This window comes from Balaenoptera physalus (assembly GCF_965194825.1).
Source record: "Balaenoptera physalus genome assembly, chromosome: X".
NCBI classification, from domain to species: domain Eukaryota; kingdom Metazoa; phylum Chordata; class Mammalia; order Artiodactyla; family Balaenopteridae; genus Balaenoptera; species Balaenoptera physalus.
This window is the reverse complement of record NC_138903.1, coordinates 100,392,368-100,680,725: the sequence shown is the minus strand read 5'-3', so window position 1 is coordinate 100,680,725 and position 288,358 is coordinate 100,392,368. Positions and strand designations below refer to the sequence as shown.

The following is a 288,358-nucleotide window of genomic DNA, read 5'->3' as shown; positions in this document are numbered from 1 at the left end:
ACTAAAGAATGAATATTCATTGAGAACCCAATAAATTGTCTGTGTATTGTACCCAATTGTATACTGAGTGAGAATCCTATCTCATGTTCCTCATTAAAGTGAGAAAACATAAGGCCAAAATGAGACATTTTTAAAAGTACTAATTTTATATAAAGTCTTTTTTTCTAATATTTTCTCAGTGACATGGCTTTTGAAAAGGTTTTGGAGGTTTCATCTTATTCATTTCATCTATTCTTTTTCTTAGTAGAGGTGTGAAGAAAGGATACAGTATGTCTAAGTTTAAAAGCAGCTAAAACAAACTTATCCATGAAACTTAAGCTGTTGAGGTGATATGAGGGCTGCTGTCTATTTGCAATGGTGTGCCTCTGTGTTGGAAATTGGAGTTTTGTTTCTGAAATGAAAATTGTATTCTACTTTCACACTACCTAAAGAGGAACATGGTCACCTGGGGTTGGGATATCAGATTGACTGATGATAGGAATGAAAAAAAAAATGTATGTTCTAAGTGAAACAGTACATGTACTCTGACATAAAGAATTTATAAATGTCATGACTTGAAACCATTCTACCCATTATAAATTTTGGTTACACTGAACTGGGAAACATAGTTTTACTAAGTGAATATTTCCTTATGCCATCATATTCACTCTTCATATAAGCATAACTTTGGCATTATTTACCTATATGGCTGTTTTTCACTATTAAGTATTATTGTATACTTGATTTCAGATTTTATCCTCCTCTTAATTTCTTTTAGTTCATTTTATTATTCTTTAACTAGCTTTTTTTTAACATCTTTATTGGATTATAATTGCTTTACAATGGTGTGTTAGTTTCTTCTTTATAACAAAGTGAATCAGCTATACATATACATGTATCCCCATATCTCCTCCCTCTTTCATCTCCCTCCCACCCTCCCTATCCCACCCCTCTAGGTGGTCACAAAGCACCGAGTTGATCTCCCTGTGCTATGAGGCTGCTTCCCACTAGCCATCTATTTTACATTTGGTAGTAGATATAAGTCCATGCCACTCTCTCACTTCGTCCCAGCTTACCCTTCCCCCTCCCTGTGTCTGAAGTTCAATACTTAGTTCATAGTGCTCAATTTTTGTTTTAAGTAATTAAAAGGGTAAGAAAATACTTTTATCTGATTTCAACGGACTATATATGCCACAGATTGATATAAAGTATCCCTATTTTTATCATTTTGTAAATAATTTATCATTTACGTTTTCCTTTTTACCTTGATTTGGGGCTTATTTAACAAAGTGGTTTTTTTTAATTGTTTATTTTTTTAATTGGGGTATAGTTGCTTTACAGTGTTGTGATAGTTTCTGCTGTACAAAGAAGTGAATCATCTATATGTATACATATATCCAATCCCTCTTGGACCTCCCTCCTCCTCCCTGCCATCCCACCCATCTAGGTCACCACAGAGCACCGAGCTGAGCTCCCTGTGGTATATAGCAAGTTCTCACTAGCTATCTATTTTACACGTGGGAGTGTATATATGTCAATCCCAGTCTCCCAATTCATCCCACTCCCCCTCTCCCACTGTGTCCACATGTCCATTCTCTACATCTGTGTCTCTATTCCTGCCCTGCAAATATATTCATCTGTACCATTTTTCTAGATTCCACATATATGCGTTAATATACGATATTTGTTTTTCTCCTTCTGACTTACTTCACTCTGTATGACAGACTCTAGGTCCATCCACAGCTCTACAGATGACCCAATTTCATTCCTTTTTATGACTGAGTAATAGTCCATTTTATATATGTACCACATCTTTATCCATTCATCTGTCGATAGACATTTAGGTTGCTTCCATGTCCTGGCTATTGTAAATAGTGCTGCAATGAACATTGGGGTGCATGTGTCTTTTTGAATTATTCTTTTCTCTGGGTATATGCTCAGTAGTAGGATTGCTGGATCATATGGTAATTCTATTTTTAGTTTTGTAAGGAACCTCCATACTGTTCTCCATAGTGGCTGTATCAATTTACATTTCTACCAACAGTGCAAGAGGGTTCCCTTTTCTCCATACCCTCTCCAGCACTTATTGTTTATAGATTTTTTGAGGAGGGCCATTCTGACCAGCATGAGGTGATACCTCATTGTCGTTTTGAAATGCATTTCTCTAATAATTAGTGATGTTGAGCATCTTTTCACGTGCCTCTTGGCCAGCTGTATGTCTTCTTTGGAGAAATGTCTATTTAGGTCTTCCACCCATTTTCAAGGGGACGGGAGGAATCCCTGCATGACCAGGTAGGATGTGGGAGGGAAGCGGGGGGGAGAAAAGTGGAGGTGGGATAGGACTGGCACCCCTGAGGTGGGGTTGGGGGAGGGGAGAGTTTTCCATGCTCAGAGGGACCCACTCACAGTGAGGGGATCAGTGGGAACAGAGAGGGACCTTCAGGGGGTCAGGAGATCAGAGGGGAAGGTGGCCAACGTCTCCCCTGGATGCTCAGGCCCCGGCAAGCCTGCTGGGGTCCTGGGCCTGAATCCCCAACTCCCAGAGCCCCCTCCAGCTGCACAGGTCTTGGCTCTGAGCCCTGCCTCCACCAAAGCCTCCTCTGACCACGAGGGTCCTGGCAGCCCAAGGGCTGCCCCTGACAGGGCCTCCTCTGGCTGCGCAGGTCCAGGCAGGATGAGCACCGTCCCCCTCCAAGGCCTCCTCCGGCTGTATCGGCCCCTGAGGGCATGCCTGTGGAGGCCTGTGCCCCAGCTGCTCTGTGTGGGCACGTGTGCTCTGGGCCAGCTTCAGGAACAGACGCTGGTGAGAGGAAAACATTCAAAGGTGGGGCCGATGCAGCAGGTCCAGAGACCTACCTAGAGGTCTTGGAGGCCTACCGGGGAGGCAGGGGTAGGCTGTGGCTCACCATGAGGGCAAGGACACTGATAGAGGAGGCACCAGGGAATTTAAAAAATTTTTAATTTATTTTAATTTATTTAAAATCTTTTAAAAATTTTTTTATCTTTTACTTTTATTCTTTTTTATTCTTTTTTTTCTTTTTTTTAAATTTTATCTTTTTGCTGTTGTGGTTCTGTTTTGTTTTGTTATTGTTTCATTGTTATTGTTTTTTCTAATATATTTTTTATTTTCCTAATTTTATTTTATTTTTTATTCTTTGTTATTGTTCTGTTCTTTTCTGTTTGTTGCATTTTTTTTTTTTTTCTTTTTTGCTGTGCTGCGCAGCTTTCAGGGTCTTAGTTCCCAGGCCAGGGGTCAGGAGTGAGCTCCCGTGGTTGGAGCACCAAGTCCAAGCCACTGGCCTAACAGAAAACTTCAGGTCCCAGGGAATATTAATCAGTGTGAGGTCTCCCAGAGGTCCTCATCTTGGCACCAAGACCTGGCACCACCCAACTGCCAGCAAACTCCAGTGCTGGACGCCTCAGGCCAAACAACCAGCAAAACAGGAACACAGCCCTACCCATTAAAAAGAAAAAAAAAATGAGATGACAAAAAAATATGTTACAGACAAATGAGCAAGGTAAAAACCTATAACACCAAAAAAATGAAGAGGAAATAGGCAACTTACCTGAAAAAGAATTCAGAGTAATGATAGTAAAGATGATCCAAAATCTCAGAAATAGAATGGAGGCATGGATCGAGAAAATACAAGAAATGTTTAACAAGGACCTAGAAGAACTAAAGAACAAACAGTGATGAACAACACAATAACTGAAATGAAAAATACACTAGAAGGAATCAATAGCAGAATAACTGAGAAGAATGAATAAGTGATCTGGAAGATAGAATGGTGGAAATAACTGCCAAGGAGCAGAATAAAGAAAAAAGAATGAAAAGAAATGAGGACAGTCTCAGAGACCTCTGGGACAACATAAAATGCACCAACATTTGAATTATAGGGGTCCCAGAAGAAGAAGAGAAAGAGAAAGTGTCTAAGAAAATATTGGAAGAGATTATTTCCCTAACATAGGAAAACTTCCCTAACATGAGAAAGGAAATAGCCACCCAAGTCCAGGAGGCCATTATTTAAAAAGAAAACACTTTACTGAGATATGATTGACATATACAAAGTTTATGTATTTAACATACATAACGTAATGAGTTTGGAGATAAGTGCACACCCTTGAAATCATCACCACAATAATGCCATAAACATATCAATCACCTCCAAAATGGTTTGTGACCATTATTGTTGTGGGAGGAGGTGGTGTCAGAAATAGTCTACATTTCATTACTGTAGATAGGAAAGCTAGTAATGCATTCTCAACTCTTCTCCAAAATTCTAGTTTTGCCAATATCACCAAAGCATTTTTAAATGCCTAAATTACCATCCTCCAAGGATTTCTACATAACACATAACAGTTAAAGTACCAAACACCTAGTCATTTAATACTGGATGAACTCATTAGTGGACCTGTTTTAGGCAATATCCCATGATATTGAGCAGTATTCAACACTAATCACATTTCCTTCTACACTGCAAACAACAGTCGCTAGGAACAATGGACAAGGAAACACCTGAACTGACAAAGGGTTAAGCCCTCTAAGAACAAGTGGGGAAAATGACAATGGTAATGCACAGCAGATTCAAACATGTAAAACACAGGACACAATAATATCAGAATGGTTAAATAATGTTGTAGTATATTCTATATCCTCTGGACAGGACTCTTGTGCAAGGTAATCATTTTTGTTGGAGCACCTTGAGGTCCTTATAGTAAGTTTACAATTTAGATAGTAAATTTTGAGTAAACAGTTTTTGGTAAATGGCTATAGCAAATATTTAGATGGTGGGATTTCAGATACTGAGTGTTACCTATATTGTAAATATTATTAAACTGATCTGCTTTCCCCACCTGACAGTGAACCCCTCAAGGTAAGGGCATCAGTCTTACTCATCTTTATGTTCCCAGAAACTAGCATAGTTCCTGGCACAGTCAATTTGTAATCAGTGCATGAGGAAGAGATTAATGCAGGAAGAATGCAGTGATTTGACTGAGGTTTTGCAGTTAGTTTTGCACATGGCATGGCTTCTGTATCTTTTGTCAAACTATTATGCTCACTTATTTGAACGTGTTTTCTGATACTTTTCAGTGTCAGAAGAGACAAGGCTGTTCTCAGTTAAAATACTGAATTGATTAACTTACTTATAAAACATGTTTCTCTATCACTAACACTTAATACAGTATAACAAGGTATAGTATAATAATTTATTGTCTGGTATACAAAGCCAGTATTATTTACAATCACTGTATCTCCAAGAAACTAATCTAATTCATGATTTATAGAGTTTTATCTAATACTGTTCGAATGATTTTTACTACAGTGCATGAAGATCTCGGCAACTGTTGACTATGTGGTACTTTGGAGACACAGATGTAAAATAAATTGACTGAGATTGGTTTAGAAGTGAAAATATTACTATTACCAATCTGGAAGCTAACTGGGTATATGACTCACAGATGCTGCGTTATAAAGAAATATTTCCATTGGAAATACTTAAAAATTATTTGTGGAATGTTTTTTAAATGATGTATGATATATTTATAAGTAACAGCAAATACATATTTAACTACCATAATTTTCTAAATATTAATTCAGTTATTTTGAGATTTGTTGATGATTATGGATTTTAGAGGTTTGATTTAAAGAGAAAATTTATATGATAATATGAACATCTAAAAAGATAGTTATTTAGTTATTCCTAAAGATAATTACCCTTAATAGTCAGGTTTTTCAGAAATCTAGATTAGAGCCATTAGTAATTTGACTTAGAGGTCCTTTTGGGAAACCACCATTAACCAATAAACAATATTCAGCATTTTTGTACTTAATCAGCAACATAAATTTGATACTATATGGTAGCAAGTATGAACTTTCTAGAATAAACTTGGTAATAATTAGTGGTGCCATTTTCTAATACTCTGAGAGAAATCCTTTTCTTTTGGGTAACATAGTTGTCCTGATGGAAATGGCAGCAGCTTTTATTTTGATATACCAAGTATATTTACAAATATTTCTAAGGGTAGGTTTGCATTACTTCAATAAAGTCGATTTTGAATGAATCATTTTCCAATCTTATACCCTGAAACTATTCAAGTATTTCCAATTTGTCTGCCAAGACTCTAGTTTAAAGCAGAGAGAGACATGACTTTGTCCATGTAACATTATTTTTGCTATCTGCTATGTTGGTCTGATGTCAAGGCCAATGTTCTGATATGAAGCAGTGTGGAAAGAAAGAAATACTGTGATTAAAATTCATTTATTACTGTAAATTAATAACTAAATTCAGTAAAAATCCTAAAATAATCAAAGTGGGAAAATGCCTACACAAAACCAGATTAAGATTAGCATTATTCATTCTAGAAAATAAAGGTGTGTATGCTAAGAAGGTTTGGAGTGAATGAGTGTGATTGGGATGCAATTTACAAATCATGAAGTGTGAAACAGTCCCAACTCTAGCTAAAAGATTCAACTAAGAGAAGGATGTAATTTGATCAGCAGTTATATATTAGTTCCTGCCTACCTATCCCTGTTCAGCAGCTGATTCTCTATGTGCTTAAATGTAATTATTTTAAAACTTTTTAGTAATGTATGTTAATAGAATATAAGTTTTATGAGGGTAGGGTCTGTTTATATTTTGCTTTTTCTCCGGTGGCTAGCACAATACCTGGCGCATAGTAGTCATATTTATTGACCCAGTGAAAGAGATTTTTCCAAATAATTAAGTACTGAAGACAGATTATCTTTGCCTCTGTTCTCTTCTTTCCAAGAGTTTGTATTATGAAATAAAAACTAAGTTCCATTCTGAGGAACCCAACATCATGATGTTTTCACACATTCTCCAACCCCCCTCCATTCCTTCTTCTCTCTCTCCCCCCCCCCACCACACACAAAGTCCAGCTTTTGTCTTTACTAATCCATCATATAATCACTGTTTTATCTTGATAGGACAATAACAATGGAAGAAGTTCAAAATCTCTTTCAGGGGGTTATAGTTCTCACTCTCTGTTGAAGTTTAATAAGCACTCTGATGGTAGCTTAATATGACCAGAAGTCTCCTCACTTGCTCAGTGACTTTTGCTTGCCTGAGCTTGGTAGCTGCCTAGTGCATAACCAGTTGCTTATCAACAGTTGGATCATTTATCTCACCTCCTATTTTATTTACCCAGTGGTTTAACCAGTTGATGACTTGGTTTCTTGATTGCTTCACTAAAACCAAAACTTTACTGTTCACCCTAGCATCCTTAACTCTAATCCAAGCAGCGAGCTCAAGTCCTCCTTCATGCACGCCACTTAGCATGTTTAATATTCTTGGTTTATCACAATATCTAGTAAAACCAGTGGCTTTCAATCCTGGCTGTACATAAGAATCTCCATGGTGAGGTGGGGGTGCTTTGGATACCCTAACTCCACCCCAGACCAACTGAATGAAAATCTCTGGATATGGGGTTTAGCATCATCTTTCAAAACTCCGCAGATGATATTCATGTGCAGCCAAGGGTTGAGGAACACTGGGCTGAATACGCATGCTGCTTCACTCTGTTAACCATATTGGAACACTTGCATGGCGAGGCCAGCCAGGATGGTACTAGAACTCACCACCTTCCTCTGACACTGTATTTTGGAATGACTCACCCCTTCAGCCACATCAGTGTCCCTAGCTCCATCACTGCCTGCCCATAGCTTCCTCAAGGCCACATAATTTATGGCAAAATATACTGTTTTACTAGTTAAATATTTTTATTGATTCCCTTTAGTAACAAGCTTGTTTATTTTCTCAAACTATTTCAAATGGACTTTTTTTTACCACATAGCCTAAAAATAAGTTATAAACAGAAAATTAAGCTGAGAATAAACTGGATTAATGGTGACAGCATAATGTATAGGTATGGAAGGTACAGTTTGGAAAGAGAAAAAAGGTCATGGTAAAATATGTTGCCAAAGCAATGCCTATAACTGGAATATTTATCAAATATAGTTCCCCAAACTATTTATAACAAGAATTGAAGACAAAATGAAAATCTTCATTTGGAACCTTCCCAAATTTAACTGCAGTATTTATTTGACTTAAAATACAGAGGTGATATAGCTTATGCTGTAAACAGCTGGCTGATAGACATGCTTTATATGAAAATAAACTGAGATATTAATATATTAAGGTTTGTTTACTCTGTTTTTATTCCTCTGGACAAAAATTTTCAGGAGGAATAATGTGATTATACCAAGTTTACTGCCAAACATTCTCAGCTCCAGCATCTTAGCAATAAGGTACCTTGGCAATTTAAAACAACAACAACAAACTAAGACAACAATAACAAGACCCTGCTCTTTGGAAAACTTTTGACAGTGAGTTTCTGCAAAATGAAAACAAAACATAACAAAACCAGAGACACACATAGACCAATGGAAAAGAATAGAGAGCCCAGAAATAAACCCACACACATACAGACAACCAATATTTGACAAGTGTGCTGAGAACACACAATGGGAAAAGGAGAGTCTCTTCAATAAATGATGTTGGGAAAACTGGATATAGACATGTAAAAGAATGAAATTGGACCCTTACCTCACACCATACACAAAAATTAACTTAAAACTGATGGAAGACTCAAATAAATGTAAAACCTGAAACTGTAAAACCCTGGAAAAAAACATAGGGAAATGCTTTTTGACACTGCTCTCAGCAATGGTTTTTTTGGGTATGATACCAAAAGCACAGGTAACAATAGCAAAAAATAGATAAGTGAGATTATATGAAACTAAAATTCTTCTGCACAGTAAAGGAAACAATCAACAGTGAACATACAACATACAGAATGGGAGAAAATATTTGTAAACCATCTATCTGATAAGGAATCAAAATCCAAAATATTTAAGGACCTCTTACAACTCAATAGCAATAAAACAAATGACCTGGTTAAAAAATGGGCAAAGGGCATGAATAGACATTTCTCAAAAGAATACAAACAAATGACATACAGATACATGAAAAGGGGCTCAACATCATGAATCATCAGGGAAATTCAAATCAAAACCACAAGGAGATATCACTTCGTACTTGTTAGAATGGTTATCATCAGAAGATAAGAGATAAAAAGTGTTGGCAAGGATGTGGAGAAAAGAGAACTCTTGTACACTGTTAGTGGGAATGTAAATTGGTTCAGCCACTATGGAAAGCAGCGTAGAGGTTCTTCAACAAATTAAAAATAGAACTACCATATGATCCAGCAATTCCACTACTGGGTATATATCTTAAGGAAATGAAATCTTTATTTAAAAGGGATATATGCACCCCATGTTCATTGCAACATTATTCACAATAGCCAAGACATGGAAACAAGCTAAGTGTCCATCAACAGAAGAATGGATGAAGAAAATGGATAATACACATGCACACACACACACACACACACACACACACACACACACACTAGAATATTATTCAGCCATAAAAAAGAAGGAAATCCTGACATTCTGACAACATGGATGGACCTGAAGGATATGCTAAGTGAAAAAAAGTCAGGCGGAGAAAGACAAATATTGTATGATCTCACTCACATGTTAAATCTAAAGATGTTGAACTCACAGAAGCAGAGAGTAGAATGGTGGTTGTCAGAGGCTGGAGGTGGATGAACTAAGATGTTTGTCAAACAGTACACATTTTCAGTTATAAGATAAATACCTTCTAGAGTTCTAATGTACAGCATGGTGACTATAGTTAATAATATTATATCACATAGCTGAAATTTGCTAAGAGAGTAGATCTTAAGTGTTCTTACCACACACACACACACACACACACAAAGGTAACTATGTGAAGTGATGGATGTGTTAGCTTAACTGAGGTAATCATTTCACAATGAATATCAAATCATCATATTGTACACTTTAAATTTTTCTTTGTCGATTATACCTCAACAAAGCTAGAAAAACCCAATTATTTATGTTAAATCTTAAAAAAACAACAAAAAAACTTCTTGACATGGGGAAAGAACACTGTACAATTCACTCGAGACTATACACATCACCCACATTCCTAAGCAGAGGAGCACATTTTGATGTGAATGTCTTAGACATTAAGCAGGGTGCAAAGAAGGAAGCAGAATCAATGATTTCTTAAGGTCTCTTCGAATTCCAGCATTCTAAATTTCTGTTATATAACCATGTACTAGTTTGTTAGGACTGCCATAATAGAATACCACTGACTGAGTCACTTAAACAACAGAAATGTATTGTCTCACTGTTCTAAAGTTTAGAAGTTTGAAATCCAGGTATCCCCAGGGTTGCTTCCTTCAGAGAGCTGTGGGGAAAGATCTGTTTCAGTCTTCCCTTGGCTTGTATGTGTCCATCTTCTCCCTTATTTCTTTACATTGTTGTCCCTCTAGGCACGTTTGCTTCTGTGTCAAATTTTCCATTTTTATAAGGATACCAGTCAAATTGGATTAGGGCCCACCCTAGTGACTTCATTTTAACTCGATTTTACCTCTGTAAAAACCTATCTCCAAGTAAGGTCAAATTCTAAGGTATTGTGGGTGAGGACTATAACATATCTTTTTTGGAGGGGCATAATTCAACCCATAACAAACAGTCTCACATATACACAATCATGCTGCCACTAAATAGTATCAGGTAATGAAATAGATTGTTGCGCACAGAATTATAGCAGATTTTCTTATTGCTCTGGGGTAAGTCAAACTCATCTTTAGTCTTATTTCACCTGTCACCTAGGCTTCCAAGATAGAATGATGGATTCTTTAGCAATTATAAATGCTGCACCTTTATATAAAAGTGGGAGGAAAGTTTCCTTTTCTCTCAATCTTGGTATTTGCTGAAGTCTCAGATTTGTTTAGCAGTCTTAAAATTAGAAGCTTCCATTGCTCTCCTCATTCATAATGTGAATAATTGGGGACAGGGAGAATATAACTTAAGCAGTTGCCAATATGCTCTAGACAATCAGGTCAGCATTTTTCCTACATGCCATACATTTTCATAAAGCAAATAGCACCTATATGACAGCAAGAGGGTAAACTCTGCCAAAAATACAATGGGGCTTGGTGTTAAGTTAGTCTCCCAGAATGTATAGCTCTCTTTAATTTGGCACAATATTAATGTCTTGTGAAACTAAATTTTTGGTTCGGGATTACATGAGGTTAAAAGAAGGACTTTCCCTAACAGCTTCTTGAATTTGACAAAATTAATTCATTTAGCAATCATGTATCGGGCACCTATTTTATGTTCCATGCTACTCTAGGCATTATGACGATATTCACTAAGGAATGTAGTTTCTATTTTTAAGGAACTTACACTAACAGAGAAGATAAACATGTACACAGCTGACTTGCATGCAAAGCAACATGAATGAATGCTTTAATAGAGACAGAAACAAAGTGCTGTGGGGCCCAGCTGAGAGAGAGATTAATCATGTCTGGATTTGTTCTCAGCAATGTACATTGACACCAGTTTTTGTGCTTTTGCTTTTACTTAAAAATCTACAAGGTGAACTTGGGAAAACTTTGCAGCCACATTTTGAAAACTGATATTGAAACCAGAAGGTTAAAGCTGGGTACAGCAGCTGATAAACACAGAGAGTTATATGTCTGCGTCAAATGAAAATACTGCTGCATTAGTTCAGCAGTTCAATCAAATGTACCTAATCCTACATCAATCTAAATAGAATACAGCCATGCTTTCTCCAGTCCAACCATACAACTTCCAAGAGAAATGAAGCTGAAATTACTGCTGTTTCATGAAATTTATGATGCCAAAAATGCCATTTAACTTAAGCTTCTGCTAGAAAAAAAAAAAACATAATTAAATGCTTGGCAGACTATTCCTAGTTTCCTTTGTAGGGTGGAGAGGGGTTTGCTCTACACTACCCATTATGGTTGGCAACATTTCCTCTTAGTGAATGAACCATTTAAAAATAAATATATAAATAAGACCACGATGCTTTTCCTCACTGAAAAAGAGAGAAAATGATTCAAAAGTTAAGAGGATTCTGAAAGAAACTTCAATGTGTTTTTATGGTAATCAAGATCAGCAGCATGTACCTATTATAATATATATTCCCAAGCTCAAATAAACTTATATCTCCCACTGAAATTCTATAGCTGCTAAAGAGGATTAGAATAATTTTTATCCAAATCATGTGAAGCATTTTCTGTGTAAATACATAATAAATTCTGAATAACCTTCAAAATAATTAATTCCCATGATGTTTCATTGAACCAGAATTGAAAAGGATCTCAAAATTATTTAGCTCAAACCCACCTGTTGACAGATTGGGAAAATAAGATCCAGAGAGCAGAAAATTATCCAAGTTTCCTACAGCTAATAGAACTCACACTAGAACCCAGCTCTCTTGCTTCCCAGTCTGTTTATCTTTCCAATAACATGAATTATTTTTCCCTCAAGAATACAGAATTAAAGATGTTAATTCATGTTTGGGGTCTAAAAACAAGGCTGACACTTATTCCAAGTTTAAATACATGGATTCTGGGACCAGAGTGCTTAGGTATAAATCCTGGCATCTCCACTCATTAGCTGTGTGTTTAGTCAAGTACCAAATTGCCCTGTGCCTTGTTTCCTCATCTGTAAAATGAAGATGATAGCATATCCTATCTCTTAGAGTTTTGTGAGCAATAAATGAATTAACAAGTGTAAAATGATTAGATATTTGCCTGAAAGCTAATGTGTTTTATTATTATTATTTCAATAATCTAAATCAATGATTTGAACCCTTTTCCATGTTGGGAGCATTTCCTTTTACCCGTGCCTAATCTTAGCAAAATTTAGAAGCAACTGAGTTTATCTTTTGTGTGCTCATTCTTCCTTCCTGAGCCCTCCTCCCTCTATCTTTGGGTATTCATTGCCCTGACTACATTGCCTATATCCCATAATTGCAGTGTCCTGCTTGGTTCTGTCTACCTCTGGAAGTAATTTCTGTGCTCAAACTTGCCAACCATTTCTTCCCACCAAAGCTGTCTGGCTCCACTTGCTCGGGGGCCCATGAAGTAATATCTGAAATGTTAAAACATACTTGTTTAATATGTTGTTCTTTCTAAGAATACTGTGCTTTTAAGAGAGATTGTCACCACAACAATAAGATGAATATCTAATCAGGGAATTTTAGATATTGTGGTAGGACAGTAGGAAGGAGAAAGGGAACCAATGACTTTCAAGTATTTGTTGTTATCTCAGTTAATTCACAAGCACGAAATATATTATTGCCTTTCATTTCAGAGATAAAGAGACTGAAGCTCAGAGAGAGAAGATGACTTGCCTAAAACCATAAAACTAATAAATCCAAATAATAGGTTGCAAACTCTTGTCTATCGGCTTCAAAATCTGTTCTCAGTATTTTTCATAAAGAGTTCTGTAGTCAGTGCTCCTCAAATCACACCATGTGTGCAAATGGTTCTTGCGAATTTCTTAAGACAGGCTGTTTTTCTCTAGGAACTGCTTACTTGCCCTCAGAATGGCATCAAAATTCAAAATATATCAAGAATATTTACTATACTATATTATGATATACAGAAAATTAAGGTATCAACTAAAAGGCATAATGTACCTCACATGGCAATTTTTGAATATACTATATATCAAGCACACGTCTGTTACACATGAGATCTCTGTTGGTTAACCATAAAACAAAAAGATAAAGGAGAAATAAAATAGGTACAATGAGCATGTTTTCAATAAGTCAGTGGATCCTCTTGAATAGTTAGTCCATAGTAGAAGGAAGTGGAAGATGGTGCTTGCATTAAACCAACAAAGTACATTTTGCAATAACAATTGTTGACAGGAAAGGAAAAAACATTACACGAAAGCATAAATACACAATGATTTTGCATTAAATCTGGGAGATACTGGTTGCTAAGGTATAAGAGCACTGCACATGTAAACTAATCTGCAAGCACATGAATTAGCATAAATACGTCATGAGGTTGTCAAACTCTATTCCGAAAGCTTAAGGTTTTATATCTGGAAAAAAAGTATTTTTATCATGACTCAATCTTTGCTGAATCACCTCATGTTATAGTTCTAAGAGAAGAAAAGCCAGCTAGAGGGTTTACATTGATTTATTAACTTCTCTAGAGTGTTTCCTTGATAAATGTATCTTCTTAGAGGTCCTCAGAATAACTTCCAAAAGGGAAACACCAAAACTTTCCTTTTATTTCCATGGTTCATTGCATATTATCAGTCAATAAACTGAGCACGTATCATACACAAAGCAGTATGCTAAATGTCCAAAATACAAAATAGTATGGAGCTTAGTTGGTGTATGGAAAGAAAAGTCATCCATGTAAAGAAATAATAGCAAAATCCAAAACACGTAAGCTAAGTGGTATAGACAATGAGTAATCTAGATCCCGTGAATGTTTCTTCCAGCTAGGGTATCAGAATTGAAACAGGAGGGAAGGGGGCAGGGCACAACCTTTAAAAGAATGACGTCTTTGAGGATAGACATAAATTGGCTAGAACCAACTAGGTCCAAGATGGTGGAAGATTCGACTTCCAGTAGACCTTGAGCCTCATTATATGCTCATTGTAATACATTAGTATATGCTAAATGACACACCCACTGGTGTCATGACTGTTCTGAGGCTGACCATAAAACTCCAAAAAGTGGGCAGTGGCCCAATTCCTGCAAATCTCCACCCCTTCCACAAAATAGTTGGAATAATCCTCCGACTCATTAGACTATGAAATTACCCATAAAAACTAACCACCCCATATTTTGGGGTCTCTCACCTTCTGAGATGGCCTACACTCTTGTCTGTGGAGTGTGTTTCTCCCATGGCCACTCTCACTTTCCTTTCCGAGATGACCCCATGCCCTGGGGCTGTTCTCGCCTTTTGAGACAGACCACATTCTGTCTATAGAATGTGTATCTCTCTAAATAAATCCACGTCTTACCTATTGCTTTGTCTGTCACTGAATTCTTTCTGTGCTGAGATATAAAGGACCGGAACTTCAGTAGGTCCTGAGACCAGGTGTATGGTTTTAATTAAAAGACAGTGGGTTCAAGTCCCAAACTGAGGTGTGTGGTTTCAGGATGAAAATAGCTTTGGAGTTGAGTTTATTGCACATAGTTTAAGTCTTACCCAACTTCTGTCTGTCCTCAGGAATGCATAATAAGGAAAGCTAAATGTATTTCTTCAAAAGACAGGTAACAAAGGCTAAGCAAAAAAATTGCTCTATGTACTACAAATGGTAAAATCTGTGAAAGTCCTCTAATAACTTGTAGTTTTAAAGCTGACGTTATAAAATATTTTATTGGATGTTAAGATATAATGGACACAAACCAAAACCATCTGAAGCAGCAGAAAGCCAGCTAAAAATGATAACCATTAACACAGACTTTCCTCCACCTTGCTACAGAAGGATGCAGTATAGTATGGTACCAAGATACCCCATTCTTCAGATATACTGCAAGGTCATAGGTAACAATGAATAAGAGATAAGGCCTACGAGTCAGCACCAGAAATGTCAAGACAAAGTATAGGAGAAAAGGGGAAGAATAAATAAATAGCCCAGCCATCGATTATGTCTAAAAGCCAGAAGACAAGAAAGTGATTGTAAGAAAATTTGAACAAGTAGCTGAGGGCTAGGGATCATATAGAAACAAGGTATTAAGACAGAGCAATGAATCTAAACCAGCAAAACAATAAGAAGAACAGAGGTTAAATACAATGTTCAGAAAAGAAGGCCATATTACTGAATGAAAGCCTAGTTGGCAGGCTTCGTAAGGCTTGGGTAGCCCTAGGCATGAATCCTGAAAAGCTGCTGCAGTCTTAAAACTTTACACACCTGGAAGATCCTGTCCCTCCTTCTTCCAAGGGGGAATTTCAGGTAAAAATGATGCATAATTTGGGACTTTAGAATCCTCATTTTATTGTTTAAAAAGTTAGTACTGGGCTTCCCTGGTGGCGCAGTGGTTGAGAATCTGCCTGCCAATGCAGGGGACACGGGTTCGAGCCCTGGTCTGGGAAGATTCCACATGCTGCGGAGCAACTGGGCCCGTGAGCAACAACTACTGAGCCTGCGCGTCTGGAGCCTGTGCTCCACAACAAGAGAGGCCACGATAGTGAGAGGCCCGCGCACCACGATGAAGAGTGGCCCCCACTTGCCGCAACTGGAGGAAGCCCTCGCACAGAAACGAAGACCCAACACAGCCAAAAATAAATAAATTAATTAATTAATTAAAAAAAAAAAGTTTGTACTGAATCGTTAAGCTAAAATAATGGAAAAATAGTCTTTAGGGTCAGACTTTGCTCCAGTTTAGATGTAAATGTTAGAAAGAGCATTTTATTTTTATTTAAGGTTCTTGAGAAGATCCATTGGTAAGGTATATAAGCCCTGGAGACAACTACAAGGATTTTAAATGCCTTCTATATTTGTAAAGCAGAATAAGAATGGGTACTAAAATGGCTTCAAACTCTGAGTTTGGGCAAAGGACCCTGCTTGTGGTTTAGGCAAATACTTTTAGAAATTATCTCTCTCTCTCTCTCTTTTTTTCTGAATTCAACTCAAGCATGGTTTATCACCTAATTGACTGTCATGCTGCTATTATCATATTTAGAAATATTCCCACAGAAATACAGCCCCCAAATGTTCATAACACATCAGACAGTTTTGTTGCTGAAGTAACTTCATTCCTTTATGAAGAGAGCATTTCTAGGAATAATTTCAAAACAGAGGAGCTGAATTGGATTTGTAGGAAGATAATGTGAGTTTTTCTTAAGGAAAGTGCCAGCACTTGGGAACCTTCGTTTATGTTTAGTATAATCTTCACTTTTGTCAGGCATGGAGAAACAAAACAAAAAAACCACATAACATTCATAAGAGGATGGTATAAAAAAAGAATATTACCCTATCCCTACCTTCTAGGAGATTACAACACTAGAAATATTTACTTTGCTTTCCCAAACCAAATTAAAATCATTTGAATGTAAGTTAAAAGAGTAACAAGGTATTGTTTCATTCGCTTTGCTACTGTTTTAACAAGCACTAAATTTAAATAACTATGACTAATTTAAATAAACTTCTGCTCTAGCCACATATTCTCTTCATTTCACCTCAGCATGAGGTTCAGATTTAATCAAAGGATTTACTGCCACTCCAAGGAGGTAGTCTAAGATGCATTCAAGTCCTTGGCTCCTTTGTGGGACTAGAAAGAAGTATTATTTGATACACACTTTCTGTGACTTCACTGAGAAAGAGGTGGTACATCTACTTAAGGATCAATTTGTTCTCACTACTGCCTCAGAAACCGGTGGGCCTGATCCCGCCTTAAGGTAAAGAAAATAAAATATAATTCCTCCTGAAATGGTATTTCTTTTCCAGGGAACCAACTTACTTCAGTCAGATAAGCTCTTGGCTCTGATAAGAAAGCATATTTCACTCTTTTACCACTGAATAAAACTGGGCTCATAAGTTATAACTTGGGAAAAACACAGGTATAATTTAATTTTGCAAAAAAAAAATTACATAGGTGGTTTCTCTCTATATATAGCATGAAGTTTGTAATAGGAAAAAAAAAGGGCACCTACAACTTCCTAATATATCATTTAGTCTAGTAGCTTCCTCAACTGAGTTACCCAGGTGATATGCTATATTTTTGTCTTATACTTTAGAAAATCAAGTCTCCCCTACCTACCATATTCTGAGCGAACTACAATCTTAGGAACAACACTCCTATTTTTACGACTATTCCTTTGTGCCTCCAGAACATTCCTATTTGGAAATGAATAAGCTGCCTCAAAGGAATAACATATTCATCCCAGTAGATTGCAGTACTTATTATCGAAATCCAGTTTGTTGGAGTGGGGCTCTAAAACAATATTTTTCAAGCTATTTGTCATAAAGAACCAGTTTCACCTCCCCCCACACATTGCTATAAAGTTTTCTAAATGCTTACTCTCAAATTCTGTACTTATCTGGTCCAGTCATGGACCAATACCAGTCTGCGGACTATATTTTGAGTAGCATCGCTCTAAAGCTAAACAGAAGGTACACATTTTGGTAAGACAAGGGGAAAGCAAAAGTTCACACTAGAGCGTTAATTTCTCTCTGAGGGGAGGAGGCAGATCAAAGGAGGAGGCCACAGTGGAACTGGATCCTGGGGAGGACATCAGAAATACATTATTTACCTCACAGTCTGGTAGAAAGGCAGCCCCTAAAATGAGATAGCGTGGCATGGAAGATTTGTAACTGAGAAACAAAGTGAATCTCAGAAAGAAAATTCTCTCAGTATTTTTAGAATGCTACAAGTCTAAGATGGAAAAATTTAGGAACCTTTGATGTAGTCATAAATACCCATTGTAACTGTTCCAAAGTAATTAGTGAGAAGCAGAAATACTAGTTACCCAATTTTACAACTTCTTTTTTAAACTCTTGAGCAGCTGTTATAAAATTTAAAATTTTCCTAACACCTTTGGTCTATAATCTTGCTAAGGTTTCAGAAACTGAGCAGAATTGAGCTTAGGCAGAAACTAAAGGAAAACAACAGAAAGAAATCCTCACATGCTGGTGTATAAGAAGTATTTTGGGGAGATTCAGTTACTGAGTTTCTTGTTTCTGAACTAAAACATAAACCAGCTCTAGGGAGACAATGTTCTCTGATAAGAAAGAAATGCTTTGCTTTGAAAGAAAGGATGGTTTCAAATTTTAATGACCATGCAATATCTTCAGAGGAGTAGCATGTTAGCTTGATGATTCTAGAAAATCATCCAGTGGGCAAATTTGATTTAGCTTTCTATTGAGATTCCCAAAATAGCATGATTCTACTACAGGTATTAGATAACCCATCCAAATCCAAAACATGATGAGAAGTAAGAAAGAGAACAAAATGAAAATTGGATTGTCCCTTAGAGTGGTCAACCCCAGATGGGGTATTTCCATAGGGAGATTCCCTAAGCCAGGGCTAGAGAGGTCAAAAGGCAGAGAGGACCTCAGACAGAAGTAGGGGCTACCAAGGACCAACATGTATTCCCTCCTCTGACTACTGTCATAATTTATTTCAACCTTCCCTGAATGATATTATTTTTGTTTTTCATTGAGATATTATTGACATATAACATGTTAGTTTCATATTTATAACATCATTTGATATTTGTATATATTGTATATATTGCAGAATGATCACCACAATAAGTCTAGTTAATATCCATCACCACATATAGTTACAAATTTGCGTGTGTGTGTATGATGAGAGTTTTTAAGATCTACTCTCCTAGCAACTTTCAAAAATATGATACAGTATTAGTGACAACGTCAATCATGATTACTCTTAGCATGCATACTGGGCATGCTGACTTCCATGCTTACTTTAAATTTTGACACAACTTTTTTGTTTGAGAAGTTAATTTTGTGTGGAGCGTGTATACTGTGTTGTGTGTGAAGTGAATCCATTCATATTTACAACTGCTCATTTCTCAGGCAAGAGAACGATAATCTCAAGCATGGAGGGTAAGTTACATATACTGTGTGGACATTCTAGATTACATTTATTTTCATCTATGACTTATTTTGCCATATATGTAGTCCACAAAAACTAAATGTATACTAAATGCATTCTTTCCACCATGATTTAGAGTGAGGCTACAATGCAGTAAAAGAATTCCAGATGGTTGATTTAACATATCTGATGGTCACAGGAGGTGTTTTTTTTTTAGCTGAAATATAAACTAGAAATTTTTTCATGGGGAGTTGGAACAGGGAAGACACACATACACAAAGCAGCACCCAGCACCCGTTCATTTTCCACCAGGAAATCAGGTAAGATTTTTGTATTAATTGTGATTTCTACTCAGAATTTTACTTCAGAAATTCCAATTTTCACATAGGTTTACAAGGTCTTCCCTATTTAATTAAATCCTACCTTTTAAATTAAATATGCGTGTTTTCTTTATAATTGTCAAAGGAAGAGGCCATACATAAGCTAATCCACTACAGTCTTGTTTTCACTTCTATCAGCAACTGAAATCATGTGTTTGAAGTAAGGTCTGCTTAGTTCAAGAAAGCCATTAGTGTCTTTTAGTGAAAGAAAATGTGCAAAACATTAGAAAAGAAGGTGAATTTTACAAGTCATATATTTTCCAAAAACCTAAAGTCTTTCTTTCTTTTCACAGTTTAACAGTTGGATTGAAGGCCTTGAGTTTTACTTAAGTTCCCACATGAAAATGTTATACAATAAGGGTACATATTGGACCCTAATATATATGCATTTCAAATCTTTTTCTCTTCATAGACATTAGCTATCTTAAATAGTACCAGGCAGAATAAATGCCTTTATAAGGTTTCAGGAGACACCCACTATATGTTATTAGAGGGAAAAAAAATACTACCATGGAATTAGGGTCAACTAAAACAGCAGGTAGACTAAGGTTTGTGTCATTCTCACTTAGGCCCCTGATGCTGCTCTGACTGGCAATAGCAATGTAAGGAACTCCCTCCCCCTCATCCCCCACCAAACACACACACCAAACTCTACCCTTTGAAATGCTCCAAACAAATCAAACGTACTTGGGGAAAATGGATGCAGATTGAGATATGAAATTATTTCTCACATTTAGACCTTAATTATTATCAAAGTCAACCTTGTTGTTTAACCTCATCTCAATCTTGACCTACATGGTTCTCTTGATATCACTTAAAGGTGAATTACCCCCCAAAATGCCTACACTGTCTCATTCACTAATTCCTTCCATTCTGTCCTGTTTAAAATTCAACAAACAATAGGGATAAATTGCCCAGATTCATAACCACAGTTCTCAAATATTGCTACTTCTATAAAAGGGTATGTCTAATAATATCTTACATTCAGGTATGACTACACAATTTGTGGGGCCATGTGCAAAATAAAAATGCAGGGCCCCTTGTTCAAAAATTTTTAATTTAATGGCTGTGACAACATAGCATTAAACCAAGTGTGGAACCTTGCACAACTGCACAGATTGCATACCTATGAAGCAGGTCTTGCTTACATTTATACACTATTTTCATAATTAATACACATAAGTTAAGTCATTCGATTCTCATAACCAGTTGTGAGGTTAGGCAGAGCAGCTAATATTGGTCTCAGTTTTTTCCTGTGACATTTACAGAACTTGATGTTCAAAGAACTTGTGTGACCATTCAACCAGTAAGTGTCAAAGTTGGAACCATAATTCTGGTCTTCTGACTTTTAGCTAAGTACTCTTTCCACTCTACTGTATTGCTTCTTTATGAAAATAGCATCACGAAATGTACCTGCCTGTTAATTAGCTATGCCTTGATGTGCCTCAATAATATGCAATACCAGAAATAATAAAGCATGCATAAATCATCACAAATTCGTATCCATTTGAAAATGTCATTAACTGTTCTTCAATCATTATTAAACTAACACTTGGATGTTCTTTTTCCAACCAAGAAACAAACAAAGTAAAACAAAGTAATAAAAATAACATAACTTTTTCTCACCAAAGTGGTTCTAGGCAATGAAAATCTTTGTGCCCTAATGCCTGTCCAGAACCTTCAGCAAGCCCCTCACAACCTCAGCACTAAACGTCATTATAGTACTACTACATTCTCCTTCCACCTGTGATTATTGAGGGTTATCACTGGCAGAACTCAGCCAAGACAACAGTTTTTTATTAAAACAGCTGATCCCTCTCCTGGGTGAGAACGCTCTTGAAAACCACAAATTGCCTTTTCTATCTACCTATTAATTCATTTTGAAAACAGGAAATGAATGAGGAAAAGATCATGGTGCTTCTCTCCCCTCTCCCCAACCCCAGTTTGTGTTAAAATCTGCTCTTGACCTTATGACTTCTTTCCAATGAGGAAAGAGGTTGCCATAGCAACCAATTTACTAACTCAGTCAATTGACTTTGCTCAGCTTTTTCTGAATGCTTAATTAACATAGATTGTTTCATTTATCCAGAAAATTGTTTTTGAGCTCCTACTACATGCAAGGAACCTGATCCAATGTCTTGTCAGAAATCAAGGTTTGCAGGACCTAAAGAGAGAACTTCTAGGCTGACATTAAAGAACGGTGTGAAATCACACACACATTTATATTCTATATAATTTACAAAATCTGTATATTATATATACTTATAAAATACCTTCATTTTATACATTATATACAGTTATTTAAAGTTTTGAGATCCCTTTGATTTTGGGTATTGTGCACTGGTGGTTTGAATCTAGCTACTTAGGGTGGGATTTTGTTTTCTTCTTTGGAAAGTCAGGGATAGGAAAGGAGGCTGGTTCACAGAATTCAAAAGTAATTGCTTCTTGAATACATAACAAAAGAATTGTTAATAATTTAGTTTAACTCAGTTTCCTTTCAGTGAGCAATATGGTCTAGCGCATTCATTATAGAGAGCAATTGTTACAAGAACAGAAATCAGAGAAAGCCCTTGTGCGGGCATATTCATTGTGCAGGATATATTATACTCAGACCAAGAAACGTTTGTTTGGAAAAATAGTAATTATTATTTTGTAATCCCTTGCATTTGCATGACACTTCATACTTTGTGACGTGCCCTCAAGGATCTTGTGATCTCCTACAACTCTTCCAAATCTTATAGGTCATAGTAATGAGCTCCTGCAAGACGACATAACTGAGGAGATTATTTTGGGTTCTAAGGGAACATTTATTTTCCTCCCCTGAGAGTAGGCTGTACTTATTTCATCGCTAAAGGATAGAACACTCAAGTCTCAATCCTTTTTTTGGGTGGGGTGGGGGTGGGGAAGAGAGAGAGACAGAGACAGAGAGAGAGATGTTAGGATGAGGATGAGTATATCAACATACACTGCTCTGAAAGATAGCAACATGAATTGTAGCACTCCTCTCTTGAGATAGAGTGCGAGATTGGAGTAGGATACTACTTTTATCTCCCAAGCATCTGGTTCACATTCTATTGTCAGATTTTTATATTTGTGCATTTGATTTCTCTATAAATTTTGATATGCTTTCAATAATTTTCAAGATTCTTGAGGGCAAGGACTATGTTCATCATATTTTTGTGTACTCTGCAGAGTGTATCACATGAGGGGTGTTTGTTGCTTTTTTTTCATTAAATGCCACAGAAGTATACACACATGTATTTATTTATTGGTTTGTTTATATAAAATTTCCCTGGCTTTAAGCAGTTGGGGATCTATGGCCTAGATCTTTCTTATCAATTTCTACTGTCCTATAAGAGTGTCAGGATCCTTTAGAGCAGGATTAATCTCCTGGGTCCCAAGCAAAATTTTATACCCTTCATTCCCTCTACTAGCCAAGATCATCTTTGCCATATTCTGCTACCCTAAATAGCAGAAAGAACCCGATTTCCGGTTCCAAACCCATTCCAAATTAGTTTTGCAACTTTGGGAAAATCACTTAGCCTACCTAGGCCTCAGTATCCTCGACTGTCAAATGAGGTTAACTAGGCCTGCCTTACTTACTTTATTGGTTTGTAGCAGCTATCAAATTAATGAAGAACATCAAAGGATGTCACTGCTGAAAGAGACCTTACAAATCATCTAAAGCATCTGTACATTTTGGAGGATCACTGTTATTAATGCTTGCCCAAACTCACTCAATGGGAGAGCTCAGCCTATATTTCAGGTTTATATTCCAGTACTATTTGCACTACTTTCTGTTAAGATTCTGAAAGAACTTGGAGAGGAAGAAATGCAAAACATTATGATTAGTATTCATTATATAACTCCTTAAAGCCCCTCAAGGACTGCTGAGGATGGCGAAGTGCAAGATAGCAATGCCTTTATCAGTGGCTGTGATAAGAAACAGATTCCTCAGCTGCCAAGGACGATAAGAAATCAGCCAGTGTCCGTAATAAAATAAAATCTAGGTCTTCAAGATAATAATGAGAGTCTGCATATAGAAAAGGTGGGTAGACCTATCGACCTGGCTTTTGTTTCCCTAGACTCATCTTCCTCTTGGAGGTGTTACTAATCCAGCTTGCCATCTCCGTGCAGGCCACAAGGTTGTGATGGTTAGTGGGGGAGAGACTCTTTCCCCTTCTATCTACATGGACAAATTATAGATAACAAAATATTCATCTTTTCTTTACACAGCTGAAACCAGACTTTTATTTCTATACAAGATAAATACTTGGGGACAGTAGGAGGGAAACAAGCTTGAAGAGCAAATTATAACTAGAGAGTTTTTGTTTCTGAAACCCAAGATACCCATCCTCAGCTTCTCATCTCCCAAAGGGTATGCTGAGACCAAGCTCCCAGAATGCCTTTATGTGGCCATTGCAATCACTGTTAACTGGAAAAGTCCTCAATTATGTAGGAGTTCCTTTAAGTATAGATCAAGAGAAAATGACGGTGCCTAAGAGGACTATATTTTCCTATTGCTGTTGCTTAAGACTCACCTTATACATTTTACTTTCCTACCTGAAAATTTGTTTCTTCTCCCAAATGACTGACTCTGGAAAAACTCTTCCCTTTAAGAGAGACCTATTTTCTACTCAGTTCCACCTTTCTCAGTGGGATCAGCAAAAGGCTTGGCTGAAACTGCCTCATACATCACCTCCTCCTCTGTATGATTCTACTATCTTCACTTCCCACAGGTGTTGATCCCAAGATCACTCCCCAATAAACTTCTGGAATGCAAATCTCCACCTCAGGGTCTGTTTCCTAGGTAACTCTATCAAAGAGGGGTGGATCCAGAAATAGTCAAAGGATGTAGAATCTAAAATGGGATTTCGCGGTTGGATATCGTGCTGACCAGCTAGCTTCTGGGGTCCTCACCACTCGGTGTAAGTGAAGCACTGATAATCCCTGGCATATGTGTAATTATTAAAACTTTAACAGGTGGTAAAGTAAGGTGGGATACGGATAGGAGGGAATAGAAGGTGCAATATGTCAGGGTTTTCAAAGGTTTGGGTAGAGTAGTAGTAATAAGGACAATGTAGTCAAATGGTTTTTGCTGAGTGCCATTGATACATGGAAGAAAAACAAGGAAAGACTAAGGGTAAATCATCACCAGTTGAAGGTGAAGTGTGAAAAGTCATAGTGCCTCTTTGGGACCAGTAAACCGAATGTTATCTCCTGAGGTTAGAAGCCATAAAAAGCTGTGTATTATATCCAGGAGTTAATTACAAGAGTAACAGAGGTCCTGAGAACATGGAATGCTCGTCCCTGGAATGTCTGCTTCCCAAGGTCAGGGTTTTGGTTAGGAAGAGATGGGACCCTGATATGAGGGGATGGGGGCATTTGTATTGATCCACCAAAAACCTTGAAATCCTGGATTCCCCTGAAGTGGGCCACTCCTTCATGTTAGAGGCTATCATTCCTCTTTGTTTAAAGACTATGCACAGGCCTCTGCCTTGAAAGTCAATTTGTACCTGTATCAGGATCTATTCCCATCTCCCCTCCTGGCCATTAAGCTAAAATCTAGGGTCAATTTACAAAATATTGGCCAGGGAAGTTACGTGCCTATTAAGGAAGGAAAGGTACTACAATCCAAAAGGAGCTGAAGGACCAAGCCAACATGTACTAGGAGAAGTTGTGAGAATATATATGGTACTGGATCATTAAGTTACTAGATCAAGGAAAGGCAAAAACTAAGGTTGGATAAGGGTGAGTTTATTGATATGAGAGCACTCTCCCATGATATAGGATTTAACTCCCAGACATGAACTACTGTTTCATTCATCTTTCACTCATACCTCATAATCAATTATAGTTGGACATTTCTTTTACCTCTCTGTACACTTTATTTATTTTTAAATTAATTAATTAATTAGTTAACATCTTTATTGGAGCATAATTGTTTTACAATGGTGTGTTAGTTTCTGCTTTACTTTCTGATTTATAACAAAGTGAATCAGCTATACGTATACATATATCCCCATATCTCCTCCCTCTTGCATCTCTCTCCAACCCTCCCTATACCACCCCTCTAGGTAGTCACAAAGCACTGAGCTGATCTCCCTGTGCTATGCAGCTGCTTCCCACTAGCTATCTATTTTATATTTGGTAGTATATATAAGTCCATGCCACTCTATAACTTCGTCCCAGCTTACCCTTCCCGACCCTGTGTCCTCAAGTCCATTCTCTATGTCTGCATCTTTATTCCTGTCCTTCCCCTAGGTTCTTCAGAACTTTTTTTTATTTTAGATTCCATATATATGTGTTAGCATATGGTATTTATTTTTCTCTTTCTGACTTACTTCACTCTGTATGACAGACTCTAGGTCCATCCACCTCATTACAAATAACTCAGTTTCCTTTCTTTTTATGACTGAGTAATATTCCATTGTATATATGGGCCACATCTTCTTTATCCATTCATCTGTCGATGGACACTTAGGTTGCTTCCATGTCCTGGCTATTGTAAATAGAGCTGCAATGAACACTGTGGTACATGACTCCTTTTGATTTATGGTTTTCTCAGGGTGTATGCCCAGTAGTGGGATTGCTGGGTCATATGGTGGTTCTATTTTTAGTTTTTTAAGGAACCTCCATACTGTTCTCCACAGTGACTGTATCAATTAACATTCCCACCAACAGTGCAAGAGGGTTCCCTTTTCTCCACACCCCCTCCAGCACTTATTGTTTGTAGATCTTTTGATGATGGCCATTCTGACCAGTATGAGGTGATACCTCATTGTAGTAGTTTTGATTTGCATTTCTCTAATGATTAGTGATGTTGAGCATCCTTTCATGTGTTTGTTGGCAATCTGTATATCTTCTTTGGAGAAATGTCTATTTAGGTCTTCTGCCCATTTTTAGATTGGGTTGTTTGTTTTTTTGATATTGAGCTGCATGAGCTGCTTGTATATTTTGGAGATGAATCCTTTGTCAGTTGCTTCATTAGCAAATATTTTCTCCCATTCTGAGGGTTGTCTTTTCATCTTGTTTATGGTTTCCTTTCCTGTGCAAAAGCTTTTAAGTTTCATTAGGTCCCATTTGTTTATTTTTGTTTTTATTTCCATTTCTCTAGGAGGAGGGTCAAAGAGGATCTTGCTGTGATTTATGTCATAGAGTGTTCTGCCTATGTTTCCCTCTAAGAGTTTGATAGTGTCTGGCCTTACATTTAGGTCTTTAATCTATTTTGAGTTTATTTTTGTGTATGGTGTTAGGGAGTGTTCTAATTTCATTCTTTTACATGTATCTGTCCAATTTTCCCAGCACCACTTATTGAAGAGGCTGTCTTTTCTCCATTGTATATTCTTGCCTCCTTTAGCAAAGACAAGGTGACCAAATGTGCGTGGGTTTATCTCTGGGCTTTCTATTCTGTTCCATTGATCATATATTTCTGTTTTTGTGCCAGTACCATACTGTCTTTATGACTGTAGCTTTGTAGTATAGTCTGAAGTCAGGGAGTCTGATTCCTCCAGCTCCGTTTTTCTTTCTCAAGATTGCTTTGGCTATTCGGGGTCTTCTGTGTTTCCATACAAATTGTGAAATTTTTTGTTCTAGTTCTGTGAAAAATGCCATTGGTAGTTTGATAGGATTGCATTGAATCTGTAGATTGCTTTGGGTAGTATAGTCATTTTCACAATGTTGATTCTTCCAATCCAAGAACATGGTATATCTCTCCATCTGCTTGTATCATCTTTAATTTCTTTCATCAGTGTCTTATAGTTTTCTGAATACAGGTCTTTTTTCTCCTTAGGTAAGATTATTCCGAGGTATTTTATTCTTTTTGTTGCAGCAATGATAAATGGGAGTGTTTCATTAATTTCTCTTTCAGATTTTTCATCATTAGTGTATAGGAATGCAAGAGATTTCTGTGCATTAATTTTGTATCCTGCTATTTTTCCAAATTCATTGATTAGCTCTAGTAGTTTTCTGGTAGCATCTTTAGGATTCTCTATGTATAGTATCATGTCATCTGCAAACAGTGACAGTTTTACTTCTTCTTTCCTGATTTCGATTCCTTTTATTTCTTTTTCGTCTCTGATTGCTGTAGTGAATGAGTTTTTAAGTTTTTGTTTAAATATAGTTTGATATGTGGTATATAGTCTGTGAGAATAACTCATTTCTGATCAGTATATGGAAGGCTTATTTCTAGACAGAGAAACAGGGCCCAGTGAAAAAATTGGGTAAATTAGCTTCCCAATTTTGCTGTATCTAGTTTACTAACTCCCCTTCTTTCATACAAATCATTGAAAGTGATCCAATTCTATCTTCCCTGAATATTCTAGTAAAGAGAGATCAATTGCCTTGCAATTAATAAGGGTCTTGGTGACATCAAGAAAAATTGATTCAAAACTCATTATTTCAAAGGATGAAGCCAAAACTTCTATATACATCACTAATTATTAGAGAAATGCAAATCAAAACAACAGTGAGCTATCACTTCATACCAGTCAGAATGGCCATGATTAAAAAATCTACAAACAATAAATGCTGGAGAAGGTGTGGAGAAAAGGGAACCCTCTTGCACTGTTGGTGGGAATGTAAATTGATACAGCCACTATGGAGAACAATATGGAGGGTCCTTAAAAAACTAAAAATAGAGCTACCATATGACCCAGCAATCCTACTACTGGCCATATACCCTGAGAAAACCATAATTCAAAAAGACACATGCACCCCAATATTCATTGCAGCACTATTTACACTAGCCAGGACATGGAAGCAACCTAAATGCCCATCAATAGAGGAATGGATAAAGAAGATGTGGTACATATGTACAATGGAATATGACTCAGACATAAAAAGCAATGAAATTGGGTCATTTGTAGAGACGCGGATGGACCTAGAGACTGTCATACAGAGTGAAGTGTTTTCTTTTTTCAGAAAGATAAAAACAAGTATTGTATATTAATGCATATATGTGGAATCTAGAAAAATGGTATCGATGATCTTATTTGCAAAACAGAAATAGAGACACAGACATACAGAACAAACGTATGGACACCAAGGGGGGAAAGGGGGGGGTAGGATGAATTGGCAGATTGTGATTTACATATGTACACTATTGATACTATGTATAAAATAGATAACTAACGAGAACCTACTGTATAGCTCAGGGAACTCTACTGAATGTTCTGTGGTGACTTAAATGGGAAGGAAATCCAAAAAGAGGGGATGTATGTATACATATAGCTGATTCACTTTGCTGTACAGTAGAAATTAACACAACATTGTAAAGCAACTATACTCCAATAAAAATTAATTAAAAAATAAGCAAAAATAAAAATAAACATAGAAGTATTTTGGCATTTTTCTCCTCCTAATATTGGTAAAAGCAAACTTCAAGATTTAGAATACTATGTTCTATTTAAAATTTTTTTAATTCAAGCTAAATTGGCTCATTTGAAATTGTATATTTCTCAGCTTGATAGAGGAGGATCTGAGAATAAGGATCACACATAAATGCAGAGGGTGTCTCCCCACTTACTGTGAATTTATTGTGCCAAGAACGCCACCCACACCAAAACATTGCCACTCATTGAAGCTTAAAATTCTAATTCCAGTAGGCATAGCATAGTTATCTGTCTGTAGATTCTATTTTTGCATGTGATGAGCATATATGTGCCAGGCACATGCTCCTATGAGATGTGACACTTTTGCATGAATGAGCTTATCGTGTCAACTGAAAGGAGAGAGGAAGTGGCACTTGTGGAGAAGAGAGTGGCAGCAAAAAAAGGAAAGTACAGAAAGGTTGATGCTGCAGAGACTAACTTGGTTACCTTATAATTTAGCTGAAATCTTTTCCTGAGAAAGATAGTCTTACACGCACACTCACGCGTGCACACACACACACACTAGATTTAAAAAAACATGATGGAGGCTTGTCATTGTTAGGTTCTTGCAGTGTTCATTGTCCATGAGCTCTAGGGAATTGGAGAAAGGTCCTGTAGAAATATCCTTAGAAGCACATCATTCATATTATTAGGAGGAGTATCAGAAGATCTAATGTTATGATAGTCAAGGGACTTTCAAACAGCAGATAGTGAACCTAATCATACAGTAGTTGGTAACCTCTTAGAAAGCAAAAATAGATGCATGATTAAGAAAGCTATGTGTAGAAACAGACCAAAACTTATTAGAGTTAGAATGTACAATTTCTATTTGGGAGATTGGAATCAGACTGGAGAGATAAAGAGTTTATCTTTCATTTAACGATTTTTGAGCAGAGATATGAAACCGTATCATATCTGATAAAAATAATTTTCAAATGGTATATAGAAAAGGATGGAGAGAGAAGAATGTGAAAATCCAGGCAAGAAGAGCTGTGATCCAAGGATCATCTACATCAGAATTACCTGGGGGAAGGGGGAAAATGCTTGTTAAAATTCCAATTATCAGGTTCTATCCCAGATCTACAGAATTAGAATCCTTAAGAGCAAGGCCCTCAAAACCTACTTTTTCAAAGATATCCCCAGAAAGATGTTAGACCCACTAAATTCTGTTCTAAAGAGCTAGGTTCTCACACTTTAATGCTAATCAATATTACTTGTGTATAACAATGTAGATTCCTGGCTCCCACCCATAGAGATTCTGATTTTATACATCTGGAGCCCAGGAATCTTTACTTTGAAAAAAGCTCCTCCAGTGATTCTATAATTTATCATTTGAGAACTACAGAGGTAATGAATTGATATTTAGCTTGGAAAAAAAGAATTTTTTCAGAAGATATTTTCATGATATAGTAGATAAAACATTATGCCAGATTTCATGTTGAAAGTGAGGAAAGCGTCAGACACAGAATGATATAACGAAAAGAACACTGTACTAGGATTCTGGAGACCTTACTTCACATCTTGACTCTGTTCCTGTTAGCCATGCGACCTTGGACACATTATTTCCTTCCCTCTAAATTCTGTAAAATGTAAAATAAATGAGTTAACCTTGATATGCCTTCTCAAATATGTTCCACAAGTGTTATATATGTGTGATACACATGTACAATAATGGTTTGACAGCCAAATATGTTTGGAAAAGAATGACTTAACAAATGAAAGTTGTTTACAGGGTAACATTTCAAAACACTTAGTGTGTTTATGTGTACTATGAACCTATAAAAAGAGAGTTGAAAATGTAGTGTTCACAAACTTATTTGACCATGAAACATCTTTTTAGGAGTATTTTACTGACTTAGTGTTTTGCAGAACACACTTTAAGTAATACCAAACTAAATCACAATACCATTTACATTAGCACTCCACAAAATGAAATACTTAGGCATATATCTAACAAAATATGTACAAGATATATGTGAGGAAAACTGTAAAATTCTGATGAGCAAAATTAAAAAATAACTACATAAATGGAGAGATATTCCATGTTAACAGATCAGAAGACTCAATATCATCAAGATGTCAGTTCTTCCCAACCTGATCTATAGATTCAAAGCAATCCTAATCAAAATCCCAGCAAGTTATTTTGTGGATATTGACAAACTGATTTTAAAATTTATATGGAGAAGCAAAAGACCCAGAATAACTAACACAATAGTGAAAGAGGAGAACAAAATTAGAAGACTGATACTATTAAACTTCAAAATTTACTATAAAGGCACAGCAAGCAAGATAGTGTGGTATTGGTGAAAGAAGAGACAAATAGAACTATGGAACAGAATAGAGCGCTCCCTAAATACACCCACATAAACATAGTCAACTGATATCTGACAGAGGAGCAAGGACATACAATAGAGCACAGATAGTCTTTTCAACAAATGATGCTGGAACAACTGGACATTCACATGCAAAAAATTGAATCTAGGCACAGACCTTATGCTCTTTACAAAAATTAACTTAAAAATGAATCATCAACTTAAATGTAAAACACAAAATTATAAAACTCCTAGAAGACAACATAGAAGAAAATCTAGATGACCTTGGGTGAGGTGTTAGCTTTTTAGATACACACCAAAGGCATGATCGATGAAAAAATTAAGCTAGGCTGTATTAAAATTAAAAACTTTTGCTCTGCAAAAGACAATGCCAAGAAAATGAGGAGACAGGCCACACACTGAGAGAAAATAATTGTAAAACACACATCTGACAAAAGACTCTTACCCAAAATATACAAATAACTCAATAAAACTCAACAATAAGCAAACAACTCAATTTAAAAATGGGCCAAAGAGCTTAGCAGACATCTCACCAAAGACGATATACAGATGACAAATAAGCATATGAAAAGATGCTCCATATATGTCATCAGGGGAATGCAAATTTAAACAAAGACATACTACTACACACCTATTAGAATGACCAAAATCCAAAACATTGACAACACCAAATGGTGGTGAGGATGTGGAGCAACTGGAACTCTCATTCATTGCTGGTGGGAAAGCAAAATGGTACAGCCACTTTGGAAGACACTTTGGCAGTTTCTTATAAAACTAAACATACTCTTAACATACGATCCAGCAGTCACGCTCCTTGGTATTTACCCAAAGGAGTTGAAAATTTAAGTCCACACAAAAACCTGCACACAGATGTTTACAGTAGCTTTATTCCTAATTGCCAAACTTGGAAGCAACCAAGATGTCTTTCATTAGGTGAATGGATAAAGTGTGGTGCATGTAGACAATGGAATATCATTCAGCCTAGAAAGAAACAAGATATCAAGCCATGAAAAGACATAAAGGAACTTTAAATGCATATTATTAAGTCAAAGAAGCTAATTTGAAAAGTCTGCATACTGTGTGATTCTAACCATATGACATTCTGTAAAAGACAAAATTATGGAGACAGTAAAAAGATCAGTAGTTGCCAGGGGGTACAGGTGGGGGAGATGAATATGTGGAGCACAGAGTATTTTTAGGGCAGTGAAAATACTCTGTATGATAATATAATGATGCACACATGTCATTATACATTTGTCCAAACCCATAGAATGTACAACGCCAACAGTGAACCTTAATGTAAATGATGGATTTGGGGTGATTATGATGTGTTGATGTAGATTCATCAACAGTGACAAATGTACCACTCTGGCTGGGAATGGTGATAATGAGGGAGGGTATGTATGTCTGGAGGAAGGGGGTATATGGGAAGTCTCTGCACGTTCTCCACAATTTTGCTATGAACCTAAAACTGCTCTAAAAATAAATTCTTATTTTAAAAAAGAAACACTGGACTAAGTAATTTTAAGCTATTTTTTCTAACTCCAAAGTGCTTTGAGTCCTGTGTTGTCTACCTAAGGTGACTAGGGCAATAGTGAAGCCATTAAGTAGGGTAGGGAATGCAAGAAAAAGCACCTAGAAACATGCATTTTGGGGCCTACGGGGTCTGAAGTACCTTGGTTCATCTATGACAGCATGTTGTCTACATGATAACAGAATTGTAAATCACTTTAGAATATTTAGCAATTTTTCAAGAGACATCAAAGATGAATCATTAGGAATCTGTATTTGCAGTTTAGTGTTATCCAGGTAGCTTACTCTGCCTTCATGTCTATTGTGGTTAGAAATTGCTGTCTTTAGTTTTGAAAACTCATAATCTTGAGATCATGCTCCTTACTCTGCTTCTCGATCAATTATTACATTTTTCTCTTTCTGTGCTTTGGATGGCATCTAGAACACCAATTGAGTATAACGGGTTGACTAGCATACCAGGTCCTCTACCTTCCTTTTTGTTTCCCATCCATGTTTTTTTCTGTCACACCAGGTTTCTTCGCTTCACTCCACTTCTGACTCATTTTCTGATTGTGAACAAATCACTTAATCTTTTGGCAGATCAATTTCTCTGTTTATGAACAAGGATGATATTCTTACTTCCTGCTGAACTTGAATGAATGATGTGAGGATTAATGGAGTGAACCAATGAAAAACAGTTGAATCCTTAAGGCAGGGGAATCCTAAAAGTATAATCCATTGTCCTCGTTGTTATGTTTTTGTTTGATTGTAAAGTAAGCCAGCATTCACGCTTTACAACCAGTTAGCCCAGCACACAGGTGGGAACTGTAGTCATTTTAAAAGAGCATGTGCTTGAAATGTAGTTTATTTTTTTCCACAGTCACAAAATTATAGTTCCAAAAAAATGTCTTTGTAAGTATTTGCTCCTTTTATAGAGTTCCTAAAGGTGTTTTTGAAGCTATTTCTCTATACTCTGTTGAAATGACGGAGAGGCTATTTTACAATTATGTTAGGTTTTCAGGTCTTAGTGTTAAACAAATCAATACCAACCAACATTGATCTTTCTTCTCTAAGATGGGAAGAGATGTTACGTGCAACTAAAGTTTTTGGAAGAAATTCTGAGTCTAGGCTGTTGGTATTATTTTGGCATAATGTATAAATCAAATAAAATTTTTGACATATCTGATGGGTGCCTTCCTAAAGAAAGAGAAGAAAGCTGTTTTGGGTTTTCATATGTCTCTTTATAAATCTGAGTAGAGAAGTGGAAAAAAAGAAAAAAGAGATTGGTAGAACCATGGATCCAGAAGGGCAGATTTAGAATTTGTGAAAAGTTGTTTTAATTGCGAAAGTCTTAATAACAGATTCACTCGTTTCAAAATATTTATTGAGTATTTTCTGGGTGTCACCATCTAAACTTACTTTACTGAAATGAATTTTGTATAGGACCATTGCTATTTCAGCACCTAGCACCAAGTTGTTGGGACTACTGAATGAATGTCAAGCTCATTTAAATTGCAAATGAGCATAAACAGATTGTGCAACAGAAGATATCTAGCTCAGTTTCCTTGTTTTAGGTCTGATCGTTTTATTTGGAAACAGAAGAAAGGAAGCAAATGATATTAAATGTTAAATGAAATTAAATGACATTAAGAAATATTGGTACATGCAAATCACAGCAACGTTATCACTTTCTATAGGCAATACACTCATACTGTCAAGCCAGAATATGTTTTTTTTTTCCCAAAAATCTTTATTGGAGTATAATTGCTCTACAATGGTGCATTAGCTTCTGCTGTATAACAAAGTGAATCAGCCATACGTATACACATATCCCCATATCCCCTCCCTCTTGCATCTCCCTCCACCCTCCCTATCCCACCCCTCTAGGTGGTCACAAAGCACAGAGCTGATCTCCCTGTGCTATGCAGCTGCTTCCCACCAGCTATCCATTCTATATTTGGTACTGTATATATGTCCATGCCACTCTCTCACCTCGTCCCAGCCCACCCCTTCTCCTCCCCATGTCCTCAAGTTCACTCTACATGTCTGTGTCTTTATTCCTGTCCTGCCCCTAGGGTCTTCAGATCCACTTTTTTTTTTTTTAGATTCCATATATATGTGTTAGCATACAGTATTTGTTTTTCTCTTTCTGACTTACTTCACTCTGTATGACAGACTCTAGGTCTAGCCACCTCACTACAAATAACTCAATTTCATTTCTTTTTATGGCTGAGTAATATTCCATTGTATATATATATGCCACATCTTCTTTATCCATTCATCTGTCCATGAACACTTCGGTTGCTTCCATGTCCTGACTACTGTAAATAGAGCTGCAATGAACATTGTGGTACATGACTCTTTTTGAATTATGGTTTTTCTCAGGGTATATGCCCAGTAGTGGGATTGCTGGGTCGTATGGTAGTTCTATTTTTAGTTTTTTAAGAAACCTCCATACTGTTCTCCATAGTGCAAGCCAGAATATGTTTGTCAAGAAATCTCAGCCTGAAAAAAATTTCCATTAAGAGGACTTCTGAACTTTTGAATTTGCTGCCATTTTGCTGCCAACTTTGCATACTATTTTGTTCACAGAATACTGGTTACAAAATATTTTTAGACACATAACATATAAACATTTGTTTTTCTTAATTAAAATTATTGAACACATGAAAGAGTTTTTTGACAAACAAATGAGCAACACAACAAAGAGGTGGCATTTACAAGACACTTTGGGTTCCCTTCAACGGTTTCCATGACAATAGTATTTTCCCCTTAGTGTAATCACTGAGTTATTATGTTTGCCTTCAAATCATTTCTTTATTCTCAAGTTGGAAGCTCTGATTTAGAGCAAGTGTACTCTTTACTTGTCATTAAGCACACTACAATAATTATTAGTCTGGCTTATAGTTGCACAGTTCCACCTACTTTCATATAACTTTGTGAATGAAAGTTAAGAATGAGAGAAAGTTGAGTGATCAGGTTTCCTCTTTGGGAATTTCAATCTCTGCATATGACTTAGAAAATATATTTTAAAATATTTCCCTAAAGAATCCCCCCTTTTTCTTTGGGGGGGGGTCTAATTTTTATGTCTTCTTACATGGGGATAGGGCTTAGCAGAAGATAACTGTGTGACTTTTCTATTTTGCAAAATTCATCCTGGCCAAATGTTTCAATTCCTGTAGCTATTTTGTAGTTTGAATTGCCTTCATCTATAATTAGCTTTCACATATCCTGTCTCCCTAATCAGGTTCTTTATGGGTCCTGAAACACATCTGGTATCCCCTAAGGGCTGGTAGAGGCAATGAGATCATGAAAAAGTTAAAAAGGTAATAACCAGATAAATACAACTTTCTGACCATATTAAGTTCTATTGTATTTTAAAAATACGGATCATTATTTCCCTCAGAATAATTAGCAGTAATTAGGAGTTTCCTTGAAAGTTCTTATGTAAGAATTTCTCGCAGATTTTTAGTGGTGTTCTGATTACACAACTCTTACAGTAACTTATTACACTATGGTCTAATAAATTCCTTTGATATTTTGTCCCTCATTTAATACTTATTTTGGAATTTTCTTAGGGGTGACTGCTTTCCTATTTGTAGTGGGTTATTGGTAGAAACATGGCATTGAGTGTCTCGTATGTAATGGGGTTTGAAGTAGAAAAAAGGGAAATTAGTTAAGGTTCATCAATATGTGAACCTGGTATGTAAATGTTGGACATTTGGACACTCACTTGTGTTCACTTATTTTAGTAAGGAAAGCCTATATTAGTTGCTAATATAAACAAACAACAAAAAATGCAAGCAAATAAACAAAATTAGCTTTACATGGAAGTAAAATATGCTGTGATTTGAAGGATGTCAGCAATGTACCATGACTCCAAATATCTTCCTATAATACCTTTACTTAGTCCAGTAATATTTATTTCATTAGGTCTAAACATTACCAGTCCAGTAATTCTCTTTAGCTCAAAGTTCCTTTTGAACAGCAAGTCAATGATTCTTTAGAGTGAATGAGACTATCAGACTATTATCACAGATTAGGCTGAGAGAACATGAGAATACTGATTGCCTAGAGATGGACAGGATGTTTATAAAAGGAGAAAAAGAAGAGGATTTAAAGGAAAACACCTATTTTGCATGTTCATTTGACACATATTCTTTAACTTTTAACTTTCCTTTAGTAACTCATGCTCTAGTATTAGTTCAGAGTTTTACGACTATTTCTAAGGTGATTATCAATCAAATGAGAAACAATTTGGAAGTCTGAAATTCCTGCATGCCTTGACAAAATCATATATTATGAATTTGTTCATTTTTGTTCACCTTTATGTGAAGGATTCACAGAGGTATGTCACTTGGTGGTGCTTTTAGTGAAGTTGCTGATTATTGTTCATGCCATTGATGTCCCAGTGGTCAAAACAAATGTATAATGTGCCTATTTGAAATGATTCAGCAGGTGTTTTATTGGTCCCGACAGATGGAGTCTATCTGGTACAGCAAACACCAAATACCAATTTCTATATCCATATGTTTATAATAATTTTTTTGGCGTTTCAACAAGGCAACTTTTACCCTTTTATAGCCAAGAGGACTGAGACATGATGACTTAGCACCATTATTTCACACGATAGGGTATAGCCCCCCATTCACTTTCCATTTGCTTCTATAATTCCATCAGAATGTCAGATTTCTGATGACAAATAAAAAAATAGCCTCCCAAATATTAAAAAGTAGCCCCCCAAATATTAAAAGGTAGCCTTAATAAATATTAAATACAGCCCTTTAAGAATGGTAATATCTGTGAAAATGAGCATCTGCCAATATTTCAGCCAAGTCTCAGGTATAATTTTTATCAATCATATCTCTGCGAGTATGACCAGCACCAAAGAGTATCAGAAGGCAAGTGGACATTTCAGCAAAATTTTGATTGGTCAATTATGTATCAAAGACCTTAAAAAAGATTTTAGGATTCATTAAGTCTTCAAAACAATTGTTTCAAATAGATAAAAAGTATACTCTCTGAGATAGGCATGGGTGAACAGTTATAAGAATTAAGCTTTTATGAAGAAAAGTTCTTGAGACGTATACTGACAATTTACTTTTGCTAGTAAATCTGCAACTCACAACTTCCTGTCTAGAATTTCCAGTTTTTGAAAATAGTAAAAGTAAATTAATAACCTGGAGGCTCTTGAACCTACTCTTCAACTGAGGTTCTACCCATTAGAAAAGGACATGGGGGAGGTTAGCACTAAATGTTCCCGTAACTGGGAAATAGGAGGTCCTATGGATGCTAAACCACCTGAATATAGAGGAATAAATGCTGTAACACTTTGACCTCTTCTTGCCTTGTGAAATGACTAAATTACTACAAAAGACAGAGATTCATCTTCCACTGGGACTAGTTCAAACCATAGATAACACTTTTGGAGGATACTTCTCTTTGTCCCAAATAGGGAGAGACTGGAATTTAGAAATTCTTAAGAAGTTCTCCTGCAAGTTTCTTCAAACCTCATATCTGCCCAATTGTCTGCCTGCAGCTGCTTCCAGCGAGTAATGACCTCTCCTTCTCTTCTGCTTTCCAAATCCATGTTTCTTTCATTAACAAATTTTAAACAGAAAACAAATGGAAAGGGACTTCTGGGAAATGTGGTTCCCAGCTCCTCCTCTGTATGGCATAGGAGACTTCATGAGGGTGGTTGATACAGAATTAAAAATAAACAATATAGCACACCTACTGAGATCAGGTAATGATGGATTTTTTTTTTCTATCAGCATAAGGGACAGCAATGATAATAGAGAGGCCCAGAATAAGAGAGTAGGGATTTCCAGAAGCAGAGATATCACCAAAATGAAACAACATGGTCACCAGAGGGGCAGGGATTGTTGTGCTACTTGTTACCAAAAAGAGATTCCTTTTGTTGTTGGTGACATCCTAGTATGCTATCATGCCAAGGTGTGTTTAACTTAGTATACACAGAGGCAACTTCAAGTAACAAAAATGATTTAAGGTCAAGAAAAGAAATGAAAGGTCATAAACCCTAAGCTTTAGAAGAAATCTTATATATTTGGGTGAGGTTCCTATGCCTTCTGTTATCTCAACTAACAAATTGTAACCAGAAGAGAAATTTAGTTGTTCTGACTGTTGGATTGAAAAAGACTTTCCCGGCTCAAGGGTTTGAGTTTCTAAGATTAGAATTGAAAGCACCCATTCTATTTTTCTTCTCATTCATAAACTAGAAGCAACCTGTTGACTTGTTGAGAGGGGTAGGTTTTCAACACTTTTGGCTTCACTGTTTATGGAGTGGGTCTCTTCCCTTTAAACACAGAGGAGAAGAGTAATGTTGACATGTAAATTGTTTAGGAGAATGTGTGTAGTTATAACGGTTGTTGAGACTGAAAGGAGATGTCTTGGTTTCTCTATACTCCAGCTGGCAATCCCAAGGCATATCCCAAAATGTGGATTTCAGCATTATTTAGAAATTTTATTGTTACAGTATAACATTTAGAAAAATTAACCAATATGTTTTCTAATTTTCTAGAATGTCCTTTTACCTTGAGGCTCTCTCCATTTAAAACAAGACCTTGACATTCACTGCCTCAGGACATAAAGGTATGGAAGAAATGCAGAGGAAAAAAAATCTATTTTGGAACTAGTGGCAGAGAAACTGGTTAGAGAGGATACTATTTTTGCTTCCAAAAGCCCAGGCATTGAGAATCGGAAGCCAAAGCCATAAAAAATTGATCTGAAAGAATGCATAATGATACACAAGCAAATTCTCTCACACCAAAGGAAATAAAAGATCCTCTGAACTAGAAGAGGACAGAAAATATAGGGAAGAGAAGCAAGATAATGAAATGCTGTAGTGCCTCTGAAAAGTGATTATGAGAATTCTTTTCCCCAAGCTGTGTCCTTGGAGTGGGGATAATAGAAACTGCAGACAGGTTTAGGGATCTGAGAGAAAAGAGGTTGGATGCTTTACACCTCAGATGAAGCCCAAGCAGGTCATTTGAAGAATTCTCTGGTGCCACCATTGTTCAGCAGCAGTACCTGAGAAATGGTGATATGGTATGTCTAGGATAGAAGGCCTGAAATTGTTCCAGTGATTTCCTGAGGCCCACGAAAGGGATGGGAGAGTACACAAATATTTTCTATTTCCCATGAGTGGAGAGCATGGTAGTAAAACAATGACAAACCTAAAGATGACAGAATTAGGAGGATATAGTGTCCAGAATGGATAATTAACTGACTATTATGTGGATTTCAACAGATGCTAAAAGGAGTATTTGCCAGAAACCAAGAAACAGATACTCCTTTCCCAACAATGCTGTGGTATTACATGAACTCTTGGAGCTTTGATGTAACACTGGAGAGAATGTAAGTATGAGGAGAAAACATAATTTGACTGAATAAAGCTTATATTCATTGAGTTTAGTTTGAATCAACTAAGATGAAGTGTTCAACCTCGGAGAGAATGAGGCCAAAAGAAACAAATTCTGTTTTAGGGAAAAAATCATCTTGCACGTTGTAGTTTTTGTTTTATAAACTTTATACTAACTGCATCATATTCTATTCTATGAACAGAGGGCATATATAACACATAAAATATGAGAGAGCATCAAAATGATTTCATCTAAAGCCATCAAGTATTGTGGAATGAACAAAAACAGTATCAGTGAGATCCAAGTAAACAGTGAGAGAAATGAGCTACATTTTCTATTTCAAAAGACAGTATTCATTGCACAATAATGGACACCTAATGGGCTCTTTTTTTGCCCAGTGCCCCAGAAGTTAGGCTATAATATGACCTGACTTACCCTATTTCCCAACATGGATTTTCTCTTTAAAATGTGGCAGAATGTGACTTAGTGTTTTTAAGATAATTTGCATAAATATTGAAGATTGTAAATTAAAATGGAACCTTTGAGAATATTTACCTGATATACCTATATGAAGTTATTGTTTAATAATAATTTATATAATTAAATATTATATCTGCTTTTGTCATTATAACTTGTACAACAACTTACATTTCCCACCATACTGGCTAAGTGGCTCCAAAGCTCTCATACTGGCTCAACCAGAGACCAGGCAGTTGCCCTGCTATACCTAAGGAACCTGGATATTAAGCTGTGAGCTTTGGCTCAGGTTGCCCTAGGAATAGAAATATCAATCTTTTATTTTATTATATTTGCATACTATGTTTAATTTTTAAGCTTTGAGTATTATTAATGATTTCCTTTTTTTGGCTGTGCTGTGTGACCTGCAGGATCCTAAGTTCCCTGACCAGGGACTGAACCTGGGCCCCAGCAGTGAAAGTGCTGGGTCCCAACCACTGGACCGCCAGGGAATTCCCCAATTAGTGAATTTCTTACAAAATTTCTTGTACGAATGAAGAGTAAATCAAGTCTTGACTGTGTAAATTGGCGAGGAGAGACATTTTATATTTTTGGTTGATATAACAAGATATAAGCCTTTCTATCTGTAGGTATCTGAAGAGTTCTGGGATATTCATGCAAGTCACCAGGAGTCTCTTTTGCAAGACTGTCCCAAGTCCCAAGGAAGAAAATGTGACGGGGATTTTAGTACTATATTTATCATGTCTCTGAACCTTCCAAATTAAGAACTGTACATAAAAGAAAGTAGAAGGCTTCCAGAACCTTGTGCCAATAGGTCTTGAAAATTCAGGGAGTTACTTTCATTGAACACACACATACAGAACAACAACAGCAGCAGCCACAGCAGCAGCACCAATAGAACTTCTTTGTGCTACAATTTCAGGACTGGTTGACAAATATTAGTGCTATTTCACAGTTTCTGGATTTGGCAGACATTTCCCAACAGAGGGTGCTGTAAACCAAAAAGAAGAAGGTGAACTTCCAGGGTGCAAAAGAATTGTGGGCTCTTAGAAGCCGGGTCCTCTATAGTTGCCTGGAAAAGTTTCTTCTGCCCCGCACAGAAAACACTGTACATCTTGCTTTAGCAGTTGGGGTTTGGTGGCAGACTCAGAAGCTGCTATATAACACAACTAAGGCTACAGCACCAGCAGGGAGAAAAGGCCGCACTATGATCAAGTTCCTACAGGAAAACAGAGGACTATCTCCTTTCTGATCAATTCTCTGTTTTCAGAGGGAAGTAAAATGTAGGAGCAGAGGATAGAGAATTTTCTCAGTCAGAATTTAAGTAAATTTTTTTTTTTCATCAAAAATACGACCTTTATTCGCCTAAGAGATTTACAATGACTTTTACCATATTAAAGACTCTGAGGAGTATTGCTCTATAGAAACCTGTTTAAACTAAACATAACCCTAAATGTGCCAAACTTACATGACCATGAAATCCTTTTAAAGAGAATTCCTAAAATTATCTTCCAAAGAACATTATTTGGAATATGCTGGAATAAGGAATATACTAATAGACGCAAGTAGGCATGGGAATATAGAATGTGAAAAAAAATTAGAGAAAAATTACTCAGTAAAAGATGGTGGGAAGAAAACTGATAATGGAAAAACTGAATTTATTTTGAATATTTTTAAAATAAAAGAAGCCAGTTCTCTACCTTACTATTTTTTTTAAACATCTTTATTGGAGTATAGTTGCCTTACAATATTGTGTTAGTTTCTGCTGTATAACAAAGTGAATCAGCTATACGTATACATATATCCCCATATCCCCTCCCTCTGGTGCCTCCTTCCCACCCTCCCAATCTCACTCCTCTAGGTGGTCACAAAGCACCGAGCTGATCTCCCTGTGCTATGTGGCTGCTTCCCACTAGCTATCTATTTTACATTTGGTAGTGTATATATGTCCATGCCACTCTCTCACTTCGTCCCAGCTTACCCTTCCGTCTCCCTGTGTCCTCAAGTCCATTCTCCACGTCTGCATCTTTATTCCTGTCCTGCCCCTAGGTTCTTCAGACTAATTTGTTTTTAGATTCCATATATATGGTGTTAGCATATGGTATTTGTTTTTCTCTTTCTGACTTACTTCACTCTGAATGACAGACTCTAGGTCCATCCACCTCACTACAAATAACTCAATTTCGTATCTTTTTATGGGTGAGTAATATTCCATTGTATATGTGTGCCACATCTTCTTTACCCATTCATCTATCGATGGACACTTAGGTTGTTTCCATGTCCTGGCTATTGTATATAGAGCTGCAATGAACATTGTGGTACGTGACTCTTTTTGAATTATGGTTTTCTCAGGGTATATGCTCAGGAGTAGGATTGCTGAGCTGTACGGTAATTCTATTTTTAGTTTTTTAAGGAACCTCCATACTGTTCTCCATAGTGGCTGTATCAATTTACATTCCGACCAACAGTGCAAGCGGGTTCCCTTTTCTCCACACCCTCTCCAGCATTTATTATTTGTAGATTTTTTGATGATGGCCATTCTGACAGGTGTGAGATGATACCTCATTGTAGTTTTGATTTGCATATCTCTAATGATTAGTGATGTTGAGCCTCCTTATATATGTTTGTTGGCAATCTGTATATCTTCTTTGGAGAAATGTCTATTTAGGTCTTTTGCCATTTTTGGACTGGGTTGTTTGTTTTTTGACACTGAGCTGCATGAGCTGCTTGTATATTCTCAAGATTAACCCTTGTCAGTTGCCTCGTTTGCAAATATTTTCTCCCATTCTGAGGGTTTTCTTTTCATCTTGTTTATGTATTCCTTTGCTGTGCAAAAGCTTTTAAGTTTCATTAGGTCCCATTTGTTTATTTTTGTTTTTATTTCTATTTCTCTAGGAGGGGGATCAAAAAGGATCTTGCTGTGATTTATGTCATAGAGTGTTCTGCCTATGTTTTCCCCTAAGAGATTTATAGTGTCTGGCCTTACATTTAGGTCTTTAATCCATTTCGAGTTTATTTTTGTGTATGGTGTTACAGAGTGTTCTAATTTCATTCTTTTACATGTAGCTGTCCAGTTTTCCCAGCACCACTTATTGAAGAGGCTGTCTTTTCTCCATGGTATATTCTTGCCTCCTTTATCAAAGATAAGGTGACCATAAGTGCATGGGTTTATCTCTGGGCTTTCTATTCTGTTCCATTGATCTATATTTCTATTTTTGTGCCAGTACTTTACTGTCTTGATGACTGTAGCTTAGTAGTATAGTCTGAAGTCAGGGAGCCTGATTCCTCTAGCTCTGTTTTTCTTTCTCAAGATTGCTTTGGCTATTCGGGGTCTTTTGTGTTTCCATACAAATTGTGAAACTTCTTGTTCTATTTGTGTGAAAAATGCCATTGGTAGTTTGAAAGGGATTGCACTGAATCTGTAGATTGCTTTAGGTAGTATAATCATTTTCACATTGTTGATTATTCCAATCCAAGAACATGGTATATCTCTCCATCTGCTTGTATCATCTTTAATTTCTTTCATCAGTGTCTTATAGTTATCGGAATACAGGTCTTTTGTCTCCTTAGGTAGGTTTATTCCTAGGTATTTTGTTCTTTTTGCTGCAATGGTCAATGGGAGTGTTTCCTTAATTTCTCTTTCAGTTATTTAATCATTAGTACATAGGAATGCAAGAGATCTCTGGACATTACTTTTGTATCCTGCTATTTTACCAAATTAATTGAATAGCTCTAGTAGTTTTCTGATAGCTTCTTTAGGATTCTCTATGTATAGTATCACGTCATCTGCAAACAGTGACAGTTTTACTTCCTCTTTTCCAATTTGGATTCCTTTTATTTCTTTTTCTTCTCTGATTGCTGTGGCTAAAACTTCCAAAACTATGTTGAATAATAGCAGAGAGAGTGGTCAACCTTGTCTTGTTCCTGATTTTAATGGAATTGGTTTCAGTTTTTCACCATTGAGAACATTGTTGGCTGTGGGTTTGTCATATATGGCCTTTATTATGTTGAGGTAGTTTCCCTCTATGCCTACTTTTTGGAAAGTTTTTATCATAAATGGGCGTTGAATTTTGTCAAAAGATTTCTCTGCATCTATTGAGATTATCATATGGTTTTCATCCTCCAGTTTGTTAATATGGTGTATCACATTGATTGATTTGCATATATTGAAGAATCCTTGCAACCTGGGAGAAACCCCATTTGATCATGGTGTATGATCCTTGTAATGTGCTGTTGGATTCTGTTTGCTAGTATTTTGTTGAGGATTTTGGCAGCTATGTGCATCAGTGATATTGGCCTATAGTTTTCTTTCTTTGTGACATCTTTGTCTAGTTTTGGTATCAGGGTGATGGTGGCCTCGTGGAATGAGTTTGGGAGTGTCCCGCCCTCTGCTGTATTTTGGAAGAGTTTGAGAAGGATAGGTGTTAGCTCCTCTCTAAATGTTTGATAGAATTCGCCTGTGAAGCCATCTGGTCCTGGGCTCTGGTTTGTTGAAAAATTTTTAATCACAGTTTCAATTTCAATGCTTGTGATTGGTCTGTTTATATTTTCTATTTCTTCCTGGTTCAGTCTCAGAAGGTGGTGCTTTTCTAAGAATTTGTCCATTTCTTCCAGGTTGTCCATTTTATTGGCATATAGTTGCTTCTAGTAATCTCTCATGATACTTTGTATTTCTGCAGTGTCAGTTGTTACTTTTCCTTTTTCATTTCTAAATCTGTTAATTTGAGTCTTCTCCCTGTTTTTCTTGATGAGTCTGGCTAATGGTTTATCGATTTTGTTTATTTTCTCAAAGAACCAGCTTTTAGTTTTATTGATCTCTGCTATCATTTCCTTCATTTCATTTTCCTTTATTTCTGATCTGATCTTTATGATTTCTTTCCTTCTGCTAAAATTGGGTTCTTTTTGTTTATCTTTCCTAATTGTTTTAAGTGTAAGATTTGGTTGTTTACTTGAGATTTTTCTTGTCAATTGAGGTAGGATTGTATTGCTATAAACTTCCCTGTTAGAACTGCTTTTGCTGTGTCCCATAGGTTTTGGGCCGTCGTGTTTTCATTGTCATTTGTTTCTAGGTATTTTCTTATTTCCTCTTTGATTTCTTCAGTGATCTCTTGGTTATTTAGTAGCGTATTGTTTAGCCTCTACGTGTTTGTATTTTTTACACTTTTTTCCTGTAACTGATATCTAGTCTCATAACGTTGTTGTTGGAAAAGATACTTGATACAATTTCAATTTTCTTAAATTTACCAAGGCTTGATTTGTGACCCAAGATATGATCTATCCTGGAGAATGTTCCATGAGCACTTGAGAAGAAAGTGTATTCTGTTGTTTTTGGATGGAATGTCCTTTAAATATCAATTAAGTCCATCCTGTTTAATGTGCCATTTAAAGCTTGTGTTTCCTTATTTATTTTCATTTTGGTTGATCTCTCCATTGGTGAAAGTGAGGTGTTAAAGTCCCCTACTGTGATTGTGTTACTGTCAATTTCCACTTGTATGGCTGTTAGCATATACCTTATGTACTGAGGCACTCCTATGTTGGGTGCATAAATATTTACAATTGTTATATCTTCTTCTTGGATTGATCCCTTGATCATTATGTAGTGTCCTTTTTGTCTCTTGTAATAGTCTTTTTATTAAAGTCTATTTTATCTGATATGAGTATTGCTACTCCAGCTTTCTTTTGATTTCCATTTGCATGGAATATCTTTTGCCATCCCCTCACTTTCAGTCTGTATGTGTCCCTAGGTCTGAAGTGGGTCTCTTGTAGACAGCATATATATGGGTCTTTTTTTTTTGTATTCATTCAGCCAGTCTATGTGTTTAAGTTGGAGCATTTAATCCATTTACATTTATTGTAATTATTGATATGTATGTTCCTTTTACCATTTTCTTAATTGTTTTGGGTTTGTTTTTGTAGGTCTTTTCCTTCTCTTGTGTTTCCTGCCTAGAGAAGTTCCTTTAGCATTTGTTGTAAAACTGGTTTGATGGTGCTGAATTCTCTTAGTTTTGCTTGTCTGTAAAGATTTTAATTTCTCTGTTGAATCTGTATGAGAGCCTTGCTGAGTAGAGTAATCTTGGTTGTAGGTTTTTCCCTTTCATCCCTTTAAATATGTCCTGCCACTCCCTTCTGGCTTGCCGTTTCTGCTGAAAGATAAGCTGTTAGCCTTATGGGGATTCCCTTGTATGTTATTTGTTTATTTTCCCTTGCTGCTTTTAATATTTTTTCTTTGCATTTAAGTTTTGATAATTTAATTAATATGTGTCTTAGCATATTTCTCCTTGGATTTTTCCTATTTCGGACTCTCTGCACTTCCTGGACTTGATTGACTATTTCCTTTCCCATATTAGGGAAGTTTTCAACTATAATCTCTTCAAATATTTTCTCAGTCCCTTTCTTTTTCTCTTCTTCTTCTGGGACCCCTATAATTCGAATGTTGCTGTGTTTAATGTTGTCCCAGATGTCTCTGAGACTGTCTTCATTTCTTTTCATTCTTTTTTCTTTATTCTGCACTGAGGTAATTATTTCCACTATTTTATCTTCCAGGTCACTTACCCCTTCTTCTCCCTCAGTTATTCTGCTGTTGATTCCTTCTAGAGAATTTTTAATTTCATTTATTGTGTTGTTCATCATTGTATGTTTGCTCTTTAGTTCTTCTAGGTCATTGTTAAACGTTTCTTGTATTTCCTCCATTCTATTTCCAAGATTTTGGATCATCTTTACTATCATTACTCTGAATTCTTTTTCAGGTAGACTGCCTACTTCCTCTTCATTTGTTTGTCTCATGGGTTTTTACCTTGCTCCTTCATCTGCTGCATATTTCTCTGTCTTCTCATTTTGTTTAACTGACTATGTTTGGGGTCTCATTTTCGCAGGCCGCAGGTTTGCAGTTCCTGTTGTTGTTGGTGTCTGCCCCCAGTGGCTAAGGTTGGTTCAGTGGGTTGTGTAGGCTTCCTGGTGGAGGGGACTGGTGCCTGTGTTTTGTTACATGAGGTTGGATCTTGTCTTTCTGGTGGGCAAGACTGTGTCCGGTGGTGTGTTTCAGGGTGTCTGTGAACTTATTATGATTTTAGGCAGGCTCTCTGCTGATGGGTGGGGTTGTGTTCCTGTCTTGCTAGCTGTTTGGCATGGGGTGTCCTGCACTGGAGCTTGCTGGTCATTGAGTGCAGCTGGGTCTTAGCATCGGGATGGAGATATCTGGGAGAGCTATTGCCATTTGATATTACGGGGTGCTGGGAGGTCTCTGTTGGTTCAGTATCCTGAACTCGGCTCTCCCACCTCAGAGGCTCAGGCCTGACAGCTGGCCATAGCACCAAGACCCTGTCACCCACACAGCTCAGAAGAAAAGGGAGAAAAAAATAGAAAGACTAAAATGAAATGAAATAAAATAAAATAAGTTATTAAAATAAAAAATTTAAAAAATATATTATTAAAATCAAAAAATTTTAAGAAGTAATAAAAAGAAAGAGAGTAAGGAAACCAATAAACAAATCCACCAATGATAACTAGCGCTAAAAACTTAACTAAGGTAAACATATAAATCAGAAATTGGTCAGTTGCATACAGCACACCCCAAGTCTACAGTTGCTCCCAAAGTCCACTGCCTTAATTTGGGGATGATTCGTTGTCTATTCAGGTATTCCACAGATGCAGGGTACATCAAGTTGATTGTGGAGATTTAATCCACTGTTTCTGAGGCTACATGGAGAAATTTCCCTTTCTCTTCTTTGTTTGCACAGCTCCTGGGGTTCAGCTTTGGATTTGGTCCCACCTCTGTATGTAGGTCACCCTCTGGCATCTGTTCTTCATCCAGAATGGAGGGGGTTAAAGGAGTCGCTGATTAGGGGACTTTGGCTCACTCAGGCCGGGGGGAGGGAGGGGTATGGAACGTGGGGCAAGCCTGTGGCTGCAGAGGCCAACATGACATTGCACCAGTCTGAGGCACACCATGTGTTCTTCCGGGGAAGTTGTCCCTGGATCACCAGACCCTGGCAGTGGCGGGCTGCACAGGCTCCTGGTGGGAGGTGTGGATAGTGACCTGTTCTTGCACACAGGATTCTTGGTGGCTGCAGCAGCAGCCTTAGCATTTCGTGCCCGCGTCTGGTGTCTTCTCTCTTAGCCACAGCTCATGCCTATCTCTGAAGCTCATTTAGGTGGTTCTCTGAATCCCTTCTCCTCACTCACCCCAAAACAATGGTCTTTTGACTCTTAGGCAGTTCCAGACTTTTTCCCGGATTCCCTTCTGGTTAGCTGTGGCACATTAGCCCCCTTCAGGCTGTGTTCACACAGCTAACCCCAGTCCTCTCCCTGGGAGCTGACCTCTGAAGCCCAAGCCTCAGCTCCCAGCCCACACCCACTCTGATGGGTGAGCAGACAAGCCTCTCAGGCTGGTGAGTGCTGGTCGGCAGTGATCCTCTCTGTGGGAAACTCTTCGCTTTGCCCTCTGTGCCCCTGTTGCTGTGCTCTCCTCCGTGGCTCTGAAGCGTCCCCCCTGCCAACCCCCCATCTCTGCCAGTGAAGGGGCTTCCTAGTGTGTGGAAACTTTTCCTCCTTCACAGCTCCCTCCCAGAGGTGCAGGTCCCATCCTTATTCTTTTGTCTCTGTTTTTTCTTTTGTCCTACCCAGGTATGTGGGGGAGTTTCTTGCCTTTTGGGAAGTCTGAGGTCTTCTGCCAGCGTTCAGTAGGTGTTCTGTAGGAGTTGTTCCACATTTAGATGTATTTTTGATGTATTTGTGGGGAGGAAGGTGATCTCCATATCTTACTCCTCTGCCATCTTGAAAGTCCTCCAGAATTTAAGTAAAATTTAAAGTAGGTAACATCCAGGACCAAATATATCTGTGACTGTAATTCAAATCCTGACCTTTTTCAGTAATATGACCTTGGAAATCAATGTATATTTTTTAAAATATCAAAAGCAATTAGTTTCATAATATGAAAAAAAAATCTGTGCAAAATGGATGGTTTGGAAAGGGTGAAGGTATGGTTGGAGAATGCCAGCAATTTGCTCAGCAAGTCCTTTCATGTGCTCTTAGTTTAAATCAAGAAATAAAATCCAAATTAAACAATTAGTATCATTCCCTCTTTCAAACATGTACTGAGACGTTTTGGTGCATATGTACCATGCTAGGCATCAGGAATACACAAATGACTTAGATGCTTTTTCTGCTTCCTCTAAAAAAAACCCAAATCTTGAAATTATTGACTCTTATCATTGTAGCCATTACCTGAAGTTTGACCTGTAGTTAAGACTTAGAGACATAAATAAATATGCACACAAGATTTTCCTAATTATTTGTATTTGCATTCTGAAGAGGTGATAGATACCAAGGAAGCTTTTCACCCAGAGATTTTTCTGGTGCTTTAGAAAATTCTGTCTCAACATTCATGCACAATACCACAGAAAGTTTAGGGAATTTTTGTTAAAGACTCACAAATGGTAGAACTGGATCTCAGCTTTTCAAGTTTACATATCCTCCCATCTTGATTACTGGTAATGAGTGAAACGGTTCTCTAAAGCAGATAACTGTGTTTGTGTGTGTTGAGGGGAGAGGTATCGCATTACTTGCTTGGCTACTAACAAATGTTTATCTTGATAATGAGTAAAATTTCATTCTTTGCAATGTATTCACCTCGTGAACAAAGTACAATATAAAAAAATATTCTTCCAACATAAACAAATAGTATGACATATATTAAAAGAACATCATTTTCAGACCTACTTGAAAACCCTATGTTAAGAGAAAAGGTTACAGAGGGAGACTCAGAAACCAGGAGAGAGAAGCTGTCAGTGGGCCACACAGAGAGCTGAAGCCACTGTCCTCTGTTAGGAGATGTCCCTTCTGCAATGGAATGTGAGCTTGTTACCACTGAGGACAGAGTAACATAATTCTATGAAGAAACCTTGTACAGTCACCAGCCTGGTCACCACTGCTTCTAAACTGGGGACAAATAGTTTTCTCTCCTGTTGGAAACATATTAAGTAGAGGATTCAAGGATCCATCTCAGGAGTGCAAGATAGAATTCACTTACCATTCTTCCCCATGTCTAATTCAGGCCATGCTGGCAGTAATTGTTTATGCTTCTTTTTTTTTTTTTTTGAACTCAGTGGTTCTCAAACTTTATTTTAAATAAGACAAACTAGAGTAAGTTTTTTTTTTTCACTAGTTCAACAAACATTTATTGAGTACCTGCCAGATCCAAGAATTTAAAAATCTCTACACCTTTTGGAGATTTACTCTTGTACTCTGGATTTTTTAATTTTAATTAATTTTTATCAGAGTGTAGTTGATTTACAATGTTGTGTTAGTTTCTGCTGTACAGCATAGTGAATCAGTTATAAATATACATATATCCACTCTTTTTTAGATCCTATTCCAGTATAGGTCTTTACCACTCTGGCAGTATTTAAGTGTGTTCAATTCACATTGGAGCCTCCAGAAGGAACCCCTAATCAAGACCTTTTATAAAAATAAGTATTCATAAGTGATTTTTAAGAATATCCTTAAGTTACTCTTTGGTATTCTGTTTTTTTTAGGTAAAGTTATCTCAATTCATCTTTCCTCCTAAAACATATTTGTTGACTCTCAGATCATTTCAACTTAAAGCAAGATTTTTTTTCGTCGTTTTTGTGCAAAGTTAGTGCAGGAGACAGAGCCCTAAAGGCTGGCTGTGCCCCAAGCTTTCTGTACAACCTTGAACAGAGTTGTTTTCTTCTCTGTGCTTCAGTGTCCTCATCTATTAAATGAAAGGGTTGTACTAGATGATCTCCAGGATCTTTATAAGCACTAGCATTTATATTCCAGTCTGTGGAACTTTGACTGAACATGTAACCTCTACTCAAAGCTGTGTGGGGCATTGTGAGGCCCACAAACTTATAGTACAAATGAATATTTAAACCCTTTCTCTTTTGTTTGTTCCCTGGTCCTTCTTCCAAATCAAAAAAGTAACATCTCATGGTACTACAACCTGCTATGGAATCTAACCTGTTGGCAAGTGCAGAGAGCAGCAAAAAGCTACAGAGGATAGACAACCATTCTACTGTGTTCAAAGATGGAAGCCCATGGTCTAGCACCACATCCAGCACCAAGAAGGTGCTCAATACAAATTCTTTGAACAAATAAATGAGTAAATAAAAGATGTCTCCAACTGAGGGAAAGGCCAATCTGATTAGAGAAAAGATTAAGCTGCCTGAAATGGACCTTGAAGGCCACTTTGAAGGTTTTCCTGGAGCCCACAGCACTTTGACAGCCTTGAATTGTCTTCTCTTCCTGGGAAGGTCTCCAGGATTGACTAAGAGTTCCCTGAGGTGCAGGAAGTAGGGAAGAGAAGACTTGTTAACCTCTGAGACTGGGTATACCTTCCATAGAATGTTCTTCAAGAAAGGCAGTTTTAATCCATTGCCAAATAGAGCCCTTTATTTTTCAATAACAATAGGGAGGTGAACTAACACTACCGGAAAGATGCAAATGAAGGTTTTCTGGTTCTGTTTTAGCAAGTAGATGTTACTCATTTACAGGCAGCACAATTACATTAAAAAATAAAAGCTTGAACAATGAAAAAAAAAGAAAAAAGGCTAATTTGTAATGACATATCTCAAGTGATGAGCTAATTCTAGAGATAATCCCCAACCTGTACAACAAATCTGTGTTAATATTCTTAGGTATTTAGGTGAATGGAAATCCATAAACTGCTGATTGGGTTGGAATGTTAATCTCCTGTCACCGTAATCCACTTTAAGAAAACTAAACTCAAGAATAACAAAAAGCACTCATCCTTACCCTTCTGATGTTTTAACTTCTAGAGAAATTGCAAAGGCATAAAACAAGAATAATGGAAGAATTTATTACAGTTTTTCCTTCTCATTTCAATTTATACTTTTCTTAGCCTGGCAAATCTGTCCAAAAGGGGAATGTTCTGTAATCTGTCAAAATGTCACAGTGGTGTCATCAGCAGGAGCATATATCAATATACTTAAATGGGTTTGATGAATCTCATCTTACATGCAGAGTTATACCTTGAACAAAGACTCACCAAACTGATACTATTTCCCTGAAAAATTCCATGACCTTTGTGGAAAAAACTCTTTCACATCATCTAGATGATGAAGTGCATCATCTAGAGAGTGATGAAGCTAATGCAGAGTATTTAATCTGTTTTTTAGTTCCTATCTCACAGATTGTTTCAGAGCGTGTATAAATGACAGAAGTAAGATGTGAAAAAAGGAAGCTCCAAGATAACTGGGAGCTCTCGGTCAACCTTATGGCCACAGATCACCATATTCATCTCTGACCAATCTTTGGAATTTCTAAGTTTATATTCCTTCTGCTTACTTGACATCTCTACTTAGATGTCTCATAGGCATCTCAAATTTAACTTTACCTCCTACCTTCACCTACCTTTTCTGTTTCAGTCTCTCATATCTCAGTAAATGGCAGTAAAATCTACTAGTTTTTCAAACCAGAACACTTCTAAATATATATCAAACATATTCATTTTTCTTTATCTCTACTACTACCCATATAGTTTTGGCCACCATCATGTGTCTCAGAGGCCACTGTTAGAGTCTCCTAAATGGTCTTTGTACTTCTCTTGACCCCTCTAATTATTGCTGCATGTGAAAGTCAGAGAGATCTTTTAAAAATGTAAACTTTATCATATTGCTCTATTGATTAAACCCTTTCATGTCTTTTCTTCACCCTTAGAATAAAATCTAAATTAAAACCCATGGCCTATAAGGCCTTAAAGTGTCTCTCCCCTAACTCCTTCTACAACTCAGTGTGGGCCACTGTCCCCATTGCTCACTTCTCTCCCATCATGCAGGCCTCCTTTCAGTTCATTAAGCATAACAGGCTTTTCCCAACTTCAGAGCTTCCATACACGCTCATCTTTCCATCTATAATATGCTTCCCTCTCTTGCTTGTATGAGTGGGTCATTATCATCCTTCAAGTCTCACCTTAAATGTTAACGCCTCAGACACACCTTCTCTCATATCACATCTAATGTAGGGCCCTCACTATACTCTATCACTTGTATATATTAATTTCCTTCACAGAACTTATTGATTTTAATTATGCAATTATTTGGTTCTTTAATTATTTATTTTCTGTCTCTCTTACCAGAATATAAGCTCCATAAACTCAAGCACCATATTTGTTTTATTCACCAATACATACTCATAACCTAATAGGTTCTCAATAACTCAATAAATAAATGAGTAAACTAAGACCAGAATTTAATCCAGTATTCTTTGCACCTCATTATATTGGGTTGGCCAAAAATTTCGTTTGGGTTTTTCTGTAACATCTTATGGAAAAACCAGAACGAACTTTTTGGCCAATCCAATATATATTTGAGTGCAGTCTGGCTGCACAGCCTGGGCACTTAACTACCACATGATACTCTGTAAACATAGATTTTGTAATAGTTATAGAGCTTGGAGTTACTGCTATACCCCAGAATACTCAAGGTTAATTTGCTTGAAGTTTGGAGTTGCTCTATCTGGTCCACTTGTGATGAACCTCATTTCACTATGACTAAGTCATCTGCCTTAATGTTTTCTTTGTCCTCCTCATTATAAACCTCTTCTTGGTAGAGAGCCATGGCTCTGTGCTCATATAAAAAACAAAATATAGGTGTTCATTATTTTTATTCTGAGGAAGAGTGGAGCAAAGGCCCAATGAAACTTTTCTGATAACTAACAACATGACTGGTTATTGCCCTGAGTTGCTTAATTGTCTACTTTGAAGAGACAGATATAGATTTTTATGGATATTAAAAACAAGTGTCAGTGTAGTGCACTGACTCCAAGGAGCCTGAACATTTTAAAATGAGTATTTAACGGCTAACAAATAGAAGTGTTGAACTGGGGAGCTCATCACTGTTTACCAAACTCTTCTGCTAAGGAAGGGCAAGATGTCACAATTCTTATCATTCCTTCATTAGAAACAGATATATTGGTGGACAAGGAGGTTAATGGCTTGGGCAAAGGCCACAAATAGAATGAAATTTAGAAACCAAGAAAGATATCACATAGCTGTCAGAAGACCTTAGCACAATTTCTAACTATATGGTACCTCAGGCACTTAGTTGATTTAGACTGAACTACATTCAGGGAGAACGTAAAAATTGTTGAGATAAAATCTATGAAGATCTCAGAGCACCACAAGATCATGTCTAACAATAGCTTGATATAAAATCCACTTCAAAGCAATTTAAGAAACCTATCCAATTTGACTGGGTTCAAAGAGTAGCCAAGAGATCCTATTAAGACATGGGCTACACCATGACTTCTAAGTTCCAGATCTATTTTCCCAAGACATTTTCACTTAGTAGCTGTATAGGCACTTCACACCAAAAATATCAAAAACCAAAGTCAATAGCTTTTATCACCCATTGTTCCCAAATATGTTCCTCACCCTCTGTTACCTACACTAGGATATAGAAAAAATATCCAGTTTAAAACTTGAGGTGTCTTTGTCTCCATACTGAAGATGTATCATAACCACTACATTAAGTGAATGCTTGTATCCTACTTCTCTCACTCTAATATTCAATCAACAAGCACAGCTGACTCTACTTCCTTAATATCTCTGTATTCCTTCCACTTATCTCCATCCCATTACCATTACAATAGCAACTTAACAATTCTGCTTATTCTCAATATCTTTACCACATTGCAGCCAAAGAAATCATTTTAAAATGCGAATGTGATCCAGTCATTCTTCTGCTTAAAACCCATCAGAACTTCCCACTGCATACATGGTAAAGTCTAAATTAAGAGGTTGGGATTAACAAATACACACTACTATATATAAAATAGATAACTAACAAGGACCTACTGTATAGCACAGGGAATTATACTCAATATTCTGTAATAACCTATAGGGGAAGTCAATCTGAAGAATATATATATATATATTTATCTGTCTATCTATCTATCTATCTATCTATCTATCTATCTATCTATCTATCTATCATCTATCTATCTAAATGATTTGCTGTGCTGTACACCTGAAACCAACACAGGATTGTAAATCAACTATACTTCAATAAAAATAAAAAATAAATGTCTTGATATGTATTACAAGGACCTTTGTGATTTTTCCCCTTTGTGATTTTTCAATATCATCCATACTGAAATTCTCTCAGTTCTTTGAATTCACCATATGCTATCTTTTCTCATGGCTGTTCCCTCTTTTTAAGAACACTGTTAGTCCCATAATATGGCTTCACACTCTGACTAACTCCTGCTCATTTTCCATATCTAATTTTAGAATAATAACTCATATGAAACCTTCCCTGATTCCCTTGAGAGATGGCTAGTTACCTCAGTGATCACACAATATAACTGCCTCCACTACTTCAAAATAGTTTTTAACTCTGTACTTTCAGCTCCTACCAAAGGACTTGACATAAAATAAAATGAAAAATCATAGTAATAATAAATAACATTGATAATTTTTTTAACAAATTTATTGGAGTATAATAGCTTTACAACATTGTGTTAGTTTCAGCTGTATAACAAAGTGAATCAACTATATGCATACATATATTCACTATATACCCTCCCTCTTGCATCTCCCTCCAACCCTCCATATCCCACCCCTCTAGGTGGTCACAAAGCACTGAGCTGATCTCCCTGTGTTATACAGCTGCTTCCCACGAGCTATCTATTTTACATTTGGTACTGTGTATATGTCAATGCTACTCTCTCACAGCGTCCCAGTTTACCCTGCCCCCTCCCTATGTCCTCAAGTTCATACTCTACGTCTGTGTTTTTATTCCTGTCCTGGCCCTAGGTTCATCAGAACTTTTTTTTTTTAAGATTCTATATATATGTGTTAGCATATGGTATTTGTTTTTCTCTTTCTGACTTACTTCACTCTGTATGACAGACTCTAGGTCCATCCACCTCACTACAAATAACTCAATTTTGTTTCTTTTTATGGCTGAGTAATATTCCATTGTATATATGTGCCACATCTTCTTTATCCATTCATCTGTCAGTGGACACTTAGGTTGCCTCCATGTCCTGGATAATGTAAATAGTGCTGCAATGAACACTGTGGTACATGACTCTTTCTGAATTATGGTTTTCTCAGGGTATATGCCCAGTAGTGGGATTGCTGGGTCATATGGTAGTTCTATTTTTAGTTTTTTAAAGGAACCTTCATACTGTTCTCCATAGTGGCTGTATCAATTTACATTCCCACCAACAGTGCAAGAGAGTTCCCTCTTCTCCACACCCTCTCCAGCATTTATTGTTTCTAGATTTTTTGATGATGGCCATTCTGACTGGTGTGAGGTGATACCTCATTGTAGTTTTGATTTGCATTTCTCTAATGATTAGTGATGTTGAGCATCCTTTCATGTGTTTGTTGGCAATCTGTATATCTTCTTTGGAGAAATGTCTATTTAGGTCTTCTGCCCATCTTTGGATTGGGTTGTTTGTTTTTTTTTGATATTGAGCTACATGAGCTGCTTGTAAATTTTGGAGATTAATCCTTTGTCAGTTGCTTCATTTGCAAATATTTTCTCCCATTCTGAGGGTTGTCTTTTCGTCTTATGTTTTCCTTTGCTGTGTAAAAGCTTTTAAGTTTCATTAGGTCTCATTTGTTTATTTTTGTTTTTATTTCCATTTCTCTAGGAGGTGGGTCAAAAAGGATCTTGCTGTTATTTATGTGATAGAGTGTTCTGACTATGTTTTCCTCTAAGAGTTTGATAGTGTCTGGCCTTGCATTTAGGTCTTTAATCTATTTTGAGTTTATTTTTGTGTATGGTGTTGGGGAGTGTTCTAATTTCATTCTTTTACATGTAGCTGTCCAGTTTTCCCAGCATCACTTATTGAAGAGGCTGTCTTTTCTCCACTGTATATTCTTGCCTCCTTTATCAAAAATAAAGAGAGGAGGTGTGAATGGTGACCTGTGCTTGCCCACAGGCTTCTTGGTGGTGCAGCATCCTTAGCGTCTCATGCCCGTCTCTGGGGTCCGCGCTGATAGCTTCGGCTCGCACCCGTCTCTGGAGCTCCTTTAAGCAGCGCTCTGAATCCCCTCTCCTTGAGCACCAGGAAACAAAGAGGCAAGAAAAAGTCTCTTGCCTCTACGGCAGGTCCAGACCTTTTCCCGGACTCCCTTCTGGCTAGCTGTGGCGCACTAGCCCCCTTCAGGCTGTGTTCACGCAGCCAAACCCAGTCCTCTCCCTGCGATCAAAGCCCGAGCCTCAGCTCCCAGCCCCCGCCTGCCCCGGCGGGTGAGCAGACAAGCCTCTCGGGCTGGTGAGTGCTGGTTGCACCGATCCTCGGTGCGGGAATCTCTCCACTTTGCCCTCCGCACCCCTGTTGCTGAGCTCTCCTCCATGGCTCTGAAGCTTCCCCCCACCCACCCCCCCACCCCCGTCTCCACCAGTGAAGGGGCTTCCTAGTGTGTGGAAACCTTTCCTCCTTCACAGCTCCCTCCCACTGGTGCAGGTCCCATCCCTATTCTTTTGTCTCTGTTTTTTCTTTTGCCCTACCCAGGTACATGGGGAGTTTCTTGCCTTTTGGGAGGTCTGAGTTCTTCTGTCAGCATTTAGTAGGTGTTCTGTAGGAGTAGTTCCACGTGTAGATGTATTTTTGATGTATTTGTGGGGAGGAAGTTGATCTCCACATCTTACTCCTTTGCCATCTTGAAGATCCCCCTAACATCGATAATTTTTGTGTTCTAACTATGTTACATGTGTTGTTTAACCCTCACAAAAATCACATGCAGTAGGTACCATTATTATCTCAGTTTTCCAAATAAGGAAACTAAGACATGAAGTTGTTAAATTGCATGTCATGGTTAAACTGCAAGAAGCGGAGCAAATATCTGAAGCCAGGAAGTCTGGCTCCACAGTCTGGGCACTGAACTACCACACTGTACTCTTTAAATTATAAAATAGATTTTATTTTATAACAGTCCTTACCTGAGTGAGAGATCCTGAAGTTGTCTCAAGTTAGAAACAACAGTACTTCCAGAATAAGGAAACCCCTGTTGGTATGTATAGATAATTTGTATTAAATGATATGTTAGATTTCCATAGTTCCCAACAAATGTTTATTGAACAAGTGGAATGATTGGATTTAGCCAACAGCATGGAGCCAAAAAATATCACAAGAGAAAGGAGGCATTGATTTTACATTACAGGATCACAACAGACAGTTGAACCACTTCAATATAGGACACATTCTCATGGGAATAAGTACCTCCTTTGCTCATCAAAGTGGTGTGACAGTATGTTAAGTTCTGGTTTACGTCAATATCTGAGCTGAAGATATAGCAGGTGAAGGAAACGTGAAACGTATAGAAAAGAAAGGAAAAAACATAAGATATCATTGACTTTAGGTCAATTTGATTTTTTGAAGCTGTCAATTCAAAGAGCTGTCCAGTGTGTAGCCAGAATTTAGCATAATTTGTAGTAAGGTTAGATTTGAAATCCTCAGGGTACTTGTATTATGGGAGAATGATATAATAGACTTTCAATGGGTTGAAACTTTCTCTCCTTGTTGCACCATTAGGTTCTCAATGATGTGCAGCTACTTGCCTCGCAGAATAATAAACCAGGAGAATTGGTCCTAGTTAAGAACTCTGAATATTAGGTCTTCATTTTCTTTATTTCTGAGCTTGAGCAGACTTTGGTACCTTTATAAACAGAAACTACAGTGCATGTTTGAACAGAGAGAGAAGGTATCTTTGAAGATTGGAGCTACTGTATGTAGGAAATCACTTTAGTTGAGAAGTTTTAAAGTTCTTTGTCCTTAAAATTAAAGAAACGTGTATCCCTTACCTGCAAGTACCAAACACTGTGATAGAGCTGGCACACCATGGAACCAAGAACAAAGCCCTCCATATAGAAAACACCCAATAAACGCCAGATATCCTCTGCTTGCATCACTGCTCTCTTTCCATCCAGAACTTTTTACAAAACCATAGCTGGCTCTTAGCAAAATGTAAAGAGTTTTCAGTGCATTTTTATCACTTTCACATATGACATTTGCATCTAAAATTATACAACCCTATAGCTGCCTAATTGCTACCCAGAGTTCCCTAATGCAGTGCCTGGTGTTACCCTTATAAATAGTGCCTCCTGCTCTACACATTGTTTCACTTCTCCATAAAACTTTACCTTGCTGGTTATCCATGCCTATGGGACCTGCTATCATCTAACTGGACCACTGGGAAGCAATTTGACAAATTAAGACTTTGAAAAAAATGAATACTTTTTTAAACTGAGAACTTCTGGAGACACAAAGAAATACTTTTTTCTGATAGTGAAATTTAAGATATAATGGGAGAAATTGGGGTGGAATGATAATCAGCAAGATAGCGAAAATAGTTTTCTATTGTCATTCCCCACAGAAAATCAATTTTGAAAATAACCCATGGATGAGAGTGTCTTAGTGGGAGTCCCATTGTCCAGTGGAGAGGTTTCAGCACACTGCTAAAGAAAAATCCTGAGACTGGATGCATTGAAGAGGGTAAGAGGAACAGTTTTGCTTGTGTCAACCTTACCCCAAGGTGGGGGATAAAGAACATATAATGGAATATAATTCAGCCATAAAAATGGATATCCTGCCATTTAGGACAACATGGATGAACTTGAAGGACATTATGTTAAGTTAAATAAGCCAGACAGAGAAAGACAAATACTGTATGATCTCATTTATATGTGGAATCTAAAAAAATTTTTTTAAGTTGAATTCGTAGAACCAGAGAATAGAATGGTGGTTGCCAGGGGCTGGGGGGTGGGAGAAATGGGCAGATGTTTGTTAAAGGGTACAAACTTTCATTTATAAGATGAATAAGGTCTGAGTATCCAATGTACATCATGGTTACTATAGTTAATAATAGTGTAATATATACTTGAAATTGGCTAAGAGAGTTGATCTTAAGTGTTCTGACCACACACACAGAAAAGGTAAATATGTTAGGTGATGGATGTGGTAATTAACTTGATTGTGGTAATCATTTTGCAATATATACATATTTCAGATCATCGTGTCATATACTTTAAGTATACAGAATTTTATTTTTCAATTATTCCTCAATGATGCTGGGGGAAAATGGGAAACATTGATGAATGAGATATTGCAAAGCAAATTTTACCCCATCTGTGCATGATGCCTAAACTTTCGCCTTGAACACTATTTTTTAGCGTAAGTGACTTTTCAGTGTGTGTTAACAATAAGGCATTTATCTTCTTTCAACTTGCGTAATAAGTTGTATATCTTGTCTGAGTACTCCTGCCTATTCTGCGCTTTTAGAACTCTAGAAGACCAGGTTTATTTAAGAGCATATGGCTTATGTTATCAAGAGGAAGGAATGTGTATACCTTCCTGTCATATTAACAAGTTTGTACCAACATTTTCTCTATAGCAAAATTACAAGATCAGTTTGGTATAGAGAAAGAAACACTGAGCTGGGACACAAGCTACTCCCTCTTGCTAGTTCTTCCTCTATAATGTGAAGGATTTGCATTGGGGAATCTCTAAAGCTTCTTCCTGCTCCAATATTTTAGTAAATGGCTAAGGATTATACCAATATTTCATTGAACAAATATACTCATATATATGGTTACATGAAGCTTTGAAAAAAAAATTAGAAATGGGAGATGTTGGGGTTTAAGTTCCTCTACTCAGATGTATTTGTATTTAAATAGGAGAACTTAGAAGACAGAAATGTGTTTAAACTCCAAAGGAATATATATCTAAGGGTGTAATGTTAAACATTATAACAAATGTGTGTGTGTGTGTGTGTGTACATTCTGGAGAAGCCGAGCCCCTCAAATTTGACCACAAAGTAGCTTTTGTCCATTTGCAAAGACAGCTTAATACAAGTCGAGTTCTACAAAATAGACAATATGCAATTTGGGGTAATTTTTCTACAGAAAATACTGCACATGTACTCTTTGTTATTTAAATGGTGCATATGCCTTTGGAGAATAAAATATTTTGGGTAGAATTTTTATTTTTGCTTTTGAAGATCTCTACATTATTAGCAAACAAAGAGACGTGAGAGTACCCACAGATGGACTGTAGGGATACGGTTCAGAGAATCAGGGAACACCTTTTCTTTTGGATTAATTTTTGTTTTAATCTTTGTAATGTGTACCTAGAGACTCATTGGATACATTATAAATTAATAAGCAGAACTGATGGCAGATCATTGTTCTTTCTATGAGGAAAAATGGGGTTTGAGCAAGGAAGGGAATAAATGAACACAAAAGGGGACATTTCTATGAAAGGCTTTTTAAAAAAATCAATAGCAAATATTTTCTTTTTATGTGGTCCTTTTCAAAGCATTGTTTGCAAAGTGGGAAGAAAATGAAAAACCTCTAGAGCCACCTGAGATCAAAGTATCCAAGTACACTATTATCTAAAATGTTACACACAAATATGTTAGCTAGTAGAGAGAAGGACTGTTGAAAACTTTTTCCTTGGTCTCACCTACCAAATCCTTAAAATGGAATTGGTATACTTAAGAAAAGATAATGAGCAGACATGAATTTCCTAGTAATCCCTGTTGTCTATTGTATAACCTTCTTTTGGCATCAAGTACACAAGTCAATGGGAGGTCCTTTAATGAGTGAAGGAGTTGAAGAATCCTCTATGGATAGTGAATTCATGTTGTGGAAAACCCAGAGAATTTTCCCTGTTTCCCTATAAAAAACACTTTTTGTAGATTTGTGAACAGAAAAATCACATCTGCTAAATACAGCCTCTCATTCTCCTGGATAAATACTAATTTAATCTCACTTTGGAATTTCTTTTCCTAAGCTCTGCAGATAGCTCCACCACCAAAGTTTTACAACACTATGTGTCATAGCTTGATGGACATTTATATTTTACTCCTCTTAATGAAATGGGGTGCCAGTGTCTAAGATCAAGTCCTGGGAGAAACCCTAGTCAAAATAACATTTACAGTGCATCTCTTATGGTAGAAGACTTCTGCATATGTCCAATCTAATCTATTTCACATTGATCTCAATTAGTGAAAGGTTTGAAGGATAATGTTTTTCTGACTTTCTCTCATAATTTCAGAGTTACACCCTAATTAGAGTCTGTAGTCCTCATCTACAATAATTAATCAGCAAGTCAACACTTGAGCAGGTGCTTTGAACTATATATTCAATGATGAGGATTGATTTTTATTCAGAATCTGCTATAGGCTTTAACCAAATTCCTCCAAACAGTTAGCTTTGGTTTCAGTGGAATTAGTGGCCCTATAAGAGAGTGCAGCTAGCCTTCTCTTATGACAGGTTACTAAAAATCATTAATTACCAGAAAACTTAATCAGACTACAACTAAATTGATGGCTTAGGCTTCACAAATGATTAGACCTTAAATTTGTAATGTCTGACTATTGAGTGAACATCTGTACAACTGGCAGGACAATGTTATTCATCCCCTGTATCTGCTCTTCCGCCTATTGACTTAAGGTAGAAGTAGAAACAGAACAGATTATTCATTTATTAGGAAATTCGTATCAACTAAGTTCTATAACCACTGTTGATAGAGGTTAGACATATAAATTCTTTAGAAGCATCCTACCTAATACCATTACTAAAAGCTAATTAAATTTATTCATTCATTAAGCATAGATTTTAAAATATAACATAGCTATGTACTAGGAATGATGTTAGATATTAGAGCTATGGGATGAACAAGGGAAACAAAAGATGCCTACCGTGTAGTTGTATACAATGCAGTTGGACAAACAGCAAACATTAGAACAATTACAAATGCTGGGAAATAATAAAAGGTAAGTTAGAGTATAAAGTGTGATGCGTAATGATGGAGGATGGCCACCTAACCCAGTTTTGGAGGATAAGATATGACTTCCAGGGAATAAGGGTCTAAGCAGATCTGAAGAATGTCAAATTTGATGGAGGAAAATTCATTTATTTGAAGAAATTGACTGGATACTTCAGTCGATCTAATGATGAGATCTGTAGCCCCACACAGATGTAGTCACAGAAATTATTCAGTTCCTTTGGAGTAGATATTGTAGAGAAACAGTGTGGTTGAATGAAAGAGGATGGAATATGAGACAAACAACTTGGGTTCAAATGCTAGATTCTTTACATGTATTATCTCTAAAGCTCAAAACTAGTTTGTAGCATATATATATTTCTATTGCTGTTTTACTATGAGTTTGGGTAAGGTACAAATCATTCTGACCCACTGTCTCTTCTATAAACTGAGAATAATATTAATATTGCTAGTAATGGCTTTTTAAAATTTAACTTGCTGCTCAAGTTCTAGGTATTATTATTATTTATGAAGTTTGGGTAATACTAACTAAAGAACCAAGTGATTGTTTTTGTTTGCCTTGAGGTTATATCTTTTAAAAATCCTATGTATTAGAATTATCTCGAGAAGGAAACAAAAATGTCCACTTCTAGGAGACTAAAAACATATTAAATTTAGGGACAGACTAAGGTGATTTAGGTTTAGTTCAAAAGCTAGTGAATGAATATAAACTACCTTTCAAAATCCTTTCCAACAAAATGATATTATAATGTTCAATTATCTTTTGAAACTTTCCAACATAACTTATCACCATCATCAAGGAACATATTCCAAATAGTTATTTGCTGATACAGTAATATTGACACTTGCCAGACAATGAGAGTGACAAAATGGCTACAATCTGTTTTTCACAACATGAAACTATGTTGAATGCCAAAACATTAAAATAAAACAAATGGCAGCTTTGGAAAATCGGATTCTAATGTGTCCTTTGAAAAATTATTTGTATCAGGATTATATACCACTTGGTGGATTAATGCCCCAAATGATGACTGAGCGGTTATCTATCAACAGATGTGAAAATAACCTGTTACTGGAGAGTATCTGGTGGGAATAAATTGGCAATTTAAATTTGACAATCATAAGTTGGTTCACTGGTTGATAGCATCTACCAGCCAATATACTTGAAATTATATTTTCTGGTTTTTAAAATTACTTCCAGAGTTTTCATGGTGAAGAATGAGTTTGAAAAATGGCAGTAATTTCTTTGCCCTTGCAACTGAATATCATTTGCTTTTTCATATTTCAGAAAATTATCAATACTCATGAGCATAAACACATTTGAAAAGTTAAAGTCTGTATTCATCTCAGAAGTATAACCTTCTTTTAATTTTATAATACAGTAATAATTAACTCTCCACATGTAAAGTATAATTTACTGCCATTTACTTTGCATCCTGATAAATGCAACTCTGTTAGTGCAATCATATAAAAATTGTTTGTTTTAAAGGTGAAATCAGTGGCAAGTAGGCTGTGAGAAGATTAAATCTCTACTGAATTTTAGATGGATGTCTTGATTGTTTGATTAGTTCAATAGCTATCTGAAATACACACATCATAATGGGGGTTAGCAGTGTGTGTCCTAAAAATTCCAACTGACGTCTTTGAAGTATAGAGTAATATATGAAGGGGAGGGGAACTAATGTAGCTGAAATAGCCACAGGCTGAGCATGAGGAAGACTGATGTCTAGTTCAGATTACTGTTAATACATGCTTGACCTGGCTTTATTCATCAGTTAAATTAGAAATTTAGATTAGATTTCTAATCTTAATTTCTAATAAAAATTCAGTAATTATATTGCTAGAAACTTTTTTTTTTGTAATCACTTGTGTTTTCCAATGGTGAGGCCTAGAAAATCAAACACATAGTATTTTAAGTCTCTATGAACTGACAGAGCTACCTAAGGGGGAAAACGATAATGTCTTAGACAGGAAAATGACCAATATATGCAGATCTTAAGAGAAACCAAAATTTACAAACTAGAAAGAACTACAGATCTCAAAATACAGGGGCACACATGATTTTGTACTTGAAAGATACTACTGGGGGGTGGGTGGAAAGAGAGAGAAAGAGGGAGAGAGAGAGAGAAGGAGAGAGAGAGGGAGAGAGAGGTTATTTTATTTATTTATTTTTTTTTAACATCTTTATTGGAGTATAATTGCTTTACAATGGTGTGTTACTTTCTGCTTTATAATAAAGTGAATCAGCTATACATATACATATATCCCCATATCTCCTCCCTCTAGCGTCTCCCTCTCACCCTCCCTATCCCACCCCTCTAGGTGGTCACAAAGCACTGAGCTGATCTCCCTGTACTATGTGGCTACTTCCCACTAGCTATCTATTTTACATTTGGTAGTGTATATATGTCCATGACACTCTCTCACTTCGTCCAAGCTTACACTTCCCCGTCCCCATGTCCTCAAGTCCATTCGCTAGGTCTGCGACTTTATTCCTGTTCTGCCCCTAGGTTCTTCAGAACCATTTTTTTTTTTTAGATTCCATATATGTATGTTAGCATACAGTATTTATTTTTCTCTTTCTGACTTACTTCATTCTGTATGACAGACTCTAGGTCCATCCACCTCACTACAAATAACTCAATTTCGTCTCCTTTTATGGCTGAGTAATATTCCATTGTATATCTGTGCCACATCTTCTTTATCCATTCATCTGTTGATGGACACTTAGGTTGCTTCCATGTCCTGGCTATTGTAAACAGAACTGCAATGGACATTGTGGTACATGACTCTTTTTGATTTACGGTTTTCTCAGGGTATATGCCCAGTAGTGGGATTGCTGGGTCGTATGGTAGTTCTATTTTTAGTTTTTTAAGGAACCTCCATACTGTTCATCATAGTGGCTGTATCAATTTACACTCCCACCAACAGTGCAAGACGGTTGCCTTTTTTCCACACCCTCTCCAGCATTTATTGTTTGCAGATTTTTTGATGATAGCCATTCTGATTGGTGTGACGTGATATCTCACTGTAGTTTTGATTTGCATTTCTCTAATGATTACTGATGTTGAGCATCCTTTCATGTGTTTGTTGGCAATCTGTATATCTTCCTTGGAGAAATGTCTATTTAGGTCTTCTGCCCATTTCTGGATTGGGTTGTTTGTTTTTCTGATATTGAGCTGCATGAGCTGCTTGTAAATTGTGGATATTAATCCTTTGTCAGTTGCTTCATTTGCAAATATTTTCTCCTATTCTGAGGGTTGTCTTTTTGTCTTGTTTATGTTTTCTTTTGCTGTGCAAAAACTTTTAAGTTTCACTAGGTCCCATTTGTTTATTTTTGTTTTTATTTCCCTTTCCCTAGGAGGTGGGTCAAAAAGGAACTTGCTATGATTTATCTCAGAGAGTGTTCTGCCTACGTTTTCCTCCAAAAGTTTTACAGTGCCTGGCTGGCCTTACATTTAGGTTTTTAATCCATTTTGAGTTTATTTTTGTGTATGGTGTTAGGGAATATTCTAATTTCATTCTTTTACATATAGCTGTCCAGTTTTCCCAGCACCACTTATTGAAGAGGCTGTCTTTTCTCCACTGTATATTCTTGCCTCCTTTATCAAAAATAAAGTGACCATATATCTGTGGGTTTATCTCTGGGCTTTCTATCCTGTTCCATTGATCTATATTTCTGTTTTTGTGCCAGTACCATACTGTCTTGATTACTGTAGCTTTGTAGGAGAGTCTGAAGTCTGGAAGCCTGATTCCTCCAGCTCCGTTTTTCTTTCTCATGATTGTGTTGGCTATTCAGGGTCTTTCGGGTTTCCATACAAATTGTGAATTTTTTTCTTCTATTTGTGTGAAAAATGCCATTGGTAGTTTGACAGGGATTGCATTGAATCTGTAGATTCCTTTGGGTAGTAGAGTCATTTTCACAAAGTTGATTCTTCAAATCCAAGAACATGGTATACCTCTCCATCTGTTTGTATCATCTTTAATTTCTTTCATCAGTGTCTTATAGTTTTCTGCATACAGGTTTTTTGTCTCCTTAGGTAGGCTTATTCCTAGATATTTTATTCTTTTAGTTTCAGTGGTAAATGGGAGTGTTTCCTTAATTTCCTTTCAGATTTTTCATCATTAGTGTATAGGAATGCAAGAGATTTCTGTGCATTAATTTTGTATCCTGCTACTTCACCAAATTCATTGATTAGCTCTAGTAGTTTTCTGGTAGCCTCTTTGGCATTATCTATGTATAGTATCATGTAATCTGCAAACAGTGACAGCTTTACTTCTTCTTTTCCAATTTGTATTCCTTTTATTTCTTTTTCTTCTTAGTTTGCTGTGGGTAAAACTTCCAGAACTATGTTGAATAACAGTGGTGAGGGTGGACAACCTTGTCTTTTTCCTGATCTTAGAGGAAATCGTTTCAGTTTTTCACCATTAAGAATGATGTTGGCTGTGGGTTTGTCATATATGGCCTTTATTACGTTGAGGTAAGTTCCCTATATGCCTACTTTCTGGAGGGTTTCTATCATACATGGGTGTTGAATTTTGTCAAAAGCTTTTTCTGCATCTATTGAGATGATCATGTGGTTTTTCTACTTCAACTTGTTAATATGGTGTATCACATTGATTGATTTGCATATATTGAAGAATCCTTGCATTCCTAGGAAAAACCTCACTTGATCATGGTGTATGATCCTTGTAATGTGCTGTTGGATTCTGCTTGCTGGTAATTTGTTGAGGATTTTTGAATCTATGTGCATCAGTGATATTGGCCTGTAGTTTTCTTTCTTTTTGACATCTTTGTCTGGTTTTGATATCAGGGTGATGGTGGCCTCGTGGAATGAGTTTGGGAGTGTTCCTCCATCTGCTATATTTTGGAAGAGTTTGAGAAGGATAGGTTTTAGCTCTTCTCTAAATGTTTGATAGAAATCGCCTGTGAAGCCATCTGGTCCTGGGCTTCTGTTTGTTGAAAGATTTTTAATCATAGTCTCAATTTCAGTGCTTGTGAGTGGTCTGTTTATATTTTCTATATCCTCCTGGTTTAGTCTCGGAAGGTTGTTCTTTTCTAAGAATTTGTCCATTTCTTCCAGACTGTCCATTATATTGGCATATAGTTGCTTGTAGTAATCTCTCATGATCCTTTGTATTTCTGCAGTGTCAGTTGTTACTAATTTTCATTTCTAATTCTGTTAATTTGAGTCTTCACCCTTTTTTTCTTGATGAGTCTGGTTAATGGTTTATCAATTTTGTTTATCTTCTCAAAGAACCAGCTTTTCATTTTATTGATCTTTGCTATCATTTCCTTCATTTCTTTTTCATTTATTTCTGATCTGATCTTTATGATTTCTTTCCTTCTGCTAACTGGGTGCTTTTTGTTCTTCTTTCTCTAATTGCTTTAGGTGTACGATTACATTGTTTATTTGAGATGTTTCTTATTTCCTGAGGTAGGATTGTATTGCTATAAACTTCCCTCTTAGAACTGCTTTTGCTGCATCCCATAGGTTTTGGTTTGCTGTGTTTTCACTGTCATTTGTTTCTAGGTATGTTTTGATTTCCTCTTTGATTTCTTCAGTGATCACTTTGTTATTTACTAGCATATTGTTTAGCCTCCAAGTGTTTATATTTTTTACAGATTTTTCCTGTAATTGATATCTAGTCTCATAGCATTGTGGTCAGAAAAGATACTTGATATGATTTCAGTTTTCATAAATTTACCAAGGCTTGATTTGTGACCCAAGATATGATCTATCCTGGAGAATGTTCCATGAGCACTTGAGAAGAAAGTGTATTCTGTTGTTTTTGGATGGAATGTCCTATAAATATCAATTAAGTCCATCTTGTTTAATGCACCATTTAAAGATTGTGTTTCCTATTTTATTTTCATTTTGGATGATCTGTCCATTGGTGAAAGTGAGGTGTTAAAATCCCCTACTATCATTGTGTTACCGTCGATTTCCCCTTTTATGGCTGTTAACATTTGCCTTATGTATTGAGATGCTCCTATGTTGGGTGCATAACGATTTACAGTTGTTATATCTTCTTCTTGGATTGATCCCTTGATCATTATGTAGTGTCCTTCTTTTTCTCTTGTAATAGTCTTTGTTTTCAAGTGTATTTTGTCTGATGTGAGAATTGCTACTCCAGCTTTCTCTTGATTTCCATTTGCATGGAATATCTTTTTCCATCCCCTCACTTTCAGTCTGTATGTGTCCCTGGGTCTGAAGTGGGTCTCTTGTAGACAGCATATATACAGGTCTTGTTTTTGTATCCATTCAGCCAGTCTATGTCTTTTGTTTGGAGCATTTAATCCATTTACATTTAAGGTAATTATCGATATGTATGTTCCTATTACCATTTTCTTAATTGTTTTGGGTTTGTTATTGTAGGTCTTTTCCTTCTCTTGTGTTTCCTGCCTAGAGAAGTTCCTTTAGCATTTGTTGTAAATCTGGTTTGGTGGTCCTGAATTCTCTTATCTTTTGCTTGTCTGTAAAGGTTTTAATTTCTCCTTTGAATCTGAATGAGATCCTTGCTGGGTAGAGGAATCTTGGTTGTAGGTTTTTCCCTTTCATCACTTTAAATATGTCCTGCCACTCCCTTCTGGGTTGCAGAGTTTCTGCTGAAAGATCAGCTGTTAACCTTATGGGGATTCCCTTGTATGTTATTTGTTGTTTTTCCCTTGCTGCTTTTAATATTTTTTCTTTGTATTTATTTTTTGATAGTTTTTGATAGTTTGAGTAATATGTGTCTTGGCATGTTTCTTTTTGGGTTTATCCTGTATGCGACTCTTTGTGCTCCTGGACTTGATTGACTGTTTCCCTTCCCACATTAGGGAAGTTTTCAACTATAATCTCTTCAAATATTTTCTCAGTCCCTTTCTTTTTCTCTTCTTCTTCTGGGACCCCTATAATTCGAATGTTGGTGCATTTAATGTTGTCCCTGAGGTCTCTGAGACTATCCTCAATTCTTTTCATTCATTCATTTTGTTTATTCTGCTCTGCAGTAGTTATTGCCACTATTTTATCTTCCAGGACACTTATGTGTTCTTTCGCCTCTATTATTCTGCTATTGATTCCTTCTAGAGAATTTTTAATTTCATTTATTGTGTTGTTCATCATTGTTTGTTTGCTCTCTTTTGCTTCTAGGTCCTTGTTAAACGTTTCTTTTATTTTCTCCATTCTATTTCCAAGATTTGGGATCATCTTTACTATAATTTCTCTGAATTCTTTTTCAGGTGGATTGCCTATTTCCTCTTCATTTGTTTGGTCTGGTGGGTTTTTGCCTTGCTCCTTCATCTGCTGTGTGTTTCTCTATTTTCACATTTTGCTTAACTTACTGTGTTTGGGGTCTCCTTTTTGCAGTCTGCAGGTTCATAGTTCCCATTGCTTTTGGTGTCTGCCCCCAGTGGGTAAGGTTGGTTCAGTGGGTTGTGTAGGTTTCCTGGTGGAGGGGATTGGTACCTGTGTTCTGGTCGATGAGGCTGGATCTTGTCTTTCTGGTGGGTAGGACCACTTCAGGTGGTGTGTTTTGTGATGCCTGTGACCTTATTATGATTTTAGGCAGCCTCTATGCTAATGGGTGGGGTTGTGTTTTTGTCTTGCTAGTCGTTTGGCATAGGGTGTCCAGCACTCCTGCTTGCTGGTTGTTGAGAGGAGCTGGGTCTTATCATTGAGATGGAGATCTCTGGGAGAGCTTTCACTGTTTGATATTGCATGGAGCCGGGAGGTCTCTGGTGGACCAATGTCCTGAACTCAGCTCTCTCACCTCAGAGGCACAAGCCTGACACCCGGCCAGAGAATCAAGACCCTGTCAGCCACATGGCTCAGAAGAAAAGGGAGAATAAAAGAAAGAAAAATAAAATAAAATAATGTGATTAAAATAAAAATTATTTTAATTAATAAAATAAAAAATGAAAAAGTAAATGTAAAAAAATGAAAGAAAGCAAGAAGAGAGCAGCCAAACCAAAAAAGAAATACACCAGTGTTAACAAGCACTAAAAACTATAGTAAAAAACAAACAAACAAAAAACGGATAGACAGAACCCTAGGACAAATGGTAAAACAAAGCTATACAGACAAAATCACACGATGAAGCATACACATACACCCTCACAACAAGAGAAAAAGAAATATATATATCTATATATTAAAAAAAGGAAGAGAGCAACCAAGTCAATAAACAAATCTACGAATGATAATAAACTCTAAATATTAAACTAAGATAAACATAAAACCAGAAAAAAATTAGATGCGGAAAGCAAATCTCAAGTCTACAGTTGCTCCAAAATCCACTGCCTCAATTTTGGGATGATTCGTTGTCTATTCAGGTATTCCACAGATGCAGGGTACATCAAGTTGATTGTGGAAATTTATCTGCTGCTCCTGAGGCTTTTGGCAAGTTTGAGGTCTTCTGCCAGGTTTAAGTAGGTGTTCTTTAGGGGTTGTTCTACATGTAGATGTATTTCTGATGTATTTGTGGGGAGGAAGGTGATTTCCACGTCTTACTCCTCTGCCATCTTGAAGGTCTCTATTTCTATTTGCCAAACTTTGCAAGCACTATTTCATTCAAAAGTCACAGCAATTTGAGAACTCCTGACAAGTCAGTTGCATTCTTCCCAACAGTTGCTACTGCAGGTGTCTTGAATGTGACCAACTCTTGATCCCAAGGGCAAGAAGCATGCCTTTGGGTCGAACACAGAACATAAACACGTGCAGAAATCATGCAAACCTGACATAGTGAGTGAAAATGACAAAAAAGATCCAGCTGATTGGAAGGCAATCTGATGATATAAAATCCTCCTGGCCTTCAAGCAACAGTCTGTCGAGAGAGAGGTTTTGAGTGTAGTTGTGTTTTTCTGTTTCATATGATGGAAATCACTTCCAATTTGGAAAGTAATCTAGATCTTACTCCTAGTTAAGTTAGACATCAGTCAAGTAAATGGTTCTTCATTTATCTTTCTTTCTTTTTTTTTTTTTGGAGTATAAAAGGGGAACCTCAAACTCTACAGGTTGTATAAATATTGCACATTCCAACATATAAAATTCAGACTCAGAAACTTATTTTACATTATATTTTAGCCTCTGTTTCAGTCCTCCTTGCATAAGTACATAATAAAGGTCTGATGGTGAAGGATACTCTCTTGTCCTATGAACTCAAAATAAACCAACAAAATCTTAGTTTTACTCACTTGGAGGAGAAACTACTGCGAGTATAATCTAATATGAACAGGTCACTGAAACTCAGGGAAAAGTAAATGGAAGTCAAGATCCATATGGGGGAAAGGAGCAGATAAGGTATAATCTTAGTGTGTGAGTCCATTCAGGCCGCTATTAAAAAAAAACAAAAACAAAAACAAACACCACAGACTGGGTAGCTTATAAACAACAGAAATCAATTTCTCACAGTTCTGGATGCTAGAAGTCCCAGATCAGAGTACCAGCATAGTTGGGTGAGGGCTCTCTTCCTGGTTGCAGATTTCTCCTTATATCCTCACATGGCAGAAGGAGCTAGGGAGCTTAGTTGTATCTTTTATAATGGTACTAATTCCATTCATGAGGGTTCTGCTCTCATAACTTAATCACCACACAAAGGACCCACCTACTAATGCCATCACCTTTGAGGGTTAGGATTTCAAACATATGAATTTGGGGGGACACAAATATCCAGACAATAGCACTGAAAAAAGCAACATTATTTTAACACTTCATGAAAACAACAAAGAAGGAATCTTAGAGTTGAGAAACTAGGAAAGCGTCTATCTTCCCCTTTTAAGAGTACAGGAAAAACATCTCACTTAAACAGGAGAAATATACAATGGCAGCAGACTTCTCTTTGGGAAAAGGCAAGGTAGAAGGTTATAGAGCATCATGTTTAAAGTACTAAAATATTTTTTAAAAGCCCTGACAAACTGGAATTTATAACCAGTGAAAATATTTCAAAAATTATAATGAAAAATTTTTGTCAGACATACAAAAGTTGAAAGATTTCATCACCAGCAGACCTAAATCATAGGAAACAATAAAAGAGGTCCTTCAGGCAAAAGGAAACTAAAACCAGATAGAAATCTGAATCTATATATAGAAGTAATGAAAAGCATGGAAATTATAAATATGTGAGTATATATATAAAGTGTTTTGCTTTAAATATCTAATTGATTATTTTAAGCAAAATAATAACAATGTATTATGGGAGTTACAAGAAATGAAGATGTAAAATGTATGACAACAATTGCTCAGAAGCCACAAGGAGAAAATGGAAATCTACTATTGTACGGTTCTTATACTATATATGAAGTAATAATATATAACTTGAAGATCATAATAAGTTAAAGAAGTACACTGTAAACTCCGAAACAACCACAAAATACCAATAAAACAAATAATTGGAAACCCTTATGGCCTACCACTTTTGCCTCACACCATAAACAAAAACTCATTCAAATTGCATCATAGATCTAAATGTAAGACGTCTTAAAATATAAAAACAAAAACCCTCACAGAATTTAAAAGATCCACAAACTGAACATTTTCAAAATTAGAAAAAAACTCTTTATTCTTCAAAAGAAAAAGAAAAAAATTTTAGAGTAGGAGAAATATTTGCAAAACTTGTATCTGACAAAGGACATGTATCTGCAATATTGATATATAAAGAACTTCTTCAAGTCAGTTATAAAAAGACAAACAACCTAATTAAAAAGAGAAGAAAGATTTTAACAGATACTTAATCAGAGAAGATATACAGATGGCAAATAAACTCATGAAAAGGTATTTAATGTTATTAGTCATTTAGGAAATACAAATTAAAACCATAAGGAGGGAACATTATACTCAAACTTGAGGGGCTTATCTTTAAAAGTGTCACTATAATAAGAGTCAGCAAGAATATAGGACAACTAGAAAACTCTTACAATGCTGGTAGGAATGTAAAATGCTAGAAATGCTGGAAAATAATTTGGTAGTTTCTTAAAAATTTGAATATACAACTACCATGAATCTTAGCTATTTCACTCCTAGGTATTTACCCAAGAAAGATGAAATGCTGGACAAAGACAGAATTTTACTTTGATATGAATGACTGGAAAACCAAGTGTAAAAAAAGCAATAATCAACTTAAAATAGTTTGTATTTCTGAGTTTACAACATGTGTAAAAGTGAAATTTGCAGAATAATAGTACAACGATTTGGAGAGTAGTAAATGCTGTTATAATCTACATTTCTTACATTATAAGCAAAATGGCATAATAAGCTTTTAATGGATACTGAAGTAAGTTGAAGTTGCATATTTTAATCAATAAAGCAATCTAAAAAAAGCACTTGTAGCTAAAAAAAAAACAATGAAAGAGTTAAAATTGAATTTAAGAAGGCCTAAATAAATGAAAAGATATATTTTCATCGATAGGAGAAATTAATATTTTAAAGATATTATCCTCCCTATTTTTAACAATAGAGTCAACATACTCCCCTCAAAATTCCTGCAGGCTTCTTCTTTGTAAAAATTCACAACTTGATTCTAAAGTTTATTTAGAAATGAAAATGATTTGAAATAGCCAGAAAAAAATAGTGTATAAGAAGTACACATTTTGATGACTAAGCACTATCTGATTTCAAGATATCTACAAAGCTACAATAATTAAGACATTGTGGGACTGGACAAAGAAACAGAATAGAATGTCAGAAATAAATTCATACATATCATCTGATTTTCAATTAAGTTGCCAATTCAATGCAATGGAGAAAGAAAATGTTTTGCAACAAATTGTACTGCAACAGGATATCCACATGGAAGAGAAAGGAACTCTACCTTCTACTACATACCAAAATTATTTTATGTCTAATATTAAACATCTAAATGTAAAGATCTAATATTTTAATCCTTCTAGCATAGAACATAAGAAAAGAAACTTTCCAATAGAAGATATGAGAATGGAAGTTAAAAGGTTCTCAAGCACCTATATTCATTAAGGAAATGTAAATTAAAATACAGTGAGATACCACTACTTACTAGAATTTCAAAAGTCAAAAAGACTAAACAAGGAAAGGATGTTCACTCCCACTACTTTTATTTAACATAGTACTGAAAGTCCTTGCCATAGCAATAAGGTAATAAAAGACATACAGTGAGAAAGGGCAAAATAAATCCGTCCTTATTTACAGATGACACAATTATCTATGAAAAATATCCCATGGAAATTACAAAAAATTCCTAGAACTAATGAGTTCAGTAAAGTTGCAGGATACAAGATCAATACATACACATTTACCTCATTTCTATATTCTAGCAATGAACATGTAAAAACTGAAATTGAAAGCACAATACCATTTACAATTGAGCCAAAAAATTAAATACTTTGGTGTAAAGTTAGCACAATTATGAGAACTGTATGCTATAAATAACAAAATACTGATAAAGAGAAATTAAAGAAGATTTAAATAAATGGAGATAACATAGTACGTTTCTGGATTGGAACACTCAACATAGTAAAGATGCCAATTTTCGCCAAATTGATATATAGATTTAATGCAAATTTTATCCAAATTCCATCAAGATTTCAAGGTAGATATGGACAAGCTTAATCTAAAATTTATATGGAGAATTTATAAGAAAAATATAGTGGGATGAATCACTCTACCTGATGTCAAAACTTACCATATAGATATAGAATCAGGGGTGTGTTATCGGCTGAGGGATGGATACACAGATCAATGCAACAGGAAAGAGAGCCCAGAAATAGATGCACACAAATACTCCCAACTGATTTTTTACAAAGTTGCAAAAACTATTCAATGGAGGATAGTCTTCTTAACAAATGCTGCTAGAGCAATTTAGAAATCCACAGGCAAAAAAATGAAACTTAACATAAAGCTCTCACATTATACACAAATTATTCAAAATTGATTATGAATTTAAATGTAAAGTGTGAAACTCTAAAACATTTGGAAGAATTTTTAGAAAAAGATCTTTGGAAGCTAAGGCTGGATGATGAGTTCTTAGACATGACACAAAAAGAGTAGTCTAAAAAAGGGACACAAGATAAACTGGACTTTATCAAAATTAAAAACTTTTGCTCTGAAAAAGATTCTGTTAAGAGGATAAAAAGACAAGCTACAGATTTGGGGAAAATATTTGCAAACCACATATCTATATATGTGGTTATATATGTTAAATCTAACATATGTAAAGGACTCTCAAAACTCAGAAATAAAACAACCAAAAAGATCCAATAAGATAATGTGCAAATGATGTGAAAAGACATTTAACTGAAGAGTATGTATGGATGGCAAATAAGCATATGAAAAGATGTTCGACATCGCCTATTAGAATAGATAAAGTTAAAAAAAAAAAGGATAATACCAAATGCTGGCGAGGATGTAGAGAAACAATTGTGCATAAATTGCTGGTGGGAATGTAAAATGGTACAGCCAATCTGAAAAATAGTTTGGTAGTTTCTTATAAAAGTAAATACACAGTCACCATACAAATTAGTAATTGCACTCTTGGGCATTTATTCCTGGGAAATGAAAGTTAAACTCACATTCACTCAGACATCTATATATGAAATTTCAGAACATGTCTATTTATGACACAAAAACTGGAACCAGTCCAGATGTCCTTCAACAGTTGAATGGTACAGGGGAGGTATATGGTTTCTAGGCTAGGCCTGAGAATTAAATTGATATAAAACAGATTAATAGGAGAAAAACATACAAATTAATGTAAGTTTATGTGACACGGGAGCCTTCAAAAGGAATGAAGACCCAAATTAATGGTGAAACCTATGTGCTTTTATATTGAGTTGAACAAAGAAAGGCAATTGTGGAAAAGTAACTAAACTATGTGGAGAGGATAAAGGTAGATAAGAATTATTTTAACAAGGTCTGGTTGTACAGAATTTTCTTGGCTTTATCACCTGTCAAAGACTGCTTCATTTTTCTTGGTATAGGGAGGGCATCTTTCACACAGGAATTTTTTTTATCTCCTTTTTTCAGGAAGAAAAGGGGAGATTAGAGTGCTCTTCTTGCATCTGCTGTTTTTCAAGTGCTTTTAGCTCAAAATAATACTTATGCCAAAGTGGCATATTTCAGGGTAGCATATTCTGCTACCCTTCAATGGTTAAAGAAACTGCCATATCTATATTATGGAATACTACTCATCAATAAAATAAAACAAACTATCGACACGTGCAACAACTTAAATGCATCTCAAGGGCATTATGCTTAGTGAAAAAGCCAATCTCAAAAGGTTATCGTTTATATATTTTAAATGGCAAAACTATAGAGATTGAAAGCAGATTAGTGGCTGCTAGAGCACAATGATGGGGTGGGTAGAAGGGTGCTACTAATAAAGCATAGCACAGGGAAGTTCCTCTGTGGTTATGGAACAGTTTTGCATCTTGATTGTGGTTGTCACTGTGGTTGTCATTACGCATGGGATATTAACTGCATAGAACTTTATCTACACATGCATGCACACACACAGTTCAAGTGAGTGCATGTAAAGCTGATGAAACTGAATAAGGTCCATAGTCTACTCAACAGTATTGTACAAATGTTAATTTACAATTTTGACATTATACTACCTTATGTAAGATATCACCATTTGGGGAAGCTGGGTGAAAAGTTCATAGCATTAGATTTACTCTTTTTGCAACTTCTTGTGAGTTTATAATTATTTCAAAATGAAAAGTTAAAGAAAAATGACTAAGAAAAACAACTATCGGTAAGCATGTAGAATTTCCTTATCAGTAAGGAACTCTCAAACCTTGCTAGTCATATTAAGAACACCAAAAACACTTTGGGATAAAATATTGGCAGTTTCTAAAAAAGTTAAATAATTAACTACCTTTGCCTCGATAATTCTATTTCAAGAGAAATTAAAATACATATATAAAAAAAGATTTCTACAATGACATTCAGAGTAGCCTTGTTCTTAATAGCCCCAAAATAGAAACAATCCAACTGTCTATCAACAGGAGAATGGGTAACCAAATTGTGAAGTATTCACACATTGGAATACTATTCAGCAATAAAAAGGAATTAACTATTGATACACACAACGACATGGATTAAACTTCAAAATATGTTAAGCATAAAAAGCCAGACACAATGGAACACAAACTGTATGATTCCATTTATATGAAATCTGAAGGCAACCAAAACCAATCTTTGGTGAAAAAAAAAAATTGAGGGCTTCCCTGGTGGCGCAGTGGTTGGGAGTCTGCCTGCCAGTGCAGGGGATGCGGGTTCGAGCCCTGGTCTGGGAAGATCCCACGTGCCACGGAGCAACTGGGCCCGTGAGCCACAATTGCTGAGCCTGCGCGTCTGGAGCCTGTGCTCCGCAACAAGAGAGGCCGCGATGGTGAGAGGCCCGCGCACCACGATGAAGAGTGGTCCCCACTTGCCGCAACTAGAGAAAGCCCTCACACAGAAACGAAGACTCAACACAGTCATAAATAAATAAATAAAAGAATGTGAATTTCTTTAAAAAAAAAAAAAATTGAGAACAACGGTTGCCCATGGGTAGGGAATTTTAATTTTAAAGGGGCACAGGGAACTTTCAAGGAAATGGAAACGTTCTTTATCTTGTTTTGGTTGATGGTTACATGAATGAATGTTATCAAAACTCAATGAACTGTGTAATTAGGATCTATGCACGTTAATGTATCAAGCATAAGCCATAGTAAAGGAAAAGGAAAACCTGTTGGTTCAAAGCAATGGTAGTAACACTGAAAATATTTTTTATTTTAAAATTAGGTGAAAAGAAATCAGGAAAAACTTTTTGTCTAGTATGCTTATAGATACAGTAGAAACAAGTGAAGAAAACATACCTAAAATAACTGAAAGGACATATGTCAAAATACTAACAAGGGGTTGGACCATGGGTATCTTTTTCCTTTCTCTCTGCCTAGCCACCATTTGTCAGATCATGTGTTCTGATTTTTTCTTAACTAGTTTATTGAATGACCAAGACTCACTCAATAGGTTGTAAGCAGAAACCAACTTTATCATATTTTCTATTGTCCTTTAAAACCTGCTCTGGGATTATTTCTTTTTTTTCCACTCCTGGTTGGACCCTCACTCATGTCCCAGAGGCTTTTTGTTCCTCTTGGATCATAAGCAAATATTCCCTTTGTTTTAACATTAAGGGTCTAATCCATATAATAGTTACATTATTTTAGTTCAGTCCAGTGTAATAGTTAAAACTCTAAGCTCTAATTTAAAGTTTTTCCCTTCTCCCAGGTAGGGCCTGACCCAAACTAGAAACCTGGAATTGGGGTAGATGGGCATAGTACATGACTACTCTATTTTCTAATTCACCTCCTCTTTGCTCACTATCCAAGATTTCTGTTCCCTACAAAGTTTTTAGTGAGGAAGAAACATAAAGTGCAGAAAAATGTTAAACTAGCACTGTGGTCCTCTGAATATAGAGATGTAATATTATTGGTTTTTTCACTTGTGGGGTTCGTTTTGGAGGTTCCATAAAAGAGACCTCTCAATGTAGATGATCTAATGAGAAAATGCCTCTTTTTAAAATTGATTTCTTAAAATCTTCCCCTTTATCTGATGAGCTTTGGGTTTCATTGCAATATTGGAGTTAGATCATCCCACCATTGTCCCTTCTAAGATTCACCAGGCTGATTTTCTTTAAAAAGATCCACAGTTACTTCTTAAAAACATGTACCTTTGCCCCTTTTCAGAGGAAGTTCAGCCTGCTGTAAACGGAGCCCTGTTTATTTTACAGCCTTGGGCCAATGGTACTAGTTAGTCTCTCACCTTCAGCTTTTTCAGGCAAGTAACAGTCTTATGTCTCACAAACTTCATAAACACTTTTCAAACTCTCTCTAACTTGCTTAAGACTTAAGAGTCTTCCTCTGCCCCATGCTAGAGCATGCACAGGACAATGCAATTCTCTCTAAAGATAATTTCCCTATCCATTTCCATATTAAGTCTTAAATATTCTCCAAGTAGATGAAAGTATAATGTTGACTGAACCTGTTTCATATTCCCATAGCATTTGTTGAACATGAGGTCTAGTTCTAGAACCACCACATCTAGTCAAGAAAGTTGTCCTGCACAAAAAGACACCTAGCAGAGGTGTTGTTCAGCTTACCAAGCCTTGTGCTAACCCCCAAGGATGGGTTCCTCTGTGCTCCCATAGCACAGTATGCACCCCTCTTATCATGACACTACAATAGTATCATTTTTGGTTTTACTTATTTCCCTCCCTCACTAGATAGTAAAGTCTGTCTTTCCTCTGTGTGTTTAAAGGTCCTGAAAATGCTTGGCACATTATTAGATGACCAATAAATATTTGTCAAATAAATGAATAAACCTATTTTTACCATATAATCTAATGAGAAAGTAGACTATAGTGCCCTGTTGCAATATTCCACCTGTTTTTATGTAACTGCTTTACTTTTTGACTTCTCGTGTGCACTGACAACATAGCAAGGACTTTCAAGATGGGAATCTAAAACATGGCCTCAGAGAAGACATACAAATTAATTGAGCTCATTTTGTTGTAAAAAGCAGAACAAATATAAATTTCAAGTTGGTCACAATCATTGTATTAAGGGACTCTTTAAAATGATTTCCACAGAGTTAATTAAAAATGTTTCTTGTTATCTAGGTTCTTAATTGGTTTATACTGTTTTCTTAGTTAGTGAGAAACTTCAGGAGAGACCCAGCAGACAAATACTGAATAAATTATCATATGTTAAGCAAAACTGTGTAAATGTTCTGAAGTGAACAAGCTGATGGTAAAGGCAGTTAAAAAGGAACATGGACTTTGTAATGGAATCTTTTAAGAAGAGCTCAGAGACCCTTTCCAGTTTTTATGATTTGCTGAGCACAGATGGCTGCATAAAAGGCCTAGCACTAACAAAAACTAGATTATTTCCTTCTCAGTATGTAAGTTCCACATAATTAAAATTTAACAGATTTGTTGTGAAACATGGTGGAGATTACAAAATGGTCTTGCTATATAATTTTTACATTTTAATTATCCTATAAAAAGAGCATAATAATAAACATAATGTTTAGGAATATTATTCTCTTCCACCTGGAAATGATAGATATTATAACTAGCACTTTAAAATTTTTTTCCATTTTGATAAGTACATTGCAATGAGAGTTTGATTACATCTGAGTAGTGTTAACAATTTTGCCTTAACAGAGGGCAGTAAAATATTCACACATCACCACATCATAATAATAAAATAATGTTACATATCATTTTAACAAACTGAAAAAAGTCAGGATAAATATATTTTCACAGGCACAGAGTAGTTGAGGAATTTCTGGGTTCCCACAGGATAAATTCAGCTACCAAAATCTGAATCTTTATATTACCATCAGAAAATCATGTATGATTATCTGTATCAAGAGGAATAAACTAAATTCTCAATACCCCCTGTCTACAGCTTAGTTAAGATTTAGAGACTAGTACAATTTTTAAAATACTTGAAAGTATGAACTAAGCATTCCAAACCAGTCAAACATGTTCAGGGCCCAAGCCCGAGTAGAATATCAGATAGACCATATGGAAAACAGGAGAAAGGAGCCGGGAACAAAGAGAGCAGAGGTAGAACCAGAAAAATATCACTTCTGGAAAAAGAAGATTCCTTTATGAGAGAGAAAATGATTAGAAAAATCTGAAAACTGATATATCAGAAAACTGGATAGTTGTGAATTTCAAGAAATTGTCATGGAAGTGTGCAGAGACAGAAGTAGCAGTCTTGGGAAGACACCACGTCTGCAAGAAACAGGATGGAACTTGGAAGACGGATGTATACTGTGGATGCTTTGTAGAGAGAGGAAAAAATGAAACAGGGAGAGGAGGGGAGAAAATGAATAAATGAGGGTAATTTAAAGGTCCTAGAGAAACAAAAGTAAATGATAAAATCAAGCTCTACCACCTGCATAAAAATATGCCATTGATTTTTTTAAAAAGCACTTCATTTAAAATTAGAAACCTAATTCATAAACAAAATGCCTTAAATGCATCAAATATTGCTGGTCCTGAAGAAGTAAGACATTAAAAACAGAAAACACAAATATATTAGTATGAAACTATTTTAAAAAGAAGAAAGTGATAATCAAATTATTCCAGCTAATAAAAATTATCTGGAAACATAAACAAAAACAAGATAAAACATGAAGAACTAAAAAACTATAATGAGTACTCTAATGTGAATTTAACATTCAGAAAAAGTAAATTTCAGATATGAAATAAAACCTCTAATCAGAAATTCAAAACCTCAGGTGCAAACAAACATACAAACAAAAAGAAATGAGAGGTGATCCAACTCAGGAATGCAATTGAAGAAAAAAGAATAAGAAATAAAGATCATCATACAAGGTGCCCAAGGGAGAATGGATTCAAATAAATATCCAATAAGAGAAAAAGAAGAAATAAAAATGACCAAGTACCTGATAATGATCGAGTAACGACTTCTCCAAGAAAAACTGTAAACTCTGTACACAAATCAAAGTCACAGGGGAGTGAACAAAAGCAGAAAGATTTTGCTAGAGGGTCCATGAACTGAGACAGGCAGATGTACAGTGTGAGTACCCTGTTTTTACTACTTGTAGCATGAGAGGTGGTGTAGTTGGTGCTTTATAGGGAAAACTCAAGGCTTTCTGACCTTGGGAACAAGAAGATTGAGTCTGGAGTAACCATAACATTGGAAAGAGAGATCAGGGAACCAAGAAACAAACATCCAGAGAGTAGATCTGATGCTCCAGCCACACATGTGCAGAGTATACTCAAACTATTAAGAACTAATATTAAGAACTATTATATGAACTAATATATGAACTCATTTGCTATATAAGAAACAGAGTTTTCATTTTGAACTCAGTGATCTTAATTGCCTACTAAAACAAAACACTCATCAGAGAAAAATAAAAGAACACAGAGTCTTCAGAATTTAGCTTTCCTAATATCTTGGCTACAATTCAAAATAATATGAAAAAAGGGGAACTAGGAGAATGTGATTACTTTTCAAGAGAAGAAGATAATCAGCTAGCATAAACCCCAAGATCTACCAATGATGAAATTAATCAACAAATATTTCAAAGCAGCCGTTATAATTATCCTCAACAGTGCAAAGCTGCACACTCACAAATAGCAAAAAGATAGTAAATCTTATCAAATAAACAGAAATGTTTTAAAAATGGAAATTGTAGAGTTAAAAAATAATATTAGAGATTTAAAATCATATTCTCTGGATTGACTTAATAGCACAATGGCACTGACAAAAGAGTCTGTGAACTCGAAGATACATTGATAGAAATTATATAATCTGAAGAACAAGTGGAAAGGACTTTTTTTTGTTTGTTTTTGGCCATGTGGCTTGTGGGATCTTAATTCCCTTACCAGCGATTGAACCTGGGCCCTCGGCAGTGAGAGCACAGAGTCCTAACCACTGGACCACCAGGGAATTCCCAGAAAGGACTTTAAGAAATGAACACAAGAGAATGGAAAGACAAATCACACTGGGAAGAGATATTTGCAAAAGATATATCTGATAAAGGACTATTATAAAAAATATACAAAGAAGTCTTACAACTCAACAATAAAAAATAAACAAGCCTCCAAAGAAGACATACAGATGGCCAACAGGCACATGAAAAGATGCTCAACATCGCTAATTATTAGAGAAATGCAAATCAAAACTACAATGAGGTATCACCTCACACCAGTCAGAATGGCCCTCATCAAAAAGTCTAAAAATAATAAATGCGGGAGATGGTGTGGAGAAAAGGGAACCCTCCTACGCTGTAGGTGAGAATGTAAATTCGTACAGCCACTGTGGAAAACAATATGGAGGTTCCTTAAAAAACTAAAAATAGAGTTACCATATGATCCAGCAATCCCACTACTGGGCATATATCTGGAGAAGACTCTAATTCAAAAAGATACATGTACCCCGATGTTCATACCAACACTGTTTACAGTAGCCAAGACATGGGAGCTACCTAAATGTCCATCGGCAGAGGAATGGATAAAGAAGATGTGGTATATATATATATATATATATATATATACACAATGGAATACGAATCAGCCATAAAAAAAGAATGAAATAATGCCATTTGCAGCAACATGGGTGGACTTAGAGATTATCATATTATGTGAAGTAAGTCAGACAAAGACAAATATCATATGATATCACATGTGGAATCTAAAAAAATGATACAAATGAACTTATTTACAAATAAGTATATATATTCAGCTGTATAAGTATATATATATGAGTATATATATTCAGCTGTACACCTGAAACATTGTAAATCAACTAAACTTCCATTTAAAAAGTGAAAAAAAAAATAAAACAACCCAAATAAAAAATGGGTCAAAGACCTTAACAGACACCTCACCAAAGATATACAGATGGCAAGTGAGCATATGAAAAGATGCTCCACATCATATGCCATGAGGGAAATGCAAATTTATACACAATGAAATACCACTAATACACACCAATTAGAAAGGTCAAAACCTGCACAAAGATGTTTATAGCACCTTTATTCATAATAGCCAAAACTTAGAAGCAATCACAATGTCCTTCAGTAGTTGAATGGCACATCCAGAGCATGGAATATTATTCAGCACTAAAAAGAAAAGAGCTATCAGGCCATGAAAAGACGTGGAGTAAACTTACATGCATATTACTAAGTGAAACAAGCCATCTGAAAAGGTTATATGCTGTATGATTACAACTATAAGACATTCTGGAAAAGGGAAAACCATAGAGAAAGTAAAAAAAAAACAGTGGTTGCCAGGGTTATGGGGGAAGGAGGGATGAATAGGCAGAGCACAGGACTTTTAGGGCAGCGACACTATTCTGTATGATACTAAGTTGGTGGATACATGTCTTTTTCCAAACTTTCTTGGTGCTGGAATATATAGCACCAAGAGTGAACCCTAATATAAACTGTTTTTTTTCTAGTTCCTTTTTAAAATTAAAATAAACTGTGTACATCTATTATTTTCCCTAATTGAGTTAACAATTTTATTACTAATGTTTCGAATTCTTTATCCGGTAATTGTTTATTTCTGTTTCATTACTTTTTTTTCAGGGATTTTCTCTTGCTCTTTCAATTGAGACCAATTCCTCTGCCTTTTCATTTTTGCTTCACTGTCTCTGCCTCTATGAATTTAGGTAAAACAGTTACCTGTTGTGGTCCTGAAGGGGTGACCTTATGTGGAATCATCCCTATACAGACTGGGTGTTCCCAGTGCCTTTGGTAGGAGAGCTGGATTTGATGTGAATGCAAGCCACATCTTTCCTCAGGGTGTGCTGGCAGCTGTCACCTTGGTAATGGGTGGGCCTGGACATGGAGGGACTAGAGCGGGAGGTGGGTGTGAGGTGGGTCTCCCCCTCTGCTCAGTGGCTATCAGAACACTATCAGAGCTGGGGTCTGCTCCCAAGTTGCTGGAGTGTAAGCCTTAAGGGTCAGGCCCACACTGGCTCTGTTCCCTTTAAGTGCGTTTTCCTCTCTCCCTGCACTGGGACCCTTGCCTCAGAGTGGGGAAGTGGGGACCCCAGTGGAGACCACTGGGGCCCTTGTGGTCTCTTGGCTCATGTCAGCCACAGACAGAGGTCCAAACTATCTCTGATGTGCTGCCTACACAGGCACCCACAATTGTTTCCCTCACTCAGCTCAGATGCAGCCTACGGTGCAAGTCCCCTTTGTCCCTCACAGCTAATCACTGCCTCCAGCCTCCATTGCCCCAGCAGGGCAGGTGGGTCTTGCATGGAATCTCAGCATGTATTGGGAGCTGAGCTGTGGTGGAACGGCTGCTATCAGAGATCTGGGCTGCTTCTTTTTTTAATATAGTCCACTACCTGCCTTCTAAGGAAGGCAGATCAGATTAACCACAGCAGTTTTGTTGGGTTTTTTTGATTGCATTGGGTCTTCTTTGCTGCGCATGGGCTTTATCTAGTTGTGGCAAGCAGGGGCTACTCTTTGTTGCTGTGCATGGGCTTCTCATTGCGGTGGCTTCTCTTGTTGCAGAGCACGGGCTCTAGGCGCATGGGCTTCAGTAGTTGTGGCACGCAGGCTCAGTAGTTGTCGCACACGGGCTTAGTTGCTCCGCGGCATGTGGGATCTTCCGGGACCAGGGATCAAACCTGTGTCCCTTGCATTGGCAGGCAGATTCTTAGCACTGAGCCACCAGGGAAGTCTCAGAGATCTGGGCTGCTTCTGATGCACTGCTTGAGTAAGTGCCAACAGTGGCTGCTGCCGCACCACCCTGACTCCGCCATGGAACCAGGTCACCTCTGCGTTCCAGATCCAGTGGGTTTTCTCCTTAGTTGTGGCCACCCAAGATCCAGTGCACTCATGCTGTGACATGGAGTGAGCAGGGCCAGAGTCTTTGCTTGGCTTGGGCTCTGGTTCACTGCAAGGTGGTCACGGGAAACTCAGCAGCCACTAGAGCAGACCTCTTTCCACCCTGTTACAGGAGCAAGCCAGAGGGGTGTGCACTTCTCAAGAGTGGAGTCCAGCCTTCCCACTGCCCTCATTTTAGTCCCAGCAGTCCCCCAACCAGCCGAGGGGGCTTGTCTCCCTTGTGCCCATTTGGACTAGGGCACCCAATCTGTGGCTCTCACCGCTCACTCCCCAGGATGAGTGTCCACCTATGTACTCTCCTTCTTCCTCTGTCCCCTCCCAGGGGCATAGGTCCTGAACCAATAGCTTTTCTTTGCTTCCTACCTGATTACACATGTATCTTTCATACAGCCTTCGTTGTACAAGAGTCCTTCTGCCAGTTTCCAGTAAGAATTGTTCCACATGTAGATGTATTTTTGATATGTTCATGGGAGGAGGTGAACTCCACACCTTCTTACTCTACCATCTTGATCAATCTCCCCTAATGTAAACCATGAATTTAGGGTGATAATAATGTGTCAGTATAGAGTTACTGATTGTAACAAATGTAACATTCTGGTTTGGGATGTTGGTAGCTAATATGTTGTTACATTTTTTATTTTCTGTGTATTATGATGTTTTGAAATCTTAAAAACCTTTCTCCCTGGGGAGAGAATGCCACTCCCTGGGCTAACCAATTCTTAGAGATAGTAAAAAGCTCAACCAGGAGCATGCCTTTGGTATGGAAATTAACTAATCCAGAGCCACACCTCTTCTATCTGGTCTATACACCCCAGTAAGCAATATTCCTCTGTCTTAATCATCACAGGGCCAGGTACCAGGCAACCAGGTGCCATCTCTTTGGCTTAGAGCCCGCCAAAATTTTAGCCAATCCTAAACTGTTTTCCTTGCCCTACTTGCTTTTCCTGTGGAAACTCCAGTAAACTCTGTGGCTTAGGCTGTCCTCTTACTCATGTGCTTTCTGCCTCTTGACTCATGCTAGTGCTCTCCCATGTGGCTGTTTCCAGGACCTGTGAGTATAATAAACTTTGTTTTCCTGAGCCTCTCCTCTATTTCCTCTTGTGCCACAGATGACTGACCGTCCCCCAGAAGAACACAGAAGAGTGAAGGAGACTATGCTTGTGCGGGGGAAGGGGATATATGGTAACTCTCTGTGTTTTCCATTCAAATGTGCTATGAACCTAACACTACTCTAAAGAAAGTTGTTTTTTGTTAATGAACAGATTCTCAGAGACTTGGTAGTTAATAACAATTTGACTAAAGTATATGTAATTGGGGTCCCAGAAGGAGAAGAAAGAGAAAGTAGGGCAGAAAATAAATTTGAACAAAAATGGCTATAATATTTCTAAATTAGATGAAACATGTAAATTTACAGAATCTGGATGCTAATGGAACTCCAATCAGAATAAACATTTAAGTAGTCCCTGTCTGGGCATTTTATAATCTAATAGTTGAAAGTTGAAATAAAGAAAATCTTGAAAGTAGCAACAGGGAAATGGCATATTATGTACAGAAGAGCCATGATTCATTTAATAATTAGCTACTCATCAGGAAGTATGGAGGCTATAAGAGAATGAAGGAACACATTTAAATTAGTGAATAAAAAAATAAACCTGCCAACCATATTTTCTTTTTCCAATGAAAATATCCTTCAATAATGAAGGGAAAATAAAGACATTTTCAAATAAAAGAAAAACAAAGGAATGTGTTGCCACTAGGCCTATATTGCAGGAAGTAGTAAAGGGAGATATTCAGGCAGAAGGGAGTTTATACCAAGTGGAAACTTGGATCCTCAGAAAGGAATGAAGATCACTGGAAATGGTAAATACAAAGATAATTTTTCCTTTAAATTACTCCAAAACACGTATGACAGTTTAAAGCAAACTTTATAACATTTCTTACGGTATATAATCTATGGTAATGTAATATATTTAATAACTAAAACATAAAAGATGGGAAGGAGATAAATTGACCTTTATGGTTTGAAGGTTTCTACATTTTATGGAAAGTCATGCAACATTAACTCTAAGTAGATTGTGAAATGTTAAGGATGTAGCTATAATCTTGTAATATACTTTTAAAAATGCTATCTTAGCCCAGTTTTGAGGCCCTGGTTAGAGGCAGGTCAGTTCCTCTTCTTGAGCAGCCAATTAAGTTCACACTCCCTTACCAGTCTCACACTTAGGACCACTATATACCTGCACTAATTGCCCCAGAGCTAGATACCAGATAATCAGGGACAACCTCTATGCCTCAGAGCCAAGTGAAATGATTTAAACCAGCCAATCTTAAACCTGATTGTCCTGCCTCACCCTTTTCTTCCCACAGAAACAATAAAAGTGCTTTCCCACAGTTTCCCTTTCTCCCTCTGCCTCTAGTACTGCCTGAGTCGTCCTGGGTATGTTCTTCTCAGGGACCTGTAAGTATAACAAACTGTAAAACTCTTTCTGGTTTCACTCTCTTGGTGTGCATCTGGCCTCACCATACCTCACCCAAAGTAATATGGTTACAATAAATCCCTAGAGGAGTCACTGAAAAAAAGGAAGCAAGTAAGCATAGGAAAAAAAAAAAAAGAGAGAGAGCAAGCCAATGAAAAAATTTAAATGGAATACTAAGATTTAGTCAAATAATATAAAAAAAGACAGAAAAAAAGGAAAAGAGTTAAAAAGCAGAAAGGATAAATTGAACACAAATGTTAAAATGGTAAGCATGAACCAGTAGAACCAGTATTAATTATTAAACTTTGATGAACCAAACACTATAATAAAAAGACATATATTATAAGAATGCATGAAAAAACAAGACTCAACTACATGCTGTGTACAAAAGACACATCTTACATATAAAAACATCAGATGAAAGTAAATGGATTAAAAATGTATACCATGCAAGCAGTATGCATAAAAAGGCTGAAACAACTGTTTAGTATAAAACAGATCTAAGACAATAAGTATTATCAAAAATAATATGGGACATTTCATAAGGATTAAGGGGATGATTCATCCCTACGACTTAACTCATAAATATGCATCTACCTAATAATAACAGAGCTGTGGAGTTTATACTAAAGCAAAAATTCATAGAACTAGAGAGAGAGAAAGAGACAATGCCACAATCATAGTAGGAGATATTGTCAAGAGTAAGAAGATCCACCTGACGATCCCAAGTAAGGATTCCCACCACATGGGGGACATCAAAGATCATAATAATGCCAGCACCCAGAAGTAGGAGTCCATAGACCCCAGCCCACTGCATCTTCTGTGGGTTCGGATTCACTAAGGAAGACTCAATACCAAGGCACTGGTTGGAAAAACACTTTATTCACAAAAAGGAGAAGAGTCAAAGCAAAATCAGTGTCTGTAGTGTACGCTGGTCTCCCATGGCCAGGTGGTCCCTCCCAACACCCAACACAGGGCATGCCCGGCAAAGACCCCGTTCTCTTCTAATGGGAGTGGGCTGGCCAGGTACCATATGACACACATGCTTAAGCAATGTAAGGAAGTTCACTTTGTATCCAGGAGAGAGGAAAGGTTGTTCCTAATAAGGAGGAAGACTCTGGGGCCAAGCGACAATTCATCACCCATCTTCCTTACAGGGGAACGTTTCAGGCCCAGGGCACTGATTGGGCAATCCTAGAGAGGGGTGGCAGGTCATGAAATGGCTGCTTCCCCAACACAAAGTTATCTATTCCAATAAGAACAAAAAGCTTCCCCTTCTATGATGGAAACAGTGTACTGCGATCAACCTGCCACCAGGTGGCTGGCTGATCACCCAGAGGAATGATGTCATATTGAAGACTCAGTATTGTCCTCTGCTGCTGGCAGATTGGGCACTCAGGTGGCCATAGCCATGGCAGGTCACAGGATGGCTGCTTCCCCAACACATACTAACACTACTCTCTCAGAAATTGGTAGAACAACTAGATAAAATCAGCAAAGACATAGAAAATATGAAAAACACTATCAACTGCTTTGAACTATAGCCAACAACTGCAGAATACACATTCTTTTTATATGCACATGATGTAATTATCAATCTAAGGGCATAAAGTCAATATCAACAAATTTAAAATGATTGATATAGTACAAAATATGCTTTTTGACCAGAGTGGAATTAAAGTAGAAATCAGTAACAATAAGATATATATTATGAAAACTCCAAATTTTTGGAAATTAAAAAACATACTTCTACATAACCCTGGGTGAAAGAAGAAATCAAAAGGAACATTAGGAAATGCTTTAAACTAAAAATAATAAAAATATGACATTGAAATTTGTGAGATGCTTCTAAAGAAGTAATTAGTCAAATACAGTTATAGCTTTAAATGCATATATTAGAAGCAAAAAAGATCCAAAACCAATGACCTAAGGATCTATATAAAGAAATTAGACAAAGAAGAAAAAAATTAAACCAAAATAAATAGAAGGAAGGAAATAATAATGATAAGGGCAGATATCGATTAAACAGAAAATAAACAAAAATTAGAGAAAATTAATGAAACAAAGCTGGTTCTCAGAAAAAATCAATAAAGTTGATCAAGACAAAAAGAGAGAATATACTAATTACTAGTATCAGAAATAAAAGTGGGAAAATAACTATAGACATTACAAACATTAAAAGAATAATAAGGACGGCTTCCCTTCCCGGGTGGCGCAGTGGTTAAGAATCCTCCTGCCAATGCAGGGGACGTGGGTTCAAGCCCTGGTCCAGGAAGATCCCACATGCCACGGAGCAACTAAGCCCGTGCACCACAACTACTGAGCCTGTACTCTAGAGCCCACAAGCCACAACTACTGAACCCACGTGCCACAGCTACTGAAGGCTGTGCGCCTAGAGTCTGTGCTCCGCAACAAGAGAAGCCACCGCAATGAGAAGCCTGTGCACCTCAACAAAGAGTAGCCCCCGCTCGCCGCAACTAGAGAAAGCCCGCATACAGCAACAAAGACCCAACACAGCCAAAAATAAATAAATTAAATAAATAAATTTTTTTTAAAAAAAGAATAAGGGGATATTGCAAAAAGTTTTCCTGCCAAGAAATTTGACAATTTACATTAATTGTCAACTCCTTGAATAACACAAATTACCAAAACTGACACAAGAAAAAATAAAATAATGCATTGCCATATACAAATTAAAGAAATTGAATTCATAGTTAAAACCCTTCTTTCAAAGAAACTTCAGGCCCAGGTGGCTTCATTACTAAATGTCATCAAACATTTTAAGAGAAATAATAGCAATCATATACAAACACTTTCAGAATATAGGAAAAAATGAATATGTATCAGCTCACTTGAGATCATTATCTCATTAATACTAAAACCACACACAGACAGTACCAAAAAAGAAAACTACAGATCAGTATTCCAATGAATATAGATACCAATTTTTTCAGAAAATATTATGAGACCATATCCAGCAACCCCAAAGGGTTTGAACCTAGGCCTTCAAACTTATTACCCAAAAAATCAGTCAGTGCAAATAACCATATTGATAAAATAAAAGACAATAAAGCATATAATAATTTCAGTAGATGTAGGAAAAGCACTGTATACCCAACAGCCACTAAAGGTAAAAATTCTCAGAAAACTAGAAATAGAAACATCCTCACATTGATAAAAGTTATATAAAAATTACCAACAGCTTTTATACTCGATGATGAAATACTGACTGCTTTTACCTTAAGATGGGGAACAAGGCAGAGATGTCCGCTCTCAGCACTGCTATTCAGCATGACATTAAGGGTCTCAGTAACTGGAATAAAGTAAGAAAAAGAAATAAAAGACATTAGCAGGGAATAATAAAATTATTTCTGTTCATAAAAGACATGATTGTTTACACAGAAGTCCCTGAGGAATATACATGACATGTTCATATGAATAAAATCTTAAGGAAATTATGACAGAGCTATTAGAACTAATAATTTAATTTAGCAAGGTCAAAGGATACAAGGTCAGTATGCCTTTTTTGAAATTAAACATTTTTGTTCTTTGAAAGATACAATGGAAGAACATGAAAAGGCAAGCAACAGATTTGGAGAAAATATTTGCAAACATATCTGTCATATCTCTGAAAAAGACTTAAATAGAATATATAAAGAAAATATTAAGATGATAAACTAATCAGCAAAATATTTTAATAGACACTTCATCCAAGAAGATATATTAATGGACAATGAGCAAATATAGATGCCACCGCTAGGCATCAGGGAAATAGAAATTGAAAGCACAATATTAAAATACTACACACCCACTATAATGGCTAAAATTTGAAAGACTGACAAAACTCAGTGTTGGCAAAAATATAAAGGAACCAGTCGTTGGTGGGATTGCAAAATGGTAAAATCTCATTGGAAAATAGTTTGGCACTTCTTTATGAAATTAAATGCACATTTACTGTATAATTCAGCAATCCCATTCCTAGATATTTACTCAAGTGAAATAAATACATACATCCACAAAAGACTTACATGTGAATTAAGATTTCATTATTCTCAGCTTCACTATTCATAATATTCAAACATTTGAAATAACCTCCATGTCCATCAACTGGTAAATAGATTTTTAAAAATAGAGTAAATCTGTGCTATTGATATCTACTCAACAATAAGAAGGAATGAACCACTGATATATGGAACAATATGAGGTGAATCTTAAAAGCATTCTGAGGGGGAAAAACATATAACTATTTGCATGGAATTCTATAGAAGGCAAAAATATAATGTCAGAAAGCATATTAGTATATTAGTTGGCACCTGGGGTTGTGATTTTGGGGATGAAATTTAATACAAACAGGACTAAGGTAACCTCATGGTATGATGGTAATATTCTACATTTTGATTATGGTCATTAGTCATTATAAGACTGTATAAAACTGTATACCTAAAAATGGAGCATTTTAGAATGTGTTTGTATAACTTCTACCTCAATAAAGATGGGCAAAAAAAGCAACCAAGAAAATGAAAACATAATAATGAAGAGATAAAAATTATGTGTGAATTGATAAAGCAAATAAGCAAAGAAAATATAGCATGCTTATAATTTGGGTTCTTAAAGAAGAAAACAGAAACAATGAAATATAAATGATATTCAAAACTATAATCAAAGAAAACTTTTCCATGGATAGGAGATATGAATCTAAATGCTTAAAGGACTTATTGTGATATCTGAGTTGTTTGTACCAGAATGTCCTAATAAAACTATTAGACCTTATATATAAAGAGTACATCCTCAGGTCTCCTGGGGAAGGGAAGAAACTAGACCTTTACAAAGGAAAGAAATCAAGTTGGCGTCAGTCTTCACAACATCTAGATGTGAAGCAACAGAGTGGAGCATTATTTAAAACAAACAAAAAAATCTCAAAGGAATATATTGTAGCCAGACTTTACATCTAACCATACTGTCTGTCATTCAATTTTAAAAGCTATAGAAAAACAGTTTCAATCATTTAAGTACTTAGATAGTACTACATTCATGTATCTTTTCAGATGAATCTAGTAGAAGACTAGCTTTATCCAACCAAGGTATGACTGGGGATACTCAGGCAAAAGAACTAATGGTGAATACTGAATATTTTCAATTATAGAACTGAGACTAAAAAGTGGAAACAAGCACGGACGATTAGCATGCCAGTGATATATGTTCAAAGTAGAAATAACATCTGAAAAATGGGAAGAGAAGGGAGAGATAAACAAAAACAGATAAATCTCATTGATTGTTACATAAGTAATATGTGGGAGTCAAATGATCTTGTTTAAAGATGACTTAAAAATGGGAGAAGCCAAATTTTAAAAGGGGGTGTAGAGCATTATAGAAGATGCTAGATTAAAGATGCACCTTCCTAGATAGTAAAAGAAAGAACAAGGAAAACTGACCACATTGAGAAGAGATCTAGAAAATATAAAATAAGACATATTAATATAGCATAAGTAGTATGAAATAACTGATACCAAAATAATTCATTTATATAAGGGTAAATGGGCTTAACTCCCTTATTAAAAGAAGAATTTGAGATTGGCTCGTAAGCAAAACCCACACTTAGCTGACTAAAAGACACACCTAAATCAAAGCAAAATATAAAATAATGAACAAATGTATACAAGCAAAATGCGAGGAATAAGTAGGTGTTATGATTCTGATATTAGAAAAAGTGAATTCAGTCCAAAATACACTAAATTAGAAAAAGGACACTTTATAATGCCAAAGGCCACAATTCACAGTGAAAATATAACAAGAATATATATGTATCAAATAACATAGGAAACACCTTCATAAAGCAGAAATACATGGAAAAACAAAAGCTACATGGTGATATAGAGTACTACTAGTAATAGAGTTCTTTAACTTGTAACCCAAAGAGAGATCAAGTGCAGACAAATAGCTAAGAATGTAAAAGACTTAATAGGGAGTAAATCTTTTTCTCAAATACCTGAAATACATCTTCAAAACTGGCCATATATCAGGTCACAAAGAAAATCTCAACAAGTTTTCATAAAGATGGAAAACTAAAACCAGCACTATATGGCCGTAATAAAACAAAATGTAAAGTTAAAGTCTCTTCAACCTGGACTTCGATTTTCCTCCTCATTTTGGGTCATATTTTCCTGCTTCTTTGTATGCCTTATAACCTTTGACCGGATGCCAGATATTATAGATTTTACCTTGTTGGATACTATATATTTTGTATTCCAATGGATATTCATGACCTATATTCTTAGAGGTAGTTCAGTTACTACCTCTGGAATCATTTTGATCCTTTTGACTCTTATTTTTTTAGGTTTGAAAAGTAGAGTGAGAGCAGCAATTAGTGTAGGCATAATTTGTTCCACTGCAGAGTCAAAACCCAACTGAGCACTCTACCCAAGGCTTTGTGAATTATGAAGTTGAAAACAGCTCTGGTTATTTCCAGCCCTGTGTGATCCCCAGAGGGTGTTGCTTCTAATCCTTTCTGGTATTTTTTCCACAGCCTTAGGTTGTTTCCTTATACACCTGTGATTATCAGTACTCAACCTGAAAGGGACTTTATGCAGATCTCTGGAATTCTCTCTCTTTATAGCTCTGTCTCCTCCAGGAATCTGTCCTGAGAATCCAACTGCCTTGTACTCCCTGGACTCTCAGTTCCATCTTATCAATACAAGGAGACTGCCAGGATCCACCTGAACTCCTCTTCTCTGTGCTATGGCCTCAAAACTGTCTCTATACATTAAACTGGAAAAATCATGAAGCTCACTGTGCTCATTCCCTATCACACAGTGTCACTGTCTTTCATTCCCTGAAGCCCAATATCTCAAAAACCATCATTTCATATATTTTAATGATTTTTAAAAATTATTTCAGTTGGGAGGGCAAATTCAATTACTGCTGTGAATACACTTTTAAAATAATTTTAATTTATAACCATGTGACTGTTTTACATACTCAAAAATTGAAATGAATCAAAAAGATTGGGAAAAACCCAGACTAAAATTAAACGCACACAAAAATAAGTGAACACAGCTATATAAAATTGATAACCACAGAGAAAAAAATAAATTTGTTAACTTTTGAAAACAGTACTCTTTTCACTCATAGAAGGGTATAATCTAAGCACCAAAATAACTATCAAAAGATCTTGGACTTTTTAGTAGCTTTAGTTAGTGGTGGTACTGGAGAATAATTTTGCAAATGAGAAAATATATTTAAGTTGTTGGTAACCAGGGTTTTCACTGTATGAGAAAGGAGATACAAAAACAAAGTATGGGAATCTTCTCTACTTATATAGAGAAAAATAAATATCTATTTGAAAGACATATACGTAACAAAACAGCCAAGCCCACATTCTTTGGTACTTTTAGCCTTCTTTTTATTTATATTGATTTTTTATATTCTTCATATTAAATTTTTATACTTTTACAGATTTAATATTTTCAAAGATTCCACATGATTTAATTATTTATAATAATTATTTTCTTTTTTGATGCTCAAATGATCTACAAACCAGCCAGTTCAAGGCATTTTAATCTGAGTCTTTTGCCCTTTCAGCACTACCCTAGACACTTAAATCATTCTTGCTTTCTGGAATAAAAAAGACATTCAGGACCATATTTGTTTTTCCATTACTCAAGACATAGAATCAGCAACTTTCTTCATTCCTTTTAGTGGAAAACTGTATTTGAGGTCAAAATTTGGTCAGTTACTTACAAATGAGATGGTTCTAGACATGCAGTGGGGGTGGGTAGGGTGACAACATTGCAAGTTATTGTACTGGCAGAGATGGAAAATATCTTATTTTTAGTGTTATGAGTATCCATTTATTTTTCATTTTAAATCTTATGTTATCTTGTCCCTTCAAATTTTCTTCCTATATAAAAAATAATTTCCTCTATAACTTGCTTATTTAGATTTTCAACCCTTCAGCTAAGCTATAAAATCTCTTTCTTATTAAGTCCATGGTACAGACAATGTTTGTGTCCCTCCAAAATTCATATGAGATCTAATCCCCAATGTGATGGTGTTTGAGGTGGGAGTCTTTTTGAGTTGACTAGATCATGAGAGTGGAGCCCTCATGAGGGATTAGTGCCTTTATAAAAGAGGCCCCCAAAAACTCTTTACAACTTTCCACCTCATAAAGACACAGCAAGTATTAGACGGCTGTCTATGAACCAGGAAGCAGGCTCTCACCAGACAGCAAATATGCAAGTGCCTTAATCTTGGACTTCCCAGCCTCCAGAACTATGACAAATAAACTTCTATTGTTTATAAGCCACCTAGTAAGTGGTATTTTATTACAGCAGCCCGAATGGACTAAGTCAGTCCATTGGCTCATTGATCACAATTTTGTAATCACTTATTGACTTATTTCAGGTATGTTATTATATTCCTATATTATATTGGCTTTCTAATAGATCTTCATTTCCCAATTTACTATGTACAGTTTTATAGCAACAACAACCCCTGCACTGCTAATTGTATCAGGCAGAGTTCCAACAGAGAATAGCCATAGTCAAACAGGAAATTAAGGAGAATTTAACAAAGAGACTATTTACACAGGTGTGGGCAAGGGCTAAAGGGAACCAACTAGAGATGGTGCAGTATCCTGTGGTAGCAAAAGAAGAAAACTCTTACAACTTCTAGACCAGAAATGAAAAGAGGGGACCACAATTAGCCAAATCTAGAGCATATAGTAGAAGCCACTGGAAGGAGAGGGAGGAATGGACTTTAACAGAGGACTAGAGCCAGGCCATGACCTTACAGGGAGGGATCCTGAAAATAAATACCCCCAAACACTTCTCCATCTGCCCTCTTGTCTCCTACTGATTCCTCTCATTGGCTAACTCCAAGGGTAAGATGGGGGTAAGAGAGTCTAATGATGAAGCCCATATAGCTTGGCCTCCTGGAGCAAGAGCTGGGCAGAGAACAAATTTTAGGAATGAAAAAACAGAAAATGTCTACCTCCCTCTCCCTAAAAGCCTCCTCTTTCTAAGCTCCAAATCATTTCTTTAACCGCCAGTTTCACTCTTCCATGCTATTTCAAATCTATTATCTTCAAAACAGAATATATTTGCAGAGCTCCACCCAAAACTTATTTTTCTCTCCTACTAGGTAAATGAAGGCATCATCCAAACATGTGCTCAAGCCAGAATGTGACTGTCATCTTTGACTTCTTTCTTCTAATACAGTCATCCTTCAGACAACATGATCTGTATATTATACCCTTAAATTATTTTTAAAATCTATCTCTTTTTAGTCCTGACTGTCATAGTCTTAATTCAGGCACTTAGTATCTTCTTTATGGACTATTATAATAGATTTCTAACTGGTCTTTCTACCACTAAATTTGCCCCCTTCCATTTTGTCCTTTATATTTCTACTCTCAAATTCTTCTCCTTCTCTTCATCAAGCCATATTGTCTCTTACTAGGACTACTTGTAGATCCTACTCATTTGACTTTTTAGTCCCACTATTGTTCTGCTCAAGTCAGCCAACATTATACTGTAACCTGGTCATGCCTTTCATCTGATCATTAAATAAAGGTCAAACTCCTTAACCTGGTATTAGTGCTCTTTTGTGATCTACCACAAACCCATCTTTCTAGCCTCATTCTCAGCACTCCTTCACATTAATCTTATGCTCCAACCAAACCAAAGTATTTATAACTCCCCATACACAATATATATAATTTTTACAACACGCGTTTATTGATTGCCTATAATATGTCAGACACTAAGCTAGGTGCTGTGTATAAAAAGATGGATGAAACTAAGTTCATGCCCTCAATAGTTTCCTTTAATCATAATATTTCTGCTATCTGCAGGATAATTCCCATTTTATCAGCCTGGAAAACTATTAATCCATCTAGATTTAGCTTAAACATGGCTTCTTCTGTGAAGCCTTTCCTGATCATAACAATTAGAGATAGTTACTCCTTCTTTAGAGTCCACTAATACCATATGCACATTTTTATTTTAACACTTAATACCCTACTGCTTTTATTTACTTCTATGTCTTGCTCTCTGACTAGATTCTGAGTAATATAAGCATATTTTGCAAATCTGTGTATCCCTAGTAACTAGAAGCAATCTCAATAAATGTTCATCAATTAAAGAATGAATGAATGATGAAGTCAGTGAATTTGAGTACGAGAGCTGAGGTGAGAGAAGAGGAAAGCAGAGAAGAGAGAAGAGGAGGGGAAAAACAAGAAAAAGTCCTCTACAACCTCATTTTGAATCTGTTTTGGGGCCATAATATTTTCAAGGTTGAGACAAAAAGCAGGACACTAAGACATTTATTTCGTCATGTCCAAATATTTTACACTGAGCAATTATCTTCATAGTAGGTTTAATTTCAAGGGCTATATTCTGTGGCTACGTTTTAATTAGTCAAAAGCGATTCCACTTGTCAAGAACTGGAAAGCCTACAAAGTGACCTCATTAAAATCAATGAGAAAGGTCATGTACAGAAATGTTCACATGTGCAATCTTACCTAGAAGCAGCCCAAGCTATAAATCATATCTACCAACTTTGAATTATAGTAAATATTTCATTCAGTGCTATTACATACAGTATCTGTCTGTGTAAAAGCATTGTTCAGAAAGAAATTTAACTCCTAGAATAAACTGGAATGTGCTTGATTTTCAGGTGAGTTATTTAGACTGTTCCCTTTTACATGAGTTATTCTGTAAATCTCAGTTCGGTTTTGCTATTTCTTTCAATGGAGTATGCCTTTCTTTCCTATTTATATGATTTTTGTTATAATTTTGAGGAACATAAATACAAATTTAAATATATTTGCATTTAACCTGAGGTTAAATGTGTTTCCAATATTATTTTATTTATATTTAGGGAATTACTATTATTCAAAATATAGTAACGAGGAAAGGAAGATCATTTGGAGTAGTGGAATAAGCAATGGATGGGGCTTTAGGTGACATAGGCTCTAGCCCTTAAACCGGTTGGTCTTAGGCTAAGTGACTTTCCTTCTGGACTCCAATTTTCTCTTCTGGAAAATTCTGTGCTCAACTAGATCTGAAATGGCAAACTAGAACATCACAGTTTGAATCCTTTAGGAGATGGGTTTTACAAAAAATGTTTTGGTCTGTGTAGCATTAAAAAATGAAAAAAAATTTGTAACTATATTTGGTGATAGATGTTAGCTAGACTTAATTGTGGTGATCATTTCACAGTATATACATATATCAAATCATTATGTTGTATACCTGCAACTAATATAATGTTATATGTCAATTATATATCAATAAAAATTAATTAGAAAGATTCAGGTAGGCTTTCAATCTCAGATTTGCTAAAGTCCCTCTCCTTCCTTCACTTCTAAACTGATCATGCACAGAGCAGACCCAAAGAAGGACAGCAAAGGCTTTGAGAACTGAACTGCAATATAAACAATGCCCGAGGACCAGACCAAACCTTGCTCTGATCTTTCTAATGTCATATACCAGTCCCAGTTCACATCTGTTATATACTCGCACACATGTGAGAAATAAATTTGTAAGCTTTAGGATGAATGATCATTAAGATCCCCTTCATATTAAAATGTTGTAAATTTTTCAGAGAAATTTAGATATTGCTAGTAGGAAGGATATTTAGTCTGTCTCTGGGAAAGTCTATCACTACTTGTGTATTGTTACATTGGCTTGTGAAGGTAGTTTTGCTATGGCCATTGATTTGAGGCTTAGCTGTCTGACACCTTCTGGAATATTAGTCTTTTTTTTCTGTTTCCTGAAAAGAGGACCCTGTAAATCTACATTTTATATAAGTAAGTGTGGCTTTTATATTCTTGACTATACTCTCACATGACACACAGTACATGGTCAATAATATTTTGAATGAATAAATCTGCAACAAGATACAAGGTAGAACAAATGTTGCCAATAAGTAGAACTTAATTATGGCATAATTTTGAAGCACCTTAAATGCACAAATAAATATTTATCCAACTTCTTCAAGTTCAAAGATACAGGATATTTTAAAAGCTAAATTTAAAAAAATATTAAAAGTGTCAATCCAATTGGAAACCAAAGGAAAGAGAAAATTCTGATAAATCAATTTAGATCACTGTACAATTATGTATTTCCAAATTCCTTGAAGAAATAACTTCTCTGAATTTTAACAACATTATTCCTTCTGCTTCATTTTTGGAGTGGGGGTAAGTTAAATAAATTGTCTTAGGGGAGCATTAGTATCTTCTATAAGACAGAGATTGAAAGCTGACTTTTACTTTGTCTGACATCTTTCATATATTGGCCAGTCAGTAATTATTTGTAGAGTTCAGTTTCAAGGATTTTTGTTAATCTGTGAATTTTCCATTTTCTTTTTAATTAAAATTTATAAAGTGCATCTTTTTTTTTTTTTTTTTGCAGAAGCTTGGAGTTGAATTTAAAACCAAATATAATAGAATTGATTAGCTACTCTTGTTTCCTTGTATTTTTACTCTTTAAAATAAAGAACAAAAAATGTTGTGAACTTTAACTTAGAATCTTGAATGATCATGTTTGCAGGCAAAACAAATGGGACATAATATGGGTTTTGTTGTAATAGTCACTTGAATAATGGTATCTACTAAAATGGACATTAATGGACATTATCTATTTCTATAAACCAGTGTATGATGAAAAAAAGTCCAGGCTTATTATATAGTTTTACTTTCATGGATACTAAAGAAAACTTTTATTAATCTCTGATGATCATCAAAAACCAGTAAGTACACAGGTTTGATGATGTGGTCATTTGCAGAAATTACCTGCTAGGAAAAATGCATGTAGTTATATTTTGAAAATCAGAATATGATTACCTGTTATTTTGATTATCTGAAATTTCACTATGCCTGCCGATGTGTGTCTTTTCCATTATGAGATCTCCAGCTTAAAAGAAATTGCATCCTGCCTGTAGTCCCATCAGATCATTGAGGATCCACTGTATAAACAATTGTTTAGAAAAGTATTTTCCTTTTGTTAAAATTGATGATAACTTGATAGTTAAAATTGACTGCTAACTTTGGAAACAAATTTTCAGAAGTTTCTTCTTCCTTCGCTGTCCCGGTTGTTGACTGTGATTTATCTTAAGATAAAAAATTCTTATTTTGTTTGTATTCAGGTTGCAATAAAGTGAGGTCTGATCTCTCATTCAAAAGGGAGACTAGAAAGCAGAATGAGAAGTGGAGTTGATGCAAGTTTTCCCTTCTTCAACTTTAGGTACTGATGATTTTTACTAATGAATTGCTGATGGCAAAGATAATTAGATTCCATTCACAAAATACTAATTTGGGAAAAAATGGGCAGGCTTTGATGTTTGTGGTTGTTTCATGTTGTTGTTTGTGGAGTTAACCTACAAAATAACTTTAGCACTTAAAACTAGGATATATGACACTGGTTCTAGCCACAATGCCTACTATATTACAGTGGTTACATCTAAAAACTAGACAAAAAAAAAAAGAAGCAAAACCCCAAAACCCCTCCCAACTCTCTGAGAACTCTAAAAAGGCCAATATGGAGGAAGTGGGTTTTTTGTTTTTTCTTCCTTTATCTTCCAGCTTTAGCTTCAGAGCAGGCCAAATCAGTAACTGAATAGTAGGCAGGTTAGCAAATACTCCAAGAGAAAGCCTGTCTTTTAGAGCCAGAAAAATATCCATTTTCATTTATTTTCTTTTTTTTCTCTCATTCATGCCTTAAACCAGTCCCATTTGAGGCACAGCGACTAATGTATGATCACCTAAGACCAGGAGAAAAAGGCCATCTCTCTGAATAGAGGAACGGGTCAAAATGTTCCCTGTTATGCAGAGAGTAGGGGGAAAAACCTCATAAATTGCGTATCTCTTTTCCCTGTCACTTCACCCTAAGTGCAGCCCAAGTGGCATGGGCCTGTACTGCATTGTGAGAAGCTAAAATTTTGAGAGAATTCCATCTTTCTGGCCAGAAGAATGGGAAAATGGATCCCTTATAGCTGAAGAGTGTGGGGGGAAAGTCTTCGAGAGGAAAGAGAAGGGGAATCACTGTTTCTGAGTATGAACCAACTAAAGGTCATGGCTGATCCCCAAGCTTTGCATGCATGCAATACACCCAAAAAAGATAACAGAGCATTTGAAAAGTAAGCTACCATATAAAAGTTGTCCAAGGTCCAGACCAAACCCTGAGTGGCATATGCAAGGAGCACACTGGGACAATATTCAAAAGGTTTTGAAAAATGAATTAGCTTTGGAACCACCTTCCTGGCTTTGGAAGGCAAGGAAGAACTGGAGTCTGAACCTTACCAGGTTGATGCCTATGAAAACAAGAACAGTGACAACAAATCAGCATTCTCCAAAGGATTTTAAAAGGAATAAGACCCTCATTATAATATTCAAAATGTCCAGGATACAATGTAAAATTACTCAACATACCAAGAAACATGAAAATCCGACAAAAATCTCAAAAGAAAAGGCAGTCAACAGATGCCAGCTCTGAGATAATATAGCAGTAGGAATTCTCAAACAAAGACCTTAAGGCGTTTGTTATTAGTATGTGTAATTAACTAAAAGTGAATACTCTTAAAACAAATGGAAAGTGATTATATTCTCAGCAAAGAGGAAATAAACTATATAAACAAAAACAAATAGAAATTTTGACTTTCAAAATATAGTATTTGAAGTAAAAAATGTCCTGAATATACTCAATAACAGAATGGAGATGAAAAAGGAAAGAGTCAGTGAACTTGAAATTAGATCAATAGAAATATTCCAAACTGAAGAACAGAGGGGAAAACAACAATGAAAAATTGAACAGAACATCAGGGATTTTTAGAATGACATCAAAGCATCTATTACTCATGCCACTGGAGTCCCTGAAAGAGAGGAGAATGAGATTAGTGCAGAAAACTATTCAAAATACGAATGATGAAAACTTCCAAGATTTAGTAAAATATGTAAATTGTATTTGTAAAGTTCTGTGAACTATAACTAGATAAACTTAGAGAAAATCATGTTCAGACACATCATAAACTGAATTCCAAAGGTAAAGAAAAAAATTTATTTCCTACATATAAGGAAACAACAATTGGAATAATTGCAGATTTCTCATCAGAAACCATAGCGGCTATAAGACACTGGAATATCTTTGAAACACTAAAAGAAAAAGAACTGTCAATGCAGAATTGTATAACCAGTGATAATAAACTTCAGGAATGAAAGGCAAAATAAAGGCATTGTCAGATGAAGAAAAACTAAGAGAATACAAGACTGGTAAACCTACTGTAAAAGAGTACAAAGGGTCTCTTTTCAGGTTGAAGGAAATAATGCCAGAAGTAAGCTTAGAGCGTGAGCATTAAAGGAAGAGTAACAGGCATGGTAAATATCTGGGTAAGTAAAACAAATGATCTTTCTCCTCTTAAGGTTTTTACGATATGTATGACTTGAATGAAAAATTGTAAATTTTCTGGGAAACATTTTAATGTACATAGATATATATGACAACTGTTACATAAAGGGGAGAGATTAAATGGACCTATATGGTTACAAGACACTATACATACTTTAAGTAGACTGTGAGAATGCATATTAAAATGTATAGTGAAACTCCTAAAAAAATACAGAGATAACACATAAAAGCCAACAGATAAAATGAAATATTAACATATATCCAAATAATAAAAGAGAACACTAATTAATGATGAATTAATTAATCAAGACACTGTGGTTTTAGTGAAAGATTAGACACACAGATCAATGCCACAAAATATAAAGTCCAGAAATAGACATATATGTATATGGTCTGTTGATTTTTGCCAAAGCTGCAAAAGCAATTCAATGGAGAAAGGATAGTCTGTTCATCCAAATGCAAAAAAAAAAAATCATGATGTACAGTTTACCCTTTATACAAAAATTAATTCAAATTGGCTCACAGACCAAAACATAAATACTAAAATTATAAAACTTTTAGAAGAAGACAAGAGAGGAAATCTTTGTGACCTTGAGTTAGGCAAAATATCTTAAGTATGACATTAGGAGCATGACCCATTAAAGAAAATATTGATGAATTGGACTTAAATTTAAAATTTGGTTGTGTGAAAGATGCTATAAAGACAATATAAAGACAAGCTAAGAATAGGAAGAAAACATTTTCAAATCACATATTGACAAAGGACTTTGACCCAAATATATGAAGAACACTGAAAATTTGGTCATAAGAAAACACACAACGCAATGGAAAAAAAAATGGACAAATTACCTGAACTGACACTTCACATCAATATACAAACAAACAAATATAATGACAATAAGCACGCAAAAAGATGCATGTATAGGGTATGTATAGTTTAATAAACCCTCAGGGTCCTGTAATTTTATGTAAAGTTTTCATCCCTTGAATATCACATATATTTTAAGACTACAATTTACCAATAAATATGATAAGACTTGAAAAAAATGGGTGATCTGGCAGTGGCAAGTTACATCATGGAAAGTATGTTCCAAGACGTAATGAAGAGTGGTAACTTTTTTTTTCTTTTCTGCCCAGCATACTTCATCAGTCCCTTCTTCTTGTAACAACTTTCATCTCCTCTTTCTTTGGGAAATAGTAGCTGCCTCATTCAGGCCAATCACATAACATACTCCCTTGGGTTCATTGATTGTTCTCTGATTGGTTCTGCAAATTATATACAGATCCGTGTGCAAAGTTCTCTTTTGCCACTGGGTTTACAATGCTGGGTTGCTGTTCACCTGAAATCTATCAGTAAACAACATTCCAAGCTACATGGCACAAGCCTATCTGCAGTAAGAGAGAATGAGACAAACTAAAAGAAAGAAAAGATCTGGATGTATGAGTGAGGGCAAGGGGGGAGGGAGCTGATGACATCATTTGACATAAACCAATAATTCCCCTCTTAAACTTATGATTGATTGGGTCAGGTCCTTGTAACTTTGAAGGAAACAAATATGGCAAGAGCAGACTTAAAATTAACATTACAAGCAGCAAAATGGCAAAATTTATATCCCTCAAAACTGATCACATCATAGAGAGGAAGACAACCTTGAGAAACTGTCAAAATATAGCATATAGAGACAAAGGAAACAATAAAAAGGTGGTAAGTGTAGAAAAAAATATGAGTGAAATAACCCAAGACACAGAGGTATTTCTAAAGATGAAATAAGAATAACTGGAATTGGAGAAAAATAAATGTTACAAATTTTTTTAGAGTGAGTTTCATAAAAAGACAGAAGGTAATTCTTCCAGTGCCCAAGGGAAGCCAGAAGTACTCTCAGGAGTTGGTGAATAAATACCATGTCTCTTTCAACCTGTAAGTGAGATAATCCTGAGGTGTGTTTTTTGAACATTTCTGAGAGTTTACCTGTGGAAACAAGCATCAGTTTCTCACTGTGATAGCTGGTTTACTAAACTAAAGCACTTCTACTGGCTGCCTTTCCTTTCCACAACCACTCCCCTACTGTTGCCTCTGGTACCTCCCGGATAATCTACTTACACTCAAATCCTTATATCAAGGTTTGCTTTAAGGGGAAGCTGCAAAGTAAAACAGCTAATGCTTTTGTTTCTTATTTTACTAATAAAATAGAATCAATCAGAAAGGTGTTCCACATACTCCCTCCTTCACATTTACCATCCTATCTGCAGAAGACCTCTGTATGGTTCTCTATGTGATACACTGAAAACTAAAAGTGGAGTGCCACTCACAGTGCAGTCAGTGATCAATTCTCAGACCTTATATTGTTTGACATATTAGAAGACTTTAATATGTTTGGTAACTCTCTCCTTTAGCAAAAAACTCTTCATTTAGCTTCCCAGATATCACACTCCATGGGTTTTCTTTCTACCTCACTAGCTGCTACTTTACAGTTTCCTTGGCTGGTCCTTCTTGTTATACTTTAAACACTGGAACACTCCAGAACTCAGTTGTTTGTCATCTTATATTCTCTGTCTACACTCTGTCACTTGGTCATCTCAAACAGATTCATCACTTTAATCTTCATCTATATAATAGACATTCAGCCCACACCACTAACTAATTTTACACCAATTTATCCAATTATTTTCTGGACATCAACTTCTCAGTGTTAAATGTAAAATGAACACCAGATCTACCCCTCCAATGAGTTCCTTATGCAGTGTTCCACACCTTGGAAAATGGTATCCCCATTACTCCAGTTACTCAGGCCAATCCTGGTGTGGCTCTTGACTCTTACTTTCTTTCACACTGTCCTTCAGCAAATTATGTTAATTCTGCCTTTAAAATATATCCAAAATACAGTTGTTTGTAGATATCTCACCCATGGTTAAATTGTTTGCTAGTCTACAAAATGTATATTGTATTTGTGCTCATTTTTGAGGTATTCTACAAATAGTATTGACTACACTATTTGCATCATCAAATCTTCAATAACACTGGTCTATTTTTGGAAAGGTGCCTGTTTGAATATCGTCAAAAAGGAAAGTGTAACAAAATTTCAAATCTTCAAAGTGTCATTTAAACTCCTGGGGAGAGACTGTAAATATAAACTCCACTTTCTCACTTTGGACTTAAAATTATTACACTAGTGGGAATCTAACTTTCTCATAAGTTGAGTAACAAAATCAAGAGACTGCTAACAATGCTTATCTCTAAACTGGGAGTGGAAGTTGAGGGGATCCTTTTCTTCTTCTTTATATATAATTTTGTTATGCTTAAATTGCTAATTATATACATGTGTTACTTTCATAATTAAAGACTGAATAAAGCTATTTAAACAATCTTTGTAAAAGAGTGCTATTTAGGAAGAGATTTGCACTAAAAGATATAAATAATTATTACAAAGAAATTTAATTAAATAGTGTTGTTCTAGTGGAATAATTGATTGAAAGGCCAATGGAATAAAATAGAAATAACAAGAAAAAGCCTTAGTAGTTAAAATAATTTAGAACATGACAAATGTATAGTATATTGATTAAGAGCACAGATTCTAAAGTTTGAATACTTGGGTCCAAGTTCTGGATATGCTCCTTATTACCTGGGTGACCTTAGGCAAGTTACTAAACCTATCTATGTAACAGTTTCTTCATCAGTAAGGGAGGAATAATAATAGTACTTAACTCATAGGATAATTGGGAGGTGTAAATGAATTAATATATAGGTATAAGACTTAGAACAGTGACTATCAAATAACAAGCATTACATTGGGGGTGGCCAAAAAGTTCGTTCGGGTTTTGGTACGCTATGGGCAAACCAGAGTGAACTTTTTGGCCAACCCAATATAAGAGTTATCTATTATTAACAGAAATCAGAGGCACATATATAAATTATATATATATCACTACTTAGTAAAATTTGTTTCTCATGAATGTATATGCGAGCAATTCTGAAATTATATCTAAAATAGGATAGAGCAAGTAGGTAATATATATATAAAGCTATTTTACTGTAGCTACATAAGATTTTAATACTTGAAGAAGTAAGGGAAAGTGTTTACAGGAGTTCTGTGTAAAGATTTTGCAAGTGAATTTGTACATCAAATGAATAACATAGCAATAAATAATATTGTCATGTTAGCTTTTGAATAAAAAATACTTATATCATGACTGCTTATTACAAAATGAAATATATTCCAGATGAATGAAAGAGGTTTTATGTATGTTTTTAAAACACTGGAAAAACATAGAGGAGGATAACTATATTAACTCTGTACTGAGAAGTGTTCTATATGCATACAACCAGTACAAGAAATCAAAACTAAATATAGGGGAGACCGTCAGGATGGCAGAGGAGTAAGACGTGGAGATCACCTTCCTCCCCACAAAAAAATCAGAAATACACCTACATGTGGAACTACTCCTACAAAATACCTACTGAATGCTGGCAGAAGACCTCAGACTTCCCAAAAGGCAAGAAACTCCCCACGTACCTAGGTAGGGCAAAAGAAAAAAGAAAAAATAGAGACAAAAGAATAGGGACAGGACCTGCACCTCTGCGATGGGGCTGTGAAGGAGGAGGAGTTTCCAGGCACTGGGAAGCCCCTTCACTGGGGGTGGCGGGTGGGAGGCTTCAGAGCCATGGAGGGGAGTACCGCAATAGGGGTGCAGAGGGCAAAGCGGAGAGATTCCCCCACAGAGGATCGGCGCCGAGCAGCACTCACCAGCCCGAGAGGCTTGTCTGCTCACCCGCCAGGGCGGGCGGGGGCTGGGAACTGAGGCTCCAGCTTCAGCGGTCGGATGCCAGGGAGAGGACTGGGGTTGGCTGTGTGAACACAGCCTGAAGGGGGCTAGTGCGCCACAGCTAGCCGGGAGGGAGTCCGGGAAAGACTCTGGACCTGCCTAAGAGGCAAGAGACCACTGTTTCCAGATACGCAAGGAGAGGGGATTCAGAGCACCGCCTAAATGAGCTCCAGAGACAGGCACGAACCGCGGCTATCAGTGCGGACAGCAGAGACGGGCATGAGACGCTAAGGCTGCTACTGAAGCCTGTGTGCAAGCACAGGTCACTATCCACACCTCCCCTCCCAGGAACCGGGGCAGCCCGCTATTGCCAGGGTCCCGTGATCCAGGGACAACTTCCCCGGGAGAACACACGGCGGTCCTCAGGCTGTTGTAACGTCATGCCAGCCTCTGCTGCCACAAGCTCGCCCCGCGTTCCGTACCCCTCCCTCCCCCACTCCCCCAGCCTGAGTGAGCCAGAGCTCCTGAATCAGCTGCTATTTTAACCCCGTCCTGTCTGAGCAAAGAACAGACACCCTCAGGCGACCTACACACACAGTTAGCAGAAGGAAAGAAATCATAAAGATCAGATCAGAAATAAATGAAAAAGAAATGAAGGAAATGATAGCAAAGATCAATAAAACTACAAGCTGGTTCTTTGAGAAGATAAACAAAATTGATAAACCATTAGCCAGACTCATCAAGAAAAACAGGGAGAAGACTCAAATTAACAGAATTAGAAATGAAAAAGGAAAAGTAGCAACAGACACTGCAGAAATGCAAAGGACCATGAGAGATTACTAGAAGCAACTATATGCCAATAAAAAGGACAACCTGGAAGAAATGGACAAATTCTTAGAAAAGCACAACCTTCTGAGACTGAACCAGGAAGAAACAGAAAATATAAGCAGACCAATCACAAGCACTGAAATTGAAACTGTGATTAAAAATCTTTCAACAAACAAAAGCCCAGGACCAGATGGCTTCACAGGAGAATTCTATCAAACATTTAGAGAAGAGCTAACACCTATCCTTCTCAAACTCTTCCAAAATACAGCAGAGGGAGGAACACTCCCAAACTCATTCCACGAGGCCACCATCACCCTGATACGAAAACCAAAGATGTCACAAAGAAAGAAAGCTACAGACCAATATCACTGAGGCACATAGCTGCAAAAATCCTCAACAAAATACTAGCAAACAGAATCCAACAGCACATTAAAAGGTCATACACCATGATCAAGTGGGGTTTATCACAGAAATGCAAGGATTCTTCAATATATGCAAATCAATCAATGTGATAAACCATAGTAACGAATTGAAGGAGAAAAAACATATGATCACCTCAATAGATGCAGAAAAAGCTTTCAACAAAATTCAACACCCATTTATGATAAAAACCCTCCAGAAAACAGTCATAAAGTGAACCTACCTCAACATAATGCAGGCCATATATGACAAACCAACAGCGAACATCGTTCTCCGAGGTGAAAAACTGAAACCATTTTGTCTAAGATTAGGAACGAGACAAAGTTGTCCACTTTCACCACTATTATTCAACATAGTTTTGGAATTTTTAGCCACAGCAATCAGAGAAGAAAAAGAAATAAAAGGACTCCAAATCAGAAAAGAAGTAAAGCTGTCACTGTTTGTAGATGACATGATACTATACATAGAGAATGCCAAAGATGCTACCAGAAACTACTAGAGCTAATCAATGAATTTGGTAAAGTAGCAGGATACAAAATTAATGCACAGAAATCTCTTGCATTCCTACACACTAATGATGAAAAATCTGAAAGAGAAATTAAGGAAACACTCCCATTTACCATTGCAACAAAAAGAAAAAAGTACCTAGGAAAAAACCTACCTAAGGAGACAAAAGACCTGTATGCAGAAAACTATTAAGACACTGATTAAAGAAATTAAAGATGATACAAACATATTGTTTCTGTTTTCCTTTACTGTGCAAAAGCTTTTAAGTTTCATTAGGAACTTTGTTTATTTATGTTTTTATTTCCATTTCTCTAGGAGGTGGGTCAAAAAGGATCTTGCTCTGATTTATGTCATAGTGATCTGCCTACACTTTCCTCTAAGAGTTTTATAGTGTCTGGCCTCACATTTAGGTCTTTAATCCATTTTGACTTTATTTTTGTGTATGGTGTAAGGGAGTGTTCTAATTTCATTCTTTTACATGTAGCTGTCCAGTTTTCCTGCCACCACTTATTTAAGAGGCTGCCTTTTCTCCACTGTATATTCTTGCCTCCTTTATCAAAGATAAGGTGACCATATGTGCATGGGTTTATCTCTGGGCTTTCTATCCTGTTCCATTGATCTATATTTCTGTTTTTGTGCCAGTACCATACTGTCTTGATTACTGTAGTTTGTAGTATAGTCCGAAGTCAGGGAGCCTGATTCCTCCAGCTCCGTTTTTCTTTCTTAAATTGCTTTGGCTATTCGGGGTCTTTTGTGTTTCCATACAAATTGTGAAATTTTTTGTTCTAGTTCTGTGAAGAATGCCATTGGTAGTTTGATAGGGATTGCACTGAAACTGTAGGTTGCTTTGGGTAGTAGAATCTTTTTCACAATGTTGATTTTTCCATTCCAAGTACATGGTACATCTCTCCATCTGTTTGTATCATCTTTAATTTCTTTCATCAGTGTCTTATAGTTTTCTGCATACTGGTCTTTTGTCTCCTTAGGTAGGTTTATTCCTAGGTATTTTATTCTTTTGGCTGCAATGGTAAATGGGAGTGTTTCCTTAATGAAAAGCCAACCCTCAGAATGGGAGAAAATATTTGCAAATGGAGCAACTGACAAAGGATTAATCTCCAAAATTTACAAGCAGCTCATGCAGTTCAATATTAAAAAAACAAACAACCTGGTCCAAAAATGGGCAGAAGAGGGGCTTCCCTGGTGGCGCAGTGGTTAAGAATCCGTCTGCCAATGCAGGAGATATGGGTTCAAGCCCTGGTCCGGGAAGATCCAACATGCTGAGGAGCAACTAACCCCGAGTGCCACAACTACTGAGCCTGTGCTCTAGAGCCTGTGAGCCACAACTACTAAGTCCGCGTGCCACAACTACTGAAGCCCGATCACCTAGAGCCTGTGCTCTACAACAAGAGAAGCCACTGCAATGAGAAGCCCGTGCACCACAATGAAAAGTAGCCCCCACTCGCCACAACTAGAGAAAGCCCGTGTGCAGCAACAAAGACCCAATGATGCAAAAAATAAATAAATTTATTTTTAGAAAACAAAAACAAAAATGGGCAGCATACCTAAATAGACATTTCTCCAAAGAAGATATACAGATTGCCAACAAACACATGAAAGGATGCTCAACATCACTAATCATTAGAGAAATGCAAATCAAAACTACAATGAGGTATCACCTCACACCAGTCAGAATAGCCATCATTAAAAATTCTGCAAACAATAAATTCTGGAGAAGGTCTGGAGAAAAGAGAACCCTCTTGCACTGTTGGTGGGAATGTAAATTGATACAGCCACTACGGAGAACTGTATGGAGGTTCCCTAGAAAACTAAAAATAGAACTATCATATGACCAAGCAATCCCACTACTGGGCATATACCCTGAGAAAATGATAATTCAAAAAGAGTCATGTACCACAATGTTCATTGTAGCTCTATTTACAATAGCCAGGACATGGAAGCGACCTAAGTGTCCATCAACAGATGAATGGATAAAGAAGATGTGGCACACATATACAATGCAATATTACTCAGCCATAAAAAGAACAAAATTGAGTTATTTGTAGTAAGGTGGATGGACCTAGAATCTGTCATACGGAGTGAAGTAAGTCAGAAAGAGAAAAACAAATACTGTATGCTAACACATATATATGAAATCTAAAAAGAAAAAAACAAAAACATGGTCAGGAAGAACCTAGGGGCAGGACAGGAATAAAGATGCAGAGGTAGAGAATGGAGTTGAGGACACGGGGAGGGGGAAGGGTAAGCTGGGACGAAGTGAGAGAGTGGCATGTACATATATACACTACCAAATGTAAAATAGATAGCTAGTGGGAAGCAGCCACATAGCACAGGGAGATCAGCTTGGTGCTTTGTGACCACCTAGAGGGGTGGGCTAGGGAGGGTGGGAGGGAGATGCAAGAGGGAGGAGATATGGGGATGTATGTATATGTACAGCTGATTCACTTTTTTATAAAGCAGAAACTAACACACTATTGTAAAGCAATTATACTCCAATAAAGATGTTAAAAAATATATATTTAGGTATTACTTCATAAAAATATTGTAAAAAGATATCATAATTATAAAAGGCACTGTACAAATTGGGTTAAACATTTTTATCAAAATATGTTAGAAAAAGAATTAATATTTAGGCAGCCTATAAAGGTTCCTACAAAACAATAATGGAATTCCTATCATCCCAAAATAAAAGAAGGCTGGTGTGGCTAAAATATTTCTGACAAATAGACTTTAAGGTAAAAAGCATTACAAGAATAGGTGACTTCATGATAATAAATGATTCAATTCACCGGAAAGATATAACAGCATTACACCTGTGTGCTGTTAATGATAAAATCTCAAAATGTATCAAGCAAAAATTGACAGAAATTCAGAGAAGTTAAATACTCAGCAACTATAATAGGAGATTTTATCATACCTCTCTTAGTAATTAATAATACAAGGAGATAAAAATTTGAAAAAAACTTGAAAATTTGAAAGAAATAAGTTGACTTAATTAACTCACAGGAATATTTAGTGAAACATCTGTGGAGTGAACATTCTTTCAAATATACATATAGTCTTTATGAAAATTGAACATTACCAGCATCAGAGAGCAAGTCTTAACAAACGTCAAAAATACCAAAAACAATAGAGTATATCTATAATAAAAAATTAAACTAGAAATCAATAACCAATGTGTATATATATGTAAGTTAAGAAATACACTTCTAAATAATCAATTGGTGAAGGATGAAATAAAAACGAAAGTTAGAAAATAGTTTGGACTGACCAAAATAAATTCTACATATCAAAACTTGGGATATACAGCTTAAGCACTACATACAGATAAATATACAAATATAAGAGAGGCTAAAAATTCATTATCTAAGGATACAATTTAAGAAGTTAGAAAGAATATGGATACTTCCTCTTCGCCACTTCTCTTGGCCTGTGGTTATCCCTGCCCTTCAGTCCTCTTTTGAGGAAAGTTATATATGTAAGGGTATCATGGATCTCCTATAAAAATGTACTTCTTATTGTGGGATAGCATCAAAAGTTTGAAAACTACTGGTCCAGTGGCTGAGTTGGAAAGTGGCATGGCAAACTAAGTACCTAGACCAGCCTTTCTGCTGAAAACAAGCTAAAATGCTGGATAAAATGCATCGATGCTCTGGCACAAAAGTAAAGAATATTTAGACTGAACAGTAATTGGAAACCCAGTGAGTTCATTTTAAGAAGTTGTTTTTGGCAGGAATCAAGATGGTGGAGGAGTAAGACGTGGAGCTCACCTCCTCCCACAAACACATCAAAAATACATCTACATGTGGAGCAATTCTCACAGAAATCTGGAAACTGGCAGAAGAATTCTCATATTCTACAAACAAAGCTGCAAGAAAGATCTCCACGTAAACGGGTAGAACAGAAAGAAAAAAAAAAAGGCATTGGGTTGGGATCTGTAACCCTGGGAGGGATCTGTAAGGAAGAGGTCTGCATGGGTGGACCTTCGCCCTGGGGATAGAGCGGTTTGAGACACAATGTGGGCATCCCAGTTCTGGTGTCCTGTGCAGAGCAAACAAGCCCTCTTGCCTGCTGGGAAATCTGCTGAGACAGACAGCAAGGCTGGGGAAGCCTACACTATTTGTGAGGAGTGTGCACGTGCTGGCTTGCCAACAACCAGGGCGGAGAGAGCCATGCACTGGCGGCTGCCACTTCACCACACTTTCCAAACAAAGAGGCAAACACCCCAGTCCTGCTCACTCCACAACACAGCCCGGCACAAGATCTGGGCAAAGACTCCGTCTAGCTATGCAGAAAAAGAACAGGGCATCTGAGGCGTGATCTGGGTGGAGCTGTGGAGGCCATTGTCAGTGCATGCATGGGGTGGTGCCACAAGAGCCTGCAGATGCTAAGGGCTGAATTTCAGGCAGACAGGCCCGAGGAGAGGATTCAGTCTTGCTATGGAAAGACAGCCTGAAGTGCCTGGGGCGTGGTCCCGGTGGAGCAGCGATGGCCATTGTCAGCGTGCTCAGGAATATGCAGCAGTTCAAATCCCAGTGAGAGCACCCCAGCTCTGCCCACTCCACACTGTAGCCGCGCGCTAGATCTGGGGCAGACAGGTCCTGGGAGAAGACTGCCACAGAGGCAGCCCACATCTCTGGCAGCAAGCAGCACAGCCACCTCAAGTCCTACAGCCAAGACACCCCAACCCCAAGCCCCAGCTTACTTCACACCACAGCTGTGTACTAGATCTGGGACAAACACAACAGAGAAAGGGATGCAACCTTGGGCTGCTACTGAATGGAACTGCAGATGCCTTCACAGGTGCTGCATAGGTCCTCTGTGACCACACAGGCCTCACTTGCTTCAGAAATCACCTATTTTGGGGCAGGGCAAGCACCCAAGGGCAATGGAGCCTGACTGAACCCGACCCTCAGGGCTTCTACTCCAACAACTGGGGAACAGGCCCTACCCCTGACAAGGCAGGGATAGCCACAGAGCAAAGAGGAAGCCCCACCCAACAACCACTGCAGGCTCTAGACACCACAACACCAATCACAGCCCCTATCAAGGGGATAACGGCCAGCACACCCTGAGGAAAGGTGTCGCTGGCAGCCATACCAAAACCAGCCCTCGCACCAAAAACACTGTACACTCACTGTCCACACAGGGATGTGCCCACATAAAAACACCCCTTCGAGACCACAGTAGATAACTGTTTCTCCTAAAATGAAAAGACAGAGGATCTACTTCCAATTAAAAGAACAAGATAAATCCCTTAAAGAACAAATAATGAAACAGACCTCACCAATCTACTAGAACCCGAGTTGAAAAACAAAATCAGCAAACCTCTAGCCATGTTTATCAAGAACAATTTTCCAAATAAATAAAACTAAAAGTTTAAAAATAAAGTTAGAAAAAGATCAATATATCTGAATTAAACAAAAGCAGTTAACAAAAATAAGAACAGAAATTAATGATATAAGAAAACTAATAAAGAGATCAACAAAGCCAAATTTTTAAATATAGCAATAACATTTAGAAACCTCTGGCAGTCTAATGGAGAAAAAAAAGGGAGTACAGAGACACACACAAAAAACTTAGTAATTACGTTAGTAATTACATCATGGACTGAAGTATAGGTAGAGAGTTCACAATTACCAAGTGGTTATACAATTAAAATGAAAGGCAAATACAGTCCACCTAATGGGAGAAGATGATGCAGTATATGTAACTAAAAAAGATTAATTATCCATGACATATAAAGTATCAATATTTCTACAAATCTATAAAATAAATATAAACAATCTAATAGAGATAAAAGGTCAAAAGACTTGAACAGGCATTTCAGGAATAGGGAAAAGAAATGGACAATAAAGTTCTATGAATAGATGCATACACTTATTAAATAACCTGGAAAGTGTATATTGAAATCGTACCATTTCACACCCACCACATAGGCAAATATGAAAAATCTGACATTGCTGTTGAGTTGTGAGGATGTAGAATTTCTAGAACTCTAATGCAGTGCTTGTGGGAGTATAAATTATTAGAGCCATTTTGGAAAAAATGATATTTAACCTTATCTAGTAAAGTTGATGATGCACATATCTTTCTATGTAACAATTCCATTTGTAGATATAGACCTTTGAGACGCTCTCACATATAAAGACAATGTGGCATGCAGAAGAACGTGCATGGCAGTGATGTTAGAAACAAAACACTGGAGACATCCAAACTTACATAAAGATCAACACTGATAAATAAATTCAAATATATTCATACAATGGAAAACAACATAGCAGTGAAATTGAAAGACCTACAGATGTATGTCTCAATGTGGGTGAATCTCATAAAGTTGAATGAACAAAGTGAGTTGCAGAAGAATACATATAGTCTGATCCTATTTCTACAATTTACATACATGAAAAAGAGTATAATGTTTTGGGATACATATTCACATGGCAAAATTAAAATAAAAATCAAAGCAATTATGAATAATATTTAGAACAGCCATTATCTCTGAGAGGAAAGGAGAGAGAGGAGTATGATCAAAGGGTACACAAAGGGATTCAAAGGTACTCATAATTTGGTATATTGTATGCTGTGTGTTGGGTAAACAGTGCTCTTTTTAGAATTTTTTTTTCATAAATTATAAGTAATAAAATGTTTCACACTAAAATACAAATAAAGCATTATAAAATATATTATCTGAAATTGCCCAGAGTTCACTTCAAATTTCTTAATGTTTCGTAGATGTTGTTTACTAGCAAGTCCATATTAAAGGAATACCGGAAAATTAAGAGATTATTGTATGAGGTGATTCTAAAGTGACCTTGATTCACCCTCTTTCAGCTAATATGTTCATCTGTTAGGTTTGTTCAATAAGATATGTCTGTAATTACCATGCGTGAGTTGTTGCTTCCAAGTGGAAAAGGAAGATGACACTGGCTACACTGTGTTCTATACAAGTAGCCATCTACATGCTTTTTCCTTTTCATTCTGACCTAAAATGGAGATTTTGAGATAAATTTTCTTTTTGATTAAGGATAAAATGTTATTGTCACAAAGTCACTGAACCAGAACTAAGGATCCAACCATACAGATGCTAAGTAAAAGCTATATTTATTTGATATGCTCATGTTTTCTCTGTATATTTCAAGGCATTTCTAAATAACTTCAGTAATAATTACCACCCATTATTTAGAACCACTTACTTTTTCCCAGTGAGCTGAAATCAAGTTTAAAAAAGATATCATACAAGAAAAAAAATCCCCTAGAAGCTGTTCCTGAAAATTAACTTTGGTGATTCTGAGATCCTTTGGGATACTAAATTGCAACAATAAGCTCTAAAAGCATGCCTCTAAATTCCCCCACTAATATACCTGAGATTAAATCAAATGAATCACGCTTTCCCTGACAGTTATATTATTTTAGTAAGGTTAATCTTTAAGTAGAAAAGAATTAGTGATTTTTGTTGCTTCTATCATTTCTGTGAAATAATCATTTTCAGAGCTCGAAGATGGGCCTTGCCATTTACAAAATCCTATCTGATTTAATAGAATGATATTTCTAATATTGCTATTTCTGATATTGATTTCTACACAGAGTAAAATAAAGTGGCTTTCTTCTGAAAAACTCCAAATATCAAATAAAGAAGTCCAATTTCCAATCGGTTATAAATTTGAAACTAATTTATCAGGAAACAAGAAGTCAGATTGTAATGTAGTGAGGTAAAGAAATTACTAATATGAGCAAATTAGATAAAGAAGGTATTCATATACTTCAAGACTCTTTCCATCTTCTAATCAGGCTATGGAAGAATTTCAGATATCTCTTGGGCAGTGCTTTCTCCCTGATATCCATAATTTTGTCTCCCACCCCATCTGCATCTTATTATTTCATTCAGCATGTGTAGGGACATAAACATCATGTGTATCTTACAGCTTGTCAATGTATCGTGTTGACATTAAAAATCAATCTTTGGTGATAGAGATTAGAATAGTCATTTGTCTGCATGGTGGTAGAGGGTAGCAGGGCAAAGGTACTGACTGGAAATATTTGTGAGGGACCTTTTTGGGTGTAATGGAAATGTTCTTTATTTGGTCTGAGAGTAAGGCATATATATTTGTAAATATTAATTGATATGTATACTTAAGATTTGTGTATTTCACTCTACATAAATTTACCCTCAGTAATGTATTAGCAAAAAAAAAAAAGAATATAAATTAGAGTATCTAGAGTCATGGTTTCCCTTCAGATTTAGAATATAATCCAAATATCTTATGGCTTGTGAAGTTCTACGTAATCTCGTTCTTATATGTCTGTCCATCTTCCTTTCCTGACACTCTTGTTTTGCTTACTTTTTTTTTGGCCCTGTGGTTCTTGCTGTTCTTTAAAACTACACAAGCCAGCAGTGCCTCCTGACAGCGCCGGGGTGGGGGGGAGCCCGCGGCCACCACTCCCCGCGGTCCCTCCAAAGGGGGACTCGTACTCCGAGGAAGAGAAGGAGGGGATGGAGCCGGGGCGGGAGGAGGAGGAAGGTGGACCCCCGGATCCAGGGAGAACTGAAGACATTCAATCAATCCACAGATGATATCAAAAGACGCGAAACTGAACTTGAGGACATCGGTCACAAGTTCCGCTCTATTCTGGTAGAAGCGACAGTGAAACTGGACAAGCTGGTGAAGAAAATTCGCAAAGCCGTGGAAGATCCGAAGCCCTACCGGGAGGTGCGGAAGGTGGCGAGGCTGGCTCAGCTGGGAGCTCTGAGAACCACGCAGGAGACTATCCCGCTGGCCGAGCAGTGCCTGCTGGAGGATGACAAGCGGCAGCTCGACTCGGCCTCGCAGGAGATGCTGAGTCAGCCACGCAGAGGGTCATGGAGGCGGAGCTGAGCAAGACTGAAGAGTTAGCTGGAGCACAAGGAGCCTGCGACCAGGTACAACACGGCCACGGACCGCCTGCGGCAGCTGGAGAACAAACTCGAGAAGACAGTGGACGACCTGCAGGCCAAGCTGTCATGGTGAAGGGCGAATACAAGATGGCCCTGAGGAACCAGGAGACGATCTCGGACAAGATGCACGAGCAGCAGCGCGCCAGTGCGACTGGGGCCTCGCAGCCGCGGTGTCAGGGCCAAAGGTGGCAGCGCGACCACAGAGAACCTGTCGGGGTGCAAGGCCGAGCTGGATGTCGTTTCTGTGGCCACCGAGGCTTCTGGAGATGACAACTGTAGCACCTCTGTGGCTGAAAATGACTCGGAAACCCAGTCTGTGTCCAGCTTCAGCTCAGGACCCAGGAGCCAGTCTGAGATACCCGACCACTGACCAGACCCCCACGGCTGTGAGGCCCGGCAGCCTGGACCACCTGCCCAGCCCCGTGTCCGTCAGAGTTCGTGATGATGTTCCTGGCGCTCGGCAAATGCAGCAGGACCTCCTTCCCCAAGTGTGAGGTAGAGTGAGATGACAGGGCAAAAGGGGCAGGGAATAAAACGAGTGACAAAGCCAACCACCGGGACGTCAGCAAGCAGTGCCATGGCAAGATCCAAAGCAGCCCCTCCCCGCAAGGGCCGCGCCTTGGAGGATGAAATGAGGCAACTGTCCCTCCAGTGCTCAAAGGGCAGAGACGGGATCATCCCTGACATAAAAATGGTGCAGATCGGCTGATCCATCACAGCTCTGGCCCAAGTGCATATCAATATTTATACATGAAACTGTATGGAAAACATTGTGCCACTTATCACTTAATATGTATGTAAGTCCCCTACATACCAACCAGTTCCCTTCCAAGAGCACAGTTTGTAAGTCCAATTTGTTCATAAGTCCGATAAAGTTAGCCTAGGTACCCAACTAACACAATTGGCTATGTAATACTGTACTGTAATAGATTTAGACTTTTCACACAAATAATACATAAAAAACAAACACAAAAAATAAAGAGAATATTTTTAATCTTTACACTACAGTACCTTGAAAAGTACAGTACAGTACCAGCTACATCACCGCTGCTTTTACGCTTGCTTCCACACATCCTGGGCTTGAAATAAAGATACTATACTACTGTAGTCTATACAGTACTGTAAAGTACACAAAAACACAACCACTTGTAGAGGATGCACGCACATGACAATGTACGCCAGACATGTGAACTAACTTAGGTGACCGGACATGCGAACGCACATTCTCATCTTTGAAAGTTCGCAACTTGAAGGTTCGTATGTAGGGGACTTACTGTATGCCAAATCTTAAGCACTTCCTCTAAATTGCACTAATGAAGTTTCAGTGACATTGAGAGCTATGAGACACTGAAGAAAGAAATAGAAGATGACACAAACAGATAGCAAGATATAACTCGTTCTTGGATTGGAAGAATCAATATTGTTAAAATGAGTATACTACCCAAGGCAATCTACAGATTCAATGCAATGCCTATCAAATTACCATTGGCATTTTCCACAGAACTAGGATATTGAATTCTTGTTTAGTAGTTTATTTCTTTCAACACTTTAAATATTTTATTGTACTCTCTCTTCTTGCTTTCTTGGTCTCTAATGAGAAGCCTTCTGTAATTCTTGTCTCTATAGAAATATCATGTCTCCTCCTCACCCTCACCCCAGCCAACCTCTTTCAAGTTGTTCTCTTTGTATTTGCTTTTTGAAGTTTTGAATATGATATATCTATGTCTGGTACTTTTGGTATTTATTCTTCTTGGTGTTCTCTGAGACTTCTTGATCTTCAGTTTGGTGTCTGTCATTAATTTTAGTTACAATTATCTCAAATACTTCCTCTGCTATATTCTCTCTTCTCATTTTGGCACTCTAATTATGCATATGTCATATCTTTTAAAATTGTTCCATATGTCTTGGATGATCTGTTTCTCAATTATTTTTTTATTTGTATTTCAGTTTAGGAAATTTCTATTGACATATCTTAAAGCACACTGATTATTTTCTCAGCTATTTCCAGTCTCCTGATGAGCTCAACAAAGGCATTATTCATTTCTGTTACAGCGTTTTTGATTTATGGCATTTCCTATGGATTCTCTCTTAGATTTTATATGTCTCTGCTTACATTATCCATCTGTTCTTGCATGCTTTCTATTTTTTCCATTACAGCCATTAACATTTTAATCATAAGTATTTAAAATTCTCAGTATGATAATTTCAATGTCTCTGCCATATCTGAATCTACTTCTGATGTTGCTTTGCCTCTTCAGAGCATGTTTTTTACTTGCCTCTCAATATGCTTTGTAGTTTTTTGTTGAAAGCTGGGTATGATGTATTAGGTAATAGGAACTTAGGTAAATAAGCCTCTAGTGTGAAGATTGGTGGTAATGTGACAAGAAATTGCACTTTAAAATTTATTGTCACTATAGGTGCCAAAGACACTTAAAGCACATGCAATCAGTAAAAAAAATAAACTAGACTTCATTAAAATTAAAAGCTTTTGTGCATCAAATGACATTATAATAGTGAAAAGACAACATTTGCAAATCATTTATCTGATATCATATGAAATCGTATATCATATATCTGATCATCATTTATTTTTTAGGACTCCTATGAAGTTATTTTAGCCAGTACTTAGTTTTTTTAAAAAAAATAATTATTTCTGTGGGAGAACAAGAGCCTGGAGCTTCCTACTCTGCCATTTTCTGATGTCACCCCAAATTCCAAGGTTTTTAAAAACTGTTAGGCCTTCTTTTTATGTTCTAGGCTAAATATCACTGCTTTAATCAATTATACTCTAAAAGTGGACAACATCTATATATTTCCCCATGATTCCTGATAAAAAGTGAAGTTTGGTGATTTCACTGACAGATTTGTTCAGAGCAGATAAATGCTTTCTCACCTTATACACACGTTTCTTTCAATTACTTTTAATGACATTTTAAAATGCTCTTCAATGATGATTAGTGTTGAAAGAGCAGAAGAGAGCTTTAACAATAAGATCTTCTTGTCACCCATCGATATTATATCCTTTTCCCCAAATTCAGTTCATTTTGGCCATCACCTGCCTAAACACTCTTCTCAAAGTCTTCTTCGATACAATCACGACACTTTACAAATCTAGGTTCAACAGAAAGCTTCATTTGCAGTTTCAGTGACTGCTTTGGGTGCTTTTTTCTTCCTTCATATTATTATTCATAATCAGTCATAACTCCATTTGTGATAACATTCACTCCTCTTTAATCATTATTTTAAATTTAAGAGTCTCACATAATGAGATCAGATGTATCTTTTTGCTTAAGTCTTTGATCTCTTCCTTTATGAAATCCAGGGAAATACAGTAGTATCCAAATATTTCGATTGATGTGAATCTACAATTATTTTAAAGTGAAAAGTTTACTTTAAAAAAAAAGTGAGTCAGGAAAAAAAGGAGCATGCACCTCCTTGCAGCTAATTAGAAAACAACAATCATTCCTTTACTTGAACCAGACTATGTCTTAGAAGCACAGAGTTACTGACCGCTATTAAGCACCTACCTCTTGGCCCCATCCAACCCTGTGAACTTGGCGTTACATGCCTGTATGCTCTTTATTCTCTTGAAGAAAATAATGTGCTTACGCTCTATATTAGTTTTGTGTGGCTACTTTAACAAAGTACACAAACCAGATGGCTTAAAGCAACAGAAATTTATCCTCTTACCCTTCTGGAGGCTGTAAGCCTGAAATTAAGCTGTCAACAGGGCCATGCTCCCTCTGGTACTCTGGGTAGAATACTTCCTTGCCTTCCGCTCGTGGCCAGCAATCCACGGGTCCTGAAAACCCTTGTCTTTCAGCTCTATCACTCCCATTACTGTCTCTGTCTTCATATAGCATTCTCCCTGTACGTCCATGTCTGTGTCTCTCCTCTTCTTCTTATAAAGACACCAGTCATATTGATAGGGCCCACCCCTAATGATCGAATATTTACTTGATTATATCTGCAAAGACCCTATTTCCAAATAAGGTCACATTCATAGGCACTGGAGGTTACAGCTTCAGCATATCTTGTTGTGTTACACAATTCAATTCATAGCATACTCCAAAGCTGGAACTTAAAAATGATTAAATTTAAAATAACACCCCCCCCGCCCCCAGTTTTCAATTACTTCGATAAGCATCAGGTGCAGTCATTCTGTCTAAACTGCATCTTCTGGCGGTACAGAGAATTGCTGAAGATGATGCGATTTTTTAGTAGAACTCAATTCTAATTAACTTTGTGTATGATTAACTTTGTCAATGTTTTTCGGGAAACAGGGAAAGAATTTAAAGATTAATGCCGATTTTCACAGGTGGCAGCAGATGAGGACCCCTATGCTCGCAAATCCTTTCACTCCTCACTGGAATATGCATTGTTTAGAGTAAAAATATAAGAAGACATTGGAAAGGCATGCAATACAACTGACTTCTTAAAACTTTTCTCTTTTTCATCCATCTGGTAGTAGAAATAATAAGAATTAGGAATATGGCCAGAATTAAGGCAATAAAAGTTCATAAGAAAACCATACTTGGTTAATCAGTCCCTGAACAGAACAAGTTCTGTCTGCAATATGAAAGCTAATATTTCCACTAAGCATAATGCTTAGTGTTATTAGTTTAGAATGTTACTAGTTTAGAAATAAAATACATTGTCGTATATAATGTAATATAGTAAAACTCTCTCTTGACGACATTATACACTAAAATTAAAGCAGTTCCCTTAAAATTGTGGAGGATTATTTTTTCAAGGCGTTGCTTAGAAATGAAAAGCTATAATATAAATCTAGACTTTTTCTAGACTCAAACTCCCAAACTTAATAAAAAGTGTGTCTCTAGATATTCACACTATTGTCCTTGCTAACACTAAATGATATGTTTATTCAACCATTTGTACTTCCCCAGTGGGAAAATAGAATTGTAAGATAATTAAGGAGGGGACTCTGTATAAATCCATTACTGTTTGCCAGTGCATTTAAAATAATCATGAACACATAGTAGGTACTCAGCAAGTGTCTCCCTAATAATTAAACAAATTAAAGAATCCTGAAAATAATGGATATTAACTCCACATTAAGACCCATAATGTCACATTATTAACTAAATTTTTACAACTGTTCTTCTTTTAATTAAAATTGGAAAATGAATGTGAAACCATTTAAAAGTGTAAAGTCTCTTACAAATTTAAGTTATTAATATAATTAATGAGTTGATAAATGACATTCTTAAAAAATGAAAGCTTTTTTCCCCCTCTTTGGGTCATTTATTGTTTCCCTTTTGAGTACAATCTGATTCTTCCATCAAATGAATTTATTTCTCTGGTTCATATTGTAAGATGACTTTGGAATATCCTCTATGTGAAATATATCTGTGACTGAGAGAGAGAAAAACTAATTGTATTCATATTGCAGGACTAAACATATATTGATAAAATTAAGCCTCACCATAGTTGGAATATATTTGTGAGGCATCCACTTCATAAAACTCTTTATAAAATCTGTGTTGTTCAATGTGAGTGAACATTATTTAAAGTTAGATAGTTAAAATATTTAAAATTTAGCAAAATATAAACAAGAATCTTCTTTCAGTGAAGTTGGGTATTTGAAAAGAAGTATTGTGATAGGAATTACTTTGAGAGAACAAAATAGAAATATGATTGCCAGTTAAATATTGAAAATAATAAAATAAATTATTGGAAAGGGGGTAGCCTCATGGATTCTAGTTATGAATGAGAAAAGGAGAAGGAGTAAGGATAGAAGCAGAGGTAATATAGAACACAGATAGCAGTGAGCTCATCATCTCCCCTCTCCATTCCTCCTCCCTGGCTCTCACCTAGATCACTGCAATAGTCTCCTGGCTTCCTGGCTTCCATGCCTCCAAGTCTTGCCCCTTTCCAAACCATTCTCTATGATGCAACCAGAATTCAGTTTAAAACATTTAAATGGCTATCCGCTTCCTACAAAATGAAGGCCAAACTTGCTACCATGGCCTTTAACACCCATCGTACTCAAGTTTTTCTCTCTCGTCTTATTTCCCACCATTTTTCTGCTCACTGCCACCATCACTATCCAACCCTCAAGTTCTAGTCATGCTGAATTGGTTGGAATTCTTCAGTGTTAGTCTTTCTCCAGCTTTGGGCCCTTTTCACATGCTAAGCTGCTAATAATCATTTCAAGATCTCTCATGGAATGACTTAGTAACCACTTTATGTGATCCCATAGGACTCATCAGACTTGAAAACTCCTAATGATTTTTCAAGGCTCAGTTCAAAGGCTAGCAATACGCTGTGAATCTTTTGTTGACTTGCACAGACAGAGTTAGTCTCTTTTTCTTTGCTCCTTTTACAATACACACATTTCTCAATTATGGCTTTAACTTTATTGCATTTTAGTTCTTTACCTGTCTCACTCTCTACTGTATACACAGCATCCTAGAAATGCACATAATGCAAAGTTGATGGTCAATAAACATTTGAATGATTAAATGTATCGGTAAATCAACCAGTAAATAAATAACCCCTAGTTATTTAAATAGTGATAGCCAAGGAAGATACCTTAATTTAAGGAAGCACAAACTACCAAAGCAATTTGAAATGATTTTCAGAGTGGCAGAAAAAAACAAAAATAGTATTACTTTTAGTGGCCATAATTTATGAATAAGATCTGTTATTCACAGTTCAGTAGCTAAAAGCAAATTAATGCTTCTGTCTACAGCACAGATTTCTGAGGATATCTGGGGTTGCATTAATCTACAATAGATAATTATGGCAATTAATTTCGAGTGGAACTTTATATGCCAAAGTGATTGCATAGCTTTAAATATTAAAATAAATTGTTTTTTCTTAAATGTGTTATGCAAATATTTATAATTAGTACCAAGAACGTCTTAGTTCATTCAGGCTGCTATAACAGAGTACTATAGACTGTGTGGCTTACAAACAACAGAAATTTCTTTCTCACAGTCCTGCAGGCTGGGAAGTCCAAGATCACGTCACCAGCAGATCTGGTGTCTGGTAAGGACCCACTTCTTGGTTCAAGGATGGCCATCTTTTTGTTTTGTTTTCACAGGGCAGAAAGGGCAAGGGAGCTCTCTGGGGTCTGTTTTAAAAGGGTACTAATCCCATTATTGAAGACTCCTTCTTCATGACCTAATTACCTCCCAAAGGCCCCATCTCATAATACAATCATGCTGGAGGTTAGGATTTCAGCATTCAATTTAAAAAAATAAAGCATGCAAAAAGTAACAACATTGACTAAAAACTAAGAAAAATCAACTATATAAACAAATGTGTGAAATCTGGACATGGGGGGAGATACAAATATTCAGTCTAAGGCAAAGATAAGTTTTAATTATTGAATCAACTGGAATATTAGATATAGAAGTTTTATAGCAATTGTACCACTTCAAGCAATGGTGAGCTACTTGGTTTTAGACCAATAATACTCCTGAGAAAACTAGAAAATCTGGATAACATGTGAAATAACATTTGTTTGAATGCAATGAAACCTACCAAGATGATATGCACTTGTGAAGACAAGATCTCTAACAGAAGGGAAACCAAGAGGGTGAGACTGATTTGGCGTCGCTTTTCCTTTCAAAGCATTTGTCCATTCACATGCAGTGAATGAGAGACTGAAAATGTAAGAGAACTATTCACAATATGTCAGATCTGGAGGGAAAAAAATTGGAATTTGAAACCTAAGAAGGAGGAGGAACCCCAGTAAATATCTAAGGCTTTAAGTTGGGACTCTGAAGGGTTATATACTAAGAGTAAGGGTGAACTTGAAATAGACCAGCCCTCACAAAAACTAAAGCCAACTTTAAATCAGATAAATTCCTGATTGGTATAAAATAATCTGCCCTTAGCTTAACTGCATGCCAGAAGCAAAATTAAATTATCCCTAGAACATAACAATTTCCAGAGCTTCAAATAATCTCAACTATTTTGTCATACACAATAAACAGCACTCAATTTAAAACACTAAAGTATGCAAAAACTAACAACATTGACTAAAAATTAAGAAAAATCAACTATATAAACAAACATGCAAAATCTGGATATTGTAGTTCTTATTTAACAGTGTAAGAAATTTAGTGGCAAGGTGAAGAATTCAGCAGAGAACTAGGAACTGAAAAAAATAATCAAATAGAAATTCTAGAATGAGAAAATAATTAAAAATAAGAATGGATGGGTTTTATAGCATATTAGAGATGAAGAGAGAAGAAACAAAATATGTGTGAGGATTGAGGAGAAACTATACTGAAGCACTGAGAGGCAAATAACAGAAAAGAGCACAAGAAACATACAAGACATGGGGAAGAATTCTGACATACATGTAACTGGCATCACAAGGAGAACAATCAGAAAACGAGGCAGAAGCAACACTTGCAGAAACAATGCCTAAGAATTTCCAAAATTGAGAGGTAATACCAGCTTACAGATTCAGGATGTGCTACCTCAAGCAGGATAAACACAAAGAAAACTACATATAGGTTCAGCATAGAAAACCTGCTGAAACCCAGAGATTTTTTTCTTAATTGTAAAAGCAGCCAGAGAGAGGAAAAACACATAGTACCTTTACATTTTGAACCACTTTGCCCCTACAGGTATTTTACAGGATGACCCAAGCTGAGCTCCTTCTGTGGGATCCACAGTTACCTTATGGGAAACATGAGAAGCACACACCTAGTTATAGAAGCCAATCCCCAAAGGTGTGAGCTATTTCCAAACAACCGTGTATTTTTGTTCTTCTACCCTACAAGTCACATCCAGTCTTTCTGCTTTGGATTTTTCAGACATGAATCAGGTATGAGCACCTTCATCTTCAAGATATCTCCTCCAGAGAATACATATTATTCTCCTCTAACACCGCATCGTTTGGCTTGGTGGAATGAGTATACCTCCCATTGGCATGGGATGGGTTTGGAGAGGTAGATAAAGGCAAGATCATTTAGTCCCTTGTAGGCTATGGTAAAGATTGCGTGTTTGTCTGTGTTTTCTAGTGCAGTTTGAAGCCCTGAAGTGTGTTAAGAAAGGAGTGAAAAAATAATATTTATATTTTAAAAATATCAGTATGTTTGCATTTTGGAAATAAGATTAGTTGGGGTAGTAAAAGAGATGGCAGGGCAACCAATTAGGAGACTATTGAAATAGTTCAAATGAGGGACTATGGTGACTTGGACTTGAATGGTGATAGTATGAAAATAAGTAGACAGATTAGAGAAATATGTTGAATGATTCTCTTCAAGGCGGCCAGGGCTCCATTCCTGTCCATTACTCTGACCCCTCTGTTGTTTTTCATGTCAGTGTATTCTAGCGTTTTATGTTCTGCTCCTATTATATAGACTTCATGATTTCTTCTACTACATAAGAAGAGATAAAGTATTCTTTGAAACATCATAACTGGATTTGCTAGTAGTTTATATCTGAGTCTTCTCTTTAACTTGTCCTGCAGTATTGACTTTTCAAAGTTTCTATATATGGTTCTTTAATCTCCATTCATTCTTGAAAGAGACAATATTCCTCCAAATATGGTATTTAGTATACAGAAAACATTCATTAATTTTTTGGTTATACTCACATGTTTGCTTCCATGAAACCCTTTCATAGAGACACCAAATGCAGAGAAGTCAAGTCTCTGTCTATATTCTTGTATTGGCTTTCTGATATCTGGAAGCAAAACTGTTCCAAAAATGAAGATATTTGGACACTGTGTTTGCTCCTAGTGCTGTTTACAAATCTAATTTTCTCTGTAGCATCATGGTAGGATGGCACTCTCAGCTTCTGTTGAAGTTAGGCAATGTGTTTTTATTTGGCCAATAAAATGGAGTGTCACTTATAGGGGAAGCTTTAAGACATATTGTGTGATTCACCATTTTCCCATTCTGGTGCTCTAATGATAATGGAAGTTCATGCCAAGATGACACGTCCAACAACCAGAGTCCTTAAGTAACAATGATGAGCAGGGCCAACTGCACACCCCCACCGACCTTCCTTGGACTTTAAGCACGTGAGAAACTTTTGTTGTCCTAAGCCTATTTTAGGGCTGTTTGTTAATGCAGTAGAGCCTAGTCCATCCTTATACAGACATAAGTTTAGGTGAACCTCTTATCCCAAGCATGATCTCCCTCTAAAACAATTGTGTCTCTGGACATTTAACACTGATAGTGATTGAGAACTCACTAACTTTGAGGTAGTATTCTCCATTTTTAAGCAGTTAAAATTATTAAACTATTCTCTTTGTTTTGAACCAAAATTTGCCTTTCTGTAACTTCTACTCAAAAGTTAATTTACATACTGGGCGTAATTAATGAACAGGTACTTGTCTAAATTTTTTCAATGATATTCTGCAACTTAGAATTCCTGCCTCAGGAAGCGTTCTGTTGAAACTATTTTCTGAAAGAGCCTAAACCCCAAACAACAGAACACATTGAATGCAAATTAAACAGCGCTCTTGAGCAGAAAATGAAATTGGTTCCATGACATGGATTTTAAGGAAGCCCACATAATGTAAATGGTGCTGAAAAAGATGATAAACCTGCAAACACAATTGATATCCTACCTTGGTGATAACTAGTGAGGAAAATTAGAGTAATATGCATGAACATATCTCATTCAAATACTTTGATTCTATTATCTAAGCAGAACCAGAAAATATTTTCAAGTAATTAATGACACTGTACTCCAGAAATATCAATATAGTAGACACTTTAAAAATGCACTCCTTTTAGTTTTTATAGAAAGAGGGCTCTACTCACCATAATCCTGCGTTTTAAACTAAAGTTTGATGGTTGAGAATTCTTTGTTTTACCATTGTATTTTACAGCTGGTGGAGGGAAATAAGTAACAACCTACCCAGTACAATTTGAAAGGCACTAAAAAACTGCCATTGTCCCAAATCTGTTTATCAAGGGTCATTCACATTTGGGGGCTTAACCATCAATACAAATTAGATAAATGTACAACAGAATAATAGGAAAAGGAGAAGAATATGGTTTTCAAAATTTTTTAAATCAAAAGGACAAGAACTATATAAAAATATGTTTAATTCTATAGAAATCAAATAACAAAATTAAAGCAACAAGATCCTATTTTTCATCTATGGTATAGGCAATTTTGTTTTTACTAACAATTTCTATTATTGATGAGTTTGGGAAATGCACCCTCTTATTCACTTTTGATAGTAGTGTAGAGTGTGATTCACTTATTCATTTCTTTACATGGTGATTAATGTAAAGGAAAAAAATTCATAATAGGTAATTACAGCAAACATGACCCAACAAAGATGAAGAAACTAATGTCTCAGACACCTCAGGCATAAATGTCTTGGCTGCCACCATACTCCAGACAAGAAAATTAGACTTGTTGAAATGTTGGCCATGGATGAGAGAAATCTAGAATGTGTAAAGGAGGGGGGAGTAGATATTAACTATATCCTCAAAATCAGTAACAACAAGCAGAGTGTAGCTTCTTCCAATAACGTTCCTGTATCAAATCTTGTATAGGTATTGTGACTGGCCACCAACTTCAAGAATAATTGGACTTAGTGGAGAGCATAATAGTGTTAGGCACTTCTTGTTTCACCTCACATAATCTTAGCATCAACTCGGAATCCAGCCACGCCTAGCAAGAACAGTTTTGTGCAGGCTTTATCCTACTTCACACCAACTGCCTCAAGAAGCTCCCACATCATTTATGGCCCTAGGATTTCTCTGTTGCTGCAGCATGGGTCACCTATGAGAGCACCCTCAGCAATTGTATATGTGCGACCAAGAAGTGGGAGGGAGTTAACACCCCATGGAACAACCCTCAAACAAAAGAGGATGAGAGTCAATGAATAAGTGCTTTTGCCATTTATCCTGCCACAGAAACTTTAGAAATGCACCCTATATGATACTTCAGAAGTCCCCGTGAGCCTGAGCATTAGGCTACCAACTACTGCTTTTCCTTTATACTAGGTGTCATTCTCCATGGGCCCTCAATCAATCCTTCAAACTCAGATCACTTTCCAAACAAAAACAAAAACAAAACACAACAAAACAAACCTCAGGCAAGCCTTTGTTCTAGGTTCTATTTGGAAGAAACCCAGGCTAACACAATATGAATAACTTCACAGAGAGACATTTATTTTCAAGAAATTCTTTCCGAGGAAAAATATCAGATACAAGAAAACGTTTCCTTCTAATATATCAGGTATAACATCTTATGGAACAAAAATACTTAAAAGGTAAATGTTCAATAATAGGAGGTTGGTTAACCTTCTTGTGTCGCTACAACAAAATACCATAAACTGAGTGACTTAAACAATGGACACTTATTTCTCACAGCTCTGGAGGCTGGGAAGTCTAAAATCAAAGTGCTGGCCAATTCAATTTTTGGTGAGAAACTTCTTCCTGGGTTTTTGACTGCCATCTCCTCACATAGAGGCGGGTGAGGAAGAGAGAGAGAGAATGAATATGAGAATGAATGTGTGTGGAAACAAGGGAGCTCTCTGGTCTCTTATAAGACAACTAATCCCATCATGAGAACCACAGATTTATGACCTCATCTAAACATAATTACCTCCTAGAGGCCCCACCTCCTAATACCGTCACACTGTGGGGTTAGGGCTTCGACATATGAATTTTGAGGGGACATAAGCATTTAGTCCATAATAGCCAGATACCTAAAGGATCTCATAGTACTTGAATTGATTTTAGAATAACATATTTATTTTTCAGAAGCACTATGAATCTGAGAGGAGATGAGATTTTGATTGGTAAAAAGACTGGTAAATAATTTTCTCTAACTCGATCATAAAATAATTACTTTTTGGCAATCTATAAATTCTGGGGAAAATATAAGGGGATAACTCCCTAAAATTTATTTTTGCCAATTTTTTTTCAAATTATTTTTCACGTGCATCCAATCTTATATGCTAAGTTCTGTTTGCTATTTATTTATTTAGAGTTTTGGAAGTTAGCATAATAGTTAAATATAAAGGGATATTGTTTGACTCTATTTTAGTCCTAGGTATATTTTAAAAGAGTAAACCATTTCCCCTCACAGTACAGGGGCTGAGAGATGCTTAAGACAGCAAGACAATATAATGAAAGAAATTAAAATATTAACTTTGTTTTTTTTTTATCTTACTTTAATAATGATAGTAAGATACTCTGCAGATTCAGAGCAGATTACTCCTTATAGCCTTTAGTCATCCTAATCAAGCAATAGAGAAACAGTACTTTGCTGAGATACCTTGGGTATCATCTAAGGGGCCACTCTTAAAGTATTAAGTGCTCATTCATATCACAGCGAGCAAACTGCCTCTAAGTGATTTCTGAGAGTAAACTTGAGTACCCTGAGTACCTTTATTTGACCCAAATATATCTTCACTTGTCTAAATGGTTAATTGGATGATTCAGTTCATTTGCTCTTCTATTTAGCTGACAATTACCATATATACATTATATGGATTATGCCTTTTCAACAAAATGACATTTCACTGTAAGGCAACACTGAACACAATTTATATTCTTTAATGAATGAGAAGGCACCTTATGATCTAGTTACAGGACCTCAGGGACATCACAGTAAATCTCAAACATCACAGTGATGTATAAGGAATTGATTGAGCTAATCTTTTATAATTTCCAAAAAAATCATCAATTTCTTTGTTCATATATTATTTTGTTATACTCCTCTAATATGATACATAGAATAATTTATTTATTAATACTTTGCATATGGCAATGCCAGTACTTCATCCATTTCAATCTTTCTTTCTCAACCACAGGAGTTGCCATTATTTAACTCCTGACTATATTTAAGGAGGAATTTTCAACATTCTGGGAACTTTTCTCTCCTTTTTTTCCAATTTGTGAATTTTATAAAAAATGGTATCATAGAGTATATATTACTTTTTGTGTGGCTCCTTTCACTCAACATTATATTTGTAATATTAATTCACATATTTTAATGAAGCAGTATCTTATTTATTTTCATTGCTGTTTAACATTATATTGTATATAGCACATTTAATTATACATTATACCCTTGATGGGGAATTAGTTTGCCAGTTTGTGTCTACAATGAATAAAGCTCTAATGAAGCTGTTGGTATTGTTTTTTTGGTGGACATATGCCCTCTCTTTTCTGGGATATGTATGTACCAAGGAATAGATAGCTGAGTCACAGACTAGATAAACATGTAGCTTTAGTCAAAACAAACAGAAAAGCACACAATTTTAAATCTACACACTTCTCTAGGTGGGAAAGAACTGCTCAAGGTGGGAAACACAAGAGAAGAAAAAGACCTACAAAAACAAACCCAAAACAATTAAGAAAATGGTAATAGGAACATACATACCGATAATTACCTTAAATGTAAATGGAATAAATTCTCCAACCAAAAGACACAGACTGGCTGAATGGATACAAAAACAAGACCCATATATATACTGTCTATAAGAAACCCACTACAGACCTAGGGACACATACACACTGAAAGTGAGGGGATGGAGAAAGATATTCCATACAAATGGAAATCAGAAGAAAGCTGAAGAAGCAATACTAATATCAGAAAAAATAGACTTTAAAATAAAGACTGTCACAAGAGAGAAGGAAGGACACTACATAGTAATCAAGGGATCAATCCAAGAAGAAGATATAACAATTGTAAATATTTATGCACCCAACATAGGAGCACCTAAATACATAGGCAAATTTTAACAGCCATAAAAGGGGAAACCAACAGCGACACAATAGTGGGGGACTTCAAAACTCCACTTACACCAATGGATAGATCATCCAGACAGAAAATTAATAAGGAAACACAACCCTTAAATGACACATTAGACCAGAGAGACTTAATTGATATTTATAGAACATTCCATCCAAAAGTAGCAGAATACACTTTCTTCTCAAGGGCACATGGAACACTCTCCAGGATAGATCACATCTTGGGTCACAAATCAAGCTTTGGTGAATTTATGAAAACTGAAACCATATCAAGCATCTTTGGCAACCACAATGCTATGAGATTAGAAATCAACTACAGGAAAAAAACTGTAAAAAACACAAACACATTGAGGCTAAACAATATGCTACTAAATAACCAAGAGGCCACTGAAGAAATCAAAGAGGAAATCAAAGAATACCTAGAAACAAATGAAAATGAAAACACTATGACCCTAAAGTTATGGGTTGCACCCAGAGCAATTCTAAAAGGGAATTTAATAGCAATACAATCCTACTTCAAGAAATAAGAAAAATCTCAAATAAAAAACCTAAACGTACACCTAAAGCAATTAGAGAAAGGAGAACATACAAAACACAAAGTCAGTAAAAGGAAAGAAATCATAAAGATCAGAGCAGAAATAAATGAAATAGAAATGGAAAAAAAACAATAGCAGGAGGAGCTTCAAGATGGCTGAAGAGTAAGACACGGAGATCACCTTCCTCTCCACAAATACATCAGAAATACATCTACATGTGGAACAACTCCTACAGAACACCTACTGAATGCTGGCAGAAGACCTCAGACCTCCCAAAAGGCAAGAAACTCCCCACGTACCTGGGTAGGGCAAAACAAAAAAGAAAAAACAGACAGAAAGAATAGGGACAGGACCTGCACCAGTGGGAGGGAGCTGTGAAGGAGGAAAGGTTTCCACACACTAGGAAACCACTTCGCGGGTGGAGATTGTGGGTGGCAGAGGGGCAGAGGTTCGGAGCCACAGAGGAGAGAGCAGCAACAGGGGTGCGGAGGGCAAAGCAGAGAGATTCCCGCACAGAGGATCAGTGCCGACCAGCACTCACCAGCTCAAGAGGCTTGTCTGTTCACCCGCCGGAGCGGGCGGGGGCTGGGAGCTGAGGCTCGGGCTTTGGTCAGATCCCAGGGAGAGGACTGGGGTTGGCTGCGTGAACGCAGCCTGAAGGGGGCTAGTGTGCCACAGCTAGCCGGAAGGGAGTCCAGGAAAGAGTCTGGAGCTGCCTAAGAGGCAAGAGGCTTTTTCTTACCACTTTGTTTCCTGGTGTGCGAGGAGAGGGGATTAAGAGCACCGCTTAAATGAGCTCCAGAGATGGGCATGAGCCGCAGCTTATCACCATGGACCCCAGAGACGGCCATGAGATGCTAAGGCTGCTGCTGCCACCACCAAGAAGCCTGTGTGCAAGCACAAGTCACTCTCCACACCTCCCCTCCCAGAAGCCTGAGCAGCCCACCACTGCCAGGGTCCCGTGATCCAGGGACAAGTTCCCAGGGAGAACACATGGCGCACCTCAGGCTGGTGCAACGTCATGCCGGCCTCTGCCCCCGCAGACTCACCCCACATCTGTACCCCTCCCTCCCCTCAGCCTGAGTGATCCAGAGCCCCCAAAGCAGCTGTTCCTTTAACCTCGTTCTGTCTTAGTGACGAACAGACACCCTCAGGCAACCTACACGCAGAGGCGGGTCCAAATCCAAAGCTGAACCCTGGGAGCTGTGCAAACAAAGAAGAGAAAGGGAACTCTCTCCCAGAAGCCTCAGGAGCAGCGGATCAAATCTCCACAATCAATTTGATGTACCCTGCGACTGTGGAATACCTGAATAGACAACAAATCACCCCAAATTGAGGAAGTGGACTTTGGGAGCAATGATATATATTTCTTTTTCCCTTTTTCTCTTTCTGTGAGTGTGTATGTGTATGCTTCTGTGTGTGATTTTGTCTGTGTAGCTTTGCTTTTACCATTTGTCCTAGGGTTCTGTTTGTCCTTTTTTTTATTACTTAAAAAAAAATTTTATCTTAATAATTATTTTTTATTCTTTATTTTAATAACTTTATTTTATTTTATTTTATCTTCTTCTTTCTTCCTTTCTTTTTTTTCTCCCTTTTATTCTGAGCCGTGTGGAAGACAGGCTCTTGGTGTTCCAGCCAGGCATCAGGGTTGTGCGCCTGAGGTGGGAGAGCCAAGTTCAGGACACTGGTCCACAAGAGACCTCCCAGCTGCACATAATATCAAATGGTGAAAATCTCCAAGAGATCTCCATCTCAACACCAATACCCAGCTCCACTCAACGACCAGCAAGCTTCAGTGCTGGACACCCTATGCCAAACAACTAGCAAGACAGGAACACAACCCCATCCATTAGCAGAGAGGCTGCCTAAAATCATAATAAGGCCACAGACACCGCAAAACACACCACCAGACGTGGTCCTGCCCACCAGAAAGACAACATCCAGCCTCATCCACCAGAACACAGGCACTAGTCCCCTCCGCCAGGAAGCCTACACAACCCACTGAACCAACCTTAGCCAATGGGGACAGACACCAAAAACAATGGAAACTATGAACCTGCAGCCTGAGAAAAGGAGACCCCAAACACAGTAAGCTAAGCAAAATGAGAAGACAGAGAAACACACAGCAGATGAAATAGCAAGGAAAAAACCCACCAGACCTAACAAATGAAGAGGAAATAGGCAGTCTACCAGAAACAGAATTCAGAATAATGATAGTAAAGATGGTCTAAAATCTTGGAAATAGAATGGAGAAAATACAAGAAACGTTTAACAAGGACCTAGAAGAACTAAAGAGCAAACAAACAGAGATGACAACACAATAAATGAAATTAAAAATTCTCTAGAAGGGATCACTAGCAGAATAACAGGCCAAAGAACGGATAAGTGACCTGGAAGATAAAATAGTAGAAATAACTACTGCAGAGCAGAATAAAGAAAAAAGAATGAAAAGAATTCAGGACAGTCTCAGAGACTTCTGGGACAACATTAAATGCACCAACATTCCAATTATAGGGGACCCAGAAGAAGAAGAGAAAAAGAAAGGGACTGAGAAAACCTTTGAAGAGATTATAGTTGAAAACTTCCCTAATATGGGAAAGGAAATAGCTAATCAGGTTGAGGAAGCACAGAGAGTCCCACAGAGGATAAATCCAAGGAGAAACATGCCAAGACACATATTAATCAAACTATCAAAAATTACAAAGAACAAATATTAAAAGCAGCAAGGGAAAAATAACAAATAACATACAAGGGAATCCCCATAAGGTTAACAGCTGATCTTTCAGCAGAAACTCTGCAAGCCACAAGGGAGTGGCAGGACATATTTAAAGGGATGAAAGAGAAAAACCTACAAGCAAGATTACTCTAAACAGCAAGGATCTCATTCTGATTTGACGGAGAAATTAAAAGCTTTACAGACAAGCAAAAGCTAAGAGAATTCAGCAGCACCAAACCAGCTTTACAACAAATGCTAAAGGAACTTCTCTAGGCAGGAAACACAAGAGAAGGAAAAGACCTACAATAATAAACCCCAAACAATTAAGAAAATGGTAATAGGAACATACATATCGATAATTACCTTAAATGTAAATGGAATAAATGCTCCAGCCAAAAGACATATACTGGCTGAATGGATACAGAAACAAGACCTGTACATTTGCAGTCTACAAGAGACCCACTTCAGACCTAACGACACATACAGACTGAAAGTGGGGGATCGAAAAAGATATTCCATGCAAATGGAAACCAAAAGAAAGCTGGAGTAGCAATTCTCATATCAGACAAAATGACTTTAAAACAAAGACTATTACAAGAGACAAATAAGGACACTACATAATGATCAAGGGATCAATCCCAGAAGACGATATAACAATTGTAAATACTTAGGAACCCAACATAGGAGCACCTCAATACATAAGGCAAATATTAACAGCCATAAAACGGGAAATCGACAGTAACACAATCATAGTAGGGGACTCTAACACCCCACTTTCACCAATGGACAGATCATCCAAAATGAAAATAAATAAGGAAACACAAGCTTTAAATGATACATTAAACACGATGCACTTAATTGATATTTATAGGACATTCCATCCAAAAAAACAGAATACACATTCTTCTCAAGTGCACATGGAATATTGCCCAGGATAGATCATATTTTGGGCCACAAATCAAGCCTTGGTAAATTTAAGAAAACTGAAATCGTATCAAGTATCTTTTCCGACCACAACGCTATGAGACTAGATATCAATTACAGGAAAATATCGATAAGAAGTACAAACACATGGAGGCTAAACAACACACTACTTAATAACCAAGAGATCACTGAAGAAATCAAAGAGGAAATCAAAAAATACCTAGAAACAAATGACAATGAAAACGCAATGACCCAAAACTTATGGGATGCAGCAAAAGTAGTTCTAAGAGGGAAGTTTACAGCTATACAAGCCTACCTTAAGAAACAAGAAACATCTCAAATAAACAACCTAACCTTACACCTAAAGCAATTAGGGAAAGAAGAAGAAAAAAAAAACCCAAAGTTAGCAGAAGGAAAGAAATCATAAATATCAGATCAGAAATAAATGAAAAAGAAATGAAAGAAATGATAGCAAAGATCAATAAAACTAAAAGCTGGTTCTTTGAGAAGATAAACAAAATTGATAAACCATTAGCCAGACTTATCAACAAACAAGGGGAGAAGACTCAATCAATACAATTAGAAATGCAAGAGGAAAAGTAACAAGTGACACTGCAGAAATACAAAGGATCATGAGACATTACTACAAGCAACTATATGCCAATAAAATAGACAACCTGGAAGAAATGGACAACTTCTTAGAAATGCACAACCTTCGGAGACTGAACCAGGAAGAAATAGAAAATATAAACAGACCAATCACAAGCACTGAAATTGAAACTGTGATTAAAAATCTTCAAACACACAAAAGCCCAGGACCAGGTGGCTTCACAGGCGAATTCTATCAAATATTTAGAGAAGAGCTAACACCTATCCTTCTCAAACTCTTCCAAAATACAGCAGAAGGAGGAACACTCCCAAACTCATTCTACGAGGCCACCATCACTCTGATAGCAAAAGCATACAAAGATGTCACAAAGAAAGAAAATTACAGGCCAATATCACTGATGAACATAGATGCAAAAATCCTCAACAAAATACTAGCAAACAGAATCTAAGAGCACATTAAAAGGATCATACACTATGATCAAATGGGGTTTATCCCAGGAATGCAATGATTCTTCAATATACGAAAATCAATCATTGTGATACACCATATTAACAAATTGAAGGAGAAGAACCATATGATCATCTCAATAGATGCAGAGAAAGCTTTTGACAAAATTCAACACCCATTTATGATAAAAACCCTGCAGAAAGTAGGCATAGAGGGAACTTTCCTCAACATAATAAAGGCCATATATGACAAACCCACAGCCAACATGCTCCTCAATGGTGAAAAACTGAAACCATTTCCACTAAGTTCAGGAACAAGACAAGGTTGCCCACTCTCACCACTATTATTCAACATTGTTTTGGAAGTTTTACCCACAGCAATCAGAGAAGAAAAAGAAATAAAAGGAATCCCAATCGGAAAAGAAGAAGTAAAGTTGTCACTGTTTGCAGATGACATGATACAATACATAGAGAATCCTAAAGATGCTACCAGAAAACTACTAGAGCTAAGCAATGAATTTGGTAAAGTTGTAGGATACAAAATTAATGCATAGAAATCTCTTGCATTCCTATACACTAATGATGAAAAAATCTGAAAGTGAAATTAACAAAACACTCCCATTTACCACTGCAACAAAAAGAATAAAATATCTAGGAATAAACCTACCAAAGGAGACAAAATACCTGTATGCAGAAAATTATAAGACACTGATGAAAGAAATTAAAAATGATACAAAGAGATGGAGAGATATACCATGTTCTTGGATTGGAAGAATCAACATTCTGAAAATAACTGTACTAACCAAAGCAATCTACAGATTCAATGCAATCCCTATCAAACTACCAATGGCAGTTTTCACAGAAGTAGAACAAAACATTTCACAATTTGTATGGAAACACAAAACACCCCGAATATCCAAAGCAATCTTGAGAAAGAAAAACAGAGCTGGAGGAATCAGGCTCCCTGGTTTCAGACTATACTACAAAGTTACAGTCATCAAGACAGTATGATACTGGCACAAAAACAGAAATATAGACCAATGCAACAGGATGGAAAACCCAGAGATAAACCCAAGCACATATGATCACCTTATCTTTTATAAAGTAGGCAAGAATATATCATGGAGAAAAGACAGCCTCTTCAATAAGTGGTGCTGGGAAAACTGGACAGCTACATGTAAAAGAATGAAACTAGAACACTCCCTAACACCATACACAAAAATAAACTGAAAATGGATTAAAGACCTAAATGTAAGGCCAGACACCATCAAACTCTTAGAGGAAAACATAGGCAGAACACTCCTTGATATAAATCACAGGAAGATCCTTTTTGACCCACTTCCTAGAGAAATGGAAATACAAACAAAAATAAACAAATGGGACCTAATGAAACTTAAAAGCTTTTGTACAGTAAAGGAAACCATAAACAAGACAAAAAGACAACCCTTAGAATGGGAGAAAATATTTGCAAATGAAGCAACTGACAAAGGATTAATCTCCAAAACATCCAAGCAACTCATGAAGCTCAATATCAAAAAAACAAACAACCCAATACAAAAATGGACAGAAGACCAAAATAGACATTTCTCCAAAGAAGATATACAGATTGCCAACAAACACATGAAGGAATGCTCAACATCGTTAATCGTTAGAGAAATGCAAATCAAAACTACAATGAGATATCATCTCACATTGGTCAGAATAACCATCATCAAAAAATCTAGAAACAATAAATGCTGGAAAGGTTGTGGAGAAAAGGGAACCCTCTTGCACTGTTGGTGGGAATGTAAATTGATACAGCCACTATGGAGAACAATATGGAGGTTCCTTAAAAAGCTACAAATAGAAATACCACACGAGCCAGCAATCCCACTACTTGGCATATACCCTGAGAAAACCATAATTCAAAGAGTCATGTACCAAAATGTTCATTGCAGCTCTATTTACAATAGCCAGGACATGGAAGCAACCTAAGCGTCCATCAACAGATGAATGGATAATGAAGTTGTGGCACATATATACAATGGAATATTACTCAGCGATAAAGAGGAATGAAACTGAGTTATTTGTAGTGAGGTGGATGGACCTAGAGACTGTCATATAGCGTGAAGTAAGTGAGAAATAGAAAAACAAATACTATATGCTAACACATATATATGGAATCTATAAAAAAAAAAAGAAAGATAAAGAAAATGGTGAGAACAACCTAGGGGCAAGACGGGAATAAAGATGCAGACCTACTAGAGCATGGACTTGAGGATACGGGGAGGGGGAAGGGTAAGCTGGGACAAAATGAGAGAGTGACATGGTAATATATACACTACCAAACGTAAAATAAATAGCTAGTGGGAAGCAGCTGCACAGCACAGGGAGATTAGATCAATGCTTTGTGACCACCTAGAGGGGTGGGATAGGGAGGATGGGAGGGAGGGAGATGCAAGTATGAAGAAATATGGGGACATATGTATATGTTTAACTGACTTACTTTGTTATAAAGCAGAAACTGACACACCATTGTAAAGCAATTATACTCTAATAAATATGTTTTAAAAAAAGAACAAACAATGGCAAAGATCAATAAAACTAAAAGCTGGTTCTGTGAGAAGATAAACAAAATTGATAAACCTTTAGCTAGACTCATCAAGAAAAAAGGGAGAGCAGTCAAATCAATAAAGTTAGAAATGAAAAGGAGAAGTTACAACTGACACCACAGAAATACAAAGGATCCTAAGTGACTACTACAAGCAACTATGTGCCACAAAAATGGACAACCTGGAAGAAATGGACCAATTCTTAGAAAGGTACAACCTTGCAAGACTGAACCAGGAAGAAATAAAAAATTTGAACAGACCAATCAAAAGTAATAAAATTGAAACTGTGATTAAAAATCTTCCAACAAACAAAAGTTTAAACCAGATGGCTTCACAGGCGAATTCTATCAAACATTTAGAGAAGAGCTAACGCCTATCCTTCTCAAACTCTTCCAAAAATTTGCAGAGGGAGAAACACTCCCCAAATCATTTTACAAGGCCACAATGACCCTGATACCTAAAGCAGACAAAGATATCACACACACACACACAAATTACAGGCCAATATCACTCATGCATACAGACATAAAAATCCTCAACAAAATACTAGTAAATGTATTCAACAATATATTAAAAGTATCATACACCATGATCAATTGAGATTTATCTCAGGGATGCAAGGATTCTTCAATATACGCCAATCAATCAATGTGATACATCATATTAACAAAGTGAAGAATAAAAACCAAATGATCATCTCAATAGGTGCAGAAAAAGCTTTCAACAAAATTCAACTACGATTTATGATAAAAAGCTTTCCAGAAAGTGGGCAAAGAGGGAACCTACCTCAACAAAATAAAGGCCATATATGAGAAACCCACAGCAAACATTATTCTCAGTGAAAAACTGAAAGCATTTTCTCTAAAATCAGGAACAACACAAGGGTACGCACTCACGCCACTATTATTAAACATAGTTTTTGAAGTCCGAGCCACGGCACTCAGAGAAGAAAAAGAAATAAAAGTAATCCAAATGGGAAAGGAAGAAGTAAAATTATCACTGTTTCCAGATGACATGACATTATACATAGAAAATCCTAAAGATGCCACCAGAAAATTACTAGAGCTAATCAGTGAATTTAGTAAAGTCACAGGATACAAAATTAATACACAGAAATCACTTGCATGTGTATACACTAACAACGAAAAATCAGAAAGAGAAATTAAGGAAACAATCCCATTTACCAGTGCAAAATAAAGAATAAAATACCTAGGTATCAACCTACCTAAGGAGGCAAAAGACCTGTACACAGAAAACTTTAAGATCTGATGAAAGACATCAAAGTAAACACAAATGGAGATCAGAGGGCAGACAGCAGAAGCAAGAATAACTAAAATCCTGCAGCCTGTGTAACAAATACCACATTCACAGAAAGATAGACAAGATGAAATGGCAGAGGGCTATGTGCCAGATGAAGGAACAAGATAAAACTCCTGAAAAACAACTAAATGAAGTGGAGATAGACAACCTTCCAGAAAAATAATTCAGAATAATGATAGTGAAGATGATCCAGGACCTCAGAAAAAGAATGGAGGCAAAGATCGAGAAGATGCAAGAAATGTTTAACAAAGACCAAGAAGAATTAAAGAACAAAAACCTAGAATAATTAAGGTACAAACAAACAGAGATGAACAGTACAATAACTGAAATGAAAACTACACTAGAAGCAATCAGTAGCAGAATAACTGAGACAGAAGAACTGATAAGTGATCTGGAAGACAGAATGGTGGAATTCACTGCCACAGAAAAGAATAAAGAAAAAAGAATGAAAAGAAATGAAGACAGCCTAAGAGACCTCTGGGACAATATTAAGTGCAAAAACATTCACATTATAGGGGTCCCAGAAGGAGAAGACAGAGAGAAAGGACCCAAGAAAATATTTGAGGAGATTATAGTCAAAAACTTCCCTAACATGGGAAAGGAAATAGCCACTCAAGTCCAGGAAGCACAGAGAGTCCCATACAGGATAAACCCAAGGAGAAGCATACCAAGACACATAGTAATCAAACTGAGAAAAATTAAAGACAAAGAAAAATTATTGAAAGCAACAAGGGAAAAATGACAAAAAACATATAAGGGAATTTCCATAAGGTCAACAGCTGATTTCTCAGCATAAACTCTATAAGCCAGAAGGCAGTGACATGATATATTTAAAGTGATGACAGGGGAGAACCTACAACCAAGATTACTCTACCTGGTAAGGATCTCATTCAGATTCGACATAGAAATCAAAAGCTTTATAGACAAGCAAAAGCTAAGAGAATTCAGCACCACCAAACCAGCTCTACAACAAATGCTAAAGGAACTTCTCTAAGTGGGAAATATAAGAGAAGAAACGGGCCTACAAAAACAAACCCAAAACAACTAAGAAAATGGTCATAGGAACATGCATATCAATAATTACCTTAAATGTGAATGGATTAAATGCTCCAACCAAAAGTCACAGGCTAACTGAATGGATACCAAAACAAGACCCATATATATGCTGTCTACAAGAGACCCACTTCAGACCTAGGGACACATACAGACTGAAAGTGAGGGGGTGGAAAAAGATATTCCATGCAAATGGAAATCAAAAGAAAGCTGGAGTAGCTATACTCATATCAGATAAAATAGACTTTAAAATAAAGAATGTTACAAGAGACAAGGAAGCACACTACATAATGATCAAGGGATCAATCCAAGAAGAAGATATAACAATTATAAATATATATGCACCCAACATAGGAGCACCTCAATACATAAGGCAACTGCTAACAGCTACAAAAGAAGAAATCGACAGTAACACAGTAATAGTGGGGGACTTTAACACCTCACTTACACCAATGGACAGATCATCCAAACAGAAAACTAATAAGGAAACACAGGCTTTAAATGACACAATAGACCAGATAGATTTCATTGATATTTATAGGAGATTCCATCCAAAAACAGCAGACTACACTTTCTTCTCAAGTGTGCATGGAACATTCTCCAAGATAGATCACATCTTGGGTGAAAAATCAAGCCTCAGTAAATTTAAGAAAATGGAAATCATATGAATCATCTTGTTTGACCACAACACTATGAGATTAGAAATGAATTACAGGGAAAAATATGTAAAAAACACAAACACATGGAGGCTAAACAATACGTTATTAAATAACAAAGAGATCACTGAAGAAATCAAAGAGGAAATCAAAAAATACCTAGAGACAAATGACAACAAAAAAGAGATGACCTAAAACCTATGGGATACAGCAAAAGCAGTTCTAAGAGGGAAGTTTATAGCAATACAATTCTACCTCAAGAAACAAGAAAAATCTCAAATAAGCAATCGAACCTTACACCGAAATGAACTAAAGAAAGAAGAACAAACCAAACCCAAAGTTAGTAGAAGGAAAGAAATCATAAAGATCAGAGCAGAAATAAATGAAATAGAAACAAAACAATAGCAAAGATCAATAAAACTAAAAGCTGGTTCTTTGAGAAGATAAACAAAATTAATAAACCATTAGCCAGACTCATTAAGAAAAAGAGGCAGAGGACTCAATTCAATAAAATTAGAAATGAAAAAGGAGAAGTTACAACAGACACCACAGAAATACAAAGCATCCTAAGAGACTACTACAAGCAACTCTATGCCTATAAAATGGACAACCTGGAAAAAATGGACAAATTCTTAGAAAGGTATAACCTTCCAAGACTGAACCAGGAAGAAACAGAAAATAGGAACAGACCAATCACAAGTAATGAAATTGAAACTGTGATTAAAAGTCTTCCAACAAACAAAAGTCCAGGACCAGATGGCTTCACAGGTGAATTCTATCAAACATTTAGAGAAGAGCTAACACCCATCCTTCTCAAACTCTTCTAAATGTTGCAGAGGAAGGAAAACATCCAAACTCATTCTATTAGGCCACCATCACCCTGATACCAAAACCAGACAAAGATACTACAAAAAAAGAAAATTACAGACCAATATCACTCATGGATATAGATGCAAAAATTCTCAACAAAATACTAGCAAACAAAATCCATCAAGACATTAAAAGGATCATACACCATGATCAAGTGGGATTTATCCCAGGGATGCAAGGATTCTTCAATACATGCAAATTGATCAATGTGATACACCATATTAACAACTTGAAGAATAAAAACCATATGATCATCTCAATAGATGCAGAAAAAGCTTCTGACAAAATTCAACTCCCATTTATGATAAAAACTCTCCAGAAAGTGGGAATAGAGGGAACCTACCTCAACATAGCTAAGGCCATATATGACAAACCCACAGCAAACATCATTCTCAATGGTGAAAACCTGAAAGCATTTCCTCTAGGATCAGGAACAAGACAAGGATATCCACGCTTGCCACTATTATTCAACATCGTTTTGGAAGGCCTAGGCATGGCAATCAGAGAAGAAAAAGAAATAAAAGGAATACAAAGTGGAAAAGAAGAAGTAAAACTGTCACTGTTTGCAGATGACATGGTACTATATATAGAGAATCCTAAAGATGCTACCAGAAAACTGCTAGAGCTAATCAATGAATTCGGTAAAGTAACAGGATACAAAATTAATGCACAGAAATCTCTTGCATTCCTATACACTAATGATGAAAAATCTGAAAGAGAAATTAAGGAAACACTCCCATTTACCACTGCAACAAAAAGAAGAAACGACCTAGGAATAAACCTACCAAGGGAGACAATAAACCTGTATGCAGAAAACTATAAGACACTGATGAAAGAAATCAAAGATGATACAAACAGATGGAGAGATATATACCATGTTCTTGGATTGGAAGAATCAATATTGTGAAAATGATTATACCACCCTAAACAATCTACAGATTCAATGCAATCCCTATCAAATTACCAATGGCATTTTTTACAGAACTGGAACAAAAAATCTTAACATTTCTATGGAGACACAAAAGATCCCGAATAACCAGACAGTCTTGAGGAAAAAAAATGGAGCTGGAGGAATCAGACTCCCTGCCTTCAGACTATATCACAAAGGTGCAGTAATCAAGACAATATGGTACTGGCACAAAAACAGAAATATAGATCAATGGAACAGGGTAGAAAGCCTAGAGGTAAACCCTTGCACCTATGGTCAACTAATCTATGACAAGGGAGGCAAGGATATACAATGGAGAAAAGACCGTCTCTTCAATAAGTGGTGTTGGGAAAACTGGACAGCTACATGTAAAAGAATGAAATTAGAACACTCCCTAACACCATACACAAAAAAAAAACTCAAAATGGATTAGAGACCTCAATGTAAGACTGGACACTATAAAACTCTTAGAGGAAAACATAGGAAGAACACTCTTTGATATAAATCACAGCAAGATCTTTTTTGATCCACCTCCTAGAGTAATGGAAATAAAAACAGAAATAAACAAATGAGACCTTGAAATTTAAAAGCCCTTGCACAGCTAAGGAAACTACAAACAAGACGAAAAGACAACCCTCAGAATGGGAGAAAATATTTGAAAATGAATCAACGGAGAAAGGATTAATCTCCAAAATATATAAACAGCTTATGTAGTTCAATATTAAAAAAACAAACAACCCAATCCAAAATGGGCAGAAGACCTAATTAGACATTTCTCCAAAGAAGACGTACGGATGGCCAACAAACATATGAAAAGCTGCTCAACATCACTAATTATTACAGAAATGCAAATCAAATCTAAATTGAGGTATCACCTCACGCCAGTCAGAATGGCCATCATCAAAAATTCTACAAACAATAAATCCTGCAGAGGGTGTGGAGAAAAGAGAACCCTCATGCATTGTTGGTGGGAATGTAAATTGATACAGCCACTATGGATAACAGTATGGAGATTCCTTAATAAACTAAAAAATAGAACTACCCTATGACCCAGCTATCCCACTCCTGGGCATATACCCAGAGAAAACCATAATTCAAAAAGACACATGCACCCCAATGTTCATTGCAGCACTATTTACAACAGCCAGGACTTGGAAGCAACCTAAATGTCCAACAACAGAGGAATGGATAAAGAAGAAGTGGTACATATACACAATGGAATATTACTCAGCCATAAAAAGGAACGAAATTGGGTCATTTTTAGAGACATGGATGGACATAGAGACTCTCCTACTGAGTGAAGTAAGTCAGAAAGAGAAGAACAAATATCGTATATTAACGTATGTATGTGGAATCTGAAAAATTTGGTATAGACAATCTTATTTACAAAGCAGAAATAGACACACAGACGTAGAAAACAAACATATAGATACCGGGGGGTGGGGGGGTGGCATGAATTAGGAGACTGCAATTGACATGTATACACTATTGATACTATGTGTAAAATAGATATACTGTATAGCACAGGAAACTCAACTCAATGCTTTGTGGTGACCTAAATGGGAAGGAAATCCATAAAAGAGGGGATATATGTATATGTATAGCTGATTCCCTTTCATGTACAGTGTAAATTAACAATATTGTAATGCAACTATACTCCAATAAAAAAAAAACAGAAAAAAACCCAATTTATTTATACATTATACTCTTGATGGGCAATTAGATTTCCAGTTTGGGCTTACAATGAATAAAACTCTTATGAAGCTGCTGGTACTTGTTTTTTGGTGGACATATGCCCTCTCTTTTCTGGGATATATATGTACATAGGAATAGACAGCTGAGTCATAGAATAAGTAAATACTTAGCTTTAGTCAAACAAAGAGAAAAGCACACACTTTTAAACTCTACACACCAATGAGAAACTAGAAATTTACTTTTGCAATAACTAAATCAGTCTTGAAAATAAGGACTTCCTGAGGATGCGTAAAGAAGGATCTGGCTGATCATAATCTTGTACTCATTTCACTGTTGAATTTCATATCTCTGACTTACATAGGCAAGATATTTTGTTTTTGCAGAAACATTAAAGGCCACATTCCACAATATCCATGTCCTTCCCAGTGGAGAAAGGAACGTAAATCAAGTACACAGTATGTATTCACCACATCAAGTGCATCTTCTCAAAAGCATCATTTTCCTTCACAAGTAATTACTATCTCATAGAGCAGAAGAAAACACAGATTATAGTTTGGTTTTGCTGCCAATTTCCCTCTATATTAACAGTATTTTGAAATTCTTTTTTTATTGAGTTTTAGAAATTCTTTGTATATTCTGGATAGTAACCCATTATTTGTTATATGGTTTGCAGATAGTTTCTCCCATTCCTTATGCTGCCTTTTCACTCTTGTTTCCTTTGTTGTGCAGAAGCTTTTTCATTTGGTATAGTCCCATTTATCTATTTTGTTTTGGTTACCTATGCTTTTGGTTTCATACACACAAAAAATCATTGCCCAATCCAATGTCATGTAGTTTTTCCCCTATGTTTTCTTCAAGGAGTATTATAGTTTATCTTATGTTTAGATCTTTAATCCATTTTTAGTTAATTGTTGTACATAGTGTAAGATAAGGGTCCAACTTCATTCTTTTGCATGTAGATATCCAGCTTTTCCAATACCATTTTTTGAAGAGACTATCTTTCCTCATTTTATAGTCCTTGTTGAAGATCAGTTAACAATATATGTGAGAATTTTTTTTCTGGCCTCTCTATTCAGTTTCAATAGTGAATATGTCTGTCTTTATTTGATATCATACTGTTTTGATTATTGTAGCTTTATAGTATGTTTTGAAATCAGGAAGTGTGAGGCCTCCAGCTTTGTCTTCTTTCTCAAATTGTTTTGCCTATTCAGGGTCCTTTGAGATTCTCTATGAATTTTAGGATTTTCTTATATTTCTCAAAAAAAATGCCACTGGGATTTTGATAGGGATTGCATTGACTCTGTAGAGTGCTTTGGGTAGTTTAGATATTTTAATAGAATTAAACCTTCCAGTCCATGAACATGTTTTATCTTTCCATTTATTTGTGTGTTTATTAATTTCTTTTAGCAATGATTTTTAGTTTCCAGTCTACAAGTTTTTCACCTCTTAACTTTATTCCTAATTATTTTATTATTTTTGATACTACTGTAAATGGGATTAATTTTTTTTTCAGATTGTTCATTGTTAATTTATAGAAATGCAACTAATTTTCGAATGTTGACTCTGTATCTTACAACTTTACTGAATTTGGTTATTAATTCTAACAGGGTTTTACGGAATTTTTAGGGTTTCTACGTTTAAGATTGTGTCACCTTTGAACACAGATAATTGTACTTCTTTCTTTCCAATTTGGATGACTTTTATTTCCTTTACTTACCTAATTGCTCTCAGTAGCACTTCCAGTACTGTGTTGATTAAAAGTGGTAAGAGTGGACATCCTTGCTTTGTTTCTGATTTTAGAAAAGTTTTCAGTCTTTCACCAATGAGTATAATATCAACTGTAGGTTCTTCATATATGACCATTATTATATTGAAGCAATTTCCTTCTATAACTCATTTGTTGAGTATTTTTAATCATAAAAAGGTGTTGAATTTTGTCAAATATTTTTTTTCACCATCTATTGAGATGACCATTTAACTTTTATCCTTTTTTCTGTTAATGTGGTGTATCACATTGAGTGATTTGCATACGTCTGAAAAGTTTGAAAAGGATTGGTATTAATTCCTCTTTAAATTTTTGAAAGAATTCACCAGTGAAGCCATCTGGTTCTGAGATTTTCTTTGTTGTAAGAGTTTTTATTACCTGGATAATTTATTTTAATTAGTTCATACACATGAAAAGCAAAAATTGTAATAGGCATAAATACTTCCTATATATTTTACGTATATGTATTTATTTTAACTCTCTGACAGCCAAGCTAAAATGGTACATCATTATTTTAAAAAATCAGGACCTCCCTGGTGATGCAGTGGTTAAGAATCTGCTTGCCAATGCAGGGGACATGGGTTCGATCCCTAGCCCGGGAAGATCCCACATGCTGTGGAGCAACTAAGCCCATGTGCCACAACTACTGAGCATGCACTCTAGAGCCGGTGAGCCACAACAACTGACCCCACGCATCACAACTACTGAAGCCTGTGCGCCTAGAGCCTGTGCTCCACACAAGAGAAGCCACTGCAATGAAAAACCTGTGCACTGCAACAGAGTAGTGCCTGCTTGCCATAACTAGAGAAAGCCCATGCAGCAACGAAGACCCAGTAAAGCCAAAAATAAAAATAAAATAAAATAAATAAAAAATCAATATGAATACTAAATCAACCACTGGAACAAGGTTTTAAGGAGCAAGGTTTTCTCTATTAAATATAATAGAGAAAAAATTCAAATATTACATTTACTCATCTAAGATGAAGATAGTTCATAAACATGAAAAACAAGGTGGACCTAAAAGAATAAAATTATTATTTTCTGTGTACTTTATAGGTAACTGTCCCTTTGTCACACGTGAATAAAACTCACAGGAGTACATTTCCTTCAACTTGCAATATAGACTCCAAAGCATGGCTATGGCCTCTATTTTGCGGGATATAAGAAAATGACCTAGTCCCAAGGTGGCCAGAGAAGGCAGCAGATGATATAATATAAAGATATATTCATATTACAGGCATATATCATTTTATTATGCTTCATTTTATTGGGTTTTGAAGATATTGCATTTTTTACAATTGAAGGTTTATAGCCATCCTGTGTTGTACAAGTCTATTGGTGCCATTTTTCCAACAGCATTTGTTCACGTCATGTCTATGTGTCACATTTTAGCAATTCTTGCCATATTTCAAACTTTTTCATTATTAATATATTTGTTATGATGATCTGTGATCAGTGATTCTTTGATGTTACTATTATAAAAAGATTACTACTCGGTGAAGGCTCAGAAGATGATTAACGTTTTTTAGCAATAAAGTATTTTTTCATTAAGGTATGTACATTGTTTTTTTAGACATAATGCTATTGCACACTTAATAGACTACAGTATACTGTAAACATAACTTTTATATGCACTGGGAAACAAAAAAATTCATGACTCACTATATTGTGATATTCACTTTATTGCAGTGGTCTGGAACCAAGCCCACAATATCTGTGAAGTATGTCTATACTACATTTCCAGGGTTTCTCTATCTTCTCATGTTGTTGGTCACTGTGGTTTGTTTGACAGTCTATTGCAGACAATATCTTGTGTTGAGCAATAGGAATTAATTGCTCACCACATTCAATTAATATTGAATGTCCTCTACCCTCAAGAAACTCACGGTGTTCTAGAGGAGGCAGCCATGCCTATGAATTTTCCTTTGGAAGTGTCAAGGAAAGAACAACTAATTTCAACTATGGGAAAAAGGGAAGGTGGTATTTGAACCTCTACTCATTCTTTTTATCACTTCAGCTCAATCATTCCTAGAGTACAATCCAACATTTATCCACATTTTATACAACAGCAGTTAATATTTACTGAAGGCTTAATACATGCCCTTTTACATATTAATTATACAAGTAACCCAAATATTGGCAGAGGTCACTCTGGCTTTTTACATTTAGATACATTAATGTAAGTATCTATTATTCATTCTTTGGAGCCCAACACTTGCCCCAAGATTCCTGTGCTTTTAGGGACTTTTATTTTTTTACTTCTGAATTTAAGCCTCTGCTTTTACTGACATCTGAATCTTATTCTCTAATAACTATTTACAAAAGGCATTTTTGTGTGTAGCATACTTTACTAAAGGTTTGAGCAGGTAGAAGAATTTTACATGGCAAGAACACCAAGAAATTAAAATTAGTTACTTATGTTCTTAACAGCCTTTGGCCACCCTAACACTGAACAGTTTGAGCCACCTACTCCTCAATAACTCAGAATTCCATAACTTCAACTGATTATCTCTCTCTCTTCTTTCTCCTCATGACCCACAAAATCTATTCACTTCTCAAGCAGAGTTTTAATTATTTTTTATCGTCTTTTTCTAAAACATAGTTTCAGGACCTTATCTTCACATCTAAATAAATAGTTTAGTCTCTCTGCTCCTCCCCATTCAACAGACAGCCACATTTTCTTGTGCAATTCCAGCAATGTCCCTAAGACACAATGGTGAAGGCCATAGTAAATGGATTTGGCTGTACTGGGCACCTGGTCACCAGGGTTGCTTTTAACTATGGCAAAGTGAGTATTACCATTGATGACTGCTTCACTGACTACAACTACAAGGTTTACACATTCTGGTGTGATTCCACCCATGGCAAGTTCAATGGCACAGTCCAGTCTGAGAAGGGGAAGCTTGTCATCAGTGGAAAGCCCACCTCCATTTTCCAGGAGCAATATCCTGCCAATATCAAATGGGGTGCTGCTGGTGCTGAGTATGTTCTGGAGTCCACTGGTGTCCTCACTACCTTGGAGAAGACTGGGCCTCACATGAAGTGTAGAGCCAAAAGGCTCATCATCTCTGTCCCTTCTGCTGATAGCCCCATGTTTGTGATGGGCATGAACCATAAGAAGTACAACTCCCTCAAGATGGTCAGCAATGCCTCCTGCACTACCACCTGCTTGGCACCCCTGGCCAATGTCACTGTGGATAGACTCATGACCACAGTTCATACCGTCACTGACATCCAGAAGACCATTGATGGGCTCACTGGGAAACTGTACTCTGATGGATGAGGAACTGCCCAGAACATCATCCCTGCTTCTACTGGCACTGCCAAAGGCTTTGGAGCAAGGACATCCCTGAGCTGAATTGGAAATTTGCTGGCATGGCCTTCCATGCCTCCATCCCCAATGTGTTTGACATAGATCTGACGTGAGGCCTGGAGAAACCTGCTAAATATGATATTATCAAGAAGAGGTAAAGCAGGCATTGGAAGGCACCCTAAAGACCACACTGGGCTACACTGAGAACCAAGTTTTCTATTGCAGTTTTAGCAGTGACACCCCACTCTTCCTCCCTGGATGCTGGGGCTGGCATTGCCCTTAACAAACACTTTGTCTAGCTGCAGCAAAAGGGTGGGGGGTCTTATGGTCCACATAGTGTCTGAGGAGTGAGAGCCCCTGGATCTCCAGCCCCAGCAAGAGCACGAGAGAGGCCCTCAGCTGCTGGGGAGTCCTTGCTCCAACTTGATCCCCCAACATACTGAGAATATCAAAATCTTTCATCCCAGAACCCTTAAAAAGAACCCCTAAAAAGGGGGAGGGGCTTAGTGAGCCTTACCTTGTCGTGTACCATCAATAGAAAATACACTGTACCCAGCCTAAATAAGCAGTTAACTTTTTCTAAATAAAGACAGTTCCTTTCATAAGAGAAATTATGTTACCAACTATTGAAGTGATATATTTTCACTCTGCTACATACATTTTGTCGTTTACTTTTCATGATAACCCAGTGAACGATGTATTTTATCTCCATTTTATAGATTAGAAAACTAATACTGAATAAAGGTTTACTTGAAGTTAGAAAATTACAGATCCAAGTATATAATCAAAATCTGATTCCAAAGGCCTGTGCTGTTATGATGTGTGTGTGTATGTGTGTATTTCTATTTATATATCTTACCCTGCTTGATTAGGAAAAATCTCAAAGCCTTAATTTGAAAAAGAAGAAATCACTATCATCTATCTAGAATAGCAGTTAAATATAGAATTGGAACCAATAACCATCAGAATTTTTTCCATCCCTGGAATTTAGTGAAACATTCATGTTTTGTTTGTTTTCTTTGAGTTTCTGTTTCCACATACTACAACTCAGAGGGAGAGAGAAATCACTTGACAAGTATGCTCACAGAATTCTAATCTGTGACTTCTAATTGAAGAGGGGTTATTAACAGTTTCAAGATCTTCTCTAAGCATATCCTTCTACAAAAAATAATTAACCAGTAAATTTGAATACTACCCTTTAGAAGGTGTATAAAGACATAATTCTTTGAATAAAGTGTCCACATGAAAATCATCCAGAGGTTTAGAAATAAGATTCAGTTTTTTCTCTAAATGTAATCGGATGGCTGAGAAAACTGTGATTGCCAATACTGATGTTCAGAGTAGAGAGAACATCTTATCACAATGGATAGAGAGACAATATGCATTCATAGCAAATACCTATATTTAGCACTGGTGCCTCTCCTGGCTTTTGTAGACATTCAGTAAATGTTTGCTACATTGAGCCAAATCTAGGAAGATAAATATTTCTAATATACATGTTCATATTGCCAAAATGTTGATAAACCACACTTCTACATGTAGAGGAGAAAGACTTAATTCTTTTAAAAGTTCATAGCTAATAAAGAAAATTTTGAGTTTAATATAATTTCTGAATTGAATCACACTTAAGGCAGACACCAGTTATTATCAAGGTTGTGGGTATCAAGAATTAAGCCATGACCCCTCTAAAAATATGAAAAATATGTAGTTAGGCTAGCTTCATGTCTCTTGTAAAGTTTCAGAACTGAATGTATGAAATTGAGTGGCACTAGTCACAAATGAAAGGAGGTTGTCTTCTTTTCTTTAAGCAGAAAATTTAATGTAGTGTACCACAATTCAAATTAAGATATAGATGATTAACTCCTAAGAATTTTGTTAACATCCTGGTCCCACTCAATACTGTCTGAAATCCTAGAGGGTTAACCTAAGCAGTGATCTCTATACATTAGAATATTGATATCAGAATTTCATTAATAATTCAGAATACAAAAAATTTTCATCTTATTTTCTAATGATCATTGGCCTTTATCTCATAATCAATTAGCTATTATATTTTCTATAGCTCTATTACTCCCAATTAAGTACCACTACTGTCCTCTTCACATTCTAGATGGGTGAGTTATGTTGATGAAAAACATTTGAATCCTTTATTTATCTAGCAGGACCTGAATGTTTTTTCCCAATTTTCTCGAGATAAAAGGAGTAATAGGCTTATACTATGTCATTTCTTTCTGAGAAGAAAGAGGGGATGTAATCATCGGGGCAAAAGTAATTTTGGATCAGGGACTAGAGGGCATAACACAAAGCCAGTGAAAATATCTGGCAAGAGAAAGAATTATAAGGTCTTCAAGCAGCTAGAATTAGAGTTATGGCAGACAAGAGGTAGAGATAGAGAGCCTACAGGACGCCAATTAACAATGGCCCTTTTTATTTGGTATCTGGCTAAGGACATAATTCAGTCCACTTTAAGTATGTTGTACATTTAAAATATAAGAAATGAGAGATACATGTTGTAATCAATTTAAGTATTACTTTAATGAAGGACATGGCCATATGGGGGTAAATTTATACAACTGAAATTTCCAGGGTGCTTGATTTTAATAGGTTTTATTAAGTGAATTTCAAAATAAGCATGCCAATGTTTATAAGTACTCATTTCTATGGTCAGATTCATGCCACAATTTTTTCTATATTTTTTCAGTTTTTTCCATATTTTTTTCAGTTTTGAATATTAAATCTTAGCATACGTGAAAATGTTGAGTATTGGCAGAAATTTGTGTTAGATGTTTTTAAAATATGTATAAATTAGTCATTATTTTGTAGAAGTTTGTTAGCAATTTAGTGTCTTAAGTAGAGATTTATTTAAAGACAATTCTAACAGCAGTGGGATACCAAGTACAGGGTAGTAGAGGTGGTCCACTCCAGGTGCAGGCACAGAGGGAGTGCTTTGCTTTTGGAGAATTTAAAAACAATGATAAAATTCCTGAAAGTTGTTGCTGTTGTTGTTAATATCACCATGCACCAGCAAGTCTAAACAATGCCATTGATAAAATCTTTCTCCTCACTGGTGCATACTGCTCCCACTCCCCATCCTTTCTTTGGTATGTCATTCTCTAAGAGTAAATGCTAGATATATGTGCAAACCTACAAATACTATTTATTCATGTGTAGTCATTCATTCATTCTCTGTGTTGATATGGTTGCCAGGGCAGTGCAGAGTTCCCTTTAAATATCTGCATTAAGTAAAGGTTATATTCAATAATGTACATACACCTTCAGTAAAGAGCTTGATAAATTTTTACATATATATGTAAGCTGTTTATATATATATATAATCTTCACCTAGATCAAGATATAGCACCTTTTTATCATCTAGAAGTTTCTTTCAGGTCTGTTCCAGTCAGTTCCTACCCCTCAGAGGTCATCACTATTCTGACTTCTATCACCATAGACTAATTTTGTCTGACTTGCTCATAGTATAAATTGAATCATACAGTTACAAAAAGAGAAAGAAAGAAAAAAAGAAAGAAAGAAAGAAAGAGAGTGAGAGAAAGGGAGGGAGGGAGTGAATGTGGGAAGGAGGGAGGGAGGGAGAAGGAAAGAAGGAAAGAAGGAAAGAAAGAGGGAGGGAGGGAAAAAACTCAGTATTAAGAAATGTTTCATCCATTCTTTTGGGATGAAGTCCCATGATGCTTTTCACTTCTGAAGTGTGTATATCCCATATGTACCTAGAATCTGGCTCTTCTCCAGATTGACCATGACTGAACAAGGCTATCTTCGTGTAACTGGAAACCATTAAAACAGCTGTTATCAAACTAGAGAGAGGCAAAATAAGCAAGCCTTGCTACAGTTCTACTGCCATTCTCTTCCTTTAATTCAGTGTAAATAGAAATCCCCAAAGCCTTCATTATTCATTAAAATACCTAAAGGATTATTTTCTCTTCTGCGTTTTATGGAATACCCTGTAAACAAATGGTTTAATGGTCTAATAAGTTCAGGAAATGGTTCACAATATATTCTCCTTTTGGGAAATCAAAATGTGCACATTAAAGGCACTGGGAAATCCTGTGAGAAAACTATGTGTGTGTGTGTGTGTGTGTGTGTGTGTGTGTGTGTGTGTGTGTGTGTATCCATTTAACCTAGTGTTTGCAAACTTATATATATATATCCATTTAACCTAGTGTTTGCAAACTTATTAAGGGATTTTTTTTTACATGCCAACTTTAAACACCCCATGAAATTAATGTTCTCTAGTAGGAGCTATGGAAAATGCTGGTCTAATTACTTTATTATCACTTTATTAAAAAGCCATCTATACATTTGATGGACAACTTTGCATCTATAAAAATCACTTTTAATACAGTTGGTGTTTTAAACACTTCTAAGCAAAATTTAATCCATTTTCATTATTGTAAAGCGTATTAGTTACTCACGGGAAGCTTACTTTTAACTAAACTAGAAATACGTGTGAAAGGAGTGTGTATGTATCAGTGTTTATGTTCATGTCTTTATACAGGACATTAAATAACATTGTGGATATGTCCTCAAGAAAAATACCACAGCAAGTATAGTCATGAATTGCTTTTTATACGATCCTCAGATAAAAACTGAAAGGAAAACATTAAATTCCAATTCAGCGATAGTAATCTACGAGAAGGGAGCTGTTGCATTACACATACACTTATTTTATACAATTAGAGAATAAAGTAGCAATATAAGTTAATTTTCTAGATAACTGTAACTTACATACTGAAGCTCCAAAACCATTTTTCCCTTTTATTTAGTCATCTCTGAAATGAATCTTCTTAGAATTCAACTCATTTAACAAATTACATTATGCATTTTTCTTGGTGACTTGAGGCACAAAATAATTGGTATAGCAGTGAATATTATTTCCTTTCTTCTGACCAGATGTCCCTTTTAAAAATATGAGGTTCAATGCTTTCATATCAAGTTAATTTTAATTTTTACGCAATCTTAAATTGATGGGCTTCAGTTTCTCCTAAGAAGCCGAGGCCTAGGTCGGCTTCCCTCCCACCCCCACCCCAGCCCTGAGTGTCTGGTTCTGTTGCAGATAATTGTTGGATGTCTGGGAGGGGAATGGAAAATCATATGGAAGAGGGAGTTGGATAGAATAGTTGTATGATTCCCTTGTAGTGGTTGAAAGCATGTACTTTGGTATTTCTGAGCTCTGATACTGGCTTCTATACTAACTAGTTGTCAACAATTGCAACTTATCTAACTTGTGAGCCTCAGCTTCCTCATTTGTAATATAGAATAATCATATTTACCTTTGTATAAGTATTAAAGCAGATACTACATATCAGATAAAATTGCAGATTAATACCAGCTTAAGTGTCACAATGAAAGCATACATAAACACAGGGAATCTAGAAGAGCAAGAAATCAAAAGCCAGATGACACACAAGAGTATGAAGGAATATTTTCTGATCAGAACAATGAAAGAATTCTAAAATATAGGTAAGGGTCATCTCTTTATGAGACAGTATAAAGTAATTAAGTGTGCATTTTTTGAAGTCTGGCAGAATTAAGTTTAAATCCAGAGTTTGAAACTTACTAGGCTGATTACCATGGTCAAGTTATTTATCATAAATCTCTTTTTACTCATCTCTAAATGAGATAATATTAAATTAGCTCATAGTGTTGTTATAAGAAGTGTACACACACACACACACACACACACACACACACACACACACACACACACATGCTTTCTCAGGGTCTGGCTATAGAACCCAGGAAGTAGTGCTGAAATGATGATAAAGAGACAACAGTAACATAACACCCTCACCTTAGTTCTTGCTACAATGTAAATAGGTAGACGCCCTCCAGTGCTGCTAATCAAACCTGGCTCCACATATTCTTATCATTGTAGCACTACACAAAATAATATATGATAAATGAACAGGCTCGTCATCCTTATTTTTCTCCAATTTTATGTTATATGAGGAGTCTTGTCATTATAAAGTTGCATTTGTCAAAATCCCTAATAAATACTGTCATCAAGGATTTAGGGCAGAAAATGAAAATAAAAAGTTGAATGTACTATATTTAGCAGATTTGAGTGCTTGGTATTTTCTCAGTTGTGCACAACCTTGGCTGCAAGTTGTAATTACCTGAGAAGATTTTCAAAATGCCAACACCCAGGCCACACCTGAGTTCAAGTAAATCAGAATTACTGGGGGCTGGGGCCAATGATCAGTAGTTTGTAAGCTCCCCCAAGTAATTCCAATATGCAGACAAGTTTGAGAACCACTGTTCTAAATCAGTGATTTTCAAATCTGGCTCTGTATTAGAATTGCCTCAGAACACTTAAAATACTTCTAAGAGTTTGTAACAGTAATATCAGCTACCATTTATTGGGGACCTACTATAGGCTAGATAAGGTGCCATAAAGTTTAAATATTTTGCTTTATTTATATTTTACAATTTTACAACATGAATTTATGATACTCCTAATCCTCAATACAACCCTTTGAGGTAGGTATAGTTTTCTTTTAGAGACTTTAAATTCCATGTTGGATCTATGTACCTTATTTGCCTTATCTTCAGAACCTAGCATAGTACCTGGCGCAAAATAGACAAATAATAAATATTCGCTGAGTGATTAAGCAAACAGAATTTCATATGAAAAAATTTAAAGAATTTAAGCAATTTGCCCAAAACTACAGAGGCAGGATTTAAAAACATGGCCAGCTGATTCAGGGACCCATGTTTCCATACCCTGCCACACTGCTTTTCTTGAGCAATATCAATTTTTCATGAGAGCAACAGCAGTAATCACATAGGCAAATTTTGAGACTGTCAATGAAATAATTCATCATTTTGTACCTCAAGGCACCCCAAAGTGGTCCTAAAATCCATACCAGATTTTACACTCACCAATGCAGGCATGCACTATGATAAATCCAACTTTACAAGTTTGAGGACACCATAGGATTTCCTCTGTCAAACCCAGCTAAGGCCAATCTTTTACCTCCATGAAGCCATCCTAGAGAAATACTAGACAACTCTAATTTATCGCTTTCTTTGGATTCCTAAAATAATTATCACTTTCATTGTTCATTTTTGCTACACATTACATCCTGTCTTATGTGGCTAAGTTTCATGGAAACATGCTCTGTATATACAGTAGAATTATGAAATCTCTAAAAGCAGGTAACTGTAGCAAATACTGTGTGTCAGATATGATTCTAAGCACTATATCCTTAGAATAACCACTTGAAGTACAAACTTTTAATATACTCATTTACAAATAAAAAAGTTATATTGAAATATAGCTATCAAAATATCTTTATATTTTTATAATATAGTAATATACTTGCTTCATTTTAACACATTGGATAACAAGATTTAGCATCAGGTCTAAAATGATCATAATTTTGAAATAAGATGAGGTTAAATTTATTTTAATATAATTATTGCAACTTTTATGTGACACGAAATTATCTGTGCTGTCTATTGCTGACAAAGTAGTAAGTATGGCCAATATTACAGTGGTCTGTTGCCCACTTTCAAAATGAAAAGAAATGTTAGTTTTTAGTTAGAGGATAAGGAAAATAGAGATGTCATTTTCTCTGTCTAAATTTGCATACCATTTGAATTTAATTAACAAAAACCCAGGATTTGTGGACTCTAAAATAAGATCTCCTGGCCCCAAAATATCGATTAGACATTGAACACAGATACCCAGTAAGGATCTGCTACTTCATATCTTCAAATATTTATGTAGGGAAAAATCAAGTTAGAAGATGTGCTTTACTCTTCATTAGCTTTAAAATATATTTTGGTTGTACTCTCATCAATTATTATTGAATATTTGAGTTAAGGTTTAGAGAACTCCACTGCCTAAGTTAGACTGTGAAGGCATTCACAGATACCCTAAAGAGAACTGGCTTTTACATTGAGCAATTTTTCCAAAAATTTCTTCAATGTTCAGGATATTACAAATGAAAAACAAAGAAAAAATAACCAGCTTCTCTTTTTAAACATATCATCATCTATTTAACTAAAAGTTGACATTCTATAATGTACATTTAGATTTCCCATAAAGTACAAGTTCAGGTTACAAAAAATGCAGATTATTTTTTATCTAAGATAGGGCAGGATGCTGTTAAAAACTCAAACCTCAACTGCATCAATGGGACCTTAAGTCAGTAGATGAATTGAAATTGGTTATTTCTTGTTAATAAGCACCAACAAAATTTTGCACATTATAAACTGCTTGCAGAAAAGGCTTTATTTTGCTTTGGATAAGGTAATTCAGGCATGAGATATCCATGCTAATGATATGATTTTCAGCTATATTTAATGAGTATGTTTCTGCTTTTATGCAGTAGTTGTAGTAGAGGTGGTTAGTGGAATAGAGTTACCTCAATTTGCAGGTGTTTACATAGTTCCCCTAGCTTAAGAGAGAAAATATTTTCTTTAGCAAACATAATCAAACAGATTTCTTATTAATATCTTTCAAAACTGTATGCTTAAATGTACTGCTGGTCTCTACTAAAGTTCTGAACCTAAATATCTGAATTTTCAGCCCACCTGACAGTAGCTCCTCCCAACCTGCTTCCCAGTGCATAGATTTTCTTCTCAATTTTTTCCTCCCATTTGGCATTTTTAAAGGGCAACAAGGAAAGTCTAACAGCAAATCAGACCAGGCCTTTCATTTTACAACACCTCCAATTAGTTGAAATGAAATACAACTTTGGAAAATACAAGACATAAACAGGTACAACAAGCTACTACCTAAGAGGCAATAAATTACAACTTCTTTCTGTGGACCACGTCTACCAGCCGTGACTCTGACCCAACGGTCCTGCCAATATGGTTGTACTTTTATTATTAAACATGCATTCATTTAAAAGGTGCCTTATTCAGGCTCTTCGATGGATTTCTCAAATGGGAGTTTAGTTTACTATAGGAACTTTGGCACAAAGCAGGTATCATGAGGTCATTGATAGCATGAATTGAAGGTAATGTGGGCAAAAAAGGGGAAGTTATTAATACCAGAACAGTATTACTCTCTTCACAATTCTGCCAATTTGCTCTTCAGTGTGATGACTTAGCTCGTTACTTGGCAGTATCCTATAGAATTACCTATTTTTTGGTGCATTCAAAGAACACATCACATTGAGTACTTTGTTATATTTTCATGGTGGTAGTCAATAAAGCCTTTACTTAGAGTCATGACCATCTAGTAGCATCAATTTTATTATATGAAACACACCAGATATGTCAGTCAAACCTTATGGTTTCAAGCTATAAAACTTTGATGTTTTGATTTATAACATAATACATTTGTGCAGGTATAGCTAAATATAAGTATTTGCTTTTTTCTTTTTAGAAACTAAGCATTGGTATTTTCATAAAATTTTATGTTATTAAGTAGCTTTGTATATACAGAAAAAAAAATTGTTCTTAAAGTAGCCTGGAAAAACCATCATTCATAAAATTTAAATTCCCAAAAGATCAGGAATTTTTCAATTCAAATAGTATTTGGAATAATCAAAACATATACAAATTTGAAGAATAAAGTTGACTGAAAGGCGATTTTAAATTTTTTTCTTCATATAGCTTTCTATCTAGAAATTGTCCAACTGTATCTATTATAATTTTGTCTAAAAAAAATATTCATGAAATCATCATTAGATGAATTTAAAGTTCTACAATATTGATACAAAGCTTGGATTTATAAGAAAAAATACTTTAGTGGATAAATTATCAGTGAACAAAAAGCAAAATTGTAGAATATTCCTTAACTATTTCCTTAGAATATGGAAAAAAGAATAATTTAAGCAAAGGGCCAGTACCAGTCCTGTGTTCTCTGGGGCCCAGCAATCAGTGACCCTGGGACCCTAACCTGGTTACCAGCAGGACAGCACTAGCCCCAGGACCACCCCCCAGGCCATTCAGACAACTGTGCCAGACCTTGGCCCTGCCAGTCAGCAGGCCTGCAACACACCCAGGATGCCATGGGTCAGGAAGCCAGCCATGCCAGGACCTAACCTCACCCACCAGCTGGTCAGCAGCCACTGCTAGAGACAGGACCTGGAATCAACCAGGCTGGGAGCCAGCTCCACCTACCATTGCACCCACAGTAGTCAGCCCTGCTAAAACAGAAGGGCATACACAGGGGTCAACCTAGAGCATATGGTTCTGGTGACCAGAGAGGAGTGCAGTGCTGGGCCCAACAAGGCATTTCCTACATAAGGCTACCTCTCTGAGACTAAGAAATGTAACCAACCTACCTAATATGTAGAAACGAACATAGAAATTTAGGAAAAATGAGGAGACAGAGGAATATGTTTCAAATGAAGGAATAAGACAAAACCTCAGAAATAGAACTAAACAAAGTGGAGGTAAGCAATCTACCCAATAAGGAGTTCAAGGTAATGCTCATAAAGATGCTCAATGAACTTGGGAGAAGAATAGATGAACACAGTGAAAACTGTAACACAGAGAAAAACTAAGAACAACCAACAGAGTGGAAAAATACAACAATTAAAGTGAAAAATACAACAATTCAAGTAAAAAATACACTAGACAAAACCAACAGCAGATTCAATGATACAGAGGAATGGATCAGTGAACTGGATGACAGAGTAATGGAAATCATTCAAGCTTAGTGGAAAAAAGAAAAAAAAATTTAAATGAAGATATTTTATGAGACCTTTGAAACAACATCAAACCTATAAATGTTTGAAATTATAAGGGTCCAAGAAAGAGAAGAGAGAGCAGAAGAGGCAAAGAACTTATTTGAGGAAATAATAGATGAAAACTTCCCTCATCTTGGAAAGAGACATCCACGTTCAGGAAGCACAAAAAGTGCCAAACAAGATGAACCTAAAGAGGTCCACACCAAGATGCATTATAATTAAAATGGAAAAAATTAAAAATAAAACAAGAATCTGAAAAGCAGCAAGGGAAAAGCAACTAGTTACGTACAAAAGAACTCCCATAAGACTCTCAGCTGACTTTAGAGCAGAAGCTCTGCAGGCCAGAAGGGAGTGACATGATATATTCAAAGTGATGAAAAGGAAAAATCTACAACCAAGAATACTTTAATGGCAAGGCTATTCCAATTTGAAGGACAGAGAGAGTTTTACAGAAAAGAAAAAGCTAAAAGAGTTCAGGGCTTCCCTGGTGGTGCAGTGGTTAAGAATCCGCCTGCCAATGCAGGGGACAGGGGTTCGAGCCCTGGTCCGGGAAGATCCCACATGCCGCGGAGCAACTAAGCCCGTGCGCCACAACTACTGAGTCTGCGCTCTAGAGCCCGTGTGCCACAATTACTGAAGCCCACGCGCCTAAAGCCCGTGCTCCACAACAAGAGAAGCCACCGCAATGAGAAGCCTGCGCACCACAACAAAGAGTAGCCCCTGCTCTCAGCAACTAGAGAAAACCCACGTGCAGCAGCGGAGACCCAATGCAGCCAAAATTAAATAAATGGACAAAATAAATTTAAAAAAAAAGAGTTCAGCACCACTAAACAGGCTTTAAAAGAAATGTTAAAGGGACTTCACAAAGCAGAAAAGAACACCATTAGAAAAATGAAAATTATGATGGGAAAAATCTCAATGGTAAATGCAAGTATACAGTATAAACAAGAGATCAACCCTTATAAACCTAATAGGAAGCTTAAAAGACAAAGGTAGTAAAATAATCTATATCCACAATAAGCAGTAAAACATGATGTCAAAAACATTTAGCATGGGGGGAGTAAAAATGCAGAGGTATCAGAATGAGTTTGAACTTAAGAGATCATCGACTTAAAACAATCATGTATGTGATTATTTACATATGTGTAATGTGTGTTATATATGTGTGTTTGTGTATTTATTTATTTATTTATGAACCTCATGGTAACCATAAACCAAAAACCTATAATAGACACACACACACACAAAGAGAAAGGAATCCAAACATAACACAAAAGATAGTCATCAAATCACAAAGGAAAAGAGCAAAAGAAGAAGAAAGGAACAAAAAAGAACTATGTAAACAATCAGAAAAGAATTAACAAAATGGCAATAAGTACATCCCTATCAATAATTACTTGAAGTGTAAATGGACTAAATGCTCCAATAAAAACACATAAGGTGTCTGAATGGATTAAAAATATAAGACTCATAATATGCTGCCTACAAGAGACTCACTTCAGATTTAAAAAGACACAGACTGAAAGGGGATGAAAAAAGGTGTTCTGTGCAAGTGGAAATAAAAATAAAGCTGAGGTAGAAATACTTATATCAGACAAAAGAGACTTTAAAACAAAGACTGTAACAAGAGACAAAGAAGGACATTACATAATGATAAAGGGGTAATTCCAACAAGAAGATATAACAATTATATATGCACCCAATATAAGAACACCTAAATACATAAAGCAAATATTAGCAGACATAAAGGGAGAAAGTGATAGTAGCACAATAATAATGGGGAACTTTAACAGCCCACTTACTTCAATGGACAGATTTCCTGACATAAAATCAATAAGGAAATATTGGTCTTAAAAGACATATTAGACATTAGACCAGATGGACTTAAAATTTATATATACATATATTATATATAACATTTCATCCAAAAGTAGCAGAATATACATTCTTTTCAGGTGCACATGGAACATTCTCCAGGATAGATTACATGCTAGGCCAGAAATCAAGTTTCAATAAATTTAAGATGATTAAAATCATATCAAGCATCTTTTCTGACAATGGTATGAGACTAGAAATCAACTATAAGAAAAAACTGCAAAAAACACAAATACATGGATGCTAAATAACATGCTACTAAACAACAAATAGGTCACTGAAGAAGTCAAAAGACAAAATAAAAACAAACCTGGTGACAAATGAAAATAGAAACACAGCAATTCAGAATCTATGAGACACCAGAAAAAGCAGTTCTAAGAGGGAAGTTTATAGAGATGGAAGTCTATCCCAGGAAACAAGAAAAAATCTCAAATAAACAATCTAACCTTATGCCTAAAGAAACTAGAAAGATAAGAACAAAGAAAACCCAAACTGAGTGAAAGGAAGGAAGTCATTAATTTCAGAGCAGAAATAAATGAAATAGAATCTAAAAAGCCAACATAAAAGATCAATGAAACTAAGAGCTAGTTCTTTGAAAAGCTAAACAAAGTTGATAAATCTTTAGACAAACTCATCAAGATAAAAAGAGAGAGGGCCCAAATAAGCAACATCAGAAATGAAAGAGGAGGACTTCCCTGGTGGCACAGTGGTTAAGAATCTTCCTGCCAATGCAGGGGACACGGGTTTGAGCCCTAGTCCAGGAAGATCCCACATGCCATGGAACAAATAAGCCCATGTGCCACAAATACAGAGCCTGTGCTCTAGAGTCCACGAGCCACAACTACTGAGCCTGTGTGCCACAACTACTAAAGCCCGTGTGCCTAGAGCCCATGCTCCACAACAAAAGAAGCCACTGCAACAAGAGCCCACTTGCCGCAATTAGAGAAAGCCCATGCACATCAACAAAGACCCAACACAGCCAAAAATAAAACAAATTAAAAAAAAAAAGAAATGAAAGAGGAGACATCACAACCTACACCCCAGAAATACAAAGTATCATAAGAGATCACCATGAACAATTATACACCAATAAAGTGGACAACCTAGAAGAAATGGCTAAGTTCCTAGAAACAATGTCCCAAAAATGAATCAGGAAAAAATAGAAAATATGAACAGACCAATTACTAGTAAATAATTTTATCAGTAATAAAAATAACTCCCGGGCTTCCCTGGTGGCGCAGCGGTTGAGAATCTGCCTGCCAATGCAGGGGACATGGGTTTGAGCCCTGGTCTGGGAATATCCCACATGCCGCGGAGCAACTAGGCCCATGAGCCACAACTACTGAGCCTGTGCGTCTGGAGCTTGTGCTCCGCCACAAGAGAGGCCGCAACAGTGAGAGGCCCGCACACCGCGATGAAGAGTGGCCCCTGCTCGCCGCAACTAGAGAAAGCCCTCGCACAGAAATGAAGACCCAACACAGCCAAAATAAATAAATAAATAAATAGCGTTCCCTTTAAAAAAAAATAAAAAAAATAACTCCCAACAAATAAAACTCTAGCACCAATGGTTTCACAGGTGAATTCTATTAAACATTTAAGAAGAATTAATACCTATCCTTCTCAAACTACTCCAAAAAAACTGCAGAGGAAGGAATGCTTTGGAATTCATTTTATGAGGCCAGCATCACCCTGATACCAAAACCAGACAAAGATACCATACACACACACACAAAATAAAACCTAAATTATAGACCAATGTCACTGATGAACATATATGCAAAACTCCTCAACAAAATATTAGCAAACTGAATTCAACAATACATTTAAAGGATTATACACTATGATCAAGGAGGATTTGCCCCAGTGGTGCAAGGATGATTCAATATCTGAAAATCAACCAATGTGAGACATCACATTAACAAAATAAAGAATAAAAATATGACCATCTTAACAGATGCAGAAACACTTTTTCACAAAATTCAATATCCATTTATGATAAAAGCTCTCAACAAAGTGGGTGTAGAGGGAACATATCTCGACATGATACAGGCCATATATGACAAATGTACAGCCAAGATCATACTCAACACTTAAAAACTGAAAGCATGTCCTCTTGCCACTCTCATCAAAAGATACCCACCTCACCATTTTTCTTCAACATAAAATTGGAAGTCCTAGCCAAAGCAACAAGACAAGAAAGATAATTTAAAACAATATAAATTGGAAAGGAAGAAGTAAAACCAGTCTTTGCTGATGACACTATATATAGTTGATGATACTATATATAGAAAATCTTAGACACCACTGATAAACCTTTAGAATAAGTAAATTCAGTAAAAGATAAAAAATTAATATACAGAAACAGAAATCTGTTGTTTTTCTATACACTAAAAATGAATTATTAGAAAGAGAAATTAAGAAAAAAAATCCTACTTTGATGCAGTTGCATCAAAAAATAGAAATAAGTCTAACCAAGGAGTTAAAAGGCTTGTACTCAGAAAACTATGACACAGATGGAAGAAACTGAAGATGACAGAAACAAATGGAAAGATATACAGTGCTTATGGATTGGAGGAATTAATATTGTTAATATGACCATAATACCAAGGACAACCTAGAGGTTCAATGCAATCTTCATCAAAATACCCTGGATATTTTTCATAGAACTAGAACAAATAATTCTAAAATTTGTGTGGAAACACAAAATACCCCAAATAGCCAATGCAATCTTGAGAAAAAATAACAAAACTAGAGGTTTCACATTCCCTGATCTCAAACTATACTACAAGACTACATTAATTAAAACAGAATGGTACCAGTACAAAAACAGACACATAGATCAATGCAACAGAATAGAGAGTCCAGAAATAAATCAGCTTACGTGGTCAATTAATTTAAGACAAATGAGGCAAGAATACACAATGGGGGAAAAGACAGCCTCTTCAATAAACAGCATTGTGAAAACTGGACAGCTACATGCAAAAAAAAAATCAAACTGGACTACTTTCTCACACCATATACAAGAATAAAATCAAAATTGATTAAAGACTTACATGTAAGACCTAAAACAATAAAACTCTTAGAGAAAAATAGAGGGAGTAGCTATTTGACAACTCTCCTAGCAATATTTTTTGGTTATGTCTCCTCAGGCAAGGGAAACAAAAGCAAAAATAAACAAATGACTACATCAAACTAAAGAGCTTTTACACAGTGTAGGAGATTCTCAAAAAAATAAAAAGGCAGCCTACCAAATGAAAGAACGTATTTTTGAACAATTTATCTTATAAGAGGTTAATATCAAATATATAAAAAGAACACGTACAACTCAACACCAAAAAAACGAACAACCCAATTAAAAAATGGACAGAGGATCTGAATAGACATTTTTCCAAAGAAGACATACAGATGGCCAACAGATGCATGAAAAGATGCTCAAAATCACTAATCATCAGGGAAATACAAATCAAAACTACAGTGAAATACCACCCCACAATTGTCAGAATGGCTATCATCAAAGAGAAACAAGTAATAAGTGTTGGCAAGGATGTGGAGAATGGGAAACTCTCAGGCACTGTTGGTGGGATTGTAAATTGGTACACCCACTATGGAAAACAGTATGGAGATTCCTCAAAAAATTAAAAATAACTGCCATATGACCTAGCAATTTCACTTATGGGTATTTATCCAAAGAAACAAAAAACTAGTTTTAGAAGATATGTGTACTTCAATGTTTATTGCAGCATTATTTACTGTTTTCAATAGCCAAGGAATGGAAGCAACCTAAGTTTCCACTGATAGACAAAAGAATAAAGAAGGTAAGGGGTGTGTGTGTGTGTGTGTGTGTGTGTATATATATATATATATATATATATATATATATATATATGGAAATATATTATGAAATATTACTCAGCCATAAGAAATGAAATATCATTTGTGACAACATAAATGGATCTAGAGGGCATTACACTAAGTAAAATAAGTCAGATAGAGAAAGACAAATAGCACACGATCCTACTTATATGTAGAATCTAAAAAAGAAAAACAAACAAACAACACAAAAGGAAAACTGACTCATAAATGCAGAGAAAAAATGGTTGGTTGCCAGAGGGGAGGAGTTGGGGGTGGGTGAAATAAACTAAGGGGATTAGGAGTTTTAACTCTCTAGTTATATAATGAATAAATCACAGGCATGTTATAGACAGCATAAGCAATATGATCAATAATATCATAGTCATTTTGTATGAGGACATGGTTACTAGACTTATTGTGGTGATCATTTCATAATATATGCAACTTTCAAATCAGTAGGTACTACACCTGAAACTAGTATAACATTATACATCAACTATATTTCAAGTTAAAAAATTGCATAAGCAGAAGACTCTGTTCAGAATTATTATGAAGGCAAAAATGACATTTTATTGAAACATGGGACAGGAAATGTTTACATTGCTATTAGTTTTATTAAAATATAGTGTTAAAATTTAAAAAGAAACAGAGTAAAATAATGATAATTTCAAATGCTTTAGGGTGAAAAATGTAGGAATAATTTTATCTATTTATAGGAATTTAGTAAATGAGCATTTTGCAAAAATTTTAGCATTTCATTCCCAGAACATTAATCAAATAAGAAGAGGTTCTGAATTTTTTTCTTGATCAATTTTACTGTAAATGTTTACTCCAAAGTCTAGAATGGTAAAAATAATAATAAATATTTTATCTCAATAATCTATTCTACATTTTTCCAATTAAGCATCTACTAGAAGAAACTTGGTTTTGACAGATTTTACTTTTCATGGCAATGTCTGATTATTACTATTATTTTGTTTGTTTGGTCTGTGATACTCAATAAACGTCCACATGTGTCATGCTTTACACTTGGCACTTATTATATTGTTTTCTTATTTAATCCTCACAATAACATTATAAAATAGATTCAAACAGGTTCAATAATTTGCCCATAAGAAAAGGTAAAACTGAGGATTAACCAAGATGGCGGAGTAGAAGGACGTGCTCTCACTCCCTCTTGCGAGAGCACCAGAATCACAACTGGCTGCTGGACAATCATTGAGAGGAAGACCCTGGACTTCACCAAGGAGGATACCCCACGTCCAAGGACAGAGGAGAAGCCACAGTGAGATGGTAGTAGGGGCGCAATCAGAGTAAAATCTAATCCCATAACTGCTGGGTGGGTGACTCACAGACTGGCGAACACTTATACCACAGAAGTCCACCCACTGGAGTGAAGGTTCTGAGCCCCACGTCAGGCTTCCCAACCTGGGTGTCCGGCAACGGGAGGAGGAATTCCTAGAGAATCAGGCTTTGAAGCCTAGTGGGAATTGATTGCAGGACTTCGAGAGGACTGGGGGAAACAGAGACCCCACTCTTGGAGGGCACACACAAAGTAGTGTGCGCATCGGGACCCAGGGGAAGGATCAGTGACCCTGGGGGAGACTGAACCAGACCTACCTGCTGGTGTTGGGGGGTCTCCTGCAGAGGCGGGGGGTGGCTCTGTTTCACTGTGGGGACAAGGACTCTGGCAGTGGAGGTTCTTGGAAGTGCTCCTTGGCGTGAGCCCTCCCAGAGTCTGCCATTAACCCCACCAAAGAGCCCAGGTAGGCTCCAGTGTTGGGTTGCCTCAGGCAAAACAACCAACAGGGAGGGAACCCAGCCCCACCCATCAACAGTCAAGTGGATTAAAGTTTTACTGAGCTCTGACCGCCACAGCAACAGTCAGCTCTACCCACAACCACAGCCTCCCATCAAGCCTCTTAGATAGCCTCAACCACCAGAGGGCAGACAACAGAAGCAAAAAAAACTACAATCCTGCAGCCTGTGGACCAAAAACCACAGTTACAGAAAGATAGACAAGATGAAAAGGCAGAGGGCTATGTACCAGATGAAGGAACAAGAAAAAAACCCAGAAAAACAACTAAATGAAGTGGAGATAGGCAACCTTCCAGAAAAAGAATTCAGAATAATGATAGTGAAGATGATCCAGGACCTCGGGAAAAGAATGGAGGCAAAGATTGAGAAGGTGCAAGAAATGATTAACAAAGACCTAGAAGAATTAAAGAACAAACAAACAGAGATGACCAATACAATAACTGAAATGAAAACTACACTAGAAGGAATCAATAGCAGAATAACTGAGGCAGAAGAACGGATAAGTGACCTGGAAGACAGAATGGTGGAATTCACTGCTGCGGAACAGACTAAAGAAAAAAGAATGAAAAGAAATGAAGACAGCCTAAGAGACCTCTGGGACAACATTAAACGCAACAACATTCGCATTATAGGGGTCCCAGAAGGTGAAGAGAGAGAGAAAGGACCAGAGAAAATATTTGAAGAGATTATAGTCGAAAACTTCCCTAACATGGGAAAGGAAATAGCCACCCAAGTCCAGGAAGCTCAGAGAGTCCCATACAGGATAAACCCAAGGAGAAACACGCCGAGACACATAGTAATCAAATTGGCAAAAATTAAAGACAAAGAAAAATTATTGAAAGCAGCAAGGGAAAAACGACAAATAACATACAAGGGAACTCCCATAAGGTTAACAGCTGATTTCTCAGCAGAAACTCTGCAAGCCAGAAGGGAGTGGCATGATATACTTAAAGTGATGAAAGGGAAGAACCTACAACCAAGATTACTCTACCTGGTAAGGATCTCATTTAGATTTGATGCAGAAATCAAAAGCTTTACAGACAAACAAAAGCTAAGAGAATTCAGCACCACCAAACCAGCTCTACAACAAATGCTAAAGGAACTTCTCTAAGTGGGAAACACAAGAGAAGAAAAGAACCTACAAAAACAAACCCAAAACAATTAAGAAAATGGTCATAGGAGCATACATATCGATAATTACCTTAAACGTGAATGGATTAAATGCCCCAACCAAAAGACATAGACTGGCTGAATGGATACAAAACAAGACCCATATATATGCTGTCTACAAGAGACCCACTTTAGACCTAGGGACACATACAGACTGAAAGTGAGGGGGTGGAAAAAGATATTCCATGCAAATGGAAATCAAAAGAAAGCTGGAGTAGCTATACTCATATCAGATAAAATAGACTTTAAAATAAAGAATGTTACAAGAGACAAGGAAGGACACTACATAATGATCAAGGGATCAATACAAGAAGAAGATATAACAATTATAAATATATATGCACCCAACATAGGAGCACCTCAATACATAAGGCAACTGCTAACAGCTATAAAAGAGGAAATTGACAGTAACACAATCATAGTGGGGGACTTTAACACCTCACTTACACCAATGGACAGATCATCCAAAATGAAAATAAATAAGGAAACAGAAGCTTTAAATGACACAATAGACCAGATAGATTTAATTGATATATATAGGACATTCCATCCAAAAACAGCAGATTACACGTTCTTCTCAAGTGCGCACGGAACATTCTCCAAGATAGATCACATCTTGGGTCACAAATCAAGCCTCAGTAAATTTAAGAAAATTGAAATCATATCAAGCATCTTTTCTGACCACAACGCTATGAGATTAGAAATGAATTACAGGGAAAAAAACATAAAGAAGACAAACACATGGAGGCTAAACAATACGTTACTAAATAACCAAGAGATCACTGAAGAAATCAAAGAGTAAATAAAAAAATACCTAGAGACAAATGACAATGAAAACACGACGACCCAAAACCTATGGGATGCAGCGAAAGCAGTTCTAAGAGGGAAGTTTATAGCTATACAAGCCTACCTCAAGAAACAAGAAAAATCTCAAGTAAACAATCTAACCTTACACCTAAAGGAACTAGAGAAAGAAGAACAAACAAAACCCAAAGTTAGTAGAAGGAAAGAAATCATAAAGATCAGAGCAGAAATAAATGAAATAGAAACAAAGAAAACAATAGCAAAGATCAATAAAACTAAAAGTTGGTTCTTTGAGAAGATAAACAAAATTGATAAGCCATTAGCCAGACTCATCAAGAAAAAGAGGGAGAGGACTCAAATCAATAAAATCAGAAATGAAAAAGGAGAAGTTACAACAGACACCGCAGAAATACAAAGCATCCTAAGAGACTACTACAAGCAACTTTATGCCAATAAAATGGACAACCTGGAAGAAATGGACAAATTTTTAGAAAGGTATAACTTTCCAAGACTGAACCAGGAAGAAACAGAAAATATGAACAGACCAATCACAAGTAATGAAATTGAAACTGTGATTAAAAATCTTCCAACAAACAAAAGTCCAGGACCAGATGGCTTCACAGGTGAATTCTATCAAACATTTAGAGAAGAGCTAACACCCATCCTTCTCAAACTCTTCCAAAAAATTGCAGAGGAAGGAACACTCCCAAACTCATTCTATGAGGCCACAATCACCCTGATACCAAAACCAGAGAAAGACACTACAAAAAAAGAAAATTACAGACCAATATCACTCATGGATATAGATGCAAAAATCCTCAACAAAATACTAGCAAACAGAATCCAACAACACATTAAAAGGATCATACACCACGATCAAGTGGGATTTATCCCAGGGATGCAAGGATTCTTCAATATACGCAAATCAATCAAAGTGATACACCATATTAACAAATTGAAGAATAAAAACCATATGATCATTTCAATAGATGCAGAAAAAGCTTTTGACAAAATTCAACACCCATTTATGATAAAAACTCTCCAGAAAGTGGGCGTAGAGGGAACCTACCTCAACATAATAAAGGCCATATATGACAAACCCACAGCAAACATCATTCTCAATGGTGAAAAAGTGAAAGCATTTCCTCTAAGATCAGGAACGAGACAAGGATGTCCACTCTCACCACTATTATTCAACATAGTTCTGGAAGTCCTAGCCACGACAATCAGAGAAGAAAAAGAAATAAAAGGAATCCAAATTGGAAAAGAAGAAGTAAAACTGTCACTGTTTGCGGATGACATGATACTATACATAGAGAATCCTAAAACTGCCACCAGAAAACTGCTAGAGCTAATTAATGAATATGGTAAAGTTGCAGGATACAAAATGAATGCACAGAAATCTCTTGCATTCCTATACACTAATGATGAAAAATCTGAAAGAGAAATTATGGAAACACTCCCATTTACCATTGCAACAAAAAGAATAAAATACCTAGGAATAAACCTACCTAGGGAGACAAAAGACCTGTATGCAGAAAACTATAAGACACTGATGAAAGAAATTAAAGATGATAGCAACAGATGGAGAGATATACCATGTTCTTGGATTGGAAGAATCAATATTGTGAAAATGACTATACTACCCAAAGCAATCTACAGATTCAATGCAATCCCTATCAAATTACCAATAGCATTTTTTATGGAGCTAGAACAAATCATCTTAAAATTTGTATGGAGACACAAAAGACCTCGAATAGCCAAAGCAGTCTTGAGGCAAAAAAATGGAGCTGGAGGAATCAGACTCCCTGACTTCAGACTATACTACAAAGCTACAGTAATCAAGACAATATGGTACTGGCACAAAAACAGAAACATAGATCAATGGAACAAGATAGAAAGCCCAGAGATCAACCCACGCACCTATGGTCAACTAATCTATGACAAAGGAGGCAAAGATATACAATGGAGAAAAGACAGTCTCTTCAATAAGTGGTGCTGGGAAAACTGGACAGCTACATGTAAAAGAATGAAATTAGAATACTCCCTAACACCATACACAAAAATCAACTCAAAATGGATTAGAGACCTAAATATAAGACTGGACACTATAAAACTCTTAGAGGAAAACATAGGAAGAACACTCTTTGACATAAATCACAGCAAGATCTTTTTTGATCCACCTCCTAGAGTAATGGAAATAAAAACAAAAATAAACAAATGGGACCTAATGAAACTTCAAAGCTTTTGCACAGCAAAGGAAACCATAAACAAGACAAAAAGACAACCCTCAGAATGGGAGAAAATATTTGCAAACGAATCAACAGACAAAGGATTAATCTCCAAAATATATAAAGAGCTCATTCAGTTCAATATTAAAGAAACAAACACCCCAATCCAAAAATGGGCAGAAGACCTAAATAGACATTTCTCCAAAGAAGACATACAGATGGCCACGAAGCACATGAAAAGATGCTCAACATCACTAATTATTAGAGAAATGCAAATCAAAACTACAATGAGGTATCACCTCACTCCTGTTAGAATGGGCATCATCAGAAAATCTACAAACAACAAATGCTGGAGAGGGTGTGGAGAAAAGGGAACCCTCTTGCACTGTTGGTGGGAATGTAAATTGATACAGCCACTATGGAGAACAATATGGAGGTTCCTTAAAAAACTAAGAATAGAATTACCATATGACCCAGCAATCCCACTACTGGGCATATACCCAGAGAAAACCGTAATTCAAAAAGACACATGCACCCGAATGTTCATTGCAGCACTATTTACAATAGGCAGGTCATGGAAGCAACCTAAATGCCCATCAACAGACGAATGGATAAAGAAGTTGTGGTACATATATACAATGGAATATTACTCAGCCATAAAAAGGAACGAAATTGAGTCATTTGTTGAGAAGTGGATGGATCTAGAGACTGTCCTACAGAGTGAAGTAAGTCAGAAAGAGAAAAACAAATATTGTGTATTAAAGCATGTATGTGGAACCTAGAAAAATGGTACAGATGAGCCAGTTTGCAGGGCAGAAGTTGAGATACAGATGTAGAGAATGGACATATGGACACCAAGGGGGGAAAACTGCGGTGGGGTGGGGATGGTGGTGTGCTGAATTGGGCGATTGGGATTGACATGTTTACACTGATGTGTATAAAATTGATGCCTAATAAGAACCTGCAGTAAAAAAAACAAACAAAACAGCTAATACTAAACTTTCATTGGGTTATTTGTATGGAAATATGTTAATATAAATGTTTCAGACATTACATGAAATTTCTAAAAATCTTATATGTTCTGGTATAATGTTATAAGTAATAATCCTAGTTATTACTTTAAAATGTATATCTCAGAAATAACTAATTTTCTTGTCAACTGCATTATTATGAACTTTCATCAAATCTTTTACCGTGGTCGTTTTTAAGTCTTTTGTCATTTACAGACAGTTCTGGGTGTACTCTGATGATTTTGCAAATATGTTCCTATAAAAGGGTTTCATCTTCAAGAAATTCATGGAAAAGACTCTGACAAGTACAGGTTTCTGGTAACTGACTGTACTGCTGAACTGAATGAATAAGCATTTTCAGAACTCTTATGAAAAACTGATGAACTCATAAAAGTGCTAACAAAAGATCAAGATGAAAAAAAAACAATTAATTACATGGGACTGAGTGAACTGATGAGGATGAGTATAATTTTTGTGACTTTGTGTCTGAATTAAAAAAAAATCCCACAAGGACTCAGAGGCAAAGAATATACAAATCAATTTTCACTGCAAAGTAAAGGAGCTGTTACAGTGGAGGAGTACTGGACTGAATGTCAATATTATGACATAGTATGAGTGTGTTTCATGTTTGGTAATTGCAATCATTGTTGCTTTTGTTGTGGTCATCCATGTACAATGCTTGGTGTCAGTCTATCTCTTGTAAAAATAAAATACAGTGTGTGTGTGTGTGTGTGTGTGAAAAAAAAAAAAAAAAGGTCTGAAGCAGGATGCGCTAAAAGTAAGAGGTGGTGAGGATGCATTTTGTACATTTATTCACTTGGAGGCAAAACACCTATAGCTCTCGATAGCTTTGAAAGCAGTGCATACATCCCATTTAAGACCCAAATGAGAGAAACAGGTGGTGTGTTTAAGGCTTTGCACAAAGTCTTGAAGTAGTTCCCAAACATTTGTAGGTTTCACGAAGCCTTTCTCTATTTGTTCTAAATGCCTTTTCTATTGTTTTCCAGTTGCTTTTCTCATTTCCCTCCCATGTGCATTTCAAAGGAAATTGGAGAGCTTAAAATGTGGCTAAATATACCAGGGCATTAAGCAAACAGTGAACAAAGCCTTAAGAAATTCTTTTAGATGCAAAAAAAAAAAAAAAAAAAAGGTAAAACTATAATTCAGGCTTGAGTCCAAGGCTTACACTCATAACTATTAAGCTACACTCTTTATCTTATAATTATGTCTGGAAAATTCAGTATTCTGCAACTAACATTAAAAAAAGAGAGAAAGCTAGAACTTCCAGGAAACTTAAGAGAAGGTATAGTTACCAACTCCCCAAATTTCCCTTATAAAGTACATGAAATAATTTCAGAACTATAAACATTTTACAGCAAAATTATACCTCAGCATTACTTCAAGACAGAGAATGCTGAAACTGCAAAATGGCTTTGAGCAAAAAGAGGGAAAATCAAAAATACTTAGCATACAGTCACTCACGCTCATGCTCCCACACCTCTGGCCTGCTATAGGACTTTGTGAGGAGCAAATGTAGACTAAAAAGGCTGTGAGAAGGACTGAGGCTAACAAAGGGGCCTAAGGGTGATTTGGAATGTGTACCAAAAGTTTAAAACAACTCTAAATTTAAATACAGTGGGAAAGTATCCAGGCCGATCAGAGTTTGAACTATAGGTAATGTTTCCAAATAAACTTGATTTAAAGGGCCAGACGCAATTTAAAGCTAGATGAAATTTAAAGGGACAGTTTTGCAATCCCTTAGAATAAAGACTAAAAGGAAGGAAGAAGCATTCTATGGTAATGGAATGATGAAAGGAAAAAGAATAAAGGGAAATTTTCATGTCCTGAAAAATACAAGATAAACTTAAATTCAAAGATTCACAGCATTCACAACCTTTCACTTACCATCAAAATAAACAAAAAAGCAGACAAATAAAACACAAGTAAAGAAACTGGACCTTGCTAGACTGACAATAAAGGGCAACATCAAACTAGGAATCTTATAAATCACATTAATGCCATAAACATTAACAAGAGGACAGTAATATCAATAGAGAGATATTTACAAAATCAGGAAATGAAACTTTGCTCATTAACTGAGTGAACTAACCTTGACAAACACCCTAGAAGCAAAATAAAACTATAAGTCTACACTGCAAAAGATTAAATATACTAAAACAAGCACTTTAAAATATGGAAAAACTTAAAAATAAAGATGGAGCAACAGTTAATATTCTTTGCTATTGGGAATGCAAAATGGAATGATATAGCCACTTTGGAAGACGATTTGGCAATTTCTTACAAAGCTAAACATAGTCTTATATAATCCAGCAATGATGATTCTAGGTTTCAAGTCATTTGAAAACTTATGTGCACACAAAAACCTGCACATGAATTTTCATAGCAGCTTTATTTAATATATCTAAAGATCAGAAGCAACCAAGATATCCTTCAATACATGAATGAACAAACTGTGCTACATCCATATAATGGAGTACTATTCAGCAATAAAAAATAAACGAACTATGAAGCTACACAAACACATGGATGAATCTTAAGTGTATATTCCTAAGTAAAAGAAGCCAATCTTAAAAAGTCTACATATTGTATTACTCCATTTATACGACATTCTGGAAAGGTAAAATTCTAGAGATAGTATGCAGATCAGTGGTTGCCGTGGGTTCAGCGTGGATAGGGTTGAATAGGGAAATCACAGGGGATTTTTTTTAGGGCAGATGAACTATTTAGTATGGTACTTTAATTGTTGATACATGACACCATGCACTTCTCAAAACTCATAATACCTTACAGAAAAAAAATTAATCTTTGAGGTATAAATTTGAAAAATCATATAAGACATTGGGAGAGCTCAAGATGAAACACAGACTGAGAAAAGAATCTAACTTTATTATAAATGTATGGAACAACCTCACTGAAGGGGGTGGAGGGAAAGTGCTATTCTAGGTAACTTAGTAAATGAGTGGGTGGATTCAGTAAAACTAAAGACAAAAGAAACTGTATATAAGCACTGTAATCTAGTTAATAAAGTTTTTTCATGTGGGGGAACAGGTTAACAATTCTGAAACTGCTCTCCATGTGTACAGGAATTGAGCAATTGAGAAAATGGATAGTAGATGGTAAGATCAGATTTCTCTCCATTGGTTATAGACCAGCAAGGGGCAAAGGCTAGAAATAGTGGAATGAAGTTCGAGATACCCTTATGAACTCATGCTTAGCTTTAATATAGATCCAGACACTTACATATAGAAAGTATCTATAGGTATGTGTATATGCATGGGTTGGTATAAAAATATATGTTTCTTTGCTCTGTTGGCTAAGTGGACTTAGAGTCAATGACACTCATAGCAATGAGCACACCTAGCACCCCAAAAAAGCATTCTCCAATAAAAGGAAACAAGACTCTCTGGAAAAATGGTTTATTGTAGGGCTGGGATAGGACATATGCAACATGAGACTGCAGCATCTTGTAATGCCAGAAAGTAAGGAAATGTTCTCTCACTCTCACACACACACACATACATACATTGATGGGGATATGCCAAAGGGACACAGGAACCAACCGAAAAAGATCACAGTGGCCAAATCTGGAATAATTTGAGCAACAAAATTAAGAAAACATTATTGGATTATAACCCAAAGTATAAATATCCATGAGTCCATACTAACATAAATAAATGAATGAATGAATAAATTAATGTAAGAGAAGAGACAAATATCCTGTGCAGAAGAATTCCAAATAATTTATGTGGCTATTTCACCCTCATCGGGATGGACCATAATCTGCCCCTCCTGAGTGTAGAATGCACATAATGACTTCTTTCCAAAAAGGAGAAAAAAGAGTAACTTTCCAGTGGAGAAACATGACAAAAACTAATTCAGCTAGGTGGCTGAAGTTAACGTCAGAGTTATAATTCATATTGTAGTATGTTCTATTGATATAATGTGATGAGAATGGCATTTTATATTTATGGCCTTTCTCCCCAAAACCCATAACTCCAGTAGCATCATGATAAAAACATCAGGCACATCCTAATTATGGGACCTTGTACAAAATTCCTGACCAGTACTCCTCAAAACAGTCAAGATCACAAAAAAGAAGGAAAGTTTGGCAAACTATCACAGTCAAGAGGAGCTTAAGGAGACATAAAAACAAAATGTAATGTGGTATTCTGGATGTGATCCTGGAATACAGAAAGGGCATTAACTAAAAACTAAGAAAATCCAAATAAAGTATGGACTTCTTTTAATAATAATTAATCAATATTGCCTCATTAGCTGTGATAGAAACATCATACTACTGAAAGGTGTAATAACAGAGGAACCTGGGCATGGAGTTTATAGGAACTCTATACTATTTTCATAATTTTGCTGTAAATCTAAAACTCCTATAAAATATAAAGTTTATTTAAAGTAGAGTATGTAAAGGGTAATACATAGTAATTTTAGAGTAAAGAAACCTGACAGATGCGCTTAACCAAATGATCAAGTTTAATATCACCTCACCAGTGCTAAATCATGCTGATATCATGTTTTCCCTAATACAATGTGATGAAGAGGTAACTTCACCTCTGTGATATCCCTTCCAAAAGTCCATAATTCTCATCTAATCATGAGGAAATTATTACCCTTCAAGTAAGAAAAAATGTATACAATAAAATGCACATGTATCTGTACATTTGTAAAAAAATAAACACAGAAAGTTTTCCGAAGACATTAAAGAGATGGGTTACCTATTGGGCTTGAGTGGGAAAGGGTGAAAGATAGAAATAAGAGGAGGAAGGCAACAGAGTAGAAAGCATGTGGAGGGTATGACACTCCTCTGTGTATAACTGTTTTATATCTTGCAATCTTATAATTATACTAATGTTTCACATAACCTTTTAATACTAAAAAAAATAGTTAAAACCAACTAGTATGTGAGACAAAAACAAAATGGAATATAAACAGTAAAAAAGGACTCTACCCCTATTAAAAGTAAATAAGTTAACAACACTGAAGTGGGTAGGGAAGAAAAGAACTTATATAAGTAACTCTGGAAAACAGTATCTTGACCAGATACTGTGAGGCTAAAGACAAAAGAATGCACATGAATGCTGGAATCTAGTTAGTAAGTGTGTTTCTCACAGGGCTATGGGTTAGCAATTCAGAAATCCCATTGTGTTTATGCAAGAAAATAAAATTTTCTCCTTACAGATGTTAATTCTAGGGCTGGGGAAAGGAAAACCATATTGACCTTGGAGTATCTTATAGTGCCAGAAAGTTAAAAAGTGCTCCAAAAGATGAGGTTTTGTCAAAAAGACCCACAGAAATCCTAAAGACCAAAGCTGAAACAAATTGAGCAAGAAAATAAATAATGGTAATGTTGAATTTTAACCAGTAGAATAAAATACTTACAAATTGATACTAATACAAATAAATAACAGTATAAATAAATAAGTGGGCTATAGGGATAATTCTTTCTTGCAGAAAAGTTTCAATTAACAAGTATAGAAGGAAAAAGATTATCATTAGGCATACACTGCAGTAGTAATTTTTGCAGACAATATTCATAAATGGATGTGAAAACTAGTGGGAAAAAGTTGAGGAGAAACAGGATGTTTTTGTAGTCTCAATGTATCTCCTCCAGATTTTGTTAATTACAAACGGGAAAATAGTAACTTTACACTAGAGATACCCATCAAGAACTAATTAAACCAAGCAATCAAGTTAAATATCAGTAGTCATAAGCCTATTGACATCATGAACTGCTTAATATGAGGCACTGAGAAAGTCAACATCATTTCAGTGATATGTTTGAAAAAAAATGCATAATCTTAGTCTAATCATGAGAAAACTTCAGAACAACTAAAATTAAGAGATAATTCTCCAAAAGAACTGGCCCAGTACTCCTCAAAAGTGTTGAGGCCATGTAAGAAAAAGAAAGATCGATAAACTGTCACAGGTTAGAGCAGACAAAGCAGAAACAGCAAATAAATTCAATATGGGATCCTGGGCAGGATCATAGAACAGAAAATGTACTTTAGTGGAAAAATTTAGGAAATCTGAAGTCTATACTAAATAGATCTATAATAAATAGATCTATAATAAATACTGTATACTATAGTACTATAATAAATCATTTTGAACCATTGTTAATTTTCTGATTTTGATAATTACACTATGATTATGTAACATACTACATTAAGGAAAGTTGGGTAAAGGATTATATGGGAACTCTACTATTTTTGCAATTTTTCTTTAAGTTTACAAGTTCAAGATAAAAAGTCAAAAAAAAATGTTTTCAGGAAAGCATTACCTGAAAGTTTGACCACTTTGAAACAATAGTACTGAGAAATAGATATAACAATAATTGAAGTTTGAGATTGTAATATACCCTTATCAGAAAATGATATACATAAACAGAGACGTGAAAACCTTAAATAGTTGGTAAATCCTAGGTAATAAAATGCACATAATGAGCTTTGTAACCCATCAGAAAAAGAATATTTCTTTTCTGGTATACACGGGACATTTCCAAATTAGACCATATATCAGGCCACAAAAAAAGCTTCCATAAATTCCGAAGGATTCAATATGGTCGTTGGGCATAATCCAGCAAACTTAATTTAAATATGAAAAGTGTATTATTCCATATTTGGAGAAAATTAATAACATTACCAAGAAAACAGAAATGCTTAGAACTGAGTGATAATAAAAATATTATATCCCAAAATTTGGGGTATATAAAAATATGAATGTACTTAATATGACTGAGCTGTACATTTAGAAATGGTTAAGATAGTAAACTTTGTGTTATGTGTATTTTACCACAATAAAAACATTTGGGAAAAAATGGGCTTTATGACAAAATCAGTACTAAGAGGGAAATTTTTAGCTTCAAATGTACATATCAGGCTGAAAAAATTTGAAAATCAGTAAGTGAAGTATTAATATGTAAAAGGTGCCACAGAGCAAAGCAAATTAAACACAAAGTAAAGAAATAGGCAGAAATCAATGAAAAAGGAATAGAGAAGCTTAATAAACTTAATTTTTTTGGAAAATATTCTTAAGATAGAACAATGTTAAGAATGATTAAGAAGAAAAGAAGAAAATCCATGCAAAGAAAATATAGAACCAAAAATGGTAATAAATATAAACATGAGAACTAAAAAAAATGATAAAATGCTATCATGAATGATTAAATATAAATTAATCTGAAAACTTGCATTAAATGAAAAGTGTCTAAATTGGCATAAGAATATCTAGAGAACTTGAAAAAACGTATTTCAAACATGAACTGCTGATCAAAGATCTGCTTCCTCACAAAAATTGTTTACCCAGTGGTTCTTCATGTTGCTTAGATCAGTGTCTAGCACACTATAAACCCTCAATAAATGTTTACTGAATGAATACTTGCATTCTAGAAATGTGTGCACAGTTTATTATTTCCCCAGAGTGGATGTTTGGAATCAGCTAAATTCACAGATTCATTTAACAAGTTTACAGATGGAGATTAATCTCTAAGGGAGTTAGCAACTGGCAAAATGCCAAGAACGAGTTAAACTTTTTGATTCAGATATCATTTCTAATGTATAGTTGAAATTAATTGCCTAGTGTTTTATTAGTATTCTTCAATCTATATTCACAAGTGAAATAGACCTATATAGTTTTTCTGTTACATTACTCTCCCTTTGTTTCGAAATCAGAAATACATTAGTATCATAAAATGAGGTGATTGCCGAGCAGCCCTTGGCTCCAAACTGGGAGCACAGACGATGCTTCACATCCTCCAGCTTTGCCTCCACCAGCTTTCCTTTTTTTTTCTTTTTGTAGCTTCCCACACTCACTCCCTACGTTCAAATGTCTTGATGGGAAGAATAGCTATGTATCTGAAGCTGGAGCACTCCTTCTAGGTAAGCTTTGTCTCCTAAGTTCCACAAGAATACAGGTAATTTCAGTATGTCTTTCAGAGAACATTTTGACCTAGTTTCTCAACCACTCTCAGGCAGTCCCAGAGGTCAGCAAAATCCCATGGTGAAAGCTCACCATATTTAAAGTCTCCTTAGGTTTCAAAAATGTTGCCTTGCATAACTACCAAAAAATTATTTCATATTTTCTCCTCATATCATGCCTATAGTCAGCAAATGATCTCAGAAGAGAAAATGGCTGGTGATCATCACCTCCTTCAGAAAGACTCCCTTCTCTGGAACTCCAAATTATTTAGTAATAGTTGTTTCCACTCAATAGCTCTCTGATATCTTTAAAATATAATCAAATCAAAAAATATAAATGATATGAATATTTCAGGTTTGAGATTTTGGTATCTTCTGGAAAGGATTTTAATATGCTTCTGGGAGGTGACCTGGAACTACCTTAATCCAGGATCAAGGCTTGAGGTTCCCCTGGGCCACCCAGGTCATGGAATCAAGCTTCAAATCCATAGGATATCTGGTTTATGGCTGGTACATTTTTGGTTCACTCTTACTGTGAGATTGCAGTCCTCTGAGTTTCTTGCTTTAAAATGGGATGTGGTTGTTCATCAGACTCCAATTCTTTACTAGGCCTTGGACTTTGACTTTTGCCCACCTCACTGTCAACCAAGTCACATCTAAGATGTGCAGCTCCTTTTTTCTAGATTGGAAAATACCTAAAGCTATAGTAGTTCACTCACTGGGTTGACATCTTCCGTTGATTTCAGTTCATTAATTATTTATAATATTATTACTTATTTGCCCTTAGGAAAATTTTTAAACATATTATTCAGGTTTTTGAAATTCATCAGTGGGAGGGTTGGTTACCTAGTCTCCCACTACTGAAATTAGAGGCATCTCCTGTATTTATTATTATGTGAAAAATTGAACTGAATCACAGTGCATAGATCATGGTTCCAATTTTACAAAAAAATAAATAATTTAATGGATGAATTGGTGAATATGTAGATAGAGAGGTAAATAAACAGACATGAATTTGACAGTGGAAGAGTAGGAATATGGGTGGCAAAATGTTCAGAAGGGAACTTTTGATTTTTCATATTTTATCTTTCTAATAACGTTTTATTTTTTCTAAATAAAAAGCTAACACAATAAATGAATAAACGTGTCTTAGTAACATTACCAATTTTTTCTTCCAAATGCATTCTATTCAAGACCTAAAAAAAATCGAAATATACTCAAGTCCCCATGAAGGTAATTAAACAATATTTTCTAATTTCTTTAGCATTTGCTCACAGGTTGCAACCAATTTTCAGATGCGATGAAGTCAATATATCACTGAACCCACAATAGAAGGCACTGATAATGATAAATACATAAGTAGTTATTACCTAGTGAGGTATATAACCATTGTGAAAACTAATAAAACAACCCCTACAGGTCTCTTAACAAAATTAATTGCTCCATTTCCATTGAAAAAAATTTATTCAGTGGAACTACAATTAAAATTTGAGTGACATTATTAAGCAACTTGTCTCTATTATCTTGTATAATTTTAAGTAAACTTTGAGTTTGAATATATTGCAATGATTTCTTACTTTTTACTCTGAAGAAAATGATAAAAGGACTAAAACACTTTCCATATGTTAAGCACTATTACAGGGACTGAGGAGAAACTGATCAAAATAAACAAAAAAGCCCTTCCTTCAAGGACCTTATACTCTTACATTCCTCTCTCTCTCTACAGCACACTCTGAGTAATATCTAGCTCCATGTTTTTAATCACCATCTATATACAGATAATTGTAATATATATGTAAGTGTGTATGTATATATATATATATATATATATATATATTTCTAAAATATCATGGACATTTCTCATTGAGAAGGTATAATTCAAGTTGAGAACTGCAGGATGAAAAAAAAGTCTCATGTAGAAAGTCGAAAGGAGAATATTCCAGACAGGGAAAGCAGAATTTATGAAGGCCTGAGGCAACAAATAAGCTATGTGCCTATAGAGCATAACAAGATGAGGTAGGGTGGGAAGGAAAGGACTATATCATGCAGACCTTTTGAATCACAATAGTTATATTTTTATTCTATATTCAAAGAACTTTACTGATTTATTTTTCTATTCTAGTGACAATATCATATTGTTTTCATTATTTTTCTTTATTAAATATGTTCAATTTGATTGGGCAAGCCCTTTTTCGAAATGTCTATCATAATATGTCCATTCTATCATTACAACTTAAGAATAATGTTGTCAATTAAAAAATCCATTGAAATTTTGATTGCAATTACAGCCAGTACATAGATTAATTTGGCGAGAATGGATATATTTTCCATACAGAATCATTTTATCTATAAACATGATATTGTACTCTCCATTTATTGAATTATTTAGTAAAGTTGTATATATTGAGAGATATATGTCTACAGATATATATAGATAGATACTATGAAATGAATTTTTATTTCTAGATATTACATAGTTATCATGGCAAGTGTGATTTTTAATTTTTTATGTTCTGATTATTGAATTTTATAGATAAACTGATGATTTGTATATATTAAATTTTTATCCAGGCACTGTACAATATCTATTTTTCAGTTATTTTGCCTTGAATTTTTCAGTTAAACACATCTGCATATAATTATATCTTTGATTCCTCCATTCTAAAAATTATGATTTTACTTTCTTATTTATGTTCTAATATATTGACTAATACTTGCAGAATGATGAAAACTAATAAGTATATTTGCAGGAAGACTTGCCTTATTCCTTATTTAATTATGATTAGAATTTCAACAGTGTATATGATGCAGGCTGCTAGTTGGAGATACATATTAATATACTATGGAAGATTTGTATTTCTAGTTTTCTAGGATTTTTTTTCTCTTTCAGGAATAAATGTTGATTTATATCAACTACCTTTTCTGCATGATAGAGATGAGGGTACATCTGTCATTTGACCTACCTCTGTTATGATTTTTTATTAATAGATTTCCTTACCTAGAATCTTTATTGAATTCCTGGAATAAACCATATTGGATATGGTACATTAATCTTTTACATATAGTGCTGGACTCCATTATCTAATATTTTATTTAGGATTTTTACATCTATATTCATACTTCATTTTGGTCAGTAGCATTTTGTACTGCTGCTAAGAATTTCTACATTAACATGGATGTTGAATTTTATCAATCTTTTCAGCATCCATTGAGGTGACCGTATGTATAGCTCTCAAAACACAATCACTTTGCTAAACAATTATCTAAACATTAGGATTATAGAGAACTATGAGATTTTCTTGGATGCTTGTAGGAGATGTTCTTTACTTTGTGATTAAATTAATTTCTAAGAACGTGTATTGATGTAGTTTTCTTTCAATTTTGCAAAGAGAACTGGGAGACCTTCAATCTGTAAACACACATCTCTTTCATTTCATATTTTCAAAAATTGTCATTGATAATTTCTTCTAACTCTACTGTTTCTATTTCTTCCTCAGGAATACTTATACTTCTTAGATTACATCTCTATTCTCTTTCCCTTTCCTCTATAATAATCTTATAGTTTGTTTTATTTTTTGTCTTCATCATTTTCTTGTATTGTAAGAGACAGTGTTTTATTCTGGTCACTTATAGGACTGAAATGATTTTTGACTGTCTTAATTATTTTCTTTATTCAGTTCAATGTGGATGTTAATTCTATCATTACAGCATAGTTTTCTTGCAATCCTTCCTTTCTTCAGCCACTTTCATTTACATCTGAGCTTGTTTCTTCTCATAATTTTCTACACCCTTTTTCTAAAGAACATTCTTCCTTCCAGTCTATTGAAGATGCTACACATCTTTAGAAATGTCTTCATAATTATTTAGTAGGCCATTTATTTTTAAAATATATATGCTTCCTTTGAAATTGTGGGTTTGTGTTCCCATTCTCTTTGTCTATATATTTCCTATAAACCTGAAGTGCTTATGGTTGTGGTTGTTTATGTTTTTTCTCTACTTTTCCTTTAGTAAAGTTTTATCTAGATTCCGTTGATAGTACATAAGACTGCCTTCTACTCATTTGATTTATAGTAAATTAATTTTTAAAATCAATTTTGGGGGTAGGTTGATGAACATAGTTTCCATCTCAAACTCACTTTCAGCAGCTATCACTTAGTACAATCCTGATATTTGGAAGTGGAATAATTTTCTACTACTTTGTCTGGTTTCTTGACACACACCAATTAATTAAACTGCCGTCAGGAATCTTCCTCTCTCTGTCCTTTTCATCCCTCCCTGACTCTCTCCACAATGGAACTTTATTTCTAGGAAGCATATCCCTTTGTTCTTGCCCTGTTATATTTTGGTTACTACTGTTTCTGAATGTTTATAATGTACAAGAAGAGCTGTCCCTAGCTTTCTGGTTTCCTCCTGTCCTTTTGAAGAAAAGTTGTTTCATCAAGTGAAATCCAGAGAGCTCACCAGATAAGATCTGAAGGTTACTTCTTAATCCACTTCCATATACTTTTAGGTAATGAAAATTACTTCCAGAATTAGCATTAGGTCAGTTTTAGTTTTCAGTTGCAGTATGAGATTTAATATTAACCTATGCCTACATTTGGTATTTTAGCAGGAATCCTGGGGAGTCTGAATCAGTGGCTACAAATAAGGCATTGTTTGAAGCTAGAAATCCTTTTGGGCACTTCTATTAATGTCTTCTTTTATTGTGTCTGGTTTAATCTACAATTCCTAATGGATAAGAGGTAGGCATGGTCTATTTTCTCTTCTTTCCCCTCCCCCAAGCTTTATTGAAGAATAACTGACAAATCTATTTGTATATATTTAAAGTGTACAATGTGATGACTTGATATACCTATACATTGTAGAATGATTATCAAGATCAAAGTAATTAACACATCTATCACTTCACATAGTTAATTCATTTATGTGTGTGTGTTGAGAATTCTTAAGATCTAATCATCAGGGAAATACAAATCAAAACCACAATGAGATATTACCTTACATCTGTTAAGATGGCTATTATCAAAAAGACAAGAAGTAACAAGGGCTGGCAAGGATGTGGAGAAAAGGCAACCCTAGTGCATTGTTGGTAGGATTGTAAATTAGTGCAGCCGCTATGGAAAACAGTATGGAGGTTCCTCAAAAAATTAAAAATAGAACTATCATATGATCCAGCAATCCCATTCCTTGGTATATAACTAAAGGAAATGAAATCAGTATCTCTAAGAGATAGCTGCACTGCCATCTTGTAGATATTCACAATAGCCAAGATATGGAAACAACCTAAATGTTCTTCAATGGATTACTGAATAAAGAAAATGTATACACAATAAAATATTATTTAGCCATAAAAAAGGAAATCCTGCCATTTGTTATAACATGGATGAGCCTGGAGGGCATGATGCTAAGAGAAATAAGCCAGACAGGAAATACAAATACAGTATGATCTCACTTATATGTGGAATCTCAAAAAAACACCAAAAACAAAAAACACTGATTTCATGGAAACAGAATAGAATGGAGGTTGCAAGGGGCTGAGGGAAGGGGGAAATGAGGAGATATAGGTCAAAGGGTATAAACTTTAAGTTAGAAGATGAATTACAACATGGTGACTATGATTAATAATATGGTATTGTATACTTAAGTTTTGCTGAGTAATGGTCTATTAAGGCTCAAGACTTCTTATGTACTTACTCTTATTTTTATTTATCACTGTCCTCAGTGCCTCTAGTTCCTAATATCTCTAAGTTTTTCCAGTGTTTTTTTTTTTTACCAGATATTAGATTCTATAAAGGATCGTTTCAACCAGAGTCCATTAAAATTATTCAAAAAACAAAGCACTCTTATTTTCTTATTATCTCATAGAGAAGCAAAGCATTGGTTCAAAAACATTTCTTTGCCTAAAGGCAATTTCTCATCTCCTATCTCAGGTTTGTATTGGAAAGCTCATGATATATTACCTGAAGTTTCCAGCTTGGAACAATCTAAACTATTCTTTAACAGTCTCAGAAGGCATAGGGACAGACACCAGGTTACATTTTGTTTCAGAAAAATTGAAAAATAATACAATATTTGGCAGTTATTTTGAATGAAAAAGTAAAATTTATATTCTTCATAGGACTAATATTCAAGAGAGCAACTGATTTCTGTTATTGCAGAGCCTTTATTAATTCTAAACAATATCAAGCAAATCTTGAAGATAATGAATATCACATGTGTGTTAAATAATGACTTGCAAGTTTTCTTCATTTTATTCTCAAAAATGAAATTGAAAGAATTTTTGCATTTAGAATTTGTTAAAATATGGGTAGCCATATTAAAGTATAAAAGTAATATTATTTTCTCTAGAAAATATAGTTTGCACATAAATTAAAATTAAAATCAATTCCTTACTATATAGCTATTTAACAAAAACATTAAATTAAAAATGTCAATCCAAAACTAATGCATGGTGTCATTTCCAAATATTTTGAATGAGAATTTCTATTCTATATCCAAACTAACAATTTTAATATCCCCAAATATAAAAAGAAAGACTAAGATGATATACAGAAGAGGAAAGGCACTGTACACTTACTTTACTCCTCTAAAACAAAGACACGATATGAATTAATTGCAAAATAAAACTAGTAACTGTATCACAACTATCCATTGATAGGCCTGAGGAAAATGAATCTAAAACTAATGGGATAGAAATTAAATTGTGCAATCTCAGGTCTTTTAAATCTTAAGTACTTGTACAATTTTACTTCATAGATGCCATTCTAGTCTTAAGACTAGATCTGTTACAAAAATACATAAGAAGGGCATGTTCTTTATAACAGACTCTGTTGTATGCCAATCCAGCTTCTCTAATATTAGGTTTCACATATGTGACTTCTCGCTTAAGTTGGAACAGCTTCCAATCAGTTTTATATCCTACTACCTCCTACTCTGCATTCCTAAACACCTATCAAATGAGAATCCTCTTAGAAACAGAGGCCATTTTTCCATCAGTCAGGTGGTTGTCTCAATCTAAGATTTCGGCAAAATGGTAAAAGCTTTAAGGAGGTCTCTCTTTGGGATTTCAGAATGTATGAAATTTTATATGCAAAACTTTTAAAAAATCCTTGTTGAACTGCTAGTCATGTCTGCATCACCTTGGTTAGCCCTGAAATCCATTCATTCAGGAAATATACCTCTAACTCAATGGTGTCGGTAAACCAAGGGGAGGTTATCTTTGGCAAAGATAAACCAAATAATTTTCTTTTAAATTGTTTTCCTGAAGCAGCAGTAATGTAGAAGTACCACAGTTATGGTACTAAAAACCTAGGAGAGAGAACACAGTATAGTTGAAGAGGGTTGCCTTGTGAGACAGAGAAACCTGGGCTCAGGACCTTACTCAGTTGCTCACTAATCATGTGACCTTGGGTGATTTTTATCCCATATCTAGTCTTAAGCTCTTCATCTGTAAGATCAAGACACCAGTACCTGCCTCGAGGGACATGAGGCTTCAATGAGACAGCACACTTGAAATGGTCTGTGTCATAGTTGGCATTTTATAAACACTAGCTCCTTTGCTTAACAGCCACAACATTTTGAGGGGTGGGAGACAATCTCCTGACAGCAATAGGAAGCCTGGAAATTGGACTAGGATGTTTCAGGGTTTGTTTTGATGCTTTCCTTCTTTCCATGTTTCTTCTTTCAGCCTCCTCCAAGATCATGGAAACAATTTATTGGTCATCATTTCTCCTCTAATGATTTTTATGCCATCCAAAAAGGACTGCTTTCAGCCTCTCAAATGTATTATGTTCTCGGGGTCTCAGCCCATGCTCTTTCCTCTTCTTGTAGCACATATCACCTAGCTCTTTACTCATCTTTTAGGCCTTCCTTTAGTAAGTCTTCCCTGAGTCCCTAAATTAGGGTCTGATGTCCCTCTAGTGTTCCCATAGCATATATTTCCTCTACTGTAACATTAATCACTCTCTATTTTAATTGCCCGTTTATTTGTCTAGCTCTTCCCCATAATATTGGGTTGGCCAAAAAGTTCGTTCAGGTTTTTCTGTAAGATGTTATGGAAAAACCCAAATGAACTTTTTGGCCAACCCAATAGAAATGCCATGAGTGCCAAGATGCTATCTACCTTATTCACTGTGGCTAGCACAATGAATCAGTGAATAGTAAGTGGCAGTTTCACACTTGGGACACTTGTCAGAGGACTGTGAGAGGCACCATGCTGTCTGCCCAATCTCATCCAGCCGAACATGCTAAATTGAAAGATGTTTTCTTCCTAATGTCCTCACTATTTCGTGAGCAATTCATATGATCCACTTTTTCCTGTTTTTCAGATATATCACATACAGTGCAGTAGCATTATTAATAAGCACCCTCTTTCCCTTGGGTTTTGGGGAAATATTCATGTTGAACTAAGTGGTCTGATTATGACAGTTTGAGAAGAAACCACACAGAATAATGAAACGCACACTGGATTGGGAGCTAGAAATTCTAAATGTTCGTTCTCCCTCTGCAACCAATTAGCCACATAATCTTAGTTGTGCTACCTCTCTGAATCTCAGTTTCCTCATCTGTGATCAACCATATTGGTACTAATTATTTCACAGGGTTGTTGAAAGGGTCAAATGACAAGAGATGTGCAAACAATTTGAAAATGCACAGTTTTATAACGCAAAGAATCTTTGGTTAAAGGACTGTCTGATACAGACTTTAGAAATTTTGCAATATAGGAAAAAGCAAATATTATTACCTTCTGTAGAAAATCCCCATTGCATAAAACAACTCCATATTTTAAAATATACTAGGAGGTACTAGTGATATTTGTTCAATTTTATAACTCATATTACAATATATTTATCAAATGTAATAATGATCATCCTCAAATAGTTTTTTAATATATCACATAAAATATGAATAAAAATATATATGGAAACCACTATAATGTTTATTTTAAAAACTGAATATTTTTAAATTCAACAATAAAATATATCTTGATTTGAAAACTTAAGCATTTAAACTCCAGGTTATTCACAGAATATACTATATAGTTTTCTAGTATTTTAAATTAAAACACCTAGTTGAATACTGTTTTTAAAATATGCTTTATCATTCTGTTGAAATCATAGTTTCTATGAGGATGACTTTTGCAGACACGCTTAAAAATCTGACTTTTGCCCCTTAGTCAGAAAGTAACAAATTCCCATGAGATGCTTTCTCATCCCACAGACCCTCCACCTTCCTTTTTATAAGATTCCTTGAAGCTAACCTCAGCCCCTTATATGATCTGTACATATTTGATGTGCAGAATTATGAAAAGACTCTCACCAGTGTCATTAACTTCTGGGGGAAAATGGCCATTTTTAATTCCTACCCAGCATCTAACTACCCTATGCAGGAAGAAATTCATATTTCTTAAAAGTTGAGCTTTCCTAAATTTAATTTCATGCATCCTTGACACCAGCTCAAATAGTGTCTGGATTCTAAATGAGGTTTGAAATATGTACAAAAAATTCCACTTTGCTATTTCCTTCAAGAGTACACTGTATCTCCAGCACCCAGATATTTTCAAGGAAGTCAAGCTCAAAAACTTCCTCCAGGCTTTTCTGCCCTTAAAATATATAACAATAGCCCTTATGGATGAAGAAATCCACATTTCAAAGAAAGTGTTACTTAGTGAAAGGGTCTTCAAAAGTTAATTGGGAATAAATGAACTTTTGAGTAGAGCTTTCTATTCTCATAGGTCCAAAAGATGTGATAATGAAAACTATGAATAAAAGGTCCTTGACGCTAAATATCTCCAAAATTAGACATAACATTTCTTGAAATGTCCATATTACTCACTGCTTTCAGTTAAAATTACATACTCTTCTCATGACACTTGTCACCTCACTGTCTACGCTCCAGTGATGGCAGCCTTCTCTGTTCTTTCTACTCTCTTTATGTATGTCATTTCTATTTCCTAGAATCCACTCTGCTACTTGGTCTGAGCAAATCCTACAAAATATTCAAGTATTCTCTTCCTTTGTGATGATCCACAGACAGGGCATGGAAAACCATCAGAAGTATAACTCAAAAGAGTTTAGCATAGTTTAGAAGACAGGATTTGCTGTAATACATAGACCTGACAAGTCTGTGCCAGAGGAAGATGAAGAATATAGCATGGCACTGATAGGGTTACTTTGGGATTAGAGAAATCTCAGGTATTATGGGGCTGTATGTAAGTATATTGTATGGTACCTAGGGACACCATGGGGTAGGCGGCAGAGCACGGGAAAATGAGGCCTCTGACAAAGAGGAAAAACTTCCTTATATTCAGAGATTTTTCCCATGGATAAATCAGTAAGGTAAGGGTGGTGCAAGTGCAAATGGAAAGAATTAAGAAAAAAAAGTTTTCCAAGACAAATTTTTCTTCTTCATAATTTTCACTTGCCTTCCAGATCAAATTTCTTCCCCAAATGCTGATATAATTGTGTTATAATATCCAGAGTTTTAAGGAAATTCAGGTTGTGATAGTAAAGAAATTGCATCATAAAATCACAATTTACCTAAAATGTATTTTTTCTGTGCCTTTGGCCAGATTAAGCTGAGGGAAAATGTTCAAACACAACAAATTATTTCCTTGGTGTTTTGCCAAAACAACCAATTTATTTACTGAATGTTTTAGTTTTCAACTAGCTAAACTAACCAATTTATTTACTGAATGTTTTAGTTTTCAACTGTCTGTGCATGTAGCCTGATGCTTTACCAGGCTAATGAATGTCACGAATTTGGACTCTCCAAAAGTTATTTTGCTTTTAAGGAACCCATTCCCTGGAAATAGTAACCAAGGCCAGAGAAGCCTAGATGCTGCGTGATTCTGAAATTAAATTGAGATTTTTAAAATTCTTAGAAATGTCAAATATCAAAGGTCATCTGACTGTACATTTTAAAAAGAAGTTGCAAAGTTTACCTTTTATGGATAAAAAGAATGTAGTTGATTACAAATTAGACATATGAGATAAGTTGATTTTCCTTGTAAGTAGTTGAATAATAGTGAACATGTTTAGTTCTACAAACTTGAAAGTCAGGGCAGTAAAAATCCAAGGAGCCATATATAACATTAAAATCTTAAAAAATATTAATAGACCAATATTAAGGAAATAAACAAGTAATTTACTTGTACCTAAGATTTGTCTTAAATTACACATAAAATTTTGGTTAATTTATTTCAAAGGAAGCCTCTTCTCTATTGACTTTTCTACTTTCTGTAGGACTAGTTTTATTAACCTAAGGTGACCAACTCTGCTGGCTTGCTAGGGACAGATAGGTTTCCTGGCACATCTGACTTTCAGTACTAAAACCAAGACCATCGCAGGTAAACCTCATGCCAAAGCCTGCCCAATTCCTATGGTTAGGCACCAGTTCATGATTTTGACATGAAATATATATGTAACCATTTGACCAATCTCAGAGGATGAAATTCTCATGACATTTGAACCAAAATCTGATTCTAGGTATAAATCCCCTATCACTTTCCAAGACTTCTGTATAAGGAACAAAGTGATTTAATCATTGTTATAACATATAGGGTTCAATTAGCGGGTCAAATTGAATAACATGAGCTTTGAGAAAAAGCAGAGTTTGAAACCTGAATCCAGCATTCACTAGCTGAGTGGCAATGAGCAAAATAATGTAACAACATAAAATTCAGTTTCTACATCTATAAAGTGGGATATTACCTTACCTCATAAGATGGTGCTTGTAAAAGCAACGTGGTACATAGTAAAGTTTTAAAAATAGTTTCATTATCATTCATTTCATTGGAGGTATCAAAATGGAAATAAAAGTATATGGTTTCTTCCTTCTCAACAATTCAACAATTATCTCAGAAGGCTTAATCCTCACTGGTGGATATATATATATATATATATATATATATATATATATATATATATATATATATATATATAGTCTGGGCACAGGTCTACCAGACTACCCCAAATTCAGATGCCAGTTGTGAGTCCCAGGTACTTCTGTCCTAACAGCTATAAATCTGGGGGTTTCCACAACCCTCTCCTCAAGTTAAATAATTTGATAGAATGGCTCACAGAACTCAGGAAAGAACTTTACTTACTATTACCAGTTTATAATAAAGGATATAATGAAAGGATAGAAATGAACAGCCAGATGAAGAGGTCCAGAAGGGTCCTGAACTCAGTAAGTTCTGTCACCACAGAGTTGAGGTATGCCACCCTCCAAGTATTTGGATGTGTTTACTAACCTGGAAGCTCTCTGAATCCCATCATTTGCGGTTTTGGTGGAGGTTCTATTATATATATATGCAAGATTGATTAAATCATTGACCATTGGTAATTGAACTCAACCTTCAGTTCTTGTCCCCTCCCTGAAGTCCATGGGTCAGGAGTGGGGTGGAAAGCTTTAACCCTCTAATCACATGGTTGGTTCCTCTGGCAACTAGTCCCCATCCTAAAGCTATCTAGAGGCCCACCAAGAGTTACTTCATTAGCATAACCTCAGGCATGGCTGAAAGGGGCTTGCTATGAATAACAAAAGACATTCCTGTCACCTTTATCACTCAGGAGATTCCAAGCATTTTAGAAGGTCTGTGTCAGAAACCGAGGCAAAGAACAAACATATACATATATATGTCTTGTATCACAAGTGGTAAGGAAGTCTGGGGTTAAGATGAAAGCTTACTGAAGCAATGACTTTTCAAAAAATACTATGCTTAATTAAGTCCTCTATCTTTTCATGTTAGTCAAACTGGTAGGCAAAATTTATTAGAAACATAGTGGGTTAAAAACCTCATTAGGCATTGATATAATTGTTCACTCTGTGTTAACTGACATATTTTTCTAGAATTTCCAAATTATTATCTGTTATCCTTTTGCATAATTTAATATTAAAATCTAGAATGCAAACTTTGAGGCTTTCTATAAAAAAAATGAGAAAATCTCAGAAAATCAAAAGAAATTCCCCATTATCTTACAGTAATGATAACTGATGTATAGCTCTTTGAAAGGGAGCTAATATACCCAGTAAGTATGATTCCACATTGCTTATAATTGATACCTCATTAGTAAGAGATAAAAGTCAAACAAATCTCTAATCCTCTTCACAATTACATGGTTAAATTTGAAGGCAGAAAGGAGTGCAGAAATTTATTTTTAATATTTTGCTCCAACATGGTTCCCAGTAGGTTAGTTTTATATACCTTACAAAATACTTATGCTTTCATCCCCCTGTCATTAAACATCATAAAAAGGCATAGATCTTCCAGTTCCAGGAAAAGATGGCATAGACTCACTTTTCCCTGCTCTTTTCCTCTAAATATAACTAAATACTCTGGAAATAATTCAACAGACAATCATAAAAGGACCCTAAAAGATGGAAAGAAAAAAGGCAGACTGTCTAGAAATCTCAGGACTTGAGGAATCACATGATAGTGAGTTTCATGGGTTTTCCTATTTATCTCCCACATATTCTTGACTGGGCTTTAGAAAGGGCTGCAATTTGGAACCTCCAATGCACGTAGAAGAAAAACAAAAAAACAACAGGAAAAGTCTGATTTCTGTTGCCAAAGGACCCAAAACAGGTAGCTCAGCAGAGACCTAGTAGAGAGATCCATCCATACCCCATACTCAGGGCAGTTCACAGCCCAATTTACCACAGCAGCAGCATCAGTGTTATCCTTGTAAAACACCCTGGACAGCACTGGCCAGATCCAAAGAGCAACAGCAGGAGCAGAAGGGTCCAATATGGACACATTGACAACTTCACATATGGAGCAGCAGCAGAGGCTCAAACAACCACAGGAGTAGCAACAATAGCAACGTCTACCATACACCGAGACAGGTGGCCTGTTCTGCCATAGTGGGAGTGTCAGGAGGGCAGCAATGGCCAGATCTTCTGTAGCAGCAGCATCAGTGGGGCCCAATAAGGGGTCCATCTAACACAGCACACCCAAATGAGTGAGAACTCAATCCACGGCAGACCAGCAAAGCAGGATCCCTTTCCCATACCCAGAGCAACAGCAGCCATATCTTCCACAGTAAGAGTATCAGCAGGGCCAGTCAGGGACCCATCCACCAATCCTCACCTGAATCAGTGGCAGCCCAATCTGCCACAGCAGTAAGAGTATAGCAGGGTTCCTGTCACACACCTGGGAGAGCAGTGAGACTGATCCTACAAAGTGGCAGCAGTCAAAGCCAAGAGTTTCCTGAACCTCACACTGAAGGACATCGGGCAGCACATGCAGGAGCTGAGCAGGAGCTCCAGTGGAACCAGAAGTACAAAGCCAATCAGAATAAAATGTAGAGGCTCTGAAAATTAAATTATTGTTGGAACTACAACTCACAAAAGTAGGCAATGTCCTACATGCAAAACCTAAGTAGGATGACTTCCTGCTGAAACAGAGATTTAAATGGGATCAAGAGTCTTCTAACATTATACATAAAATGTCTAGGATACAAATGTACATCACTAGTCATACAAAACAATGAAAAACACTACTAAAGATGATCAACTGACACCAACACTGAGATGAAACAGATGCTGAGATTGTCTGACAGGGATTTTAAACAGGCATTATAAATATGTTTCTATAAATAATTATAAATTCTCTTGAAACAAATAGAAAAAATAGGAAGCCCAAAGAAATAGAGTTTATAAAATACAACCAATTGGAAATTATAGAACATAAAAATAAAATAGCCGAATTTCTTTTTTAAAAATTCACTGGACAAGCTCAATAGTAGAGTAGATATGATGTAAGATAGAATCAGTGAACTGGAGGACTGATAGGGTCACATTCTGAGCCACAGGAAGAAAATAGTCTTTTGAAAATGAACATAGCTTCAAGGATGTATGAGATAATAAGAAATATCTAAAATTTGTATCATTGGAGTCATAGGAGAGGAGAAAGTATGGAGTTGAAATATATTTGAAAAATAATGGCTGAAAATTATCAAACTTCAGTGAAATATTGGTACTTTAATTTACAGATTCCAGAAGTTGAGCAAAACACACATAGGATAAGCCCAAAGAAACACAAAGAGACATCATAATTAAACTTCTGAAAACTAAAAACAAGAAGTCTCAAAACAGCCAGAAAAAATGACATGTTACCTATAAAGGAACACTGATTCAAATGACAGCAAATTTCACATCTGAAGCCACAAAGATCATGTGGAAGTGGCACAATACTTCCTAAAGGAAAAGAAATGTTGAAGCAAATCATATATTCAACTTTACTCATAACAGTCAAAACCTGGAAACTATCTATATACTTTTCAGTGGGTGAATGGTTAAATAAATTTTGGTGCATCAACCTGTACCAAATGGTACATAATTCAAGAGAATTATGTTGAGTGAAAAAAAGTCTCGAATATATAGTAAGATTTTATTTTATAACATTTGTGAAATAACATAATTACAGAGATGAGGAACAGTTTAGTGGTTGTACCAATGTCAATTTCCTGTTTTTGATATTGTACTGTGAACAAAGATGTTGCTGCCATTCCAGTTCTACAAAGATCAAGACATTAGTCACCACAGTCAGTCACCCTGAGGGGAATTCGGGATGAAAAAAACCAGGAAGCATTCTGTGCCTTGGATACTGGCCCTAGATAGTTAAGATGCATATCTAAGGAATAATTTCAATGAACCCAGATTCTTGCATCTTGTCATACATAGAAAGCACTAAAATTATTAACTTGAGATGTCTGGTCTTTGAGATTAGCAGTAACGTTTTGATGTTTGGCTTCATGTTTTTTTCCAGGAAAAAAACCGCTTATATATCCTAGGTCTTCCCTTCCCTCTCCAAACCAGTTCCTCAGAGCTGAGAGGTTGTTTCCCAGGCTATAGTCCTCAGTAAGTTCCCCAAATAAAATTCAACTCTCAAATTTTAGGTTGTGTGTTTTTCTTTCAGTTGACAGTACTATAGTTATGTATAGATGTTAACATTGGGAGAGGTGAGGGAAAGATGGACAGCAATTTCCTATACATTTCTTTGTTACTTACAGTGAATTTAAAATTACTTTAAAATATCAATAAAAAGTCTTTATAAGGCATAGGTTGACACTGTATGTTAAATATGTTGAGAAAACAAAACTCCAAATTGTTCTGCATGAGTCTCCCTCTGAAAATGTCAGACTCCTCCTGATGCCAATGCTTCTATAGAATTTTCATTCACATTTAAAACAAAAGAACATGATATCTTTATCAAGGATTCATAAATGAAGAAGTAGCCCAAGGGTTTGTTATAATTGGAGAGGTTTAATCAAAAGTATTGCATCCAACACTCCTTTGACAATGCTTGTTGGAATTTCTGCCCTTACTTCCACTCTTTGGAAGTCACCAATTTTAAAGTGACTATGCTTTAAGGTATTTTGTGGTAACCCATTAACAAGGGGAAATTTCCTAACACTGTATACTGGGGAAAGCAAGCTCTGAGCAAACAGACTGGGTCCGAAGCCTAGAGCAACATTTAGACTGGAAGGAGGTAATAATGCTAAATTCTTAGAATCCTAAAGGCACTAAGCATGCAGAAATGAGGAGTACCTAAAAGAACTGGTGAAATAGGGAGAGAAGGAATGTATTGCAAACTTACCTACCTAACAATTTGGCTAAGAAGTAGTCTTTGTGTACTACACAGACTCCAGGTTTCAAGTCCCATGCAGTCTCTGACATACACAACACAAAAGTTACTTACATGTTTGAAGGGTAGGTGTTTGATCAGACAAAGCCAGTAGCAAATAATTTTCTTCAGAAAACACTCAGTATGCTCAGTGGTGTGCTAGATGGTCTTGGCTATAGAGATATGCAGGGCATAACCTTGGTCTTAAAATTTACAGTGAAGTTGGGAACATAAGAAAAGTATACTGAAAAAGGCATCTAATACTATATATTCTCAATATCTATACCTGGTAGATAGAGGACATTCTATAATAGTTCAGAAAAATGCTATGAACTGGAGAAGTCAAAGACATTTCAGAAAGATGACAGGATATGAGTAAACCCTTGACTCATGGGCAGAGCTCAGCTAATCGGGAAGGATAGGCATTAGGCGTTTTAGGCAATAGGAATGTTGGGTGCTGAGATTTGGAGATAAGACTGAGAAGTATCAACTGGTGGAAGCTATAAGGAGACAGATTTAAGCTCAGTATAAAAAATAACTTTCTTAAACAGTGCTTTCCAAAGATAAAATAGAGTACCTTGAAATAAGTACCTTGACATTGGACACTTTTATGTTTATGTTAATTGACCACCTTGTGTGGATGTTCCAAACGATATTCAAGGTTCAGATGGTTGTTTAAATTTTTATGTCTGTCTTGAAACGGAGGCTTTATGGTGATACTATAATTCTTGCTCCCAGATTCCCTATCACACTGTCCTACTTGCCTGATAAACCGGATCACACTGACATGGCTATCTGTCTATACTACCAACTGTTTATTTTAATACTCTCTATGTACTGTGCTCTACATTCCTATTTTAATATCATCCTATCACCTACACATATTCCTCGATTTCAAACTTATTCGGAACTCGTTTTCCAGGTCTGACCATCCTCATGTAAGCTTGAATCCAAGTTCTTATTCTAATTCTTGATTACTTTCCAAATATATGAAAACAAATTTTATACCAACACCAAAGCCTTTTTTTTAGGCTGAATAACCTTATTACTTCCATTATGCCTTCAAAAATGCCTTCAAAATCCTTCATCAGCTCACTTTAATTCATCATTTCTCATCTTAATATGATACCCAGTTTCACATATGTGATCTCTCCAGAGCCAAATAGATTTAAACTCTATTAGCCATGTTACTTAAGATTTTGTTTTAGTTCCAGTTGAAGTGGGTGAATTGAAATACATGCAGCAGCCTACCTTTTATATCCTAGATAACTAAAATTACAGAAATAGTCTAAAAAGTAAATAGTTAAATTTGTTACTGGGTTTCACACAAGAAAAGGAGATTTTAACCCATCATAAAATATGAATATGTCTTAAAAAATAGAAAGTTAGAGAAGATGACTTGGTGGGAATGTAAACTGGTACAACCATTGTGAAGCCAGTATGGAGGTTCCTCACAAAATTTAAAATAGAATTACCATATGATCCAGCAATCCTACTTCTGAGTATATATCCAAAAGAGATGAAATCACTATCTTGAAGAGATACCTGCACCCCCATGTTCATTGCAGCATTATTCATAAAAGCCAAAACTTGGAAAAACCTAAGTGTCATCAATGGATGGATGGATAAAGAAAATGTGGTGTGTATGTATGTATGTATGTATGTATGTGTATATATATATATATATATAATATATATATATATATATATACACACACATAAAATGTAATATTATTCCACCACAAGAAAGATGTAAATCCTTCCATTTGTGACAACATGGATGGACCTTGAGGGCATTACACTGAATGAAATAACTCAGAGGGAGGAAGACAAATACTTATATGCAGAGTCTCAAAAAGCTGAACTCATAGAAAGAGAGAGTAGAATGGTAGATGCCAGGGTCTAAGAGGTGAGGGAAATAGAGAGGTGTTAGTCAAATGGTACAAACTTCCAGCTGTAAGATGAATAAGTTCTAGGGATCTTATATATAGCATGGTGACTATAATTAACAATAATATATAATATACTTGAAAGTTGTTAAGCAAGTAGATCTTAAATGTTGTTAACAGCAAAAAAATGTAATTATGTGAGGGGACAGAGGTGATAACTAACCTTATAGTGGTAATTATTTTGCAATATATACATATATCAAATCATATTGTACACCCAAACTTACATAAGTTATATGTCAATAATACCACAATGAAGTGGACAAAAAGTAGAAAAGATGAGACTGAAGATCCTAGTTAAATACATCTCTTCATTGGAACATTACTTAGTCATTAGTAGGATTGAAGTATATCCATCTGAGCTAATATGGAAAAGTATACAAACTATATTAAGTGAAAAATGAAAGGTGCATTACTAACTAGAGTATGATTATATTCGTAGAATGTAGAAAAATATATTCATGGATATGTCTATATATCTATATACATAGATATAGATATATAGATATACACACACACATGCTGGAATATACTTTTTCTTAAAGAAATAACAAATGCTTAATAAGAGTTAAGTCTCAGGGGAAGAATTAGTGGGTAGGAGTTATAGCAATGAGAAGCTTTTGCTTCATTTTGTAATTTTTTTTGCATTTTATAAATTTAAACATATGTCTTTTATGTCAAAAGGGGGCAGACTTCTTATTGTCTTATTTGTACTTCCTAAAGAAAAAAACCTTCATATTATAAACAGAGTTTTATTGCAATTGCCTTTTATTGACCATGTCACATAGTTGAACCAGGGTGAGTCAGAATGTTCAGGCCTTTTCTGCCCAGTTCTCCATATGTAGTTGCTGGCTGACAGTTAATTAAATGAGTACAAAGAATGAGAGAGGCAATACGCAAAGGCAACCACTGTGAAAGTTTTTCAGATACATTTTTCTTCCCTTCAGAACCCTATGTATTAATATCCTTATGTAAAAATTTCCAATAAAGCAAAGGAGACTTTGTGCCTAGTGGGACCAGAAGAACCAGCATAAATCAGTACAGGTTAGGAAGCTACTGGAGTAGTGCAGGCAAGAGATAAAAGTGGTTTGGATTAGGCTAATAGCAGAAGAGGTGGGTAGACAACAGATTTGGGATACATTTTTGGAAATGAAACTAGCAGGTCTTGGTGATAAAAGGGTTAATAATAAGGCGGGAATAAAAACTGTGACTGGAATTGCTGATGCAGATGGGAGAAATTTTAGAGGACTTGGTCTACAATAATAAGAGGATCATGAAGTGGGAAAAGGAGTTGAAAGGAAATAATACCATGCTTGGGCATAAATAAAATGGATGACCACAACGATAATGTAGGAATACTACTTGGTGGATAAAGAATGACCTTTGATATTAAAGACTTGGGCTTTCTACCATATAACCTCTGTGATGAATTGGTCTTTTTTCTTTTTTGTAATAGGGATACTACCACTATCTAACTCATAATTTTCTTGTGGGATGAAATCAGGTAATATACATGAGAAAAATTCCTTGTGAGCTCTAAAGCACCATATGAATGTTTTTAATACTATTACTACTATTTTAAAACAATGAAAATTAACTCCCTCTCCTTTAATTAAAAATCCTTACCAGCAGCATACTACACTGCATATAATCTCCAAACACTAACTTTGCTGTGTATCTTCTACATTCAACATTATTTTTCAGAGATTTATCCATATCAAAAATTATAACTCTAGTTGATCCGTTTTAATTGATACCTAGCATTCCATTGAGTGAATATACTACCATGTATCTATCCTTTCCTTTATCGAAGTACATTTAGAATGTTTTAATTTTTTCATTAATGCAATGCTTCAAAAATATTCTCATATATGTTTTCCTGTGTAGATACAAGAATTTCTCTAAGATATAGGTCTAGAAACAGGTAAGACTGGTTGTAGGGAATAAACATCTTCAGCTTTATAAATATTGTCAAATGCCCTTTTATGGTGTTTGAAACAATTTGTATTCTTACCAGCAGTGTGTGAGCTCCTGCTCCCTCAAAACCTTAGAGACACTTAGTATCCTTAAACTTCTTAAATGTTTGCTGAATCTGATAATGAGGGATGGAGATGGAATGTCTTTGTTGTTTCACTTTACACTTTACTAGAGCTACCAAACAGTCTTTCATACTTTTTTAGCCCTTATATTTTTTTCTTTGATTAATGACCTTTTATGACCCTGGCTACTATGGACTGAATGCCTGTGTTCCCCCAAAATGTATATGCTGAAGCCTAACACCCAATATGTTGGTATTTGGAAGTGGGGGAGCCTTTGGGAAGCGATTAGGTCTTTGGGAAGGAGCCTCATAAATGGTTATCAGTGCCCTTATAAAAGAGGCCCCAGAGAGTCTCCTAGCCTAGCCGTCCCCAACCTTTTTGGCAACAGGGACCGGTTTTGTGGAAGACAATTTTTCCAGGGACCAGGGTGGGGAGGGAGGATAGTTCTGGGATGATACAAGTGCATTACATTTATTGTGCACTTTATTTCCATTATTATTACATTGTAATATATAATGAAATAATTATACAACTCACCATAATGCAGAATCAGTGGGACCCCTGAGCTTGTTTTCCTGCAACTAGATGGTCCCATCTGAGGGTGATGGGAGACACTGACACCCGACGTGTGTTGCTTATGTTCATTCTATTCCATAATCTCGTTTTGGTTGCTGTCACTGCAGAAAACCCTGCTTCACAAAGACAGGATGTTGGAAATGGAAGTAGGCTTTTCAGTGCTTTTGTGTCAATCTCAGGATATTCCACCTTGACTTTAATCCAGAATGTATGGAGATTTGAAGTTGTCTCAAACATACTTTTAAGGCCATCATTTGCGATCTCAAGTAGTTGATCCTCTTCTAGCACGGACAAAGTCGATTCACCTGGCTTATTCATGAATGAGTCGCGGATCCATTCCTTCCCAGTTCAGGGGCCTTTTGTGGTTGGGAAGTAATGCTCAAGCTCTTTTGAAAGCTGAGATAGGTGATCATGCACCAGCTGGGAGAAAGAAGGCCCTGGCTCAGTCTCTTTCAAAATCTCTGCTAATGTTTGAAATATGTCAAAAATCCCAATGTTCACTCATCGCCCCCATAAATCCAGTTTGACTTTGAATGCAGCCACTTTATCTGCCGACTTGAACACAGTTGTCGTTCTCCCCTGAAGTGACAGATTGCGTCCGTTGAGCAGGTTGAATATGTCACACAAGTTAGCAAGTTTTGCGACCCATTCTTTGTCATTGAAATGTGCTGCCAGTGGTGACTGTTTTTCTAAGAGAAATCTCTGGAGCAGCTCTTGTAACTCAAAAACTCTGGCCAGTGATCTACCTTTAGAAAGCCATCTCACTTCTGTGTACAAGATAAGACGTGTGTGCTCTGCATCCATCTCCTCACAGAGCTGTGCAAACAGACATGAGTTAAGGGCACGTACTTTAATGTGGTTGATAATTTTAATCATATCCTGCAAAACGTTGTTAAGTTCAGGTGACATTTTTCAGCTAACCAGCATTTCTGTATGGATGACACAGTGCGTAGACTCACATTCAGAAGCGACCTCTTTGACCTGAGTAGTGAAACCAGAAAGCGGTCCAGTCATGGCAGCCTCTCCGCCCGTGCATATACCGATACAAAATGACCAATTCAGTTTTCCTGATATGTAATCAAAGTCTTGAATAGTTCTGCAGCTGGGGTGTTGGTTGGCAACAAAAGTGCACATAACATATCCTTATGCACATCCTCCTGAAAAACATATTGCACAAAAACAAAGCATTGTTTCCTTGTTCTCAACATCGGTAGACTCGTCAACGTGGATTGCGTACCATGGTGACTCATTAATCCTCTCTAACAATTGTGCCTCAATATCTTCTGCTATTTCATCAATTCATGTAGTTACGGTGCTAGCCGAAAGAGGAACACGTGCCACCTTTTGAACTGCAGCCTTTCCTAAAAGTTCACGACAAATGTCCTTAGCAGCAGGCAGGATCAACTCTTCACCAATAGTAAAGGGCTTCTTAGCTTTAGCAATGCAGTTAGCCACTAAGAATGATGCTCTTAGTGCAGACACATTTGATCAAGTGGTGGCCTTCAATAATTGCTTCTGTTCTTTGTGTTCGTGTTTTTTTTTCTTTTGAAAAACTCCAAAGGCTTGTCTTTTAACACAGGGTGCTTGGTCTCCATGTGGCAAAGGAATTTTGAGGGTTTCGTGGTTTCGTTGGATAGCCAGTCGCCACATATTATACAAAGTGGGCTTGGAGAATGTGAATCACCTCTTGCAATGAACCCATGATTTAAGTAGGACTCTTGGTATTTTCTTTTAAATGCAGCTTTCTTTTTGCTGGCAGTCTTAGAGTCTGCTGCTGTCTCATCATTGAGTCTTTCCCCCTTTCAAAGGAGCTCTCCTGCAACGTTTGTTTTTTTACTCATTTTGGCTAGGGTAAGCTTGTGGGCTTACCAAAACTGTGACTGAGACAAGTGCGCAGTGCGGGAAAGAGGAGTGGATGGAAGTGGTAAATAAAATAATGGGCGGGCCAGGCATGGACTAAAATAAGTGTCGGATCCTGACTTAAAGCCTGCCACCAGATGCAGCTGTACAATTGAAGTACATCAACTCACTTGCCACTATAAAGCCTGCCACCAGATGCAGCTTGTCACTTGCCACTCACTGATAGGGTTTTGATAGGAGTCTGCAAGCAATTGATTTATTATGGTCTCTGTGCAGTCAAACCTCTCTGCTAATGATAATCTGTATTTGCAGCCACTCCCCAGCGCTAGCATCACCGCCTCAGCTCCACCTCAGATCATCAGGCATTAGATTCTCATAAGGAGCACGCAACCTAGATCCCTCGCATGTGCAGCTCACAGTAGGGTTCACACTCCTGTGAGAATCAAATGCCGCCGTTGATCTGACAGGAGGTGGAGCTCAGGCGGTAATGTGAGCGATGGGGAGCGGCTGTAAATATAGATGAAGCTTTGCTTGCTCGCCTGCTGCTCACCTCCTGCTGTGTGGCCCGGTTCCTAATAGGCAATGAACCAGTACTGGTCTGTGGCCTGGAGGTTGGGGACCCCTGCCTTAGCCCCTTCTGCTATGTGAGGACACAGAGAGAAGACTACGAATCAGGAAGCTCTCATCAGACACTGAATCTGCTGGTGCCTTGTACTTCTACTTCCAGCCTCCAGAACCATGAGAAATACATTTCTGTTGTTTATAAGCCACCCAGACTATAGTATTTTTGTTATAGACGCCCAAACAGTCTAAGACATTTGCCTATTTTTTTATATTGAGGTGTCTGTATGTGTGTTTTGTAGTAATATCTTATATGTTCTAGATACAAAGCTTTTTTCTTTTCGTTATTAGCATTGAAAACATTGCCCCTCAGTCTGTAGCTTGAATTTTAAATTGATTTATAGCTTCCCCTACTGTATTTTTTTAACTTAGTCCATTTTATATTTTTCCATTAGGATTTAGACATTTCACATTGTGTTTAAGAAACCATTTATAATTGTAAAACCATAATTGCATTCTCTTAATAACAGCTCTTCTAAAAGTGCCATACATTTAGGTCTCTAACGAGTCTGGACTTTTTTTGGTAAGATGTAGGTTATGGATATAGTTGTTTTCTATATGGATAACCAGTTTATAGTATCATTATTCAACTAGTCCATTTCTTTCCATCTCTGATTATTCATGCCCATCAAGTTTTCATACATGCATAGGTCTGTTTCTTTGGTCTCTTTTCTGTCCTACTAGTCCATATCTCTATTCCTGGGCTAATATCTCACTTTGATAATTACCATAGATTTATAAAAAATCTTGACATCTTTTTCTTTTTAAAAATTGTGTTACATATGGTCACCTTATCTTTGATAAAGGAGGCAAGAGTATACAATGGAGAAAAGACAGCCTCTTCAATAAGTGGTACTGGGAAAACTGGACAGCTACATGTAAAAGAATGAAATTAGAACACTTCCTAACATCATACACAAAAATAAACTCAAAATAGATTAAAGACCTAAATGTAAGGCCAGACACTATAAAACACTTAGAGGGAAACAGGCAGAACACTCTATGACATAAATCACAGCAAGATACTTTTTAACCCACCTCCTAGAATAATGGAAATAAAAACAAAAATAGACAAATGGGACCCAATGAAACCTAAAAGCTATTGCACAACAAAGGAAACCATAAACAAGGCGAAAAGACAACCCTCAGAATGGGAGAAAATATTTGCAAATGAAGCAACTGACAAAGGATTAATCTCCAAAATTTACAAGCAGCTCATGCAGCTCAATATCAAAAAAACAAACAACCCAGTACAAAAATGGGTAGAAAACCTAAATAAACATTTCTCCAAAGAAGATATACAGATGGTCAACAAACATATGAAAGGATGCTCAACATCACTAATCATTAGAGGAATGCAAATCAAAACTACAATGAGGTATCACCTCACACCAGTCAGAATGGCCATCGTCAAAAAATCTAGAAACAATAAATGCTGGAGAGGGTGTGGAGAAAAGGGAACCCTCTTGCACTGCTGCTGTGAATGTAAATTGATACAGCCACTATGGAGAACAGTATGGAGGTTCCCTAAAAAACTAAAAATAGAACTACCATATGACCCAGCAATCCCACTACTGGGCATATACCCTGAGAAAACCATAATTCAGAAAAGAGACATGTACCACAATGTTCATTGCAGCACTATTTACAATAGCCAGGACACTGAAGCAACCTAAGTGTCCACTGACAGATGAATGGATAAAGAAGATGTGGCACATATATACAATGGAATATTACTCTGCCATAAAAAGAAATGAAATTGAGTTATTTGTAGTGAGGTGGTTGGACCTAGAGTCTGTCATACAGAAGGAAGTAAGTCAGAAAGAGAAAAACAAATACTGTATGCTAACACATATATATGGAATCTAAATTTTAAAAAAAATGGTTCTGATGAACCTAGGAGCAGGACAGGAATAAAGACACAGACGTAGAGAATGGACTTGAGGACACAGGGAGGGGGAAGGGTAAGCTGGGACAAAGTGAGAGAGTAACATTGACATATATACATTACCAAATGTAAAATAGATAGCTAGTGGGAAGTAGTTGCATAGCACAGGGAGATCAGCTTGGTGTTTTGCGACCACCTAGAGGGGTGGGATAAGGAGGGTGGGAGGGAGATGCGAGAGGGAGGGGATATGGGGATATACGTATGCATATAGCTGATTCACTTTGTTATACAGCAGAAACTAACACAATATTATAAAGCAATTATACTCCAATAAAGATGTGAAAAAAAAAATGTGTGTTATCTATTCTTAGCCTTGTAGTCTTCCATATGAATTTTAGGATCAAGGTTTTTAAGTTCTATAGGAAAAAAATGTCATGGGATTTTAGTGAATTTGCATGGGATTGTAGTTTGTACTGGTGAGAATTAATGTCTTTATCATACCATACCATGTCTTCAATTTATAAACATGGTAGACATCATCATTTAAGTTTTCTTATTGTCTTACAAATTTTAAAAAATGTGTTTGTACTTTTTTTTTCAGATTTATTCCAAGGTCTCTTACAGTTTTTATTGCTATTTTAAATTACATTACATCTTTATTCCATTTTATAATTGTTATACCCAGTGTAGAGAAAAAGAGTTCATCTGGTAGATTGATATTTTGTCCAGTAAAATTACTGAACTACATTAATAATGACAATGTGTTTTTTCTTTTTTTAGGTCTTAATAAGTTTTACTTCTTTTTCTCATTTATAGAACAGTGCTAAAAACAAAAGGTGATTGTAGATATCTTTCTGTTATACTGATTGCTAAATAACACTTCTTTAGTATTACCACTAAGCATATTTGTTCTAGGTTGAGCATGATGCTTACTGTAGGTTTTTGGTAAAAAACACTTATCAAGTTAAGGAAGTTTTTTTCCCCCTCTAATTTGCTAATAGCTTATATGATGGCAGAGTGATTATTTTTTATCTAATTATGTGTCTGGATCTACTAAAATGATTGTACTTTTTCTCCTGTAATCTGTTATCAATTTTTGGTTGATTTTTTTTTTAAGGAGTCAACCCAGTCCCAATGTTGTTTGTTTGTTTCAGACTGCTGAACTCGTTTTAGAGATTATTTTCATTTGGTAGTTTTTACATTTATCTTCATAAGTAGGATTTGTCTCTACTTTCATTTTCTTTTACTCTCCTTGTCTATTTGTTATCAAAATTAGCCATATGGGCAGATATCTCTTCTTTGTAGAAGTCTGCACAAAATAGGTATTATTTGAAATTATAATAAAACTGATCCATAAAACAGTTTGGGCCTGATGCTTTGGGGGATATGTCAGGAGAAGGATTTAATTGACTCACTGAATATTTTTAATATTTATTTTATTAAGATTTTTCTTTTCTGTTTAAGTCAATATGCACAAGTAGTTTTTTATAATTTTGTTCATTTTATCTGATTTTTTGATTTAGTGGATAGATATCTTACTATTCATAAATTCCCTATCCTATCTTAATTTATAAAACTTTTCCTGATCCAAACATTATTTATTTTTGCCTTGTTTTCTTAATCATCCCTGACAGAGGTTTATCTATTTTACTTGTCCTTTCAAATAACTGGTTCACTGTTTTATTCTTGTTTTCCATTTTATTAATTTATGTTCTTATCTCTAGTGTCTTATTAATTCTATATTTTCATAGATTTAACATGTTATTTCTTTCCTAGCTTCTTAAGTTGAATATTGAATCATTCTTTTCAATCTTTCTTGACTATAATAAGATATTTTGTGCTATAGTTTTATCTTAAACACTTATTTGGAAACATTAAAAAATGGAATTTTATTCTTAAAAGGACACTGAATTATAAATCTTTTGGAACTTCCACTTTTATTTTCTTTTTATAAGTAGATTATTTCAACAGAGCATTTTTCCGTTTCTTTCTTTGAGGTACATTTTATTGTTAATTTCTAATATAGTTTCTGTGATCAAGAAAACAATCTATAGATTTTTCATTGTTTAAAATTCATTTTAAAGGCAAATTTTAAATATTTCTATATCTTTGAAAATAATTTACTTATTTTAAGCATTTCTATACAGATCTACTGTCTTGTTAATTGTGCTGTTCAAAGTTTCTGTTACCTTATAAATTTGTCCTGTTTATCTTGTCTGTCTCTGATATCATTGTGTCAAATCTCCTACTGAGTTTATAGTCTTATAAATTTCTTTTTATAATGTTTTAAATTTTTACTTCATGTCTATAAAAATCTATATATTTTGGATACATACACCTTCATGATTTTTTTGTATTTTTACTTGACTATTTCTTGTTTGTCCATTTTGTATGTATTGTCCATGTATTACTATAATTTTTTTGGCCTTAAATGTGATTATGTGTGAAATTAAAAACACTATACCAGCTTTCTTCTTTCATCACTTTAAAACTATCCATATCAGTTTGTTTTAGGTGTGTTTCTTTCAAAAAGCAGTTTGTGGAAGTATTTATATGTGTGTGTATTTAATCTGAAACTCTTACTAGGTCAGTTTAACTATTCAATACTTTTATTATGATTACTGATATTTGTAATTGTTCTTGCCATTTTATTTTGTACAGTATTTATTTCTTTGTTTATCTTGCTTATACTCTGTCTTCTGTTGAATGGATAGTCTTTATTCTATTTATTATATCCTCTGTCCATGTTTGAAAGCTATAGTTAATTTATTATTATTTTAGATTTTACTCTTAAGTTTTAACATGCATCCTTACCTTAAAAAATTTTTAAATATAAATACAATTTTTCTGCCAAAGAAGACAAAAGTTTTAGAAAATCTTAATAACTCACTTCAATAGACATCCTCCATACATGTACACATATCCAATTTTATCACTGTCTAGACTCTAAAATTTTCCTTTCATTATTAAGTAAACATAAATACTCATACAAACACAAAATTAGTTACCTTTAAATATGAACAGTTAATCAAATATATTTATATTTTTAAATCAATACCTGTTCTCTTATTTCCCTAACATTTTTTTCTTTTTTTGCTTCACTCTATACATTTTTGTTCTATTCCAGGCCAATAAAAATATTATCTTATTTTTTATTGTTTTATTTTTTCTTAGTATATTTTTTTATTACTATGTTTTTAGAGCAGACAGAAAACTTCTTGATTCGAAGTACTAGAGTATCTTCTTAAGACACTTGTTATTTAATATCATTTAAAGATTTACATTTTTTGATACAGCAAAAATTAATTTATTATACCTAGCCTATCACCAACCCCTGTCATAGCTGTAGGAAAGTACATGAACCACAAAGATTTGCTTAGCATCTTGGTGTGTTTCTTCTGAGAGAAGTCATAGGGAACTGGGGGAAAGATGTAGGATCTCAGAGCTTGGGAAAAAGACAATCAAAGGGGAGTAATTAAGATAATAAAGGAATTTCACAATTAGGCTAATGAGAAACAAGGATCTATATGCTTAAATCTGTATAAGGAAAAAAATCCTAAATGTTTTAGATGGCATAACAGGCCCTAATCTGAAGATTCTGCACTCTGATGATGAATTCTGAAATTGATTCTTTAGATATTTCTATTCAGTATTGCCTGCTGATGTGTTACCTTGGCTAAGACAGCTGTACTTTTTGTGCTTCATTTTCTATTCGTGGAATACCAGGTTATTGCTCATTATTCAGTTCACAGCATTACCTTGAGTAGTACCTAATAAAAGGGGTTATAAAATGCAATCATCCATGAATGTTGATTTAGATTACCAGTGGCAACACTGTAACACAGTACCCGAAATGCATGTTGAAGTGTTTGCCACTGAAAAGTAAATAGCCTTCCATTTTATGTGTATATAATAACAAAATCAAATTTATTCTAATGAACATGATTTAAGAAGTCTATCCTTATAGATAAATCGATCACTCAGAGTCATTTGGAAGCTTAATTTCAAACTCAAATTACTCAAGTCACCTCTAATCAATGTTGAGATGTGACAATATTACATTAATAACATATAATAAATTCTCATAACTCATTTTTAAGCTGAGTCATACAAAACTACTAGGAGGGGCAGAAAAACTTAAGTGACTCTTAATACAGTAAAGCAATTTTCAGCCATCCATTCAGCAAAAAGTTACTGAGCACATATTATATGGAAGGTATTGAAAACTAGCTCCCTTTGGATATAAGATTATTAATAAGACGTCCTTTCAATCAATAGAATTGTTATATAGTAGTTTACATGAGGCATTGTGACAGGCACTCTTAATTTTCTCCAAATATAGATTATGCCCATTATATTTAGTAATAAACCCCAAGTTTTAGCTGGGCATCTCATCCTCTGGAATCAAAACTGTATTTCTGAGCCTCCTTTGAGGCAGGTGTTCCCATGTTAATTAGTTTTAGCCAATGACAGATACTAAGTATCTTAAGAGCCATCTAGAGAGCAAATAGAGGGAACGTGTCCTCTCTTTATTTCTTCTTCATTCCTGCTTTCTGGAATGTAGATATGGTAGCTAGAACTGAACCAACTGTCTTAAACAATAGTGGGAGACATAGACTAAGGATGATTGGACAGTAATATATTGTAGAATGATGCCACTTTTCTGATGCTGTAGAATCACATAATAAACCTGGACTATCTTTCTTTAAACTACTTTCATATGGTGAGAAATAGGATCAAATGTTTTTTAAGCCACTATAATTTTGAGTTTTCTGGCCTGTACAGGCAACCTCAATCCTAACTGAAACAGATTTAAAAAAAAAAAACAAATATACAGTGAAATGCCATAAGTTCATTAAGAATAAACTTCCATAGGTGTTCAAAAAGGAAAAATGGTAGGTATGATGGACTACTCCCTTTCCCAGGCATCAACACTTTCCTACATGTTCTCACAATTTTGAGCTTACCATAAAAAATAATAAATCACACAAGAAAACAAGACACCATGAGTGACATTACAAAGTGTTGACAAGGATGTGAAGCAAGCGGAATTTTTGTCCATTGTTGTGAAAAATGCAAAATATTACAGCCACTTTGGGAGTTTGGCAATCCCTTATAAAGTCAGATATTTACTTACCATGTTAGTCAGCATCCCATTTTATAAGTATTTATATAAGAGAAATGAAAGTTTAAGTCCAAACAAGCCTCTGTAAGAAATGTTTTTGCTGTACTTATAATTCAAACATCAGGATAGTAACCAAATGTCCATCACCTTCTTAATGAATAAACAAATTGTGGTATATCTGTACAATTTAAACCAATCAGAAAGGTTCCATGGAACAGCAAGAATCTCAAATGCAATATGCTAAGTGAAATATGCCAGACTGAAAAGCTATATACTGTATGGTTACATTTATATATCATTCTGGAAAAGGCAAAACTATCAAGAAAGGATAGAGATCAATGGTTGTCAGAGGTTGAGAGTGGGGTAAGGTGATTGAAAAATACAGGAGGAAACTTTTTGGTGCGATGGTCAAGTTCTATATTTTTATTTTGGTAGTGATTACATGAATATATGTATTTGTTAAAAATCAGAGGAATTGTGTCACTAAGAAGGGTGAATTTTATGTATGTAAATTTTAAAAATTTAAAGTTTTATTATACCAAGACCAGATTTAGTCCAGGTATGCCAGGAAATTTCAACATGAAGCTTCAATATGAGGTAATCTATTAGTATAATTCATCACATGTGATTTTGATAGAAGCCTGAAAGGTAATTTGTAAAATTGGAAATTTAACCTCCACCCATAAAAGGATTTAAAGGAGAAATTGGAGATAATTTCTCAAAATCATTAACAGAATTAAAAATTGAAAGAAAATATATCTTTAGTACTAAACTTAATAGAACTTATGTGGAAGAAACTACAAAACTTGGAGTTGCATAAAATGAGATAGAATTAATGGAAAGACATAATTTTCCTGAAGGAGATGGCATTATAATGTACCTATGGAACTTTTTCCAAAATTAATATATTAATGTAAAGAAAGCAGATAATTTTTTTTTTAACTTTTCAAAATAATTGTAAATGTTTCAGTGGAGGAATATATTGGTAACACTTGGCAAAGATTTTAAAAATTACTGAGTGGCTACTTGCATTATGACATATCAAAAGTATGTAAAAAATATAATAGATTAAATGGTCTATAGCAAAGTCTATGGCAAGTGACTAAAGGAAGAAAAATCCATAAACATAAATAAAAATGTATAAACTTATCAAAGTTCATTCAATAGTGTCATTTTAATCAGTAGAGAAGAAATTTTTAAATATTTGTAAAAATACTATTATGCTTTGTGTTTCATATCAATTCATAAGTATTAATTTCAGACACAAAAATATGAATAAAAGAGGCAAATAAAAAATATTTTTATTTTAAAGTAAAATATTAAAAGCTATGTTAACATTAAAAATTGTATATTAAATATCATAAACTCAAAATACTTGGAGAGATATTTATTCTGCATGTGGTAGATTAAAAGTTACTATCTTTCATAGTAAATATATATTAAACATATTAAAAATTGGAACATTCCTCATCTCATCCCACATCTAAGCTCCCTCAAAATAAACTATGGACATAAAAGGCAATTTCAGGCAAAAAAGGAAAAAAGGGTTGAAAGGAAAGTAAGGTAAAATAGAAAAACAAGTAGCCAATAAGTATAAAATAAATTTTCAACCAACGGAATGCAAAATGAATTTTTAATATCATTTTAACTATTGTTCATTCTTTAAATTTGGGAAAGTTAAATTAAAAAAATAATAATACATCTGCTCTGTAATAGGTATGTTCTTACATTGCTGACAAGAATGCAAATTTATCCAAACTTATAAGAGAATCTGGCAACATAAATTATTAAACCTTAAAAATGAATATTTTTAACTTTATTCCAGTTATTCCATTACTAAGAATTTATATTAAGTATCATAAACATGTATATATTCGCTGCAACATTATTTGTGACATGAAATATAATAATTTAAAATTACCGTGCTCAGTAATATTTGATAATATTGGAAATTCTCAATTTACATTATTGAGAAAATCAAGTTACAAAGAATATGTCAAGTTTGATGTTAAACTCATTTTGAAAATTTCTACTATCCATCTATTTTCTTACTACACACACATTAACAATATAACCCCTAAGGTAAACTGGTTACCTCTGTGTGGCAGGATTAAGGGTGTTTGAGCATTGTAGAAAGAGTAAGTAGAATGTAGTTGGAAGTCAATAAGATATAAATAAAGGATTACAAAGCATTTAGAAGAGCTTCAGCTAAAGGTAGTAAGTGGTAGACTGCCACACAGTTTTGTTAATTCCCTAATAGTTCTTAGCATCCTAAGAACTGTAGGTGAGCAGTCAGTGACTCAGGTTTGTGGATTGGCATGATGGTAATCGTGAAAAGTCAGAAGTCTGGCCAATTCTAGGAACCATGCAAAGATATCAATTAAAAGGTTGGCTTGTTTCTAAAGGCCAGGTAGGGAAGTAAATGAGGTCAGAAAGTGTTCTGATAGACATGGAAAATACCATGAGATTAAGGGATAAAAGATTATAATGAGTGTGTAAGCAGGCGTAAGACTGGGGGATGAAATGAGTAATATAATATTAATATAATCTTAAGGTTGAAAGAGGTTTCTTTTCAATTTTTTGCTTTAAATGTTTAAAAATTATCTTGAAATAATTTGAGACTTTCACAAACATTGCAAAAATAATAAGTCTTGTGTACCCTTATCCAGATTTTGTAAAAGCTAACATCTTAAGTAATCAAAGTATAATTATCAAAGTCACAAAACTAGTACTGATACTATTCTATGATCTAATCTGAAGATATTACTCTGATATCACCAATTTTCCTCCTAATGTCTCCTTCCTTGACCAGGACCCATTCCAGGATCATGCATTGCATTAAATGATAAAAATGTACAAGTGCCAGTGGATGACTGAGGTGGAAAGGTGGTGAAATCACATTGGAGAGGATCACAGAAGTTCAGAATATTCATTTATTCATTATATTCATTATCAATATTATATTCATTATATTCATTCATTTATTCATTCTGTAAGTTCTGTTTGAGCCCTTAAATATGTGTCAGGCATATAATTATGTACTGGGTGTTGGCAACAGTAGAGGAAATATGTCAGTTTCTGCCCTCGAAAAGCTCTGAATCTCAGATACGAGTCCCTTTTATGATTCTGACCAAAACAGAAACAAACAACTCAAAGACGTTAATAGTTTTATAATTTACCATGGAATACGTCCAATTGTTATCAAACATGCCAAGGACTCTCTTGCCAAGTTCTATGTTTTACACTTCCCTTGGCACATTGTTGGAATTTAATAAAAGTTAGTAAATGATAATGAGCAGCATCAATCCCTAAAGATGGAGATCACATATTCCCCACCATCCCCAAGTATAAAGAAAAAAGAAACGTGAATCAATTTCATTCTTTGTATGAGATTTCATATAAAGAAATTTTACCGTTGTGTATCATCATGGGTTGTCATACTAATAGTTAAACTACTATTGCACTTCCAAATAAATGTCTGCATTCCATATTAAATAATAGCAAACAGAATGCTGAAATGCTTTATTCCTAAAAGAAAGTGAATTACTGATGATATTCTATGGCTCCCCACTGACTATAGGATAAAACACTTTGCTTAATTCAACATTCAAGCCTTCTTACAACCTAATTCTGACCTTCCAATTTCTATCCTTCATGAAAACCTTCCTCCGTTTCAAACACTGATGCACAAGATACCCTGTATGGTGTCTCTCCCATTTGTACTGTTCATTCCAAATTCAAAAACATCTTCCTTCCTAATTACTTAAAAGTGTACCCATCATTTGTTTCCATCATGTAGGAACAGCTCAACACATGTTTCATGACTAATTCTCTAGAATGTTCTCTTACATTTTAAAGGAGAGTAAACAAAACTTCTAACATTGCTCTAAGAACACTGTCCTTTACCTATCAACAATAAGGAGGCAGTTATCAAACAATGCAAATGATGAAGACCTTGGGGATCTTTCCAAGTATTCATATTTATAAGCTATCCTGGTTGTTTCTACACAACAAGCACTTTCTTACAGAAACTATGAGAATAAATATGATATACAGTTGACCCTTAGCATCTGTGATTTCTGCATCCATAGACTCAATCAACTGCAGATCAAGAATATTCAGAAAAAAGAATCTAAAATAAGAGTTGATATATGTATATGTATAACTGATTCACTCTGCTGTACAGCTGAAACTAACACAACATTTTAAATCAACTATACTCAAATAAAAATTTAAATAATAATAATAATTTAAAAATATTCAGAAAAAATTCCAGAAAGTTCCAAAAAGCAAAACTTGGATTTGCTGCATGCCAGCAACTATTTACATAGCACTTACACTGTATTTACAACTATTTGCATAACATTTACAGTGCATTAGGTACTATAAGTAATCTAGAGATGATTTAAAGTATACGGGAGGATGTACATAGGTTATATACTAATACTATGCCATTTAATATAACTTGAGCATCTGCAGATTTTGGTATCTGTCAGGGGTCCTGGAACCAATCTACTCACAGATACTGAGGAAAGACTGTAGATGTCCTTTATAATCCATATTGCATAATGTTCCCAAGAGTTCATTCTCCTGAGTACTATATATTATAAAATCAGAATACACATAGTTCTGGAATGTAAAACATTGATAACAAATCTAAAAATGTACTATACAAGTACCTTCAAAGAAATACCAAAAGCAATGACTGCTACATATAATTAGCTCTTCCAAGAGTAGAGAATGATGAGGCTCAATTATACAGAAAGATTGAATAAAGCATTATTAACTGAAAAATAATCACTCAAGGTGACATCGTTTTCTTAAATAAATAAGCAGGTTATGATTCCAGCCCACTTTCAAGTATCAGCCAATCTGTATTGTCAAGCCACTTTGAATGGCTTAGGGTGGAGCCTTACACTACAGTATTGGTGGTCAACTTACCAATGCAGGGAAAGTGGCGACTCTCTCAAGGTCACTGTAACCTCATCCTAGCAGGTGGTGGCATGCTGTTATGACATACTTGAAAACCTGTTCCACCCTAAGCCAACCATAAAGCACATGAATACGCTATCTGACCCTCTCTACTCCTACTCCCAATTTTCAAAGATTCTGGCTACATTGTATGCTGAAAGAAATCATCTCTGTATTTTGTATCTTTCTCCCTCCACAATCTTCCTTTCTGGTGTTTTCAACTGTTAGAGCGCAGGCAGATAGACAGACTGGTACAAATAAAACCTATGAGAACTTTTCTCCTTAATATTTTCTATCATTTCCTCATGAAAATCATTGCAATGGAGGCTACCTTGTGTCTTCTCTGTGAATGGCAAATATGGGAATGAATTCTCCGTGAAAAAAATTAGTAGTGGAGACTTGGTGTTTAAAAACAATATGAGTTGCTATTAAATTATGCATCAGTGTCTTTAAAATCTGCATGCAATTTCAGTGTTCTTATTCATAGACTTACCTGAAGGAGAGAGAAGCAAAAGGGGCAGACTAATTGAGAGTGTTCAATCATTGCGTTACAGATATTTTTGTTAATTGTGCCTCTCCTCTGAACTATTTGGCATATACTTTTTCCAAAGTGACATTTCAAGAATTGACTACATTCTGAACTTTCTCACACCATCCTCGTTAAAAGAGAAAAGAGGTAGCATAGATAATCAAACAACAAATTTGACAGTAAAACCTGTTTTTTCCTTTTTTCTTTTTCTTTTTTGCCTCAACTTGAACGTAAATGGATCTGCTTCTTTCCGGAAGTTTACATTCCTTAACTCAACATCATACCAATTTACATAGAGCTTCTCTATCCCACATGAAAAGCAAATTAATAGCAAAAGTAAGAGGTAGAGAAGGCTACTCAGTGGTTGCCACCTCCTCCTCCTCTCTTCCCATTTAGTGTGCATCTCTCTCCAACTACAACTCTTTCTCTCACTCTCCTATACTGATCACAATTCCAGTTCTGGCTTTTGTTTCCTACCAACTGCAACTAAGATGCTTGCTCGAATTGCCATATTCGGGGCTTCTTGATTACCCTTGGAGAATTTGAAAACCAACATATTTTAAAATCCAAAACAAAGGATCCAATAGTAGAATAATAGGCCAATGGAGGGAACATTTTAAAAGAAGGAATTCTACCCAGAAACTTCTTTGTATCTATTCTGGCTGTATCAAGTGTTGCGTAAAGAAAAAAAAAAAACAAACATTATTACAATGCTAGCCACACTAAGTACCCAATAAATACTTGATTTGCACCGCATTACAATTACAATGCCAAGGACCTGAACGTACAGGTCACCTAGCTTTTTGTAACCATGAGCATCCTAAGCACATAATGATCTGGCTGAGTAAAATATTTACAATTTTATTTTCTTCCACCATGAGTAGCTAGCAATGTGTACTGCATTGTAGGATAATATCTCTAGACTGAAGTCCAGCCTGTGGTCAGTGGAAATGTCAACCTTGGAGTTAATGAATCCAAAGCACAGCATTAGCCCACTGAAATAGAAAGGGATAGAACTTTAAGGCTTCATTTGAATTCATAAAGGGGAAGAAAATCACCACCTCTATGCTTTATACCATGAAATATCCAATGGAGTACTGAAACATCAGTTTTCACCACTGACAAACCCTGATCTGGAGGTTGCATTACCTTCATAAGAAAGACACTAGAGCAAGGTTTGATTCACTTTCACTGGTGTTCATTATTATATTTAATGTCTCCATGAAAAGAATCCCCAACAATGACTCCTCATACCATTTATCTCTTTACTGTCCTCAAAGACAGAAAAAAATTAATTTTCTTTGGAGAAGGAAACCCATAGGTGATAAAAGACTCCTAATACTGAGAGCTAGGTCAATTTACCTGATAGCTAACTGATACTACACCTAATACTCTTTTAGCTTTTGCAATATGGGAAAAACTGCTCTCACATTCATAAATGAATGTGTAAAACCATGTCAGTATGGGCAGGCAAGTTCTCATGGTGAGAGGAAGCCTGATAGTGAGACATAGAATTTTTGTACAAGTTATATACTGATAAGAAAAGCATTGTGAACTGTTGGAACAGTAGTATGTATTCTTACTAGGGATGGTTGGCAAGCACCATATTTTTCAAAGTTTCATATACCAATTTAATATTTTACCACAAGTAAAAGGGGTCACTTCTGTATTATTTAGGATTTCTAGTTATTATACCACTGTACCTCAATAAATGTGTTATCTTCTCATTTCTAGTTTTCCCCTAAGGTTATAGATTAAAAGTATACAGAGAGGTAACTGCAGGAGTCATGTTTAGCACAACTAATATTTTACTACTCACCTAATTAGCATCTTATATTAATTCATTATAGTACCAGCAAGTGATTATGTTCTGTATCGGTACCCTATTCTGCCTTTCTTGAAGTACTTGTCTACTGTGTCCCTGGTCATCATCTTAATATTTATCTAGGCTTCACCTATACTTGTGATGAGCTGGAGCTGGGAGTTGGAAACCTAAAAGAGAGTATGGGGGACAATGACAAGTTGGTGCCCCCTCTACTTGAGGAGAGTAAAATGAGAGGTTTTAGGTCAACCATGTGCTGCAGTGGAAGTGGTCTGAGTGACCCTGAGGGGTTCATTTGCTTGTGTAACTTCACCATACTACAGAAATTGCTGGTTACTTGTTAGCTTATTGAGCTTCTAGAAAGGAAATGGACCTAAGTTAAAATTGTTCAACCACTGTAGGGAGATGACAGTGTACACCTCTGCATTGCTTTCTAGCTAGGACTTCTCATATAGGCCATTTGATGCCTGAGGAAGGTAAAACGAAGACAGACCCTTTCATTCTCCTACCCTCCATTTTCTCCTCTCCTCTCCATTCAAGCAGGGAATATGTTCTTGCAGAGAAATAAGTAGGGTGTTTAAATTGTGTTTCCAGGCTAAACAGCAAAGAGTATAATTGAAGAAGGTGTACTGCTAGGGGAAGGGGTGGGGAGGAAAGCTATTCAATCGCAGAGTAGTACTCTATGTGGGGAAAGAAAAAGGGGAACAGAAATACCTTCAACTTGGCAGCCAGTACCCAAGTTAAAAGCAGACAACACTAAGAAATGAGAACACATAGTATAAAGAACTCTTTTTGGTCACTCTGAACTTGGCCAGCTCTTGAATATCTTGTCAGGACAGTTGGGGTATTCAAGTTTCATCAAATATAGACTTTTGTGCAGGAGCATGAGACGCATTGCAGAGGGAGGTAGACGAGACGGAAGAAGTACAGCTGAGCAAAGATTGTGAAATTGGCCTTTGTACCCTTCTACTTAGCTGTCAAGTCTGGAAAAGTCCTCAAAGAAAACTGGAAATCTCCCACTGTGCTCAAAAAAGGAAATATGCTAGCTGTGGGAACATTCCTATTGAGGAAGAAAACTTGGAGCATCTTAACTAAACTCCTGATATATATATGTGCCTATAAATTCCAGCCTATCAGCCCCTTGTCCCTTATCCTCCACCAATATAAAAATCTCTAATGCCATAAAACCATATATAAACATTAGAACAGTGTAAGAGTTGTCTGGCATAGTTGATATAGCCTTACATAGAAAGGGTCCCATCATCTTATTTTGTGATCTACCAGTATGTAAAACCTCAAAAGTCTGCAATCTTTGGAACGAGAAGAAACTATGTCTAAAGATACTATTTCTCTAGCAGTGCCAAGGTGGATCTAAATAAGACTGTACTCAAATGAGCTGATTTTACCTAGGGTGGCACAGGCTTTAAACAACTCCATGTTTTCTCATAAGCTTTTTCATTAGAGTAGATAATGGGACACAGATATTGAAAGGATTTGTTACTGAACACTGTGGGAGGGGACTGATTTTCTTACTTATACATATCAGGCAATGGCAGCTGGACCCCAGTTTATTAGCTCTCTAGAAGGCATAATGTTAAGGATTCTGCAATGTTTTGGTTCATTACACAGTCCTAGATGAGCTGGAAAGGCACAGTGGTATTTAGTATTTGGTATTAGATGGAAGAGATAGTACAATTTGTGTGGTGGGTGGTGCATGGGAAAAATATAATAATTTGGAGGACACATAATTTGAAAATGACTTTATAATGATATCTGTAAATGACAACAAAATAAATCATAAATCGTTAGCAGTAAGTAATATTAGCATTTATCATAAACCAGTCAGTCCTAGGGAAGCTTGTAGATACCTCTTTCTGCATACTTTTTCTACCTCTGTGACATCCTCCCATCTCTGGAACCACCTACAGTGTTTACGGCTGAACCATTTAATTTAGAATTTATCTTTAGGTAATGGAAAGTGCAGTGGACTGTGAAGCAGGAAATTCTGGTCCAGACTCTGATACCAACTAACTGTGGGAAATTTGAGCAAGCACCTCCACTATTCTACCTCTGTTTCTTACCATGGAAAATGAGAAGAGTAAATTAGATGAATCACTAATATCCCTTCTATCTCTCAAATCCTATCATTTCCAAATATTTTTCTCAGACAGCTTCGTGTGTATCAAATAATCTTAGGGTTGAAATAGGTCTTAATAATCTAGTCCACATACATACCCAATATCTGAAACATTACAATATAACATTGATGTCAAATGGCTATTCAGCCTTTTCAGAAACACTTCAGTTCTCAGAAACTCACTATCTTTTGTGGTGGTTCCTTCCATCTATTTATGCTTCAGACTATTACAAAGTTGTTAAAATCCATCAAAATTAAGTATTTCTGTTCAATAAAAGACAGTATGGATAGTGTAAATGAACAGATACCTGATTGGAAAAAGTTAATTAAAGTACCTAAAACTGAAAATTAATAATATCCAATATATAAGAACCTACTGAAAATTAGCAACAAAACTATAGAAATCACAATAGAAACTGAGCAAATTATTCAAATTGGAGGTTTACTGATGAGGAAATTCAAGTATTAACAAATAATTGAAGAGTTTATCTAACTGATTAATAATCAGAGAAGTGAACTTAAAATGGTGAGTTCTCAGCTTACATCCATTACACTGACCAAAGTCAGAATAGTGAATAATCTGCCACATGTTTTCAAGGATGTGAGAGTAGATCAGGTCTCTGAATGGCCCAAGGAACAAATGAAGTCCTTGCCCAATTCTGAATAGTCAACAGGAGGGGTTTTTACATTTTTGATGGGTGATTTAAAAAAAAAAAAAGAACAAGAAGAAGAACAAAAGTATATGCAACAAAAACTTTATGTCTTGGGGACATGCTGGGCCCTACCTCTACCCTTTAGCAGGCCAACACAAGCTTCAGGACAGCCTGGACCCTGCAGCCAGCTGTCAGGAACTGAGCCTACCCACCCATGGTCCAACACCAGCTCTGGGACCCCTGGGCCCTGCATCCAGAACATAGGACCCAACTCTGCCCACTAGGGGGCCAGCACTAGCTGCAGAACTTGGATTCATTGACCAGTGTGTGGGCACCAGCCCCAGGATCTCCTGGACCCTGACTCCACCCACCAGTGATCCAACACTAGCCCCAGGGTCCCCTGGGGTTATGAAGCCAGCTGCATGGTGACCCAGCCCCATCAAACAGTGACTGGCAACCTCTGCACAAGGCAGGGCCTGGCTATCAACTGGACCAGGAGCCAAAGAAGCCTACCAGACTGCCCACAGTAGTCTGCCTGCCACAACAAAAGGACATAGAAGCCCATAAGGAGACAACCCTAGAACATAGAGCTTTGGTGATGAGAGGGGAGTGAGCTGCTGGGACACATAGATGTCTCTTACAAAAGTCACTTCTCCAATTTCAGGAAATGTAACCAACCTACCAGATACATAGAAATAAAAATAGCAAGTTAGGCAAAATGAGGTGACAGAGGAACATGTCCAAATGAAGGACAAAACCCCAGAAGAGGAGCTAAGTGAAGAGGAGATAGGCAATCTAGCTGAGAAAGAGTTCAGGGAAATTATTGTACAGATGATCAAAGAACTCAGGAGGAGAATGGATGCACAGAAGAAGTTAGAAGTCAAAGAACTCAGGAGGAGAATGGATGCACAGAAGAAGTTAGAAGTTTTTAACAAAGAGTTCTAAAATATAAAGAACAACCAAACAGAGATGTATACAATAACATAAATGAAAAATACACTAGAAGGAATCAACAGTAGACTAAATGATACAGAGGAATGGATTAGCAAGCTAGAAGACAGAGTAGAGGAAATCAATGATGCTGAACACAAAAAAGAAAAAAAAAGAATGAAAAGAAATGAGGATAGTTTAAGAGACTTCTGGGACAACATCAAATGTGCTAATACTTCCATTATGGGGGTCCCAGAAGACGAAGAGAGAGACAAAGGGTCTGAGAACATATCTGAAGACATAGTAGCCAAAAACTTCCCTAAACTAGGAAAAGAAATGGCCATCCAAGTCCAGGAGGTGCATAGTCCCATAGAGGATTAACTCAAAGAGGAACACATTATAATTAAAATGGCATAAATTAAAGATAGAGAAACAATATTAAAGGCATTAAGGGAAAAGAAACAAATAACATAAAAGGGAACTCCCATAAGGCTATCAGCTGACTTTTCAGCAGAAACTCTGCAGCCAGAAGGGAGTGACACAATATATTAATATTTAAAGTGAGAAAAGGAAAAAAACTACAGCCAAAAATATTCTACAAAGCAAGGCTTTTATTCAGATTTGATGGAGAAATCAAAAGTTTTTCAGACAAACAGAAGCTAAAAGAGTTCAGCACCAACAAACCAGCTTTACAAGAAATGTTAAAGGGACTTTTCTAAGTGAAAAAGAAAAGGCCACTACTAGAAACATAAGAATTATGAAAGGAAAAAGCTCATTAGTAAAAGCAAATATACCAGTAAAGTTAGTAAATTTTCCATGCACAAAGCTAGTAGGAAGGTTAAAAGACAAAATTAGTAAAATTATCTATACTCACAATAAGCTGTTAAGAAATACACAAAACAATTAGACATAAAATATGTCAAGAACAGTAATCATGAAAAGAGAAGAGTACAAAAGCAGGCTTGTTAAAATACTTTTGAAATTAAGAGATTAGCAACTTAAAAATCACACACACACACACACACACACACACACACACACATATATATATATATACACACTGCTATACAAAAACCTCATGGTAGCCACAAACCAAAAATCTATAATAGATTACACACACAAAAGAAAAAGTAAACCAAACATAACACTGAAGATAGTCATTAAATCATGAGAACAAAAGAGAAGAAAGGAACAAAATGAACTACAAAAACAGCTCCAAAACAATTGACAAAATGGCAATAAGAACATATCAATAACTACTTTAAATGTAAATGGACTAAATGCTCCAAGCAAAAATATAGAGTGGTTGAATGGAAAAACAAACAAACAAACAAAAAAAACCCTTATCTATGTTGCCAAAAGAACTCACTTTAGATCTAGAGACAAACACAGACTGATAGTGAAGAGATGGAAGAAGCTATTCCAGGTTTGATCCCTGGTCAGGGAAGTTCTGCATGCCATGTGGTGCAGCCAAAAAAAAAAAAGAAAAAGAAAAAAAGAAAGAAAGAAAAAGAAAAAGCTATTCCATGCAAATGGAAATCAAAAGAAAGCTGGGGTAGTGATACTTATATCAGACAAACTAGACTTTAAAATAAAAAATATTACAGGAGGCAAAGAAGGGTAGTACATAATGATCAAGGGATCAATCCAAGAAGAAGGTATAAAAATTGTAAATATATATGCATCCAACGTAACAGCACCTAAAAACATAAAGCAAATATTTACAGACATAAAGGGAGACATGGACAGTAACACAATAATAATAGGGGACTTTAACACCCCACTTACATCAATGGACAAATCATTGGACAAATCATCCAACATAAAATTGATAAGGAAGCACTGGCTTTAAATGACACATTAGACCAGATGAACTTAACAGGTATACATAGAACATTCCATCCAAAATTAGCAGAATACACAATCTTTTCAAATGCCCATAGAATATTCACCAGAAGAGTTCACATGCTAGGTCACAAAACAAACCTCAGAAAATTGAAGAAAACTGAGATCATATGAAGCATCTTTTCTGACCACAACACCATGACACCAGACATCAACCACAAGAAAAAAATTGCAATAAACACAAGTACAAGGAGGCTAAACAATATGCTGGTAAACAACCAACGGGTCACAGAAGAAATCCAAGAGGAAATCAAAATATACTTGGAGACAAATGAAAAAAACACAATAATCCAAAATCTTTGGGACATAGCAAAAGCAGTTCTAAGAGGGAAGTTTATAAGGATACAAGGAAACAAGAAAAGTTTATAAGGACTCAGGAAACAAGAAAAAATCTCAAACATTCTAATCCTACACTTAAGGAACTGGAAGAAGAGGAACAAAAAGACCCAAAGTTCATAGAAGGAAATAAATAAAAATAAGGGCAGAAATAAATGAAATAGAGACTACAAAAACAATAGAAAAGATCAATAAAAATAAGAGCTGGTTCTTTGAAAATATAAACTAAATTTATTTTTGAATATACAATATATAATTTTAATCTAGCAATTCCTATAAGACACTGATGAAAGAAATTGAAGATGACACAAATAGATGGAAAGATATGCTGTGTTTGCAGATTGGAAGAATATTGTTAAAATGACCATACTACCCAATGTAATCTACAGATTTGATGCAATCCTTATCAAAATACCAATGGCATTTTTCATAGAACTAGAACCAATAATTTTAAAATTTGTATGGAAACACAGAAGACCCCGAAGAGTCAAAACAATACTGAGAAAGAAGAACAGAGCTGGAGGTATGCTCACTGTCTTTAGACTACACTACAAAGCTACAGTAATCCAAACAGTATGTTACTGGAACAAAAATAGAAACATTGAACAATGGAACAGAATAGAGAGCTCAGAAATAAGCCCATGCTTATATGGTCAATTAATCTAAGACAAAAGAGGCATGAATATACAATGGAGAAAAGACAGTGTCTTCAGTAAGTGGTGTTGGGAAACTGGACAGCTACATGTAAAAGAATGAAATTAGAACATTTTATCATACCATATACAAAAATATATTCAAAGTGGATTAGAGACCTAAATGTAAGACCTGAAACCATAAAATTCCAAGAAGAAAACATAGACAAAATACTTTGACATAAATAACAGATTTATGTCAAAAGCATATTGCTTTGGATCTGTTTCTTCAGGCAAAGGAAACAAAAGCAAAAATAAACAAACAGGCCCTAGTTAAACTTAAATCCTTTTACATAGAAAAGGAAACCATCAACAAAAGACAAAATACAACTTACTGAATGGGAGAAAATATTTGCAAATTATATAACCAATAAGGGGTTAATATCCAAAATATATAAACAGTTCATACAACTCAACATCAAAAAAAAAAAAACCCAAACAAACAACCTGATTGAAAACTGGGCAGAAGATCTGAATAGACATTTTTCCAAAGAAGACATACAGAGGGCCAACAAGCACATGAAAAGATGCTGGACATTGCTAATCATCAGGGAAATGCAAATCAAAACCACGATGAGATATTGCCTCACACCTGTCAGAATGGCTATTAACAAAAGACCACAAACAGCAAATGTTGGAGAGGATGGGGAGAAAAGGGAACCCTTGCACCTTGTTGGCGGGAATGTAAATTGATGTAGCCACTGTGGAAAACAGTATGGAGGTTCCTCAAAATAGTAAAAATAGAACTATCACATGATCCAGCAATTCCACTCCTGGGTATATATCCAAGGAAACAGAGACACTAATTTGAAAAGATACACATACCCAAATGTTCATAGCAGCATTGTTTACAATAGCCAAGACATAGGCACAACCTAAGTGTCCATCAATAGATGAATGGATAAAGGAGATGTGGTATATATATATACAATGGATTACCCCTCTGCCATGAAAAAAATGAGATTTTGCCATTTGAAACAACATGGGTGAATGTAGGGAGTGTTAGGTTTAGTGAAATCAGTCAGAGAAAGACAAATACTGTATGATATCACTTATATGTGGAATCTAAAAATACAACAAACTAGTAAATATAACAAAAGAGAAACAGACTAACAGATATAGAGAACAAACTAGTGGTTACCAGTGGGGAGAGGGAAGAGGGGAAGCACAAGATAGGATTAGCATATTAAGAAGTACAAATTTCTATGCATAAAATAAACACACAACAATACAGAAACAGGGAATATAGCCAATATTTCATTTTAAATATAGTGGAGTATAACCTTTAAAAATTGTGAATCACTCTGTTGTACACCTGATACTTACTAGTGGATATACATCTAATAAAACCAATCTATCATAATTTCAAGTGATAAATTTCAACAAATTGTAGAGAACTAAATTTTCTAAAATTATTTGGATAATTTCAAATATTATAAACCAACTATACCTCAATTTTTTAGAAAAAGAATTTATGTGGCCTGAAAAGCCTAAGATATTTACTATCAAGTCCTTTACAGATAAAGTTTGCTAACCCCTGGACTCCAGGATCTGTCATGCACTGTTCTTATAAGGAGCTATACTTGAGAGCAATATGGAACAATTCAGTCAAACTAAGTATACGGACACTGAGTAACCCAAGATATACGCTCTCACAAAAGTAAGTACAAAAGGGTAATGTGCAAAGCTATTATCTTCAATGTTGTTAAAGTGATTGTGATATTCATCACTTGGTGTTTGATAGGTAAAATGTGTTGGATGTACATTATGGAGATTATGTATCATTTAGAAATGACAAAATAGACATACATGCAGCAAATTAGATAGAGCTTAAAAAACATATCAAATGAAAAATAAAACTAGATAGATGTCTATCTTAATACCATTTATGTAAACTAAAGATACATGAGGACAAAACAACAAACACAGAAAACAAAAACCAACAATAAAACACATTTGATAAGCAGACAAATATTAAAAGATTAGAACAATTACTTGGGGGGATGAGAAATGGAAATAGGTAAAAACAAACAAGTATGGCCTTTGCAAGCAGCAATGGTGTCAGTGTGCCATCAACTGAGGAGTATGATTAACTCAACCCTCCACAACAGATGCAGTTAGAAAAAAAAGTTCTTAAAAGAAAAAGAATTATTTTTCTATGTAACATCTACCTACTCTTTGGTCCCAGTCATATTCTCTATCACACAAAACAAGTACAATCTTTCTTCCACACATGCCAATGACAACTCTCACCTTCTGAGGTCTTCTTTATTCTACATACACAGTTCTAGCATCTAGATGAATTTTCCTAGTGTGACAACCAGAAATGAACCCAGTTTTCACATATAGGCTACTCATCCTGTAGTTGAAAGAAACTATTGATTACATTCCAGACACTGTACTTCTCTCAAAGAGGTCTAACCTGGAATTAGGAATAGGGATCATGTATTCTAACTCTTCCCTAACTTGCTTCACACTTAACACTTCACACTAACACAAAGTGCTTAGACATATAGCACTTTGCAAATGTGCTTTGGTTAATTGATTGTGCACAAGCATACAGCTCTCCAGTGCATACAACTGAATAATAAATCAGCATAGGCTTAGTTTCTTATACTAATGTGTCCATGACTGAACATACAGCTAATAAAAGCAATCTATCATAATCTCTAGTGATAAATTTCAACAAACAGTAGAGAACTAAAATTTCCTACAAGTATTAATAGTTAGATAAATTCAAAGCTCTAGTCAATGAACTTTAATGGGGTCATGTGTGTAGTGTTTATGAGATAAAATAATTAACTATTTTCTGATGGCTTGGGGGTTTGACACGGCGTCCGTGAATATCAAGTCTATATGAAGGAATGTATTTGGTTGATTCTCTTACTTTAGTTGTAGAAATGATTACGATGTTCTTCTGATGCCACAATTATCTATTATTTCTCTGACTTTTAACTCCAAATCCATCTAAAATGGCAGACTCAACTATGAGTGATAACCATAGAACCTAGTCTACATGTGGATTAACAAAATTTTCATTAAAAAACACTTTAACCTTTAACGTTGATAAAGTATCTGTGCCAAAGAATAATATCTTTGCAGATTATGTGCTTCTAGTGCTGAATTATACGAATATTTTTAGAAAACTTGAATGAAGGAAAAGTGGAAAACTCAAAGAAAGAATTTTCAAGGTTTTATTGGACATTTTTAGAGGTACTATTTTTGTTCTTATCAGTGCATTCCATAGTAGAAAAATGTTTCACCTCTTTCCAATCTGAAACACTCTGAAACATAGCATAAGCTTTCACTGTATCCCTCCAAAATTGAAAGTTTACTTATGAATTTTAGAATACATTTTTTCAGGCTCTGAAGGTGAATATACCATGACTTCTTGCTGTATATCTGCCTGGAGACTTTCCATCCCAGAAACTAAGCATGGTTGGATAAAGTTCATTTGCATATCTGCAAGTGAACAGGGACACAAAGAGCTTCCACAATGAAAGGAAAAATACCAAAGTATAGCAGAAACAGATGTGACTCTGTAAACTTCAAAAAGTCCTGTGAGCATCTGATAATCCATCTCGCTGTCTCTTCATTGCCAGTAGGCTTATCACAACTTCCACAGTTTGATTTTTAAGCAGGCTTAATTGTAAAGTGTTGTTGCAATTAGCTCACTAAAGTGCATAAGGCAAACTGAAGAATTATAACTCATTTTCTAAAGACTCAGGAAGATAGGAAGTCAGGAAAGGGACTCATGCACTTTTACTCAGATACTCTTTGGGTGTAGGTAGAAGTCAAGAAACTGAACTGCCATTCACTTCTGATTGTAAAATATGGTTATATTTCTTTTACGCAGCTCTCATTTCTCTCATACATAATGCCTAAAGAGGAAGGAAGTAGTTAATTTGGGGAAATTTATATATTTTTATTTGGGTCTGAATTATGAAACTGGCTACATGCAAAACTATGATAAGCAAGTTTTAAGTTGCAATAGAAATTTTATTTGGATGCCAAAAAGCCTAGTATTAGACATTGCAGAAATACTTACTAGACAAGGAATCACTGGGGAAATCAACTTTTTCTTTCCTCATCAAAACTATATGCTTTTGCTCATCAAAGCAAACTATATGCTCATCAAAACTATAGGTCTTAATTTTACTTGAAGTATACTCAACATTTGTGACTTTTCAGAATGGCCTAGAGAATAACTTTCTCTGCAGTAGTTGGTTGTCTGCAAATATCCACTTCCCCCTCTTTTTTCTTGCAAAGACACAATTTATTTCATGTTTACGCTCCTTCCCCACATGACTTAAGGGCTAAGGATTCTATTCTTAGCCCCAGGCATAAATCTTGATCAATCTAGGCCAACTGTTGTGGTCCTATTCTCATTGCCAGTGTTTGGTTTAAGGGAATCATAAATTGTGGCCAATGAGACATTAGTGAAGATTTGTTGGGAGCTTCTGAGACATATTTCCTTATTCCTCAGAAGACACAATGGCATGGTCCCCTTTCTCCCTCTGGACATTGTCATATCTGCATGAGACATATGGAACTGCTGTAGCCATCTTGTGACTATAAGGGAAATCACTAGGATGAAGCTGATAAGTTCAGAATAGTAGAAAATAACAGAATAACAGAATAACTCAATTGAATGCATGTGTTTAATCTCTGTTGTCACCTGAAATTCCTAAAAAATGATAATAATAATAATATAATAATATTAATAGTGTTAATACTAATTCCAGTTGCTATTTATTGATCAGGTACTTTGTGCCAGACACTGTTCCAAGTACTTTACATGTACTAAATCCTACAATATAGGTGCTTTTATTATCCCTAGTTTTCAACAAGAAAATAAATGAGAAGAAACAGAGATCCAGACAAGGTAAGTAAATTGCCTATGATCTCTTAATGGTAATATGGCACTATAAGGATTCAAACCCAGAGAGTTCAGTTCTAGAACCTGTGCCCTTAAACACTATGAGTGATTTTTTAAAAAAGGCATAAACCCATAAGGACAAAGGACACATGAAAGAAGATGAAACTTGATAAGAAATACTAACAGATTTTTGAAAGAGAAAATGGAGAAATGTTGACTGAACAAAGCTGATAAAAGTAATGTCAAAGGCCAACAGAGGTGGTGTTAGTGAGAAGCAAATTAATGCAACACCTGGAACTTGGGAAAGGCTCAGGAGTTCAAGACACCTCAAAAGACGATGAGGGAGGAAGTACTGAACAAAAAAAAGAATTATTTAAAGACTGTATAAGAAGAAGTTAGAATTCCAGGGCCCCTTCTTCACCTTAGTAGGTGACCAGGTATCTATTCTTTGGAGGAATTAAAGGCAGGCTCCAGTGATATCAAGTAAAGTGGCAGGTGGAAGAAAAAAACTTTTTTTTTTAAACAATGGGATTAAATAAAAGTTTTCATACTGATCATTGAGATGCCCAGACTCTTTCTGGCTCTCCAAACACAAGCAACCAGGCAAGAGATGAAAGAATTCATCTCTGAAGAACCAGTGCTTCCCCAGAGGAACAAAATCTCACACATTAAAAACCTCATACATATACAAATTGGGAGCAACCTCCCCATATCCACGTCGCTGTACAATCACTCTGCAGTGAATGTTACCAGTTAACAGAAGAACAAAGAGCTTTCAAATAGCTTTTTAGTATCACTCTTAAATATAAATTGACAGCTCTCTTTTCACTCTTAAACATGAGTGGAGAGCTAAGAATGACCAGACATTTGACCACAACCTCCAATGTGACACATAGGCCAAAACGAACAAACAGAAATAGGAAACCAAAAGAGACAGAGACTATTCAAGAAAGTATAAGAAAAAAAAAGTTTTAAATCCTCTAATTAACATCTGAAACAGACAGAAGATTTAATGTCCATGAAAAAAAAGACAGGGTGCAATATGAAAAGAGGAATGAGAGAACAAGAAAAATATCTTGGAAATTAAACAATATCCATAATTTTAAAAAAATTTTCAAAAGAGGTGAAAGGAGAAGTTGAGCACATATACAGAAGGTAGAACCAAAACAAAATCCAAGCAATAAATTAATAATTACAATGATAATAGCAAATTCTATATAGCTCGTATAATTTGTCAGGCACTGTTTTGAACACTTTACATGTATTAATTCATTTTATCTTCACAACAAACTGTAAGATAGACATTATTAATTTCCCATATGAGATAAATGAGTTACAGAGAGTATAGGTAACTTGTCCAAAGTCAAAACCTAGTAAATACTGCAGATAGATTTAGAATGCAGGCAGTCTAGATTCAGAGTAAATGCTCATATATATAACTACTACGCTGCCTCCTTAGAGAAAAGGAAATAAAAGGTAAAGCACTATACAAAAATTATAGGATCAATCCAAGAAGTCTGACAAGTTATAGCAAGAAAGAATGGAAAATCAGGAGGAAAGAAAGTATCAAAGAGCTACTCCAAAAATATTTCCCATAACTGAAGGACATGGTTGGTGATTAAATTAAAAAGGCTTATCATATGTCTCTCTTCTGCATCAAATGAATGAAAAGAGGCCCAGACCAGGACACTTCACTGAATTTCAGGACACTGTAAATAAAGACAGAATCGTAAACTTCTATAAGTAAGACAAGTCATGTCAAAGGAGTGGAAAATCAGAATTGCTTTGGACCACAGAACTACCACACTGTCAACTAAAAGATTTTGGAGCAATGCCAAATCAAGTGGAAAATGATTTTCCACTTAAAATTCTATACCCAGCAAAATCTATCAATCAAGTATGAATGTCAAATGATTATTGTTTCAAACATGCAAGGTCTCAAAAATTTACCTCCTCTGCATCCTATCTCAGGAAATCATCAAGAATGTATTTCATCCAACCAAAGGAAAACAATACAGAAAAAGGAAACAATACAGAAAACAGTATTAAATCATTCCACTTCTTTTGAAGAACTAAAGGACATGAATTTACAGAATGAAAAAACTCACCTTTCAAATAGTGATAGGCACGTATCGATACAACACAAAACTATGATATAACTTCCTTTGGAAATACAGAGCAAAAAAAGGAGAGTTATATCAAAGATTGTGTTAGAAGAAATTAGACTTCCAGGGTCCCTAATACAATCCCAAGATTCGTTGAACATGTTGCTGCTCAGCTCATAATCTTCCTTTGCATATCAAATCTTGCTATAATTCTGGGCGATTTTAACATTCATTTTGGATGACACACCCAACTTCACAGCACCATAGTTCATTGCCCACCCTTCAACCTCAGTGCTTTTCCCCTATACTCTGCTTCAGATACTGAAGTCTGTGACCAGCCCCTGGACTTTATCTTCACTCAAAATGACTATACTACCCAAAGCAATCTACAGATTCAATGCAATCCCTATCAAATAACCAATGGCATTTTTCACAGAATTAGAACAAAAAATTTTACAATTTGTATGGAAACACAAAAGACCCCGAATAGCTAAAGCAATCTTGAGAAAGAAAAACAGAGCTGAAGGAATCAGGCTCCCTGACTTCAGACTATACTACAAAGCTACAGTCATCAAAACAGTATAGTACTGGCACAAAACCAGAAATATAGATCAATGAAACAGGATAGAAAGTCCAGAAATAAACCCACACACCTATGGTCACCTAATCTATGACAAAGGAAGCAAGAATATACAATGGAGAAAAGACAGCCTCTTCAATAAGTGGTGCCGGGAAAACTGGACAGCTACATGTAAAAGAATGAAATTGAACACTCCCTAACACCCTATACAAAAATAAACTCAAAATGGATTAAAGACCTAAATGTAAGGCTGGATACTATGAAACTCTTAGAGGAAAACAAGCAGAACACTCGCTGACATAAATTGCAGCAAGATCTTTTTAGATCCACCTCCTAGAGTAATGAAAATAAAAACAAACAAATAGGATCTAATTAAACCTAAAAGTTTTGCACAGCAAAGGAAACCATAAACAAAACGAAAAGACAACCCACAGAATGGGAGAAAATATCTGCAAACGAAGTGACTGACAAGGGATTAATCTCCAAAATATACAAACAGCTCATGTAGCTCAATATCAAAAAAACAAATAACTCCATCAAAAATGGGCAGAAGACCTAAACAGACATTTCTCCAAAGAAGACATACAGATGGCCAAAAAGCACATGAAAAGCTGCTCAACATCACTAATTATTAGAGAAATGCAAATCAAAACTTCAATGAGGTATCACCTCACACTGGTCAGAATGGCCATCATAAAAAAATCTACAAACTATAAGTGCTGGAGAGGGTGTAGAGAAAAGGGAACCCTCCTACACTGTTGGTGGGAATGTAAATTGGTATAGCCACTATGGAGAACAGTTTGTATCAAAAAGATACATGCACCCCAATGTTCATAGCAGCACTATTTACAATAGCCAGGACATGGAAGCAACCTAAATGTCCATCAACAGAGGAATGGATAAAGAAGATGTGGTGTGTATATATATATATATATATATATATATATATATATATATATATATATATATATATATAATGGAATATTACTCAGCCATAAAAAAGAATGAAATAATGCCATTTGCAGCAACATGGATGGACATAGAGATTATCAGACTGAGTGAAGTAGTCAGACACAGAAAGTCAAATATTATATGATATTGCTTATAAGTGGAATCTTAGAAAATCATACAAATAAACTTATTTACAAAACAGAAATATAGTCACAGATGTAGAAAACAAACTTATGGTTACCAGGGGTAAAAGTGTAGAGGAGGGATAAATTGGGAGATTGGGATTGACATATACACAATATATGTAAAATAGATAACTAATAAGGACCTAATTTATAGCACAGGGAACTCTTCTCAATACTTTGCAATGACCCATATGGGAAAGAAATCTGAAAAAGAACAGATATATGTATATGTATAACTGCTTCACTTTGCTGTACAGCAGAAACTAACACAAAATGTAAATCAACTATATTCCAATAAAAATTCAGAAAAAACAAAAAAAAACCTGCTACATCTTTGAAAATCGTAACTCTATTATCCTACTTTCTAACCACAATTTTTTATCCTTTCAGCAATCTCACTCTCGTAGTACTTACTCTTTGACCTTATTGATAACACAAGCATCTTAACTTCTCTACTTTATGCCAATATATTAACATTCTTTGCTTCACTCTCTTCCTTTTACAAACTAGATCATGCTGTCAATCTCATTAGGTTAATAAATTAGTATTTCATCAGTTCCCTCAGTTCTATTGCCTTCTTATGCTTCTTTCCCACAAAACCACCAATCTTGGACAAATCCTAAAATTTTCCTTCTCCACCTTTACACATGCATGACTGAGACACACTGGAGAAAACAATTCAAATATGTGGTTTCCAATATCAGCAGGCCCTGTACGTTGTTCCTAACCCAAATTATTTATTTCTGACCAACTCCAAAATTGGCCAAAGTCTCAAATTTCAATGGTCAGTTCTGAACTTCTGTTTCACTGAACCTATTAACATCATTTGACACTGTTTATTACTTCCTCCTCCTCAAAACACTTCCCTCAGTATCCACTCCTGGGACCCCTCCATCTTTACTGCCCACATCATTTCATTCTCATTCCATGATATTTCTTCTCCTTCCAGATTTCTAAAGGCAAAGAGATAAGGCTCAGCCCTTCATATTCTTCTCTTTTCTATTCAAGCACACTACTTAACTGGACTCACTCAATTCCACAACTATACATAACAGCTATAGGATGATTACCTTCAAATTTATATTTCCAGCCTGACCTCTTTAAAGATCAAGATATACATATATCTCGACTTGAATTCAAGATACATATATTAAATTGCCAATTCATTGCCTGACACATTTTTTAAAATTTTTTATTCCTCTTTTCCAAGAGTCTAAGTCCCAAGAGTCCAGGAACTTCATCTGTTTTGTTCATTGCTTTACTCCCAGAGCCCAGGACAGTGACTGTTAGTCGTTTTTCAAATATTTACCATTATCAAAACCCTCTACCAACTTTAATCCCTAATCTTACAAATGTTCTTTCCTCAGATATGATATGCATTTCCTCATCTGTTTGTAACTGCTCATACCATTACACTATGACATACGTCCTTATAATTCTACTTCGGGGTAACCAATTGACTAATCTAAATTTTCACAGCTTGAGTCATTATTTTGAGTTATTACTTGACTTCTCTATAGCCTTTGACTCTGTTGACACCTCCCTCCATTTTGAAATGCTTCCCTTGATATCCGTAGCATCACAATCTTCTTTCTCTTTATGCCTATCATGATTGTTCTTTCCTAATCTCTTTAGTACCTTTTCTCCCGTTCATCAATTAAATGTTACTTTCCAACAGGGTTTTCTTATACACTCGCTCTGCTTTTCCCCTTTGCTCTAGACATTCTCCATAGTCAGTCTCACTCATACCCATGGTTTTAACCATCATCCATATTCAAGTAACTCCTAAAATCTGTATGTCCAGAGTTCAGCACACTGCTGGTTACTAATGCTAGCCAATTACTGGAGAGTCTGATATAGACCATTCCACCCTACAAGTAAGAGTTTAACCCTCATGGACTTTGTCTCCAATGATCAGCTAATGTCATCCTAGGATATATGCCAATAACTGAAAAAACAATGAAAAATTAACATTAATTTTTCTCCTTGACAGAGAAAAGTGCTCTTCTACTTAGAGAGTGCTTTCCTTCATAGTTCGCTGAAAGTTCGATTTTATCTACCTGACTTATGAATGTTGAGTACTTTCCTAAGAATAAGCTTGGTTCTAGAATTGAGCATGTGACTCAGATAGCTATGGTGATCTTCATGAAGTCCTCCAGAAATCACATCCAGACTTATTCTTCGGGTAGCAACTTTATATATAGTCTGCAGTAGGGTCAGACACTAGAGCCCATATCAACATCTCTATCAAATGACAATTCATCAGCTTTAAGATATGTTGTTTGGAAACTATGCTTATAGGATAATGTCTGAAGCTAAAGAAAAAGTAGGAATAGATCAGATCCTGAAAAGGCACAGTTTGAAAAACTGTTAGTCACGTAAAGTTGGATCACTACTCTCAAGATTTAAAGTTACAGGTAGAACAAGAAAACTGGTAGTTGCCTCACTTCTATACTGAAGTAGAGTAAAGGACTTTCTAATTCTGCTTTGGAGTTGAGGTATATAGTTCTGGTCTTGATACCTTCTGTTTTGCTTTGAAGCTCTATCCTAGTTGGCATTATAGAGATTTATTTTAGAGTCCTGGGCTGTATGCCTTTAAAATAAGGAGGAACTATTATGTGGTAACCAGGGCTGCACACCCCAAAAATCAAGTACATATTAGGATGTTGCCAGACGTATATGGCATAGATTTCTCATAATCATCCTTTGGTTCCAAAGAAAGTCACGATACTTCTCTTTCACCTGATTTCTGATTGAAGCAATTATTGAAAATATCAAAAATAAGGAGGGAAAGGTAATTTTAGAAATATTGAATTAACATAATAGTATAAAACTATAAGGAGGTAGTAAAACATAGTACTTAAAAAATAAATCTCAAGTTAGAAAAACCTGGATTCCAATCCTGTCATTACTATTTGCTGGCTGTATGATCTTGTCAAATCAAATTCTCTGAACCTCAGTTTTCTCATCTGTAAAAGCAAAGTTAAAAACTTCTTATTTGGTTCTTACAAATATTAAACGAGACATAGGATGTAAAGCATCCCATTCAGTGCCTAACACAGTAAGTGGACAAAAAATATTATCTATTCACAGTATCATTATTAATATTAATGGAGTTATTAGTATAATTATTAGAAGTTACAGAAAAGAATACCTGGCTTTATACTGCCAAATTCTGAAAAATCAGATATGGATCTTCTATAGTCGTTTTCAATATTAAGTAATTTAATATAACGCCGGTATCTGTTTCTTCCTCTCACATGGGAGAGTGTCAAATGTATTTTAAAGAAATTACCTATTAAATGGTTCCCAAACTAGGACCTTGAAGAAAGCTATGAAGTAGCCTCCAAATGAATTTTAAAAGAGATATACAGGCGCCTTACTTTAGGGGTTTTTACTCCATCACTGCCTCAAATTGAGTATTTCCTTTTTTTTTTTAACATCTTTATTGGAGTATAATTGTTTTACAGGGGCGTGTTAGTTTCTGCTTTATAACAAACTGAATCAGCTATACAAATACATATATCCCCATAACTCTTCTCTCTTGCATCTCCCTCCCTCCCACCCTCCCTATCCCACCCCTCTAGATGGTCACAAGGCACCGAGCTGATCTCCCTGCGCTATGCGGCTGCTTCCCACTAGCTATCTATTTTACATTTGGTAGTGTATATAGGTCCATGCCACTGTCTCACTTTGTCCCAGCTTACCCTTCCCCCTCCCTGTGTCCTCAAGTCTACTCTCTAGTAGGTCTGCATCTTTATTCCCATCCTTCCCCTAGGTTTTTCATGATCATTTTTTGTTTTTGTTTCTTTTATTAGATTCATATAACATATATATGTGTTAGCATACAGTATTTATTTTTCTCTTTCTGACTTACTTCACTCTGTATGACAGTCTCTATGTCCATCCACCTCACTACAAATAACTCAATTTCGTTTCTTTTTATGGCTGAGTAGTATTCCATTTTATATATGTGCCACATCTTCTTTATCTATTCATCTGTCGATGGGCACTTAGGTTGCTTCCATGTCCTGGCTATTGTAAATAGAGCTGCAATGAACATTGTGGTACATGACTCTTTTTGAATTATGGTTTTCTCAGGGTATATGCCCAGTAGTGGGATTGCTGGGTCATATGGTAGTTCTATTTTTAGTTTTTTTAAGGAACCTCCATACTGTTCTCCATAGTGGCTGTATCAATTTACATTCCCACCAACAGTGCAAGAGGGTTCCCTTTTCTCCACACCCCCTCCAGCATTTATTGTTTGTAGATTTTTTAATGATGGCCATTCTGATTGGTGTGAGATGATATCTCATTGTAGTTTTGATTTGCATTTCTGTAATGATTAGTGATGTGGAGCATTCTTTCATGTGTTTGTTGGCAATCTGTATATCTTCTTTGGAGAAATGTCTATTTAGGTCTTCTGCCCATTTTTGGATTGGGTTGTTTGTTTTTCAAATTGAGTGTTTTCTTTGTTGTTGCCCACAGTGATTCATGCAGAGGTAAAACAGAAATGTGTCTACTGAGAGGTTGGTTTACATGTCCCAGTCTATTCTTCTTCAGTTTACTTATCATCTGCTCACCCCCAAAGTCCATTGCTGTCAAATAGGTCATCTTGTTTCCTGAGATGAGAAATTAAACCAATAACTAGCATTTACCTCCAATTTTATATAGAAAAAGTACAACACTGGTCTGTCAAATAAAACATAAATCTCCTTATTTTTCAGGAAAGAGACAAAGAGCTACAGCAAACTGTGAGTGTATGTGTAGCAGCACAAAAATCCAACGTTTTCCTTGGAAATGACTATAAGAGTGAATAAAGTGCTTACGTCCTTTTTTTAACCCTTACTTTGTAAGGCAACAAGATTTCTCATGGTCACCTTCCATCTCTGAAAGTCTATGCTAATTCCTCTCCTACACCATAAAGAAAAGGTTTAAAATTCTTCTTTCCTCTTTCTGCAGGCACCCTGCAATTGAGTTCAAGCTTGAAACAAGGAGAAAACAGACTCTTTCCTGGCATTAGCTGTAAATTCAGCCTTAGGTACAATAATCCCAACAATGGTAAAGTGGAAATGCCATTGAAGAGTAAAGCAAGGATTGTGATTAGGCACCAGATGATTTAAAAGCCCTAGCTCTAGTTTTCCTGATACAGTGCCGGTAACAGAGTAATATCTCAATAAATACGTATTTAATGAATGACTCTTTGGTATGATGTTAGAGATAACAAGAACTTTTTTTCTAAATAACTTGTTTAAAAATATTTCCTTCTCTTACCTATCATAGACTGAGATATGCCCATGTTGCTCTGTGGATGAGGCAACCGCCTTTAATAGAGACTCTCTCAAGAAATTTTAAATGACAAATAGTCTCTAGATGATTCCTCAAGCACAAATGGTGGTGTTATATAATTATATGATACGTGTTATTATCCAGACCCTTGAAAGAATGGGAAGAAATTAATCATTTAATAGGCGCTTTGCCAAATCCTATTGCTTTTTGTCTCTAGCCACGTAAAACCAAATCAAGGTACAGCTCTCAATTTTAATATGATAGTAGTCTGAGGAAGCCACAATTTACATGTCCACTTAACTTCTGGTTATGTTAAAATATATAAATCACAGACACACACTATATATAGTTATTCTGTGAAATTTAAACTACAACTTTCTATTCAAAAGTCAGTAATACTCTGCTCTGTTGAAAACTGATCTATCATCCATCCATCCATCCATCAATCTATTTATCTACCTATCTACCTATCTACCTATCTATCTACCTACCTACCTACTTACCAACCTATCTATTTTGGCTCAATGGAGCTAAGAGAGTAGTACTGACTTTTGAATAGGAAGTTGTAGTTTATGTTTCACAGAATAGTTTCAAGGAGAATTTAATGAGAAGAGAAAGTACTATTACAACAGAATGAATTGGGCTTTCTAAAGTTATAAGAACCTATGAAAACCATGCTATTCTAGCAACTGTAACACCATCCAAGGTCTTAACACAGACATTCTTAAATTCTTAGTCATATCTTATTAAGTAGGATGTCTAAACCTACTTAAAACATTGGTCTTCATTCTCATTGTTTTTGTGCTCTCATCTTGACAACGTGTACATAGCAGAAGGATCTCTTTTTATTTTCTCAACAACAAATGGTAGAAAAATTAATCTTTTAGGGGCTTCCCTGGTGGTGCAGTGGTTGAGAATCTGCCTGCCAATGCAGGGGACACGGGTTCGAGCCCTGGTCTGGGAAGATCCCACATGCCGTGGAGCAACTGGGCCCGTGAGCCACAACTACTGAGCCTGTGCGTCTGGAGCCTGTGCTCCGCAACAAGAGAGGCCGCGATAGTGAGAGGCCCACCCACCGCGATGAAGAGTGGCCCCCACTTGCCTCAACTAGAGAAAGCCCTCGCACAGAAACGAAGACCCAACACAGCCATAAATAAATAAATAAATAAATAAAATTTTTAAAAAATTAGTCTTTTAAATAGAAATCTGGCTAGGATTCCACCAGAACAACAAGGTCCCAGAATGTTATCACTGTTCTTTGGACTCCACTTTCAACCATTACCCACAGGATTTAATTGATTTCTTTGTTTGATGTTGCTATTTTGTGCTGTTGTGTGGTGGTGAGGAGGTGGCAGTAAGATGGTGTATAGTGCTGGTCTTTCTTTCCTCCTTAATATAGCACAGAGGTTCTCATACTTGGTTTATGTGAGACTCTTCATTTCTAAAGCTTTCTAGGTAATTATGATGATTAATGAGGCCTTAGAAAGAATGGGATAGAATATTGGATAAGAGCATAAACTTTGAAGTCACATAGATTTGCATTCAAAACTTGACTATTCCTTACCAGTCTGTGATCTTAGGCAAGTTACCTAACCACTGTAAACCTCAGGAAGATAATGCTTATTTGAGGAGGAAATGAGTTAAGTATGCACATCTACATAGTCTATTGTCTAACAATAATGACCAATCTAGAGATGGAGGCTATTTGTGGGTTTAACCAACAAACCCCAGAAAGTACAGAAAAAAGAACATGTTAAATCTTTTGACATACACAACCCTAGATTATAGTAATACTTCCCCTCCCTCTCTTTATTCCTCCCACCAATACAAACACAACCTCTCAATGACTGCAAAGATAACTTTTCAGCATGAGTGAAGCTCTATCAATGTTGATTTAGAACTTCATTGGTACACTCCAGTATCTTACACCATAAGTCTTGGTACGAGTCACACGTTATTCTTTTCAAAGGGAAGGATTCATTTCTATTATTTCAGAGATGTCACATATCACTAGAGTAACCCATAAAAGAAATTGATCTTGGGAAATGCAATTTCAGCTAAAAATCTGGACCAAGAAGACTGCAGCAAGGTCCCAAAATGTGTCTGGCTCTCAGGGAAACATTATCATATAGAGCAAGTGTTGATAAGTCACTTTCTTTTTAAAAGACTGACCAGGCTGGAATTGTCAAGCAAGTGACACCTGTTGCCTACCACCAGGAGCAGCAGTCCCAGGATGTCAACCCACTGCATGGTGTGCAGGTGTCAGGGTCATCAAGAAAGACATGAATGCCATGGGCACTGGATGGAACAATGCTTCACTCACATAGAGAAGAGCCAGAGCAAGATCAACTTCTACAGTGAGTGTTGGTATCCCCTGTCCACTGGGTCTCACCCTGCAGCCAAAGGGAGATGGTTTACACAAACTCCTTTTGTCTTGAAAAGGAAGGACCCTGTCCCTCACCTTAAAGAATAGATACAGCAGTGGGTTGGCCAGGTACCATATTACACAGGAGCTTAAGGAGAACAAATAAGTTCATATCAAGCCCAGAACAGGAAACAGGGAAAGATATTCCCAGACATAGAAATATGCCCAGCATAGGTTTGAGACCTCTTTATCTCTTTGCAATGAAATGTTCCAGGCCAAAGGCACAAATATCCTTATGTGACTGCACAGGTCAAAAGACTACACACAAGTAACTGTCTTTCCCAACAGGAATGTATCTATAAATTTCCTATATACACTTATCAAGTACTCCAACTCATATGCTTCCTCTTCTATGATAATAAACTGAATACTCTAAATCTTTGATTAGGCAGAAAGACTTTAAAATGTATTGTACTTAACTAAGGATTGAGATACTTCGACTCTTCTGTGGTTGAAAATTTTTCCATATCTTCCTGATCCTAAACTCTTCTGCTCTTGTCTCAAAGAAGGAGAAAAAGGGAACTCTCTTTCTTGAAAAGGCTAACCTCTTCTCCAGTGCTCATTTTCCCATCCTAATACTGTATTCTCTGATAACTCGCATCATCAGTTGTCCATTTTTTCTCTCCTCTATCTTCAATTGTCACATTCCATGCAAGCTTACCCTCTACCTACAAGTACTTTCAAGCAGCTCAAGTCTTTGCCACCCTAACAAAAGGCAACTTCCCTTAACTTTACTTCCCTTTATTTTTCCCCTTCCAGTTTTCCTTCTTTCAAAGAAGCTCTCTCTCACTAGCTACCTTTCAAAACCATTTACTGGCATCTTGACGCCATGCCAATGAAACAACCCTCTCAAAGATCAGTAATAGCCATTATTAATTGTCTTTTGTGGTTTCTCCTTGTCTGTCTCCTTTTTAAGCTTTGTGTGGCACTCCTATCTCCTGTTTCTCCTTCTAATTTAAATCTTCCCTCAGTCTCTTTAACTGGATCCTCTTTACCCTACTTCCATTCTTTAAATTTAAGCATCTCTCAAAATTCTATTATTGCTTGGTTCTGTGTTCTGCTTGGCCCATATTCCCTTTCTGATAACCTGATCTACTTCTATAATTTTAATATCCTAGCATTTCTGACTCTCAAATCTGTATCTCCAGTCCCAATCTTGCCCCCAAATTCCAGTTTAATTTCCAAGTGATTGCTTTGTAACTCCTCATGCTTTTTCTACTGTCTAAAAAACCATACCATGTCCAATCCAGCATCCAGCATCACTTTTCCTACTCCTTTACCTGCTCCTGAACTGTGTTTCCTAACTCAGATCATGGCAATAGCATCATCCTAGTTATTCTAGTAAAAGAGGCTCAAAATCAACTTCAGCTTCTCCCTCAGCCATGAAGTATTATTTACTCTACCTCCAAAATAACTGGTATCCATCTTGTACTTTTTCTTTCGAGTAATGGAGTTACATTAATAAAGGTGTAGAGATATACAGGAAATCCAGAATTCCCCACACACCTTAGAGAAAGGTAGCAGAACTCCTGAAAAAGCCAAAGGTGTGGGGTCTGGACAAGGAGGATGCATAGGGTACAGATTCATGAATGGAAACGTTGGCAAGTAACACTTCAGCAGGCACCATCAAATGCTTACTAGTGACCAGACATGATAAGGAGAATTTTGGTAAGAGGCCAAAGAAGACTCAGAAGACAGCATGGGGAATTGAGGTTCTTCCCCATGCTAAGGACACATACAGTTTCGTGTGCATCCAGACACTGCCTTAAGAAGGAAGAGAAGAGAAAGATACCCCTCGAAAGAGAAAATATATACTGACAGGCAGGCTTCACATTGAATTGACTTGATATTTACATAAAATAGATTGTTCTGGAAATTAAGAGCTTAGATAGCCTTTGACTAAGTCCATATTCTTTTCTTCTATCAGCAGGTGTGAGGGCTTGAGATCAAGATGCATTCAGAAAAAGAAAATCAAGGCAATTTCAATTCTTTGAAAATCTGTCATGTTGGGTAGATTTCTATTCTAGTCCACGGGTATTCTCTGTGATCTGGCTCCAACTTTTCTTTATATCTTTAAGATAATATTTTTCTTCACATGTTTTTAGTCCCTAGCTAAATTAAATTAGTCACCATGAAATTTCACTCCTCCAGTGACTTTACTCATGCTGTTCATTCAACCTCAAATGCTCTCTCTGCTTCCTTCATCCATGAAAATATGACTTAATCTGCAAAGCTCAACTTACTTATCACCTCTTCCACAGAGTCTTCCCAATTGCCCCAGCCCTGGCCCCAACTGTGAGTAATTGCTCCTTCTTCTACCATCCCAACCACATTTTCTCTCTCTCTCTGATTGAAAAAAACTCTACAAGCTTACGTTGAACTCACTGAACCTCCTTTGCATTAACATGCTTAGTAATATTTCATTAAATATTGAAGCTTACAAAAGGCTTCAACATTACCATTCTTAATATCAATGATCATAATACAAGGCTGTAGCTATTGAAAATGTGGAGGATTACTCAGCCATAAGAAAGAATGAAATAATGCCATTTACAGCAACCATATTAAGTGAAGTAAGTCAGACAAAGATAAATATCATATGATATCACTTATATATTAAATCTTAAAAAATGTTATAAATGAACTTATTTACAAGACAGAAACAGACTCACAGACTTTGAAAACAAACATGTTTACGAAAGGGGAAAGGTGGGGGCAGGGGTGAGGGATAAATTAGAAGTTTGGGATTAACATATACACGTTACTATATATAAAATAGGTAATTAGCAAGGACCTACTGTATAGCACAGGGAACTCTGCTCAATATTCTGTGATAACCTACATGGGAAAAGAATCTGAAAAAGAATGGATATATGTATATGTATGACTGAATCACTTTGCTATACACCTGAAACTAATACAACATTGTAAATCAACCATACTCCAATATAAAATAAAAATTTAAAAATAAATGTGGAGGATCTTTCTAACTTATTATTGGAGGCATTTCAGTAAATGAATAGTGTTTTAATAAATAACTGATATTTTTCCAGCTTAACTGAGGTATAGTTGACAAATAAAATTATAAGATATTTAAAGTATACAACATGATGATTTGATATATGTATACATTGTGAAAAGGATCCCCCCAATTGAATTAACACCTTTATCACCTCACATATTTACTTTTAAAAACTGATGCTTTAAAGTCACTTGCTTCTGTAAATGAGAGGTCTTTTTTAGAGTTACCTAAGTCATTTGTTTTAAGGAGATATTTGGGGACCTGTTATCGAATCCACTAGATAATTTGAGAGAAGAAATAATGTACTTTACCCTGTCGCACCACAGAAAAACTACATTTGAGGGTGTGAGAGTTCATTGGGAGACCAGGAAACATTCAATAGGCTTACATTCTGCTTTGGCTTAGATTTAATTGCCTGGGCTAAATCAAAGGGTACTGAGTTAATTTAAGTGAGCTAATCCCTGAAAAATCTGAATGTTTCTATAGTTGTCAATAGAGGGCTCAGTGGGAGCATTGGTACTGGCTATCCTGGAAAGGTGCTGGGAGACAGTCACAAGCAGTATTCGGAGAGAGAGATTTTGGTGGTGCTGACCAGCATCCTGTAGAAGCAGTCAATGGATATAAGATATTAGCCACCTGTACATGGAGGAAGGCAACCTCAGAAATGCCAAACATCATTCTAAGAAGACATATGATGAGCCTAACACCTTAGGAGTTATCTCAGAGAAGAAAGACCTTATGACATTGAGAACAGCCAATGGACAGGACATCTGGAGCTCCACATAGAAGAAAAATGCATTAGGGCACATCAATCAGAAGAAAAGCATTGGTCTAAGGAAAGCCTACCAGGAGGACACCAGACCTTCTAATCCCCCACAGTGAGTCACGGGGTAAAGGGATCAGTCATCCACCTTGCTTTGTGTACCTTGGGGAGGAGGGTATAAAATGATATGATGGGCTTCCTGTCACTAAATTCTTTTAAACTTTACAGCTAAGAAATATTAACCACTTTCTTCTCTTGGTTTTGGAGCCAAGGCACTTCCTGATCAGGGTGAATAGAAAGGTGTTTTAGACCACAATTTCAGGAATTCACGATCAGGTCAATCTAGCTACTGATACCACTCTAAATTTGTACACTGATTCTGTTGCCTTATTCTCAAGTCCCTGTGTTTTCCTTCCTTCTATTTTTTGCCAATTACCCTAGGAATTTCTTACTGGAATCCAACCTTAAAAGCTTGTTCCCTGCCACCTCTTCCTGGATATTTCCAGCACTGGCTTTACCCTCTTCTTTATTGACTGTTGTTTGTACCTCTGGGATTGTGATCATAATTGCCTGTCACTCTCTAAAGTTCTAAGTGTCCTAGATCTACCCTCTTCCTTTCTCTGTAGTGTTCTCTTACCTTACAAATCCCTAGTTATCATTAATTATTACTAGTTATTTAGAAAAGCTTCATTAGGTAGACAGAATAATGATTATTTACTTTGTGGATCTATAACCTTATTTAATAAAATAGCCTGACCATCTAAATCCTCAAAATAGGGTATGATAGTGCTAAATAAAAAATTATTCATGACACTTGTTAAAGATGGTAAGGCAGATTTTTATTCAGGAGGGGGCTACTACAGTGGGTTTTTCTGTAGTAGAGGAGAGAGATTGAGATCAAATCCTACAAGGACAAGGAGGAATTTATAGCCAAAAAGTAGGGTGGGAGTCAGTGGATGGAAAATTAATAAGAGGAAACCTCTGAGGTAGGAGGATTTTGGTTAAACTGACATAACAAGATTTTAGCTGAAGGCAGGCCAGTATGAAAACATATTGAGGGTGAGGGGATGAGGAATTTGATCAGATATCAAGCTTGGGTGATTTTCATTAAACTGACCCAGCAGGATTCTTGCTAATACTGGAATAAATAGGCCAAGGACAGAGTTCAAGGGTGAGGCCTTGTCAAAAAGAGGACTCACAGGAGCCTGATTAAACTTCGTTCAAAGGATAGAGTCTTTGTCTGTAGCGAAGCCAGGGAGAGATATTCTGAACTACAACCTGCATTAGACTGTGGATCCAGAGAGTTTGTGGCCCGGGAGGAAAGTTACAATAGCTTCTGCATTTCTTTCTTAAAACCAACAATCTCTGGAACCTGCCAGGGCAGAATTAGGCAAGGATTAGAAAAATAGACCTGTTCCATCAGCACAGTTGTGTGATATTCAACAAACCTAGTTCTAAAATGAATCCACAAAATTGTTCTTCATTTTTGTCTATTTGTGGTTAGCATAGTATTGATAGTTTTCTATAAACTATATCTAGCTTTCCATATCTGTCTCTAACTTTATAAAGTCAAAATCATTCTTCTGAAAACATGAACTTAATCTTAGTTGCTCCTTCACATATTTTCTTATTTAAGTGAACCTTGGGCCAAAGATGGAACTCAATTTTTTCTCAGAGAACCATTCAGAAAATATAATGCTGCTAAATTTCTGCAACAAAAAAGGGAGTTATCAGCTCTCTGAAGTCACACTTTAAAGCTTATAAAATGTACAACTTTTGTTCATCTCCTCTACTCCCACCACCCTACCACCAACAGAATCTCAATAGAGTGATTACAAATGTAAATTTTGCCAGTTGCTAACTCCCTTAGAGATTAATCTCCATCTGTAAAACTTGTTAAATGAATCTGTGAATTTAGCTGATTCCAAACATCCACTCTGGGGAAATAATAAACTGTGCACACATTTCTAGAATGTAAGTATTCATTCAGTAAACATTTATTGAGGGTTTATAGTGTGCTAGACACTGATCTAAGCAACATGGATACATAGGCAAAAGGCACATTGCCTGCCCTAAAGGAACACACTGTTTGGTGTGGGGGAGACAGGAAAATGAACAGTTAAAATACAATGTAATTAGCTCTAAACTCAAACCATTCACCATGGAGGAATCCTTCTACTCCAATCTTGGGAATGAGGGTAACATTGTATAGTTTTTAAGAACTCTTTATTCAAATACATCTGGGTTCAAATCTCAGCTCTATCACTTATCTAACATTGTGTCTTTAGACAAATTTTCCATCACTCTAAGTCTCAGTTTCCTTATCTGTGAAATGGGGGTAATAACAATTCCCATTTTACTACTGCTTACTCTTAACGTTAGACAAAAACACAGTAAGTGCTCAAATAATGTTAGCCATTAATAACGTATTATTAAACTAGGAGAGGCTTTCCAGAGGAGGTGGCACTAACTGAGTGCAGCAAGATTTATCAACCTCATCACTTTTGGTATTTTAGGCCGAATAATTCCTTGTGGGGGGCTGATTTATGCTTTGAAGAATGTTTAGTAGCATCCCTGGCTTCTCTCTACCCACTAAATGCCAATAACAACACCTCCTCCAAGTTGCAATAGCAAAACTGTTTCCAGACATTGACAAACATGTCCTGGGGGCAAATAGCACCTCTGTTTGATAACCACAGAGGTAGTTTCATTATCATAGTATTCTATCACAAAAACAACACTGACACTACTTACAAGAATGGATTTTAAGGAGGGCAAAACTGGAAGAAGAAATGTCAGTTATTAAGAAATGTTCGGATTTCCCTTTTTTTTCCTCATCTCTTTCATCAGCAACTTCTGTCAGCTCCAACTCTAAAATATATCTGAAATCTATTTCTCGCCATTCTAGTAGCTATCATCCTAGTCATCTTTCACCTGAACACCTGCATTAGCTTCCTATCTGATCTCCCCACATCTATACTTGCTCCTCTATACTAGTCTATTTCCCACACAGAAGCAAAAATATAAATCAGATCACAATAATTCCTTGATTTATATTTCCATTAAACCTAGACTAGAAATACAAACACAGTAGCATAGCCCAAAATGGCCTATGTGATCTTATTCCGGCCTCTAATTTCATCTCCTATCACTTTTCTCTATTAAGCTTCTGTCATGGTGACCCTTTTGCTCTATGTGAAATCATTAAGCGCATTCCTCTTTCAGGGTTATATTTGCTCTTTGAAAACATCTGGAGACGTAAACAGAAATAGTCACTGGCTTTTCTATTAATTACAGACCTTGGACAAGTCAGTTAAACTTTTCTGAGTCTTAGATTTCCTCCTCTGTAAAATGAAGGGTTTAGACTTGCTGACCTAACTCTAAGGTTCTTCACACATCTGCCATTATATGACTTTGGTTCTGTTGTCTCTAAACCAGAGGCCATTATAAGACAGAGGGCTTGATCTTGTTTTGCTTCAGTTGTGAGACACACTGGGAGAGCATCGAACCAATAGTGAAGAGGAAGGAGCAGGAAACAGACTATAAGGCTTTGTGAGGAAACAGAGGTTGGGGTGAGAAGTATGTTAAAGGTACAACAGAAAAGGGGCAAAGCAATCTTGGGTGTAAACTATGTTAGTGATACCTAGGGGTTGACATAGTGGTTGTGGTATGGCAGTAGTGATTTCAAAGTAGTGGTGATGTTCAGAATCAGATGGGTTTCCTTACCGTGGTTCTGAGTTTAGAATATGGTACTAGCCTTAAACTGGAAACAGAGAATAGATATACTCCATAAAAGGAAGGTGTCAGCCAAAGAGACAATGATTCACAATAGGACTCTAATCCAAACGGAGGAATTGCAGATCAAATTAGAAAACCAAGGTAATATCCAAGATATATACAGATTTCACAAACTTGCTCAGTGGGCAGGTAGAGGCTGAGGTTTCCTTAGACAAGCTCTACCAGATTTTAAGCTGCAACACCAATTCCATTCCCCACTTGTTAAGGACATGAAACTCCCATGATACACCCTGTCTTAGTGAGGAAAGGCTCATCGTTGTATTTAAGAATCTCTATATTTTCCAGTCTCTCTTTCCAATTTTATTGGTTCCTACTTCCTAAAGTGAACTCCTTGCTGCATTCAGGCAGATGTATTTACTGGACATTGAGTGCTTCCACCGCTGCCTGCATAATTACTCATATAATTATTTAAGCTCTCCATCATCTTTACCATCTATCTGAAGTCTACTCATTCTTCAAGGCCCAACTCAATGCCATCTACATCCTTTATTACTCACCATCTGAGATCATTCCATATCTACACGCTTATAGTAATTATTGCCTTTACCAAATTATTATTTAAAAGAGGATTTCACCTTGAAATTATTATTTGTACCTGGTTAATCTTTGCTTCTTAGCACCTTACTGTGTGCTGTGAATAGAGATGATACCAAGTGATTGATGAATTAGTGCAAATCTTTATTCTCAATGATACATAAATTTTGTGGCAAATCCTGTGCATCCTCTTTTTCTTTTTTTTTTCAATTTTTGAATTTTATTTATTTTTTTTACACAGCAGTTTCTTATTAGTCATCCATTTTACACACATCAGTGTATACATGTCAATTCCAACCTCCCAATTCATCACACCACCACCCCCACCCCCTGCCAATTTCCCCCCTTGGTGTCCATATGTTTGTTCTCTACATCTGTGTCTCAATTTCTGCCCTGCAAACCAGTTCATCTGTACTATATTTCTAGGTTCCACATATATGCGTTAATGTAGGATATTTTTTGCTCTTTCTGACATACTTCACTCTGTATGACAGTCTCTAGATTCATCCACGTCTCTACAAATGACCCAATTTCATTCTTTTTTATGGCTGAGTAATATTCCATTGTATATGTGTACCACATCTTCCTTATCCTTTCATCTGTCGATGGGCATTTAGGTTGCTTCCATGACCTGGTTATGGTAAATAGTGCTGCAATGAACATTGGGGTGCATGTGTCTTTTTGAATTATGGTTTTCTCAGCATATAAGCCCAGTAGTAGTATTGCTGGGTCATATGGTAAATCTATTTTTAGTTTTTTAAGGAAACTCCATACTGTTCTCCATAGTGGCTGTATCAATTTACATTCTCACCAACAGTGCAAGAGGGTTCCCTTTTCTCCACACCCTCTCCAGCATTTGTTGTTTGTAGATTTTCTGATGATGCCCATTCTAACTGGTGTGAGGTGATACCTCACTGTAGTTTTGATTTGCATTTCTCTAATAATTAGTGATGTTGAGCAGCTTTTCATGGGCTTCTTGGCCATCTGTATGTCTCCTTTGGAGAAATGTCTATTTAGGTCTTCTGCCCATTTTGTATTGGGTTGCTTGTTTCTTTAATATTGAACTGCATGAGCTGTATATATATTTTGGAGATTAATCCTTTGTCTGTTGATTCGTTTGCAAATATTTTCTCACATTCTGAGGGTTGTCTTTTTGTCTTGTTTAGGTTTTCCTTTGCTGTGCAAAAGCTTTGAAGTTTCATTAGGTCCCATTTGTTTACTTTTGTTTTTATTTCCATTACTCTAGGAGGTGGATCAAAAAAGATCTTGCTGTGATTTATGTCAAAGAGTGTTCTTCCTATGTTTTCCTCTAAGAGTTTGATAGTGTTTGGCCTTACATTTAGGTCTCTAATGTATTTTGAGTTTATTTTTGTGTATGGTGTTAGGGAGTGTTCTAATTTCATTCTTTTACATGTAGCTATCCAGTTTTCCCAGCACCACTTATTGAAGACACTGTCTTTTCTCCATTGTATATCCTTGCTCCTTTGTCATAGATTAGTTGACCATAGGTGCGTGAGTTTATCTCTGGGCTTTCTATCTTGTTCCACTGATCTATATTTCTGTTTTTGTGCCACTACTATATTGTCTTGATTACTGTAGCTTTGTAGGATAGTCTGGTGTCAGGGAGCCTGATTCCTCCAGCTCCATTTTTTCCCCTCAAGACTGCTTTGGCTATTCGGGGTCTTTTGTGTCTCCATGGAAATCTTAAGATTTTTTGTTCTAGTTCCATAAAAAATGCTACTGGTAATTTGATAGGGATTACACTGAATCTGTAGATTGCTTTGGGTAGTATAGTCATTTTCACAATATTGATTCTTCCAATCCAAGAACATGGTATATCTCTCCATCTGTTGGTACCATCTTTAATTTCTTTCATCAGTGTCTTATAGTTTTCAGCATACAGGTCTTTTGTCTCCCTAGGTAGGTTTATTCATAGGTATTTTATTCTTTTTGGTGCAATGGTAACAGGGAGTGTTTCCTTAATTTCTCTTTTAGATTTTTCATCATTAGTGTTTAGGAATGCAAGAGATTTCTGTGCATTAATTTTGTATCCTGCAACTTTACCAAATTCATTGATTAGCTCTACTAGTTTTCTGGTGGCATCTTTAGGATTCTTTATGTATAGTATCACGTCATCTGCAAACAGTGACAGTTTTATTTCTTCTTTTCCAAGTTGTATTCCTTTTATTTATTTTTCTTCTCTGATTGCCATGGCCAGGACTTCCAAAACTATGCTGAATAATAGTGGTGAGAGTGGACATCCTTGTCTCGTTCGTGATCTTAGAGGAAATGCTGTCAGTTTTTCACCATTGAGAATGATGTGTGCTGTGGGTTTGTCGTATATGGCCTTTATTATGTTGAGGTAGGATCCCTCTATTCCCACTTTCTGGAGAGTTTTTATCATAAATGGGTGACAAATTTTTTCAAAAGCTTTTTCTGCATCTATTGAGATGATCATATGGATTTTATTTTTCAATTTGTTAATATGGTGTATCACATTGATTGATTTGCATATATTGAAGAATCCTTGCATCCCTGGGATAAATCCCACTTGATCGTGGTGTATGATCCTTTTAATGTGTTGTCAGATTCTGTTTGCTAGTATTTTGTTGAGGATTTTTGCATCTATGTTCATCAGTGATATTGGCCTGTAGTTTTCTTTCTTTGTGACATCCTTGTCTGGTTTTGGTATCAGGGTGATGATGGCCTCATAGAATGAGTTTGGGAGTGTTCCTTCCTCTGCAATTTTTTGGAAGAGTTTGAGAAGGATGGGTGTTAGCTCTTCTCTAAATGTTTGATAGAATGCAACTGTGAAGCCATCTGGTCCTGGAGTTTTGTTTGTTGGAAGATTTTTAAGCACAGTTTCAATTTCATTACTTGTGATTGCTCGGTTCATATTTTCTATTTCTTCCTGTTTAGTCTTGGAAGGTTGTACCCTTCTAAGAATTTGTCCATTTGTTCCAGGTTGTCCATTTTATTGGCATAGAGTTGCTTGTAGTAGTCTCTTAGGATGCTTTGTATTTCTACAGTGTCTGTTGTAACTTCTCCTTTTTCACCTCTAACTTTATTAATTTGAGTCCTCTCCCTCTTTTTCTTGATGAGTCTGGCTAATGGTTTATCAATTTTGTTTATCTTCTCAAAGAACCAGCTTTTAGTTTTATTGATCCTTGCTATTGTTTTCTTTGTTTCTATTTCATTTATTTCTGCTCTGATCTTTATGATTTCTTTCCTTCTGCTAACTTTGGGTTTTGTTTGTTCGTCTTTCTCTAGTTTCTTTAGGTGTAAGGTTAGATTGTTTACTTGAGATTTTTCTTGTTTCTTGAGGTAGGCTTGTATAACTATAAACTTCCCTCTTAGGACTGCTTTTGCCACATCCCATAGGTTTTGGATCCTCGTGTTTTCATTGTCATTTGTCTCTAGGTATTTTTTGATTTCCTCTTTGATTTCTTCAGGGATCTCTTGGTTATTTAGTAACATATTGTTTAGCCTCCATGTGTTTGTGTTTTTTACATTTTTTTCCCTGTAATTGATTTCTAATCTCATAGCATTGTGGTCAGAAAAGATGCTTGATATGATTTCAATTTTCTTAAATTTACTGAGGCTTGATTTGTGACCCAAGATGTGTACTATCCTGGAGAATGTTCTGTGTGCACTTGAGAAGAAAGTGTAATCTGCTGTTTTTGGATGGAATGTCCTATAAATATCAATTAAATCTATCTGTTCTATTTTGTTATTTAAAGCTTGTGTTTCCTTAGTAATTTTCTGTTTGCATGATCTGTCGATTGGTGTAAGTGAGATGCTAAAGTCCCCTACTATTATTGTGTTACTGTCAATTTCCTCTTTTATAGCTGTTACAGTTGCCTTCTGTATTGAGGTGCTCATATGTTGGGTGCATATATATTTATAATTGTTATACCTTCTTCTTGGATTGATCCCTTGATCATTATGTATTGTTCTTCCTTGTCTCTTGTAACATTCTTTATTTTATACTGTATTTTATCTGATATGAGTATTGCTACTCCAGCATTTTTTGATTTCCATCTGCATGGAATACCTTTTTCCATCCCCTCATTTTCAGTTTTTAATGTGTCCCTAGGTCTGAAGTGGGTCTCTTCTAGGTAGCATATATATGGGTCTTGTTTTTGTTTCCATTCAGCAAGCCTGTGTCTTTTGGTTGGAGCATTTAATCCATTCATGTTTAAGGTAATTATTGATATGTATGTTCCTATTACCATTTTCTTAATTGTTTTGGGTTTGTTTGTGTAGGTCCTTTTCTTCTCTTGCATTTCCCACTTAGAGAAGTTCTTTTAGCATTTGTTGTAGAGCTGGATTGGTGGTGCTGAATTCTCTTAGCTTTTGCTTGTCTGTAAAGCTTTTGATTTCTTCATTGAATCTGAATGAGATCCTTGCCTGGTAGAGTAATCTTGGTTGTAGGTTCTTCCCTTTCATCACTTTAAGTTTAACATGCCACTCCCTTCTGGCTTGTAGAGTTTCTGCTGAGAAATTAGCTGTTAACTTTATGGGAGTTCCCTTGTATGTTGTCATTTTTCCCTTGCTGCTTTCAATAATTTTTCTTTGTCTTTAATTTTTGCCAATTTGATTACTATGTGTCTCGTTGTGTTTCTCCTTGGGTTTTTCCTGTATGGGACTCTCTGGGCTTCCTGGACTTGGGTGGCTATTTCCTTTCCTTTGTCAGAGAAGTTTTCGACTATAATCTCTTCAAATATTTTCTCTGGTCCTTTCTCTCTCTCTTCTCCTTCTGGGACCCCTATTATGAGAATGTTGTTACGTTTAATGTTGTCCCTTAGGCTGTCTCCATTTCTTTTCATTCTTTTTTCTTTATTCTGTTCCGCAGCCGTGAATTCCATCATTCTGTCTTCCAGGTCACTTATCCGTTCTTCTGCCTCAGTTATTCTGCTATTGATTCCTTCTAGTGTAGTTTTCATTTCAGTTATTGTATTGTTCATCTCTGTTTCTTTGTTCTTTAATTCTTCTAGGTCTTTGTTAAACATTTCTTGCATCTTCTCAATCTTTGCCTCCATTCTCTTTCCGAGGTCCTGGATCATCTTCACTATCATTATTCTGAATTATTTTTCTGGAAAGGTGCCTATCTCCACTTCATTTGGTTGTTTTTCTGGTGTTTTATCTTGTTCCTTCATCTGGTACATAGCCCTCTGCCTTTTCATCTTGTCTATATTTCTGTGAATGTGACTTTCGTTCCACAGGCTGCAGGATTGTAGTTCTTCTTGCTTCTGCTCTCTGCCCTCTGGTGGATGAGGCTATCCAAGAGGCTTGTGCAAGTTTCCTGATGGGAGGGACTGGTGGTGGGTAGAGCTGGCTGTTGCTCTGATGGGCAGAGCTCAGTAAAACTTTAATCCACTTATCTGCTAATGGGTGGGGCTGGGTCACCTCCCTGTTGGTTGTTTGGCCTGAGGCAACCCAACACTGGAGCCTACCCGGGCTCTTTGGTGGGGCTAATGGTGGACTCTGAGGGGGCTCACGCCAAGGAGTACTTCCCAGAACTTCTGCTCCCAGTGGTCTTGTCCTCATGGTGAGACACAGCCACCCCCCGCCTCTGTAGGAGACTCTCCAACACTAGCAAGTTGGTCTGGTTCTGTCTCTATGGGGTCACTGATCCTTCCCCTGGGTCCCAATGCGCACAGTACTGTGTGTGTGACCTCTAACAGTGGAATCTTTGTTTCCCCCAGTCCTGTCAAAGTCCTGCAATCAAATCCCACTAGCGTTCAAAGTCTGATTCTCTATTAATTCCTCCTCCCATTGCCGGACCTCCAGGTTCGGAAGCCTGATGTGGGGCTCAGAACCTTCACTCCAGTGGGTGGACTTCTGTGGTATAATTGTTCTCCAGTTTGTGAATCACCCACCCAGCAATTATGGGATTTCATTTTATTGTGATTGGGCCCCTCCTACTGTATCACTGTGGCTTCTCCTTTGTCTTTGGATGTGGGGTATCTTTTTTGGTGAGTTCCAGTGTCTTCCTGTCGATGATTGTTCAGCAGTTAGCTGTGATTCCAGTGTTCTCACAAGAGGGAGTGAGAGCACGTCCTTATACTCCGCCATCTTGAACCAATCTCTTTTTTTGTTGTTGTTGTTATTGGTTTTACAAAACTTCTGGCATTAGTTTGCTTATCTTTCTCTGTCTAGCTTCTGTTATTCTCTCTTTTTCTTGAACTTTCAAAGTTTGTCAACTTGGAAGGCCCTCTAATGAATCATCCAGGAGAGTAGTAGAAGGGAGAACACAGCACTTTACTAAACTATATATACGTATTTTAATACTTTGCCAGAAAATATGCCCTGGAAAGGAACCAGAGTGCCTTACAATGTGAATAAAAGGTAAAAGAAGAGTAGAGAACAAGGATTTGAGGTAATAAATCATGAGGGTTAAATAATGAATGAATTTCATACAGACTAGAATTACTAAATCCCCATCCTCTTAGAGGATGCTTTTTCAGTAGGTTAAAGGGAGAATACACATTTGAAGAATGACCTGAGCAGAACCAATATCTTTAGAGTTCCTTTCACCACCACCAAAATCCGTTTTGAACTTTTGGATATTTATGTGTAGCTGATATTTTAACTTTGGCATAAGGCTGATGAGTCCATATTTAAAAGGGTAATATGGCAAATGAATCGGGCTATGGTGTATGAATCTAAAACATGACAAATGCCACCACATTCCAGAAAATAACCCTTCTATTATTTGTGTAGTTATTCTTCCAAAATGCTATCCAAAGTGGTAAAAGACAGACCTCAAATGGGAGATGGAATGGATCCCCAAGGAGAATGTAATCAATAACTCCAAGAGATATCTGCTCCATTTAAAAACTTATCTCTGATAGGGCTTTATTTCAAGATGATTGTAATTCTATTTAGCTATAATGTTAAATGGAGTGTGAACAAATTTCAAATTCTGAAACTGCCTCCATCATCAAAGAAAGTCAAAACTGGAAGTCAGTCAGCACATGCCGAGTGGTCAATTCTTATAACTTTAGGACTATATTGATTCAGTATGAAATATTATTGCTGCTAAGTCATATGAAATATCAGAATACTTTTAGACTCATAATGCTAGAATTGTATTTTGGTGAATACCTTCAAAAAGCAAAACCATTGACTTTTTCAACTGACTCTTGGTGAAGGAAAAAACACTAAAAATAAAGCAAATCCTTATCAGATACCTCTAATATATTAGGCAATCAGAACAAACTCCAAGTGGTTTAGAGTTTAGGGCAGGATTTAGCATTTCTAGAGTAGAGTTAGATAAATGGCTCGGGTAGGTTTGAGGAACAATTCACAAACTAAATGATACCAATGGGAACATATAAAGATTGTTGCACTGGTGGGTTTTCAATAAGAAAGTTTTAAAAAATTATATTAGCATTCATACTTTTATCATGGTTCATAGTAAATGAAAATTCTTATAGGTTGATAATAGATAACAGTATGTCCAGATATCAACAGAAATTGTTAGATGACTGTTTGGCAAATGGCACCATTTGCGACTTTACTACTGCTTAAGATCTGACCCTTGTCAAACTAGCAGAGTCAGAGTCACATGAAAAGTATGTTTATAAAGCAGACTGTCAATTAATTTATAACAGTAGACAATCCTTTTCAATTGCTGTAATACTTGTGCCTCTACTAGGGTACCCCTTCCTGGAATTTCAGAAACCCCAGGAAATTAAATGAATAATTATAGGGTTACTTGGTGAACATGGAATCACAACCAAGGGAAGTGCATATAATGGAGGACTATTTTACATAGGCCACAACAAAGCCCAGTATATCATCCCTGCTCCAATACAGAATGAATTTCTCTATTGACTAGAAACTATGTTCTGCAAATTTAATCTCTGGACAATGCTAACTTAGTGACTCTTTAGGCTCCTCTGTTAACCAGCCCTCCTAGGTCAACATATCCAAAGGTGCATGCATTCTCCCTTTTTGTGAAGAAAAAAACAAAAAAACTCTGTAATAATGAGGAATTAGAAAGGAGGAAAATAACATTAAAACCATGACCAAAGAAGAAAATGATAAACAGATGTAAAACTAATGATAACAGCAATTGAACCACATTACCAAAATGAGAAAGCACTGATTGATGCAGAGAAATGAAGCATCCTTCTTAAAACTTTTAAGGACTCCCCTGAAGGCTTTGCACAATTGCCAAGCATTTCATAATGGCCATGTAATATTATAATTTTTATGTACTCTAAGAACTTATTAGTACAATACTGAATTAAAATACTTAGTAACTCTAGTACTATGCTAATTTGTCCAGATATCCTAAATCTTACTATTGATTTCTAAAAAAGCATACTTTTATATATAAAAATAAAGCTTATGAAACTGTATGATACTGATCTATAAGAACTGAAAAGAAAAAGATTTAATTATGTATCAGCTCTTGGCCCATCAGGAATCCCTGGAAGCCAGAGAGGGGTTGTCAACCACTTTTGAGAATAACTTTTCTAGGATAATTCTTGCCCTTTTACATACACAGTCTTTTTCCAAACAGTATATAATAAAGTTGATTAGTTTTCTGTTGCCTAAATTATAATCACATTCAAGTTCTGGATTCTTGGAATTGTTCCCAGATTATCTTGATTAGGAGTTTTGGGGGTTTCCTTATTGCTTCAACCATATATATATACAACATTGTGGTTTATCACCTACCAGATGGGTAGTCACATTAATTTCATGTGAGTTCAACTAGGTTAGCTATTAAATATCGTCATTATTTCTAAATCATTAGCAAAGAAATAGTATCTTTTTATTACCATGATATACAACAATAAAAATGTTTGCATTTCATAGATATATTTTAATTTTTGCAAGTTGTTTTAAATTTTCTACCCAAGACCCAGGTTAGCAAATATTTTTATGTGTTAATAGTTCAAGTCAAAGCAACAGATCTTTCTTAAGTAGCTACCACTGACAACATAAAACGAGCTCTATATAACGAATATGCTCATTGTTCCTCTCTGTTCTACTTATTAGGCTGCTAAAGATATACATCATGATTATACATACAATTACTTCACAGGAAGCAATCTCAAATGGTATAATGAAAAATAAAAGGGAAATAGTATGCTGTAACACAAATTATAGCTGATTTTTTTTTATGAGCATGTCTATCCTGGAGAATCATGTGTTTCAAACTAAATTATGCATACTCTTAGAGTTCCTTGAATTATGCTAGGAGATACATGATACCACAGGACAAATTTACAACATTTTTGTGAAGAATAATTATTTATTTTAACTAATTGGAAACATTTCATATATAAACAAATAAAAATGAGGAGTAGAATGCAAAACATGCTCACATTTTCTAAGATAAAATAGCAAGACTACTATACTTTCACAAGTGTCTTTTGGATATACCCTAGGTACCCTGAGTATATCTCAGGGTCTCAGTTTTTGAACTGAGAGGTGGGGAGGGATCCGGTAGATAGAGTAGCAGTGAATTCTACTACAGATTTTTTTTTATAAATTTATTTTATTTTTATTTATTTTTGGCTGTGTTGGGTCTTTGTTGCTGCACAGGGGCTTCCTCTAGTTGTGGCGAGCGGGGGCTACTCTTTGTTATGCACGGGCTTCTCTTGTTGTGGAGCATGGGCTCTAGGCACACAGGCTTCTGTAGTTGCAGCACGCAGGCTTAGTTGCTCCGTGGCATGTGGGATGTTCCCGGACCAGGGCTTGAACCCGTGTCCCCTGTATTAGTAGGCGAATTCTTAACCACTGCGCTACCAGGGAAGCCCTCTACTATAGTTTTTGAGTCTAGTACTAGATGCAATTAGATGTCACTTTAATACCATAATCAGTTTCCAAAAAGGACATGCTGGTTTTGGTTTATTTTTATTTTACATTTTAAAATCAATATTAGATAATGTACTGTTTAGTACTCCTGCAGTATCTAGCTCATGTTTGCACTTCACAGATACTCAGAAAATATTTGTTGACTCTAAAGTATTCAGTTTACTAATAACTCTCAGCTCATTTTTTACAAATAAAAATCTGTTTGTAGGCAAAACTTCCCTGATACAGGCTAATTTCTGACCTCGGTGTCCTTCATGTTGACATTATTCCCATAGCACTTCACTGACTCTGCAAAATGCTCCACAATAATTTACATAATGCACTGTGCTTATCATCAAACTAAAAGACCGGATGTTCCAAGGAAGCTGAAAAGAGCTTTTAAATCTGGTCTAGGTCTTAGTACTTCTTCTTTGCTTTATTCTCCATTTTAAGTTTTGCTATGTCTATTATATTATTGATCAGAGGTACAGAACCCTCCTTAACTTCAATTTATTGTATAATTAACAATGGTTTTAAAGAATTTCATTGCAAACTCTCCACACAACTAAACAAAACACAACAGGTCACACATGCTGAGCACATAGGAGAGAAACAAATTCTTTACCTGTCTTTCCTTAGTGAAGAGAAAATAAGCTCTTGACAAATAAAATAATGTGTTTCTGACAATACGCAGAATTGTGATACAGTCCTTTAATGAAAATGCACCATCAAACTGCTCACATCACTTTAAGTAAACAAGACTTATGTCCTGGATTTTCAAAAAAGGAGAAAAATCTTTCAAAGATAGAAAAGGGACTAGAAACAAAGGGAAAAGATAGGAAGTGCAATTTGCTCAAATTTTAAATTTATATCTGTACCCCACCAGTGTATTTAGCTGTCTCAAAGTCACTTTAATAATATATCAAAAACTGAACTGATGAACTTTCTCCCACCAAGTTTCTTTTTATCCCAGTGTGTCTTATCTCAGTGAATGGCATCATCGTGTGTCCAGTCCTACAAGAGGAAAATGCAGGAAGCAACCTTGACACCATATACTCCCTCTTCCTCCATATCTAATATATGACCAAGCTCCTTTGATTTTACCTCCTAAATATCTTTAAAATCTGTTCACTTTTCTCCATTACCACTTCCACCACAAAAGCTTAAGTTATCTAACTTACCATTATCTCCTTTCAGGATTACAGCAATAGCCACATAAATACTTTCCCTGTATCTATTCTCTGTACCCACCCCATCAATCTCTATACAGCAGTCAGATCAATCTTTTTTAAAATACGAATCTGATCATGTCACACATGAATATTTCCGACTCATAATTTTTCAGTAATAACATTAGGATATTACACTAAAATCCTAAAAAATCCTCCACGGCCTGGTTCTTATCTATCTCTTCTCCTTCATCTCAACCAGATTCCAGTCAGTTGTCTGTGCCCCATTCAGGTTGACCTTTATTTCCCACCAGGCCTCAGCATGTGCTCTTCTTACAGTTGCGAACATTCTTTCCCCGCACCATCATTGTTCCGTTTTTACACAGTTAACCTCTGCTCATCATTCTCATCTATCACAGATGTCTCTTCCTTAGGAAGTCTTCTCTAAACCCCCAGGGTAAATCAGGTCTTCCTATTTTACAGTCTTTTGATGACACTTCCTAACAACAATATATATATACCATCATAGTGTATGACATATGAAATAATCATTAGCCTCTATGGCTAAGTAACATATCTGGCTTTTGTATTTTCATTTTGTTTATAGCTTACTTTATCATAATGATTTCTCTCTTTATTTACTTTTATTATTAATTTTTATTGGAGTATAGTTGCTTTACATTGTTGTGCTAGCTTCTGCTGCACAGCAAAGTGAATCAGCTATACACATACATATATCCCCTCTTTTGGATTTCCTTCCCATTTAGGTCACCACAGAGCATTGAATAGACTTCCCTGTGCTATACAGTAGCTTCTCATTAGTTATCTATTTTATACATAGTAGTGTATGTATATATCCCAATCTCCCAATTCATCCCACCCTCCTTTACCCCCTTCGTATCCATACATTTGTTCTCTATATCTGTGTTGCTTTCTCTCTTTTTAAACATTCTAAATAAAATTCACTGAGGTGTGATATACCCCCAAAATGCACCGTTTTAACTGTACCGTTCAAGAAGTTTCAACAAATAATAGCCCTGTAACCACTAGCACAATCAAATATAGAACATTTCTTTCAGCTTAAAAGTATCCCTTGCACTCCTTCCAAACTCCAGCCAAAGATAACTAGGTATCTACCTTCTACCATTCTGGATTAGTTTTTCCTGCTTTATAATTTCTTATAAGTGAAATTATAAAGTAAGTAATGTCTTGTTTGAGGCTTCTTTTACTCAGCATACTGTTTTTATATACATACAAGTTGTCATGTATATCAGTAGCTTGTTCCTTTTTATTTGAAAGCAGTATACTATTTTATAGATATAAGACAATTTGTTCTACTGATGAACATTTGGATTAAGTCCAGTGTTGAGCTATTATGAATAAAGTTTTTATAAATATTTGTTTTTAAAAAAAGCTTGTGGGGGCTTCCCTGGTGGCTCAGTGGTTGAGAATCTGCCTGCCAATGCAGGGGACATGGGTTCGAGCCCTGGTCTGGGAAGATCCCACATGCCGTGGAGCAACTGGGCACGTGAGCCACAACTACTGAGCTTGCGCGTCTGGAGCCTGTGCTCCGCAACAAGAGAGGCCACGATAGTGAGAGGCCCACGCACTGCGATGAAGAGTGGCCCCCGCTTGCCGCAACTGGAGAAAGCCCTCGCACAGAAACGAAGACCCAACACAGCCATAAATAAATAAATAATTTTTTTAAAAAAAGCACTTAAAATACATATCTTTAAAAAAAAAAAAGCTTGTGGGAATATATGTTTTTATTTCTCTGGGCAAGTATCTAAGAGTGGAATGGTCAGGTAAAATGATAACTGTTTCTCTTTGTAAGAAACTGCCAGATCACTTTCCAAAATGATAGTACCATTTTACATATCCATCGCCAGTGTATGAAGGCTCCAGTTGATCCACACCTTCCCCAATACTTAGTATTATGTCTTTTAGTCATTCTACTGAATACATTCTGGTATTACATTGTGATTTTAACTTGCATTTGCCTGATAACTAATAATTCAGAGCATATTTTCATGTACTTTCTGAGCATTTGTATATCTTTGGTGAAGTATTTGTTCAAATCCTCTGCCCATTAAAAAAATTTTTTTCCTCTTCTTATTGAGTTTTAAGGGTTCTATATAAATTCTAAATAAAAGTTCTTTGTCAGGGACTTCCCTGGTGGTCCAGCTGTTAAGATTCCACACTCCCAGTGCAGGGAGCCCAGGCTTTGATCCCTGGTCAGGGAACTAGATCCCGCATGCCACAACCAAGAGTCTGTATGCTGCAACTTATCCTGCATGCCACAACTAAAAGATCCCCCACACGGCAATGAAGATCCTGCGTGCCACAACTAAGACCCAGCTCAGCCAAATAAATAAATTAATTAATTAAAAAAAAGATCTTTGTCAGATATATGGTTTTCACAAGTCTTCGACTGGCCTTTTCATTTTCTTAATAAGTATGCTTCAAAGAGTAGAAGTTTTAAAATTTGAAAAAGACCAATGTGTCAATCATTTTCTATGGTTTGTACTTTTTGCATCCTATATAAAAGTTATGAGAGCTTTACTTACCCCAAAGTCACAACTATTTCTCCTATCTTTTCTTCTAAAAAGTTTATAGTCTCAAATTTGATCTAAGGTCTATGATCTAATTTAAGTTATTGAGTGAATATTGAAGAGTGAAATACATCCAGTTCTTCATGTACACTTTTATTTCTTCCAACAGCTTTCTTTAGCCATTTCTTAGAGAATTACCTTAACACCTTTTCAGAAATCCATTAACCATGTATGTTTGGGATTACTTATTGACTCTTCTGTTCCAATGAGCTATATCTATTCTTATGCCAATACCACATTGTCTTCTATACTGTAGCTTTATAAAAGTGTTTACTATCTCAATGAATGACAAGTAAGTCCAAAGTGCTTTCAAAATTGTTTTTGCTACTCTAGGTATTTTGCCTTTCCATATGAAGCAGCAAAGCAGCAATGGAAAAAAGAAAACTCAACTGATTTTTGACCGATCTGCTTAAATCACTAGATCAATTTGCGGAGCATTATCACCTCAACTTTGTTGAGTTTTCTGATCTAATAAGCATCTATTTCTCACTTTATTGATGTTTTCTTCCATCTATTTCATCAATGTCTTGTAATTTTCACTGTAAATGGCTCTTGGCATTGACAGCGCAGAGTCCTAAACACTGGACCGCCAGGGAATTCCCACTGTACCTGTCTTTTTAATATTTTGTTGAATTAATCCCTATTCTGTTTTTTTTTTTTTTTTTTTTTTTTGGCTGTGTTGGGTCTTCGTTTCTGTGAAGGTTTTCTCTAGTTGTGGCAAGCGGGGGGCCACTCTTCATCACGGTGCGTGGGCCTCTCACTATCGTGGCCTCTCTTGTTGTAGAGCACAGGCTCCAGATGCGCAGGCTCAGTAGTTGTGGCTCACGGGCCTAGTTGCTCCGTGGCATGTGGGATCTTCCCAGACCAGGGCTCGAACCCGTGTCCCCTGCATTAGCAGGCAGATTCTCAACCACTGCGCCACCAGGGAAGCCCCCCTATTCTGTTTTTGAGGCTGTTGAAAATGTATTCTTTGATTTTTATGCTCTAATTGTTTGTTAGTTTAGATAAATACAATTCCACTTTTCTAGATTCCTATCCTGCAACTATGATGTTAGATTCACTTTTTTTTGATTCCTCTTTTATATATAAATATCATTTATTTATTTATTTATTTTTAACATCTTTATTGGAATATAATTGCTTTACAATGGTGTGATAATTTCTGCTTTATAACAAAGTGAATCAGCTATACATATACATATATCCCCATATCTCTTCCCTCTTGCGTCTCCCTCCCTCCTACCCTCCCTATCCCATCCCTTTAGGTGGTTACAAAGCACTGAGCTGATCTTCCTGTGCTATGCAGCTGCTTCCCACTAGCTATCTATTTTACATTTGGTAGTGTATATATGTCCATGCCACTCTCTCACTTTGTCCCAACTTACCCTTCCCCCTCCCCATGTCCTCAAGTCCATTCTCTAGTAGGTCTGCGTCTTTATTCCCATCCTGCCCCTAGGTTCTTAGGATTCTTCAATATACGCAATTCAATCAATGTGATACACCATATAAACAAATTGAAGAATAAAAACCATATGATTATCTCAATAGATGCAGAAAAAGCTTTCCACAAAATTCAACACCCATTTATGATAAAAACCCTCCAGAAAGTAGGCATAGAGGGAACTTGTCTCAACATAATAAAGGCCATAAATGACAAACCCACAGCCAACATCATTCTCAATTGTGGAAAACTAAAACCATTCCCATTAAGATCAGGAACAAGACAAGGTTGCCCACTCTCACCACTATTATTCAACATTGTTTTGGAAGTTTTAGCCACAGCAATCAGAGAAGAAAAAGAAATAAAAGGAATCCAAATCAGAAAAGAAGAAGTAAAGCTGTCACTGTTTGCAGATGACATGATACTATACATAGAGAATCCTAAAGATACTACCAGAAAACTACTAGAGCTAATCAATGAATTTGGTAAAGTGGCAGGGTACAAAGTAATGCACAGAAATCTCTTGCATTCCTATACACTAATGATGAAAAATCTGAAAGAGAAATTAAGGAAACACTCCCATTTACCATTGCAACAAAAAGAATAAAATACCTAGGAATAAACCTACCTAAGGAGACAAAAGACCTGTATGCAGAAAACTATAAGACACTGATGAAAGAAATTAAAGATGATACAAACGGAGAGATATACCATGTTCTTGAATTGGAAGAATCAACATTGTGCAAATGACTATACTACCCAAAACGATCTACAGATTCAATGCAATCCCTATCAAACTAACAATGGCATTTTTCACAGAACTAGGAAAAATAATTTCACAATTTGTATGGAAACACAAAAGTCCCCGAATAGCCAAAGCAATCTTGAGAATGAAAAATGGAGCTGGAGGAATCAGGCTACCTGACTTCAGACAATACTACAAAGCAACAGTAATCAAGACAGTATGGTTCTGGCACAAAAACAGAAATATAGATCAATGGAACAGGATAGAAAGCCCAGAGTTAAACCCACACACGTATGGTCAACTTATCTCTGATAAAGGAGGCAAGAATATACAATGGAGAAAAGACAACCTCTTCAATAATTGGTGCTGGGAAAACTGGACAGCTACATGTAAAAGAATGAAATTAGAACACTCCCTAACACCATACACAAAAAAAATTCAAAATGGATTAAAGACCTAAATGTAAGGCCAGACACCATAAATTCACTTTTTAAAAAAAATTTATTAGAGTATAATTGATTTACAATGTTTTGTTAGCTTCTGCTGTACAGCAAAGTGAACCAGTTATACATATACATATATCCACTCTTTTTTAGATTTAACATGAGTAATAAATTAGGATTTTCTATGTAAATGATTATGACATCCATGAATAAATACAGACTTTTTCCATTCCTTTCCAAAATCTATGCCGTATATTTCTTCTTCTTTGATTCACTGACTAGGACCTACAGTGAACTGGTGAATATAAGTAGTATGAACAAACATTATAATCTTATTTCTGAATCTTAGATTAGGTTAATAGTTGATTATTAAGTGTGAGGTTTTAGCTGTAGGCATTTTTAATAGATCTCCTTTATCATTTGGAAGAAGTTCTCTTCCTAGTTCTCTGTTTCTAGTCTGATTGGGTGATGACTATTGTCAAATGCTTTTTCCCTTATATTCTACAAATATGGTGAATCTCACTGATTGATTTTTTTCCCTAGCTTTTTTGAGATGTTATTGACATGTAACATATGTAAGTTTAAAGTATACATGTGATGGTTTGGTATACATATATATTGCAAAATGATTACCACAATAAGGCTAGTAAACATCACTATCCCCTCATGTAGTTAGCATTTTCTTTTCATGTTGATAACATTTAAGATATATTCTCAACAATTTTCAGTTTATAATACAGTATTATTAATTATAGTCATAATGCTGCACTTTATATCCCCAGAACTTATCTTATAGTTGGAAGTTTATACTCTTTGACCAACATCTCCCCATTTACCCCACATCCCCCAGCTCCTGGTAACTATCATTCTACTTTGTTTCTGTGATTTTAGCATTTTTAGATTCTACATATAAGTACAGAATTTATCTTTCTCTGATTTGTTTCATTAGCATATTACCCTTAAGGTCCATCCATTTTGTCACAGAAGGTAGGATTTCCTTCTTTTTTACGGCTGAATAATATTCCTGTGTGTATGTATGTGTAAAATATGTATATATTTTCTTTAATGTTGATTGATTTTTGAAGGTTAAAACCATCTTTCATTTCTGAGAAAAAAAATGCCCTTGATAACATACTATTTTCATATATTGCCAGATTCAATTTCCTAATCATTAAGAATTTTGTGTCAATAATCATGAGAGTTATTATAGTTTTCTGAACCTTTAATTTTTTTTCTCTTGTATCTCCAGTATCTGGGACTAGAGATATTTTTTCCGAGAAACTCTTTAATTTCAAACCCAACTTATTTTATGGCTAAAGGGACATTAAGATTTTATTGGTTGAGATTTGTTTTTTTGTGGATTTCATAGAATTTGTCCATTTCTCCTAAGTTATTGAATTTATTAACCTAAAGTTGTGTGTAGTATTCCATTATTACCCTTTGACTGGCTGCAGAATCTCCCATTTTGTTTCTGATATTATAAGCATTTAGGGCTATTATTTCCATCTCTGCACTATTTTGCCTCATCCCATATATTTTAAAATATTTTTAATCACTTTTTTTTGAGGTAGAGTTGATTTATAATATTATATTAGTTTCAGTTGTACAACATAGTGATTCAAAAATTTTAAGGTTATACTCAATTTATAGTTATTATAAAATATTGGCTATATTCCCTGTGCTGTACAATATATCTTTGGAGCTTATTTATTTTATACACAGTAGTTTGTATCTCTTAATCCCCTACCCCTATCTTCCCCCTCCTTCCCTCTCTCCACTGGTAACCACTAGTTTGTTCTCTATACCTGTGAGTCTGTTTCTTTTTTCTTATATTCACTAGTTTGCTTTATATTTTCGATTCCACATATAAGTGATATCATATAGTATTTAACTTTCTCTGTCTGACTTATTTCACCAAGCATAATACCCTACAAGTCCATCCATGTTTTTGCAAATGGCAAAATTTTATTCTTCTTTATCATCCCACATGTTTTGATATGTTATATTTTCATTTTTATTCAGTTCTATGTACGCTTTTCAGACTTTATTTGAAACTTCTTTGATCCATGCATTATTTAGATACATATTGTTTAATTTAAGTGTTTAATGATTTACTGTCACCTTTCTGTTATTGACTTGTAGTTTGATTCCATTTTGGTCAGTTAATATACTTCATACGATTCTAATTCTTTTAAATTTGTTAGGGCTTGTTTTATGCCTTAGGGCATGGTCTATATTTTGGTGAATGTTCTATGGGTACTTGGAAAAAAATGTGTATTCTGCTGTTGTTGGGTAGAATGTTCTATACATGCCAAGTAGATCTTTTTGGTTGACTGACTATATCTATAGATATAGATCTATATCCTTGCTGATTTTCTTTCTAGTCATTATATTAGTTGCTGAAACTGAGGTTTTAAAGTCCTTAACTGTAATTTTGGATCAGTTTATGTCTCCTTTCAACTCTATCAGGTTTTTCTTCATGTGAATTGAAGCTGGGTTGTTTGGTTCATGTTTAGGATCAGTATGTCTTCCTGTCAGATTGATCCTTTTATCATGATGTAAAGTCCCTCTTTGTCTCAAATAAGTTCCTATGCTCTTTTAAAAATTTGATTGTTTCCATGAAATATCGTTTTTCATTCTTTTGCTTACAACCTATGTTTTTGAATTTAAAATGAGTTTCTTGTAAACAGCATAGAATTGAATCATGATGTTTTATCCACATTTCTAATATCTGCCTTTTGATTGGTATTTTAAGATTATTTGAATTTAAGGTAATTATTGATATGTTAGAGTTTAAATCTGTCATTATCTGTTTCTATGTTTTCTCTGTTTCTCTCTTTTTTTTTTTTTTTTTTTTTTTTTGCCTTCCTGTGAGTTACTTGAACATTTTTCAGGGTTCCATTTCTTTGTATAGTGTTTTGAGTGTATATTGTTGTATAGTTTAGTTTGTAGCTCTGGGTATTACCGTATATTAATACATATCTGATTTGCCATACAGTCTACTGGAATCAATATGTACCAGTTCTAATATAAAAATCTTGCTACTAATTAGGTCCCTTTGCCTTCCACAACTTTAAGTATCATTGTTTTGAATATTAGATGGTTTTATAAATTTTGTTTAAATCAGTAACTATGATTCATATAACTTAGGATGAGAAGGACAATCTATTGTTTGTACCTATATTTCTGATCTTTTCATTTGTCTTTCTCCCTTCCTGATGTTCCATGATTCCTTCTTTATCATTTCCTTTCTTTTCAAGTATTCTTTAAGGGTAGGTATGCTAGTAACAAATTGTTTTCATTTTCCTTCATCTAAAAACATCTTGATTTCTCCTTCTTCTCTAAAGGATAGTTTCACAGAATTCATGACTGACAGTTATTTTTTCTGTACTTGAAAAATGTTAATTTATTTTGGCCACCCTGGTTTCAGATGAAAATACTCTTGTCATTAGATTTGGTATTCCCCTATAAGTAATGTATCCTTTCTCTCTTATTTTAAGATTTTTGGTTTAGTTTTCAAAAGTTTATTACGTATCTTGCTGTGGATTGTTTTGGATTTCCCTATTCAGAATTAGTTCAACTTTCAAATTTGTAAGATTATGCCTTTTGCCAAATTTTGCAAGTTTTCAGCTATTGTTTCTTTGGGACCCCCTTTTTTCTCCTCTCCTTCCTGGACTCTGATGATAGAATTGGTGGATATTTCAATACTGTCCCACACATAGGTCCCTGAGGCTCTGTTAATTTGTTTGATTCTATTTTTTCTATGTTGCTCAAATTGGGTAAATTCTATTAAATTGTACTGATTCTATCCTCTGTCATCAATACTCTGTGATTGAGTCCATCCAGCAAATATTTTGTTTATTGTAATTTTCAGCTTTATACTTTCTATTTTATGATTTCTACTTATTTACTGAAATTTTTCAATTTCATTCATTTATTTCAAGAGAATTTATAATTGCTCATTGAAGCATTTTCATAAGGAAGCTTTAAAATCTTTGTCAGGTAGTTCCAACATCTAATATATTTTGATATTGATATCAGTTGATAGTGTCTTCTCATTCAAGTTGTGATTTTTCTGATTCTTGTTATGAGTAATGATTTTTATTGTATCAAACATTTTGGCTATTTTGTCTCTTTTGTTAGGGTACTCTGGGTCCTATTTAAACCTTTTAACATTCATTCACCTGCTTAAGTTTTGCATGGAGTTCCTGGCCTTTTTTAGTCTGTGATTTCAGTAGTAATTTTCAGAGGCATTATGGTGCCATTTTGATCTGCCCTGTTTATCTTACTCCTGGGGCTACCCCTGGGGTTGTTATTGCTTGAAGAGTACTATCTAGGCTGTGCTGCCTGGTGCTGGTAAGTAGAAGGACATCTCCAGCCCAAAAGAATAAATTGGCTTCCTGTGCCATGCTCCTTGTTGAATTAGGATCCTCCTTACTTGTCTTGTTTACCTACTCAGTGTCCCTTGATAGAGAGGAGACTCAGTCCCACAAAGACAAAGAGGCTTCCTGGACCAGCCATTAGTTGTAATAGAACATTTTTGCCCATGTCCCTAGATGCCTTCTGTCTTTCAATAAGGGAAGAGTCTCAGCTGCAGGCAGAAGAAGAGTATTTCCCAAGCTGAGTCCTTGTTCCAGAAGAATCTCTTGCTGGTGCCATCCAGTCCCTGATGCCTCTTGGTGGGAGAGGGTACCTAGGCTAGACATTTCTTGTGGGATTCCCCCTTCCTGGTGCTGCTCAGGCATGTTGTATCTCTGGATTGGGGAAGGGAGTCTCAGGCCCTACATAGAAGGAGAGTGCTTTCCTTGGTCTCTTATTGTCAACCTGTCTCTCTGGTAATCCCCTTTGCTGTGTTACCATGCTCACCTGACAGGATTCCCATTAAATCCAGGGGATGATTGAACCTATTTGAGCTGCCTGTTTTTGTTAGATTGGAGTTTGGAAAATACTGGTCCTGGGTTGCCTTCTGCTATGTGGGCTGCAATAAGACAACTTGCTGGTAAGTTGTGCCTTCAGTTCTGAGGTCCCTAACAGGAAGGTAACTGGTTTGTACCTTTCAGTGTTCTCCTTGTTATTTTGCATTATTTCCAGGGTTTATAGCTGTACTATGCCAGGAGGAGCTGGGAGAAATGAGTTTACGCCACCTGGTCTAAACTGGAAGTCTAGTTAACTTTTAGAACTCACAGAATATAGTCATAATAACTGTTTTAATGTCCTTGTTTACTAATTCTATCATCGTCAGTTTTGCTCAATTTCAGTTGGTTGATTTTTTTTCCTCATTATGGTCCGTATTATTCTGCTGTTCTTTGTATGGCTGTTAATCTTTGATGGGACGCCAGACACTGTTAATTACCTTGAGTGCTGTATATTTTTGTATTCAAAGTATCCTTGACCTTTATTTTGGGATAGAACAGATAAACTATTTGAAAAGAGATTAATCCATTTGGGTCTTTTTTTAAAGATTTTTTAGGTGGGACCAGAGGAATATTTGTTTTAAGTATAATTATCTTCCACTGATGAAGTAAGATCCTTCCGAGTACTCTAACCAATAGCCAATGAATTATGTGGTTTTCTAGTCTGGCTGATTGGAACAGGCACTATTTCCAGCTGTGTGTGAGAGCTGGGCCTTATTTCTTATAATCCTGTCAGATGACTCTTCCCCAACCTAATGTAGCTTCTCACATGCATGTAGTGATTAGTGAATACTGAATACTCCAAGGGAACCCTCCACATATCTCTAGAGTTTGCTCTCTGTGCAGCTCTATCTTCTCCAGAACTGTGTCCCACAAACTCTGGCCTCTTTGGTCTCGCAGTATTCTCAATGTTGTGTCATTAATTCAGGGAGTCTGCTGTAGTTTTCCTAGGTACTCCTCCCTGCCCTGTAGTCTGGAATATTTCTCAAGTCAGTAAGGAAAGGCAGCCATATGGCTCTCTTTGTTTCCTGTCACTCATGGATCACTGTCTTTTGTTGCCTGATAGCCAGTGTCTTAAAAACCACTGTTTCATATATTTTGTAGTTTTTGATTATTTGAGTCAGGTGAGTTAATATGATCCCTCTTACTCCATCTTGTCTGGAAGTAGAAGTCTTTACATTCATTTTTGCAAGACATTTTCAAGTATTTTCCTTGGGTATAGATTTCTATTGATAAAATTGATAATTGTTTTTCTTTTTAGAATGATGCCTCATTGTTTTCTAGGTTGCATAGTTTTGGTAAGAATTGTTCTGACATTCATATCTTTCTTTGTAGGTAATGTCTTCCCCCCTCCCCCAGCTGCTTTTAAGATTTTTCTTTTTATTCCTTATTTTTTAACAATTTGATTATAGAAGTCTTAGGTTCACACAGTAAAACTGAGAAGGTACAAAGATTTCCTACATACCCCCTGCCTCTACAATGCATAGCCTTTCCCATTATGAACATCCTCCAGAGTGATACATTTGTTACAATTGATGAACCTGCATTGACACATCACAGTCACCCAAAGTCCATAGTTTACATTACAGTCAACTCCTGGTGTTGTACATTCTGAGTTTGGACAAATGGATAATGATACGTATATATCACTGCCCTAAAAATCCTCTGTGCCCTGCCTATTCATCCTTGCTCCCCTGACAACCTCTGGCAACTACTAATATTTTTACTGTCCCCCTAGTTTTGCCTTTTCCAGAATGTCATATAGTTGGAATCATATAGTATATAGCCTTTTTAGATTGGCTTCTTTCACTTAGTAACAAGCATTTAACCTTGGTGTCGTTATCTTCATATTTATTCTGGTTGAGATTCTTTGAGTTATATGCTCTCACATTTTTCTAATCCCACATGTATTTCCTTCTGCTCACTTCAACTTGTTGCCCATTCTCACAGAAGTGACTTAACCTCTTCCTGCTGTTGATGTCTATTTTGGAGATACCATCTCGCCAAAATAATATTATATACAAAAGAGCTTCAAGTAAAATGTAAAAACTTAACTTCCCTTGAAACATTTCATAAGGTAAAACTAGTGTTTGAAAAATGGGGAATGGGAAGAGGAATGTAACTAACATTAATTATATATTTATTTCATGCCAGATACTGCGTGTCACCTGTATTACAGACATTATATCATTTAATTCTCATGAAAATCTTATGAAATGTAAGTATAATTATTCTACATTTCATCAATGAGAAAACTGATGTTTGAAAACTTGTATAATAGTACCTAATTCATAAGTTTAAAGGCCAAGTTTTGAATCTAGACCTATCTGATTCCAAAGTCCATGTAATCCTTCTGAGTCATACTTACTAACAAACAAATTCCTATCTTCTGAAAGGGCATAGACCCTTGAGAAAAATTCTCCCAGACCGTATAATATCCTCTCATATCTAAGACTTTTAACATTTTCCTGTGATTGGTCTTGTCAAATCCAAACATTTTATTCTTTCAAAGCTTTATGGAATCAATACTTACTTTGATTTGTATTTCAATGGTTTAGAAACATATGTAAACATTTTTAAAGAACTCTGTTAAATAGAGTCTGTCATACAGAGTGAAGTAAGTCAGAAAGAGAAATACAAATACAGTATGCTAACACATATATATGGAATCTAAGGAAAAAGAAAAAAAAGGTCATGAAGAACCTACTGGCAAGACGGGAATAAAGACACAGACCTACTAGAGAATGGACTTGAGGATATGGGGAGGGGGAAGGGTAAGATGTGACAGGGTGAGAGAGTGGCATGGACATATATACACTACCAAATGTAAAATAGATAGCTAGTGGGAAGCAGCCGCATAGCACAGGGAGATCAGGTCGGTGCTCTGTGACCACCTAGAGGGGTGGGATAGGGAGGGTGGGAGGGAGAGAGATGCAAGAGGGAAGAGATATGGGAACATATGTATATGTATAGCTGATTCACTTTGTTATAAAGCAGAAACTAACACACCATTGTAAAGCAATTATACTCCAATAAAGATGTAAAAAAAAATATATATATATATAGCATCTGTTTTTTCCCCAGACAAGGTCAACCACAGTACAAAGTGTTTGAATAATCCATTCTAGGTATTTGCTTAAAAAATTGTTGGAAAGCCTAGAAAAAGAGGCTCCAGCTGAATCTACAGAAATAAATTCCAGAATATCTTAAAACTTACCACTTATGAATGTTGCTACCTCTGCTAAAATCAGAAAGGGAAAGAATCAGAATGTAGCCTCTGAGATTATTGAGTTCAAGGACACACTATTACAACTCTGATACAGGAAATAGGAAGCCATGGACACTACTGCCACAGCTGCATCTCAACACCCTGGAGTTTGCAAATAGATGCTGGCTGGAATGCTTAACTTGGTTATAGCATGTATTGAAAGTCAGCATAGCCTAGGGGTTAAGAGCCTATATTAGAGCCATGTGACTGAAGACAAATCTGGCTTCTACCACCTACTATCTCTCTAATCCTTCTTCCCTGTGCCTCAGTTTCCTCATCTGCAAATTAAGGATCATAATACTAGTTCCTAGGATTAACGAGTGTAGTATAAGTGCCTGACACTAAGCTTTTGATTGCCAAGAAATCCACTTCAAAAGACATCCATCTTGAATTAACACATTGCCAGTTGTATGAGACACCTACTACTAGCAAAACAACCTGCTAAAGAATTATGTCACCCCAACCCATTAAAGTTCCTCTTTCCGAAAGCCCTGGGTAAATAAATAACTGACCACTGTAATAATCCTGTTTCTCCTTTCTCCCACCTTAATTCCCACTCATGTTATAAATTAGCCAAATAAAGCATGAATTCCTGAATCCCTAGAGAACCCACCCTCAGACCATAATAAAGGCAGAGCCCTAGGCTTGTCCTCTCCCTCACCCTCTTTCTTCCTCTCCCCCTCTCTCCACAATCTCACAGTAGGGCCCTCAGGTGTGCCATGTATCCTCCAGGACCTGTGAGTAATAAATCTTGTTATTCAAAGTTCCCTAATGGATTTTGCTGAAGTGTGTCCTAAAATTATAATATGACCATGGAACTTGTGTACTGAGGACGCCACTGTCACTGTCACTGACCACCAAAGCTAGCATTGATGCTGGCACCACTCTTGCTACTGCCCCTGGGAACAGGTTGTTGCTACTGTTACCATCACCATTTATTTTCTCACTCTTTGTTGCTTTTTGTCACTAGTTCCTGACTCTAAATTCCAGGAATATGTATCAGGTTAGCTGAGCTTGTCTACCACCAAGATTCATAAGATGGACAATTCCTTAATCATTGAAAGGAGATCCAGGTGTTAGGGAGCAAAAAAATGCCCACTACAACCAGGACCTTATTGTCATGATTTTACTAGGTATTACATCAATTTATTCATTAGATTCCAGCTAGTACTTAGGTTGTGGCCACAGACTCTAATATACACTGTCTACCCCCACCTCTTCTAGTAAATGAAAGAATCAACATTGTGCTTGAAAGTCTGTTGGAGTAAGCTATTAAAATACCAGGAAAAACTGGAGGGCAAGCAGGAATATAGAGGCAGAAATCAATGTGTAACGATTTCACCGATACGACAAAGGGTAGGGGTACCCTGTGATATGGTGGAGAGGTGGTTGACTAGATCTTATTATAAGCCAATATATTCTAGTGTAACATTTTAATTCCTTTAATGATATTTCCTTTTTAAAAAACATTTTTGTAGTGGTTGCTCTAGTGCTTACTTAATATAAATCTTATTAAAATCTTCTTCAGATTTATACTAACTTAATTCCAGTCATACATAGAAATGTTACACCTGTATAACTCTATTCCTCCTTCCCTTTATATGTTATTATTTTACATATTACAATCTATATTTATTACAAACCCAATAATACACTGCTACAATTATTTATTTATAGTTTATATCTTTTAAAGAAGCTATATATTTATACAGTTTGTTATATTAATCATCTTATTTACCATTTCTTAACCAATGTTTTTTTGCACTGAATTAACATGTAGAAATCCAAAGAAATATTTTTTGTTCTGTTTGTAGTTTCAGACTACTGATTGAAAATTTGTCCATTGCAGACAAAAAATTGAGAAATGTCTCATAACGTGTTACAAACTTAGTGCTTTGTTGAATAAAATTGTTTTCTATTGCTTTGTTGTAAATATTCAGATTTCTCACAATCCTATTTTGACCAAACTTGGTGCTAAAAAATTTCCCATCTTAAATTTCTGACCTCCTATTCTGTAATTCATATACATCTTTCTGAGGAAATGAAAAACAAAGGCATCCTTCCCTGCAATTACAGACCCTTGAAAATGTTTAAGACTGTATGCTTCTATTTTTTGTTCATGTTAGGCTAACATTTCTAGTGAGCTTACTGAGTTTTTTATGAGTAGTCCAATAATTAAAAGGTAATTGGAGTCTCCACTACTCATGATCTGTAATGTCTTTCAGTTAGAATTCCTCACCCAGAAATTACCCTCTAATTCAAAAATGTCAGAATGGATGATGCAAAAATGTGCTCTCTGCAGGGTTCTTTCTTTCAATTGGCTGTTTTTATGCTTCACATTCCTAGCTACAGCACTTCAAAACAGACATGGGGGAAGTGGCATGCAGAGTTCACATAGATCATTGATTCTGCCTGCTAAAATATGTCCCAGATTTATTTTCACAAACATTATATTGAACCAAAAAGGGTAGATGTCAAAGAGCGCATAGTGTATGATTTAATTTACATGATGTTCAAGAAAATGTGAAACTTATCCATGAAGTTAAAAGTCAAAATAATGGTTACCCTTAGGATGGGCTAGTGAATGAAGGCGTCATGAAAAGGAATTCTGCAGTGTTGGTAATATCTTATTTCTTCTTCTGTACGCTACTTATTTGGGTATGTTCAGATTATGGCAAGTCACTTGTGATTTGTGCACTTTATGACTCTGTCCTATAATTCAATAAAACATATGAAAGAAATACTCTTTAATTTGAAAATATTTTCTTTTAGGTTGTGATATATAACATTAGATTCTACCTATCAATTACTAAAGAGGAAAATTTCTTCTAAGGGAAGAAAAAAGCATGATGTGATAGAAATATGTACATTTAAAAGTCAGCCTAGTGGAGGGGGGGGCAAGATGGCAGAAGAGTAAGATGCGGAGATCACCTTCCTTCCCACAGATACAGTAGAAATACATCTACACGTGGAACTGCTCCTACAGAACACCCACTGAACGCTGGCAGAAGACGTCAGACCTCCCAAAAGGCAAGAAAATCCCCACGTACTTGGGTAGGGCAAAAGAAAAAAGAAATAACACAGACAAAAGAATAGGGATGGGACCTGCACCAGTGGGAGGGAGCCGTGAAGGAGGAAAAATTTCCACGCACTAGGAAGCCCCTTCGTGGGCAGAGACTGCGGGTGGCGGAGGGGGGTAGCTTCGGAACCACGGAGGAGAGCGCAGCAACAGGGGTGCGGAGGGCAAAGCGGAGAGATTCCCGCACAGAGAAGCGGCGCCGACCAGCACTCACCAGCCCGAGAGGCTTGTCTGCTCACCCGCCGGGGCGGGCGGGGCTGGGAGCTGAGGCTCGGGCTTCCATCGGATCGCAGGGAGAGGACTGAGGTTGGCGGCGTGAACACAGCCTGAAGGGGTTAGTGCACCACAGCTAGCCGGGAGGGAGTCCGGGAAAAAGTCTGCAGCTGCCGAAGAGGCAGGAGACTTTTTCTTCCCTCTTTGTTTCCTGGTGCGCGAGGAGAGGGGATTCAGAGTGCCGCCTAAACGAACTTCAGAGACGGGCGCGAGCCGCAGCTACCAGCGCGGATCCCACAGCAACAGGGGCGCAGAGGGAAAAACGGAGAGATTCCCGCACAGAGGCTCGGCGCCGAGCAGCACTCTCCAGCCCGAGAGGCTTGTCTGCTCCCCCGCCGGGGCGGGCGGGGCTGGGAGCTGAGGCTCCGGTTTCGGTTTCGGTTGGATCGCAGGGAGAGGACTGGGGCTGGCGGCGTGAACACAGCCTGAAGGGATTAGCGCACCACAGCTGGCCGGGAGGGAGTCCGGGAAAAAGTCTGCAGCAGCCGAAGAGGCAAATGACTTTTTCTTGCCTCTTTGTTTCGCGGCGCGCAAGGAGAGGGGATTCAGAGCGCCGCCTAAACGAACTCCAGAGATGGTCGCGAGCCGCGGCGATCAGCGTGGACCCCAGAGACGGGCATGAGATGCTAAGGCTGCTGCTGCCGCCACCAAAAACCTGTGTGTGAGCACAGGTCACTCTCCACACTGCCCCTCCCGGGAGCCGGTGCAGCCCGCCACTGCCAGGGTCCCGTGATCCGGGGACAACTTCCCCGGGAGAACACATGGTGCGCCTCAGGCTGCTGCAACATCACGCCGGCCTCAGCCGCCGCAGGGTCGCCCCACCTCCCCCGTGCCCCTCCCTCCCCCCCCCCCCCCGGCCTGGGTGAGCCAGAGCCCCCGAAGCAGCTGCTCCTTTAACCCTGTTCTGTCTGGGCGGGGAACAGACGCCCTCAGGCGACCTACACGCAGAGGCGGGTCCAAATCCAAAGCTGAACCCCGGGAGCTGTACGAACAAAGAAGAGAAGGGGAAATCTCTCCCAGCAGCCTCAGAAGCAGCGGATTAAAGCTCCACAAACAACTTGATGTGCCTGCATCTGTTGAATACCTGAATAGACAACAAATCATCCCAAATTCAAGAGGTGGACTTTGGGAGCAGGATATATTAATTTTTCCACTTTTCCTTTTTTTGTGAGTGTATATGTGTATGCTTCTGGGTGAGATTTTGTCTGTATAGCTTTGCTTTCACCATTAGTCCTAAGGGTAGGTCCGTCCGTTTTTTTTTTTTTTTTTTTTACTTAAAAAATTTTTTTTTCTGAATAAATGTTTTCTTAATAATTTTTTCCTTATTTTCTATTTTTAGAAATTAAAAAAATTTTTTAATAAGTTTTTTCATATTTATTTAAAAAAAATTTGTTTCTTAATTTTTTTCTTATTTTTTATTATAAAAATTAATAAATCTATTTTTAAAAATTAAAAAAAATTTCTCTTAATAAATTTATTCTTAATAATTTTTTTCTTATTTTTTATTATAATAGCTTTATTTTATTTTATTTTATCCTCCTTCTTTCTTTCTTTCTATTTTTTTCTCCCTTTTATTCTGAGCTGTGTGGATGAAAGGCTCTTGGTGCTCTAGCCAGGCATCAGGGCTGTGCCTCTGAGGTGGGAGAGCCAACTTCAGGACACTGGTCCACAAGAGACCTCCCAGCTCCACGTAATACCAAACGGCAAAAATCTCTCAGAGATCTCCATCTCAACATCAAGACCCAGCTTCACTCAATGACCAGCAAGCTACAGTGCTGGACACCCTATGCCAAACAACTAGCAAGACAGGAACACAGCCCCATCCATTAGCAGAGAGGCTGCCTAAAATCATAATAAGGCCACAGACACCCCAAAACACACCACCAGACGTGGACGTGCCCACCAGAAAGACAAGAGCCAATCTCATCCACCAGAACAAAGGCACTAGTCCCCTCCACCAGGAAGCCTACACAACCCACTGAACCAACCTTAGCCACTGGGGACACATACCAAAAACAACGGGAACTACGAACCTGCAGCCTGTGAAAAGGAGACCCCAAACACAGTAAGATAAGCAAAATGAGAAGACAAAAAAACACACAGCAGATGAAGGAGCAGGGTCAAAACACACCAGACCTAACAAATGAAGAGGAAATAGGTAGTCTACCTGAAAAAGAATTCAGAATAATGATAGTAAAGATGATCCAAAATATTGGAAATAGAATAGACAAAATGCAAGAAACATTTAACGAGGACGTAGAAGAACTAAAGAGGAACCAAGCAACGATGAAAAACACAATAAATGAAATTAAAAATACTCTAGACGGGATCAATAGCAGAATAACTGAGGCAGAAGAACGGATAAGTGACCTGGAAGATAAAATAGTGGAAATAACTACTGCAGAGCAGAATAAAGAAAAAAGAATGAAAAGAACTGAGGACAGTCTCAGAGACCTCTGGGACAACATTAATGGCACCAACATTCGAATTATAGGGGTCCCAGAAGAAGAAGAGAAAAAGAAAGGGACTGAGAAAATATTTGAAGAGATTATAGTTGAAAACTTCCCTAATATGGGAAAAGAAATAGTTAATCAAGTCCTGGAAGCACAGAGAGTCCCATAAAGGCTAAATCCAAGGAGAAACACGCCAAAACACATATTAATCAAACTGTCAAAAATTAAATATAAAGAAAACATATTAAAAGCAGCAAGGGAAAAACAACAAATAACACACAAGGGAATCCCCATAAGGTTAACAGCTGATCTTTCAGCAGAAACTCTGCAAGCCAGAAGGGAGTGGCAGGATATACTTAAAGTCATGAAGGAGAAAAACCTACAGCCAAGGTTACTCTACCCAGCAAGGATCTCATTCAGATTTGATGGAGAAATTAAAAACTTTACAGACAAGCAAAAGCTGAGAGAGTTCAGTACCACCAAACCAGCTTTACAACAAATGCTAAAGGAACTTCTCTAGGCAAGAAACACAAGAGAAGGAAAACACCTACAATAACAAACACAAAATATTTAAGAAAATGGGAATAGGAACATACATATCGATAATTACCTTAAATATAAATGGATTAAATGCTCCCACCAAAAGACACAGACTGGCTGAATGGATACAAAAACAAGACCCATATATATGCTGTCTACAAGAGACCCACTTCAGACCTAGAGACACATACAGACTGAAAGTGAGGGGATAGAAAAAGATATTCCATGCAAATGGAAATCAAAAGAAAGCTGGAGTAGCAATTCTCATATCAGACAAAATAGACTTTAAAATAAAGACTATTACAAGAGACAAAGAAGGACACTACATCATGATCAAGGGATCAATGAAAGAAGGAGATATAACAATTGTAAATATTTATGCACCCAACATAGGAGCACCTCAATACATAAGGCAAATACTAACAGCCATAAAAGGGGAAATCGACAGTAACACAATCATAGTAGGGGACTTTAACACCCCACTTTCACCAATGGACAGATCATCCAAAATGAAAATAAATAAGGAAACACAAGCTTTAAATGATACATTAAACAAGATGGACTTAATTGATATTTATAGGACATTCCACCCCAAAACAACAGAATACACATTTTTCTCAAGTGCTCATGGAACATTCTCCAGGATAGATCATATCTTGGGTCACAAATCAAGCCTTGGTAAATTTAAGAAAATTGAAATCGTATCAAGTATGTTTTCCGACCACAACACTATGAGACTAGATATCAATTACAGGAAAAGATCTGTAAAAAATACAAACACATGGAGGCTACACAATACACTACTTAATAACGAAGTGATCACTGAAGAAATCAAAGAGGAAATCAAAAAATACCTAGAAACAAAGGACAATGGAGACACGACGACCCAAAACCTATGGGATTCAGCAAAAGCAGGTCTAAGAGGGAAGTTTATAGCAATACAAGCCTACATCAAGAAACAGGAAACATCTCGAATAAACAACCTAACCTTGCACCTAAAGCAATTAGAGAAAGAAGAGCAAAAAAACCCCAAAGCTACCAGAAGGAAAGAAATCATAAAGATCAGACCAGAAATAAATGAAAAAGAAATGAAGGAAACAATAGCAAAAATCAATGAAACTAAAAGCTGGTTCTTCGAGAAGATAAATAAAATTGACAAACCATTAGCCAGACTCATCAAGAGAAAAAGGGAGAAGACTCAAATCAACAGAATTAGAAATGAAAAAGGAGAAGTAACCACTGACACTGCAGAAATACAAACAATCATGAGAGATTACTACAAGCAACTCTATGCCAATAAAATGGACAACCTGGAAGAAATGGACAGATTCTTAGAAATGCACAACCTGCCGAGACTGAACCAGGAAGAAATAGAAAATATGAACAGACCAATCACAAGCACTGAAATTGAAACTGTGATTAAAAATCTTCCAACAAACAAAAGCCCAGGACCAGATGGCTTCACAGGCGAATTCTATCAAACATTTACAGAAGAGCTAACACCTATCCTTCTCAAACTCTTCCAAAATATTTCAGAGGGAGGAACACTCCCCAACTCATTCTACAAGGCCACCATCACCCTAATACCAAAACCAGACAAGGATGTCACAAAGAAAGAAAACTACAGGCCAATATCACTGATGAACATAGATGCAAAAATCCTCAACAAAATACTAGCAAACAGAATCCAAAAGCACATTAAAATGATTATACACTATGATCAAGTAGGGTTTATTCCAGGAATGCAAGGATTCTTCAATATATGCAAATCAATCAACGTGATACATCATATTAACAAATTGAAGGAGAAAAACCATATGATCATCTCAATAGATGCAGAGAAAGCTTTCAACAAAAGTCAACACCCATTTATGATAAAAGTCCTGCAGAAAGTAGGCATAGAGGGAACTTACCTCAACATAATAAAGGCCATATATGACAAACCCACAGCCAACATTGTCCTCAATGGTGAAAAACTGAAACCATTTCCACTAAGATCAGGAACAAGACAAGGTTGCCCACTCTCACCACTATTATTCAACATAGTTTTGGAAGTGTTAGCCACAGCAATCAGAGAAGAAAAAGAAATCAAAGGAATCCAAATCAGAAAAGAAGAAGTAAAGCTGTCACTGTTTGCAGATGACATGATACTATACATAGAGAATCCTAAAGATGCTACCAGAAAACTACTAGAGCTAATCAATGAATTTGGTAAAGTAGCAGGATACAAAATTAATGCACAGAAATCTCTTGCTTTCCTATATACTAATGATGAAAAAATCTGAAAGTGAAATTAAGAAAACACTCCCGTTTACCATTGTGACAAGAAGAATAAAATATCTAGGAATAAACCTACCTAAGGAGACAAAAGACCTGTATGCAGAAAATTATGACACTGATGAAAGAAACTAAAGATGATACAAATAGATGGAGAGATATACTATGTTCTTGGATTGGAAGAACCAACATTGTGAAAATGACTCTACTACCCAAAGCAATCT

The 288,358-nt window shown here is 36.1% G+C and overlaps 1 long non-coding RNA gene and 1 pseudogene across 2 annotated transcripts; both read left to right on the top strand.

Annotated features, from left to right (window-relative positions):
• The first annotated feature begins 55,876 nt into the window (after positions 1 to 55,876).
• LOC309652116 lies at positions 55,877 to 178,684 on the top strand. Its single transcript, XR_014258595.1, has 2 exons — positions 55,877 to 57,461; positions 177,994 to 178,684. It is a non-coding gene; the product is annotated as an uncharacterized lncRNA (long non-coding RNA).
• LOC309652698 (SH3 domain-binding protein 5 pseudogene) lies at positions 117,981 to 135,751 on the top strand (annotated as a pseudogene). The gene has a single exon. The product of its transcript is annotated as an SH3 domain-binding protein 5 pseudogene (transcript).
• Positions 178,685 to 288,358: the final 109,674 nt, after the last annotated feature.